A 288,358-nucleotide genomic window follows, 5' to 3' on the forward strand; every position below is an offset into this window, starting at 1 on the left:
GTGGTGTGGAGTGCAAAAAAACGATGGATTTAGGCCCAGATCCTTGTACTGGGGTGAATGTATGACATTGTTCTACATTCTGTCCATCAACTGTGTTTTTTGCAATTTTCACCCCGAGTGGGCTGGGTATGCTCAGACGTGAGTCCCAGATTCTCCACACCACTGGAGTCAAGCTATCCAGGCTGATGAAGGCTGATAGCCAGAAACCGGTCCTTGGATGCTTGATTACGGTCTGGGAAAGACATGGCTTGGTAGTTCGGACTGGACTGTTCCCATGAGGCACAGGGTCAGAGCTGATTTGCATATAGCCAGTATCTAACCCAGGGTGGTGTGGAGTGCAAAAAAAGATGGATTTAGGCCCAGATCCTTGTACTGGGGTGAATGTATGACATTGTTCTACATTCTGTCCATCAACTGTGTTTTTTGCAATTTTCACCCCGAGTGGGCTGGGTATGCTCAGACGTGAGTCCCAGGCTCTCCACACCACTGGAGTCAAGCTATCCAGGCTGATGAAGGCTGATAGCCAGAAACCGGACCTTGGATGCTTGATTCCGGTCTGGGAAAGACATGGCTTGGTAGTTCGGACTGGACTGTTCCCATGAGGCACAGGGTCAGAGCTGATTTGCATATAGCCAGTATCTAACCCAGGGTGGTGTGGAGTGCAATAAAACGATGGATTTAGGCCCAGATCCTTGTACTGGGGTGAATGTATGACATTGTTCTACATTCTGTCCATCAACTGTGTTTTTTGCAATTTTCACCCCGAGTGGGCTGGGTATGCTCAGACGTGAGTCCCAGGCTCTCCACACCACTGGAGTCAAGCTATCCAGGCTGATGAAGGCTGATAGCCAGAAACCGGTCCTTGGATGCTTGATTCCGGTCTGGGAAAGACATGGCTTGGTAGTTCGGACTGGACTGTTCCCATGAGGCACAGGGTCAGAGCTGATTTGCATATAGCCAGTATCTAACCCAGGGTGGTGTGGAGTGCAAAAAAACGATGGATTTAGGCCCAGATCCTTGTACTGGGGTGAATGTATGACATTGTTCTACATTCCGTCCATCAACTGTGTTTTTTGCAATTTTCACCCCGAGTGGGCTGGGTATGCTCAGACGTGAGTCCCAGGCTCTCCACACCACTGGAGTCAAGCTATCCAGGCTGATGAAGGCTGATAGCCAGAAACCGGTCCTTGGATGCTTGATTCCGGTCTGGGAAAGACATGGCTTGGTAGTTCGGACTGGACTGTTCCCATGAGGCACAGGGTCAGAGCTGATTTGCATATAGCCAGTATCTAACCCAGGGTGGTGTGGAGTGCAAAAAAACGATGGATTTAGGCCCAGATCCTTGTACTGGGGTGAATGTATGACATTGTTCTACATTCTGTCCATCAACTGTGTTTTTTGCAATTTTCACCCCGAGTGGTCTGGGTATGCTCAGACGTGAGTCCCAGGCTCTCCACACCACTGGAGTCAAGCTATCCAGGCTGATGAAGGCTGATAGCCAGAAACCAGTCCTTGGATGCTTGATTCCGGTCTGGGAAAGACATGGCTTGGTAGTTCGGACTGGACTGTTCCCATGAGGCACAGGGTCAGAGCTGATTTGCATATAGCCAGTATCTAACCCAGGGTGGTGTGGAGTGCAAAAAAACGATGGATTTAGGCCCAGATCCCTGTACTGGGGTGAATGTATGACATTGTTCTACATTCTGTCCATCAACTGTGTTTTTTGCAATTTTCACCCCGAGTGGTCTGGGTATGCTCAGACGTGCGTCCCAGGCTCTCCAGACCACTGGAGTCAAGCTATCCAGGCTGATGAAGGCTGATAGCCAGAAACCAGTCCTTGGATGCTTGATTCCGGTCTGGGAAAGACATGGCTTGGTAGTTCGGACTGGACTGTTCCCATGAGGCACAGGGTCTTAGCTGATTTGCATATAGCCAGTATCTAACCCAGGGTGGTGTGGAGTGCAAAAAAACGATGGATTTAGGCCCAGATCCTTGTACTGGGGTGAATGTATGACATTGTTCTACATTCTGTCCATCAACTGTGTTTTTTGCACTTTTCACCCCGAGTGGGCTGGGTATGTTCAGACGTGAGTCCCAGGCTCTCCACACCACTGGAGTCAAGCTATCCAGGCTGATGAAGGCTGATAGCCAGAAACCGGTCCTTGGATGCTTGATTCCGGTCTGGGAAAGACATGGCTTGGTAGTTCAGACTGGACTGTTCCCATGAGGCACAGGGTCAGAGCTGCATATAGCCAGTATCTAACCCACGGTGGTGTGGAGTGCAAAAAAACGATGGATTTAGGCCCAGATCCTTGTACTGGGGTGAATGTATGACATTGTTCTACATTCCGTCCATCAACTGTGTTTTTTGCAATTTTCACCCCGAGTGGGCTGGGTATGCTCAGACGTGAGTCCCAGGCTCTCCACACCACTGGAGTAAAGCTATCCAGGCTGATGAAGGCTGATAGCCAGAAACCGGTCCTTGGATGCTTGATTCCGGTCTGGGAAAGACATGGCTTGGTAGTTCGGACTGGACTGTTCCCATGAGGCACAGGGTCAGAGCTGATTTGCATATAGCCAGTATCTAACCCAGGGTGGTGTGGAGTGCAAAAAAACGATGGATTTAGGCCCAGATCCTTGTACTGGGGTGAATGTATGACATTGTTCTACATTCTGTCCATCAACTGTGTTTTTTGCAATTTTCACCCCGAGTGGGCTGGGTATGCTCAGACGTGAGTCCCAGATTCTCCACACCACTGGAGTCAAGCTATCCAGGCTGATGAAGGCTGATAGCCAGAAACCGGTCCTTGGATGCTTGATTCCGGTCTGGGAAAGACATGGCTTGGTAGTTCGGACTGGACTGTTCCCATGAGGCACAGGGTCAGAGCTGATTTGCATATAGCCAGTATCTAACCCAGGGTGGTGTGGAGTGCAAAAAAACGATGGATTTAGGCCCAGATCCTTGTACTGGGGTGAATGTATGACATTGTTCTACATTCTGTCCATCAACTGTGTTTTTTGCAATTTTCACCCCGAGTGGGCTGGGTATGCTCAGACGTGAGTCCCAGGCTCTCCACACCACTGGAGTCAAGCTATCCAGGCTGATGAAGGCTGATATCCAGAAACCGGTCCTTGGATGCTTGATTCCGGTCTGGGAAAGACATGGCTTGGTAGTTCGGACTGGACTGTTCCCATGAGGCACAGGGTCAGAGCTGATTTGCATATAGCCAGTATCTAACCCAGGGTGGTGTGGAGTGCAGAAAAACGATGGATTTAGGCCCAGATCCTTGTACTGGGGTGAATGTATGACATTGTTCTACATTCTGTCCATCAACTGTGTTTTTTGCAATTTTCACCCCGAGTGGGCTGGGTATGCTCAGACGTGAGTCCCAGGCTCTCCACACCACTGGAGTCAAGCTATCCAGGCTGATGAAGGCTGATAGCCAGAAACCGGTCCTTGGATGCTTGATTCCGGTCTGGGAAAGACATGGCTTGGTAGTTCGGACTGGACTGTTCCCATGAGCCACAGGGTCAGAGCTGATTTGCATATAGCCAGCATCTAACCCAGGGTGGTGTGGAGTGTAAAAAAACGATGGATTTAGGCCCAGATCCTTGTACTGGGGTGAATGTATGACATTGTTCTACATTCTGTCCATCAACTGTGTTTTTTGCAATTGAAGATAAGCCTGGCTGCTCGTGCCAAGCTACCAAGGGGGTGAGTGGGGCTATCTCAGGAGGTGATTCCTTACCCTGACGTTGGAAAGCGGGTCCCTACATGGCCTAAGGTACCTACCTCAGCAAACCAGGGATACCGGGTCTAACTAACAACGCCTTTCCAGATTTACGATTCCTCACTAAATCTGGAAATGTGTCTGGTTCCATAAGTTTTGCGTGGGAACATCGACAGCAACACCCATGGAACGTCTCGTTCACGCAAAGTGCTGCATGTAAAGGCGCCATATTTAAAAGGACAGGAATAGCCACGCAGGGTGACTTTTCCTGTCCTTGTAAATTTGGAGCAGTGAAATACGCCACTAGTACGTCACAAAAAGTGACATACTTGTGGCACAGGGGGCTTGTAAATCTGCCCCATGATACTTAACTCCCATGCCATTGGTGCATTTTCCACACCATCTTCCATGGCATTTCAGATCAATTGCGTGAAACCAATATTACCAAGACCAGTTTAGGGCCAGAGTACACTCACTGTGGCACTGAACAGCAGTGTCACAATGCACAGAATCCCAATACTAATCCTAATATCGAAAACAAGAAGATCCAAAATGGCATGTGTGGCCAAATGTCAGGTTGAAAAGTGACCAAAAAAGTCTAATCATTAAAAAAGGGTTGTTGCTGTAGGATGAACACATTTTGTTGAAGAGTGTCACATGACCTTCTTTGCGCCAGGTAAGTATTAAGAACGAAGGTGATAAATTAACAAAATTATGATTTAAAGGTGCAGTCTGACAATACACTAATAAGTAGTGGATGATAGACAAACCAGTGAACACACAGGGATTATTAACAAATGATGCATGAACCATGAGGATTAATGAATAACGTGGCAACTATAAACATGCAGTCAGGATTAATAAGTGATGATGCAAACGTAAACACACCCTTGGGATTAGTCTGTGGTAGTAAAAATCTGAATTTGCATAATAGATTTGCTGTTTGATTTATTTTGGACATTCTTGATACAATATTGCCTACACCATTGTAAAACTTGAACAAACATAGTGAGTGAAATTGTTGACATAATGTAGCAGCTCTTGGCATGATGAGGTAATGTGTGCCCTTACGTAATATCAGTAATTGTCAGCATTTGTATAACATCATTGTTACTTTTGTCTGAGGCTACCGCTAACTGCATCCGTCCATGTTTCTCAATCATCCAAGTACTCATTCACTTAGTCATTAATGCATCCATGCATTCTCCCATCCATCTAACAACTGTCTCTTTTCCACAAACGTCCACTCTGCCAGCTATACAACCATACATATTAGAAACACACCAGTTAACAAAGATGAACTTCTATTTACAAAACAATGCATTGCAATGTGAAAGTCAGAGTGCAGTTTACAAGCGAACATTAATGGGTATGAGTCTAGGTATGGTAGTACGTAAACGCAGTAATGTTTTTTCAGTGTTTATTCATTAAAAGGACAACTAATTACTGGCAGCAGTACACTTTAAGATGCTTCATTTTCACCTTTCATCATCTGTAAATCATTTCTCCATTTGTAACTCTCTTTTGTCCTGAACTTCTTCCACCTCTATAAAATGCCTTGAGGAGGGACTAGGGAGGGGGGAGGTGGGCAGGGTTTGGGGGAAGGTTAGGGGGGGGGGTAGGGCAGTAGACCAGAGGGGGTTTGGAGGTTGGGGAGGGGGGTCAGTGGGAGAACAGTGGGGAGGGGGAGGGGAGAAAGTGGGGGGAGGATCCACCTTGTCCACCTATTTCCGAGTTTTCTTTTGCTTCCCCGCGCCTTGTTCAGAGACACGCAGATCCTACTACTCATCTATGGCGTCTCTCTGATTGAAAATCCTCTCTCTTAATGTGAGGGGACTGAACAACCCTATCAAACGCCGGGTGATACTTTCCCTCCTAGAGCACTCCACAGTGGACATCTGCCTCCTACAAGAGACGCCCTTGCTGCCGAAGGACCACCACCGACTTAAATCCCGGGCCTTCCCCTTGCAGTTTTTCTCGTCCGCATCTAAGAAGGTGGCAGGGGTGGCGATCTTGGTGTCCAAATCCTTTAGGGGTCAAGTTCTGCAGAGGAAGGCAGAGATCAAGGGCAGGTTGCTGATACACCGCTTTCTGATTGCTGGGCAGACACTTTTAGTGGGCACCATATACGCGCCTAATGAGGGTCAGGAAAAATTCCCGCACACGGCCTTAGAGACAGCCACAGCGAACACTCAACCACACTTGCTACTGGGGGGTGACCTCAATTTAGTATTCCATAACACGGTGGATCGTTCTTGCCAACGTTCGGGGCAGCTGGGATCACTCTCCACAGCGGGCCACACACATCTCTCAGACCTTGGCCTGGTCGACCTGTGGAGACACTTCCACCCACACTCCACGGCATACACCTATTACTCGGTGGCCCATAAATCCTACTCTAGGCTTGACTACTTCCTCTGCTCCTCACAGCTGGTGCCCCGAGTGCAAGATGTTGATATCCTCCCGACCTCCCTGTCGGATCACTCCCCGGTAATGACCACTTTCCTCTTCCCGGATGTGCCTGCCCCGCCTCGACATTGGCGCCTACGGGATGCCTTGCTCCAGAGCCCTACCGTAGTGGAGCGGATTAAAGCCGCCATCACCCAGTTTCTAAATCACAATGCCAACACTGACACCACTAAGGCCACACAATGGGCTGCGCTCAAAGCAGTCTTGCGGGGAGAGTTCATCTCTATCGCCACAGCCAACAACAGAGACCGTGCCCAGAAGAGAGCCGAAATAACCCAACGGGTAGCGGAGTTGGAGCAGATGCACCAATGAATGGGGGTAGCCCGTGCATGGCGCCAACTCTGTACGGAGATGAAGATGCTGGCGGCCCTAGACCAAGATGTGGCGGAATATGCAGCCCTCCGCCTCCGACATGCATACTATAGTTGGGGTGATCGCTGCGGGAAGCTATTGGCGAGTAAATTGAGAGAGCAACGCCAAAGACAGGGCATAAGATCCATACAGACCAGTCGGAGAGACCTTGCCGTCAATGGTGTTGACATAGCCTCGGCTTTTGGGGACTTTTATGAAACTCTATACGCAGCTGACTCGCTCGACCTCCAGGCTGGCCGTGCATACCTGGGAGGCACGTCCCTCCCGTCCCTGAACGAGGTGCAAGCGGAATTCCTCGATCGGCCCATTGGTCTAGAGGAAGTGATTTCGGCGATATCACGCCTCAAATTGGGGAAATCACCGGGTCCAGACGGCTACTCGGCGGCCTTTTTTAAAACGTTCTGCCACCAGGTTGCCCCACTACTGCGGGACCTTTTTAATACCTTCAGCCAACCCGGTGCCATTCCGGAGGACCTTCTGGAGGCGGCGATAATGGTCATACCCAAACCTGGCAGAGACCCCACACGCTGTAGTTCCTATAGGCCGATATCACTCTTAAATCTGGATCTCAAGCTCTACACAGGCATCCTCGCAAGTAGGTTGGCACCATATATGCAGCAGCTGGTGGAACCGGACCAGGCTGGTTTCATTCCCCAACGGCAGACCAGCGATAATACCAAACTGGTCCTCCACCTCATCGAGGCCGGGTCGCGGACGAGGCCAGACTGTATACTATTTACCATAGATGCCGAAAAGGCCTTCGATAGGGTGCACTGGCCCTATCTGGAACTGGTGATACAACACTTCGGTGTGGGGGAGGCTCTCCGCAACCGCATACTGAATTGCAATCGCCTGCCCAACGCCACGGTCCGTGTCAATGGACACACCTCCCCGCGCTTCCCGATCGGCAGGGGCACCAGGCAGGGGTGCCCTCTCTCCCCTATCCTTTTTGCCCTGTACATGGAGCCATTAGCTCAACGGGTCAGGCAACATCCCCTCATCAAGGGCATCCCCTTTGGCGGCGACGTGCATAAGATCAGTTTATACGCGGGCGATATCCGTCTCTCCCTTACGGAACCGATGCAGTCGCTCCGAGCACTTTTATCGAACTCCATACCTTTGCACTGGCCTCGGGGTTTAAGATCAACGTGGAGAAATCGGAAGCCCTGAATATCTCCCTGTCGCCGGAGACACTCGTCGAGGTTCAAGGCGAGTTCAATATGCAATGGTCAAATACCACCATCCCCTATCTAGGAGTTCTGTTGGCCCCTACCGTACAAGCCACTGCTGAAGCGAATTACGCCAGGCTCTGCTCGCGCTTCAGCGACGAACTCCGAAAATGGAAACACCACTCGCTCTCCTGGCTGGGGCGGATAGCAGCCACTAAGATGACCCTGCTACCACAAATCTTGTATGTGTTCCAGACTCTCCCTCTGCACCCCCCAGCGGGTTGGCTCCAGCGGACACTGTCTGACCTGGCGCGCGTTATCTGGAACGGTCGCCGTCCACGCTTCAAGCATGCGATTGCGATACTTCCGCCTGCCCACGGTAGGGTTGGTGTGCCGGACCTCCTTCTATATTATCAAGCGACACAACTCCGCACCTTGGTGGAGTGGTACCAGCTGGAATCGGGCAAGAATTGGCGGGGACTTAGGGAGATCACTCACGCACAAAGAATGGGGCGGCATCTACAATAGGGCCAGACACTCGGCTTACCACATGGGCCTCACCGAAACCCTGACCAAAGTGGCCACCTATTGGTACCATACACCTGAACGCCTACATCAATGGGATCCCCGCATTAGTGACCGCTGCTGGAGGGGGTGCGGGGGGCTTGGCACCTTGGAGCACTTACTTTGGAGCTGTGACCGTTTGCAACCCTACTGGAGTTTGATTTTAGATGACATAGACTCACATCTGGATACTCAGCTCCCTAGATTCCCTGCTTACATTCTGTTAGGACTCCCCAATGCTCTGATGTACCCCTTGAAGTCTAGGAGGGGGAGGCTTATAGCGATTGCACTAGGGGCAGCCGTGCAGAACATCCTGGCACACTGGAGGACCACACAACCTCCCCCGCATAATGGTTGGCTACACCGGCTTTGGATGGTTCTGGGGATGGAGAAGCTGTCCTTCGCGAAGGCGGGAAGGGCAGAGGAGTTTGCGGAACTTTGGCGAGCATTTTTAACTTTGCTCACGGGGAAGTTTAGGGAATTGAGCTGCTCTCTCTACTTGCGCTTACTGCGCCTAGCAGACACCCCGATAGAGGAGCGGGGGGCCCTGACGCGCAGGGGCAAGACGCAGGGCTGATATTTGGCTTACTGCCCTCCCTTAGTGGCGTGGTGATTCCCCTTTCCCTTTGCTTTGTGGACAAGGAGGGGGGGGGGTCAGGCGATTTTTCCCCTTTGCAGAGACCCTACATGTCTGGACTTGTCATCATTCTCACTGCCGCACACCTTTGAATGGGTCGCACAAGAAGAGCTCGACATTATTCCATCTCATGGGGAAATATGGTCTGTATGTTTTTCCTGTTTTGAAAATTCAGTAAAAGATTTAAACCATAAAATGCCTTGAAATAGCACCATCTCCTTATGTCTCTGCTTCTCTTCGCTTTTCTTTTTAACTTTAATCCCTGCTAACACTTTACAATTTATTTTAAAGAAAAACAAAATTATGGTTTGATTTGTCTTACTCCATAGAGGCTTGGTTTTCCAAGGAAAAGTTAATGACTGGTTGACCTACCCCTAACATTAAATATTATAATAACACACTAGCATGACTTACTTTGCCACTCAAACAATGCAGGTAATTTATAACACAAAATCTAGAATTATCTGCTGTATTCAAGCAATTTCAGTTACAATGCCATAGAAATAAGGACTTCCCAAAGTGCCAATTAGGTCTGTAATTTGTGAAATATTTTAATAGTGTATATGATTTTTGACACAGTCCATTTTGTTGCAACTGTTTTTTTCTACATACATTGATAATGCAATAGCTGCACTATATTTTCTAATACAATTTGAGATGTTGAACATTTTGTTGATTTGAACCGTCTTGAGGGTGCTGAATGAAAGGCTTGTTGATTTCCTGTGTCCGCCTAAAGAATTCCCATAAATTCAGAGAACAAGTGGGATGATGACTCGCAATAGGTAACTCTGCAAGGAAGTGGCAGCATCGGGCTGCACTTGATGAATTATTAGATAAATCAATTACAACATGAGCAAATACAAAATCATGTTTTATAAGATAACATAGCATAGTGACTAGTCATAACAATTCCAGGTTTTGCATGCAATTTATAACACAGTTGGTGGTATTTAAATGTTGTCATCACAAATCAGATATTTTTTCCAAGAACTTGCAAAAAATATATTACACTTTCCGTTATATTTCAGATCAAATGATATATAACAATTCCATACAAATATCAGTTATAAACAACTTTCAGCATATTGTAAACATTTGCAGCAAACAATCACATTGTTACCATCACAGCATTGTAGTTTATTTATCTGACAAGCTTCAAGGAAGTATTCCTTGGGAACAATTAAAAACAATTGAAAAGATAGACTGGTTACATGTATTTAATCAGTAAGTTCTTAAAAAAACATAGTAAAATATATTACATGTTAGGATGCAGTTAACTGCAACTAACTGTCTAGTAACTTCCACAATAAAGGATCATATGCATGACATAACAGACTTTATAGCATATGCTATGTGCGTTTTTTCTGTGTGCAATAAGCGATTATACCAATTAAAAAGTAGAAATGGCAGATGGGTCATTCATTCATTCATCAATCTTAGACCATTTGATTTCTAATGTGTTGACTAGTCATGTCCCAAAAAGTGAAATATTGGATTCAAATGATTAGATAGAAACTTTAATTCTCACTTCGATTAGTATGTCTTCTACTATGGCACATGCAGCTACTTCGTAGAGAGTGATTATAGTAGCTTAAGAGTGATAAACGCAGAATGTCAGTAGACCAAAATGGCTAAATGGGAGTAGCGTGTCTTTAAGGTCTTCCTCTAGCAGGCTAGTCATTGATTCATGTAGCCCTCTCTAAACAAAGTTTTCCACATGAAAGGGTCCTAGATGAAGGAAGGAAGGATATGAAGACAAATGATCTTTGTAAGACACAACAAAGAAAACACAGAAACTGAATAGAGATGGAGCATCACAATCTACCGAGAATACAACTCTTACATCGGACTTGATGGACCACAGAGGTCGCCAAGCCTATTCACCTCCGAATATACAGTCATGCACAGCCAGTTGAGGGTTGGCTATGAACCATGGTCTTCAGTTAGTGCATGGTCAATAAGGTCTGTTCTGGGGTATTTGTAGGTCTTATGCTGATATTCTGAGAAGGCCCATGCTTAGGGCATTACAGCTTTTATCGGGACAAGGTAAAAGCACATGTATGATGGCTTTGAGTTTTTAAATCAGGTGAAATAGTTGAGGTTGTTTGCTTATTTTTATTACAGTAGTTTCAATAAACAATGCTATTTTCCAAGGACTTTGTGCCGAGATTTCTCATTTTTGACATGGAAATCCAGAGCCCAGTAACTAAGGCTAGAAAATTGATAACTAGAGAACTGATAGTCAATAATTGCAGTTTTTGGTCTATCTAAGGTTAGCATGTCTCAAGTAAATTCTGTTTCTCAGGCTCTCAGATATCTCAGATATTGAATATGGCTCAGTGTGCATTGGCAATTTTCGCCTTAGTCTACCAAACAGCACATAGAGATGCGAGTCACCGCCACCGAATTCAAGGTAAAAAACTTGAATAGCTGATCCTAGCTGCCAGATGATCATGTCTGTTGAACACAATCAGGAGCATTTCTAAGCATTGCAGCAACCTGCAGATAATGACAAATACAATGGTAAGGAATTCTTGCCGCTTAGGATGCTGAACCTGCAACAGCTAACTATGTTATGGTCTACAATGTCACATCCCACCGACTGATCTAACTATATGGAAAAATAAAGCTACTACTGATCCATTACACTGATAACATGAAGTGATGCTCTCTTTTTACTTTGGGAACATAAACAAACTCACCAGGAATGCATTGCCTTAAAGTAATGAGTGTAATGTCTTAGGGCCATATGTATCAAGGAACCATTTTGCGATTCTGTAATAGCGATTTTTAAGAAATCGCTATTTCAGAATCGCAAAATGGTATTTATCAAGAAAAATGCAATATTTTAGCGATTTCTTCATATTCATTAACTGCGAATTCGCAAATTGCGAATTCACAATTAAGGAATACTTTCCCATTCATTTCTATGGGCCAGGAGACCCATAGGAAGGAATGGGAATTTTCTCTCAATTTGCGATTCGCAATTTGCTAATCGCAAATTGAGAATAATTTCAAGGGTGCAGGGGTGTCCAAAGGACACCCTGTTGCACCCCTGAAATAAGCATAGGTGCACATACATGCCCTAAGGGCATGTATGTGCGTCACATGGCACTTTGAAAAAATGCAAAAATGTGCATTTTTCAAGGAATTTGCAACTTACCACCAACTAGAAGTTGGTGGTAATTTGCGATTCCTTAAGGTCATTTAGCAATTTTTTTTGCCTTCTAACATTGCATTTAAGGAATCGCAAAATTTGCGATTCCTTAAGTGCAATCGCAAAATAAGGAATCACAAATATTGCAATTCCTTATTTTGCATGGGGATTTCCTTCATACATATCATTTAGCAAATTCGCATTCGCAAACGTCAAAATTTCGGCCTTTGCGAATGCGAATTTCAATGATACATACTAGACACTCCTTGTTGGTTGTAAATAAGTGTTTAATTTTCCAAAATCGAATGGTCCAATTTAGAGTCCTTGCGCAACAGCATAACTAGCACATGATTCCATACCTATGGAATATCTGTGCAAAGAAGGTTTTACAAATATGCAACAGGTAAAGGTTGAAAACATCAAAAGACCACCAGAAAAGCTGAGCTGTCAAATTAGGAACATGCAGGAAATTTCGCTATCCCTTTACCAACATCGATCAGCATGGTAGAGGCAGTACCAACAAACGGAACGAGCGAAAAAGCTGTTTATGACTCCATGATAGGAAAATCTCCCGTAGATGACCAGCACAAAACTTAAACAACCCGAATTCCTAATGGAAGGCATGCTACTGCAAATGGAATAAGACCGAGAGCAACTGGTGTTACGGCTGGCCGAAGCACCAATGATCCAACAGTCAAAGTGCAGCAGCATGGTCCCACTCTGAAACAGATTAGACTGAGAGTGCACAGCCATATCCCCAGTGTGAGACTAAAAGCCAAGAAGGCACCTCCTTTAGGATGATACTCCATGATAGGTACAGAGAGCACCATCGCTGCAGATCACATTTTTTGATGTCGGAATGACCGACATCAGACTTCTTGAATATGCATATTATAAATTAACATGAACACAAGACGTGCTTCTTGATTTTCAGATGACCCTCTGCAGCAAAACAGATTGAATATCTTTTGAGAATACCAGTTTTCGAAATGATCTAGGTTAGTCTAGCACCTTGCACATAGTAAAATTTAACTATGCCTCAAGTGGAAGATCACCTTTATGACTTAAAAAGCTCAAGTAGATGTTAGGAATATGATGAAGCGCTCTTTCTCCTGCAGTACTCTTACAATCTGGCCCTTATTGTCAACTAAGATACATCAGGACACCTCCCAACCATGAGGCCATTAAAGCGTATAGAGGCTTGTGCCAGCCATAGTCTAGTATCAGGACATGGCTAGCATAAATGACCTCAACGCCCCAAGTAGACTATTTCGTTTATTGTCCGTTGTATCAAGGTCTTTTGCACAATGTGACTCTTCACTGGATGGGCTTCCCATGCTTTCTCAAATTATGTACAATGCTCTGACATCCTAGCAAAGTTATAGTGAACTCTACATAAAAAGGAAATAAATAAAATATTGAAATAAATAAAATATTGATTAGTCCCATGAACTCACCCAGATTTTTATAAACAACTGCTATGTTAAAGCAAGGCACTGGCCTTACAAACGTTTAATACTGTTCTGTATCTGACACATACTTTATCCTTATAAATATAACAATAATTTAATCAAGAGTCCTTCATAAATTGCCGTACTCTGCTATGTTAGTGCAAGAAAGTAAATACAAAATAGGCCAAAGACTAACGCGCTGTTGCCCTTTAAAAACAACTTGGTGTGAAATAACGAGGCAGCCATAGCAGATGGTGCGCATTAGTAAGCATGACAGTTCTCCAAACTGTTAATAAATAATGCCATAGCAATTAAATACAAATTTAGCAGCATTAGATATGCCAAATGCTAGTGCAAACCTTTGATACAGAGGCCATTGGCTAGAGAAATGTTTGTCACTAATAAATGTAAATTTGTCATAGCGGAATTTTACCGCAGCGAAAAAGTCCTTTCGTAACCCTGCCTTAGTGCTGTGTACCAAACTATGAAAGACATGTCAATATCAATAGGTATAGGCAAAAGGAGACAGTAATGAGACCACTGGATTGGACTTTTTTGTTTTCCGGAATAGAGGTATCTTAAAGTGACACATTTTGTGGAATTTTTTCAAACGATTGTCTGATTTCACCTCCTCCCCCAGGTTAATTTTTCAAAACTTTGTTGTTCCTAGAGAGAGGGAAACTCAACCCAAAAATTGGTGGTGATCTGAACCGGATGATAGCCATGGATATGAATTAGGGAGAGAGAGGTTCAGTGAGTGCGTGCAATGTGGTGCCACTGCCCCCGCTCCTGGTCTCAGGGACGCAGCGGTCATGCTTACTTTCTGTGGTGTTCACTCCTTGCCCTTCCTGTCACCTTTCATCAGCAAACAGGAAACTGGTGAGGGTCATGGCTGAGACAAGAGAGCAACCAACCCTGTGATGTCATTGGGGTAAATAGGGTGCAAGATATCACTTCCAGTGACCTTGTTATTTTGGAAATACGGCCTCTGCAGCCTCTTTTTTTCATCCATCCAGAGCCTCTCCATGTAAAGAGAGGCGGAGGCAGAGTGATAGGCTCCTCCCCCAATTCCCCACAAAGTGTGGGGTGGGAGCTGGTAGCACAGCCGAACACTGCGGCCATCTTTGCAGAGTCTAGAGACTTTAGTCTATAGATCAGAATATCTCATAACAGAATTGCATTATCACAGTATAATTATTTAGTCACATTTTTGTAGAAAAATATATGTACAGAATAATTGCTATCTACAGAAGCTTGCCGGGAGTGGGCATAATGTTATCTTTTGCTTTTCGTCTTGGCGCCAGCCCCTGTTTTTCTTGAAGTAGCTGAGGGATTAGGGGGTGCTTTCGTCTTTACTGCTGCAGGTTTCTTCTGTTTCTGCAAAGACTGCAGCCCCATCATTTCACAATATTTATTACAAAGGTGGAGAGCTTTGAATTGCTCGATGAAGGAAATGGAGCAGTTGCCTTTGAAACCTTTATACCTGAAAAAAAAAGAAACAAGACAACCGTTAATTTGTATGGCTTCTGTTGTGTTTTTAGGGAACAACACAGTTTCACACATGTTCCAACTGGAATAATTCACTGGTTACTAAGTAATAGGGGTGTTACAGGCAAAACAGTAATTTTTTTCATTGCACGATGTATTTGAATATTAAGAGATACCAGGTCATCACAATAGAAAGAGGGGGGGGGAGACCGGGAGCTTGTTAAGGTCCAGTGTCCGTGCTCCTTTGTTAATGGCTATATCATTAAAGGACACCAGTCCGTGATAATGGGCGCATGTATGTCGCCCACAGAAGCAAAAGAGAGGAGGAAAGGAATGGAGGGTTTGAAGGAAAAAGAGAGTAGGGGTAGGAGAGAGAGAGAGGAAGGGAGGGAGAGAAGAGGCAGATGCTTATCCCCGGTTTCAAGGATCCAATCCCGAAGGGGAGGACCAAGTCTTGCCTCTTTTTCGCCCTCACACACCCAGGAGGATGTCATGCTTCATCATCAGGCTTTTTAGTGCTCCTCATCAGGCCGGCGCTGCAATGTCTGACGGGCCCCCGAAGGGTCTCTTTAGCGGAGATCTTTTAAAAGAGAATACGCCGTAAAGTGCGTGCAGGTGTGGGGGCGGGGCAGATAACGGGAAGGGTTCTAAGAGAGAGGTGAAGTGGTGCGTGCAAGTGAGGTTAAAAGTACCTAAGGGCATCCAGTCTTGGGTAGTTTATTCTCGTGGTGTCCTTGGTAAGGTAAAAATCCAACAGGTTAGTTTGTTACGTAGGGCTTCAATGTGCCGGTGTAACTAGTCATGAGGTCGACATGTTTCACGCTTGTAGTGTCTAAACGATCAGTAGCGTTTCTTCAGGACCTAGAAAAAGTGCACGTCAAACTATAAAAAGAACTGGCACAGGGTTACAGAGTGATAACCCTGTCAGACACATGGGGTACCCTAGTACATAGTTCCTAGAGTAGTCAAGCGATCTCAGTAGGTAGATCAAACCATGTGTGCCCTGTATTAGTGTTCAGGTTCCTGAGGCTATGCGGCGCTGGTTGTGCAAGCATCCAAGAATAGGTTTCAGCGGGATGCTCGTGCCTCCGCACCTACCCCTTCCAGCGGCTGCCTCTCTCTCCTACCCCTACTCTCTTTTTCCTTCTAACCCTCCATCCCTTTCCTCCTCTCTTTTGCCTCTGTGGGCGACATACATGCACACATTATCACGGAACAGTGTCCTTTTTTGATATATTAAGAGATACCAACATACATTTTTTTTTAATCAACTCTCTAGTGTGCGGAATACTTCTCAGAAGGCCCTGACAAATCGATTCTGCAATTCTTCCAACTTCACAATTTTTAGTGAATTTCTGACTTGAAGAGGTTAATTGTTTTACACGTTGTATGGTTGTACTGCAGCTGTGATTGCACAAATATAGAATCGAGGGCTGGATGTACGAACCATTTTTGCATTCGCAAACGGCCCAATTTGTAGAATTAGGCTGTTTACGACCACAAATATATTTTTTTATGATGTACAATGCCCAAATTTTGATTATGGCCCAGATGCATCAAGCTAAAATCCAAGAATCTGCCCCTTTGTGACCGGTATTTTTGCATTTGGGATGCATCATCCCAAATGCAAAAATCGCAATTTAAGAAATCGCAAAATTGCAATTACTTAAATTGCTATTGCATTTAAGGAATCTCAAATTGAGATTCCTTAAATGCAATGCATTAAAGTAAAAAAAGTAGCGATTTCGCTAATAGGGGGCGCAAATTACCATGAAGTCGAACTTCATGGTAATTTGCAAAAACTTTAAGTGCATTTTTCAAAGTTCCATTTTACACACAAACATGCCCTTAGGGCATGTGTGTGTGCAAGATGCACCCATATGCAGATTTCAGGGGTGCAACAGGGTGTCCTTTTGACACCCTGGCACCCTTGAAATTGCAATCTCAATTTGCGATTCTCTAATTGAGAATCGCAAATTGAGATTGTTTTCCCGAAATCGCTATTTTTTAAGCAAGATCTTCATGCATAGCATGTTGCTATTCCTTTTTAGCGAATCGTTATTTTTCGCTAATAAGGTACCACAAAATGGGTGCTTGATGCATCTGGGTGTTAGTAACTTGGTATCAAATCGCAATTTGGGTTGCGATTGGAAGGGATGTGTTGAGGACGTTCCATTCTGATTTCTTAATCACTGTGTTATAGTTATGTGCGAATGTTTTGCAATCAAAATGTGCTTGCAAAACATCTGCAATTTATCCTCAACTCATAGTTGGTGGTAACCCATTCTTAAATAGGAATTTGGGACCCCCTTCCCCTTTGCGAATCGTTGGAAAAATATTTTTTAGGAGCAACCAGTGGTCCGTGGGACTTCTAACTAGTTTCAGAACATGAAACTTCAAAGTTTCATTTTTTTCTTTTTAAAGGCATCTCAAATTTTTTAAGGAAAGCGACTGCATGGTGGTCTGTCGACCCCAGCAGGCCACCATCCCTGTGATGGCAGCGGATCAGAGTCGATCACAAAAAGCAACCTACCGCATTAATATTAATGAAGTAAGTCTATTTGAGACCCACTAAGAATCGCAAAATTTTTAATCCATTAGGAATAGTGATTTTCTAATTGCGATTTGCAAAAAAAAAAAAGAAATCGCAATAAGGTAATCGTCATTCCTATTTTTGTACATCCGGTCCCAAATGTTCCTAGCTGTGGGATCTGCAGGAGACACGGGAAACAAATGTGTCAATTGTAGTGACCTGTAAAAAACCAGAGTTTAGATTACAGATAACTAGGTTGCACTGTTGCCACTCTCAGGAGTGTGGCTAGCAATATTCCCAGGAGCACTTTTAGACTTCCCTGTCTGCAAGGTTTCTAGGTGATAGCTTTGACCTGAGAGAGAGAGAGAGAGGCATTATGTTTGCAGAGAGACATAGATCACTTGAGTTATGTCTTTAGAACTTTGGCAGATGTTTTTATTAACATTTTAATGGCTGTAAAATCCCAGCTTGAAACAACTTATTCTATCAAGATTGCCATAGTCTTTATCAATCAACACCTTTCTGATCCCCAAATGCCTGAAGCTGCACACTTTTTCTAGTTAAGGAAATAAAACAACCCAGAAAGGGACAAGTTAGATACAAATATACCACAAATTGTCTGTGTGTATTTGTGCATGTCTGTGTTGCATGACTTAGCAGCACATTAAAGCTACATCTGTTGGTGTTGCCAATACTTGTTATAATCTGCTCCCATACTGTTGTATAGCATTTTAGGACCCTAGCGTAATTTTCCCAATTCATGCCCTTATATAGGTATAGAGAACCTTGTCCTTATATAGGCATAGAAATCATAACCATATTTAGACATAGCCCATGCAGTCCAAATACGGCATGGCTACTTCCACTAGTTCCGAAAATCCACAATGATTTCTTGGAAAACTCGGCTTCAGCAGTTAGGGACTTCCCCTTGCTTGAAAATTGATTTGTCCAAGAACTCATGGAGTTTTCAAAGAACTGAGACTCTTTTGATGACATTATTATGTCCACCTTTATGTCAAACTCGGCACCTTCAAGGTATAAATATGCCCACACTTCCCCAAGCAAACACACGGTGGTTTGGAGCAGTCCGACTATCTACTTGCCCAACGCATCTCGCTACAGCACGTCTCATCTGTGTACGATTGATCTACTTAATGAAGTGGTTCAACTCCCACCTACTGGGGTAGACGATTTCTTTGCCAGATTAGAAGATTTAATGTTTTCTCCTAACACCGAGAGTAACTTTTGAAAATTAGCACAAAGCGTTCTATCAACTTTGAATTCGACCTTCGTTTTTCAAAACAAAAAACTTCTACGTTTGGAACTCTATTTTTCCACGATTTGATTTGACTTTTTTCCAAAATTGAACTTTGGCACAAAGTAATCTGCTTAAAGTAGAACTATTCTTAGAGAACAGGAATTCTTTGAATACTTCCTAGAAACAATATTGAACTTATCAACAAACCAAAACAGTATATATATTCTGCTATGGGATGGTCTCGACCTTTTTTTCTGTATTTAGAGCCATTTCATAACTGTAAATTTTATGATTCATTCAGTTAGCATCATACTTTATGCTTGAATTGAAATCATTGCTTTTAAATGTATACAGTACAAATGCTCATTTTATGTGCACAACCATTTTCAAAAGCATTTTATGTATTTTTGGGTGGGATTGTAAACACATGCTTTAGATATGTTTTAGTGCTTAATTTTAGTAATGTCAAACATAATAAAGTGGAGTGGGTGTTAAATAGCATTTTAGGAACCTAGTGTAATTTTCCCAATTCATGCCCTTATATAGGTTTAGAGAACCTTGGGGCATATTATCAAGGGGGTTTATCTCAGCTTTCTTGGCTTTAAAAGCCAAGAAAGCGGAGATAAAATTATCTCCCCATTACCTAGCTGTCGCTAACACCAGTTAGCGAAAGCTAGTAGGAGATAGCGACCATCTTGGGCCCCACTTTGCATGTCAGTGATATTTATCACTAATGACATGCAAAGTGGGCGTGCCAAGATGTTAGCGACTGGAAACAGTCGCTAACATCGCTATCTCCTATTACCAACTTATGGAGATATTCGCGCTAAGCGCGAATATCTCCAAAAGCTAACACCTGCCCTGAGCAGTTCTTAGCCATGTTATCCAATGGGAGGTGGATAACATGGCTAAGAGCATTAGCTCGATAATGCATGAATATCGCTGACTTTTCAGCGATATTCATGCATTGCGGCCGATTTTTATCGCATTTGCGATAAACCTTGGTAATACCAAGGTTTATTTGCGATAAAAATCGCCGCGGCTCAGCGGTAATTTTTTGTCTCTAACCAAGCAATAGCGATAATTATCGCTATTGCTTGGTAATATGCCCCCTTGTTCTTATATAGGCACAGAAATCATAACCATATTTAGACATAGCCCATGCAGTCCAAATACGGAATGGCTACTTCCACTAGTCCTGAAAATCCACAACGATTTCTTGGAAAAGTCGGCTGCAGCAGTTAAGGACTTCCCCTTGCTTGAATATTGATTTGTCCAAGAACTCATGGAGTTTTCAAAGAACTGAGACACTTTGATGACGCTATTCTGTCCATCTTACGTCAAACTCGGCACCTTCAAGGTATAAATATGCCCACACTTGCCCAAGCAAACACACAGTGGGTTTGGACAGTCCGACTATTTTCTTGCCCGACGCATCTCGCGACAGCACGTGTCGAAGGAAGACGACCCTCCAGCAGACCCACTGAGAGAGACGCTGTCTTTTCTCTTGCCGAGAAATCCAGCTCCAGTGTTTCCAAGCTCCCTTTGCAGGGTGTTGGGAAATTGAGTCCTGAGACAAAAGAGATACCAGACCTCCTTCATTCTAAACCAAGGTACCGAGCTGATTAGACCCCAAGAGAAATCTTGGACAGATTATTGGCAAAAGAATACTAAACTTATGCTACACCACACTTACTTCTTCCCTCATACTAGACTTAGGTTAGGTACATCGGGGTAGGCGTATTTTAGAAGCACCAGTTGAGTACTTTTAGTCTTTATTTATTTATGTATGTATTTTATGGCTTAGAAACCATACCATGCTTTTACAGTATTATGTTTTAATACTTTTCTTGCTGTACGCATTATACTTTACAGACAGTCTTACGATTGTAGCAATTCATTTCTTCTGCATGAGAAAGAAGACTGTTCAATAAATACTTTTTATTGAAAACGCCCGTCTCTCTATTTCTCTGCACCTCTGGTGAAACGAAGCATGCACGAATGACTGAGTAAAATATCTAGCTATTGTTTCCACGACTCTGAAGATCAGTTTTATCTTGGGGAAACAAAGTTGTCATGTTTATGCGGTTGTCAGAAACTAATCCCTTCGTGCGAATTCGAGAAAGTTTCTAGTGACCGCTAAACTAGCTGGCACTCACAATTAAGTCTAATATATTCTATAGAGACCTAGTAGACATAAGTCCTACGTCATATCTATAGGATATATTATTCCAATTTGCAGAGCCTATTGGGAATATAGGAACTACACTACAATACCTTTAATAATAAAGGTACATTGTTTAATTATGAAAGACCTAGTCATCTTTAAGATCATGAGATGCTGTAAATTCTGCACAGGTGGCAGACTGATTGTGGCATTCCCTCCAGTCCAACTGACATTTAGGTCCTCATTGCAAGTGACCCGTAGGGAACATGATAAATATAGCACGTGCTGATCACCTGGAGATCAGAATTTAACAAGTGTGACAGGTATTGCTTATTCCAGGTTTAGCCAAAATGTTACTCTTGTTGTTGAACTTTATTGAACTCAGTGATTATAGGGTGCAGAATACTCCAACAGACGTATGACTGCACCACCAGCGCTAACAAGTGGCTGCACAGGAACTGAGTCTTAGAAAACAACACAAGTCGGGGTAATTTTCAGCCTATGCATATGCCTGGTTATGTTGAAAGTGTCGGAGGACTGGATTATCCTGCATTAATGATCGCAGTTGCTTCCTCATGCATGAGCCGCACTACTCTAGGTGCGGGATGGACCATTATCTAGTGCTCTTGCTGGTAAGAGTATCTAATAGTTGCATTCGCTACACAGCTATTTGATCCTTGTCATGCACAACCGGCTGTCATGGAAAGATACACCTGGTGCGATCCTTTTCTATCTCCCGGAGATGGCTCCCTTCAGCAATTTCTGGAGAGCAGCAGAAGTATGCAGAATTTGATACATGGGATCCAGTATATTTTCTCTATGCCATTCTCTTCACTCTACTCTCTCTGTCTGTCCCTTTCGGCCTGGACACTGTTTACTCCACAACTTGTTTAAACACCAGTCACTTGGTTAGTGCTGTATTAAGAGCTAATGCTGAATGAAGCCTTAAACGTTATTTGCTATAGCGGCATACATTTAATCAATTATTCATGATGCACACCTCTATCTCTCAATGTCCTTGACTTGTTGATTTTTGCAACACTTGTAGTATAGCATAGTAAATAATTGTATAGTTAATGACCACATTTTCCACATAATCCATCATTTGTTACATAATCTGCAGATTTTTACCAAAAAATGCGTTTGTTGCTCAAATTGATCAAAAGTTATTAAAAATGAGGCAACAAATGTTACTGCGAGTTGAAGTTCCATCTCAAAGGTTGGCTTGTCACCTTTCTGTTGGTTACTGCTGTATTTGGGTGTTATACTGATTATAAGGAGGTGAGACCTTTCAATTAAAATACTTATTTTCATTAATTGATACGAATGTGAATCCCAACCCTCTTGTTTAGAAAGTTTAAATTAATTAAAACCTCATAGTACTCCTGATACTAACACTAACCATATAACTAATTACATCTTCTTCGTGGCCTTTACCAGAATAGGATGATGATAATCGGACACCAGATCTTATTCCCAGGGGAAACTTGATTGAGAGATCTGAACTTTCTACGGTTTTCAAGAACTTGGCAGATAATCTTCTGATTCCTGTGGAGGAAGAGCACTAGGTTCCAGCTGGGGCATGTTTTAACAGCTTCAGTTTCATCCTCCTCCCAGTCTTCCTATCAACTAGGGGATCAGGGAACTTCTACAAAGGGAATGGAAGGATTCTTATATTCCTCATCTATATTCTGTGATAAGGAGTGAGTTAGAATAAACCTTAGGCCTGAAGCACAAACCAATGTTATCCAGTTTGACAGGACATTCTTCTGCTATTTCAGAAGAAGTTTCTACATCTGATGTGGTGGGTAGCAAAGTGGAACTGGAAGAAGAGTATTTATGGCTTAAATCGGATCAAAAGAGCAGTCTTTTATGCTATCTATGCATCACAATCTTTGGTTACACTTTTCAGTCAGTGGCTACAGCTATCCAGGAGGGCACTGACTGCTGACCTATTATGAGGCATGTGGATGCAAGTTTTCATATGGTCTTATCTGTGAAATGTTAAAGACTTTAATTTTTGCTGCTGTTTCAAATACCGCTGCCCATCAACAGATCTATTTAAGATGCTAGAAAGTGGAGACGGCTCAAAATGCAGATATGTTGCACATGCTTTTTTACTGAAAATCATCTTTTTTAGAAATGAACTAGAAGAGATGCTTTCTTTTAGAATTAGAAGCACATCCAGATGTTCAGGTCCCAGACCAAAGCTATAGATCCACCCCTCCATTCATCTTAGATGTGTTGCCGCAAGGAGTGCAAGCTGCTCAATCAATCAATCAATCAAAGCATTTGTATAGCGCGCTACTCACCCGGAGGGTCTCAAGGCGCTTGGGGAGGGGGGGTCCGCTACTGCTCGAACAGCCAGGTCTTGAGCTGCTTCCTGAAGGTGAGGTGGTCCTGAATCAGGCGGAGGTGGGTCGGGAGGGAGTTCCAGGTCTTGGTGGCGAGGTAGGAGAAGGACCTTCCCCCTGTGGTAGCTCTTCGGATGCGGGCGACGGCGGCGAGGGCGTGGCCGGTCGATCGAAGCTGGCGGTTGGGAACGTAGAAGTTAAGGCGGCTGTTGAGGTATCCTGGGCCTTGGTTTTGAAGGGCTTTGTGTGTGTGGGTGAGGAGACGGAAGGTGATTCTCTTGTTGACCGGGAGCCAGTGCAGGTCTCTCAGGTGTCCGGAGATGTGGTTGCGACGGGGGATGTCCAGGATGAGTCGTGCTGAGGCGTTCTGGATCCGCTGGAGTCTCTTCTGGAGTTTGGCGGTGGTTCCGGCATAGAGGGAGCTGCAGTAGTCCAGTCGGCTGGTGACGAGGGCCTGGGTGACCGTCTTCCTGGTCTCGGTGGGGACCCACCGGAAGATCTTGCGTAGCATGCGTAGGATGTTGAAGCACGATGCGGAGACGTCGTTGACTTGTCTGGTCATGGAGAGGGAGGAGTCCAGGATGAAGCCCAGGTTGCGTGCGTGGTCTGTTGGTTTGGGGGCGCTGCCTAGGGCGGGGGGCCACCAGGAGTCGTCCCAGGCGGAGGGTGAGGGTCCCAGGATGAGGACTTCCGTCTTGTCCGAGTTCAGTTTCAGGCGGCTGTTCTTAATCCATTCGGCTACCTCTTTCATCCCTTCGTGTAGGTTGGCTCTGGCGGTGGCGGGGTCGTTGGTGAGGGAGAGGATCAGCTGGGTGTCGTCGGCGTAGGAGATGATGTTGAGGTTGTGCTGGCGTGCGATGGCTGCGAGGGGACTCATGTAGACGTTGAAGAGGGTTGGGCTGAGTGAGGAGCCTTGAGGAACGCCGCAGATGACTCCGGTGGCTTCTGATCTGAACGGGGGAGGCAGACTCTCTGTGTCCTTCTGGCGAGGAAGGAGATGGTCCACTCCAGTGCCTTCTCCTGGATTCCGACGTTGCTGAGGCGCTGTACTAGGGTACGGTGGCAGACAGTGTCGAAGGCCGCGGAGAGGTCTAGGAGGATGAGGGCCGCTGTTTCTCCGTTGTCGAGCAGAGCTCGGATGTCGTCGGTGGCTGCGATTAGGGCGGTCTCGGTGCTGTGGTTGGCCCGGAAGCCAGACTGCGAGAGGTCGAGGGATCCGTTCGTCTCGAGGAAGGCGGCCAGCTGCTTGTTGACGGTCTTCTCGATGACTTTAGCGGGGAACAGGAGCAGAGAGATGGGTCGGTAGTTCTTGAGGTCGGTGGGGTCGGCTGATGGCTTCTTTAGTAGGGCGCTGAGTTCGGCATGCTTCCAGTTCTCCGGGAAGGTGGCGGTGTCAAAGGAGGTGTTGATGATGTCCCGCAGGTGGGGTGCGATGATAGCGTCGGCCTTGTTGAAGACGTGGTGAGGGCAGGGGTCGGTCGGAGATCCGGAGTGGATGGAGTTCATCGTGCGGATGGTGTCTTCGGTGCTGATCGGGGTCCAGGCGCGGAGGGTGGTGGTGGGGGGCGGTGGTTCGGTCGTGGCGTGCGTCGGTAGGGTGCTGAAGCTGTTGTGTATGTCCGCGATCTTGTTGTGGAAGTAGGAGGCGAGGGAGTTGCAGAGGTCTTGCGACGGGGTGATGTCGTTGTTTCCGGCGTTGGGGTTGGAGAGCTCTTTAACGATGTTGAAGAGTTCCTTGCTGTTGTGTGCGTTGTTATCCAGTCGTTCCTTGAATGAAGTTTTCTTGGTGGTGTGGATCAGTTGGTGGTGTTTTCGGGTGGCGAGCTTGAGGGCGGTCATGTTGTCCGGTGTTGGGTCTCTGCGCCAGGTTTTCTCAAGGGTTCTGCAGTTCTTCTTAGAGTTCTTGAGTTAGTTGGTGAACCAAGGGGCTTTCTTGCTACCGGGTCTGCTAGGCGGGGTCCTCAGGGGGGCGAGGTCGTCTGCGCAGTCGCTGATCCACTTCGTGAGGTTGGTGGCCGCTTGGCTGGGGTTCATAGCGCTGGTGGGTGGGTTCTTGCTCAGGGAAGTTGCGAGCTGGTCGGCTGTGATCTTGTTCCAGCTTCTGCGTGCAACCTGTTGCTGTTGGTGGTGGATCGTGGTCCTTTTGAAGCTGAAGTGGACGCAGCTGTGGTCCGTCCAGTGGAGTCCGGTGGCGTGGCTGAAGGCGATGTCCTTGCTGGAGGAGAAGAGGGGGTCGAGTGTGTGTCCGGTGTAGTGGGTGGGGGTGGTCACCAGTTGCTTGAGTCCGAGGTTAGCGAGGTTGTCCAGCAGGGTGGTGGTGTTGCGGTCGTTGTTGTTCTCCAGGTGGAAGTTGAGGTCCCCGAGGAGGATGTAGTCCGCGGAGGGGAGGGCATGCGGGCTGACGAAGTCGGCGATGTCTTCGCTGAATTGTGTGCGTGGTCCCGGGGGTCGGTAGATGAGCGTGCCTCTGAGGGTGGTCTTGGGGTTGATGTGGATCTGGAAGTGCAGGTGCTCGGCGGGTGCGAGGGTGTCGTCGGTGTTGGTCGTGAAGCGGATGGAGTTCCTGTGGATGATGGCGATGCCTCCTCCGGTCTGGTTGACGCGGTCCCTCCGGATGATCTTGTAGCCGTCCGGGATGGCGATGGCGATGTCGGGCGCTGAGGAGGCGTTCATCCAGGTTTCCGTGAGGAAGGCGACGTCTGGGGTTGTGGTGTCGATCAGGTTCCAGAGCTCGACGGCGTGTCTGTGGACTGAGCGGGTGTTGAGCAGGATGCATTTCAGGTGGCTGCTGCTGTTGCTCGTCGAGGTCTCGAGCACTGCTGGGGTGGTGCAGGTCCGGATGCAGGTGAACTTGCAGGAGTTGCAGCAGAAGGGTCCGTGGGTGCGTTTCGGGGCGGCTCGGTAGCATCCCGGGAGTCTGCCGGCGTTGAGTGCGAGGAGTTCGGAGGCGCCGTAGGACAGTCGGGTCGTCTTCCGTCGGTGGGGGCCAGGGGTCCGGGCCCTGGGCGCGGTCCAGGCGCGGACGGGCGCAGACGGGCTTACCTTTGGCGCGCCTTCGGCGCACATTCGGGGCTCCCGCTGCGCGTCAACGCTGCACGTCAACGCTGCGCGTCAACGCTGCGCGTGCGCACGGTCGCCATTTATGGCCAAGTGCAGGGAGGGAGGGGCAGCTGGGAGGCGGGAGCGGGGAGGAAGGGGGCGTGTCTACACTCCCGGCGGCGGGAAGCGGCAGCGGGGAGCGGGGCGGGTGGGTGCAGGGGTCAGCAGCACAGGGGGGGGACACTAGCACAGGGGACAAAGTAAACAGCACAGGATACAGTAACAATGAAAGGCACAGAGATACAGTAAAAAAACGAGCAATGGCACAAATGCGGCAAAACAATGAGCGGGGGGCGTGGCCAGAGGGCGGGAAGGCTCAGCGAGGCTGAGAGAGCGGCAGGCGGGGGCACACGCGGCAGCTGGTGGCCGTGTGGCACGGGGGTGTCCTACAAGTAGGTCACACTCACCTGTGCCGCACGGTCGCCATTTATGGCCAAGTGCAGGGAGGGAGGGGCAGCTGGGAGGCGGGAGTGGGGAGGAAGGGGGCGTGTCTACACTCCCGGCGGCGGGAAGCGGCAGCGGGGAGCGGGGCGGGTGGGTGCAGGGGACAGCAGCACAGGGGGGGGACACTAGCACAGGGGACAAAGTAAACAGCACAGGATACAGTAACAATGAAAGGCACAGAGATACAGTAAAAAAACGAGCAATGGCACAAATGCGGCAAAACAACGAGCGGGGGCGTGGCCAGAGGGCGGGAAGGCTCAGCGAGGCTGAGAGAGCGGCAGGCGGGGGCACACGCGGAAGCTGGTGGCAGTGCGGCGCGGGGGTGTCCTACAAGTAGGTCACTGCAGGACCAAGTAGATTTAATCCTTCTTTCTTTCGGGAAGAATCTATCACAGATATGTCAGCTCTAGAGGTGGTTCGTCAGGAATATTCCCCAAAATTCAAGTTGGTACAACCATATTCAAGCATGGCTCCCACATTTTGTTCCCGAAATCCCACAAAGCATTAGACATTGATTCAGAGAATTGCTGTAAAGAAGACAATTACTCTGGTCCTCTCCTAAAACAGAACATGGAATATATTCCAATGTGTTCCCTGTACAGAAAGCATCAGGCGACCTAAGACTCATCATAAATCTACAGACGTTGAACCTCTTACTGAAGAAGATGTATTTCAAGATGGAGGCACTATAGCGTATCATTCTTTTACTGTCTAGAGGAAACAGCTTTAGATCTTTAGGATGCCTAGCTCCATATTCAAATGTTTTCTTCCCACCAAGGAAATCTCAGATACTTTGTAGAAGGTCATCATTGGTAGTCAATCCCTACCAGGAGTATTGGTTGATACATGTCTCATCAATAATCAAGCTTCATGAGGATACATCCACTGCTTGCCCAATATTGATCAGACACAAGACTTGGAGTTCAATGGAATCTACATTCCCAAACATCTAGGTTATGGCTTTCTCCCCGCATTAAGAGTAATCACATTGCAACAAGTTTTGTTAAGCCCATTCGACCTGGATTCAGCCCTGGCAAAGGAGTTGCTTAGGATCCAGGGACACATGGTGAGTCTTGTTCAGAAAGTAGAGTATTTCTTCCAGAGACAATACAAATTGCTTTTTATTTTGTGCTTTGTTTCTTGTTATTAGACATCATGTGCGTTCATGGTGCCACAGGCTTGCCTATATCTGGGAAATACATAATTTCCTAATAAGGTCTGCACCTTCCTAGGACCTGGATTGTTGGGTACCAATAACCAACAGAACTCAAGAGGACTTTTAATGGTGGTGTCTTGTTTCAAACCTCAAAGGGGGTATCCCTCCTCTAGTTATTTTTACCACAGATGTAAACAAGATGGGTTGGGGAGCCACTCTAGGTACCTATGCAGTTCAGGTAAAGTGACCTCCAGTGGTGAGATTTCATTCGTTAAATTGGCAGGAAATTATGGCAGTTTTTCATGCCCTTTATTTTTGTACTTCTCTTTTAAAGGCTCCAGTTGTACTGATTATGTTAGACTACACGGCCACGAACTAATAATCACCATTTTGTATCTCAACAGGCAGGGACACTGTGTCATGGTCTGCCTGCCTTAATATAAAAAATAATGAATTGACTTTTCTTTAGCTCAATATATCGTAAACAAATAAGCCAAAGACTTAGGGAATACACCAGTTACCTTTAGAGCCATATCACCTGTGCCGCACTTCGCTACCTCAGTTGTCGAGTCTCAGGAGTTGTCAATAGGTCTGGTTGCTGAGAGAAGGGGTTTAAAGAATATATGCCTTTTTTCTCCTCATGCAGCTTCAGCCCAGGAAACCCATTGTAGATTTAGCAGATTAAATTATCACTGGTCATCAATTTTCTCTTGGTGACCTGATAGATCCTTGATTCCCTCAGTTTGTGATCCAAAGTGGTTATTTAAATTCTTACAGGCTTTGACTAGGGGTTAGTGTTATCCACAGTGTGTGTCCAATGGCCAGCGATCACATCCCCTTGGGGGGCCTTGATGAAATAGATTCACACTGGTTAGTAGGCTTTTGAGAAGATTTTCTGTTAGCGAGCTCCACTCAAGTCATCTGATCCTTCTTGAGATTTCCCTTTAGTCCAAAGAAGGCTACTGACCTTAATGATCTGACATAAAATGTGTTTTTTCTAGTGCCTGTAATAACCCGAGCCCATAGACTGGATGGACTGGATGCTTTGTCAATTATACCTTCGTATTGGCAAATCTATCTAGACAAACTAGTTTTGTATCTGGGTCTTGGCTTTCACCAAAAGGTGACTGACCTACCTTCCATCGTTTCTTCTGCTTCGCCTGGAGAGGAGTATAGCATTCTCATGCCCACACGTGGGAACAGGAAGACTTCAACCTGGAATATAACAATTAGGCATTTTCTCCCTCCCGGTTCAGCCGAGCTTGAATAAACCGTTTACCTCTATCAGACTGGAGTCTTGGTTCATTTCAGTGGCGACAAGAATGGGACATTGGATAGGTGAAAGGGATATTACTCCGAAGATGAAAATGGTGTTGGTGATTGAGGAAGCTCCTTCTCCAAGTAGCAAAGATCAGCTTAGGTCTTTCTTAGGATTGTCCGAGTACTATTCTAAGTTCATTCATGTTTGCTGGCAAGACCATATGTATGAGGAAGCTCATGTGCATGAATTAACGCGTTGTATGGTGTGATGTGTATGAAAGAGAATTTGGGGTTGAAGAAAGATAGTGCATCCGCACCTGCGTTGAAACCATTCAACACTAGAGATAAGATCATTCTCAAAACTGATCCTTGTTGTTTAGGGCTAGGCGCAGTATTGTTACAAATTAGAAATGGAAAGGATGTTACCTCAGCGTCCGAATCAAGGCCCCTGAAGGATGCATATAAGAACTACTCCACTATTGAGAGGGACGTTCTAGCGTGTTGGTGGGGTGTTAGCAATTTCAGAAGGTATGTGTGGGGAACAGAGTTTGGTGGAGGTTTTATCTACTAAGGGTTCAGTAAAGGCTACCTTCCGCACAGTACAATGGGTAATGAGAATGCTAGAATACAACTACAGTATTGAGTATGTGCCTGGAAAGAAGAACATATTGGCTGATTGCTCGTCGAGGTTGCCTGTGGAGGAAGTTGCAGAAGAGGATGACGATCACAAAGAGGGAGTGGTGGTCGTGGTAAACATGATTGCTGTGGGAAGGATTTCTCCTGAAGAATGGGCAGAGGCAGTCATGAATGATAAGATTTTACAAGCACTTGGGAAATATCTACGCAATGGTTGGCTGTCGAGAGGTGACGCTTCAGCTGATGCTGAATGTTTCTGTCAAGTGAATGTGGAATTGTTACTATAAGATATGATGATGAAAGGTCAATTGTTGGTGGTTCCTAGTGAGATGCATGAGCATGTGGTGAAGCTGGCCCATGAAGGCCACTTAGGAACTAGTGCCACTAAAAGAAGCACCCAGGCCGAGTACTGGTGACCAGGTGTAGATCGTGAAGTAGAGCTTCATGTGAGCGAAGGTGTGGCATGTGCATGGAGTGATAAGTCTCAGAAGACTGTGAAGTACCCCTCAGTAGAGTCAGACACATCTGATGGTCCATGGAAGAAAACAGCTATTGATATCACAGAACCATTATATGCTTTGAGTAAGTATCCCAAGTATTCTCTTGTGGTAATGGATTATTACTCATATTGGACAGTGGTGAAGTTTACTGAGCATGTTACCAAGCAAGTAGGTGTCATATAGGTCATTGTCTGAGATAATGGTGTACAATTTTTTTCTGAATGTATGAAAGAATTTTTGAGGAAATATGGCATTAAACTTATCCAGGCATCTGTTTATTACCCCCAAAGCAACAGGTTAGTGGAAAGGCGTAACAGAACACTTAATGATGGATTGCAGTTGGCCCTAGGCAGTGGGGTGGGATATCAGAAAGCAGTCAGAGACTTAATTTGATCATATTGCACCACTCCACATGGATTTACGGCAAAGACACTTTTCAAGGTATTAAGGGGTCGTAAGTCTAGAGCATTGTTTTCGGAGGGTGTTGAGAAGATGAGATTGGTTTAGAAGGTGTGAATGGGGATGCGAATTATGAGATTGGTGATTGGGTGAGAGTTTTGAAGGGAGGTAAAGTCGGCAAGTGTGAATTAAATTTTTCAGGACCTCTACAAGTTAGGAAAGTTCACAAGTACTCTGTGTTACTCAGTGATGGGAATGGTTGGAATCAGACGAAAATAGTTAAAGACCCATCCTGAATTGTTTAGGGAAGTTCTGATTCTGGTGGCAATATGTCCCTCCTGGTGGTGATAGTTGAGCTCCATCTCTTTGCGATAGATCGAAGATTAGGTTTCCCAGGAGGCTGAAACTTTGAGAACTGTGCTAATGTTCTTGCTCTTAAATAAAAACTTTTAATGTGTATTGTGTTTGACTTATTAATGTAGAACAAGTATTTTTTCCTTGCCATTTAATTGTTTATCTACTATGTTGTAATATGTTTTTTAAGGTAATATGTTCTCTAGTTATGTTTTGAACTCAACAAAGGTTATAGTTGTAAAATTGTTTTAGGAAGGGAGATGTGTAGTATTTTCGTACCTAGAACGTGGAGACGGAAAGACTCCACCCTGGAATACAACAATGAGGCAATTGTCGGTAGTCTCCCTCCTTGTCGAGCTGAATTTAAATAACCACTTACCTCCATCAGACTAGAGTCGTGGTTCGATTCAAGGAGTCCTGGCATAAGCTGGATGAAATCTGAGCTAATTAGAATTACATCACTAGGTCTCAAGACTACAGACAATGTTAGGAACTTTATATATGTTTTGGTACTTTTAGGGTGGGGGTTAAGAAGTCTTGCTCTGCCTTAAGCTGATGGAATAGGACTGTTGCTTACATGGCAACCAATCAGACTGCATCCTGGGCGGAAGCCTGTGGTGCCTCTATCCTAGACATCGGTAGGGCGGTCACCTAGGTCATTCCTTCTATGTTTGCCTCTCACTATAAAATGGATGTTGGGAGTCAACAACCTATAGAATTTGGATCTAGAGTACTATTAACAGTCATTCCTAGATAAAGATATTTTTTTCTCCAGAGTACTTTGCAAACTTTTTTTTACAAATACTAAACGTATTTTAGCAAAGAGTCGTTTTTTTATTTTTTGTAGGAATCGTTTATCATATCTATTTTGGTAAATCCACATGTAGTAACTACTGGGATGTGTAACAAGCTAAGTATATAATGACCCTTTTCTCATACCAGAACTAACAACCCTTAATCCTCTCCCGAACTGTACCTCGATTACACCAGGCTGTGGAATGACAGGAAGTGTTTCAAGCTTTCCTTGAATTTATTCCCCATGTGAGGCTTGGACTCAAGGAGGGGGAGGCTAAGAAAGGAGAGGGGTGAAATTGTGTCTGATTTTTGCTCACACATGTGAGGAAGTGGCACCTCATATAGTAAGTACTGGTAAAGAAAAAAGTGACTGGAGGACTGAAGATTACTGGAAAGTAGTCAGGAAACATCTGAAGATCAGAATCACAGGAAAATATGCTCAAGTATGAGGAATATATGAACTATGTAAGGTTCTTTTGACTAAGTCATTCTGCTTCTGTCCTGTTCTTGGAGCACAAGGTCTAGGGTTTATTGCACAGACTACAATTGCTGTGATTTGCTGCAAACAGCACCAAACACATTGGTTCATTATTTTGTGTAGAACTAAGATACCGCATGTCAGGATTATGCATTCGCTTTAGTGGTTTATTCACAACTTGCAGTTCTCAAGTTGCAACAGCTAAAAAGGACTCAAAACAGTAGTAAATGTACTCCAGTAAAGATTTGGATAAGTCTAGCAACACACATGGCCACTCACAGATACTGCAAAACACTCCCATAGAAATTTGAGGCAATAGGAATGGATATATATATCCATAAACAGTGCAGTATTCAAAGTTTTCTTTGAAAGTATTTTTTCATTAAATGATACATTATTGTTTTTTTTACCAAAACTTCTGTTAATTAAAATGAATTAAACAATAAGGGGCCCCTTATGATGTCGGGCGGAAAGCCATTCAACAGCTCGTCTGAAGCTTTGAGCCTCACATCATAGGTTTCCGTCTGACTGCCATATGACGATACAGGCTGTCGGAGGCAAACCCACAGGGGAATTTTGCTCTGCTTCTGATTCAGGGCAATGGGCGGAATAATAATCCCAAATTGACAGCGGGACCAGCCTTGGCTCTGCCGTTGGGATTACGGTGTGGGTTTCCGCCTAGCCTTTCATGGTGGTCTGCCCGCCAAGAAAAGGCAGACGGAAAGTGACTGTGGGGGTACCTAAAAAGGCACCCTTCCCCTCTGGCCCTCCGCCACAGGGACTGGGGGGCACCTATTGTGGTCCCCAGACATCCACATGGTGGCTGCACAAAGTGCATGGATGTTTTGAAAGTGTATTTTTTTCTATTGTGACTTGTGCTGCAGCTCGCAGCACATGCCGCAAAAGAAAACATAAACTTTATGACCGCCGTGAAGGAGTCGAATCGTAATGATGGCAGTGGGACCTCCAACTCCTTGTTGGGCGATCCCATTTTCACTAGGATGTCGGTCGGACGCTCGTCGGACGACATCATAATTAGGCCCTGAATTTTAAAAACATTTAAAAAATATTTAAATACAACAATGACTAAAAGGTGTAGTTTTTAAATAGTATATTTTAAATAATAATAATTACACTTTAAAATAATATATTTTATTTAGTTATTTATTACATTTGATGAGTTAAGCTGGTGTTACTTTTTTAGTTGTAATATTTATTTAAAATTAATATTCATTTTCATTTTACATTAAACTATTTGTACTATTTTGTTTTAATAATTATTAAACTTTATTATTTTTCACTATATTTTTGCCATAGGGTTATCTCTGCTCTGGTGAAATGATACTGATAGTAACTTTACACTCGAAAATCCTGTCCCAGCAGGCTCCAGAACCAGTTTTGAGGGATAGAGACATTTAAGCCTGCACCTTCTAGCAACTTTCCACACTGTCAATTTACATTCAGAAATAGTAAAAAGCAAAAACGTATAGTATCTTTACACATTGTAAATTTACACTCAGAAATGGCGAAGAGCAAAAAAAGTGTAAGATTGCTACCCGATGTAACAGTACGTATAAACATGAGTAAATCTACATGTGAAAATGTATCTGTGTGAATAGATCATACAATATCTATTTCTCTCTGGTATTAAGTGGTGCTCTCTTTGTCTCACCCAACTCAACAGAAAACAAAGGTAATACAGTTATTTTCATTGTTTCACTCTCAGCTCGAACTGCAATTGTGCACTCAGCTGAAGGAAAAGAACGATGCGATTTAGTCCTCCACTGAAGACTTTGCTTCTGTAAATACCTTCCTGGGGATGGGAGAGGCGGATGTAGGTTGACTCTTCATCAGCAGTTTCCATGAAAAGGGATTGAAGTTTGATATCTTAATAAGCTGATCTCTATAAATGCATTAGTGTCCCAGCGTGGAGCCAGACAAGGCGAGTGAACCACACGGGAAGCATAAGAACTGTGAAACAGATACCTAACTGTATGAATCCATTTTTTCTAGCTCTAAAAGGTCTGGGATTGTTTTACAAATGGTAAGCTAGCCAAACAAAAATGATGAAACACGATATTGCTTCACAGTGTGTCGATTTACCCTCAAAAACAAAATTCCATTTTTGCTATTAACCAATATTTTTAGATTGTTTTGTTATGCCTCGGTTATTGCAAAATGTTATCAAGCATTGCAAAAGAAAAATGGCTGGCAGCCGATGCCAGACCTATAGCTTTGCCAGTGCTTGCTTTTTTAGTGTGGTGCTTAATAAAATGCACAGGGAGATGTAGGCTCGAAGGATAGAAGAGTCAGAGCCAGTACACATCTAATATGCATATTTAATCTCAGTTTAGACTTCTTTTGTTGTATACAATAGGCTGAGTTAGTTTTTAATCGAAATACACGTTTCCATTTTCTTTGATTAGCCACGTGCCCAGGTAATACTGAACAAAAGTCTTAGCTCACAAGGCAAAACAAATATCTTCAGTCCCTACTAGTCTTTGAAGACAAGGATATAACAGGCAGGTGTGGAAACGTGCTATTGTTTCAATGCTTTTGTTTAAAGGCGCCACACGTAATGAGCCCTTTACAATTAAGTTTCACATCTCCTCCTCGCAGAGAGTCACAGTTCTGATTAAGCTAATTTTCAGAAATGGCTTTGATAATGACTCTCATTAAATCCTACTCACCGGATTCCAAACTTCACTGTTGAGTAATTAAAAGCCTTAGGTCTCGTTTATTCAATGGAGTCTAATATTAGAACCATGTAATTTTTTTATTCAATTATAAAGCTAACAATAATATGCACCCAGTTGAGAAACAAATCTTAGAACGTGATACAATAGAAGTTCCACGGAAGTAATAACGCATTGAGAAGAAAAACCACTAGAGACTTAGGCCGTTTACACGGCACTGCAAAACTAAATGCTTGAACTTGTGTGTTAAATGTTTATGTGTGCCTGAGTTCACCTTAGCTGTGTAACAAAAGCCATATGTGATGACTAATTCCAAAACCTAATTCCCAATCCTAATTCCCACATTTAGAATTGGCATATCAACCCTCCCAAAACGCTTTAGCAAGGCTGGAAATTCTGCCAGTGTGATGATCCTTTTTGTAGTTGTAAATTTCAGATTAGGGGTGGGTTTGTGGCCCTTTTTCGTTGGGACATATCTACAAAAGCAGGCGATGAAATATAAACTTGTAACTTTGTGGATTTCCTCAAAAACCTTGCTGTTATAGTCCCATCCTGAAAATGCTTGCAAATGTACTCCTGTCAAAGGCAAGAGTAAATGTATTCTTGGGGTAGTAGTGGGGTTTAAAGGAAAGCATTTCCCAATAGGGAAATACTTTACTGTAAATTTGTGTTAGTTTAAGTGTGTTTCAGGCAGCGCACTCGCTGTTGCTTGTGAGAATTTGTTTTATAGGCGGCTTAAGGGCCATCCATTGCTTACTGCTGATTAGCTTCATGGCCACTCTTATTTCCCTTTCATACATTGGTGCATGCAGTATTTTCTTCTGTTTCTTGTGTTGTCCCTTCCCTGGAGCATGGCCCAAGTGTGTGCGTCCTTCCTCTGGTCCCTTAATTGGACACTACTTTTTATTTTTGATTTAAGCATTGGACTCTAGTGTATGTGTTTTCCAACAGTTTCCCTTGTGTATTTTTTTGGGACCCACCCCCGCCGTTCATGAGCCTTGTCCCACTGTGTTGCTGCTAAAAGCAGGTTGGGAATGCATGCAGTAAACCTCCCAGGAATGGGGGTTCAGTATAGATTTACAACCAATAACTTTGGTCCCAAGTGGCAAATCCTTCTTCCAGGGGGTTTAACTCATAATCTGCTCCAATTTAGGCTTGGCTTAATTTGATTTCTATCCATCCATTGATCTTGATTCAAATAGCTGTTACTGACATGCCATGATCGTTTAAGTAACTAAAGACTACGGGCCCGATTCACAGAATGAACTTAAGACAAAATCCTAAACTTACTACAATTTGGTATTCACAGAATGCACTTACGACAATTTGGTATTCACAGAATGCACTTACTACTTTCGCAATTCACAGAATAAACGTACTACTTTCGGGATTCACAGAATAAACTTACTACTTTCGGTATTCACAGATTTGACTTAAGACTACTAACTTTACATCCGCCGCCGGGGAGTAATTTACGGCCCGTAATCGTAATTTACGCCACCGTGCCGTATTTTACGATTACGGGGCGTATTTTACGATTACGGGGCGTAGTTTACGATTACGGGCCGTAATTTACGATTACGGGCCGTATTTTACGATTTTGGGCCGTTGGGCATGTTAGCCAAGGGGAAACACCTGGCCAAGGTCCACCCATCCCCCAACATGGATCAGCTGACACACAGCAGCCAATCCCTGCCCTGCTGCATGTATGAAAGCAGAGCAGACACAAACAATCCCTTTTCAGGATGTCACTGAACGTGTTTGTAGCACTACCCCTTGCCATGCGGCAAAACTACTTGCGGAGGAGGAGAGAGCAGAGAGGATCTACAGGCAGAGGGTCAACATATTTGGAATGTCTAGCCAGGTTGTAAGGGCCACGTACCGTTTCCCACCTGAAGTCATCTTGGAAATGATATGTGAGTGGGAGCAGGAACTTGACTCTGTGACCTGCTGCTCACATGCAATACCAGCATACCTCAAGATCCTTTCTGCCCTCCACTTCTTTGCTACTGGGTCCTTCCAAAGGGTCACCAGTGACCATGTGGGCATTTCCCAGGCGAGCCAGTCGCGGTGCCTGCATCAGGTATTGAAATGCATCACTGATAGAGCCCTTAACTACATCAAAATGCCATATACTTTGGCCATGAAACAAAGGGCAGCAAGAGATTTTTATCTCCTTGCACAATTCCCACGTGTGCTGGGTGCAATTGATTGCACCCATGTGGCCCTTCAGCCACCCCGCCACATTGCACACATCTTCTGCAACACACACAGATGGTATTCCATCAATGTTCAAGCAGTCTGTGATGCCAGTGGAAGGTTCATCAATGTGCATGCAGTGTTCCCAGGCAGTACACATGACAGCTTCATATTCCGCATGTCACCTCTTGCTCGGCGTATGGCTGCTGGAGAATTTGGTAACATGTGGCTACTGGGTAAGTACCAAGCAATGAAAATGAGTGATATGCGTCATTGAAATGTCTGAATGCCCCCCAATAGTAATGATTGTTCAATAAGATACATGGCCCAACAGACACTACATGTATGAACGTATAGATCATGTCCTGTGAAAGTCAAAGAGTGAAATGTTAACAACTGCCCTTTCTTCCCTCCTCAGGTGACGCTGGGTATGCACTCTCTCCACATCTCCTCACCCCTTACAGGCGTGCTAACACTGTACCTCAGCGTAGGTACAATAGGGCACACATACGTACTCGAGCCATCATCGAGCGCACTTTTGGACTGTTGAAGTCGCGATTCAGATGTCTTGACCGTACAGGGGGTGTGCTTCTGTACTCCCCAGTAGTCGTGTGCAAGATCATACTAGCCTGGTGTGTTTTGCACAACATTGCTCTAATGCATGGCTTACACATGCCTCTCGAACCTCGACTAGCTCTGAATGTGGGAGACCGGGCTATTGCACATGACCGACGTCAGGGCATGCAAGTCCGTGATCAGCTCGTTGCCACGTATTTTGCATGAGCAACCTGTAGTGTCACGGCCAACATGTGGTTTGCTGTCTGTTGTCAATGATGAAATGTGGACAGACACAACAGTGTCCATAAATGCCACCCTGAGACGACTTTGCAAACCACACTAACTGCATGCAAATCACAGCTGCTGACAGAAGTCAAAAGGTGGATTGTGCCTCAGGTCATGTGCCCATGTCAGCAAGCAGCGTAGTGGACAGCCCTAAAACAAACTATTCACGCTGATGACAAACAATACATGTCCTGACAGACATACCTGGACCTCATAAGGATGGGTCACCAAATCACAAAAGGTTTCATACTCAGGCCTATGGCCACTACAGATTTGACTCCCCCACAAATGATGGGCACAGAATGTGAGTGATGATGTCATGGGAGATTCATGCACCATGGGTCAAGTTGACAATAACAGTTGCACCTCTGCCTATCAGCAGGGATGCCCCAGTAATTGTGCCTCACAGCAGACATCCCTTGCGCCATCATGGATGTGCCGCATTTACAAAGCTGTGCGCTGTGGGCCAAGTATAGACAGAAGCGTGAAGCATATGCTGTCATAAAGGTGAAGCACCACTGGAGTTGGGTCGCAAGCGCAATGCAGCTCCAGCAAGGCAAGTGGCGAGCCGATGCCTAACATGCTGCATCAATTCTTAGGCCTCCTACAAGCAGGCGCAGGGTTGTGACGCAGCATGGCCATGAAAATGACTGAGTGTAAATGTGTAAATTTCACCCTGCCACTGTTCGGAGGTGTTTGTGTGCTGGAAGGCCCCCCCGTGCAGGAATGCACAACTGCGGTGCAGGGCCTTACAATATGACACATTTCACAGATGCGTCATGCTGAAGATACCCCACAGCATGGAGGTGGCGTAGCGCTGCTGCGCCACCAAAGTTACGCTACTGTGGCGCAATTGGTGCACACAGGGCTCGTATAGCTGCCCCCATATGTATCTGACATAACCACACCAATGTTACATAACACATCATTTAACTCTGATACTGAGTACTCAATATGAACTACATGTCCCATAATGCAAAGTATGAGATTAGGAAAGTGGGATGGATGTTCTCAGCCCCCTACCCCCTGTCACTGCATAAATGACTTGAAATGACCTGTTCCCCCTTTTCATACATATTCATTATACACACCTGCATTGTCATTTCACTTTCCCCTACATCAGATCAACAGGATGGCAGTGTATTTGTTTACTGAATGTGGATGGTCCAGGATGAATACAAAATGGCAGCAAAATACTTCCTGTGATGTATTTCCTGTCTCCCACTACCTGTATAACATTTCCTGTATGATATAATGTGTTCCGGGTCATTCTCGTAATTTACGGCACAAAATCGTAGTTTCCGGCGCCGCATCGTAATGCGCGTGCGCGTAAACTACGCCCCGTAATCGTAAATTACGGCACGGTGTCGTAAATTACGATTACGGGCCGTAAATTACTCCCCGGCGGCGGACGTAAAGTTAATAGTCTTAAGTCAAATATGTGAATACCGAAAGTAGTAAGTTTATTCTGTGAATCCCGAAAGTAGTAAGTTTATTCTGTGAATTCCGAAAGTAGTAAGTGCATTCTGTGAATACCAAATTGGAGTAAGTGCATTCTGTGAATAGCAAATTGTAGTAAGTTTAGGATTTTGTCTTAAGTTCATTCTGTGAATCGGGCCCTACATCATTATCAATCTTCTTTTTGTGTTGTAGATCACAGACACATTATACGCCCAGGCAAGTATTGAAACACCTACCTTTCCAGTTAGTGCAATTGAAGCTTTTTCACAAGAAGTGAGGAATTTTAGCATTTATTGTGCACTAAAAAAACGATTAAGTCAGAATATTTCATGTCATATGTATGTACATCTAAGGCTTTACATACCACAAACCTAGCTACATAGCAGAGTATTGTGAATACATAGTAACTGGAGGGTGGGGATTGCTGTTGGAGAGCAGGTAATAGCAGTGGTGGGAGATGGGTGCCTACTGGTTGAGGAAGATGGGCGTATTGGAAAGAGTGTAAACTGTTAGATCTTCTGAGTGGGCAAGGGCTAGGGGGCGAGGGACTTAGCCTGCTCGCAGTCTTGCGATATGTCCTGTAAATGGCTGCCATTTTTTCAGATTTCTTATGTGTGACATTTTCATGGTTTCAGTGTACTTATGAGTGGCATTTAATGGCCAAATGTGCGACACTAAGAATTACTCTTTCTAGTAAGTAAAACCAAGAATTGAAATCCATGGAAAGAAAGAAATATCACACATTGTACCCTTTTGGGCTACACACAGCTCTAAAAAGATCTTGAAACTGCAGTAAAGCACATGCAAAGCAATCTGATTTCATATTACTAAAAATATATATATTAAAGCCTGTGTTTTATATTAACCACCATGTCGGCACATATTGTGGCAGCCTATCGTATACTGTTGAGGAAAAGTGTTCTTCTGATCGGCATCATTTGTACCGGGACTCCATTGCTTTTTCATTGCCATCTCGTGTCAAACACTTTCACATGACCCACCTGGTCGTTTCTGCTGATGCCTGAGGAAAAACTAACTAACAAGACAACAGCCATCTTGCAGCCTGCATTTCTGCCCAGGAAGTGTCGCACACCCAACCCCCCTGTTCTTTGCAGTTCAACTGAAAGCCACAAGACACTCACACCCTGAGTACATGATTTTTTTTCCATCTCCTGGTCCCAGCCTGGTAAACATCCTTGACACCGTGATCAGGTTATCTGGACAATGGTCTGACTGCTGGGCCTACATCAGGGTGATTAAACAATGACTTGAAAAAACAGGCTTTGATCAAGGTGATTGAACAATGACCTGAAAGACTGAGCCTTGATCAAGCTAAGTGAACAATGATTTGTGTACCAAGCCTTGACCAGATCACCATCTACAAACATTGTCTGGATCTGGTTATCAACTGCAAACACTGCCCTGATTGAACAATGAACTAACAGCCAAAAGACTGGAATGAAAAAGTATAAAAGGCTTGTAAGCTGCGGAGTAAAGCAGCAGCCTCCTCTGTCTTGTTTCTGACGAGCTTGGGACTCTGTTCCATAGCCCGGGCTATTTGAATAAATCTGGGTTCCTCCTGCAGACGAAGGCTCCTGTGTCTCCTTTTACTACGTATGAAGGGTATGGAAGACTTGGGCGATTCCCCCCGCCGCAGAGACCCAGTAAGTGGGTTATTCCGGTTCTTCAAATGGCGCCCGAATAGGGATGCAACAAGCACGAAGGTCAGGCCCGGTGGATGTGAGGGGGTGCACGGGGAGACTCCGACAGAGGTATCCTACCCGAGGGATTCTTGCAATCTGGTAAGCCGAATGACTCGCCCGCTGTTCCTCCCCATCCGGTCTGGGCCACTTGACCGCGTTCTCGCTGGAGTCCCCTAGCAAATAATTTCTGGAGCAGGACACAGCCCTACGTCTGCAGAAGAGAAATACCCCTGTAAGGTAAGGGTGGACTGATCACCAACCAAATCTGTATGATTCTGTTATTGACTTTCGCAACAGCCAAACTGTTATTGACTTTTGCAAAAGCCAAGCAAGCGAGGTGATTTTTAAAAACCCGCTGGCGTCTGTTACCCGTTTTTTTAAGCATGCCAGTCAGTAGTAAGTTCAAGAGATTATGTTGTTGTATGTGTATGCAGGACTCCCAGCTGGAGGCGGCCTGTCCGCTTTCTCCAGAAGGGACCCCATGCCATACGATGTATGTTAAACATGGCCCTTCTGCCATTATGTTTTCCTCATTCTGGGTAAAATATACGAAACAAAGTAATGCGGAATTACAGTGGCCATTTTATGGCTCCTTTAATTCTCAAGTTCTAGCCAACTTAGAGGAACAATTAATGAAAAGAAAAACGCGCCCGTCTATGTTTGAATCTGTCTGATTTTGGAGGAAAGAGATAGGGCAGAGAGCTAGAAAGCAGACGGCTCAAGAAAGAAAACAGGAACGTATGTCAATGGCCGACCACGCCAGAGAAAATTGACAAAATCAAATGACAAAGTCAGTAGAAATAGCCGATAGGGAGCATGGTGCCTGGGTACAAAAATGGTATCCAGCTTGTGAGGAGAAAGGAAAGGGCCATATGGAAGGGTGAGAAGAAGGTGATTCCTTGCTTGATACCATGCTAGAAAACCCTCCTGCATATGCCCCAATGTACCCTGCCCTGATGCCTCACACCCCGCATGTCCTGCCGCAACAGCCCACTCCTGCACCCACTGCCCTCTTACTGTTCTCCCTGTCACACCAACCCTCCCGATTTTTCCTATGACACAGACCATGCCCGCTAACCCTGTCCTTGCTGCGGGAATGACAACAAGTCTACATCCGCCCAACACCTGCAGCTTTACCCCTACACGCCCTTTTCTTGCTTGCCCGTGGTCTACAGTTAAGCAGGATTTATATAAATTGTTGAATTCCCCCCGACTGGCCTCCTTGCGCTCTGCAGTCAGGTTTTCGTCCCTTTGAGAAAATGACCCACAGAGGCAACAGTGTGAATGTTGGATAAAAAACGGGAATATTTATGCCTTTAAAGAAATATGGTCCACCTTTTCCCAGTGGACGATTATGGAACAGACCATCTGGGTTGATTTCATATGTACTCTGGTCATACAAAGATTTGAGAATGCACTTATGCAGATACCCACCGGACAAATAAAAAGAGGCGATGTTCAGGGAGACGGGATGTTTGGCACTATGTCTGCTTTAATGGCTTACCGTGATATGACCGCTTTCACAACACCCCTCTAGAAACAGCTATGCCAATGAGAGAGGCGTCCCCTGTCTTTGTTAACGCACTTACGGATGCCCAAAATAATGGCAGAGGGGCTGTTGAGGCACACTGGCGCAGGCTTTGGGTTCATGTTCCCTGGAAAAGTTCAGAAGTAATGCAGTTAAAAGGACAATTACCAGATCCCCGGAAGAATCCGGCTGCCTTTTACAGAGAATTAGGTCAGATTATATCTGCAGGTACTCTAGTTCTTGAGGATATAGATATACTTTTTGGTACAGTTGTCCCTACTGAAACTTGGGACAAAATTCAACTACTAACCATGAAGCGGCGCTGGGAGGTAAATGGGCTGACCTAGAGGATATGGAAGAAGCAAGGGTAGGAGGGACTAAACCAGAAGCTGCCATCCTGACTTTGCCAGGTAAAATAATAACGTTTATGAGAACACTTTTGCCGGAAACTGTCATTAACTGGGATAAAATAAATGCCTGAAGGCAGCGAAAAGATGAGAATGTGTCTGACTTCTTTACCCGTTTTGGAACAGAATACAAGGGACATAGTGGTTTGGATCCCTGGACATCAGGTTCTGGCCCAGTGTTTGTCGATAAGTTTGTCAGCAACTTGCTTCCTGAGATCTCCGCCAGGCTTAAGAAAGTTGAAAGTAAGTGGTCTGCCCAAACTATGACTGGTATCTTGGCTATGGCACAATATCACAAGACTAGGGAGAATGAGGATAGAGACAAGGAAAGTAAGAAGGTTAGGGATCTTAAAACTAAGGCACTTCTGCAGCCGGCTTACCCTCCCCTAGGTCCCGATGCCCGTGGGAATTTCAGACCTCAACCTCAACTCCTTCCGAGGGTTCGCAGTCTACCACCTCTAGCCCTCAACGTACAGGAGCCCTCCAAACAGATCAGTGTGCTTATTGTAAGGGGTACGGCCATTGGTTAGATGAGTGTCCTGTGTTAGCTGAAAACATCCGAACAGGGAATGATCAGAATTTTCTTTTTGGATACTGGGGCCAACAGGTCTTCTATTGCACGTGTGTCAGTCCCGGAGGCACCCCTTTCTGGCAATATGAATGTCTCCGTGGGTTTTGCAGGAACACTTGTGACCAGCCCTGTCTCTGAACCCCTTCCTCTCGATATTGGCCCTGCACATGTTGACTCTCTCTTGGTCCTTACTACAGGTTGCAGTGAAAACTTGTTAGGCATGGATTTACTGAAAGCTCTGTATGCGACCCTATCATGTAGTCCCCAAGGTGTATCCCTAACAATTTCCCCCACCGCAGCTTCCTATTTGTATCTATCAGGTCCCCTCCCACCAGAGTTGCAGTCTTTACCTTCCTCCCTCTGGGCATCATCAGACACTGATGTAGGGTGTCTCAACATATCTCCCCATGTGGTACGCATCCAGCCAGGTGCACTTCTCCCCCGCCTCCGGCACTATCGACTGCCCGCGGAAGGAGAAATTGCCCTTTTAACAATAATATCTGAATTAGTGGACAAGGGCGTAGTGGAGGAGACACGTGGCAATATCTGTAACAGTGCCATTATTCCCGTTCTTAAAAAGACCAATGGAGATGCTCTCTCCCCTAAAATATACAGATTTGTGATTGACCTGAGAGCCCTTAACAAAATAACAATCTCCCAATATCCTGTTGTCCCTGACATTACAGCCCTCTTAACGATGATCCCGTCTGACGCCACGCACTTTTCTGTCATAGACCTGAAGAATGCTTTTTTCAGCATTTCTATACATCCTGACAGCAGACATTTGTTGGGTATCTCCCTTGGTGGGCGTAGCTTTAGAATCTGCTGTGCCCCTCAAGGTTTCACAGAGAGCCAAAGTATCTATAGTCAAGCCCTAAAAAGTCAACTAGATTCCTTGGAACTCCCTGATAAATCCACACTATTACAATATGTAGATGACCTCCTCATTGCTGCAAATTCTGCCCCAGCATGTAAAGAAGCTACTCTCTGTTTGTTACGCCACCTTGCCCTCCATAATCACAAAGTCTCTTTGAAAAAGCTTCAGTTTAGTCAAGAGAAGGTTACCTATTTAGGTCATCTCCTCTCCAAGGAGGGAAAGCAGCTCACCTCTGATCCTGTAGCCATTATCAATGCTATGATGGCCTCACGAAAACAAAAGCAGGTGCGAGCCTTAATAGGCCTAACCTCATACTGTAGACAGTTGATTTCCAATTTTTCGGCCATGGTCAAACCTCTTCTTGCCCTCACCACTAAAGACATATCAGACAGTTCCTTTTCTTGGACTAGAGAGCATATGCAGGCCTTCCAAGATTTAAAAAAGGCTGTGTGTACTGCTCCAGTCCTCAGTACTCCTGATTATAACAAACAATTGTTTCTTTTTGTACATGAGACAGACAGCTGTGCATGCACTGTCTTGACCCAGATGCTCGGAGGTCACCATCGGCCATGTGCCTATTTTTCAGCCACCGTAGATCCTGTTGCAAGGGCTCTCCCAGGATGCCTATGGGCGACTGCTGCGGCCGTCCTCATGGTCCGTCAGAGTGCGGGGATCGTCATGAACTCCCCCCTGACTCTGATGGTCCCCCATTATGTAGATACACTCCTTAATAACACCAAGACACAGTACCTCACTAGCGCATGACTCACAGGATATCAACTGACACTCTTTCCCAGCCACATTAACATCAAAAGATGTACTGTACTAAACACCGCCACATTACTCCCACTGGATACTCAGGATGCACGCTTAGACCCACATGACTGCATATTAAGGACAGAGGAAGAGACGAAGGGACGGGTTGACTTACAGGATACCCCGATAGCAGAACCAGAAGGTACACTGTATGTGGACGGATCATGTCTCAGAGGGCCAGATGGTAACACCTCAGCCGCCTATGCCCTCACAACATTAGGGCGAGTAGAAGAAACAGCTGAGATTCCGCAGTCCTCTGCTCAAGCAGCAGAATTAGTGGCCCTCACTAGAGCTTGTGAGTTAAGCAAAGGGATGATGGTAAATATTTATACTGACAGCCAATATTCATTCTTGGTGGCCCACAACTTCTGGAGGTTGTGGAAAGAAAGGAATTTCCTTACTTCCCATGGGACCAAAATTCAACATGGCCCCCTAATTCCCTGACTGTTAGACTCCCTGACACTCCCCAGAACGGTGGCCATTATAAAATGTAAGGCCCACAAGAAAGTGGCAGATGATGTTGGGAAAGGCAATGTCCTGGCTGACCAGACGGACAGACAAACAGCTCTTAGAAAAAGGGAAGGTGCCGCTAGGTGGGTGGCAGACAAGGGCATGGTTGAAAACACAGTACAGAGTGTGATTGATATTCAGTCCCATACTACTCCTGAGGAATTAAGGGTGTGGAAGGAGCTATTAGCAAAGGAGGGAATTGATGGTTGTTGGGTCCGTACGACTATGGAAAGACAATGGATGTTACCTGACAGTCACGTGCTACCAGTAGTTACGATGGCCCATGCTCCTGCTCACATCAGTGCAAAAGGGATATGTAAACTGTTGGAACCTACATGGTACAACTCTAAGATACCAGCATGCATATGCTGACAAACTGGTTAAAACATGCATGATTTGCCTAATGTATAACCCAGGAAAAGGCACAGTTACTCCTAAGGGAGGATTCTCTCTTCCTACCTTCCCTTTTGAAGTCCTCCAAATGGATTACATCCAGATCGACCGATGTCACAATTTGAAATATGTCCTAGTGGTAGTCGGTACATTCAGCCGATGGGTGGAGGCCTACCCCGTCAAAGACTGCACCACTATCACTACCGCCAAAGTTTTATTAAAAGAGTACCTCCCAGGATTCGGTTTGCCCCGCTCGGTCTGGAGTGATAATGGGACACACTTTACAGCCCAAAATATGGAATATGTCTGTACAGCATTGGGTATAAAACAAAATTTCATGCAACTAACCACACCCAGTCAGCAGGTCTAGTAAAGGTGTACAATGGCATCCTAAAAACTAAAATGGCCAAAATAGTAGCCGAGACAGGTGTCACTTGGGTTGATGCTCTGCCCTTAGCCCTACTGTCCACAGAACAATGGCCCACACCAGGATAGGGTTATCTCCCCATGAAATTGTGTTCGGGAGACCTGCCAATGTATAGGGTGTCCCGCGGCCTAAAAAACTGTCTGATGTCGAATACCCTGTATTACCTGATTATCTGTACAGTCTGACTAATACCTTTCGTACTCTTTATCACCAGGTGGATGAGGCCATACCTGACAAAAGCGAGGGCCCAGGACACGTTATCCAACCTGGTGACTGGGTCCTGATCCGGAATTTTCAACGGATTAAGAGCCTCGAGCCCCGCTGGACACAACGCCGTCAGGTGTTACTAGCCACCTGCACCGCCGTGAAAGTAGAAGGTCAGAAGTATTGGGTGCATTCATCGGCATGTGCCTCTGCCCCTCCCCTATGATCAGTGGGTGAGGGAAGGACTAGGAGACTCAGAAACAGAAACAGTCCCGACGTTTGTCCCATTCAGCGATGCCAGACTGCATTCTACATCTACGGAAGCAGAGAGTGACAGCATAATGAAAGGAAGGGTGGAACCCTCCCTTAACTATGCTTAACACCAAGAACAATTGTTTCCAGACCATACTGTCCCTACTTCCGACCGATACAACTTGCACCCCTGAGGGAAGGCTTGCCCTTGACTTCGCCAAGTACCTATAGGCTGTAAGGCTGTGATCTTCCCCGGCTGAGAGTAGTGCTGGGGTGTCAGACTAAGGTGAGCCATAAGGGCCCTTGGCACCTGCGCCCAGTGAAGCAACCACCAATCACAGACAGCCACTAGAGGTCCCTGGCTTAGCACAGTGGCCGCCATCCAAAACACCCGAATCCAGAAACAAGATGTCAGCCTCTGACATAGTAAATGCTTCATGGTCACCGTGGTGACGCTGTTTGTCTCCCTCATCCCGTCTATCCTTGGTTGGCCGTTACTAATCTACCATTCTGTTACCTCACCAACTCCTACCCCGACTTCTGCAGAACACCAGTATTACACGTTACCAGCCCACGAGTTACCCCGCCATGCAGAATTCTTCAACAACACCTAAGTCCAAATGTTGCATCATCACCAGCTGATCATGAACACTTCCAACTGCTGGGTGTGTGGACTGATGCCGCATTCCATGATACACCGTGTCCCATTCTTTCCCTACCCCTTTTCCATCCCTGGGTCTTGTCTTGCATGGTGGATGTTGATGCAGGAGGCCTACACTGTCAATGGTACTGCCAATTCTGCCCTTGGAACATTTCGGGATGACTTCTGGCGGAACAGATCCGGCCATGCCAATGCTCCTTTTTGCCCGACCAGCTCATCCACAACGCTACTATCACCAGATGAACTCGGTGAGATGGTAGTATTCAACTCAACTAATCGACGAACATTTTCCAGATTCCGCACAAGAACGATACTGCCTGATGAACGATACCGTGTGAATGTCATAAATGTGCAAGGCCATGTCTGCATTAATGGCCTAGGGACTAAGAAAGTTGGTACCAGTACGTGTGATATCACAAAAACTTTAAACTCTACATCTCCACCGAAGCTGGTGGCATCCCCCAACCCCTATTTCATCTGTGGCACTTGGCTCCCCCGTAACTGGTCTGGTACCTGCTATCTGGCCTTCCTCCTTCCACCAACGTATTCCACCCATGGAGGTTACCACCTGTCAATGAAGGGCGCTCTCCGTCGCTCACATAGGGGCGTCATATCAGCCGAGGATACAGCAGGCAAGGAAACCGGGGACTTCTTTAAAGGTTTTCTTACTTTCTGGGGCCCCATGGGGAAATGCATATTCACAGAGGCTGTCCCTTCGGGGCCTAAGAGTACTGGTTGCTGCAAATCAACCTGACAGAGACAAGTGCAGATCGAATACACACTTTCAATTGCTGGTGCTCGCTGCTGATGGTGTGACAGTGCCAGTCATGCTGTAGTGATACCAAAGGGGATGCTATAGTAGGCATCCCAAAGAAGGCTCTCTCTGGGCTCTGTGCACTGCTACAAGACAGTCCCATCAACCATCTCTGATTGCAGAGCTGAGATAGTGCCGCCCCCCTCATCGAGTCCGGCAGGCTGGTCAGCGAGTGCCCGCTTTTTAAAAACAGTGCACTGCTTGCCTGGAACACAATTTTCTGTGTTCTCCACAACAGATGTGGAGGGCAGGCGACCATTTCTGCGCTCTGGGCCGGTCCCTTCCGGGAAGGGGCAATCTGCCTCGCAGAGGCAGCTGAGGTGGGCAGGGTGTACAGGACTTTCCAAACATCCTTCCTCAGACTCCTCCTCACTGGGCACAGGGCCTCGCTCTACAGGCTAGAATTTGGTCTGAATGTCCTTCTTGGCTAATACACCTTGATGCTTACCAGTACCATGAAAACTGAATTCGAGCTGAAACTGTGAACTGCCTGGTCAGTGGGCGATAATGAAAGCCCCAGCCTGCAGCGCATAAGTAGTTGATGTGATACTTAAGTAAAAGAAATGTGAGGCCACATTGTTGTTAGAAAAGAGCAGGCCACTCAGCTGGGCAGCACTGCATGCTCACCTTGGGGTGGTATTCAAGGCGCTATAATGCTTGACAAATGCATTTTAGTGCAGAGTTGCAGACACCAGCACTAAAATGCGTTAGTCTAACACGTGATGTGTGGTACCTGCAGGGATGCCTGTACCAACGGTGCTTAATTTCTGCCAGTGTTTGCTGTCCCACTTATTTATCACTTGCACATATTTATGAGAGTCCTCCACTTGGTGGCGGTGGCTATCAATTTTTGAAAAGGTCCCATAGTCAGAGATTTAGCAAATTGATACATATTCATTAATACCAGCACAACCAGGCCATTCTTTTAGCTTTGAATGGCCTGTAATGGTCCAATTTACCATATCTCTAGGAGTGAGGCGGTTAGTAGGTAGTTCTTCTGGTGTGGTTCTGAAAATCTGGATTCATATATTAGTACTGGACTCGAGAATAAAAACTTCGTCGAAATAGGACGAATTTGGTATCAAAAGACCGAGAATGACGAGTACATCAAGTACATGTATTTTCGGCGTATTCGAGTGACGATTTCACCTCGAAATCGTCATTTACATTCTAAACCCTTGGCTACATGTTGCCCTTTACATAGGCCTTAATCCAGTTGAATTTGATTCCACAAGGACACATACTCCTTAATCGACTTCTCCCTGACCCCAGTACAAGTTAGAACCATTGCCCCAGGCCGAACTCGTTAGGTCAGTTCCCTCCCAGTGGCCGAGCAAGATAGCATCTAGGCTCAACCAGCCATAAAACCATTTGAGCACGCACACCTGCCATATCTCGCTCACATCTTTTCTCCACTCCTTTTCTTTACTTGCTTTATGATGGGGAGGTGACCGTTTTTATTGGGGGTCCAGAGATATCTGATGAAATGTTGGGCCTTGCCGGATGATTTGTTATGGGCAGCACGACATGAAATATGTACATGTCATCATGACTCTGCTTTTCTTTTGTAAACCAGTAACTATAAATGAAATACCACGAATTCAAGGAATGTTTTGCCCAAGGCTGAAAATCAGGTATAAAGAGAGAAGCCTGACTTCGTGAAGGTGTGCAGTCTCCTGAGAACATACCCGTATTGTACTTCTAGGACCCTGTTACCTTGGTTGCAGCCAATAAACTAATCTTTGACTTCACCTAGAAGACTCTGAGTTTCTGTAGGTCTGACTCAGGAGAACCCGAGGTCTCTGGGTGTTGATGCCCTGACACCGCTGGGTTACCGGTTCGGTACCGGTTCTTAAAAACCCAGTACCTCAATTGGCGCCCAACGTTTGGGGCGATTCCAGTGGTACCAGTCAGCCTGAAGATCGTGAGGAGCTTCGTGTGAAAATTCCGGAGGAGGGCCCAACCAACTCATCGACCCCTGCATGTCGACGTGGTCCGAAGGTCTTTGCTGCGAGGTTCCCCGCTTCCCGACGGCTACAAGGACTGCTGCCCTGGCTATCGCCCTGATGTTGGACCCTTGAAGTTTTCGGTAGAGCGAAACGCTGAGACGAGTCTTCTGGTGACGCCATCGATATTTTCAGTTAAGTATAAGTGGAGCGTCTCCCAGTCCTTAGTTGGACTTACTTTGTGGTATCTTTGAGATACAAAAGGTTTTTATTGGTACTTGCAAGCACCATAACCGAAGGACTCGTGTATTCACGAGAAATATCGTAATCGATAAATCCTTTGAAGTTTTGGAACTAGACTAGAGAGCGAGGATGCCTAGTCTTAGACTTGGGAATTTATTTTGTCTTGGTAGTAATAATAGGGACTCCCGATTGGAGGACTCATGTCCGGTTCCTCCAGTTGGAACTCCGACTTACGAGCTATATGTTAAACATGGGGTAGGCCCCATCGTTTACAACGAAGTATGGATTAAATACACTAGGAAAGATGGTGTTTTAAAATGGCCCCAATATGGTAGCTTTGATTCTGAAATCTTAGACAACCTTGAAGTTAAACTCTTCAAAAAGAAAGCCCGGCCGGCGATGTTTGACTCTTTCCGCTTATGGCGCAAAGAAGCCAAACAAAAAGAAATTAAATTAGCTAAGAAAAATAAGAGAGAAGGAGGACTTTCGGTAATGCAAGCTGCCGTGCAGTTTAAAGATAATGAAGAAGAGCAGATAAATGAGCAGTTGCACAGGCAACGTAAAATGGCAATAGATAAGTGTTATCCAGTTTTGCCGTCTCTTCAGCAAGAGGCAGCAAAAGAGCGTGAAAAAGACCCATTAATGTCGCAATTATTAACTTCACCACCCCCCTATGCGCAGAATGCCACAGCACCCCCGCAACCTTTAGTTGCACAAGCTGCGCCTCCTGCTCTTCCACAGCACCCACCAGCTGTTCTTCAGCTGGCTCCTACTTCTTCGGTGCAGCCTCCTCCAGGCCCACCGACCACTTCTGTTTCACCTGTGTTTTCTACGATTTTGCCTACTGTACTTTTTACATCTCCTAATGCTCCCTCTACGATTCTGCCTAGTACCACATCTATTTTCCCTTATACCTCTTCTGCCATCTCTACCCCCGCCTTATCTCACCCCGTTTCTCCATCTGTTTGTCCTTCAGTTTCACCTTCCATTCGGCAGAAAATGGCCAGCACTGTTACTAATCTTCTTTTACCTCTTTTCGGGTCGCCTGCTACGACCCCTAACATAGGAAGAAGACAGTTGCGAAGTCAACTGCCTGATTATCAAGAGAGAGATTCCCTGAATAGTTTAGCTCGGAAATGGGTCATGGACACTGCAAAATATGATGTACAGTCTGTCATGGAAGTCTTCCATCAATGGGAAGCAGCGACACAGAGATATGTTTTCGAACAGATGTGTGTCTTTCTTGGCGAGGATTTAGAAGACAATGATCAAGAATGCATCCCACAAGAGATGTGTCGTGTACGATTTAAGTTTGGAGAGGGTATGATTGTAGGTCCCGATGTGGAAAAGGCAGTTGAAATGTTATTATCATATCGAAGTAAGGGAAGCAGTTCCAGGTCACCATCGGAATCTAGTGCATCTAGTAGGAAAAAGGTACGACAATACCCTATGAGAGAAGTTCCCCCACAGTGGAGAGAGGGTGACGCGACCGCTGTCCCACCTGTCCTGCCACACTTTCACCGTGTATGGGTACATGTCCCATGGAAGCGAGCTGAAGTTTTAGCACTCAAACAAACATTACCAGATCCGCGTAAAAATCCTGCAGGGTACTATAAAGAATTGTTGCAAACTGCTGGGTCATGTATAATGAATTTGGCCGATATCGATATGTTATTTGGGAACGTTGTTCCACAGCCTTTATGGGGAAAAATTTGTCATGTAGATCATGACCAGGAATTAGGTGACACGTGGGCTAATATTACTGCTGCAGATGCACGACAAGTTGGTGGTGCCAAGCCTGAGCCTCTGATAGCAGAACTACCTGGTAGAATAGTAGATTACATGAAAACGATAATGCCTGCAATACGCGTAAATTGGGATAAGTTATCTGCATGCAAGCAAAAGAAAGAAGAAACTGTTTCAGATTTCTTCACCAGATTTGAAGAAACATTCATTGACCACAGCGGTCAAGATATGACCACAGAAGGTGGTCAGAGATTGTTTGTCGATAAATTTGTACACAATCTGCTTCCAGAATTGTGTAGGAAATTAAAAGATTCGGAAAGTTCTCGGGCAGTCTCATCTTCAGCCCAGATATTAGCTACCGCACAGTACTACGAGAATAGAGACAAAGATGAGAAAGATAAAGTAGAAAAGAAAACTAGAGAACTCAAAACGAAGGTTTTGCTACAGCAAGCCTATCCGCCACGTGGTGGTGGTAATCAAAATAATAATGGTCAGAATCACTACCAGAACACTTTTCAGCAGCCTCAACAATATCAGAGAAACTTGCAAAGATTCGATTACACTCAACCCCGCGTAGGTCCTAACCAGTGTTTATATTGCAAACAGGAGGGTCATTACAAGTATAACTGTCCTGCCCTACCACAACGTGCAAATGGAATTTCTGGTGTAAGAGGTCGTGGCAGTCAGCAAGCACCTAGAGGTAGAGGGCGTGGAAACGCCCCTCAGGACGCGCGTCCCCTTCCACCACAAAACTCTATGAACAGGTTTGATCAGCAAAATAACGTATCTGACAGGACAGCTCAATACTACGTTGATGAGTATTACACAGAAAATGAGCAGTGGGAAAATGAGGATTGCTAGGACAGCCATAGACGAAGAGAGGGAGTCGTTTCAGTTCCAGTAGATCAGAGCGGACCTTACGTTGAGGTGATTACATCAGGTGTGTCAGAACCTTTTCTGTTGGATACTGGTGCTACAAAGAGTTCTATTATGCACTCCAAACTCCCTGGCGCACCTTTGTCTGGCGAAATGAACGTTTCTGTAGGTTTTTCTGGCGCCCCAGTTAGAAATCCGATTTCTGACCCTTTATCTCTTTCTGTTGGTCCTTGTGAATTCGAAGCACCCCTTATTTTGACAACAGGTTGTGGTGAAAATTTGCTAGGATTAGATTTGCTAAAAAGATTGTATGCGACTTTGTACTGTTCTCCTTCAGGAGTACAACTTACTTTAGGTAAGAAAGTGGTTTCTCCCATGTATTTGTCGAGAAATGCACTTCCAGCAGAATTGTCGATTCTCCCAGATATTCTTTGGGCTACTGGTCCAAATGATGTAGGTCTTTTAGAAATTCCACCATATGTTGTAACATTGAAGTCGAATGTCAGAATGCCACGAATTCCCCAATACAGAATATCTAATGAGGGTGAAAGAGCTTTGCTAGCGATCGTTTACGAATTAATTGAGAAGGATGTGATTGAAGAAACACGAGGCAATGTTTGCAATAGTCCTGTTCTGCCTGTTTTAAAACGAACTGACCCTTCCCAGCCACCTGTGTACAGATTCGTGATTGACCTTAGAGAGGTGAATAAAATTGTTGTGCCACAATTCCCAGTCGTCCCCGACATTACCACATTATTGACTATGATTCCAGCCTCTGCCTCCTGGTTTTTGGTGATTGACCTGAAGAATGCTTTCTTCAGTATCCCGATTGCTGAGGAGAGCAGGGATATTTTTTCCTTTAGTTTAGGAGGTCGCAGCTTCCGCTTCAAACGCGCTCCTCAGGGCTACTGTGAAAGCCCCTCAATATACAGTCAAGCTCTAAAGGCCCAGCTTGACACAATTGTTTTGCCTAAAGGTGCCACTCTTGTACAGTACGTGGACGATTTGCTCATCGCTGCGGATACTGAGAAAATTTGTAAAATGGCCACGTTGTCATTATTGCGTCATCTATGTGATTTGCATCACAAGGTGTCACTTTCCAAGCTTCAATATTGCCGACAAGAAGTGACCTACTTAGGTCATCTCTTGTCGAAGGAGGGAAGGAAACTGACCCCAGAAAGAATTCAGGCAATAGCGAAATTGAATGTGCCAAGAACACAGAGAGAAGTACGTCCTTTCTTGGGCATTACATCGTACTGTAGACAGTGGATTCCAAATTTTTCGTTATTGGCCAAACCCTTGGTGGCATTAACGTGTAAAAATACACCCAATCCCATTCCTTGGTCTGAAGAGTGTCAGAAACGTTTTCTCGAATTACGCACAGCATTATGTTCGGCCCCTGTGTTAGGTAACCCCAACTACAGTAAGCCTTTCACATTATATGTCCACGAGAAGGAGGGCTGTGCATTGTCTGTGCTGACCCAGTTATACGGAGATAGACAGCGGCCATGCGCCTATTTTTCGTCAACTTTGGATCCGGTAGCACGAGCATTGCCAAGTTGTTTAAGGGCCACAGCAGCAGCAGCTGTTTCCATTCGACAGTCTGCTGGTCTAGTAATGAATAATACACTAATCGTGATGGTCCCGCATGCAGTAGACACATTGTTAAATAGGACCAAGACACAGCACTTAACTAGTGCTCGACTGTCCAGTTACGAATTGACGCTACTAGCGAGCCATGTGCACATAAAAAGGTGCAGTACCTTGAACCTAGCCACATTGTTACCAATTGCAGAGGAATCAGATGCTTCAGAACAGCACGATTGTTTCCTTAGAACAGAGGAAGAGACGAAAGGGAGAGTCGATTTGTTCGACACTCCTCTTGCTGAATGTGATGGTACATTATGGGTGGACGGTTCATGCTTTAAGCTCCCAAATGGTAACGTGACTACAGCATATGCTGTCACAACTTTGCACGCAGTCATTGAAACTGCGCGAATACCACATGGTTCAGCTCAAGCCGCTGAACTCGTGGCACTGACGAGAGCATGTGTGTTATCTAAAGGAATGAAAGTGACTGTCTATACCGACAGCCAGTATGCTTTTGGAGTGGCTCACAGTTTTGGACGATTGTGGAGAGAACGTGGGTTCCTGACTTCGCATGGAGCTAAGATTCAGCATGGTCAGTTGGTGAATGAGCTTCTTGAATCACTGACATTGCCCCTGCAAATAGCGATCGTAAAGTGTAACTTAAAATACGTGCTCGTGGTTGTTTGTGCCTTCTCAAGATGGGTAGAAGCCTATCCCCTAAAAGACAATACTGCCTTGCCTACAGCGAAAGCCCTTGCAAAAGAGTTCTTCCCCAGGTTCGGAATGCCTAGAATGGTCTGATCTGACAACGGAAGTGAATTTGTGGGTCGTGTGATGAAAAGAGTGTGTGAAGGGTTAGGCATTAGGCAGAAGTTCCACGCTGCAAATCACCCCCAATCAGCTGGATTAGTGGAATGTTACAATGGCACGCTTAAACTTAAATTGGCCAAAATCCAAGCGAGCACAGGTCTTAAATGGCCTGACGCTCTACCCTTAGCACTCCTATCCACCAGAATGACTGTGCATTCGCGAGTGAAACTCAGCCCCTATGAAATAATCTTTGGTCGGCCAGCCAACATATGGGGAGTGCCTAGGCCCACGAAGTTTAGCGAGCTGCAACACCCCATTTTGCTTGACTATTTGTATGAATTGACGGCTAAATTGCGTGTTTTATATCAACAGGTCCACAACAGGAAGGAGTATTATTCCTCCTGCAAAACTGGTCGTAAGGCGGCATTGGAGTAAATTACGGTTGGAAGACCTGCACCGTGTCCTCGCTGCAGAGCCATTAGATCCGTTCGTAACTGTTGATTCAGGTTACGATGGGTTCTGCGCCTGGATCTCTAAGGCGCTAGATGCGCTTATTCCTCTTACCGCCTGTATGACCAGTTTTAGAGACTCCAGCCCGTGGTACGATGGCGCCTTACGTGCACTCAAGGGTAACTGTAGGCGCGCAGAGAGGGCTTGGTGGAAGGCGTACGATATGGGGAAAAAAGCTATTTATCTCGCCTCCGTCAAATCTTACCATCGGGCTGTGTGCCGTGCTCGGGCTACTTACTACACTGCCGAAGTTGGCAACAGCCCTAATCCCTCGAAAACTATTTTTAAACTGATGAAGGATCTTCTAGCTAAACGCCCCGGTGCTCCGACGATTGGCTCTACCGCGCACTGTGAGGCCCTTGCGGTGTTCTTTCAGGATAAGGTCCAAAACATCTACAAGACCTTTCCATCTACAGGGCCCCCAGTGGAGTCTCCGACTAACATCTTTGGAGACACTGCCTTGCACGCGCTGCCCCTGTTGACATCTGAAGGGTTTGACATCTTGGCAAAGCAGGTGAAATCTGGGTCCCCCGCTGACCCCCTTAGTTCGGCTGTTTTCAGAGACCAGTCGTTCGTGGGTCGGACCGTGGTACACTCCTTGATCAACACCTCGTTGGAGTCTGGCACGGTTCCCCTTAGTTGGAAGCGGGCGGTGGTTTCCCCCATTTTAAAGAAACCCTCTCTTGACCCAGATAAGCCCGAAAATTTTCGGCCTATCTCTTTGCTCCCTTGGCCTACCAAAGTAATGGAGGCCCACGTCAACAAAGTTCTTTTGGCCCACCTCACCCAGGTCAATATCTTGGACCCCACCCAGAACGGCTTCCGTGCTGGTCACAGCACGGAGACCGCCCTTCTCTCCATGGCTGAACACCTTCGCACAGTGATGGATGCGGGGCAGACAGCGGCGCTCGTTTTATTAGACCTGAGCGCCGCATTCGATACTGTATCCCATCCCATCCTGTTGCATCGCCTGGAGGAGATCGGGCTGGGTGGCTCTGCCCTCCAGTGGTTTCGCTCCTTCCTGAACGATCGTTTCTTTAGCGTTGCCCTGCCACCGTTCCAGTCCCAATTCCATCCTCTGAGACAGGGGGTCCCGCAAGGCTCCTCGCTGAGTCCCACGTTGTTCAATCTTTACGTGAGACCGCTGGCTGAGATCGTCAAGCAATGGGACATGACCATGGTCTCGTATGCTGACGACACTCAGCTAGCGGTAACGATCAGCGGGGATGCGGACCGGGACGCCCCCAGGTTTCAGAGTGGTCTTAGGGCGGTGGCAAGCTGGATGAAGAACAACTGTCTCCAGCTCAACGCTAAGAAAACAGAGATCATGATCGTCGGTAGGAGGGCGGAACTGTGGGGGGACAAGTGGTGGCCCATTGAACTGGGGCCGGTCCCTCGCCCGGTCACTGAACTAAAGAACCTGGGAGTTTGGATGGACCCTGCTCTTAGTTTTGTGGTCCATTCGAAGAAAATCGCGGCATGCTGTTTTGGTATCTTGCGGTCGCTGCGTCCCATCTTGAAGTTCTTTGACCGTGGCACCAGGCAGCTGATAGTCCAGGCTACTGTGTTATCTCGCCTGGACTATGCAAGCTCTCTCCTGGTAGGGACCAATGTGGCTGAGACCATCCGCCTCCAACGCGTGCAGAACGCTGCCGCGAGAGCCATTGTTGGTCTACCCCGAACGAGCTCTGTCTCTGGTGCCCTGAGATCACTGCATTGGCTCCCCATCAAATCACGCATCCAGTTTAAGGTGTTGTGTTTGGCGTTTAAGATCTTGAGGGGAGTAGGCCCACCAATTCTTGCAGATCTTCTGTCGTGGTATGTTCCTTCCCGCTCTTTGAGATCCGGAGGTCAAGCCCTCGCTGTGATCCCTCGATACAGGCTGTGTCGGGTCGGTGGCTGTTCTTTCCGGGTCAGGGCGGCTGAGCTTTGGAACTCCCTCCCAGCGGACCTGCGGCTTTTAGATGATCTTTTGGCTTTCCGCAAAGCTTTGAAAACTTTCCTTTTTTAATTCCCTCTGTTTCTTTGTTGTGTTTCCGGTAACTGTTGCACATTTCCTGTCATGCGCCAGGACGCCCCTTAGCTGGGGCAGCTGTGCGCAATACAAATGTGCATAACATAACATAACATAACACCTTGCCTCCGGTCTCTGAGACACCGGGTCACTCCATTGACCCCGGTTCCTGGGTGCTTGTCCGCAACTTTCAAAGAACAAGAAACGACCAGCCCAGATGGACCGGGCCTCACCTCGTCCTCCTGTCTACAAGGTCGGCTGTTAGGGTGGAGGGGAAGGCCAATTGGATCCACGGGATCCATTGTAAGAAGATACCCTTCCCTCTGCCACATGACCAATGGGTCCGGAAAGGAGGCACTGACTCAGAGCGCACAACTGATGAACGTGTAAAAGAAGCTAACCCTGATTGTAAGAGTGAGAACATTTTCCAAGAAACTGTGCCACCACCAGAACAATTGAACTCTGTGGAACCTGAGCTACTATTTCTGGACCAGACAGTACCCGGGAAAAGACGCTACAATTTACGACCAAGAAAAACAGACTAAAGTAAAAGTGATTTCTTTTATGATCCGAGAGAAAAACCTGTGGACTAATACAAAAATGTGTGTTTCCGCAAATCCTATTTTTGAAAGTGCAGATCTCCCATCTAGGTAACTTGCTTATTTATTTATTTTTTTTCAAACCGCCATCCGGGTTCCACTGCTAGGGTCGCGGTTGATTAAAGACTTTTGGGTGCAGCTGACGACGTTAGGTCGCTGGTTCCGGTTGGTCCAAGGGAGCTGCCCTAGACTGACGGAAGCATCCTTTAGCAGAGACAACCTACCACCGCGGGCAGCACCTTAGAGAGGATGGAGTTTCCTGATGTGGAGAGGCCTGCCAAACAAATGAACTTTAAGCAGAGATTTTTTAACACGATGACGAAGAAAAGTTTTATAATAGTGTGTATTTTTATGCTATTCAGCGTAATGGTCTTTTTGATAAGCTATGTTTTATTCTCTTTTCATGTGACATTTGCGCCCACTACATCACCCATACCTCCTCCTACTGTTTCCTCTCATTCTTTCCACCCTCTGCCTAACCACGAATCAAATAGGAGATTAGAATTCATCAATAACTCCTTCGTTCAGTTATTACACCAACACCAACTTGTAATGAACACAACTAACTGTTGGGTGTGTGGTCTCATGCCCCACACCACGGATAGAGGTATCCCCTATTTGGTCCTGCCATTTAGTCACAATGGGTCAGTATGGGCATATAGGACAATGTTCATATATGCACGAGAAATCCAACCCCTACGTTCTGTAAAAGACAACCTCAAGACTAGCGCCCTAGTCAAAGGTATAGTTGACATGATCAAGGAAGTAACTTCTTACGAAGATACCCCGGATGATGAGATACTTGCATATGTAGGTTGGAATGTGACCGGATATGGCACTACATTAAGTGAGAAACAGCAAGCCAAGAGATCGTCCCCCATCTGGATCGTACCCCATCAAGGTCACCTGTGTCTGCAAGGTATTGGCAAGAATCCCAGAGCTCAGCTAGGGAAGAGTGTCTGTACAGAAACATATGTTTTTGGATCTCAGACTTCCCCTGCGTTTTTAGCCGCTAAGGGTACTTATTTCATCTGCCATGATAGAGCCTATACATGGTTGCCCCCTGACTTCTCGGGCTCATGTTTTGTTTCATTCCTGTTACCTCCCACCTACACAGCAGCGGCGGATTACCATCGGACAAGGGTAGTTAGAGGTGTTTTGAGTAAAGAAGACACTGCAGGTCAAGAATTCGGTGACTTTGCAATGGGTTTTCTGCCGTTCTGGGGAGCCATGGCTATCAGCAGAAACATAAGGCAATTGACAAGGGTAGTTGAGTCCACCGTGACTGAAACTGCTGGTGCCCTTAGTAACCTGACTGCTGAGCTCCAGTCGGATCGACTTATGACCCTTCAGAACCGGGTCGCTTTGGATGTAATACTTGCGGACCGAGGTGGAGTATGCAAATTGATCCAGTCCAGTTGTTGCATTTTCATTCCAGATAATGCTCCGACAGTGTACAGGGCCATCTCCAAACTACATAAGATTTCCGAATCTATTCATGTGGATAAAGGAGATTGGTCGTTAATGGGATGGTTCTGGGAACTGATATCTGCCTGGGGATGGAAAATTCTGATGGTCATTGGGATGGTCTTAGCCATTCTTTTCCTGTTCTGTCTATGCATACAGTGTGCTCCTGCAATATGTGGCCTCTGTGCTACATCATGTGTAAGGAAGCCTGTGTCAAGAAATGAACTCAGCACTAGAATGATGTTGCAGCAACATCTCAATGACTTTAGGAATATAGATCTGGACTCAGATTAACATGAGGATAGATTAATTGCCTATGTAAGGGCAAAAGGAGGGTCTGTGGTTCTGAAAATCTGGATTCATATAATAGTACTGGACTCGAGAATAAAAACTTCGTCGAAATAGGACGAATTTGGTATCAAAAGACCGAGAATGACGAGTACATCAAGTACATGTATTTTCGGCGTATTCGAGTGACGATTTCACCTCGAAATCGTCATTTACATTCTAAACCCTTGGCTACATGTTGCCCTTTACATAGGCCTTAATCCAGTTGAATTTGATTCCACAAGGACACATACTCCTTAATCGACTTCTCCCTGACCCCAGTACAAGTTAGAACCATTGCCCCAGGCCGAACTCGTTAGGTCAGTTCCCTCCCAGTGGCCGAGCAAGATAGCATCTAGGCTCAACCAGCCATAAAACCATTTGAGCACGCACACCTGCCATATCTCGCTCACATCTTTTCTCCACTCCTTTTCTTTACTTGCTTTATGATGGGGAGGTGACCGTTTTTATTGGGGGTCCAGCGATATCTGATGAAATGTTGGGCCTTGCCGGATGATTTGTTATGGGCAGCACGACATGAAATATGTACATGTCATCATGACTCTGCTTTTCTTTTGTAAACCAGTAACTATAAATGAAATACCACGAATTCAAGGAATGTTTTGCCCAAGGCTGAAAATCAGGTATAAAGAGAGAAGCCTGACTTCGTGAAGGTGTGCAGTCTCCTGAGAACATACCTGTATTGTACTTCTAGGACCCTGTTACCTTGGTTGCAGCCAATAAACTAATCTTTGACTTCACCTAGAAGACTCTGAGTTTCTGTAGGTCTGACTCAGGAGAACCCGAGGTCTCTGGGTGTTGATGCCCTGACACCGCTGGGTTACCGGTTCGGTGCCGGTTCTTAAAAACCCAGTACCTCACTGGTACTGGCATTTCGCAGCACTAGCAGGACAGTGATGGCCTCTTGAGAAATATCTTAGGCCCTTGCACTGATATTTTCTTTTTTGTTTCAAAATTAAGCACTGTATGACCTGGGAGTGAGGATTACTATGCAAATATATTGTGCTAATAAACTGTAGCGAGTTATGATATGAATTTAGGCCTTTAATAAAGCTGCAAAGAGCTAGGCATAGCGCCAGGACTTTAAGTGGGCCGGGTCTCACCGGTGCTGAACACCGGCAGTTTTTTAAAGGGGGCCTCGAAACGGGTCTCTATCGGGCCTCTATCGAGCCCTGGGACAGGCGGTCCTTTTTTCCCGGACTGCAGTGAGAGCCGTCTGCTGTCACTGCAGTGCGGAAAAATGTGCCAGGGCGCAAAACAGCCCGATAGAGACCCGTTTCGAGACAGCAGGCACATCGATTGCGCTGTCCACACTGTGGAGAAGTTATGGCATGACGTCACACCAGGTGAGCATTGTGGAGGAAGGGAAATCCTTTAAAGAGTCATTTTCTCTCTGGATTTCCCTTCTCTTTCTGAAACTCAGGAGCAGCAACATTGTCATGGGGTCACCAAGGCTTTAAGTGGAAGCTTTTTCAATATTACTACAATCCATAGTTGCAGCTTATTTATCTTATGCAACTAATAACCATTGACAAAGCCAATAGGCCTTACTTGTTGTACGTAAGATGTGACTTGTTGCATGATATATCTGGATGCACTGACAGTAACAGCAAATACAAGTTGGGCGGCACACTATGCTAACCACAGACTTTTAGTGTAAGTGTTTTAAAGCCACACCCACAATTATATTGGCCACGCCCCTTCGAGAGACCCCCCAGTTTTTTCATCCCACTTAAAGCCCTGCATAGCGCTATACGAAATTAAGTAATACAAAAGTAGGTAAAAAGAAAAATCATGAAACACGCGAACCATCTCATCTTTACAGTACGCTTTATGATTTTTAGTATTAATCACTTCAGTTCATGACAAAAATGCAGAACTTGATATTTAAATCTATGCTCACTTATCCACTCGCTGCTAAATCTTCGCCCAAAGGAAACGTAAATGCCAGAATGAATCAGAATAAATATAAATGTGTCAAACATTCAGCCGAAGAAATAATTAGAAATCTCATGAATTGTAATGAATCTTGAAGTCACATTTGTCAATTACAGTGCCTGTTTGCATACAGTTCGGCGTTCAGCAGTGGGAGAGCACAGATGGCCGCCTCGCCTGATCAGTTTGTACTTACCCTTTGGCCAGGGTTGCTATGCCAACGTCAGTGAGCTTCATTCCTACACCTACAGGAAAGGAAGGAAAGCAGAGTTTTACATCTCATCCGGGAGTGCCGCTGCTTGGTAACACAGGCCTTTCTTTCGTGCACACCTCTGCAATGTCTCGCAACAAGTTAGCTCATCAGACAATGCATTGGGGACAAATAACATTTATTGTATTTGCAAATGTAACATTTTTAATATCTTTGGCGTTAACCTTTTAATTTTACATTTAAAAAAAATATATATATACTTACTTCTAGAGGCCTTCTGCCAACCTTCTTTATCCATTGGTCTGTTGCGTCATACTCTTTTCTCTTGCACCCACTACAGGATTTGCAGCATGAGGCATGGGTCAGCCCACTTCAGCCATTGGCTAACTTCACTGTGAGTGACGGAATTCTGCCCTTTCACAAAGAGCATATCCACACATTAAGACAGGGACTTTTATAATTATGATTAGGTTTTTGTAGCGCGCACAGCTACTCAGGTGAGTGCCCAGGTGCTAACTCAGGTGAGTGCCCAGGTGCTAACTGCTAGTTTTAAGGCTCTGTTCACAGCAACTTTCATCTTTGAAGATGGCAATGTGTGCTTTTTCAGTCCCAATTTATTCTTTAGCCACTGTTTATTTATTTTTGTGGATTGATGAGCACCTGGCAGCTTCCACAACAGTAAAATTTTGCAAAAACTATGACAAAACAAGTATCGACAAAGCCAAAAAGCTGGCAGCCAAATCAAGATTTTCTTTACCAATCCTTGTTTAGCTAGAGGATGGTTTCTTCCTGGGGTGGTGAGGTGGGATCATAAAGCTGAGAGGATAGGGCATTCTCATTAATCATCAACAGAGACTGACCACTGAAGTCGCAGCAGTTGTTCTCAACGAAGCAGATTCCGTATTGCTACCACCATTGTCGCTGGTTTAATTTGCACCGGTCTTCTTTTGTATTGTTTGAGGCCGTGCACACTATGTAAACTCAATTCTGGCAATTCAAACCACACGATTATGAAGTCTGTAGCTAATGGCAAAGAAATGAGCTGCCTCTTTGGATTAACTGTTTCAAAGTTTTTAAAAGTAACTATTTTTTTTGGGCTCCTCTGGGAGAAACTAATTTACAACAGCAGCCTCTCCCAGTCGCTTCAGCAAAGAATAACAAACACTACTCTTCCAACAGCAATCTGTCCCTGGGTATTCTTCCAGGTGCTGTACCTATCTGAAGGATGATCCAGGCATGCCACTCTAGCCATCTTTCCTACTCCGGCACTCCCTCATTCCGGACAATAGAGTTCCCTTTGCATCATCTCCTACCGCTCAATACATTCCACTAGCCTCACTTATCCACTCACTTTATCCTTACTTCTGGGTGCCGCTCGTTTAGAGGTTTCTTGTCCTGTGAGTCCTGCCCTTTGCTACAGGAGTAGCTACCAAGACTGTCTGCTGCCTTTTGGTTCCAGCGCGAGGTAAAGACCAGCTCCGTGGCCGCAGAGGAGGTGAGAGGCACGGCCCCCGGGACTGCGAGGACCAGCATTCACCACCTACAGCTGGGTCCTCTTCCCGCGTGAGCCGCGCCCCCTCCCAGTGCCACGTCTCCAGTAATTCACTCTTTACCTCTTGCGGCCCCCGCTACGCGGGTGCCGCTCGTTTAGAGGTTTCTTGTCCTGTGAGTCCTGCCCTTTGCTACAGGAGTAGCTACCAAGACTGTCTGCTGCCTTTTGGTTCCAGCGCGAGGTAAAGACCAGCTCCGTGGCCGCAGAGGAGGTGAGAGGCGCGGCCCCCGGGACTGCGAGGACCAGCATTCACCACCTACAGCTGGGTCCTCTTCCCGCGTGAGCCGCGCCCCCTCCCAGTGCCACGCCTCCAGTAAATCACTCTTTACCTCTCGCGGCCCCCGCTACGCGGGAGCCGCTCGTTTAGAGGTTTCTTGTCCTGTGAGTCCTGCCCTTTGCTACAGGAGTAGCTACCAAGACTGTCTGCTGCCTTTTGGTTCCAGCGCGAGGTAAAGACCAGCTCCGTGGCCGCTGAGGAGGTGAGAGGCGCGGCCCCCGGGACTGCGAGGACCAGCATTCACCAACTACAGCTGGGTCCTCTTCCCGTGTGAGCCGCGCCCCCTCCCAGTGCCACGCCTCCAGTAAATCACTCTTTACCTCTCGCGGCCCCCGCTACGCGGGGGCCGCTCGTTTAGAGGTTTCTTGTCCTGTGAGTCCTGCCCTTTGCTACAGGAGTAGCTACCAAGACTGTCTGCTGCCTTTTGGTTCCAGCGCGAGGTAAAGACCAGCTCCGTGGCCGCAGAGGAGGTGAGTGGCGCGGCCCCCGGGACTGCGAGGACCAGCATTCACCACCTACAGCTGGGTCCTCTTCCCGCGTGAGCCGAGCCCCCTCCCAGTGCCACGCCTCCAGTAAATCACTCTTTACCTCTCGCGGCCCCCGCTACGCGGGAGCCGCTCGTTTAGAGGTTTCTTGTCTTGTGAGTCCTGCCCTTTGCTACAGGAGTAGCTACCAAGACTGTCTGCTGCCTTTTGGTTCCAGCGCGAGGTAAAGACCAGCTCCGTGGCCGCAGAGGAGGTGAGAGGCGCGGCCCCCGGGACTGCGAGGACCAGCATTCACCACCTACAGCTGGGTCCTCTTCCCGCGTGAGCCGCGCCCCCTCCCAGTGCCACGCCTCCTCTTTTCCAAATCGAACTTAAGTAAGCCCAGTAACGCGCATCGCGGGACGCGCGTGGGTCGTAGCCCGGGGCGAAGCCCGGGCCAAGGGCGGGCCCGTTGTTGCCCGTTAGTGCCCAGTAGATACCGGTCCAGGCCACCCCCCTTGCTTCCTATTGCCAATTCTTCTATCTTACAGCACACAGGGTTTTTTTTTTTTTTATGTCCATCATGCCTGGTAGAACCAGAAGTAAAACCAAAACTGCCCTAGCTGTAGCTCAAATCACTGGACCGATAGACCAATTTATCTCACGGACCAACGAGGCAATTGATCATAGTATCTCTCTTCTGGAATGTAGAGTGTCTCTGGACCTCATGAAAGCAAAACGCTCGTCCTTGGGTCTTTTAGCAACTGTGGTATCCCCCATCCAGCAAACCCTACCTACCTCTTCCCCTCCCTTACCTGTGCCTGTTGCTGATACCAATACATTCCCATGTACAGTTGATTTATCAGTAACTCAATCAGAGTCCGAATCATTATTATCAGATGACCTAGAGGTCACCCCGGATCTAGAAGCCTGTCAAACACTCGAAAGACCAGATTCAACCATAGATAATCATCTTCGAGGAGTAAGGGAAGGAGCTATTCCCAAACAAGGTAACATGTATCCATCTGATAATACAGTAGCTCCTGTCATCCCTACGGGACATGAGAGGGAATCCGGGAGGGATCGATCCAAACAGTCAACGCAACCCGCACAATTAATGACAATTACTTCAACAGAAAACAATTTCTTACTTCCTCCTATTCTCATCGAGGACACAGATAACCCCTGCAAAATATGTAAAACTACATCCCAAATACTAACCTCAATTAAAGACCTTCTTTCTCAGCAGCTGAAACCTATACAAATTAGTATAAGGAACCTGGAAGCTCAATTAGCAATCCTATCATGTACATATTCCAGCATAAATCCACATATAGCTAATCAAGGGACAGGAAACGTTATTCACCCCCCAAAAGTATCTCACCAACCACAATCAGCTATAGCAATAAAACAACCTGTCCCGATTATCCCACCCTCTCAAAAACCAAAACATAGTGTTCCAACACAAAAACTGCAAGATTTAATGCCTAGTGTACAAAAGCCCAATACCACTATGGAGCTGCCCCAACACACGCCCAGCACAGGTCCGGTAAAAACAGGAATAACTGGGAAAACAGCAGGCAGTGTAACCATAAATCATACTATAAATAAATCGATACCTATACCCTCCAAATCAACGGTTACACCCCAGCTGATATCCAAAAAGACACCAAGAGTTAGGCGCCCAGTGCACCTCCCACCAGAGGCTACCCCATATACAATCATTCTTACAGGAGTACCTGAACTAACGGAAGGTATGACTGAAACTGCCTGGTCACTTAAGAACAAGGTCATGCAGTGGTTAAGTATAAACAGACCACTAGAACCATACCACTCTGGAGGGATCTCCACAGCCCGTAGAGTAACATGGGTAGGTGGAGAACCTAAGTTGATCCACGGAGACTGCATTATAGTAACTTGCAGAGATCCATCTACTGTGGACCACATTTGTTCATGGCCCTCACTGGAGAAAAAAGGTGGAATAGATGCCCAACACCTTTCTTTCTTCTATCCACCATTGAACACACATCAATATACTTCCACCTTGAACTGGCACCACCCCCAAGAAGATCAGTGGAAACAGGTGGGATATAGCTATGGTCACGGAAATAGAAACAGAACTAGAGAATGTCACAAGCAGCCTTGGCAAGGTAGACCCTATCATCCACTGGAGGGCTGGCAGGGTTTTCCAACAAGAAACCGTTATGACTGCCTAGAGATGGTGGATTGACCGTCAAGGTCCCAAAAACTTAAGAGCAAGAACGTCCACATCATGCTTTCTCCACTAAACCCTAGATCACAGCCATGCTCACTTAAATCCGGAAGCCAAGTAAAACAAACTTCGCCTATTAATATAAACTCCAAGCCCGGGAATTTTGTAGATACCTGCCACACCATTACTAACGAAGTGATGACCAGAGTTTTGGTTATCCTTATGGATACCATAGATTTAAATTCTCATCAGTCAAACGATCTGAGAGATACTATTAACTCTCCCTTGATTTCGACAGAGAGTTTTCCTAGTGAACCCCCCGTCCCACATGTATCCCCTGATCCCAATAAATTGAACCTTTCCATAATGTATTGGAATGTCGCAGGACTGTCTTCCAAAATAACGCTAGAACCATGGTCTGAAACAGTAAGGGAACATCAGGTACTCTGTTTTCAGGAAACATGGTCTATTACTCCAAAACATTTAACGGGATACAAAACCTTTTTCACCCCAGCAGTGCAGGGAGCCTTGGGCAGGCCTAAGGGGGGTCTTGTGATTTATGTCGCCAATACTCTCCCTTTTCTATCCATCAAAATGCTAAAAGAATTCCCGACCTATCAAATCATGCAAATAAATTTCACAAATGATTGCACCTATATTTTTATTAATTACTACAATAACTCAACTACATTGGATTGTTTGACAATCCTAGTAGAGATTGCCACTTTCTTAATATCCCCGCAAAATGATTTTAACCAAAACACAGTACACTTAATATGGGGCAGTGACTTTAACCTCCCACTATGTCTCAACCACAAAAGTGGAATCTGTGGGCTGCAAAACGAACATGGTAGTCCCATGCCCCATTTTGCTCACTCGACTTGTGGAAACAAGTTAAATGAGATTTTATTTTCTTTAGATCTGGACTTTGCAAATGAGCTAGTAGACCCACAGAAAGATTTTTCTCCAACTTTCCATGGTAGAGGCTTCCTAACAACTATAGACTATATACTGTCCTCCCAATCGCTCAAGGGGCAACTAACCAACTTTGTAACTGGGATAAATGTAACGAGTGACCACTATCCAATTAGTGTAAGAATCACCCCAAAAATGGCCAATGCACGCCCTGCAAAAATGAGTCTCTTAAACCAAAACTCATTAACCATGAACAAACTGAATGGCTATACAGTCAAATGGGCCAAGATTGACCCGGTGGAAGTGACAGAGAAGATTCTTGAAAAATCTAAGCCTTGGATACTTGAATGCTTATCTTCAGATACTACACCTCGGTTAATAGTCAATAGCTTCCAGAACATCTTAGAAACAATTGGTAATGAACTCTTTGTCAAGTTAAAGAACACTAAGCCCTCTACTACGAGATGGTTCGACGCAGCTTGTCGAAAAGCCCTCTCGAGCTTGAAAGAAGCCTTACATAGACCCATAAAAAACCAAGTGGAAATCTCCAACTTAAGAAAACTTTATAACCTAGCCAGACGGGAACGCAAAAAAGAAATTAAGCAAGACCTATGGACACAACTCCATGACAGCTGCCAAAGAAAGGATAGTGCCCTATTCTGGCAAGTTATAAGATCTCCTTTTCTGGCCGATAGTACAGAAGGTCAGCATCTAGATGTAGCAGTCACGGAGGATGACTGGGTTATGCATTTCTCTAAAATCTTCGGTCCATCCTCTCAAAATGCAACAGAAATAGGAACAGAACCAAGTGAAGCCCATAAATCGAAGAATAACATCTATCCGATAAATATCCATTTTCATCATAGTGAAGTTATTAAAGCAATTAAGGCATAGAAACCAGGCAAGGCTCCGGGCCCTGATGGAGTTCCAATGGACATTTTTCTCCATAACATAGAACTCTGGTCACCGATAATTACTCAGGTTCTGGCAGCAGTAACATCGGATGGGCTTTTTCAGTCATGGTCGACGTCAACCTTGTTACCCATCTTTAAAAAAGGCGACCGAAACGACCCAGCCTGCTACAGGCCAATCTCCCTTCTGGATTCCATGGGTAAAATTGCAGGTCGAGTGCTCCTGGACCGTTTACAATCTTGGGCCCAGGAAAATAACATCATGACCGACCTGCAATATGGCTTCCAGAAGGGGCTTGGGACCGTGGAACAGGCCCTGAACCTTGCCCTCTTGACCGGAAAATATGTTGGCGCCAAAGGAGGTAACATCTTCCTCGTCTATGTCGACCTCAGTGCGGCATTTGACTGCGTCCAACATGGAAAACACTCAGCGACCTTGGAGTGGATCCCCCTTTAATAGTCTTCCTTCGTGAACTTTATTCCAATGCTTCAGGGCGAGTCAGATACGGTACCAACGGTGAGCTGTCCCGCTCATTTCCAATAACAAAGGGAGTAAGACAGGGTTGTGTACTGGCTCCCTTCCTGTTCAATCTTTACACCAATGGACTAGAGCAGGCTATGCTGGAAGGGAGCCAGGATCTACCCCAGATAAACCACCGTCCAATACCGACACTGCTATATGCAGATGATTCAGTCATCCTGGCCCGTACACTAAATCAACTACAGAAACAAATCAATAAATATAGCAGCTTTATGGACTCACTTGGCCTGAAAATTAATATAAAAAAGACCTTCACCATGCACATTGGCCCCAGGGTCAAAAACCATAAATCAATATTGGTGGATAATACTAAGTTGAAAAAAACCTCTGTTTACCCTTATCTGGGAATTTTTGTGGATGATGCTTTAAACTGGCGTCAAGCTACGGCTACTAGAAACCTCCTTTTTCGGCGTGCAACATCGGCCCTGATTTCTTTTTCGAGAAAACTGGGGAAACCTGCTCCACCTGAACTCTTGAAAGTCTACTATGCTAAGTGCCACAGTGTGGCTACTTATGGAGCAGGCGTGTGGGGGTATGGCCATATAGATCACCTACAAGTAACAGAGAACGGCTTTATCAAATATGTGCTGGCCCTCCCGCAAAGCGCCCCGAACTTCGCTTCCCATAGCGAGCTTGGCATGGAATACATTACAGACACTATCCGTTCCCAACCTATCTTATTGTGGCAACGCATATGGACCAAACCCGAGTGCCACTTAACACGATCTCTCATCACAGACTGTTTAGCTCTAACCAACTGGCATAAGATCCCATGGTTGGTCTATGTACGGAACGTTTTTAATGACCTTGGCTACAAGTCTTATTTCGATGACCCTGCTACTATCGAAGATATCTCTAGAAAGCAGTTAAAGTCAATGTGCTTGGCTCACCTGAGAGAGCTGCGAAATCAGGCAGAGATTACAAAAACTTCGAATACCCAAATTTGCGCAATACAACCTCTCAAAGGTTTGCAACCCTATTTGTCCTACTTTCTGTCAAACCACGAGAAATTCTTATTAACAAGATTTCGCTTTAATACTTTTTTTCGTTTAGTTTCTTTTTCTGAAATCCATAATTGGTCCCGCATGCTCATGAACTGTCCATGCGATGGAATATCTGCACAAACAACGATTCACATTACTTTGTTTTGCAAATATTACAAATCTCCACGTAAATCTTGGATTATTCCACTTCTTCGATCTAGTGGTCATAGACAATGTTATTCTGCATTCCTCTTTCTGCAGTGCTTGGACTCGCCACATGTAGCTAAATTCATAGCGACTTTTTTAAAAGCCACTATCACAATACGTCAAAAACTTTCAAACTGAACAGTAACACTTAAATCATAAGTTTTTTTTTCTTAAGTGCCTTTTTAAACTTTGTTCTTCTTAAATCTATGTTTATGATGAAATCTGTTATTATGTACTTTTTATGATTATACAAGTGGTAATCGAATAAAAGTTATTGAACAGCATTATCCTTACTTCCACTGTCCCTTTCCCCAATCCCCCTGCTTGCACTCATCTTTACTGTAAAGTCCGTCATTGCTTTTCATCTTGGAGCGTGCTACACAAACCCACTTAAATAATTAGGAGAACCTGGGATGTAGGACCCTTTTTCGCATAGGTCTTTTATAGATGGGATAGAAAGCCACTGGTGTCAAAATGATACCAAAATCAGCAAAGGTAGTCTTATTGCTACATGTAGGTTGCAACATATCATGTCACCAATGATTGCAACAACACTTGCAGCAACTCTTCTCATGTGTGAGGTTTCCGGCAAGACACTGATTCCCTTTGTCCTTTATGAATGTATATATTGGAACTTATGGAGGCCACACCCAGTTGGAAAGTAATGGAGAGCTGCACACGACTGGGTGAAGGCAATATCCTACATCATGCTATTGAAAATGGTGAACAACCCCAGATTCCGACCATTGCTCTCCATGAAAATTAGTCGGGGCTGAGAAAACAGGGTGGTGAGGATTCCGTGGGGGCAATCCGGACCGCAGCTGCATGACAAGGTGTGAGTCGTAACTTATGAAGCACCTAACAAGATTCTTCAGCTGCCCAGATGAGAACTTATTTTCTTTATATATAGCTCTTAAAATCTGACTTCTGCCATTTCTAAATGCTGTAAACACCAGATGTTACTGTTACTTAATTTAGAATTCTTAATTAATCCACCACAGAAAGTTGGAGTCTGCCTTGCCAGGATTCACACTTATGACTCTTGAACGCTACATTTTTCAGCGGGGAAAGTTCAGCTCACTGAGACATTCTTTCAGGTATTTCAGACACAGTAGATGAGCGGTAGGAAGAGATGCACCACTTCAACCTCCTGTAACACGATTTTACACACACACATAGAAAAGGGGCTATATGAAATATGTCGCTATTACAAAGAGGGGAGTTGACAAGACACACATGTAAAAACTGCCCTCACCGACAGAAATCTGTGGCATGCTTCATCATAGGGATGATAACACACTTCCGCGCAAGCCAATGACAGAAGGGGGGCAATAGGTAGGGGGAGACATTCGAACATAAGTATCATTGATATTTATGTTCGAACTGGCGGGGAGTGAGGACGGCTCCCTGTAGTCACACTTCTGTCAAGGTGAGCTTGTCACGGACAATTTGTCCCTCCTGGCGCCAAGTAGGGAGCTGTCCTCACTTCCCCGCCAGTTTGAACATAAGCATCAATGAAACATCGGATATTCTCTTGGAATAAGTTATACAACTCACATGACCTGAGCATGTAAACAAGCTGTGACTACGCTCCACTCCTCAAGGTAGGAGGTAGGGAGAGTGTCTTAGGGATCTACTCTTTTTAGTCCTGATGAAAGCCGGGGACAATGCAGTAGCCGGCTGAAACATGTTGACAGTTTGCAGAGTGGAGGGGTTCTAAGTTTATCATAGACCAGTATACCACCATCCACTGGTTGTTTAGAACCTTTTTAATCTGACCGGGGAGTTCACCAGTAAAGGGTAGTTAGGAGGTCCCTGTGTTAGTTTTAATATTATTTTCTCTGCACTTTTTCCTTTGATCCCGCATATTTTTCCTTTGTTTGTCTTGTCTCCCCCTCCCTATTGTTCACCCTCTGTCGTTGGCTGGCGCGGAGGTGTGTTATCAGCCGTATGATGAAGCATGCCACAGATTTCTGTGGGTGAGGGCAGTTTTTACAACATGTGTGTCTTGCCAACTTACCTCTTTGTAATAGCGACATACTTCGTATAGCCCCATTTCTATGTGTGTGTAGATTATTTCAGGTATACCTAACAGAATATTTAAATCAGGGAAGGTATCTTTCAACAATAAGCGGCCAACTTCCAAATTCATACTAATTGTGCAAAACAATTGATATGTTTTTTATACACCTTAACCCACATACATGATCCATTTCAAATTATCAGCACAATTCTGCAAATTATTCTAAAATGTGAACATTTTCACATTTCACACACAATGTGAACCCAAAAACAATGACCCATTCACATTGGATGACCAAGGAGTGTGGTGGATAATTGTGGGTGAAAAATGATGCTGTGCTGTATGATAAATATGAGTTATGTCCCAAATTGGATGGTAAATATCTGCTCTCATTTACCTCAAGAACTGCATGGTGACCTTCAATAACCCGTTTCTGCCATGAGAACACCCACCACCCATTTCGCAGGCAGAATGCACTCTAGAACTGACAGACTAATTTCAGGGCCTTAGATCCACTCTTATCCAACATAATCAGCAATTCACAATATAAGGGAAGTTCTGTTTGCAGCATTATTGTGAATACCCTGTCTAGCCATGAATCCATTCCAGAAACTCCATTATCTTCAGTAAGCAGTGGCATCAAAAAATTTACTTTTCTAAAAAAAAAGTTTACACAAATATTGAAATTAACACAGCCCAACAATTGGAAAATTCAGAGTTTGTATCTGGGATGTGCTGAGAAGCAGCCTTTTTGTGTACCATGGCATTATGTTTTATGGTCTTACCCGACCTCAACAGCTTTTGATGTAAATGACCGAAGAGTTCTCTTGAATGGCATAATGACCTGCATTGCAATATGGCAGCTGGATCTCAGCATGCCACCAGCATAGCTCACAGTTAGCCAGTATCAAGGACCTAAACCTGACCTTTCTTCTACACCCTATAGAGATTTACGGGTAGCTATTGCCTCTCCTTACTGTATTTGACCTTTATATTGAGGCGGACTGAAAGACTATGAACCATTTAAACGAACTATACATAAATGGCCTACGGGTTTACCTGAACTATCTGGAGCAGTCAATGAAACAGCTATTTGAAATCAATAAGTGAAAAACTTAACTTTGCCATGAACTCACATCGAAAATATGGAGCTTCTGCTCTTGATATCTGGCCTGGATATCTGGCCTCATCCTCATCCACAAGTGACTAAACACACCACGCCACTGCCACTATTATTATGAATGGTGGGTGGCCCTTCACAAACAAATACCTGACTTCTTTATATCATGCCACTCCCAATTCACTTCAATCTCTTCACTTATTATGACCGGCAAATCAATTACACTGGCACACACTGTTTCCAACCACGTGAGCGCCATATCATCATTTCTAAAGACGTCACTTTGAGACAGCAGTTTTTTTAAAGATGGCCGTGACTAATTACTGTCACAGTAAATGGGACTGCTCATCACACCAGTCATAAAACTGAAACAACGGTTATCTTCTTGAGGGGCACCAAATGGTTCCTATGTGGAACTCCTGAAGTTGACTCATCTTAACTAGCCCCAACGTTAAACTGAATGCCGCGAAAGTCACCCGCTCCATGGGCGACATCCTCCCTACCTCCATCATGAGATCCTCTACAAGTAATGTGCGTTTTCCCATTCTCAACATTATCAACTCTTGTCCTCCACAAAAAGGTTTTCCTAACTAAGGCAAAGAAATGCCACAATTTCTCACTTTTCAAGATTCCAAACCAGGACACAGAAGACCTCAGCAAATATTTGCCATTCTCCCACTTCAACTTCCTTGGATCGATCACCCAATGTCTGTGTCCATATCCCAAAAACCCACATTGAGAACCACAGCTGCTTACATAACTTCAAGTCAGGCTTAACTGCACAAAACCAGGCATCATTTAGGTAATAGACAGTGCCCCATGCACAATGATCAATAGTGACCTATGCTTGAGGAATCTAATGGACTTATAATAAACTTTCAACACCTTCAACCACATGGCCCTTGTTAATATATTATCCTGCCTGGGCAGAGAGGACACATTCTAGTTCTGGTTTACATCCTATCTCCAAAGCTGACACAAAGTCATCCAGGTGTAATGGTCCTTCTGTCACATGTCCTCACAAGCAGGAGAGCTGAATGGTTAAAAAGTGTTCAACAGAAATGCTTGAATCAATGAGGATCAATCAGGGTGTAGTCCAGTTCATTGTTTTTCAGTTTTTTTGTATGTGCCATTACAGATGTGGACTGTTCCAGAAGAGGGAGTTCAGTTCAAACAGTCATGGCAAGTCCCCTCTGAGCGGACACAAAAGCAAACCCATATATGTCTTAGCCCTGTTGGGTACTGTCTATGGGTCACGAGACCAAAGTGAGCTTGGGATTAACACCAAAACATGCCTGTGCTATTTACTGCCACTCATTTAGACAACACATAAGTGATGGATGGAAATGCTGAACCCCTCTTAATCAATTTGGGCGAACTCTACTCCACTGTTTTTTAGCTTGACTGTACCATCAGCCGCGGCCCGTGGAGGGAGTTCCGTGGGGCAGACAGGTGGGGCGGGGGAGGGTCAGGGTGGGGGTGGTAAACACCGGAATATGGATGATTGCAGGTAAGTAAACAATTAAATGAAATAAACGAATTTCGTAGCGCGAATGCGATGCAGGGCGCGCTACGAAATCCGAAATCCGTTTTATCTGGCCTGTCTGCCCCATGAATACAAAGAGTGTTCTGTCGCTCACATTTCTTCTAGGAACATTCCTATTCCAGCCGGTGCCAACCTGACAAGAACACCTCACATTCCTCAAACCTATGTATCCTCCAGCCAGCCAGCACCATATAAATTAACATATTTTAGACTTTGGTCCTACAGCCATTGCTTTAAATCTTTTAATTAGTGCTTTCACCTTTCTCTACCTTCTCTCAAGCGTGTCAGTTTTTACAAAACCGAACCATGTGGGTGTTAGAGCAGTACCACTGCTTTATGCATTTGTGAAATTAAGGAAGCCAGAAAGTAAACACCAGCGAGGACTTTCTCCAGTGCATGTGTGAATGTGTACATGTGAGCACAACATTAGAATCAGGAGAATAGTGTCTTTAGTTAACATGGATGGGTCGCTAATAGAGTAAATACATTACATTTTTCATAATGAAGTTTTAATGTTGACATAACAAGCCTTCAAATCCAATTTCATGTGTTGTACGTTGCTCATTTTAAGTGCAATTTCTCCTTTCTGTCTGTGCAGCTGGTGTTTAAATAAAAGTCTTGTAGCGTTTTGTAAAATTACTCAGTTTACAGTCCTGTTTTGTTGTAACGTGTATTATAGCTGTAATCATTTCCGAGCACATTGCCTGCTGCATGAGGTACATGCATATTATGTTTCCATATTCAAGGTCGATATTTATGCTGGCAGAACTATGGTTGGTTTAAATTTTCATGCAGCTATTAATTAATAATACAATGCCATTTCCACTTATATGTAGGTTAAAAGTCCTATTTGTTTATTAAAATTCAGTGGGTTTTTAGAGTGAGCTTGTTTTACCTAATGCAACTTCGGAATGATGATTGGCTTTTAATTAAGTAACTTTAGAAGTCCAACCCATGGTGATACTTCACTCCAAGCTTAGGGCCTGGATGTCTACTGCTGAAATGCTATACGAACCGGTGTATTTGGAAGGCGTGCCATTGGTTCTTCCCCTACTCTTGAAGACAGGCTCCATGCCAGGCCACTGTTTGACTTGATCATAGAATATGTTCATGATTCTCTCCTGCCTTCAAACTGAGCAGTTTGTATGACTATGTGCTCTTCGAGTTATTATATACTTTTTGCTATATCATGTTCGGTTCTGGCTGTTAAGTGATATGAGGCTCAACTTCCATTGCGTATGCAAATCGACATTTGTTTGCATTTTGAGCTTTTTAAATTTAATAACTGACTATTTTGCCTTCTGTTATGATTTCTAAACCTGAAATAAACCTTCATGGGTTGTATTTGATCCGCGCCTCGTGAATTTTCCTATGTGAGTTGTCTGGGTTTTCTTTTAATTTTAATCCTGTGGTTCGCGTCCTTTGAAACTTGCATCTGTCCATTTTATGGTAAAAGCTGCCCACATGCAAGAACTTCAGTTTTAGCCCCGATTGATATTATAACGTGATCCCTTTCTATACATCTATGTCAAAATGGATAACCACTGTAAATAAGGACAAAAATGCTTGTGCAAGACCTTGGTCACCCATCAATTTGCCCTCGTTCCTTCTGATACGTCGCACACAGTATGTCTGTCTCTGGGACCGATTCAAGTTCTCCTCTGTAGGTTAGTGTGTCTCACACCTGGAAAGCTCAGGAGTTAGTTATGCTAACTCAGGTGTTAGACAAAACCACTCACAGAAAATGTTCAGTCATTCAGGCCTTTGTAAGTATTGAATGATGAGGACTGATCTGTAACAACACACTCAAAAGAAGACTAGTTGTACAACTGTAGATTTTATTGTAGCTTAAAACGGTGGAAGTCCACCCCTAGTTGCTGGAGTAAATCTGTCAATCTCTTGGCCATCAACCGGTACTAACCGGTGACAGGTGTCCCTTTATTAGGGCTTTCCTTCCTTGTCTCTCTTGCTGCCACACATTCCTGCTTTGCTCGCATCTCATCTCATCAGAACCAATGGCCATCTAGTTATTCATGCCATAGGTATGCAGGAGCCAAGAACCAGACCTCAGACAACAGTCCGGTTCCGGCCGCGGAGGAGCAGGAGCTTTGGAGCTCCTCCGCGGCTGCCCTACCTAATTGCCGATCCCGATCTCTAATCTGGGCCCCCGGCACTGCATACTGCGTCGGAACACCCGGTGCCTGCAGTGAGATGGGAGCGGGATGCGGGCGAGGGCGCTAATCGGAGGGGCTGAGCATCAGGCGGGGGTCTGCCTCGGCTCCCGGTCCACGCTCTGCTCCGGCACGGCTCCTGGCCACTGGAGAGCATTCTCCTCGACACCGATGCTCCCTACCTGAACCAGAGAGTGTGGGGCACTTGCAGGGCTGCTCCGATCGTTGCTGGTACCGTGGGAGCGGTGAAAATCTGCAGTGTGGGGGAGAAGGCGGCGGCGTACAAAATGGCGGTCGCAACCTTGCCGAGAGCGCCGACAGCTGCTATCCCAAACAGGAGGTACGGTTGAAGGTCGCAGCACAGAGGCTGACACAAGCTTTACAAAACCCAGGTGCTTCATTAGCGGCATTTCACTGGAGGCAGTCCTCATAACGATATTCCTTCCTGCGCATGCCTGACCTTAAAATGGCTGCTGGCGGCGACCTGCAACTGGCGATCGGCTCCCCCTATTGAGCTTCTGAACCCAACTCTCACTGCCCTCACACACCAAAAGCTGCCCCTGATCTTAAGAATTGCTGGATTCCTCCACTTGGAGCGCTGAGGTTGTCGACATCACCAGACTGCCCCGGGGTCACGCAAGACTGATCTGGATTTCCACGGACCTCATCATGGTGGTGTGCGCGCGCCAGCCTACCACACGGCGTGCTGAGGAATACCACATGCCTGCACCATGACTGTGGTAGGGAATATCGAAGCCTTGCAGGACAATGTTTCATACCAACCGTCTCTGTCTACAAGCAGGCATCAGGCCGAACAGGGCTCTTTCATTTTGGCCAGGGGCACTCTTATAAGATGCATCGGAGTGTCGTATGACCTTAACTACTCACCCTGGTACGGGAAACACTTGAGGCACTGTATTGGTGGACCACAGACTCTCATGGACCTCCTCACTTTTCCTGCCCGCCATTTTGCTGCTGCTCTCGGCCGTTTTTCTCTTGTCCCCGGCTTGTCTTCTTGCCCATTCCTTCGTCTTTTACCCTTTTCCCTCGTTTCCCCCTTGATGTTCCTCAAATGTTTCCTCCCTTTTATGCATTGCCTTCTCTCCCTACCCTTGATTCCCTCCCACCCTACCTTGGTTTTGTGACTTCTTCCCCCCTACAATCCCACTTAAGGGAACTCTCCCTGAGGATCTCTACTATGTGTGCTTATTTTTGTTTATAGGGAGAACTCTTATCACTAGTATTTGCAGTAGATCTTTGTACCATCTACCGTTCCTATGTGACCCTTGAGTATATCCAGTCATATCCCTTCCCTATGTATATAGAGATAACTCTAATCACTAGTATATGCAGTAGACCGGTGTGCTCTCTTCCATTTCTATGTGACTCTTAGAGTATATCCATGTGTGTCCCTTCCCTATGTATATAGAGATAACTCTAATCACTAGTATATGCAGTAGACCGGTGTGCTCTCTTCCATTTCTATGTGACTCTTAGAGTATATCCATGTGTATCCCTTCCATATGTATATAGAGATAAGTCTAATCACGAGTATATGCAGTAGACCTTTGTGCTCTCTTCCATTTCTATGTGACTCTTAGAGTATATCCATGTGTATCCCCTCCCTATGTATATAGAGATAACTCTAATCACTAGTATATGCAGTAGACCGCTATGCCCGCTTCCATTTCTATGTGACTCCTAGAGTATATCCATGTCTATCCCTTCCCTATGTATATAGAGCAATCACTAGTATATGCAGTAGACCTTTATACCATCTTAGAGTATATCAACGTGTATCGCCTCCTTGTGTGACTTTACATCTTGTACATTTGCAAGTTTTTTCCGTGTGTATCCTTTTTGTAACGCATGTAATCCTAAGTCCTTATGTTTCTCAACTGGTGCTTATGTAACGCGCTCTGACACCTTCGGGTAAAGTTCGCGCTATAGAAAATTGCATAAATAAATAAATAAATAAATAAGAGCTCCGATCAACTTTTGTGCTCCTTTCCACTATCAGTATACAAAACACAATTAAGGATACATAAGTAGCAGGTCCTAGGATGTGATGTGACATTATTAGAATTATTACAAGACATTGATCTGTCGGTGCCGGATCTGCCCAAAACAAATTATGGTCAACAAAGGATCACGGCTTAATGGGACTCTGATTTATTGCCCGGACACTATAAAGCAGCAGGTTTTGTATGTCCCTGTGTTTGAAGTGCTGCAGTAAAATTAGTTCTCTTGGCTCATCAAATATGCTTATTTCAATAAAGCTAAGTAGGCTACAAGGATTTCTGGATCCCCTGGCAAAATTACTTTTACCTTCCGAGTGCTCTATTTGACTGTGCAGATAGCCTTTCCCAGACTATTGCAATCGGTTTCCCTCCAGCAGCAATGTTTTGGTGGCGCCCTAAGTCAGGTTTATGCAGTGGCCTTAATGCTAGACCCTCCCTAACTCCAGCACATGTACAACCTCTGTCCACATCTCCAGTCCTGTATGGCAGTAGCAAGACAGCTGGCCAAAAAGACATATGCACTTTGAAGTGCCGAGACAGCCCGCACTCTTTCCTGATGCTGTCACTGAGCAGCGGCCCGTCCCCATTCTCACGTGAGCATCAGGACGGGGTTATATTGAAAAATAAAATGGTAATAAACCATCTTTATTACCATTTTTTTTTTCAATTCTGGGGCATGGAGGGGCATTGTAACCAGTAGGGCAACGCTCCTCCGCTCCAACAGAGGACACGCCTCTGCACATCCCACCAAAGGCTGAATTATCACTGACCCCTTTCACCCTCTTCTGGTCCTCCCAAGCTTTAGTGACTCCTTCGCACTCCAAATTCCTCACTACTCAAAACTCTTCTACAGCAAAGGCTCCTTGTATCTACCCCAAGAAAAGGCCCTAAAACACGGATGTTCTACGGCCAACAATCCTCCGCTTCATGAAGCGAAATTGGCACTGTATATCTGCCACAAATGAAAATATAAAAAAAATATATATATATTATGGAAAGGGATGAAATTCTGTGAAGGCAAAGAACCAGCAAATAAATCCAGTCCCATCAGAAATCTTAAAAACTGTGATTACAGCATCTAGCCTTTGACATGCTGTTTACAGAGGGGCAGAAATTCAATCCTCTTGCGCTGCCATTGCATCACTGTTTTTTACGCAACAGCAGCGCAAACAATGCGGCCAATCCACAACTTGAAGCATTTAGGAAGGTGCGTCATGTTGCAAAGCCCTGCGTCAAATTATACCTGCGCCTGGTATAATGTATGCAGGGTGGGTGTTCCCACACAAAAAGCCATGTAAAACTCACGCAGTGAAATTTTACAACATTTCATTGCGTCCCTCTACGCCTTCACTGCATCAAAATCCCTACGCCTGTTCAGACCAGGCGTAAGGAATGGCGCAGGGCTTTTTGAATGGGACTCACCTATCTGTTGTGGAGCATTGCTGGAGTTGCATCACTTTTATGAGCAACTCCAGCAATGCGTCACTTTTGGGCCAACAGATGCCTCAGAATATCTGACTCATCTGTTAATCCTTGCGCCATGGAGCACTGTATTGTAAATACAATGCATCCATGGTGGCTCAAGGACATTTGTCGCTAGTGCAAGGAAACTGACGCATCTATGCCGATGAGTAAGTTCCTTGTAAATCTGTACCAGAGTTTTTTAGCGTCAGGCTGTTCGTGAAACTCTTATTCATTCACACAATGCTCATTTATAATCACAGGAATGAACTCTATGGGGTAAGCATGGTAATTCTAACCTTGCATGTCTGTGACCAGCAGGTTGCCGTTGGTTTTCTGATACACCCAGTGCTGGAAGGTGCAGCACTTCTGGCCAGCCTCAGAGTCCCTCCTCATGAAGTTGATTTCCTTTCCGTCTCTGATCGAATACTTCACAAAGTCCCCCACAAGCTCCTCCTCCACCGTCGCGTACGGGATGTGGTTTGCAAGGCGATGAATGAGGAAAATGGGAATGATTCTGTGAACAATCAATGATGCAATGAAAAGGATGTTGGTTTCAGATCTATCAAACTCTCTACCATTCTCTCAAATTCTCTTCTACTGTACTATATTTTAAGTGCTACTTTTTAAATCGGTGGAAACAAACAAAATCTCTTAATGCATCTTGTTTCGGCTAATACAGGCAAATAATACCAGTGCTCCTAAAAAAGAAGAACAATAGGATAACTAACCAGTTATTTTACTTCCTCCCTTCTGTTCCTGTTGACTGGAAAGCTGTGGTAGTCACAGGATTCCAGCCATACGTCTGGGAATACAATGTGACTTCTCCCCGAGGCTCCCATTTCCCATGTGCACTGTAAAGTTATGCACAGGGGAATGAATAAATGACCTACTGGTGATCTCCATTGCCCTTAGGATAGTTCTCCTTGTCATAGTCATGACCCATGGTGGCCATCCAATGTCCCTGTGAGGTAGCCGGGATGATATGTTGCAGTGTCTCCACTTAGAATGGAAGGTAGTGTACAAATGTGTGGAGACATTTCAGATCTGGGTGGAGGACAGAGCCTTCCGTCTGGTAGGGTAGAATAAGCCTTGCCGACATTGGTGGAGTGGTACTGGGGAACATTACCCAGGATTCTTATGGACCATAGCTATGACAAGAAGGACAGTGTTATTGCAAAGGGGGTTCCGTTACCCCTACTTCTGTTTTTTCCGCCACAGGGTAAATATTTCCTTACCCTATACCCTCAGCAAATCAGGGGGCGACCTGTTGACCTTCCCTTCCTAAAGTGGAGTGACTCCTACCTTCCTTGGGTGGCGTAACTTTCCAACTATATACAGGCTGGCAATGGTCACAAACTTATATGGCAAACAACACTTTGTAATACCCACATCCAACCTCTTTCATGAGATTTACGACTATGGGTCAGTCCACATTCTTGGCGGAGACGCCCCCATTAATGGTAAATTATTTTACCCTGCCATTAATACTTTTATGAATTTCTGGCAGGTGTAATTGAGGTACTTTTATCAAAAACATAACTTTATGGCCAAAAATATTTTTGAAAATTGGGCTCAAAGGGCCCTATTCTCGAAAACAGTAATACATCTTTACACATAGAAGTATTGCAACTTTACTACATTTGGGAATTCACAAACATCCCCACTAGTATGCCTGGGATGCTGTGCGATGCACAGGTTTTAAGATGGGCTACTGGGGATGTAATGTCACATGTCCCCAAGCTCCTGTTTCCTCTCCACGGAAATCTCCATTGCACAGAAGTAAGCAAAGCCAGTACTGATCCCCTTGTGCGAACACGACTTTTACATTTTTTTTTTGTACATGGCTAAAAAAAAAATCCCTTTGCAAAAAATACCCTTTCCCTTCACCCCGAGTATATCCGGGGGTGGTCCATTTCTCTTCCCGTCCTGCCAGGGGATGTGTGGCTGGAGCAAATTTCCATCCATTTCCAAATACATTTGTGACCGCCCACAAATGTAAACGTTTGTAGGTGTTTACAAGGCAAAACACACCTTAAAAAGTTAACTTCTTACCTATTGCAAGGGATTTACTACTGTGAATTTCCACAAACTCCTGGCGGATAAATCCACTGTAGGAAATCCCTATACGCCCACCAAAAATCTTTTTGTGAATTCCTGGCTCGCGTAAATGAGGTATTTTAGCTGATAATAACTTTGTGAATTGGACCCTTAGGGCCTCATTTGTGAGGCCGTGCATCAATTTTACGCCGCTGGTGCGTCACTTTTTTTGACGCACCAGCAGCGTAAAAAATTTGCCTTGTTGCACCATATTTACAAAGTGACGCATCTAGGTAGAAGCATCACTTTGTAAACCCCTGTGCTACATTATACCTGCGCCAGGTATAATGTATGCAGGGGGGGCGTTTTGACACAAGAAAAGGTCATAGAAGTGACGCAGTAAAATCTATAAGATTTCACTGTGCCACTTCTAGGATGCAAATGCGTCAATTTCTTACGCCTGCCTCACAGCAGGCGTAAGACTGACGCAGGACCTTTCACATGGGGCTTGCCCCATGTGAAAGGACACATTGCTGGAGTTGCGTCACTTTTGTGACACACTCCAGCAATGCGTCACTTTTGCGCCTACAGATACTTCAGAAATACTGAAGCATCTGTAACTCCTTGCGCCATGATGCGTCATACTGTAAATATGACACATCATTGGTGTCGCAAGGAGGGCGCAGTGAAAAGTGACGCATCCCTGTTTTCATGCAGCGATGCATCACTTTTCATAAATGAGGCCATTAGTGTTTATTGTTTGCCTATTATTCTTAAAGGGCCATAACGCAACATCTTTGTTCTTAAAAACAAAACACCTTATCACATGATTGCATTCATTAAGAGTTTAAGAAGCATCGAACTGTCATCAGCTACAACTTATTTAAAGATAATGAAGTCAGACTGAGCACGACCTGCGTAGAACTTGGCAGTGGACGTGATAACATGCATTGCATGTGCTGGCAGCACAAAAGAGGCTCCAAGGATATGACCTTTATGTGAGACCTTCCAGCAGTCAGGCAAATCCGCCAAGTCACACATTCTCGTATTATTATTAGGAGCAGCTAACCTTTATTCTATTCCACTACCACGTCCTTGGCTGCACAGCTGTAATAGGACTTGCATGTTCCCTGATGTATTTGAACCCCGCATGTTTAAACCCAAAGCTGCTGTCACCACTCTCTCATCCATTCCAAGAACATAACTTCAGATTCATGACCCGGGCAGGCGTCCTCTCACATAGTGATAAATCAAATGGCAAAACTGTTTACAGCTATAACAAACCTTGTTATCCATTTGTCTTCTTGAGTGCCTAGTCTGGGTTTCTAACAAGTATGACCACATCACTCGTTAATGGATCAGCCTCCAGTAGCTCCCATTCCATGAAAGGATCACCTTAAAAAAGCTCATAGTCCTAGAGGAATCTTGGAATGGAAAGAGCAAGCTTGGAGATCTCTTCAATCAAGAATAATGCCGTTAGTTTGGCAGTGTATCCACCAAGCTGTTGTACGGCAGAAGTAGAGAACTGTCCACGTTGGCATTTATATTGTACCATGGTGGCCCGCTGGAACTGCCATCATGAGCAGGGGTACTGGAATGCACTCACGCAGACTCCCAATGGTGGCGGTACATTTACAGTAACCATAAAATATTCCCAATGTACTGGGAGATTTCTCCCCGCATGTTGGTAATATTTCTTTGTTTTTTGTGCTAGACCACCATGGCCGATATGGTTGACATGGAAGCCTTGAAAATACATGATGCTGTCAATTATGCTGCCACTGGGGTGGCATGGTGAGCAAAAGGATGATGGATTTAAGCCAGATCTCTTGACTGGGGTGAATGTTTAGATTTGTTCTGCATTCCGTCCATCGATTGTGTGTCTTTTGCTTTCTTGCCCTATGTGCGCCAGGTATGTCCAGACGTAGGTCCTGGGCTCACTGTGCAACTGCAATCAAGCTATCCTGGCTGAAGAGGGGTGAAACCCCGAAACCGGTCCTAGGATGCTTGTTTCCGGTCCAGGGAAGACCTGGCTTAGCCGTTCGGGCTGGACTGTTCCCACAAGGCACAGGGTCAAGACTGATTTGCATATGTCCAGGTCTAAACTAGGGTGGCATGGTGAGCAAAAGAATGATGGTTTTAACCCAGATGTCTTGACTGGGGGTGAATGTTTAGATTTGTTCTGCATTCCATCCATCAATTGTGTGTCTTTTGCCAATTATGGAGGAGGCAGGCCACCATAGATTGGGCAGCTGACACCATTTCCAGTGGCGTCACAGCTAGCAAAACCTTGCTTTCCTTTTTCATTGCCTTCCTTAGCCCTCTACATTTTGTGCAAGTAACAACGGGGACCGCCAATGGCCTGTTAGCTCCCTCCTCTAAATCAGGTCCTGGAATTCCAAATCTTCCTTTTCTATGTTTTTTTTTTTTTTGCAGAGTTTTGTATAGCGCGAACTAGACCCGAACCGAATCAGGTATCAGAGCGCTTTACATAGCACCAGTTACGTTACATGAGGACGGACACACATTCATTTTAGGCACGGGGCGATTAAGTGATTTGCCCAGAATCACAGGAGGTTTTGGCGTCGTTACCGAGACTCGAACCCAGATCCCCAGGTCCGAGGTCGAGCGCCCTAGCCGTTAGGCCAACTCCTCTCCCAATGTACTTTCCTTGGAACATGGACCACCCTCCTGAAGAGTTCAGAACAACCATATCATGTTTAGACTTCCACAAGGCCCTCAAATGTCATCTCTTCTCCATTTATCCCCCCATCTTCTAAACACGTCCAGCTCAAGCTCTCATTAGTTGCATGTATGCATTTCGTTTACTTACTCTGGTACTTTTCCAAAGTCTTTTAAATGTTCAGCCTCTGCTGCATACATCTTGGCATACTCCCTGGCAGTATTCTGCACATAACATTCCTGCAATCAAAAAATACATTAAAATATTACTGAAAATACAGTCTTATGTGCTGAATGTTAATATCTACCTAACAAAGCAGCAACAGTAATGGTAGTGTGTAGGAAACTGGAATTTGAGTTTTATCAGGCACAATCATTATCTTCATCCATTTCCAGCATCCTTGGTCCCAGTCCAGTGACATCTTGTGGGCGGGACTACAAGCAGCAAGCAATCTCATATTACACAATTAGAGCATAATGTGGTTTGAGCCCCCAAACAAAATACCCCAAAATATGAAAAGGTATGAAGACTCGATATGAGTGGCTGTGTCAAGCATGTGGCACTGAAGAGATACGAAAATGATGTACATAATTGAAGTGAAAGCATCCAAGAAATCTCAGGGGGCATATTCACAATGGCATTTTGGGGTAAGTAAAGGAGCACTACTGTGATACCTATTTAGGTCCCGTGCATGCCCCTGTGAAGTGGCCACAAAGCATCTAGGGTAGGAATACTCAGGTAATACTGACATACTCTAAGTGCAAATAGAAAAGACTGTGCCCTCTTTGAACTTTTACTAATAGGGAGTTGGACACTTCGAGGTTGATTCAAAAAGGCAAATAAGAGTATGTGAATAATGCTCCTGTAGTACTAATCCCCCAACTCCTAAAGTGTTTTGTGAGTCAGACCCATAGGTCTGATTCAGAACGATTTGTCCAGAAGTGGTTGTGTCAGTCTACGTGCATTTCCAGGAGTGACACATGCTGCCTCCGAACTGCACCAGGACGTATGCAAATCATAAGAAACCAGAGATTTACATTTGGGAAATTTCTCGTTAGTTAGGTATGAGGGCTTCGGCATGGAAGCTCAGTGATTATGTCTTTATAATACCTCTGAAGAATATTTCCTTCTGATGTCTACACTGTTCCAATCTCACAAACACCATCACATTCAAACCGTTGTAATAGAAAGAAACACCAATAATATAAGGAAATAAAAGCCATGCACGATTTGTTAAAAAGAACAGAAATGTCACCAATGATGCACCTATTCGTGTAAAAAAAACACTAAATATAATGGTAACAGAGCAATTACTACAGAAAAAATACTCTGTCCTCTCTTTTTTGAATATCTGTTTTTTATCCCTATTTTGAAAACAATTATGTGTCAAAAAACTGAACATTTGTGAGAAATTAGTTGAAGGTAGACAAAACAAATTGACTTTGGGAAACATTGATGTGGTGGGGAAACTAAAGTCAGACACATCAAAAAGGGGGCCATAGAAAACGCTGGCTAAAAACTGGTTATAAGTCTAACTAAATATTTGATAATGGAAGGAAAATTAAAAATCAATGATGGAGTAAAGTAAAAACCGAAAGTAGAGGATATGTATAAAGTACATAGTGACAAATCATAAGGAGATTATTTTCCAAATTAAAATCTTGTACTGAGGCTTATAAAAAAATAAGATGGGAACATTAAATAGCTTGAACAATTGAGAAACCTAAGAATGAAGCAAAACAAGAGCTGAGCTTTAGGTACATTCAATGAGCTAATACGTTGCCTAGATACATTTGTACATAGTTAATCACTTGATGTTGGGGCAAATCCGTCATATGTTACTAGGCCATTTAGTTTGTATTTAATAGTTCCATACCAATTGAGTAAAGCTATACCACTTAAAGATCTAATCATGTCAATCCAAGAGAACAAGTAATTAATGGACTACCATAAACTATTGCCTACATGAAAGCTTACACTCTACCTAATTCGAAACCACATTCAACACCAATGCTCTCCCATGGCCTAAAGCAACCCTCCCACACAGAGATTTTCTTCTCAGCCAAGTAATGTCCAAGATATAAAAACCCTCACTAAGCCACACCATAGTCAGAAACTACCAGTGCTTAATTTGAGCTGGTGGTTTCCAAGTACTCCGCGCTGGCACTTAGTTGGCAGCACCGGCGCTTGAGACAGTCTGCCACAAGTTTTAGAGATGACCACAACAACAGAAAATTATTAGTTCAATATACAATAAAAATAACTATAGCTTTGGGGGCCTGAAATAGTGCAAACTGTCATGTGTGATGGTTAATAGTTGTGTTGCTACCATCATTGGCAGAGCTGGCAGGGGTAATGTGTGGTGCAAGCTGCAGTGGCCTCATGACAAGAGCCCTGGCACTTAATTTTTTATAAATTAAGCATAGGCAACTACCAACCAATCGTTAATGTATCTCCAGTGACTACCAAACTTCAGGATTGAAAATAAAATACTTTGAGCATGCCAGCTATAAATCCAGTGAGATGTAAAATGCAAGCAACCACACTGCACGTTGTCAATAATTATTTCTGTTTTATTGATAATGGTAGTCTTTCTGTTACTAACTGGTTTCTTCGAGGCCTGGGCGGTAAACTCTGCTTCGCTCGCAGATGTTGCAAAGTTTTTCCCACTCTGGGCTCCGCATAGGGGCGCAGAGTTTTTCCTCTCTTGCGGTTCGCCTAGAGGAAAATCCAATGCTAGACCGTCTCCCGGCTAAATTTCTCAATGCAGGTGGTTGCGGCAGGTCAGTACCCTCGTGCTGATAAACCTGTCGTTCATGGCCTGTGCTCGAGTAGAACATCTACTTGAGCAGCAGAAAGAAGCTGCGCCCTCTTGCGCGTGCCATGGTACTCTTTGCACTGATTTTACAGCACGGGACAAACGCCCGGCACTAAAAATCAGCGAGAGCAGCGCGACTTACCTAACTGCACTGCCGTACGAAGCCAGAATCCAACTCCATCTCAACTTGCCTTTATCACTCATAAAGCAGCATACTCCAAGTCTCCTGCGTATCTTGCTCAGAAAATCGTGGTTTCAGGAAGAGGTAGGCACTCTCGGTGTGCCAGGGATTTTGTGTTGAAACCACCCCTCTTCCGGAAGAATAAAACATACAACAGGGCTGGAACTCGCTGCCACCTTACATCAGAAGAATACCAGCTCTATCAAATTTTAAAAAGGAAGCGAAGACTTTCCTAATGGGCAAATTCCTACCCTTAGCTCTCTCAGCGCTTATACAGTTTCAGCAGCCCAGCGAATTGCTAGTTTTCTGTGCTTGAACTCTACCGAGGTTGCCGACTTTGCTCTCATATATGTAAAACACGGGATTACTTTTTCAGGGATGTTGCTTACCACTCTGCATTCTTTTCCACCTCACTGCCACTTTATGGGCAAAGGCTGGTGCTGTGCAGTCTCCCTCTGCTCTTGCCAACGTCCTCTTGCTATCTCTCCAACTGTACTCTTGATCGCCACTCCTACTCCCTGTAAATAGCCTGGTTTTCCCTGCACTGTTTTCTCATGTTCGTCTGCTCCAATTTGAATCTAACTTGTTGTTTACTTAATCTTGTAAATAACATGTTATTGCTGTAAATCTTTGAATTTTCCTTAAAAACCATGAAGACCCACTTCAGCACTGGGGAAAGATACCTTCGCTGATTCTCCTCATTGCCACCTGGCACACCTTTCTTGTTACAGATCCAACTCACTGATTTAGGACTATGAGGAGGAAGAACTGGACTCAGAGGAATAAAGGTTGCTGTTAAGTAATCTCACCATTACCAACTCGCCCATCTTTCACGTCATAGTCCCACACTGCAGAGAATGGACTGTGATGAGAAAGCCCTGGGCTTAGGGAAGATAACCAGTAAGTACTTTTAGCATTAACACATTGTCCATCTTAATATGCCATTCAGGCACTTTTTCTGCAAAATGTTTATCAATGAAAGTATGCTAGATGGTATTATCTGACCCATATTCCAACCACCAGCATAACATGCTCGAATGTAAACAGTGTGTACTAACAGATTCTGTTATATTTTACATATGAGACAGACAGGGAGGGACATTCCAAACATAGGAAGTTACCTGGGTTGCCAGTTTGTAATTCCTTTGCACAAGCTCATCTGTCGTTTTGGTCCCATATGCAACCGCATTGTGCACTTTCAGAACACAGACATGACCAGGGCTAAAGATGGGTACAAGGCCGTAGATCACTTTACTTCGAAATGCTTTACGGTGGACCCCTTCTCCGAAGTGAAGCTCTTCCGTCGAGATCTTTCCTGGTAAATTGCCACCAAAATACCTATCGCAGATGAAATCTTCTCTGAAAAAGAGTTGATTGAATTCAATTTCTTCCCCACCTGCAAATAAGAAGTAATCAAAAAAAATTTGAAATAGCTGATGAAATTAGGAATATTATAGGCAAACTGTTAGGATGCTAAATGTACCTACAGTAAAGTGGGAAGGAAAGGCAGACTAACAATCTCATATATAAGGTCACACTACTCAAGGTAGCTCAGATAGACATACTATTATGCCTTTCAAAGGGGAAGTGTTCACTTGCAGAGAACTGTGTCAAGCTTTAAACAAGCAACAAACAACAAAGTGTTGGAAGGAATGAATGGATTAATCTCAGCCGCTGGGGCCACATATCAGTCCATCGTTTTCCCCCCACTATGCGATGCATCTCCAGAAAGCCAAGCCATATGCAGGTATTAACAAGAGGAAATCTGTTTATTTCTCAAAAAAGACACACATTGCATGTGTGCTGCTGAGCACAGCAGGCATACAATGCGTGGGGTGCTTCTGAGTTTACGGGGCATAACAATATGTTCTGCAAGGGTATGCCTCCAGTACAAAGGCAGTGCTAGACTGTGCACACTCACCTGTGCACCTTCATCCCAGGCTGGGCCTCTCACCAAGAATCCTGTTTGTGCTCCAGCGCAGGAAAAGACAGCAGCAGTGGGACAATCTTAGTAGATATGACTCTGCACTGTATTTTTCCATTTGCTCAACCAACCGCAGCTAATTTGGTTGCTGCACTGTGTTGCTTTAACACTTAGTCAAGCTTGCCCTTCTCATCTTCTCAAGATGCACAATAAGGGCTGGAACTTTGGTTTTATAAATTATTGTATTTAAATAGGTGCAGTCTTCACTACTGTTCATAAAAAAACAGAAATTCCAAGAATAAAGAAGTGTGTCCTTAGAGACAGATCACTAGATACGTTTATTATGTCTAATTCGAAATCACAAAGCAAATAAAACTCTCAAATAATAATTATAAATGTTTTTAAGGAAAGATGACCACGAATACGCCCCCAGATGAATTCGGCAGATAAAATCTATTTCAAATAAAGAACATTGAGGCACAAATTCCATCTGATGCCGCTATTTTCTCTTTTTCTATGGCTAAATGTCAATATATGTGCCATAGGTTTTGGTGTATTTTCCCTTTACTTAAGAGAGATCTTTTATGGAGCGTGGCAATTAGTGGAGCGTGCCAATTGATAGTCTTGGGAGCTTTTGGCCAGCAGCCCTATGCATTAAAGTTCATACACCCTGTAAAGGTTAGTTAACGAAAACCCTGCCACCATTAAATAAGCGTCACTTGATTGTTTTTGCGGAATTCTGCAAACAGTTTATGAAATTTCACTTGTTTTTATCTTTCTAGGTATTGCCATCTAGTGGCCTTTTGTCAGTTTTGCCAATGAAGAGCTTCTGTCTGTCTAGAACACAGCTTTCCAAACTTTTCATGTTGGGGGCACACTTTTTGGAGATGCATAATTTTGGGACACAGTAAGGCAGTGTAGCGAGCGTAGCGAGCCCGAACCACCAAAGGGGGATTCGGGGGCGGTTCTCACTCACTCTGTCTGTCTCCCTCTCTCTCTCTCTCTCTCTCTACTTCTCTCTCTCCCTCTCGCTCTCTCCCTCTCTCTCTCTGTCTCCCTCCCTCTCTCTTTCTGTCTCCCCCTCTCTCTCCCTCTGTCTCCCTCCCTCTCTCCCTCTGTCTCTCTCCCTCTTTCTCCCTCTGTCTCTCTCCCTCTAACTGTCTCACTCTGTCTCTCTCCCTCTCTCCCTGCCTCTCTCTGTCTTCCTCTCTGTCTCCCTCTCTGTCTCCCTCCCTCTCTCTCCCTCTGTCTCCCTCTGTCTGTCTCCCTCTGTTTGTCTCCCTCCCTCTGTCTCTCTGTCTGTCTCGCTACCTCTGTCTCGCTCCCACTGTCTGTAGCCCTCTGTCTGTCGCCCTCTGTCTGTCTCCCTCTGTCTGTCTCCCTCTGTCTGTCTCCCTCTGTCTGTCTCCCTTTGTCTCCCTCCCTCTGTCTGTCTCCCTCTGTCTGTCTCCCTCTGTCTCCCTCCCTCTGTCTCCCTCCCTCTGTCTGTCTCCCTCTGTCTGTCTCCCTCTGTCTGTCTCCCTCTCTCTCTGTCTCCCCCTGACTGTCTTTCTCTCTGCCCCCCTCTCTGTCTCCCTCCCTCTCTCTCTCTGTCTCCCTCCCTCTGTCTCTTGTCTGTCTCCCTACCTCGGTCTCTTGTCTGTCTCCCTACCTCTGTCTGTCTCTTGTCTGTCTCCCTCCATCTGTCTCACTCCATCTGTCTCCCTCAATCTGTCGCCCGCCATCTGTCGCACTCCCCCCTCTGTCGCCCTCCCCCCTCTGTCGCCCTCCTCCCTCTGTCGCCCTCCTCCCTCTGTTGCCCTCCTCCCTCTTACTATATTCGCTGGTTCACAAAATTCGTTTTCATTCGCAAAAAGACGGTATGCAATTTGCACCCACTTTTTGCAATTGGGAAATCCGTACATTAGGCCCTATAACATACTGAATTATATTGCATTTTTCATATATTACTCTTTCTCATTAAAAGTCCACTTTAATGCATTTTGTTATTTCTCAGCTCCTCCAAACGTGCTGGCAAGCAATACAGCTTCTCTATTTTATGGCCTCCCCAGGACATGTCCATTCACCTTCTCTTGCATAACGTTAAGAGTTTTGCATTGTTGCACTAACTTTGCGGTGGTGTTTAAAGAACCCAACCTATTTATTTTTATCACCAGAGGTCCAGGCGATGTAACATTCAGTTTGGCAACAGCTTTACGTTATTTATGTATTATAAGATCCTGGTGAATCCACACACTGGACATAAAAAAAATCAAAAGTCAAAGCGTGCAATCCATCACCAACTGTAACCGTTCTCTTCTCCCGGGCCGACTTTGGGTCCTAATACGAAGACCTCACGTCTCGCTCTTAAGTTTCATATAGTGTTTTTGATATTTTGCAAGCTCTTTGACTTTCCACACTGATTATGAATAGATTATTTTTGCCTATTATTTCTTCAGCTGAGTTTTTTTCCTTTTATAACTTCCTTTTGCAAAATGTGCCTTTATTGTTCATCTTTTACCTTACTTGGGAGCTCATTAGGATGGCGGAGGGCCCGCCACCACCAGCCGTGCGGTGGCGGGCCCTCCGCCATCTGCCTGGCATTTCCCCCTGCCACATTACGATGGCGGCTGGATCCTATCCACAAGTGTACTGGGCGCAAAGACCGCCCACCAGTCTTCCGCCACAGGCAATCGTTCAGATTGCCGGTCGGAGCGGAAAGGAGCGTGTAATTGGTGGGGGTGCCAAACAGGCATGGTCCCCCATGTTACAATGCTGGCTACAGGGCAAAAGTCCTAAAAAAGAAGTGGGGGGACACCCAAGTTAGGTGGTGCCATAGGAAGTGACATCACAACAGGAAGTGACGTCACGAAAGTAGTCCCCTGTTATTATAGGGAGTTCCGCGGCACTTGGCACCTGATATAACCTGGCGGCTAGCAACTTCGCATCGCAATATGGTGGCAGACATCAAGTCAAGTGCAAAATGTAAATGGAACACTTGGTTGTTTTTGCCGTACCCTGAAAGTAAAATCGTTACTTCTTGAATACTTCATGGCACTTTTGAGCAGGGGGGACGGCGTCCACCCGGTAAAATAAGTGGGGAGACGCCGTCCACCCGTGTGGTACCCCGACTTGAACCCTGGCTGGCTACAGCCAGCATTTTCACTGCGGTGCAACCGCCATGGAAAGGCTGGCAGTGAATGGTTCCCCCCCAAATTTCCCAGCACTAAGTGGCAGGCACCGTGTGGTGCCTGCCACGTAACGCAGGGAAATGCAGTGCATGCTATATTGACATTGCGAACCAGCACCGTCTTCAATGCATCCTAATTGGTGTGGTGGGACCGCTGCATGCCTCTTGGCCGGTCCCATACACCGCAACGATGGCGGGTGGACTCAGGCCCGCCCACCATTGTAATGAGCTCCTTAGTTAGGACCTTTTTCTTCCTAAATGAAATAGCCACGTTGTCGTTTTACACAGGCCTCATACGCTGTTCTCTTACGATGGATGGTCTTACGGCTAAGGCAAAAGCGATCAAAGGTGTTTCAAGGCTTTAGTTATTGGAACCAGATTATCTCTATGGGTCTGAGAGTTAAGGAAGTGCGAGAGCTTAGTAATATCTCACATCAATAGAGTTACCTCTCCCCGCATAGCCCTACTGTAACGTTCCCTATAGTAAACAAGCATTGGCAAATCAAAAAGGTCGAACTTGTGCTTTGAGTCCTGACAAATATAATTAAGAAAGCCTTCTGCAGTGAAAAATACAAAGCAAACGACGACTGCTCTGTCATAAATCAGTGCAAAATAGCCCCTTATGCACATCAACACAAGCTGCCGGATAGATGCGGAATGATACACCATGGAGCAGTTAGAATGGTGTGAGAGCGTTATACTCCTCCGGGGGAAGCCAAAACTCAAACTATATACATTTTGGAAAATTGGTAACATAAGGTCTTCCAGACAGCTGCACTATCAAACAGATCTAAAAACGAGGCAGACTCCAGGAGGGGCTGATGCATAAAAATAATGATGACTGTGAATAATAAATGCAAAGTTCATAGTGTTGTGTTAATAACATGATTGAATGAATCTGGCTGCTCGTGCCTGCTTTCACTGTCCACAAATCGGTATTTCTATTATTCCTCTACTTGAGAGCTTAAACCTTGTGCGCAGCCTATGGCACACATGTTCTAATTCTGTCATGGCTTACTCAACCCTTTATGCTTCTGAGGTCGATAAGAGCCATCCAACAGAGTTAGTGAATTCTAATAGTTAGTGAACTCTAATAGCACAAGCAAATGACATGCCATCATTTGCTTTGCAACATCAAAAACAATTTGAAGCTGCTTCACAAAACACATGCATTTGTAGCACAACTTAGATAAGTGAAATTTCCCATATTTTGAGGATGCAAATAACTTTGAGGTGCACTCCAGAAACACACAACTTGGTGCTGCAGCCTGCCCGCAGACGGGAAAATCCAGAGATGCTGGGATTTGGTAAATGTACAATTGCACATTCAAGTTTTTATCATATTTTTTGCGCAAAAACACATTTTCCACGTGAAGAAAACTATTCCTCTAAATAAGCTGAAAAATATACAGGTAATTTTCCCAACTATCTTTTTCATCACTCATTCTGAAAGTAGGTGAGCGTTTAGAAGTACAATGAGTGTGTGAAAAGTGAACACAAATGTTTATGAATATTCCAAGTTGTCACCTTGTAAACGCTGCCCCCATTTTTATCTCCCATCACATTCCCTCTGGATCATATTTTTTTGTCCTTCTCTTACCCTCACAGCTACATGTCGTGGCACAAGAACACCGTTTAACAGGACATTCCAGATATTCTGGTTCTGTGAATTTCCAATTGTTGAGGCATTTAAGTATCGATTTTGTGAATTTTCACTTTTTTGGGGCATTTAACGTTTGATTCTGTGAATTTCCACTTTTGGAACATTTAAAATGGTAGATTCTGTGAATATCCACTTTTTGGAGAAGTTAACGTTCGATTCTGTGAATTTCGACTTTTGGGACATTTAAGGGTAGATTCTGTGAATATCTACTTTTTGGGGCATTTAAATTTTGATTCGGTAAATTTCCACTTCTTGGGGCATTTAAGGGTAGATTATGTGAATTTCCACTTTTTGGGTCATTTAAGGTTCGATTCTGTAAATTTCCACTCTTTAGGTCATTAAAAGGTTCACTTAAGTGGGCGAAGAGTGTTAGGAATCCGCATCATCCTTCTGTCTGAATGTCCTGTGGCTGCGAGAACATGCTATTGTATGTAACATTCTCCTCCGCACGAGAACTCCCACTCCTACAAGATGTGAACACGATTTGCAAAAAGTCGCTGAATCTTATTAACAGTCATTAAAATGCTGTCAGACATAACAGGGCCTGTCACAGGTGTGCAGCACGTGTGGCGCGTTTCTGAGAACTCTGCACCAAAGAGGACATAGCTGGTTACAGAGGCAAACTTCAAACAAAGTAATTTGTTGAAAATGGATTACAAATATACATTATAAATTACCCTGTGAGATCATTCTGTAAAGAGAGACGCTAATCGGCCAGAAAATGGATCATAGAACTAACAGATGGTCATACAGTTGTAGAGGGCAGTAGGAAGATTGTTAGTCCTGTAATCAATCAAATAAACCCACCAAATATCTATCCTTGTCAATGAGGCATATCTGTTCCCAGAAAAAACAGATGCTGAAACTCAAGGGAGTAGATAGTCCAATAAAAAATCCCCCACTTTGACCCATATCCCAAATGACACTGAGCGAGTAATCCATCCATCCATGCATGCATCAATGCATGCATGCATCCATCCATACATGTAAATGTAAATGTGTGTATACTTGTAAAGCGCATTGCCGCCCCATCGCGGGGCATCCTGGCGCTGTATACCGCTGTGGAACCCATCCTGGCTTTCCCTGTGAGATGCCCCCTCCAGGGCACCCCCATGGTGAAGCCAGGCATCTCAGTGCTGTTGGGGCCGTTTTGGAGATTAAGCAAGCTATTGCCCAGAGTTGCAGAGTGGGACCCATGATTAGAGTAGGCACCAAGGCGAGAATTATCGAGTCCGCGAACATTGAGCCCCAGACCCTGCCACGTCCGGAATTGAACACTGGTCCCAGGCCTGACCTCTGCTTCAGGGTCTGCCGCTTCTAACCAGTGAGCCACACTTCTCCACATCTCCTGCATCCATCCATCCATTCATTCATCCATCTCTCCAACCACCCACTCATCCTTCTCACCATTGTTCTATGCATGCCGGCCTTCCTTTCTCTCATTTTCTAATTAATTCCGATAAACCTCAAAGAAATCAATAAAAATCAATGTAAATATTTTATAACACAAAGAACTGTCTAGAGGCACCCGCCCCCACTCAAACAAATAAAGTGGGGGCATGCGGAGAAGGGGATGGGGGTCGGGGTTGCCATGACACCACTGCAACCTTGTTACGGTCATGGAAAGTGATCAGAAATGGAATAGCAATAAGTAATGTGTAGCTTTGACTCTAGGATTAAAACATGTTATCTTGTTTTGTTCGATCATTACGTGATTTTTCTTACACTCTTTTGGGGTGTGTCACCATTCTGCCACAAAAACGCTGGACTGGAATGCGGTCCAAGTAATTACCAGTGGCTGAGATTAATTCAAGCATTCTACCCATCACTTTATTGTTTTCCTCAGTGTGATGCCCTAGGTGCGAAGGGCAACGGTGTGGGTCCGGTGCTCACTAAGCCACTGTAATCAAGCTGCACCCTACTGAAGACGCCCAAATAGGCCATAAGTGGTCTGGGTTGCCTGCGTTCCAGTTGAGAAGGGACCTGTTCTGGTTCCTTGGTGAATACAAAGGAATGGCAGACAATTCGATATCAGGCAGGAGGGATGGTAGTTCTCCTCCAATACATTTTTAGTAAACATGGTGATAAATAGTGCATTTGAAAGTACACCCAAATTCTAATGAATTGCCTAAACTTGATAGGATTTAACAAGACAATTGTACAGAGGGTTGGTGGATGGCTAGAGGTTCACTTCCTGCTAAAAATAAGGTAAACGTGTAATGAACAGTCCATTTTATTTTATTGGATGACTTTTTGTCCTGAAATTTGACCCTTTGTCCAGAATTTGTATACTCACCGTCCTGAATTTGCATCCAGGCCAGTTGGACACACTACACACAGATGATGTAAAGCACACAACTCATCAACTTTCTAAAAAACATACTTTTATCTGCTGTAAATCACACAAGTGAACCTATTTTGCACTTTAGTCTGGTCTATAGACAGATAAGGTAGTCCCCCTCCCTCTTCTGAGGAAGTTCATTTGGGTCACGGATAGCAAGAACAGCCCTTTTTACAGGTCATCTGGAGCAGTATTCCAGGAGGAGTGGGGGTACCTACTAATTCTGAGTGATCCAGTGCCCCCTTAACAGCTGCATGAACATCAGGACAGATTGTGCCTGGTGCATTTTTGCACAGGTTAAAAACACATGCAGTCAGCTGACATCTTCCACTGGCTGAGACTGTCAGAGAAAAGGTCCTCGGAACTAGGAATCCACATGCAGTCAAGGGCAACTGCCCCAACCCCTCCCTCCCAGGAATTCCAGACAACTCTAGTAAGGCCCTGAATTCCTAATGATTCAAGTGCTTGGAAAAGGCGGTGCAGTCAAGCGCTAAGGATCTGAGAAACTGAGCCCCTTCCTCTGCGTTGGGGGAGGTCGGCCGCCTGTGAGTGCCAGAGGTTCACAGATGTGTGCTACACGTCGGTGACTGTCAGGAAAACAAAAAGTTTACTAAGGGTTTCTGAAAAGTAGACGTAACTCAGAGATCAATAATATGAGTAAAAAATAAGTTCCGGAGATGTTATCGATTCCTGGATAGATTAGATTTAAAAGGCAGAGTTCTCCAATGAGAATCTTTGATTTTGTGGCTGAAACCTAAAAGAAAACAACGACTTGTTATTCCAGTCACATAGGGCAGGCGGTTTGCAGTGCACACAACTGTGTGGCCAGCGGGAGACTCACAATGGCAGAAAGGAATACATTATTGCAATCTGTATTCGACTCGTTTGTGATTCTCGGAAACTGATTAGTTGTACAATAAAACCCACACTCTCAAATGGAAGTCCGAATCACGGCGAGGAAAGCTTTATTTCAACGGAAACAATTCTAGAGCCCTTTCCACCACGATGAAAATATGTGTCCGGCCTAACTATCCCTCCGACCTGCCCGGTAATTGGGCAGTTTCAAGGTGAAACTGTGCATAGGGCAAAATTAAACAATAAAGGCTTCATTCGCAAACTGCATACAAATCAGAAATCTATGAATCATCGCTTCCCTCCTATGGATTGCCAGTACATATTGAAACATTGTCAAATCCAAGCCTTTGGCTAACCCCTGTCCTTACTAAATCAAGGCCTCTCCCTGGTGCCTGTGGTGCCGTCTTCCTTTATTTATTTATTTTTATTTGATTTATTTTGAAGGTTTTGTATAGCGCTAGCTCCACCCAGGGGTATCAGAGCGCTTTACATCAGCAATGTTAATAAACAAGTGAGCAGCAATAGCAATGCACGAAACAAATTATACAGTTGATCAGACAAAAATAAAAAGGAACCATTTAGAGTACATAGTGAGAGGAATGCGTATAAGATATACAAAACATCAATTGAAAGAACAAGAATGTCCTTATAAATAGCAATTTTACAGTATGCCAGGGAGGACTCAGGGGACATCGTAGGGTGTGGGGGAATATAATGAGGGGGAGGAGGGTGTGAGGAGGGGGGTGAGTGAGTGTGAGGGGTAGGAGGAGGGAAAACAGTCCAAAAGGAGAACAGGGAGTTAATTTCCCCAGTATTTAGTAAGGAAGTGTATTTTAAGGTTTCTTTTGAAGTTGGCATAGGAGGGGTTGCATCGAAGGTCTTTGGGGAGGGCGTTCCAGATGGTAGGGGCCTTGCCAGAGAAGGAGCAGGATTGTGAGGAGATTTTTTTGAGTAGAGGGGGTATGAGAAGAAGAGTGTTGGTGCTTCTCAACGTTCGGGCCCAGCCAGCTTTTTTGAGTTTAGTTGATAGGTAGGTTGGAGTCTTCCGATAGAGGGCTTTGTGTGTAATACAGGCAATTTTATAGGAGGATCTACCTTCGATGGGGAGCCATTTGAGGGCAGGTGAGATGCGGTCAAAACGTTTAAAGTTTGTTGTAAGTCTGGCTGCGAGGTTGAGGACGGATTTGAAGGGGGCAAGGGGGATTTTGGGAGTACCAGAGAGAAGGGGATTTCTGTAGTTGATTTTGGATAGTTCAACCGATTGGGTAATAACGTTGAAGTCTTCCCCTGGAATAAAGGGTTTGATATTTTTGAGATACCGGAGTGTGAAAAGTGCACTTTTTGCTGAATTCTTTACATGGGAGTTTAGTGTAAGATTATTGTTGATGGTGATGCCGAGTGATTTGACAGATTCGGCGAGGGAGAGAGGGCAGTTTAGGGCATTAAGGTCACGCGATCAATGTTTGAATGGGGAGCGGGTTGTTTTTGGGCGAGAAGAGGATGATCTCAGTTTTGTTAGGGTTGAGTTTAAGATGGTTGTTTTGGAACCAAGTTTGGATCTTGGTTAGTGCTGTGTTGAGGTGCAGGATATCGGAATGGGATTTTATTTTATAGTACAGTTCGGTGTCATCAGGGTACAGGTGATAATTGATTTTGGCTTGTCTAAGTATCAGGGTAAGGGGTTCCATAAAGAGGTTGAAAAGGGCAGGAGAGAGGATGGATCCTTGCAGGACACCTAGTGAGACAGATGTTGGGCTAGAGAGGCAGTTTTGAATTTTGTTGGGTTCTATGTTGGAAGTAGGAGTTGATCCAGTTAAGGACAGTACCATTAAGGCCAAAGTGATCTTTGAGTGTATTGAGTAGGGTTGGGTGGTAAACTGTGTCAAATGCAGCAGTGAGGTCAAGACGGATTAGTTGGTAGGTCTCTCCCTTGTCCAGGGCAAGGTGTATGTCACCGACCATGTTGAGTTTCAGTGCGGAAGCCAGATTCTAGAGGGTCTAGGAGGTTGAATGTGTTAATGTGTTCGTTCAGTTGAAGTAGGGCGCACTTTTCGAGGGCTTTGGAGAGGAGGAGGAGGTAGGAGATAGGGCGGAGATTATTGGGGTCATTAGGGTTAGCCTTGGGATTTTTGGGAATGGGAGAGATTTGTCTGAGTTGAAGGGAGGTGGGAACATTCCCTGTTGAGAGGGAGGCATTAATGATGTTGGTCCAGTAGGGGACAATGATGTGTTTAAGATCTTGGACGAGTGTGGAAGGGAGAGGGTTTTTAGTGTGGGGAGGACGGTTTGAGTTTGGATAGGATGTTGAAGACTTCCCATTCAGAAACGGAGTGGAAATTATGCCACGAGGCGTTATTTTTAGCGGTGTGCTAGTTTAGGGAGGGTTCGGGGGGGGAATGTGAAGGGAGGAGGAGTGAGGGAGTCGGGGTGTTTTCAAGGGGAGGGGAGGATAAGGTGTAGTATCCAGGGGATGTTGAGAAGTGAGTGAGGGTTGAGTTTCAAGGAAAGCACGGTCAATTTTGGCAATTTTTTCGGTGTAAAAGTTGGCAATTTTTTCACATTTGCTAATGAAGGCCACCGGGTTGAGGGGTGCAGTGGAAGTTTGGTTTCTAATAATGTTGAACAGTTCTCTAGGTCTGTTTTTGGCATGTGAGAGTTGTAGATGGAAGAAAGATGCTTTTTTCGAAAAGATGGGGTTTTTGTAAGAGGATCTTGCAGTTCTGAGGAGAGCAAGATGGGATGGGGAAGGGTGTTGTCTCCATGTTCTTTCAGCCACTCTAAGTGAGCGTCTTTCTTTATTAAGGTCAAGGGTAAACCATGATTTGGAGGGGGCATTTTTTAGCGTTTTACTTTTCAGAGGGGCGAGTGGTTCTAAAACCTCAAAGACAGTTTTATTAAAGTGTTCCGTGAGTTCATTTGCATTTGAAAAGGGGGAGGTCAAACTGAGTTGGGATTGGAGTTTAAGTTCCAGTGCACCGGGGGGGATTTGCTTAAGTTTCTGGTCATAATTGTAGGTTTGTTGTTTTTAATAGGGGCGGGTGGGGCTGGAGGGGAGATCGTGAACAGAATGAGATGGTGGTCAGGTCAGTCGATAGGAATGATGTTGGTTAAGGGTGTCGAATCAGGGTTGGAGATGATGGCGTCTAGAATAGCTCCTTTGGCGTGGGTAGGGGAGTGGCAGAGTTGCTTGAGGTCACTAATCAAGAAGGTTATTGAGAAGGTTGATTGTAGGGTCATCAGGTTCATTCCAGTGCAGGTTAAGATCTCCTAGGAAGATATTTTTGGAGTTGGAAAGTAGCAATTTAGTTAGAAGGTCCGAAAGTTCTTCGGCAAAGGGAAGGGGTTCACCAGGTGGGTGATAGCTATTATGAAGTCGTATTGGGGGAGCTTTTCATTTTAAGTTCGGCTCCTAAGTATTCAAAGATTGTGTAGTCATTGTTATTGATTGGGGAGAGTTGTTGTTCTTCTTTAAAAATGATTGCTATGCCTCCCCCCAATTTTTCATGTCTGTCTTTTCTGAGAATAGAGTAGCCAGGGGGGCAAGAAGGTCAAGGATGGGTGTAGAGTGGTCTTTGAGCCAGGTTTCAGTGAGGAAGGCGATGTTGGTATCTTCATTAAGAATAGTTTCTGAGATTTCAGTCGCATGCCGGACGGCCGAGCAGCAGTTCACGAGCATGCAGGTAAGGGGTTTAGGGTCAGTGTTAGGGGCGTAGTGAATGTTGGTGAGTTGAGGGGGGGTCTGGATGAGCCAGTATAGTCAGGGATTCTGCTAGTCCTCAAGATAACAGGAATATTGGGATGCGGGGGCAGATCTTTAGGTGAGGGTTTGTTAATGTATGCGTTGCAGAGGACAGAGAGGTCGGGCCGAGTAGGTATTCAAGGTTCGAAGGGGTTTGTGAGAGCAAGAGAGGAGAGGCGTTGTTAACCATTGCTTGGGATATGGGTGTTTTCGAGGGCTAGTGTGTGGGGCAGAGGGCCAGGAGGGGCAGGTTGTGGGTTTGTCGGATTTGAACCGATTGAAGTCTTTTCTGAGTAGGGTAAGTTCAGTAACCACGGTAGAGGGATTAGAGTCCAAGTTACGAAGGGTTTGGTGGAGGTTGGAGAGGAGGGAAGTGGAAGTGGCTGGAATGGAGGGGAGCTATGGACCGATTGGCTAGGGTGAGAAGGTTTATAGCTTGGAGATGACGGTTCGCCAGGAGGTTTTGATGTAAGGAGTTCAGTGTTTGAAGGGGGAGTGGGAAAGGCTAGGGGAGAGGGTGGGGTGTAGGCTGTTGCTGGGAGGGGGGATGGGGGATGGGTGTGGTGTAAAATGGACTGGTCGGCAGTGGGTGGGAAAGGGGGAGAGGTGATGGGAGAGAGTGAGGGCGAGAGGGGATGTGGTAACTACGTTATGGGTGTCACAGTTCCTAGCCTACGAGAGTGAGTCCTCACCCAGGAGAGAATCAACAGCCTTGCTCCCAAATCGGAATACAGTTCTTTCCCTGGAACCTAAATAAACTAGGGCACAATGTAATTAACCAGTGGTTCTTAACCTTTTGACATCTATGGAACCCCTTAATCATTACTGGAACCGGGGGACCCCCACTGAATCATTATTGGAACCCAGGGACCCCCACTGAATCATTACTGAAAGCCAGGGATGTACACTGAATCATTACTGGAACCCGAGGATCCCTACTGAATCCTTACTGGACTATTGAGCCCCCCCTGAATCATTACTGGACCCCGGGGTCACCCACTGAATAATTACTGGAACCTGGGGACCCCCAGTGAATAATTACTGGAACCTGGTGAGCCCCACTGGATCATTACTGGACTCCTGGGACCCCCACTGAATCATTACTGGAAACCAGGGATTCCCACTGAGTCTTGACTAGGAGCCGAGGATCTCAGCCCAGGCTTCAATGAATATGTTTTTTGTTTTTTTTTTAACTGTTTTTTTTTTAAATAACTTTATTGGCATTTAGAAATTATGCAGACATCTTTGCATAGACATATACTGGAGTGAAACCAAACATTTCCTCCCGCCTCCTTGGACGGCGGAAAGAAGGGTAGGATAGCAATCCATCTATCGCACGTACAGATGCACTCCTTATTTCAGATGAAAAAATATGAAAGAGGAAGAAACCATGTTACATACAAACTCTCACAATAGAGATACATTGGCATGCATAATCCACCTCCTCATGCTGTCTACAGAAACCATGCCAACTTCAACCCACGAACTCCCCCATTCAATTGATATGTTTGCCCCTTGTCCTCACTTATCTCATTTGTGGCCTTAAATGTATGCGCTATATGGATGATACGTAGAGTCTGATATCATTAGATGATCCTCTGTGCAACGTTATCTCTAATTTGAACAACTGCATGATGGTGGTAGAGTAGAGGAGTTCCAATTCTCTTAAATTAAACAGAGACAAGACGGAAGTCCTTGTCATCTCTGAGTGAAAATCTCCCAAAGATCTCCTTATGGGCTATTAGCCTTTCAACTAGGGACATCTCCACCTACTGTCTATACTGTTGCTAGTTTGATCTTTCAGGTCAATTAAGATTTTTCTTCAGCTAGTCTTTAATCTCTCCTTCACCTGCATTTTCTTAATGAAACTGGTTAGAAACTTTATATCTTATGTAGCTGATCCTAGGATCATTGATAATTCTGGTTGCATATCCAGTCATCTGGTTTACTGTAACTCCCTGTTATTGGCTTCACCTGCTTTTATTTTGCATCCATTGCAGTAAATCCAGAACCAGGCTCAGTGTTTAGCTTTACTCCATTCGACTAGCTCTTCTGCAACTTCATCTCTGAGTGCATTGCATTGGCTACCAGTCTCTTAAAGTGTTATTCTTATTTACAGCACCTAGAAATAGAGAATTTGTGGCTTGAAAGCAGTGCTTAATTTGCAAAAGAATAAGAGCCGGGCCAAAGGTTTTTCTCAGATCTCGCTGCCAGAGCTTCTAGATTATTGGGATTGTCGAATGCTATCTAGTCATACTTCCAACTCATGCTTCTTACATGCATCACTCAACACTCCCTGTTCCTTTATCTCACTCTTGCTGGTACTTTTTCATCACTCCTTTCTCCCTTTGTCATTATTTGTTGGACTTATCTTCCTCTTTACTTCCCCCTTTTCTGCTTTTCTCTGGGTCAAAGTCTGAAGAAGAAAAATAAGTCCTGGTTTCCAACAGTGAGTGCCGGTGGGCCTCACCTGCATCCCCGGCCCAAATTAAGCACCGTTTAAGTGCTATATGGAAAAGTTAATGGTGGCACCCATGTACTGACCTGTAGGATGAACACACTTACGTTTTCCTTAATATCGATAACGTCTTTCACTTTCTAACAAGGATTTATGTGGAGCAGAAGATTTATGGGTTTTGATGCTTTGCTGGTGGCCTTGACTCAACTGGGGCTGATGAAGTTTGTAATCTCTGATATAATGTTCCTCTACGGCCTTTAGCTCCACTGCATGGGACTACGGTTCCTTCAGTGTTGTGGTAATGGTTCGCTTCTCAGGCCTGTTCTTCTATGGCTAGAGGGGTACCTTTGCCTTGGTGGACTATATCAAACCAACAAATGAGTTCGAGGGAATTGACTTGTAAATGATTGTGATCTACCTGCTGATGTGCCATAAACTAAATAATAACAAGATCATCACCAACAGAAGAGGATTTCATGGGAAAAATTCTGCAATTCCTGTTGCAAGTGGTTATGCCCTTTTTTATTCAAAAAGTGCTTGAGTTGAAAGGAGGCTGAGCCCTAACCGGTCTTAGGTGGCATACTTCATCAAAATGCCTGCATATCACTCCAACGATCGCAGCTGGCCCCCACTGGGATTGAAGAAGCGTTTAAGATATGGAATAACTTATCACATGACTCTAATAGATAAAGGACTGTTTCTTGGTGCACAGTGTGGTGATTTCTTAAACAGAGCTCTTATCAGGACCTACACAATAAAACTGTCTTAATTCCACAATTATCATTTTATTTTATTGTCACCCATAAACACAAGAGGACGAGTTACAGCCTTTTATGTCTTAGTTGGTGGCATGATTCATACCTCTATTGTCCATAACCAGATCCACGACATCTTCTCAGGACTGTATGTATGTATGTATGTATGTAAATGTATTTCGATTTATACAGCGCACTAATCACCCAGGGGTCTCAAGGCGCTTGCTTAGGGAACCCATCCTGGTATTCCCCTGTGAGATACCCCGGCAGGGTATTCACAAGGTGAAAGCCAGGCATCCCGCCGCGAGGGGCCGTAGTGGAGATTAAGCAAGCTATTGCCCAGAGTCGCAGAGTGTGATCCCGTGAGTCGAGTAGGCACCGGAGCGAGAGAATTGTCGAGTCCGTGGAATTTTTTGAGCCCGAGACCCGCCGAGGCGGGGAATCAAACCCTGGTCCACGGCTGATCTCAGCTTCCGGGTCTGCCGCCTCTAACCACTGAGCCACGCTTCTCCACTGTAGGACGCCTAAACCCGCAACTACTTTTAATTAACTACATGCAGGGTGTGTAGATACTGCCTTAAAATAATGCCTATGGTAATTGAATGCCTGAAAAAAGAATCAATGTGGGTGAGTGAGTAGCAAGAAATGTGGGTTCACTCAGCTTTCTATAGCAATACACAAAACATCACGGACCTGCATGGTCGGGGAGGATGCAGAGAGCGGAGCACAGGCAAATAGCTACATAAGCCTCGCTGATAAATCACCTGACTCCTCAATGGGTCCTACGGGCCTTTAGCATTCCCCATCAAAAGGAATAGAAATAAATTTCCCCGATCTAAGTGAGTCATTGAACATACACCCAAAGGTCCAGGGGGTATTGTCCCATCTGGTACCATCTGTGCCTGGATACCCTTTGGGGTGATTAGTGTGCCCTACGAATATTGATTTATTGATTGGAACCATCAGGGATCTGACATATGACGGTCCTTAAGAAAGCAGACAACCTCTCTAAGTGTAAGTAGGCTGAAACATGTCGACCACATTGACCATATTGATAGATGTGAAGGGTACATAACTCATCCCCATCACATCGCACTGTTTTTAACCTTAACCCCGCCCCAGTTGTATTAAATAGAGCACCCATGGAGTAGAAGGGAATTTTATTTCACTGCTCTTTTCCACAGATCCCACCACGTCTCAACACAGAGAAACTCTTCCTCCTGGTGGAGGAAAGACCCTATGACGAAGCTACCGGCTACCAGTACTTCAGTGGAGAGAAATTACTGCTGATGTAATATAGCTGTTGAGGGCCTCAATAACATTTTTAAAACAGACTCTGGCTCCAAGAATGGTGTAGTGATGCTTTGTGTAATTTAATGCTGGATAAACCCTGTCAACTCCACTGTCCATCCTCACCACCGCGCCCCCACAGTCTCTCTTAGAGCGTTTGGCTTGCTCATTGTTGACAGAATATTCACAATGATGGACTGTAAACGGCCTGAGGGATTGCTAGTGACTGAGACGTTTGCAAGCATTCCACCCATTGTTTTAGTCGGATGCCCTAAGTGTGGTGGATATGCCCAAATGTCGGTCCAGCGCTCACTGTGCTTTAGGATTCAAGCTGCACCTCACTGATGAGGTCCAACAAGGTTGAAACTTTTCTGGGGTTACTTGTGATACCGTTTAGTGAGGATGTGGCATGGCAGTTCAGGCTGGACCGCTCCTATCGACCAGGACTAATTTACATTTGGTTATTTCACAACTGGAGTGTAACAGTGGGCAAACAAATAATGGGCTGGATTACAGCTTTGGGGACCGTCAGCGGCTGGACTTCTGCAAGCATTACACCTGTTGGGATGATTACAACCCCCTGGTTACATTAAAACGGGCCAACCCTCCTCACACACACTCATTGGCACGCTATCCCCCACTCCCTGGGTCTACACATAACACTAATGCTACCGCCCCGCTCAAGGTTGCTAACTTATGAATGCTACCTCTTCTGCGTTTGCAAGGTAGATTTCTACGCATATGCATACATTTTCTTTACTTCTAATTTCACCTCTTGCGTTTCTTACCTACCTGAAATTTTGCCTTCCATGAATTTTCATGTGCGCCTCAACTACTTTCCCTTCAGCCTCTTCAAGGCCTCTTCTGTTTGTGCTTTCTATGCGAGAGAAGCATTTGAGAACTGGGAACGTCAAAAGTCTTCAAAGATGAAAGAGTCATAAGCAGCCTAGGGCTAGCTGACTACATTTTATGCAGCTGCTATTGCCTGTAAACATTAATGTATTTGAGTAACATTCCTCCGGTGCCATTATCCTGCGGTACTTCCAGAGCTACTGCGGCCCGAAGTGTTTGTAATGCTAATATTTTGCTTCCTGCCACCTCCAGAATGTTAAACGATGACTGACAAACAAGGAGGGAATGAAAGTGGAACACAACATATAATATTAATACAAACATAACGCATTATATCTGCCATCGGTCACACCGTTTATAATGCACAGGCAGTAACTGATGAGCCATTTTAAAACAGTGCAGGTTTTTTTGTAGAGCTGCACACACTACTCAACAAAATGCCCGGTTTACAACACTACTCAACAAAATTCCCGGTTTACAACACTATTCAACAAAATTCCCGGTTTACAACACTATTCAACAAAATGCCCGGTTTATAACACTACTCAACAAAATTCCCGGTTTACAACACTACTCAACAAAATGCCCGGTTTATAACACTACTCAACAAAATTCCCGGTTTATACAGCCATCTGTAGGAGACTTTCTGCTTCAAAACAGCAGCCAGCGTGCCGCTTCGGGAGCAGGGCAGAGGGGCGATGTGTCCATGTCTACACAAATGTGCAAAGGGCCAGCCTATAATTAGCTGCGGCACAGAAGACCGCGCGCCAGAGAGATCAAAGAAGCCACGGGGCAAGTGGAAGGCATTCTCCACCTCAGGCTTTCCCTTCTCAGATCTTCTTACACACGGGAGACTCCAGGGGCCTAGGAGCTCAGACCGTGTGGGTCCGAATTTTTCCAGGAGCACCAAAAATAGTCACCCTGTGACGTTTTATCGGCATGACATGATCCGGTAGGATAAAGTATTCATGCATTTAAATGCTTGGTCGAAATGTAGCTGACTGAAAGCATACAGTGGAAAATTATTCATCGAAATACGAGCTTTTACGTGGTCTGACGTAATGCTTCTGCATCATTAGGTGTCGCCTGCAGACAGCTTTTGTCTGCACAACCTACGCTAGACAATAGCAGTACTGTCAATGAACTTTGGACCAGCCCATTGGCTGGCTTTCTTGGCAATATTATGTACTTGCTTGTTATTTAATGGCTTCCCTTTCTCTTCTGTGGTTTGTCTCTATGCAGGAGATTTGCATCTTTACCATTCTTTTTATTGGATGACATAAAAGTACAAGTGTTTTCTTTCTCTCTCACACATGTGCTTCTTCTACGCCAAATAGCAGCTCCCTTCCTTGCACGCCATGTTTACCCCTTTTCATCACTTCGTCTGCTAGTTTCCACATGGCTTTTTAAATCTTTTTTCTTTTTCCTCCATCACCTCATGCTCCTCTATTGCTCACCCACCTGCACTCGCCTGGGTCTACACCGCAATTCCCCTCCACCCCGTGGAGCTGCCATGCCCCTTTGTCATAAAACAAAATATGCCTTAACATTTTTTGGGGAGGGCCCAGTAGCTGCATTTTACACCTTATAAATACGAGCTTTGACATACGCACTCGCCTGGGTCTACACCGCAATTCCCCTCCACCCCGTGGAGCTGCCATGCCCCTTTGTCATAAAACAAAATATGCCTTAACATTTTTTGGGGAGGGCCCAGTAGCTGCATTTTACACCTTATAAATACGAGCTTTGACATACTTTTAACAAGTACAAGTAAAAAAAAAAAAACAGTAGTTGCATCATTCCGTATGCATGAGCATGCCTGTTGTGTGTATACGTCATGACGCTGGGCCAACTTAGCATCCTGAAACATATTTACGTTTGAGTGATGTGCCTTTAAAATTTTATTTGCCGGTGCCGCACATTTTTGCATCAGCAAAAAAGATTTTTGCCCTCATTTTGCAGATACTGAATACTATCAGCACAAATCATTAGCAAGCCAAATGTCTGCTTGAAGAAGAGAACTATTGGTTTTGCCAATGCTATTTTTTTCTTTTTTTACCCCGAGGTCCTCCCCAGCCCCACTTTTCTCCTTGTAACTGCTTCCCCTTCATGTTTTCATGGTTTTGTACTTTAGACTTTCCCATGCCATTTAAGTCTTAGCTACACATCTTTAGCTGTCTGATGGCCAGACCTAATATTTGGTAAACAACGTTTACCGCAAATATTTCTCTCCACAGGGAATCACAACGCGGTTGTGACAACGAACGCGTTGTGATTCCGCATACCATTACTCCGCAAGTTGGAACAACGACTTGCGGAGGTGGGGGGAGGTGTTGGATTTAAAATCCAACACCTTCCCTAGTGTCCGCACAGACTGGAGTTTGAATAGTAAATTATACTATTCCAACATCCAGCACCCCCCCCCCCCCCCGCAAGTCGTTGTCCCGACTGGCGGAGTAATGGTATGTGGAATCACAACGTTGTGATTCCTTGCGGGGAGAAAAACAGCGGAATAAGGACATACATTCCTAATATTTCCGATATACATAGAGTGAGCTTTGTGTCAGCCCTTAGCCCATGACTAGATGGCCTTATTGTCAATCACATGCTTGAATTCTGGGACTACTTTTTGTTCTTTTCTTTTAAGCACTCCGTGGGAGGGCATGTGTTTTCTTGCTCTCTTCCCTGTGAGATGCGTTTTTGTTCACTGTGCTCTACCCCTCGCTCTCTGTGCTGCTTTGTCTCCTTGCCCCAGATTATTGTTTGCTTCTCCTGCCCGAACTCATTTTGCTCAGTTTTTTAATTAGCGCCCTTCTCTCATCCCAGCTCCAATTTGTCCCCCACCTTGCCTTGCTTGTTGCCCACTCCCATTTTTATTTAAAACTTTTTGTGTGCCCCATGCTACTAGCGGGTGTCCACCTTAAAATTGACTTTTACCTGTTTCAAGATGTCTGCTTGCCTATCCAGATGCATGCACTCTAGGTATGAAGAAATGGGTTTGTGTTATTCAAGCAAACCCATTCCAAGATGGGCCTAGGGGATGCATGTGCATGCTTTGTGATCATCCTTACATAGGTTTATTGAACTAATACAAATGCATTCACGGATAGTCGACGTATTAAAACCTTCACCTGTAAATGGCTACAGCGGGACGATAAGACCTGTCCAGGTTGTAACTCCCACGATGAGGAAGAAACCCATCTTTTTTTCTTTTGTCCTGCATACCATAGACCAAGGAAACACTGGCTGGTACCCCTATGTAGGAACTTGGGTTTCAGGAGTCACATGTATGCGTACAGAGTATTAAGAACCAGTACTCTGCCCCACATAGTCTTTTCAGTGGCGAAATTTATTATGGCTATGTGGCAGATTAGGAAAAAATTGTTAAATGCACAAATGCCAAAAATATGAATTTGTTTTAACTATTTTGGATTGTGCTTTCTAATCATCTCATGTAATGTTTCTCCCAACTATGTATTGTCTTTCCTATCCTTATCATGTCTGGAACAACCTGTATTTAATTTTACGTAATGTTTTTATAACCAATGTTTTTATAATTGCATTCTCTTTTTTAATATGGATGTTTACATGTACATGCAATGCATCTTTTATGGTCTAAAAGACCGAAATAAAGAATTTTGGATTGGATTGGATTGGTTCGTGTTATTCAAGCAAACCCATTCCAAGATGGGCCTGGGGGATGCATGTGCATGCTTTGTAATCATCCTTACATAGGTTTATTGAACTAATACAAATGCATTCACGGATAGTCGACGTGGATGCATAAACATCCACTGCAGGCGTATTTGAGTAGGTTTGTTAAAACATTACACTTGCATTCAAAGATGGCTGTCGTGGATGCACAGGCATCTTTGAATGCATTTGTAATGATTTGGCACATCCTGGCAGCTTTCTAACGCAAAATAAAATGGTAAAGCTAATAGATTTCAGTTGCAAGCTCTAATGGCTTTGCTGTTTGCTTTTCTTGTTTTAGTGCGTGCAAGGCTTTTGCACTTGCCCTGCTTGCTAGCTAGCTGTCTTATATCTGAAAAAAACTGTGCCATAAAGTAATGTATGTAATGTAAAGGGCATTTATGAAGTGCTCTGTTACTCCAGGGAATGTCCTGGCGCTATGCAATCGAGGTGTGAAGCTAACTGAGGGACCACACAATTAGTTTTGATTAAAAAGCCAAGTTTTCAATTTCTTTCGAAAATGAGAGGTGGCTCAAACAATCGTTGAAAAAGACTAAACTTACTTATGTAAGATATTGTTAGAAATGGGGTCTCTAGTTGGCAGATGTATGCACCCTGTCCAAGCAGGAGCCACCACTCTAGTCAGGGTAAGTCAGATACACACTAAAAGATAACCTGTGCTCACCCTCTTGTAGCTTGGCACGGAGCAGTCAGGCTTATCTAAAGAGGCAATGTGTAAAGTATCTGTGCAATATACACACCCACAGTAACACAATGAAAACACTACAGAAAGACTCCTCACAGGGTTGGAACAATAGACACTAATGTATTAAATAAATCAAGACTAAAAGGACAAAAATAGGCTGTTTTATGAATTTTTAAAGCACATAAAGAACTTTAGCACTTAGAGGCAATAAGCTCCAGTTGGGGTAATCTAGTCATACTGGACCAGGGCAAATTCCACAGTTTTGGCCGACTGCGATGGAGTGCAGGCTGGCTACAAGACCTAATAAGGGCCTGGTGAACAAAGTATCTTATCATGGACGCAATAGTGAGATGTGGAGTGCCGGTGAACGATGCGTCGATCCCACAGTAGATGATGCGTCGATTTTCTCCACACAGTCATGGAAATGCGCTGGGTCCGTAGACAATGCGCTGAGAGACGTAGGTTCTGAAGAGATTGGCTGGGTTTCTCCATACAGTCAAGGGAATTTGTCAATCTCACCAAGCTGCTGCGGCAGCGAAGTGCAGTTCTGTGCATTGGTTTTTGCAGGACTTGAAGTGGTTCCGATGCAATGTGATGTGCCAGGTTCTGCTCCTGCCACAGGGATGATGCATCCATTTCGGCTCATGCAGTCAGCAGATGTATCCGTGCCTCTGAAGTAAGTATTTTGGTCCACTTCTAGTGAACCAGGCACAAAAGCAGGGCTAGAGACTTTGATATCCTTGAGTCTCACACAAGAGGAGCAAAATAAACAGATCATTGGAGATCACTCTGGTGCAAGGCAGAGTCCAGCTCTCTTCAGCAGGGTCAGAGAGCAGCAGGCAGCAAGGCAGCACAAGAGAAAAGCAGACCTTTCAGGACAGCAGTTAAGTAGAGTGTCAGTCCTTGATGCAGCCCAGCAGTTCTTCTGACAGAGTTAGTTGTAGGTCCAGAAGTGTCTGGTTTGAAGGGGTTAGCTCCCCAGTACTTATACCCAGTTGTGCCTTTGAGTCGGGGAGACTTCAAAGAGGGGTCTATGAAGTGCATAGAGGTCCTTTCTTTTAGTTATGGTTAAATTAAAATAGTTGATATTTATACTGCTGCTGGATGTAAGCTAAAACCCTTAGAGAATCAATTGTCCTGTGCAATGTAGCACATCGAGTTTGCAGTAATATAAACCCTAGAGAATCTTGTCTAATGTAACACATAATCATAGCGGCAATCTAAGACTAAGACCTAGGAAATTCAGTCTTTAAATAAGTGTCCTAACCACCATGTAAGCAGTAGTATTTTTAGAAGTATTTTTATGATGTGTGCCCAAAATGGGCCACAGATAATACTGATGGGGCATGCTACAATGGGTAATCATGAAGAGTATATGTGTGAGCTTGTGCATGCATGATCCCCTATGCAGTTATGGTTCAGATGGCCTTTCTACTAAAAAGGCATTTTTTGATTTGCCTATAACTTTCGACCCCCATGAACGGATTTTTATGAATTTTGGCAATCAGCTAAGTTTCTGCATGCCAGGTTTTGTGAAGATCTGCCCACATGAAATAAAGTTAAAGGGACAGGGGAAGGGAGAAGTGATTTCCAATTTCAACTTCCAAAGGAAATTTTGCTCTCATCTGCAGTCAAAACAGCTGAATGTATTTACACTAAGCTTGGCACAAAAGTAGACCTTTATTGGAAAGGAATTCCTTTTTTGGTTCGGCGAAAATCTATTCAATATGTTTTGAGATGTAAGCACGTAAGAAAGGTTACAAAAGGGATTTAAGGGATTAACAATTTTGTTATCTCTGTTTGAGATTCTCAAAGAACGTCAATTAAAAAACAAAAACAAAGGATTTCATTGGATAGGCACCATTTTGCCCCTTTTGGATCCACATATCCTGATCTGTGGATCTGACAAAACTGATCGGCTGCTGCAAAAACATTTTTCTCTTGTTGCAGCGATTTCAAGACAAGGCTTTGATGTTTACCATTTACTCATGGATTTAGTGCAGCTGTCACATTATTTACTGCATAATTTGATTTGCAGATGGTTTAAAAAAAAGAATGTTTCTAGTGATAATGGATCAAAACACTTCTGCTAGAGGTGTGCCACATAATTAGCATATTCCTGTTCCATAATCTAGATAGCTCTGACACACAATTTAGTCCTTCCTTGCCACAAAACCAAAGTGGCCATAAGAATTGTAAAGCTCTGCAGAATGGTTTGGGGGCTGTTATGATGAAGAAAATACCCATGCATTTACATGGACCCTGTGTGAACAGTTTAAATATTTAATAGAAGTATAGCACACATAAAGATATTTATTTCATTTCTGAAAGAATCTTTATTACTAACATATTGCATTTTTCCCTACATATATTTATGCAATGCAACTCAAAATTGTGAATCCTAGCAAGGTCAAATCAGTCTTCCATCCTCTTCTGAATACCATCAAACTGGGCAACTGTAACACCTGTTCTATACAATGCTTATAAATGATCGAAATGTGGATTGACATTTTCTTCTTATTATTATTCTTGATCTTATTCTTATCATTATTATTAATATAGATGACTCTGCATTTTATAAAACAAAATTGCAAGATATTTTACCTTTTATTTCTGGATAGCTTGAGAATTGCTCCAACACTGAAAAGAAAAATGAAATGTATGTTACCAATGTCTACATTTAAAAAATGTCTAATGATACTGTGAGTGTTCATCTATTATATATGCACAGGTATTCTGATTCACCTTCTGAGGATACAGTAAAGCCCGGATCTTCCTTTGCAAACTTGCTCTTCAAAACACACTTGTCGCTTTCTTGCTCTTTCCTGCCAGTCTGGAGTATTAACGAAGATGCAGCGGATTCATTTTCTGTGCTACAACAAAAATAGGAAACTATAATCAGTTTGCAATTTGCTTTATTCAACAAAAACCCTTTCGCATGAATACAATTTAAGACATTTTATGTTCAATATACAACTTTGATTGTTATGCATATATCACAGCTTAAAACATTGGGCTTCATTTTCTTAAACTGTCTACGTATTGAGTACATTTCTGACTGGTTTGGAATTCATAGTAAGTTCTCACGTGCACAAAAATGTGTAAATATAATTGGTGCAGTGCACACTTAGGGGCCGATTATGATGGCGGTCGGACGTGTGTCCGTCTGCCACCATAGAGTAGGAGGGAACCTCCGCATTGCCTGCGGAGTTCCCTCCTTTGCAATTAGGATGTGACCGCCACCCTGGCGGTCAAATCCTCAATCTTTAAAATTGCCGCAATGTTAAAAATGCATGCACGGCATTTGCGTGCACAAAGCAGCAGGCACCGCGCGGTGCCTGCCGCTTTGTCCACGCAAATGTGCACCCCCCACATCCCCTTCAGCCAGGGGGCCCGCTCCGTATGCTTTTCCACGGCGGAAAAGCCGCTGTGGAAAAGCATACTTTGTACTCCATCCTAATATGGATGGCGGTGTCTGATAGACACCGCCAGCCATGTTAATGCTTTTCCGCTGCGGTCGGAAGGCGACCGCGGTGGAAAAGCGGAGGACAGATTGTAAGACCCACCAGCCATCCTAATTTGGCGGTGGGTCTTTCAAGCCTCCGCGGCGGATTTCCCGCATCCTCCGGCCCGGCGGTGGCTTCTGCCGGCCCGGTGGATGCGGGAAATCCGCCATCGTAATAGGCCCCCTACTTTGTAAAAGAAAGAATTATTAGAACTTTTTCATTTTTTTCTTATTTTTCATCTCAATGTGGAAAACATTTACTCATTACAGAAATTTCATTCCAATTTTTGTAGCGTTACCTTCTCTTCCCACTTTTCTACAATATGCAGTGTGGCATTATGGCAGTCAAATGTTACTGAATAAGCAACCTACATCTATGTTTTTGAGTTTTTACCCTCTCAGAGAAGCAATCCTAGTACAGAATGCTTTGAAGCTGATTTACTCTACCTTACAATTACTAGGTCCTAGCACAGTACTAAGTGTGAGCAAATACAATTAGGGGTTGGCTATGAAGTTTAGACTGATAACTGAAGGTGTTTGCACACTTATGTTCAACATGTGTAAATACCTTTAGAAATAAGGCCCTGTTTATTTTTATGCAACCTAGAATTGGGGTGTGTGTACTTTTGATATACCCTTTCCTATTGTGGTGCCTCTTCTTTGAAAATGGAGATAAGCTATGCTATTGCAATTGTGCGTAAAACATAAATGTCATTTAACAAATGTGTCACAATGTGGAAGCTCCCCTTACTTGAGAAATTCTAAAGGTCTGGAAACATGCCGTTATTGAGAAAGTATTGTCAATCTTTAGGTAAGCAGCCTTTGTATTATTATAATTATCAAAGTATAATATCAAGAAATAATACACCTTTGATTTCAGACATATGTAATATTTGAGAGACACATACACATCAAGAAACACCTAACAAGGAATCAAAACAGAAGATTCAAGAAGTACCTTAGCCTTGATATATGCAGCATATATGCAAAAACATGTTACAATTGTGGACATTTTAAGCTTTGTGCAGCACCGTAATCTGAGGAACATGCTACAATCTAAAAACAGATATCAAGACCGTGCACTGCAGCAGGAGCCCTCAAATGCATATTCTATGTATAATTTCCCCTGCTATGTGTGGCCTCTGCAAAACTACTTTATTGATTTTAGTACCTATTTATGACTTCACCTTTTTGCATTCTGAATCTAACCATGGCATGCACATACACCTAGGATAACACTGTCCTTGCCTAACAACCAAAGGGCGACATCCCTTCAATAAAGTTTATTCAATAAGGTTTATGTTTATTGGCAATTACGTTTATCTAACAATAGAGTAATGTAGAATGTTATACATTTTTAAATTTAGAAAACAAATGGCCCCTTCTGTGTCACACACTCTTCTCTTATATGTCATACATGGATTTCTGTTCATTGAGAGGATACACCCAAACACACTTGCAATTCACTGTTTTACCACTGAACACTGTTCTATATAAAAATTTCCAAGTTATCAAACACAAGCAAGGCTTTATGCTTCATACAGTCATATTTCAATGAAAAGCAAATTCTATACAATGTTATTCAAATTGCAATTATATAAGTCAATGCTGTATATGGTAAAAAAAAACTTTTAGAAGCACAGTACACATCTTATCATAGTAGCTTCTCCATACCACTTTAAAATGTTTACAATAACACATATTTCAATAATTTGTTTACACTATAAACAACATTCATCATAAGTTGTCGATGCCGCGTTTCGGTGGTATCAATGTTGATTCACCCCACCTGCAACAGGACTTAAAACTATAAAACATATGTTGCATCTTAAAATCAAGAATCTCGTACTTGAAGTAGGACTTGTTTATTTGCTGCGATTCACTCACTTTTGGTTTATTCGTTGATGGTATTAGTCTTATATTTCTCAAGTGTAATAATTTATCCACTTAATCTCACTTTCTTTATGCCCGCTTATACTCGGGTCCTGATTCCCCTATTTATGGTTCTACGATGAGATATTCCACGTAAACAGGGTCCACTCTATTGTGCCTTTGTTATTCCTGTTTCTCGAGGACCTTCCTTTCTTTTTGTCCAAAAGATTATCATATAAGAAATGACTGGGGGTTTTGAATTGTGTCCTCCCTCGTGTTCTTCTAGTAAAATGTGCCTGTCCTTGTGATCAAAGATAAACATATGTGTTCAGTGGTAAAACTGTGAAATGCAAGTGTGTGTGGGTATATCCTGAGAATTAACAGAAGTCAATGGATGAAATATATGAGAAGAGTGTGTGACACAGAAGGAACCTTTTTTGTTTTTTGATATTTTAATTGACCCTATCCCTTTTGGTTATAAGGGTATCTCTCCTGTAGTTCGTGGAGATACATTTAAAAATAGACTGTGGTAGCACTCTAAGTAGCACAAAACTTTTCAGAGGTGTTTGTCTTGAGTAAGGCTGCCCTCAGCAGCACAGCATAGTATTATCACTTTATTTTCAATCTTCATTTAATAGTGAAATATTGACATATTTTAAGTGATCTAATCTCTTTTCATTTAAACACTTAGAGTTTTACTAAGGTACATTTCTGACATCATGTTGTTTGACTTCCCTTAAAGGTCCTCAGAGAAACTCAACCAGGTTAGGTTGTGCTGACATTTGGTGCTGCAGAACAATTTAAATAGCAAAATAGTTATTAACTCTTCCAGCAAGGGATCAAATTCTCATTGTAGGCCACTGGCCCGGAATCTCTTCAACGTGGCCACATTTTCAACAAAGTCCCTGCTCATAAGGTGGTTTTCGTAGTGATTTTTCCTTTGCAACCAGGGAGCATCATATGTAGCCTTATGTCAGGTCTGCATTAGTTGTCGTCTGTAGTGTGTTCACCACTTTTTCCCGCATAGTTGAAATGCAGATAAGTGCATTTTCCAATAGCTAACCTATTTCGCCATTTTAAAGGTGTTTCCTTCAGGGGGTGCACCAATCGTTTTCAATCAGGAACTCTAGTGCCCAGTAGTACAATATTATATTGCCCCCAGTAGAGATCGATACTATCCTAGACCAGGGAACTTAAGTCAGCTTCTAGTATTTGGAAGAATGTATCTGAGACTGTTGGACCTGGCCCTTTCTGCAGGATGAGCCCCAAATTTTTTACCTTCTCTCCTCCATTTTTGCTGAATTCGTTTATGTTGCTTTTAGTGCTTGTGCTCTATGCCTAAAACATGATAACATTGGGTTATACAAACTTGGCATATTTAATTGACTTAAAAGTCCCTAGTAAAGCACGTTACATGTGCCCAGGGTCTGCGAATCTAATGCTACTAGGGGGCCTAAAGCACTGAGTATGCCACCCACTAAAGTAGCCCTTTAAACATGTATCAGGCCTGCCATTGCAGAGCCAATGTGCACAGTTTTAACTTACCCTGTCAACCTGGCAAAATAATCATTTGCTAGGCCGAACCCTTCCCTTTGATACATATAAGTGAGCCCTAAGGTAGGCCCTAGACTGCTCCAAGGGCAGGGTACAATGTATTTAAAATGTTAGACATGTACCTTTAAGTTTTACATGTCCTGGGACTGAAAAACTCTTACATTTGTTTTTCACTACTGTAAGGCCTATGTCTCCTGTAGGATACAATTAGAGTTGCCTTATTACATTTTATAACAGTAATTTCTAAATGGGAAGATATATTTAGTTCATGCTTGGTGTCTCTGGAATCCTAATTTAAAATGCTGACTTATGGTGAAGTTGGATTTCAATTACAATTTTGATAATGCCACTTTTACAAAGCTATACAAACAAAAACAAGACCTGGAATCCTATTTCTTTGAAAAAAGTAACCACACTATATACTTTTTGTGGTCGGGTTATTTATTTACCCTATTTTTTCTACTTTTGTTTCTTATTTTGATAAGGAAATTCTCTCCTTTCTAGGACAACACATATATCAAAAACACAATTTCTACAACATTAAACATTAATGACACTAACATTTTTTGACATACACATTTATGACATTTTGCTATCATCATTTATAGCCCATATGTCAAGGACTGAAAAACAATTATGACGTCCTACAAATATATATCACATATATACAAACATATGCCTCATCCCGCTCTGGCTTATATGTGTGTACAAAAATTCACTTTTCCTGGTTTATAATTAAACTATTTGACATCATAGAATAATTATGCCTTAATTATGCTGACGCGTTTCTAGCCTCGCTGTTTTCTTTGCTGGCTTTCATCAGGGCTCCTTAGTGACAACAAATTGGACATATCTAAAAAAAAAGAAAACATACAAAATCACTATTCCAACCTCAACCTTCTACACCACTACGGCATCACCACTCTGTGGTATCACATACCTTTGGTTTTTATTTTTTTGGCAATCCTATGAGACCCCACAGCTTCAATTATAGGCAGCAAGATGCACCGCGAGTTTCCTATAAGAATAAACCATTCAAATGGCCTCAGTCTATAGTGATATCATTACTTTTAACTTCCAAATATCACAATGCGTCATCTCACGTACCTTAATGTAATGGCTTAAAGCTTATGTTGCAAAGAATTTCACTTTCGCGCTCTGTTAGCTCGTCGAGTCTGATAAAAGGAAGGGATTCCAAGTCAGGACTTCCTTCAAAGAATTGTATATACATATATATATAACATGTGTCCAGCTTTTTTCCTACCTGAATCATTCTTTCGGTAGGGAAGATTTACTGCTCCATATTGTTCTTATCCTCCACTCCTTAGACCCACATTATCTGCAAATGACCACAGAGCCATTGATATGAAGCGGTTACTTAACTTATGCGGTCGCACAAGGCTTTTAGCTCACGACTGCTCCTCTCACCTGTCCTACTGGATTCACTTCTCATGGTCGGCGTATTACTTTTGCCTCCAAGTTTTAGCGCGATTGTTTACCAGCTTCCATTTCTATCGTCGGATGCCGATAGAATACCCCGGAAGTAATTTACCTGGACTTCCTGCTTTTCGACAAAACGGAATAAAGGCTCATGGGGATTGTAGTTGCGGCTTCTGGCATTTTCTTGCCTCAGCAATTTTGTCCCTGCAGACTATCTCTGGTCACATGACTGGGTGTAGTTGACCGTTGGGCTTGGTGTATTCCTCTTAGTCAGCCCCGCTGTTGTGATGATCATAAACACGAAGCAAACACTTCAGGTACGGTTGAAATATGTTTATTAGTTGCAGTGCAGACCAACCATAACCAGCATCCTGTGCCTCCAGTTCCTTGCCTCAACTGTCATCCTGGAACCCACAGAGTGTTCCGTGAGGACGTATTCCAGCATGGAATACTTAATGTTATCAGTGCTGACAAGATTACACATACCCTTCAAGTATACATAACACACTCACAATGGGCGCTAAGGTGTGACTGGATGTGCTATCATTGGAAGCATTGGAGGAAGGAGTTGGGCCTAGCCTCACGTACATCTGAATAGGCTGTGTCTTGTCTCCACAGAAAGGACTGCCTGCCTCTTGTAGTTAGTCTGGAGCCAGAGCAGGGGAGGCAGGGCAGCTGTGCACTTCAAAGGCATGCCTGTAACAGTTTCTCCCCACTTCAAAGACACAACTGTGTATAAAAGAAAGATCTTATACACCACCACTTCACTTATACACCACCACTTCAGTACACATCTGGACCTGTGTGTAATCTCTGTATACTTTGCTAGGAAAATGGACTGCTGCTGATGGACTGTACTTTGATTGACTCTTGCTTTGCTGATCTCTTGCCTGCAGTGATCTTACCTGGGTGAGAAGGACTGGACCTACATCTCTTGAACCCAGAACCCAGAGTGACTCCAAGGCCTTATTAGCTGGCCTCCTGATCTGAAGTCTCAGGGACATAACATGCTTCCAACAACCTTATATCTGCACCTAGACTCTGCCATCTGTGAGTCTACCCTGCCAGGTAGTGCCACTGCTGTCCACGACCTTTGAAAGTGGGCTTACGTTGCTTTGCCAGCCTTTGTGGATCCAGTGGAACTGAGGCATCTCCTCTGCTGTGCAGCACAACCCTGAGCAGACCGGACGTATATCAGCTGCTGCATGGATTGGAGCCGTTGCAAAGGCTTGTATTGCCAGCGCAGCCTGAATTGTTTACAGAACCGCCGCTGCACGACACAATCCTCAACACCGGCCCTCGTATCTCTGGTCAACGGCAGCCTCGACAATGATGCCGAACCCTGAACCGGAACCTCACAGCTCCTGTGAACCGGCGCATCACCCCGAATACGCGATGCATCCTAGACTCTGGACTTCGCATCACAAGCCCTCGTTGATGGGATCCTCAATGTTGATGCAACAGAACATCACAGCGCAGCCTCGCCGCATATCCATCTAGCCCTACATGTTTTACTCCCTTCAAGATGCCTTCCGCCAGCAATTTGAAACAAGCATTTGCAATGCAATAGGTCTCACATTTAACTGAGTTTTAGCTATTGCCAATGTAAATGACAATGCCTTTTATTTATGTCTTAAAAACTAAAACAAAAATAAAAGGCATTTGTTATTTGCAATGTCAATAGCTCAAACCCGCGTATCTGCGAGACCTACTGCATTGCAAATGCTTGTTATACCGTATTATCAAGGCTATCTAACACCACGACAATGTTGTATCTTGATTGCAATACGTAACATTTTATACAAAACTTGTGATAAATGTAGACCCTTACAGAAAATCTGCCAGTCCACCATGAAGGCTGAGGTCCCAGACCTCCACCATATTTAGAGATCCCAACCTACATAGAGGGCATCTCTGGTATGTAAAAAGCTGCAAAGATGACTGCTGTTACAACACTAAACTCTTGCCAAGCAGGTGCCCAGTTTAAAGCGCCTGTTTGGGAAACTTTAATGTTAAAAGAAAACAAAGTCCTAAAGTGACAAGTGACCCGCCAAGCAAGTGGGGGGTGGTTCTCCCTGAACATAGAGGCCATTTTATATTTCTTTCCCGGGTCTGCCATAGTTCACTGATGCATGGGGGTGCTTCCACTCTGCCAAACTCTAAAAGAGGCCTTATGTAATTTAATGTGTCCGACCAAGTTATTTATCACAACGGGTATTTGGAGGATCTGTGCATAATCAAGAAGAGTATTCCTTAACCGCATGCGTGCGAGCGGAATTCCGCCCGTACGCTGAGATTTTAAAAAGCGCATGTTACGTGACAAGCTGGGCTCGTCATGAGCGTGCGAGGAGGCTACCTCATGACGAGCCCAGCTCGTCATCAGCGTTGAAGGGGTTAAGATACTAAAACTAAGTCTAGCAGACTTCTGAAATGTGCAGCCCGCAGTAAAGGTGCTTGCTAGTTAATTCTAATGCTTAGCAAATAGCAATATTAAGTAGATTGAGCTCTAGGACAGGATTACTATGTACCACAGTGGAAACTAAGGAACACAAAAACAATACAGAAAAGAATATGCAAGTTACACTGACAGTTAGGAACAACAATAATTTGTCAACATGCACTGTAGACTTTTGAATATATACTAAAATGTCTTTAAAGTGAAGATTTATCTATGGTGATAAGCGAATCTTAAATAGCAACACTGATAATAGTGACACAGTAATATAACATGTCTTTATTTCCATATAAAATACAACCATGGTATCAATAACATTCATAACAGCAGCAGCTTTGCCAACGTATGTGCCACCTGGTGATCATAAACTTTCTTCAAAATGGCTGTCACACCTCCTGCCAAATTTGATGTGGCTGACCTCAATAGCTGGCAAGGATGTTAGGGTTTCCACACCAAAGGTGGGCAGATTTGCCAAGTGGTCTGTGTTTATGACAACCAAAACCTTAAACACGCTTTCCGAAAGGGCAACAGCACAAGAATAACGACTGAATTAATGGCGAGATTAATGTATTGCTGGACAGTTCATATATATCAAGATCCTTGGCCTAGAAAGTACCTGTTTAACATATATGCCTCCACCCTCTGTAGACCCCTACTGCTTAGGTGTAACATTGTGTGAAATTGCTTATCAAGTTATATGCAGACAAGAAATCCCACAGAGATCTTTGAAACTGTATGTTTCACTTCAAAGCAGCCTTCAGCAGTGTTAGAAATGGGGGTTCAGGATGACTAGGGTATGCACCTACGCCAGGCAGAACCCACCACTCTAGTCAGGGTAAGGGAGTTACACACCCAATATTTCCCCTGCTCACCCCCTTGGTAGTTTGTCAGAGCAGTCAGGCTTATCCCAGAGGCAATGTGTAAAGTGTTTGCGCAACACACACACCAGTGAGACTCAACATCCACCACAATAAGAAACTCCACATAAGGTTATAGAAAAATATCCTGTGTATTATATATAAAACACACAGACCACAATTACTTGGTATCATACGTATAGCATATTAAACCACAAATCCTATAAACCACTTTGCTACTAGGCAATTGTCATAACAGTACATATCGCAAATCCTTTTTGCCAACTAGGCAGTTGTCCTAAACATTTATTGCAAATAAGGCAATACTCATAATATTAGGGCCCCAAATTCCATTATGGGACAGTAGCCTTTTATTATTGAAAAAAGAAACACACAGTATTTCACAATCAGGACATGTCACACACACCAGTACACGTCCTACCTTTCATATACACTTCACCCTGCCCATGGGGGTGCCTTGGGCCTACCTTAGGGTACCTTACATGTAAGGAAAGGGAAGGTTTGGGTTTGGCAAGTGGGTGCACTTGCCAGGTCACATAGAAGTTTACAACTACACGCACATACACTACAGTGGTAGGTCTGAGACACATTTACAGAGCTATTCATGTGGGTGGCAGAACCAGTGCTGCAATCCAACTAGTAGCATTTGATTTACAGGCCCTGGCACACTAGGTGCACTTTACTAGAGACTTATCAGTAAATCAAATAAGCCAATCTTGGATAACCAATCATATTCGCAATTAGGCAAAAAGTTTGGGGATTAACCAGTCAAAAGAGGCAGGTCTAACAAGCAGTGTATAGCCCAATCTATAAGTTAGAAATGAACTAACATATTGTGGCTAAAACACTGATCACTGCAGCTGTGCCCCACTTAGAGGTAGTTCTTAGGCAGCGAAAGTGTATATATAAATTTGGTATTACTATAATATATCTTGTATCGCTGTTGCCATTACCTATCACACAAAAGCAGTATTTGTCTGTGATATGACCACTCTGGCACACAACATTCTTTAATGATGAAGAAGCACTTTTCCCACATCGTTCTAAGGTGTGGAGGACCTTTCCTAATTTGTCTTGTCCTCCTGAAATTAACCTACGGAATGTTACTAGAAGATGTATTTCCGCAGCAATTTAAAATATGGGGGGCAGCAGCGGAAAGAAGCTTAGAAGATGCTTCACTAGCTCATTGTGGGTTTCATATTCTATCTCCAAATCTAGCTGTCTTTTCTCAAGCTGGTATATCAATGATGGAATTAATGAGCAATTGCTGAAGTGGTTTGCATTGTTCATCTAATGTCACACCCACAAGACTAAACAGGCATCCTTCATGTTACCCACCTCACACGTGGAGTATCACAGAGATCAGCTTCATGGTCAAGCCTGCCAGTGGCTAAATGTTTTTCTTCAGCTACATCCCCAGCAAGTGAAAAGTAGATTGCATATCTATACCGAATGCTCACATCTACAAACCCAACCTACTGGACAATATATAAGACCTAAGAGGCTACCTACTCAGGGAGTGATGTCAGCAAACCACCTCTGCCTACCTACAGACTGGGCTTGGTAAACCCAGAACCTCTTCCACCTGCTTATTTCCTGCCTATACATCTGTAGCCGGGGTGAGACTACTGGTTATGGTAAAGGGACTTGCATAAGACAGACGACCCACTCCCAAAGCAGTATCTCGGTGCTGGAGCAGATCTAGGAGGTTAGTAAGCAGATCTTGAGAAACGTTTTCAGCAGTGTTTGAACTTCCCAAAATCAGAGCTAGATTGAATATAAAGAGGAAGACAGTTCCTATGATAGGGGGCTAGATAGGAAAATGAACAACATTCATATCAGGAGGAAAGGATGCAAAGAGGATTTAAAAGAGGTTTATCCTTAGACGTCAAATTTCTGCTTAGACAATACCAGAAAAGTCTGACTCGGAAGTAGGAGGGGCCGATCCCAAGGAGTGATTTGTGAGTGAGACATAGGAGCTTAAACACTTTCTTATTGACAACTAATGTACTGCTCTTAAAGTAGGTATAGAGGGGGAGCTGGGTGGAAGCTTCCATACTAACGGAGGCGCCGCATTTTATAGAAAAGTCTCACTGGCCGCCTCCAGACGTGCATTCCAGTTGTCCTGGTGGCTCATAATGAGGACCTGGATCAATGTTTTCCTGGAACTCATGGGAAGCCAAAGAAACTCTTTTTAAAGAAAATGCAAAGTTTAAATTAAGTTATTTTTTGCATAGTTACTAAAACAGTTGCAATACATTAAAACAATCAATAAAACCATTTATACACACCAATAAAACCATTAATACACACAGTAAAGTGCATTCATGTCTGGTGATAGCACCTAGCAGGTGTCGTGCAAATAAAATGTAATACATCATAAAGGGCTCTTTTTTTTTTTCTCTCCCCCGAAGCGCAAGTTATTCCTGCGCGAGCGCGCCTCCAAGTCCTTATTGTTGGCTGCTATAACCTGCAGGAGTTTCTCCATGACCTAAAGTTTCGCGCTATTAACCTCTTTGACGTCTTCAAGAGTGGAATTGTGTTGCTTGGCTTCAGTGATTCGACCATTGCGTTTCTCCAGCTTCTGAACCAGAAAGTCCATGCGCAGGTTCATGGAGTCCATCTTGGATTCGATGGAGGTTAAGCTTTGGCGGATTGTAAAGAGGATAGCTTTAAAGTCTTCATCCTGTGCAGGGGGCTGGTCATCATCTTTGCACGTGTCTTCATCTCCGTCAAGGGCCTGCTTTCACGCAGTGAAATGTAGTTTCGTCTGCTTACCCTCAGTGCGGCCCATTGTGCGCTCCTCCCCATGTGGGGCCTTTTCAGCCTGTACTTGGCACACAGAGGTGACCTCCAGCGGCGGCAACCCTAAGCCTCAGTCAATTGAATGGGTCCGTTCCGGTTTCCAACTCCAGGTCAGCAGGGTGTCACGCCCAAGGAAGTCTCTTTTTAGGCCTTAGAGAGAGCAGTCCTCACAGTGCGTCACCGAGGGTACAGTGCGGCTTGGCGCCAGCACAGCCTTATGTTTCAGGCCAGAGGCATCAACATAGTAGAGGGGAATATCACAGTCAAGCAGGAATGGGTTAATGCATGCTCTGTACACAATCCGCAGTTCCCAGCTCTATCTGCCAAACCGCCCACAGTAAAACAATATATATAAGTATAGTATGATAATATGTGATGCCTCCTCCGCCCTTCATGGCAATAGCAGCCTTTACCTGCCAGGCAGTTTCCACTGCTCACCCTCCGTCACCACATTCACAGGCAACCGCGGCCCTCCCAGCAGGGGCACAGGGCCGCTTTTCAGTCAAAGGGATGGTTGCTCATGTAAGCAGCCTGCTGCGGACGTCCCACCGGGCGGGTGGTCGTGCTCCTCACAGCAGACCCAGAATTGCCGGCTTCACAGGTGAGACCAGTTTTCAAAGTCAGGTCATGCAGGCTTCAGATCCCGGCGTTGCTCGCCAGGCCGCATGGATCGATCCGCAGGAGTAGCGCTTCTCACCAGCCGGCGCCCCCGTCCATTTCCTGCAAGTCGGAGCGAGCACACCAGTCACCTCCACAGCAAGCCATACTGGGCATCGGCCTGCGAACCAGTAATCAAACTGCAGATCGCATTCCTCAGCCGCAGGGCAATACCGCTTAGGGATCCAGGCCTCACCTCGCTAGTTTGCGGACGCTGCCATTTTACAGCCCACCTCGCAGTGTTCAGCCGAGTTAAGGAGCGGGCTACAAACTCCTCAGGGACAGCTCCGCAGGGGTTCCAAAGTATATATTTCATTCGCCGCCGTGTTCACATGTAGTTTTTCGGCGCTGGGGATAGAGTAGGGCCACATGCACGCAGGATAATGAAGGATGGTGCTCCTGGGCTGACAGAGCCTCCCTAAGGTGCGGCCATCTTGTCTGCCGGCTCTCTAGCACCCCCTGGAATCAAGTTCTTTGCTTTGATGAAATTAAAAGTGTGACACTGCTGTTTAAAGAATGGGGTCTTGGCATGAGGGCCTGGCGCTGAGTTATTTGCCTATGCATACTGCACAGTGGACTCCCAGTGCATCTTCAACTGGTAGCCTGGCCGCCTCTGCAGTCGGATGTTTGTGGCAGTTTTTGTTCAGCTAGCATAAGAAATTTGACCAATCTACAGTTCAATTGTGTGGCCCCTGGATCAAAGCATGTCAGCACCGCTTGCCTCCTAGAGCGAATTCCCCTCTGTTTAAAGAGGGCCTTTAACAGCTGTATCCTTTCTTGCAATAGCTCCTTGCAGGTGTAGATTAAATGCAGAATATGTCCTATTCCCGTACCACACAAGCTGCAAGAAGTCTGGGTCGGTGCCCTCTAACCAAGTAGAAAGTTCTGGGAACATGGAAGAGGCCCAGAAAGTGCCTAAGAAATTTCATTTAGGGTCCTCCAGGCGTGGAATCTGGCTGAGATGGTAGCCTTGTCCTCCACCAGTGAGAGTCATTTTACGTTCTTTCAAACCAGTTTCTTGAAGGTTGAATGATGGAGCTGTGTATTCCAGAGGTCGGAGAGCCCAGCAGTTTCCAGAGATTCCTCTAGGTAGCTTCTTGCGGGAGAGGTATCCTTCTGCTGGAGTTCTTGCCATAAGAGTTGGTTTAAGGTGTTTGAGGGGGAGAATCTGATCTTGTTCTACCAGATGATTTAAGCGCCATGCCTGGACAGAGACTGTTTTAGTAAGCCGACCTCCAGCCTTATTTGAGCTGGCGATGTGGAGTTTGGGAGACTGAACATAATTTTGTATGACTTAACTAAGGTGCTGTCCAGTTGTTTGGCGTATCTGCTCCTCATTGCTTTGCTGCCATAGTAGGGAGTAGTTTGGCCTGTGCTGCCTTCAGGAGGGGGCTTAGTATGGGCCCCATCACTTTGGATGCAAGGTTTTTCATTGTTATTGCTATTACCAGCTCTTTCCTTCTTATTTCTTCTTTCTGATGTACGAAAGACCCTTCCTTATCAATGATGACACCTAGGTACTTGTAGTTGGTTGCTGGTTCTATTTGTATGCCACTCAGATGCCATCTCTTTTGCCGACTTCTTTTACTGCTGATGGTCATTGTCCTTGTTTTCCTGAAGTTAATTTTTAGGTTGTTCTCTGTAGCAAAGTTCTCCAATTCATTAAGAAGATGTTGCAAGCCAACCTCGGTGTGACGAAGCAGGACTACGTCATCGGCATACATGATATTGGTCAATATTTTGCCTCTTAGCCTGGGCGGGTGGGAGTTGCAGATGCTGAGAGCTTGCGGGAGGTCTGCGTTGAATAGATTGAACAGCGTAGGGGCTAGCATGCAGCCTTGCTTCAGGCCTTTAGTTGCAGACACCCTTCTGGAGAGGTGAGACCCCCCCTCCCAATTGCACCTGGACCCAGGTGTGGAGAAGTGACAAAATGCAAAGTGCTGAAACACGTACCACAAATAGAGGTAACCTGGTCCTTCATGTATAACCTATTATCCACCAAAAAGCCATGTTTTTTACCACGCTCTTGGGACAAAGTACTGGACCTAATTCTGTTGGCCACCAATCTTCTGACCAGAATACCTGAGCTTTCCCAAACAGGAGGATTTCAGCCTTTTCTCCATTCAGTTGCAGGCAGTTGAAACTCATCCAACCTATCAACTTTGATATACAGTCAATAAATCTAACTTTGGAAGTCTCAGGATTTTACCCAAATTAAATTAACAATTGGGTGTTATCGGCATGGATATTATTTCAAAACCACATGCCTTAATCTTTGTAAGTGGAGCCACATAAGTATTGAAGAGAGTAGGACTCAGGAAAGAGCCCCGAGGAACCCTCTTATTAATAGGAACTCGATTTGAACGGGTGGATTTAGATCACTTGGGTTCTGTCAGCCAGGAAGTTCTTAAGTCAAGTTAAGGCCTTCTCATGTACACCTATCTCATACAGTCTCTGAATGAGATTGGAATGGGATAACGTATTGAAGGCAGCTGACAAATTAAGTATACAATTATAGCTGGAATGCCTTTATCCAGTAGTATTCTGGTGGAATTAATAACAGTCAGAAGGGCCGTTTCCATGCTGTTGGAAGTACTAAAACCTGATCGTGAGTGATCCAGTATGCATTTGTTCTCTAAATACTTAGAGAGGTGGTTGTTAACTGGGCCCTCCAAGACTTTACCAAGAAGAGTAGAAGCGAAATGGGCTGATAATTCACATGCTCATAGGGGTGGGTATTTGCTCTTTTCAAGATGGGAACGGCAAATGCCGCCCTCCAATTCTGTAGCGATTTCGCTGAGTCCATGGATCAATTAAGTACATTTATAATGTAGGAGTTAACAGAGATGGCAATAAGTCGGATAGGGTTCACATGGAAGGCCAGACTAATATTCACCAGCATATCTTGCACCTATTCCTGAGAGATACTATCACACTTTCCGGCTGGGGGTTTGATGGCAATAGATCACTGCTAGCAGGTTCAACTGGCCTCATTGCCAATGATGAAAAATCCTTATATTATCTGGAGATCGTTTCCTCAAAGTAGTCAGCAAGCGAACCACATAACTCTTGCAAATCTGGTATTGCTAATTTACAGGCAGCTGGCTTATTAAGTTCATTCAGCTCTTTAAATAGCTTTCTCGTATAGTTGCCAGCCAGCTCGATCCTGCTGATAATATGACATCCGCGCACCTCCCTAATCTTCCTTTAGTACATCAGAAGGGCTAGTTTGTATGCCCTTCTGTCAGGATGGGAGTTAGTCCTCTGCCACCTCCTTTCCAATCTTTAACAGGCAGTTTTCCACTTCTCAGGTCTGCCATATACCAAGGGGAAATTATGTTTAGTGGATCTGTTATTGCTGGCTTTGGTGGTGAGCTACTACATCAAATGCTTTAGTAAGATAATTACGATAAGATAGCTAAAGCTTCATTATTATCCTCAAATTTGTGTATGTCAGAAGGGTGGAAGGTGGACTGAAAATTCCAAGGTTTCATTTTCCTCCAAAATCTGGTTACTCTTATGCCGGCCATCTTTTGCCAGCCCACCACAGCTGACCTAGTTATCTCAAAGCTGATGGAGTAGTGGTCAGTCCCTAAAAATAGTTATATTGAGAACTGGAGAATAAGAAAGGCTCATGCATATCAGCACCTTGAAAGCATTCTTTCAAGGGGTGATGCATTAATACATGGAGGTGCCACATATGTCTGTTACTGTCACGATGTGACAGTGTGATAATGCTGGGTGACCCATGTTTTCAGTATGTTGCAGATATGGACCCACTGTGGAGTGCAAATACTTTCTGACATTCACACCTCACAACCTCACAACACAGCTGGTGTTCTAGGCTGAGAATGTTCTGGTCTCTAAAAGGAAGAACGCAATGTTGCGTTCTTATAGGTGCCACATCAATGTTTACTGCGATCCAGCTTGCCTTCAGCCTACTAAAAAGTTAACAGGAAGGACATGGAGTATTTACCACCTTGCATACTGCTGCATGAGTACTCATAGGACATGTAAAACTTAAAAGTACATGACCTGCCTTTTAAATACATTGCAACCTGCCCTGTGGGTTATACAGGGCCTAACTTAGGGGTGACACGTGTATAAAAAAGGAAGGTTAAGGCCTGGCAAGTGGTTTATCCTGGCAGGTTGAAGTGGCAGTGTAAAATTCACATCCAGGCTCTGCAATGGCAGACCTGAGCCATGGTTACAGGGCTACTAAAGTAGGTGACACAATGAGTGCTGCAGGCCCACTAGTAGCATTTAATTTAAAGACCCGGCCACATGTAGTACACTTTACTAGGGACTTGTAATTAAATAAAGTATGCAAATTGGGTATGAGACAATGTTACCATGTTTAGGGGAGAGAGCACAAGCAGTTTAGCACTGGTCAGCAGTGGTGAAGTGCACAGAGTCCTAAAGCCAGCAACAGCAAAGCTCAGAAAAATGGAGAGAGGCGGGCAAGAAGTGAGGGGAAAACCACTCTAAGGCTGTCAGGTCTAAAAATTGGCAGGAGCAATGGCTCAGAGATCGAGGTCATTTTCTATCCGATCTGTTTCTAAAATCATGAAGTCCTGACCTGGAGGTGCCCAAGTATCAACAATGATTGGTGCTAAAGGGCACCCCTGTCATGATCTCCCCGCCTCCCGGAGCAGATGGGAGCACCGCGAAGAAATCACGAGCGGCACGCTGGACCACATGTACCAGCATGCATAGCGCCAGGACGCTCGCCGAAACGCCCATAAAGAGGATGGCCGACGGAGGAAAGGCGTCGGATATTTTGAATCCACGCCGGCCGTTCAGCTCCGTGTTTCCAGTAACTCTTGTTTTGCACCTGGTAGAAGAGAAGCGGCTGCTCTCTCTACGCCGAGACCCTGCTTGACTTAGACGCTCACCAAGGAGGTGAAGGCAGCGTCTTGGCCCCGTATCGCGGAAGCTTTTCCCGCGAAGTATAGACGCTCACCAAGGAGGTGATCACCGCGTCTTGGTTACGGGTTGACCTTACCCGCCTTGTTCAGACGCACACCGAGGAGGTGTTTCCGCGTCTGGACGGACACTTTGGGCATTTGTGATCGGAAGGTGTAGACGCACACCAAGGTGGTGCCTGCCGCGTCTCCCCCCCACACGCATTGTTTATTGGGCACAAGTCGAACGCAGGAGGTGCGTTGCCCTAAGGTTCCGTTGTCCTGGGTAGATCGGCTGCTTCCTAGACTGGCAGCCTTAATTACGTGCGAGAGCGCCCGGCTGGGCATTCCCGATCCCGCTTTTGTGTTGGGAGATACGCCTTATGTACAACAGAGCACCATAGCGGTTACAGCATTCGAACGGCATTTTCGGCCGTTACTAAGCACGGTGCCCTCCGTTGGCGAATACCGGTACCGGTATTCATGCGGAGGACGGTTGGAACGCACAAGAATTGCGTAGCTGGCTGCTTATGGGTATCGTTATATCTTCCCCTTTTGTTTGTGTACAAGACTGAGATACTACCGCGAATTAGCGGATTACTATTGTGTTCTTTTTGCATTATTATTTACGATCATCAGACATAATAAATCAGTATTCTCTGATTAACTGTGTATCTTCATATTTCGTACTCTAGTAGTGTCTTTCTACAACCCCGAGACGCTAGGAAGGTTACAACCCCTCTTTAGTTGTTAGTTAATAACTTATGCTACAAGGCTCAGGGCTTCAAGACATTGTGCAGACAAACCTTCTCCTGGTCACCCATTAGTTACGCATTCTGTGCATGTTAATATAATAGAGACAGTGGTGACTTCAAGTTCCTGTCTCAAAACGAAGCACCTGATGTAGAAACAACTGATTTTTAGGTCTCGCTGGTGATGCAGCGCGATAGCGCTGTCGCCAGCGAGATCTATTGTTGTCGTCTTGCCTGCCAAGTGGTACAGACCGGGGCACGCGCCGATTGGTGTCTGTGGACGCGCACGTACAGGCACGTGCACATCTCCTGTCCCGCAGGCAGTTTAACTTTCAGCCCATCGTTGAAGCGGGTCTGCTCAAGAAATAGACATTGATACTGTGCCTTAATCGTCACAAACTGAGAATCCCCCACTCACCCGGTCTGCGGGGGGAGGATCCTCCTCAACGGCAGCGGATGGCGTCAGGGAAGGCGCTGCGGGGTGGAGCTTGGACTGTGTGCCCACTGGCCGCATAGGTTCACGCGGGTAAACGTGCGCTCCGGCTGTCTGTAGCGCAAGGGCCAGGTCTACTGAGGCTTGCAGGCCTGGGCATGAGACTTCCAAAGAGCTAGCATCGATAACCGCCCACTGGAGATGCAGTAATAGACCCCTTCTAGTGCACGAAACCCTTGAGCCAATGAACAACCTGCAGAGATGCATCTAGCCAATCCCAAGCCAGGCTCTAAAGGCTCGAAGCTAATAAACAGCGGAGAAGAACTCTGCAGCCCAAAGATTAATGAATATCCGGAAGCAATTCCAACAATTGACAGAACTGCATCTGGCTACTGGCTACTTTATAAATTTCGATGACTTTTCTGATGATCCAAGTGAACATGAAGACAAGCCAGCAAATAAAACTTTCAAAGAAATAATAACAGAACTCTTTCATTAACTTGGAGAAACATATCTGACTTCACCATGGATTGAATTGTGGATTGTGTTAGGTGTACTTTTCCTCCTGCTCTGGCTCATTTTGGTTTTAAGCTTGGGAAGAATGATTGATGGAAAATACAGTACAATGGACACAGCAAGTCAGAACATCAACTTGGTTCTAAAGCCGCAAAGATCTTCTCACATTGAAAAAAGAGAACTGTCATCAGTAAACATCACAGCCATTCCTATACCTGGTGGTGTAGCATGGGACGTTACTGATTACGACATATATGGCCCGGTTGAACTCTTAAAATATCTACATCAGTTCAAGGTTTCTTTAAGTGACTTTGTATCACCTAGTACTTTCTCTGATGATTGGGACTTTGAAAATATTAATAATATGATGTCAGATTTAGAAATGTCAGCAAAATTTACAGAACATGATTATTTAGAAGGTTTATCAGATTATGAAGAAATGTATTGCTTTAATCAGTATGGGCATCACTATTTGCATAAATCTGCTAATCCTAGAAATGTTTTACTTATAATCAATGGGAACATTGTCAAACACCGCCAAAAGGCAGCTCGAAAACATTTTATGAGAAATTCCATAACTTCTTAGGGTTTAATAACACTGATCCAGAAACGTTTTATTTTAAAATTATAAATAAGACAGGAATGAAAAACATGTTGACAAATACTAAACTGATATATTCTGCAACATTTTATGAAAAATTGTCTACATTTGGTTTTGAATTTTGGAAAAACAACATTGAGACAAAAACTGCCTGGGTAATAACTGTCAAGATAGATTCCTGAACACAACACAGGGGTTCAAACAGAACAGGCCAGACCCAAGATATTCCCAGAGACAACATCGAGGGATAATACCAACATACAGTGTAGGAAAACTAGGCCTCGAATGGCTACAGAAATCCACACTACCGGAAATTAAGCAACACTTGACCTTACTTAAAGAAGGTGCTGACTTGCGTGATTTCTTATTGGGACCTCGCAAACAGCGTCAAAAACGTTTCATATACGCAGGTATATATGCTGCTTACAACGAAGCTTGGAAAGTAACGCAAATTGAAACTGCTGAAAAAATACGAGAAATTGATCGTATTAATTTGGAAAAAACACTGTCTGTAGTGGACAATGGGTTAACGACTCTGTCCTCCAGAATTTATTCACTGGACAGCATTGTATCATCTGCTATTGATATAATAGAACAGGATATGCTAATGTTACAACATGGCCAGTCCCAATTTCGTTCTATTGCACAGTTAGGCTGGACGTTACAAAATCTCCATCAGGCTACGTGCCATGGCGTCTAATCAACACAATGTCATTGTTTTCTGTCTTTAACCTTACAGATAAACAAATCTCTTTGGCACAAAGAGGGGCAAACTATACGGTGCTGAGCATTGAAAAACTAGAAAGATTACCATTGACAGTCTCCGAAAAACCTGTCATTGAATGGATAATACATGGCACCATTACAATTCCGATAACGACTTTTCAGTTCCAATATTGCCAAAAGCACATACCAGCGGGCCTGTATGAAAGGTTGGGTAATGGGTACATCAAGTCAACCTGGAATTTACCTTACACACATAGATGTTGGAGTGGGGAGAAAAAAGAGGTATTTCTTAGTGGTAACAACTGTAAAAATTCACTGATCGGTACACTTCTGTGTCAAGGAATTAACTTGCATGGAGCCAGCGAAGGTTCATCAAATAACCTTTCATACCACCTGCACGGCACCCCTGCTACACAAATAGAGCCTTTTTTCAGACAACTTTCCAACGGCAGTTACGTTATGATAAGTGACCGCAGCTGTTGTGGCATGGTGCCAGGGACGGTCTATCTCATCAGTGTTACATCCAGGGTCACTTGCTGTATGCAAGTATTGTCTCCAAACAGCAAACCAGACAAGGAGGCAGCAATATGGCCTTCATTGAATATCTCTTCTATTCGAATTGATACTTTAAGCAGAATGAAGTCCATTCTTTTACAAACAACTGTGCCTTTAACCTCGTCTAGAGAAACGTATGATCTGCAAGTCGCAAGGACAGCAGCAGAGATACATTCATTATTATCAACAAATTGCCCCGTGCATTTCGTAGAAATGTTAAGTCAAATCTTAAACATGTCTGATACCAGTGGCATCGCACGTGTATTTAAGACAATTTTTTCGGGACTATTAGCACCCTTTGAAGCTGTCCTGAGCATCTTCCCGAATTTTGTGCACTCTGTGTTCGGCGGCCTGCCTCTCATCTTGGGACTCGTAGCAGGAATCTTATTTTTGTTCCTTCTGCTCCGATATGGCAAGCCAAGTCACAGACAAAACTCAGGCTACAATGGAAGAAACGATCCTAGCAATGCGATACCGAGATCGGATTACTAAAGTCCTTGGCTTGGCTCGGCTAAGAGATCTGAATACTACCTGGTTTCTTTCATTCAGACCAAACTGGCAAGATTGCATCCTACCTGTTCTAGGATGCCTGCTCTGTGGATAAGAATGCGTGTTAGACGTCTGTCTCACACTCCCATCAGCAGTACCTATGGATATCGATACTTTGCTTGGTTCGGTAACGGCTCATGCAACGTGTTATCCCCAGCAGCTACCTATTCTGATGACAGCATTCGTTGAGACCTCACCATTACGATTAGGTGGCGGTGGGGTACGAGATGAAAGCGGCACACAGGTACAACCTTCTGTGACCATTGCTGAACTAGACACCAATGACGGCAATGCTTCTCACATATGCACTATTTCTACTTTTTCGGACAAGGTCCAACTTTCACCTACTGTTGTAGACAAATTCTTTGCCAGCCTATCTGAGTTAATGTTCTCTCCTAACAACGAGAATAACTTTTGAAAACACGAGCACACAGCGCTCCCTGAACTCTGAATTCGGCCTTCAGTTTTGATAAACAGAACTTCTAAAAACTCTGGAACTATTTCTTCCCTGAGAACGAAATTATATTTTTTCCCGTTCCCAAAATATTTACCTTTTTGGCACATGATACTCCGCTTAAAGTAGAACTATTCTTAGAGAACAAGATTTCTATTTTTAGAAACTCTGGAGACAATATTTTGACTTAGCCTCTAGCACATGTACAGTCTTGTATAAATATGTGATTAAGTGGTCTCAACCCTCTCTTCTGTATTAAGAGCCATTTCATAAATGTAAATTTCGTGCTTCATTCAGTCAATATTCCAATGTACTATATATGCATTATCTCAATGATGCCACTGCTTGATAACGTACAGTATAATACTCATTTTTCGTGTTTATACCATTTCAAAGGCATTTTATGTATTTTGGGGTGGTCTGGAATACACATGCATAGATATGATTCAAATTGCTTAGTATTTAGTAATGATGGACATTAAACGTGGAGTGGGTGTTGTAGACGAATCTAGGACTCTAGTTAATATTCCAGATTTATGCCCTTATGTGGTTATATCAAATCATATCCTTATAAAGGCATAAAAATCATACCCATATTAAGTATAGCCAATGCAGTCCAAATACGGCAAGGCTACTCCCATAGACTCCTAGAAAGCACAACGCGTTCTTAAACAAACCAAGCCTCCAGCAGCCCGGGAATTCCCCCTGCTTCTGTATTGATTTGTCCTAGAACTCCTGGAGTCCTGAAAGAACTGCGAGTTCTTAGTGACGTCTTATGTCCAACCTTACGTCAAACTCCGCACCTTCCAGGAATAAATATACCAGCATCTGCCCTAGCAAACACACAGTGGTTTGGAGCAGATCGGCTATCTACTTGCCCGACGCCCTGCTGTAGCGAATGCCGAAGGAAGCCGACCCTCCCGTTGACGCACTGAGAGAGACGCTGTCTTTTCTCCTGCCGAGAAATCCAGCTCCAGTGTTTCCCTGTCACCCTTGCGGGTTGCCGAGAGATCGAGTCCTGAGAGAGATACAAGACCTCCTTCATTCTATAACCAAGGTATGGAGCTGATTAGACCCTTAGAGAATTCTTAATTTAGATTCTTGGCAGAAACTATCTTAACTCAAACTACATCTCACTTACCCCTTCCCATGTACTAGCTTTGGTTAGGTACACCGGGGTATGCGTATCTTAGAAGCACCAGTTGAGTACGTTTAGTCATTATTTTATCATTGTATGTATTTTATCTATTTTAAACACCGTATGGCTTAGAAAACATACCATGCTTTTACAGTATTATTTTATAATACTCCTTTTACTGTACGCACTTTACTTTATGACAAGTATTGCGATTGTAGCAATTCACTTCTCTTGCATGAGAAAGAAGACTGTTCAATAAATAACCTCTTTTATTGAAAACGCCAGTCTCTCCGTTTCTCTGCACTTCTGGTGAAACTAAGCATGCACGATTGACTGATTAAAATAGCTATCTATTGTTTCCGTGACTCTGGAGATATACTCCTTGTTCTAGGGGAGCAAAGTTGTCATGTTTATGCGGTTGTCAGAAACTAATCCCTTCTTGTGAATTCGAGAAAGTTTCTAGTGACCTCTGAGCTACCTGGCATTTATAATTAAGTCTAACATATTCAATAGAGACCTAGTCGACCTAAGTCGAAGTCTAAACTATCCTTTATGTTATTCCAATGCGCAGAGCCTATTGGGAATATAGGAACTACACTACAAGAGCATTGCTGGAGCTGCGTCGCGCTTGCAACGCAACTATAGCAATGCGCCACTTTTACAGCACAGATGCGTCACGCATCTGTGCCGTTTTTGCCCCATGGTGCACCGCATTGTAAATGCGGCGCATCGAGGGTGGTGGAGCTGCGGCGCACAATAACTGGCGCATCCCTGCTGAAATGCTGGGATGCGACAGTTATTGTAAATCTGCCCCATAATGTCTAAGGTAGAGCTATAGAACTTTAGTCTGCCTATACCTAACAATCGGTGCACAGATGCCCAAACTTTATGGGCGGCCACAAGACTCTTAAAGCGGACCTTTTTATAGTACTCAAAATCCAACTGCCGCCATAGGCACCCCCTCCCCACTAATTAATAGCTCATAGGGAGAAGGTGAATTCCCCAGAATGTCTCTGGGGCGTTCCTGAAGGAGTACTGTACAATGTGTTAACCCCTTCGGGGCTGATGACGAGCTGGGCTCGTCATGGCGTAGCCTCCTCGCACGCTCATGACGAGCCCAGCTCGTCATGAGCCCCACCCTCGGGGGAAGCGCCAGCGCTCCCCCCGAGTCAGCCCGATTTTTTTAGTTTCTGCGGGGATGGCAGGGGAAGACCTTCCCCTGCCTCCCCCCGCCCTCCCCGCCCGCGTCATCAATGACGTCAGCGCGCGAGGCGCGCTGACGTCACCGGAGGCTCCATTTGTTTACCGACGCGCAGGGAAGCCATTTGCTTCCTGCGCGTCGGATGGTAAACAGGTTAGTTTTGCGGCTGGGGCGGGGGAGATTTCAGTATTACTTCTAAGGAGGGAAAGGAAAGGCTTTTCCTTTCCCTCGGTGGCATTTAGAGGTTTCCTGCTGCACGATCGTGCGATCGTGCAGCAGGAATGTTAGGGATTTTTTTTTTTTTTTCATTGATGATCAATTTCGTAGTTCGGGGAGCGGCCCCTTGGGGAAGGGTCGCTCCCCTTGTTGGGGGAACATTATCTATGAAGTCTTCTCTTGGCTGCAATGTTGTTGAAAGGCCGTTTTTTCTACAAAAATGCTGATGGGGGTCATTTATAAAGTAAAATAATAGTGCTCATTGTAATGAAGGATGCAAGTGCCTCTGTCCTTCATTACTTATACTGATGTGTGTTTCTAAAGTGGCTAAAAAACACACCTGTGCTGCCTAGGCAAAGCTCACTAGTGTTTTTGGCCTGATGAATGTTTTTTTTTGTGTGCTGCTTTTCAAACACATGCTTTGTCTCCAGTGACCATGTGTGTGTTACTATGCCATGTGCGAAGGGGTCCCTTGAGTGAGCTGTCCATCATAGTGGGAAGCTCACAAATGTTTTTGGGCTGTTGATTGTTACCTGAATTTGTGCTGCAACTCTAGCGCCATCTTTGTCTCCATTGACCATGGGTGCGTTACTATGCAACTGCACAAATGTGCGCAGGGGTCCCTTGAGTGAGCTGTCCATCATAGTGGGAAGCTCACAAATTTTTTTGTGTTGATGATTGTTTTCCTGAGTTTGTGCCACAACTCGAGCGCCATCTTTGTCTCCAGTGTCCATGTGTGCGTTACTATGCAATTGCACAGATGTGCGCAGGGGTCCCTTGTGTGAGCTGTCCATCATAGTGTTTGGGGTATGCACGAAACATGTCGACGATAGGAGTTGATAGGTACATCTGGACACATTACGTTTAGGGCAGCCTATCTTTGCACCCCGTTTATTACCACCTAGAGGCAAGAATAAAGTTTATTGTAAACCTACTGGGCAGGTATTTCACACATCACATAGTCCACTCCTCAAATACACATGCACCACACATAGTCTAATAAAGTGCTCCTACGTAACTTTCGCAAGTCGCAGCACGCCCCAGCCCGTAGAGGACTGGGATGGCCCCAATGATGAAGCATGTCACCGTGGGGCAACCCTGGTGAGTGAGGGGACACCTAAAAGAGGAGCATTTCTCCCCTTTTTTGTACACAATACCATATTTTCACAATCGACCCCAGTGTGTGTTGGTTGTTATCTGAATAAACTAGCAAGGCTCTTAGGTATCTGGAAGCAGAGACCATTTGTTCATCATAGTGGGAAGTTCACAAATGTTTTTGGGCTGATGATTGCTTTCCTGAGTTTGTGCTGCAACTCGAGCCCCATCTTTGTCTCCAGTGTCCATGTGTGCGTTACTATGCAATTGCACAGATGTGCGCAGGGGTCCCTTGTGTGAGCTGTGAATCATAGTGGGAAGGTCACAAATGTTTTTGGGCTGATGAATGTTTTCCTGAATTTGTGCTGCAACTCGAGCGCTTGCTTTGTCTCCAGTGTCCGTGTGTGTTACTATGCCATCGCACCAATGTGTGCACAGGTCCCTTGAGTGAGCTGTCCATCATAGTGGGTAAATTTAGGAAAGATGGTGCACTCCGCTAGTTGGTGGGCGTTGCCAAACGGGGATCTTCTGTGTGAGTTCACATGCCTCTTATGTGTATAAATGGTCAGAGACTGTTGAGAGCAGCAGATGGGGAGAAAGAAGCTCCTGGTTATAGGAACTGTTTTAGGATTGCGCTTGTGAAAATCAAGGATGCAAGTGCCTCTGTCCAGCATCGCAGTGAACCACAGTAATTCTGTTGTCCCCCTCCCCATGAGAATCCCTGATGATGTCAGCGCGCACAGCACGCGCCAACATCTTCAGGGATTCCCAGGCGGTCGGGAAGCCATTTGCTTCCTGCGCCTGGAGGTGTTAGGTTGGTTTTGAGATATTTGGGGGGGTTTGCAAAGAGGCATCAGGGGAGAGGTAAGTGATTTTCCTCTCTTCTGATGTCTCTTTGCAGGGCATTTCTGGCTCACGGTCGCGCACAGCATTGCGATTGTGCGGTGGAAATGCCCCCACTAGCACCAGGGATTTTATTTTAGATTGTAGGAAGTGACCCATTGTGCAAGGGTCGCTTTCAGGTGGGTCGGATTTTAAATTTAGATTTTCTGGCCTCCCCCCCCGGTGGGCAAATCAACCCGTACTTTTGTCCGTTTTGCCCTTTTTGATGGCCCATCTGTGTGGATGTGATTTTGGGGGTAAATTTGTGTATTGTTTATTCATTTGTTATGTTGTTTGTGAAATGTAGTATTAAATTATTTTTTTTCTTCTTTGTTTTTGATCCAGGCTTTTGCTGTTTGTATTGGTGTAGGTTGTGGTTCGGTTAATGCTGGTTTTGCAGCTTGTGTAGTTGCATGTGCTTGGTAAGTAAATGTTTTTTGTACTATTTTTCCTAGATAAATGTGTTGTTATGAAAAGTGAAGTTATTGCTGTGTGTGTGGCTTTGTGTTTCTTGATTGTTAACTTTTTTTTTTGTATTGCTGCTTGATGTGTACTTTGTCTAATCTATACTTTTTTTTTTCTTTCCAGTGGGATTTCCTTTCTTTTTGCTGTGTTTCAGCAGAGTAGGTGCTGGTGAGTCTTCTTATATTTGGTTAGATTTGAATTGTTTTTGAGTGTATTGATTTTTGTGTGAAGACTCTACCTTGTTTACTTCTTCCTTTGCACAGTGTAGGTTGTTGTTCACTTGTGTGTGTAGTCTTCTTGATTTGTAAGGATAATGGCTGCTCGCAGGATTACTGCTAAGCAGGTTGTTAGTTTGCTTTTTGAGTCTTCCTCTGACCATGGTCCAGACACTGACTCCGATCCGGAGCATGAGGTAGGTGCAGAAGATTCAGGCAGTGAGTTTTCTCTTCGCATGGTATCATCGGATGATGATTCTTCTTCTAGTGCTGATGAAGTGCCTGTGGTAGAGAGGGACATTGATGTGCCGGTAGAGAGGCAAGAGCCATGTGAGCGGCAGCCTAGGTCCTCAAGGTTTCCCTTTTTTTCACGTCAGGAACAGGCAAGTGTGGTAAAGGCTGCGCCCAAAAGGTTTCACATTGCTGTGGTGCGCCAAAGGTTATCTGGTGCTGCTAGTCTTCCTGTTGTAGAGCAGCATGAGGCATCTGGTGCTGCTAGTCTTTCTGTTGTTGTTGAGCAGCAAGTGGCATCTGGGGATGCGAGTTCTTCTGTTGATATGCAAGAGGCAGCTGGGGATGTGAGTTCTCCTGTTGGTGAAGAGATGCAAAATGTATCTGGGGATGCTAGTATTCCTGTTGGTGTAGTGAGGCAAGAGGCATCTGGGGATGCTAGTGTTCCCGTTGATGTAGTGCAGCAAGAGGCATCTGGCCTGCAGGCTAGGGTGGCTTCTTCTCCTCATGTTAGTGATGACGTCTGGGTTGCCCCTGGCATGGTGCAGCCGGAATTGCCAGACTTCACTGGTGTTCCAGGGTGTAGAGTGGATACTGACAATTTTTTGCCAATTCAATATTTTCAGTTGTTTTTTGACGATGAGTTTTTGCAGGAGATTGTGGAGCAAACTAATTTGTATGCAGAGCAGTATTTGAGGGACCACAGTGCCAGCCTTAAGCCCCATTCCAGAGCTACCCATTGGTCTCCCACATATGTTGAAGAGATGAAGAAGTTTTTGGGATTAACTTTTTTGATGGGCTTGCTAAGGAAGCCATCAATGTCTTCTTATTGGTCCACTAGTCCCTTGATGGCAACATCTATATTTCCAGCAGTTATGACTCGTGATCGATATATGCTTCTTCTTCGCATGATGCATTTTGTTGATAATGATTTAGCGTTGCCACGCGATCACCCTGATTGTGACCGTCTTTTTAAGATTCGGCCTGTCCTTGATCACTTTGTTGATCGTTTTCCTGAGATGTTTGCACCTGGAAGAGAAATAGCTGTGGACGAGTCTTTGGTATTGTTCAAGGGCCGCTTGGTTTTTAGGCAATACATTCCTAGTAAGAGGGCACGCTATGGCATCAAACTGTATATGCTGTGTGACAGTGAGACTGGATATGTTTATAATTTCAGGGTGTACACCGGTAAGGATTCCAGCATTAACACTTCTGCTTGTCCGTCCACTTTTGGAGTGACTGAGAAAATTGTGTGGGAACTAGGTAGACGATTATTTAACAAAGGCCACCATTTATATGTAGATAACTTCTACACTAGTGTGCGTTTGTTCAAGGAGTTGGCCAAAGTGGGCACTGTTGCATGTGGCACGATGCGCAGTAACCGGAAAGGTTTTCCAATAGAACTTGTTTGCAAAAGGCTTGTGCGGGGACAGTCTACTGCATTGCGATGTGGGAAGCTTCTAGCTGTGAAGTTTTCAGACAGGAGAGATGTTTACATGCTGACTACTATCCATGACGAAAGCACTGAAGCTCTGCCAGTTCGGGGTGAGACTGCTGAAGTGCGTAAACCTGTGTGCATTTTAGACTATAATAGGCACATGGGTGGTGTTGACAGAGTAGATCAGAGGTTGGAACCTTATGCTGCTCTTCGAAAGGCTTACGTTTGGTACAAGAAGTTGGCTATCCATCTTTTCCACTTGGCATCCTTTAATGCTTTTGTTGTTTTCCAGAAATCTTGTCCTGAGTCAAAGATGCCTTTTGTTAAGTTTCAGGAGACTATAATAGGCAGCCTTGTACTAGTGGAACAGGCAAGTGTGCCAAGATTTGGAGTGGTGGAGGAAGTGGCTAGACTGAAAGATCGCCACTTTCCAGAATACATTCCTCCCACAACTGCAAAAGACAAACCCACTAAAAGATGTAGAGTCTGTTGGCGAAGAGAAGTGCGGAGGGAGTCTCGTATGCACTGTCCTGACTGTCCTTCAAATCCTGGATTGTGTGTGCCAGCTTGTTTTAAATCGTACCACACACAAAAGAAGTTTTGGGAGTTTCATTGAGCTTGTAAGTGTACTGTCTGGTCTTTTTTCTGTAATATTTTTTTGTTTGCTTTTAGGTTTCCATTAGTGCAAAGCATTTAGGTTTTGAATTTGTGTTAGCAGATTTGTAGGTTTCTACATTTGATTTGCGGTATTTCTTTAAAAAATTCTAATTTCGATGGTGGTGTGTGCAGGATTGTGCTTGGATTGTTGGTGTGCGTGGACTGGCGCTTGGCTGGTGGTGTGCGTGGTCTGGTGCTTGGCTGGCATAGTGCATGGATTGGAGTTGTGCTGGGGGGGTGAGTGGATTTTTGCTTGGCTGGCTGAGTGCATGGTTAGGTGCTTGGCTGGTGGTGTGAGTGGATGGCGCTTGGCTGGTGGTGTGCGTGGTCTGGTGCTTGGCTGGCATAGTGCATGGATTGGAGTTGTGCTGGGGGGGTGCGTGGATTTTTGCTTGGCTGGCGGAGTGCATGGTTAGGTGCTTGGCTGGTGGTGTGAGTGGATGGCGCTTGGCTGGTGGTGTGCGTGGTCTGGTGCTTGGCTGGCATAGTGCATGGATTGGAGTTGTGCTGGGGGGGTGCGTGGATTTTTGCTTGGCTGGCGGAGTGTATGGTTAGGTGCTTGGCTGGCGGTGTGAGTGGAGTGGTGCTTGGCTGGCGGTGTGTGTGGAGTGGTGCTTGGCTGGCGGCGTGTGTGGAGTGGTGCTTGGATGGTGTTGTGTTTGTGGAGTGGCGCTTGGCTGGTGGTGTGCGTGGAGTGATGCTTGGCTGGTGGTGTGTGTGAAGTGGTAGTTGGCTGTCGGTGTGCGCTGAGTGGTGTTTGGCTGGCAGTGTGCATGGTCTGGTGCTTGGATGGTGGTGTGGGTGGACTGGCGCTCGGCAGGCGGTGTGTGAGTAGTTACTTTCTGTTGGTCAATACACACACTGCTAGTTGAGTGACACTCCACACAGTCCATCATTTTGTGTAGTTGCAGTGTCAGAAATGTGGGCGTGTGAAAGTGATGGGCCCTTGAATGGCGCTGTTTGCTGGTGTGAGTGTTGAAATGTGATGGGTCCGCGGCTGGCGGTGTGAATGTTTTGTATGTGTCACGCGTACGAAAGGTGTATGAATGGCCTGTAAAGAGGTTGGTGCCTTGACGTGGCTTTACAGCTCACGAGCTGCGAGTCAGTGGTTCAGTTTATCATACTTTCAATTATACGCAGTGTATTTCATTTTTGATGAAATTACTTGCGTATCCAATTGTATGTACTGAATCATCACTCACCCTCGTGCCAAATCCAACCAGTATGTGTGTGTGCTTGCGGATTAGATGGGTGTGCAGTAATAATTGTTTTTTTTCTCTTTCTGCAGTAGGGTGTACATTGCCCCTTATTGTGATTGTTCTTATGTGTTGCTTTTCCATTCGGATGGTGTCAATGGTCTGGTTTGTATCAGGTATGAAAGGTGCGTGAATGGCCTGTAAAACGGTTGGTGCCTTGTCGTGGCTTTACAGCTCACGAGTTGCGAGTCACTGGTTCAGTTTTTATGCATTTATTTATTGACAGAGTATTTCATTTTTTTGAAATATCTTGTTAATAAAATTTTATGTACTGAACCATCACTCGCCCTCGTGCCAAATCCAACCTGTATGTGTGTGTCTTTGAGGAATAGATAGCCGTGCTTGAATGTTTGACTTTTGAGTAACTCTGTTAAGGTGTGGTATCCTTTTACTCGGGAGAACAAGGGGAGCGCAGGGTGGTAGGACTTTTTTGCCGGCACGGCGATCCCACGCCAAAATGTTTGGAAAATTGCTATTTTTACCTATTTTTAAGGTTTGCAAGGAGTTCTGGGTAGGAAAACATTGGTGGACCCACACATGCCATACCTCCCTGGACTCTCCCGGGTGTCTAGTTTTCAGAACTGTTTGGGTTTGCTACTTTCCAAAGAATACCACCCACCCCGGCCCAAAAACTCAGGTGCCTCCCCCCAAAAAAATCAAAGTTATATTGCTTCAGGGTATTTTATATTCACCACTGTTAGATTTGGACCTTTTCCTGTTGCAGCCACTATGGCTACCCACGCAAGTGAGGTACCGTTTTTATCGGGAGACCTGGGGGAATGCTGGGTGGGAGGTAATTTGTGTGAGCCCAGTGATGCCACGCTTTCCCAGACTACAACGTGTGAAAAAAATTAATTTTTTTCTGCTAAAATTGAGGTTTGCAAGTGATTCTGGGTAAAGGAACGTTGGCGGATCCACGCAAGCCATACCTCCTTGGAAGGGCCCGGGTGTCTACTTTTCAGAAATGTGTGGGTTTGGTAGGTTTCCATAGATGGCTGTCTCGCACGGGGCCAGAAACCCAGGTAACCCCTAAGTCCACCAGCTTTTGCAAGAGGGGTTACCTGGGTTTTTGGCCCCGTGCGAGACAGCCATCTAGGGAAACCTACCAATCCCACACATTTCTGAAAAGTAGACAACCGGGGGCTTCCAAGGAGGTATGGCTTGCGTGGATCCTCCAACGTTCCTTTACCCAGAATCCCTTGCAAACCTCATTTTTTGCATGGAAAAAAATCTGTTTTTTCACACGTTTTAGTGTGGGAAAGCGTGGCATCACTGGGCACACACAAATTACCTCCCACCCAGCGTTCCCCAAGGTCTCCCAATAAAAATGGTACCTCACTTGCGTGGGTAGGCATAGCGGCTGCTTTATGAAAAGGCCCAATTCATACTGTGGAGACGAAAACATTACCTTTAGCCAAATAATCTGATTTTTTGAGGGGGTCACCTGAGCTTTTGGCCCGGGGCTTGGCAGGCATCTTTGGAAACTACCAAACCCAAACAGTTCTGAGAACTAGACACCCGGGGGAGTCCAGGGTGGTATGGCATGCGTGGGTCCCCCAATGTTTTCCTACCCAGAAACCCCTGCAAACCTGAAATTTTGGTCAAAAAACCCACTTTTCCATACTTTTTTGGGTGGGATTTCGCTGCCGGAACAAATGTCCTACCACCCAGTATTTCCCTTGTTCTCCCGAGTAAAATGATACCTCACTTGTGTGGGTGGGCCAAAGGCATGTGACTTAGGCTGGGGTGCTTAATTTGTAAAACGTAAATATGAGTAAAAACTACTTTTTTCAAAATTCATTTTTGGCGTATTCTGCTTTGGGGCACCCACACAAGTGAGGTATCCTTTTACTCGGGAGAACAAGGGGAACGCAGGGTGGTATGACTTTTTTGCCGGCCCGGCGATCCCACGCCAAAAAGTTTGGAAAAGTGCAATTTTTACCTAATTTTAAGGTTTGCAGAGAGTTCTGGGTAGGAAAACATTGGGGGACCCATGCATGACATACCTCCCTGGACTCCCCCGGGTGTCTAGTTTTCAGAACTGTTTGGGTTTGCTACTTTGCAAAGAATACCACCGAGCCCCGGGCCACAAACTCAGATGCCCCCCAGCAAAATCAAGGTAGTTTTGCAATAAGGTAATGTAAATTCACCACCGTACGATTTGAACCGTTTCCTGTTGCAGCCACTATGTCTACCCACGCAAGTGAGGTACCATTTTTTTCGGGAGACCTGGGGGCACGCTGGGTGGGTGGAAATTTGTTGATCCACGCAGATTCCAGAACTTTCCACCACAGAAATGTGAGGAAAATGTGTTTTTTTGGTCAAATTTTTATGTTTTCAAGGGATTCTGGGTAACAAAACCTGGGGGTAGGCAGGCGAGTCACCCCATCCTGAATTCCCCTGGGTGTCTAGTTTTCAAAAATGTATAGGTTTGCTAGGTTTCCCTAGGTGATGGCAGAGCTACGGCGCAAAAACAAAAGGTAGTCTTTTTGTCCAAATCGTGCTAAATTTCACTGGGAAATTGAGGTGCGACCATGCTGCGTTTTGCGCTGTTTCATGTCGCAGCCACTATGCCTACCCACGCAAGTGAGGTACCATTTTTTTTGGGAGACCTGGGGGCACGCTGGGTGGGTGGAAATTTGTTGATCCACGCAGATTCCAGAACTTTCCACCACAGAAATGTGAGGAAAGTGTGTTTTTTTGGTCAAATTTTTATGTTTGAAAGGGATTCTGGGTAACAAAACCTGGGGGTGGGCAGGCGAGTCACCCCATCCTGAATTGCCCTGGGTGTCTAGTTTTCAAAAATGTATAGGTTTGCTAGGTTTCCCTAGGTGCTGGCAGAGCTACGGCGCAAAAACAAAAGGTAGTCTTTTTGTCCAAATCGTGCTAAATTTCACTGGGAAATTGAGGTGCGACCATGCTGCGTTTTGCGCTGTTTCATGTCGCAGCCACTATGCCTACCCACGCAAGTGAGGTACCATTTTTTTTGGGAGACCTGGGGGCACGCTGGGTGGGTGGAAATTTGTTGATCCACGCAGATTCCAGAACTTTCCACCACAGAAATGTGAGGAAAATGTGTTTTTTTGGTCAAATTTTTATGTTTGCAAGGGATTCTGGGTAACAAAACCTGGGGGTGGGCAGGCGAGTCACCCCATCCTGAATTGCCCTGGGTGTCTAGTTTTCAAAAATGTATAGGTTTGCTAGGTTTCCCTAGGTGCTGGCAGAGCTACGGCGCAAAAACAAAAGGTAGTCTTTTTGTCCAAATCGTGCTAAATTTCACTGGGAAATTGAGGTGCGACCATGCTGCGTTTTGCGCTGTTTCATGTCGCAGCCACTATGCCTACCCACGCAAGTGAGGTACCATTTTTTTTGGGAGACCTGGGGGCACGCTGGGTGGGTGGAAATTTGTTGATCCACGCAGATTCCAGAACTTTCCACCACAGAAATGTGAGGAAAATGTGTTTTTTTGGTCAAATTTTTATGTTTGCAAGGGATTCTGGGTAACAAAACCTGGGGGTGGGCAGGCGAGTCACCCCATCCTGAATTGCCCTGGGTGTCTAGTTTTCAAAAATGTATAGGTTTGCTAGGTTTCCCTAGGTGCTGGCAGAGCTACGGCGCAAAAACAAAAGGTAGTCTTTTTGTCCAAATCGTGCTAAATTTCACTGGGAAATTGAGGTGCGACCATGCTGCGTTTTGCGCTGTTTCATGTCGCAGCCACTATGCCTACCCACGCAAGTGAGGTACCATTTTTTTCGGGAGACCTGGGGGCACGCTGGGTGGGTGGAAATTTGTTGATCCACGCAGATTCCAGAACTTTCCACCACAGAAATGTGAGGAAAATGTGTTTTTTTGGTCAAATTTTTATGTTTTCAAGGGATTCTGGGTAACAAAACCTGGGGGTAGGCAGGCGAGTCACCCCATCCTGAATTCCCCTGGGTGTCTAGTTTTCAAAAATGTATAGGTTTGCTAGGTTTCCCTAGGTGCTGGCAGAGCTACGGCGCAAAAACAAAAGGTAGTCTTTTTGTCTGAATCGTGCTAAATTTCACTGGGAAATTGAGGTGCGACCATGCTGCGTTTTGCGCTGTTTCATGTCGCAGCCACTATGCCTACCCACGCAAGTGAGGTATCATTTTTTTCGGGAGACCTGGGGGCACGCTGGGTGGGTGGAAATTTGTTGATCCACGCAGATTCCAGAACTTTCCACCACAGAAATGTGAGGAAAATGTGTTTTTTTGGTCAAATTTTTATGTTTGCAAGGGATTCTGGGTAACAAAACCTGGGGGTGGGCAGGCGAGTCACCCCATCCTGAATTGCCCTGGGTGTCTAGTTTTAAAAAATGTATAGGTTTGCTAGGTTTCCCTAGGTGCTCGCAGAGCTACGGCGCAAAAACAAAAGGTAGTCTTTTTGTCCAAATCGTGCTAAATTTCACTGGGAAATTGAGGTGCGACCATGCTGCGTTTTGCACTGTTTCATGTCGCAGCCACTATGCCTACCCACGCAAGTGAGGTACCATTTTTTTTGGGAGACCTGGGGGCACGCTGGGTGGGTGGAAATTTGTTGATCCACGCAGATTCCAGAACTTTCCACCACAGAAATGTGAGGAAAATGTGTTTTTTTGGTCAAATGTTTATGTTTTCAAGGGATTCTGGGTAACAAAACCTGGGGGTGGGCAGGCGAGTCACCCCATCCTGAATTGCCCTGGGTGTCTAGTTTTCAAAAATGTATAGGTTTGCTAGGTTTCCCTAGGTGCTGGCAGAGCTACGGCGCAAAAACAAAAGGTAGTCTTTTTGTCCGAATCGTGCTAAATTTCACTGGGAAATTGAGGTGCGACCATGCTGCGTTTTGCGCTGTTTCATGTCGCAGCCACTATGCCTACCCACGCAAGTGAGGTACCATTTTTTTTGGGAGACCTGGGGGCACGCTGGGTGGGTGGAAATTTGTTGATCCACGCAGATTCCAGAACTTTCCACCACAGAAATGTGAGGAAAATGTGTTTTTTTGGTCAAATTTTTATGTTTGCAAGAGATTCTGGGTAACAAAACCTGGGGGTGGGCAGGCGAGTCACCCCATCCTGAATTGCCCTGGGTGTCTAGTTTTCAAAAATGTATAGGTTTGCTAGGTTTCCCTAGGTGCTGGCAGAGCTACGGCGCAAAAACAAAAGGTAGTCTTTTTGTCCAAATCGTGCTAAATTTCACTGGGAAATTGAGGTGCGACCATGCTGCGTTTTGCGCTGTTTCATGTCGCAGCCACTATGCCTACCCACGCAAGTGAGGTACCATTTTTTACGGGAGACCTGGGGCCACGCTGGGTGAGTGGAAATTTGTTGATCCACGCAGATTCCAGAACTTTCCACCACAGAAATGTGAGGAAAATGTGTTTTTTTGGTCAAATTTCTATGTTTTCAAGGGATTCTGGGTAACAAAACCTGGGGGTAGGCAGGCGAGTCACCCTATCCTGAATTCCCCTGGGTGTCTAGTTTTCAAAAATGTATAGGTTTGCTAGGTTTCCCTAGGTGCTGGCAGAGCTACGGCGCAAAAACAAAAGGTAGTCTTTTTGTCCGAATCGTGCTAAATTTCACTGGGAAATTGAGGTGCGACCATGCTGCGTTTTGCGCTGTTTCATGTCGCAGCCACTATGCCTACCCACGCAAGTGAGGTACCATTTTGTTCGGGAGACCTGGGGCCATGCTGGGTGAGTAAAAATTTGTTGATCCACGCAGATTCCAGAACTTTCCACCACAGAAATGTGAGGAAAATGTGTTTTTTTTATCAAATTTCTATGTTTTCAAGGGATTCTGGGTAACAAACCCTGGGGGTAGGCAGGCGAGTCACCCCATCCTGAATTCCCCTGGGTGTCTAGTTTTTAAAAATGTATAGGTTTCCTAGGTTTCCCTAGGTGCCGGCAGAGCTAGGTGCAAAAACTACAGGTAGGCACTTTGCCAAAAAAGGGTCAATTTGTAACTGCTAAATTTAGGTGTGACCACGTTGCATTTTGCGCCGTTTCCTGTCGCAGGCACAAGGCCGACCCACACAAGTGAGGTACCGTTTTTATCGGGACACTTGGGGTAATTCAGATTTGTAAATCAACTGTTATTACCAATTGAGCTTTCATGGATTTCTCCCTTTGAATGAAAGACATTGTGTAAAAAAAAAATCTTTATGAAAAATGACCAATAATTCTCATGCTAGTATGAGTATTCCCAACTTTGAAAATGTGCAATTATATACTGTTTCTGAACTCTATAATTTGTACCCAATTCAGAAATACATAGGTGTCTTTCATACAGATTATTCCATGTATACATTTTCCAAGACAAAGTGCACTATACCCAGTAAATGAAAAAATACCATTGCAAGTTGCTGCTCAGTTTTTGGATCTGGGTTCGTCGGGTTCTTGGTGAAACTACAAGTCCTATATATCCCCACAACCAGGAAGGTCTAACGGATGTAACGGTATATTGCTTTCCAAGAGCTGTCAAAATTAGAAAAAGTTATAGGTGAAAACGTTGAGACAAAAGGCTGTTTTTTTCAACAAAATTTCAAATATTCCAATATCTAACTGTTAGTTTCTATAACGAAACCTTCATGGATTTAGACAAATGACCCCTTTCTGAATTCAGAATTTTGTCTACGTTTCGAAAATGTAAAGCTTTCCAGGATCCATTATTGCTTTCAAACTCATTTCTACCATTAACTGGAAGGAGGTGGAAAGCTCTAAAAATAGCAAAAATAGGCTATGTCCCAGAAAAATGCCAAAACTGAGTGAAAAATGTCGGTTCTCTGACAAAAGTCTGTCATTCCCTGAAAGCTGAGAAAATGGAGATTTCAGCCCCACAAACCCTTTTGTGATACCATTTTCAGGGAAACACCCAGAGGCTTTCATTTGCAGCCCGTTTTTCCCATTTTTCTGAAAAAAACAAAAAAATCACTATATTTTGGTTAATTTCTGGGCCCCCTCCAAGGGAATCCACAAACCCTGGGCGCCTTTAGAATCCACATGATGTTGGAAGAAAAGGACGCAAATTTGGCGTGGATACCTTATGTGGTCAAAAAGTTACAAGGGCCTAAGCGCGCACTACTCCAAAACGCCAAAAAAAGCCTCAGCACAGGAGGGGAAAAGGCCTAGCAGCGAAGGGGTTAAAGACGTCGCCCAATAATATATTTTAAGATTAGGCAAACTAAACTTCCTTCCCAATTTAATTTACAAAAAATCCACCAGTGTTTAGAATGTTGTAACATCATCATAGCCCTTCTCCAGGCTATACCAGTTGGAACAAGTCCTCTCGCCCTCTATAGGCCCGTGTCTGAGTTTTGAGTGGATTACTTGGGGAAAGTCAATTAAGTATAGCTCTTGGCTGTGGGCTATAATTCACAATGTTCAATCATGATGGTAAGAGTGGAAAAGTTTCATACCTCAATCCTGACAAACAGTTGTCACAGTAATGAACTGTCAGGCATGGCAGTCTTTTTATAAGATAATATGACTTGTCCAGAATCTTCTGTACAAGTTCCATAGCAAGTCTATAACCACGTCCTCCAGGTTTTAAGTCCACCAACTAATTGACCTACCACATCTCCTCCCTCTTCTTTCCCTACTGAGGCAAACTGCTTTCTGAGTCATTGAAAGACTCTTGACATGGATGAAGTCCATGTCAAGCATCAAATGGGGTCTCGCACTGGCGGAAGAGATGGGCAGTCACAGCCGTTCTTGCGTTCTTTGTGGCAGCCTTGCAGAGCAGAAGACACACACCAAGTATGTGCAAAAAAACTCAATGAGGGATTGCCCTGAGCTGCCCATTCCCATACCTGCAACAAGAGAACCCTATATTCATTCAAATTACTCCCTCCACAGACTCCAAGTCCACTTGTTACACATTATGTCGATGGAACAAGGCATATCAAATGGAGGCACTTTACGGAGAAACAACAAGGGGAAAAGAATCAGGTTTTACATATAAGACTAGTAGAAAAAAGCAAAAAAACATATTGGGTGGAGGTCAGGGAAATAAATCAGCATCAAACTCCGAGGTCACCAAAGCCCATATATGTTAAATCTTTTGCAAGCGAAATTACTTACTAGCTCTTCATTTTCGTGATTTTATGTATACACTGCCAGCTTACAATACATAAACAGAACAGCTTGAAAATGCGGAATGAAGTTGGTTTAATGAGCTTACCTTTTTTGTGCATGAGCAACCAACTCTGAATCTTCCTCGCTGGGAATTTCAGCAAAGTGACAGGATAATTGCTTAGTTTTGGGTCGACCTAGTAATTTCTTTGCTTGCTTATTTTTCAATATCTGAGGAGCTTTAACACAGAAAATAACAATTTTGCTTCATTAGATTGATAATAGGAAAACCCAGCAAATTCACGTTATCAAGTGTGTTTTAGAAACTAAATAGCCTCCAATTATTGCAATCTGTTGTTTAGCGTAAGAAAATATGCCACTCTTTAAATACTGTCAAAAATAAGTATAGTGCAACTTAAAATATCAAACTGGAAAATACAGAGTCTTAAAATATGCACATGATGGCTGCAGAGAAAAAGAATAAAACATGACTTGCATTCTTGTAATTCCAGACCACTGTACACGTCTAACACTGAGGCGAATATAGGTAATAGTGCAAAGAAAAATTGAATCCACTCCTAATAAAACTGAAATGTTTCCAGTAGCAGAGTCGTTTGCTGAATGGTTTGGCACTGGGTTCAAGAGTCCCTCATTTTCAGTTTAACTCCGTCCCTCATTTTCAGTTTAACTCCATTACTTGAAGCCCAGTTGGCAATGACACCTATAAATACCATATCTTACCTCTTTTCTATGGCAATGGTGTCCAATGTTGATCAACAAGGGCCTGAGCTTCTCCACATATTTAGGATATCCACATGAGATGAATTTACAGGCCATCAATCAATTACATAGGGTCCGATTTAGATTTTGTGACAGATATCACGTCCACCGAGATCTAAATGCCATTATTTCCTATGAGATTTGGATTTCAGCAGATACACACCGACCCCAAGACCACCCTCAGAGGCACTCTCATGTACAGACCCCCGGGACCTCGCACACAATTCAGCGAAGCCATCGCAGACTTCATCAACCCGCACGCCCTCACCTCCTCGGACTACATCCTCCTAGGGGACCTCAACTTTCACCTGGAGAACAACAGTGACAGCAACACAGCCGCCCTACTGGACAACCTCGCCAACCTCAGACTCAAGCAACTGGTGAACACCCCCAGCCACTACGCCGGCCACACGCTCGACCTCGTCTTCTCCTCCAGCAAGCACATCTCCTTCAGCCACTCCACCGTACTTCTTTGGACAGATCACAGCTGCGTCCACTTCAACTTCAGGAGAACCACGACCCACCACCACCCACAACAGGCTCCCCGCAGGAGCTGGAGCAAGATCACCGCCGACCAGCTCACCACCTCCCTCAGCCAGAACCCTCCCGCCAACGCAACGGACCCCAACGAAGCAGCCCGCAACTTCACACAGTGGCTCACCAACTGCGCCGACGACCTCGCACACCTGAAGAACCCACCCAGCAGACCCAGCAGCAAGAAAGCCCCGTGGTTCACCAACGAACTCAAAACTTCCAAGAAAAACTGCCGCACCCTCGAAAAGACATGGCGCCACGACCAGACTACAGAAAACATGACAGCCCTCAAGAACGCCACCCGCATACACTACCAGCTGATCCGCACCACCAAAAGAGCAACATTCAAAGAACGACTGGACAACAACTCCCACAACAGCAAGGAACTCTTCAGCATCGTCAAAGAGCTCTCCAACCCTAGCGCCGGAAACAACGACATCACACCCTCGCAAGACCTCTGCGACTCACTCGCCTCATTCTTCCAACGCAAGATCGCCGACATACACAACAGCTTTGACGCACAGACAACGCACCCAACCACCGAACCAACGCCCCCCACCAGCACCCTCTGCAACTGGACCCCGGTCAGCACCGAAGACACCACCCGCACGATGAACACCATCCACTCCGGATCCCCCACCGACCCCTGCCCCCACCACGTCTTCAACAAGGCCGACTCCATCATCGCACCCCAACTCCGAGACATAATCAACATCTCCTTCGCCACCGCCACCTTCCCGGAGAACTGGAAGCATGCAGAGCTCAGCGCCCTCCTGAAGAAACCGACAGCAGACCCCACCGACCACAAGAATTTCCGCCCCATCTCGCCCCTCCCTTTTCCTGCCAAAGTCATCGAGAAGACCGTCAACAAACAGCTCGCCGCATTCCTCGAGACGAACGGATCCCTCGACCCCTCACAGTCCGGGTTCCGAGCCAACCACAGCACCGAGACCGCCCTCATGGCAGCCACCGACGACATCAGATCCCTGATCGATAACGGGGAAACAGCTGCCCTCATCCTCCTGGACCTCTCTGCAGCGTTCGACACAGTCTTCCACCGCACACTAATACAGCGCCTCAGCAACACCGGAATCCAAGAGAAGGCATTGGACTGGATCATCTCATTCCTCGCCGGAAGAACCCAACGAGTCCGCCTCCCCCCGTTCCGATCCACGGCCACCGAAGTCATCTGCGTCGTACCTCAAGGATCATCGCTCAGCCCCACCCTCTTCAACGTCTACATGAGCCCCGTCGCAGCCATCGCACGCCAACACAACCTTAACATCATCTCCTACGCTGACGACACCCAGCTGATTCTCTCCCTCACCAACGACCCCGCCACCGCCAGAGCCAGCCTACACGAAGGAATGAAAGATGTCGCCGAGTGAATGAAGAACAGCCGCCTGAAACTGAACTCAGACAAGATGGAAGTCCTCATCCTGGGATCATCCCCCTCCACCTGGGACGACTCCTGGTGGCCCCCTGCCTTGGGCACCACCCCCAAGCCAACGGACCACGCACGAAACCTGAGCTTCAGCCTTGACTCCTCCCTTTCGATGACCAAACAAGTTAGCGCCGTCTCATCATCCTGCTTCAACACCGTGCGCATGCTCCGTAAGATCTTTCGATGGATCCCCACCGAAACTAGGAAGACGGTCACCCAGGCACTCGTCACCAGCCGACTGGACTACGGGAACACCCTCTACGCGGGAACCACAGCCAAACTACAGAAAAGACTCCAGCGCATACAGAACGCCTCAGCACGACTCGTCCTGGACATCCCCCGCCATAACCACATCTCCGCCCACCTAAGAGACCTGCACTGGCTCCCCGTCAGCAAGAGGATCACGTTCAGACTCCTCACCCAAGCACACAAAGCTCTCCACGACCTGGGCCCCAAGTACCTCAACAACCGCCTCACCTTCTACACACCCACCCGCCAGCTGCGATCGACCAGCCTCGCCCTCGCCACCGTACCACGCATTCGCAGAGCCACCGCCGGAGGAAGATCCTTTTCCTACCTGGCGGCCAAGACATGGAACTCTCTCCCCATCCACCTACGGCTGACCCAGGACCATCTCTCCTTCAGGAAGCAACTCAAGACCTGGCTTTCCGAGCAGTAACAGACCCCTCCCCCCAGCGCCTTGAGACCCTAGTGGGTGAGTAGCACGCTATATAAATCTGATTGATTGATTGATTGATTGATTGTGAACGAGTAACCCATTTGCAGAGATCTAAATCAGTCCCTAAGTCAGTGGTTGTCTTGAAAATTTGATGTGGCTGTGGTACCTCGTAGTTAAATGTAAGAAGCCCCTGCCGAGTAGGATATAGGAAAGGTAAATACAATATAGTGAATCAGTAGAGCACACTTGTATTTTTATAGAAGTAACTGTGTTTCACAGGTTGATTTAGTCTTTTGTATATTTTGGGTCAATTCACAAAAGCATTTATGAGTACAGAAATCACTTGTACAGGAGTACGTATTACACACTCTTACATATCTTTGTGAATTGGCCCGAAAAGTTCAACTCCTTATTGCGCAAAAAAAAAAACACCCCTGTCTATTTGTACTAACTGTGTATGAGTAGTCCCTGAATACCGCATTTTATTCCCATTTTAGATGGTCCCGTTAGATGTTTTACGGTCCCGTTACTAAGTAAGAATACATAAAAGCATACTACAGGGTTACTCCTTTAAATACTCCAACATTGCTTTGGGAATAGGCCCCAATATGACAGAATTTCGACCCTCACTAAAGCAGTAGCAGAAGGTTCCCATATCTAAAGTGCTCCACCTGAGTGGTGGGGTTTCTCCATGAAAGCACAGTTTCTAGAATTACATACTTTGGGGAGAAAACATTTGCCAGAAAATCCATTAATGCTTGTCACGTCCACAACGAAATTCTGGTACTGCAAATGTATTCCCTTGACTGCAACCTCTAGCAGCAAAAATAATACATTTATTAAAAAAGAAATTAACATGGGTGAAAATATCAGTCATAGTGCAAAAAAAACACTAAACAGACTATTAGTCTCATGTTGTTGTGATGTCATGGTCTCTGCAAAGCAGCAAACTCCCTCTTCTTTGCTGCTCTAGCAGAAATAAGTACCCGTACTTCGTTTTTTTTAGTTCTGAGTGCTTATTATACTAATAATATTTAATATAAAACATTTTGTAAAAGTATTAATAATCTGTTGCATTCTCATTCGAGGTCAGTCTTATTTGCAATTCACCATGCACATAGATAATTCATATTGCTTATCTAGAAAGGGGGGAAATGTCAGTTCATCTTCCATTAGGGTTGTCATAGGTCCCTTGGTGTTTCACCAAGTTAATGACACTATAAATAACTCTCTTGAGATCCCAAGGAGTTGGGAAGGTCATCTATTCAGATGGGATACTCATCATGGCCACTTCCAAATGTTGTCTGGAAAAACAGATTATATGGGTGGTCGACCTTCTCCAACAATTGGGGTTTGTAATAAATCAAAATAAATCACTGATCATCCCTTCCCAATATAGTCAGTTTCTAAGGTTGAGAATGCATTCTATAAAAACATTCCTTTTTCTCCCACATTTCAAAAGTAAAGTTAATGAAGAAGGAGATTCAATCATTAATCAGACTGCAGAAGTTTTTCCTAAGGAGGTTGGCCTGGATTGTGGGTCGTTTAACAGTATTCCTCCAGACAAACTTCCCTGATGCACTACATTATCGAGCCTTGCAGCCTCTGAAAGTGTTACTTCTGCGAAGGGGGCTCCTTAACTCAAAATTAAATTTTCTTTCCCAAGAGGCAAGGCAGGAGTTGGGTTGGTGGCTTTCCCAAATGGAGGCTTGGAAGTCGGATGGGGTGCCTGATATGGTAATAGGGGAAAATGGTCTCTTGAAAAAGGTCAGTGTCATATAAGCTACTTGGATCTGCTTGCCAGTTCCTTTGCGTTAAAAACAATAAACTATTGTATTCTTCTATTAGTGGACAACATCTGTGCTGCCTAATACATAAACAAACCCTAGAATGATTCAAAGGTTTGGCAGACTTAACCAAGGATTTGTTTTTCTAAAACTATGTTTGTTGTTTTATTTTTAAACAACGACCATACACGTATGCCACATGTTGCACAATATAGTGTCTACGAAGGGTTCTGGCAGCCCAACAGCATAAAATTCTGCAACACAGTTCAGGCAATGGTCACACTCCAAGTCAGGAGAGGATGTCGGCTGGGTCTTCTCTCTGCCACATTCCGTGCCATCACATGGGGAAGCCAGCCCTGGTTGCTCCCCCCCTCGGTCCAACCAATAACAGGATATCCAGCGTCCCCACACTTTTGTAAATTTCAGGGGTCAACCCCTAGCCTCATTCACCACCCTCTACCTCCATGCAATAGTTCATACCTATTATCCTCATATATTTGGCCAGCACCAGGGAGGCTCCCCATTTTTTGCTACATCTCCCTTCACTAGAGAATACCCAGCATGCAGAAAAGTCACTGCTTCCTTGGCAGGTCCTCGAATCCAGTTTTCCCTAGAGAGCACATTACGGAGTATTCCGGACTGACGCCCCCTGGATCATTGACAATTCTCTAACTATACTCTAACAGTATTGCACAATAGATGGGCATTCCCAAAGTGTGAAAAAGAAGGACCCATCTGCGATGTAACATCTCAGACAATTGGGGAAGACACCCTCCCCTTCTTGAATAATCAACTACGATTGTAATAACTCTATGAAGTATCTTCAGTTAGATGAGCCTCAAGCTTGCTTTAATCGTTACCTCACATGAGAACATTAATGCACTTTGTCAGTCAGCATTGGGACATGTTGGCCGTTACGCCTCCTATACCTGTGGTCTGGTCTGACCATTACTTAGTCCCATTTAGGGCAATAGTACCTGAGCCCATGGTTCAAGGCAAGATGAGAACCAAAAACAGATGCAGGAAATGGGCGAAGTTCTCCACAGAGGCCTTTAATAAGGCCCTTGGCCAGGGCTGACCCCCCGGAGGTTTAGATATAGAACTAGCCTGTGAGGAATTAGACACACGTATTCTTAAAGCTTTGGACTGCACTGCGCCATGGTCGCATAATGCACCATCGAGGAAATCTAAATCTGCCCCATGGTTCAACTATAAACTTCGGAGTAAGAAAGCAGAATGTAAACACCTGGAAAGGCTGTGGAGGAGAAGCTTCTCTGAGATGGAAAGGAATATCTATAAAGCTGGCCTGAGGGAATACCACGCTCTAATTAGGTAGGTCCGTAAAGCTTATTATTGCAGCAGAATTGAGGGATCTGACAACTCCATGAAAGAACTGTTTTTGGTATATAAAGAGTTGTCAGACCTCTCGAGCACAGCGACCCCTATGATCGGCTCAGAAGAATCCTGCAACCAGGTTGCAGAGTTTTTCGCAAATAAGGTGGATAGGATTTACTCGGCCTTCCCAGACACGGCCAGGGCAGGTTGTAACAAAGGTGTAAATCCCACCATCCCAGATAGGGAATGTCTTACAGCATTCATGGTGCCCCCTCGGGAGGTCCTATGTCAGATTGCAAGCAGCATTAAATCAGGCTCCCCTAGAGACCCGGCGGCTCCTAAAGTTCTAAAAGGAAGTATGGAAATTTTGGAGCCCCGTATTAGATACTTATTAGAGCTCTCTTTTGACTCGGGATGGGTGCCTAAAACCTGGAAGAAGGCAGTGGTCCTCCCATTGAGGAAAAAACCTAACATCAGCATGGAGCAGCTTGAGAACTTGCACCCCATTTCGCTCCTTCCGTACTTTGCAAAAATTGCGGAAAAGACAGTTAATAAACAGCTTTCTGATCATTTTGAGGCCAACGGCCTGCTTCATCCCACCCAGTCAGGTTTCCGTGCTCTCCATTCGACCGAGTCTGCACTACTCTTATCTACCGAAACCCTGCGGAAATACGCGGATGAAGGGCAAACAGCGACACTAATCCTACTCGATCTTAGTGCCGCTTTCGACACTGTGGCCCACTGCTACAGTGTCTGAGAAAGGGAGTAGCAGTGGGTAAAGCGTGGGACTGGCTGGAGTAACTCTTAGCAGACCGCAGATTCCAAGTGGTGCAGGGATCTTTCCGATCCAAAGAGATCAGCCTGACACAGGGAGTTCCTCAGGGCTCCAGTCTTAGTCCCACCCTTTTCAATCTGTATGTCGCACCTGTAGCTGATGTTACAGACAGATTTGGGGTGGAAGTAGTGTCCTATGCAGACGACACGCAATTGGTTGTGACTTTGTCACAGCCAAAGGAGCAGTGTGCCAGCAACTTCTCCGCGTGTATGCAGAAACTTGCCGTATGGATGGCAGACAACTGTCTTAAGTTGAACGGAACTAAGACAGAGGTGCTGATAGTGGGTAGGGCTCCTTCAGTATGGACTTCGGCAGGTGGCCTGCCATGCTGGGTACCCTACCCACTCCCAGTAATTTGGTCAAGAACCTGGGGATCTGGCTGGATAATAAAATCTCGTTCGAGCACCAGACCAAACAAGTGGCAGGCCATTGTTTTGGAATACTGAGGGTCCTCAGGAAAACACTGGACCTCCTGCCACTGCCGGCTAGGAAAACCATGGTCCACGCCTTAATTACCTCAAGACTGGATTATGGTAATGTCCTGTATTTGGGAGCTAGTGCAAAGTGCACGCAGAGGCTGCAACGCATACAAAATTCGGCTGCTCGCTTGATCATGATGCTACCCAGGAGAGCTTCTGCTAGGAAAGCGCTCAAAACACTGCACTGGCTACCAATCTGGGAACGTGTGATCTATAAGGCCCTCTGTGTGGTTCATCGAATCCTACAGGGGAAGGGCCCTAGGTACCTGACTAACCTGCTTAACCGATACCACCTTACTCGACAGTTGCGGTCAAGCGGGACGGGGCAAGTCCAAGTCCCAAAATTCAATAGAACGAGAATGGGAGGGCGCTCCTTTAGAGTCATGACCGCCACACAGTGGAATAGACTGCCTCAGAGGCTCCGCTTATAGACCTCAGATGCGGCCTTCCGCAAGGAGTTGAAAACCTTCCTGTTCCCCAAAGACTAACATCTAGACTGCGGGCTGCCCAAAATAAGACATCTTCATTAACAGTCAATGTTGGCACTACTCAGCGTGGGGACACACTAGCTAGTGTAACCAGGCGCTTTACAAGCTGTATAATAATAATAATAATAATATCCATTTGGCCCACGTCTATCTCCCATCTAGCCCTAAGGGGCTGCAAATTGTTCAGTCTGTTATTGATAGGTGTGTGGTATGTGTATAATACTGCTTTGATAGTCATTTCATTGGACAGTATCCTGCTTATGAGGGGTTTGCTAACCTCCAAGCCCCCCAAATCTATTGATTTTGCTTTAATGTCATGTTGCACTTAGAGGTAAGGATACTCTTCTACTAGGACTGCAGTTGGGGTAATGGCTACATCAGCCCCCACCTCCAGACTGGTCACCTAGCATAGAGATACTTATCATATCCCACTGGACAGAGTGCGTTGATTTCTGCAATTTCTTCAGACTGCCAGCCTTCCACAAGGGGGTCACCCTAGAATACCTATGTTGTCACCCCAGATATTTCGTAGTTTTGTCCCAGGCCTCACCAACGAGGCCCCAGTCGGTCCTGAGAACATGAGCTTATAGTCTGTGTCATAAATGTAGTGTATGTATGTTTTAACAGCCATCAGGTACTGCTCTAGTCCTGTCGCCAGGTCATCCCCGGAGGGCAAAACCCCATTCATTTATTGCCTGGAGTTGGAAGGCCCAATAATATGCCTGGAGTTCCGGGATGGAGATGTCGCCATTGTAGGTGTTTGTCTGCAGTGTTGGCTAGGCTATTCTGGCAGCACCACTATCCCAGAGCAATGTACGCAGAGTACAGTCTAACCTATCAAAAAATGAGTTGGGATAGGGTAGGAAGTGTTTTTGGAGAACGTACAAGACCGTAGGCAGGTAATCATTTTAAATAAAGAGGCTCTACCCATAAGTGAGAGCATCTTGCGTCTCCATTTGTCCGCATCACCCTGGACCTCCTGTTAAACCACCTGTAGGTTTTCTCTAGAAATTGTGCCTCATCAAGGAAAACTTCGATCTCCAGGTAGCAGAATCCCTCTGTCACCACCCTGATGGTAACTGGAACTGGGAGCAACACTTACCCATCCCCTACTTCAAACAGGGTTGATTTATTGCCAGTTAACTTTAGACACTGCATAGTTCTCAAAGTTACGTAACACCAATAGAACTGCTTAGACAGGTATGGCAGGATGTCATCAGCATATAGCGACACCTTCTCATGTTTGTCTTCCACTGCAGGGAATCCCACTATGTCGCCTCTGATTCGCACCCCGGTCGCCAGTGGTTCCATACAGAAGGCGAACAGTAATGAGGACAGAGGACAACCCTGTTGGGTCACCCTTTCTAACTGCAAGGTTACTTAGAGCAATCTGTTCACCTTTACCCTTGCCATCGGTTTATTATATAGTAACTCTACCCAGTGGCAGAAAACTTGACCAAACTCAAAACTCCTCAGCACTTGACAGAGGCACCAACAATCAATAGAGTCAAACGCTTTCTCATCATCTAAGGCCAGGAGGACTAGTGATTTGTGGATGTTCCTCTGTCAATCCAGCCCTACGTGGTGCCTATTGACTTGGGGTGATATAAGTTTCACCAGGTAGATCACCAGGATCTTGGCCAAGATTTTGAGCTCTGTATTTACAGAGGGATCAGCCTCTATAGGGAGCATGCCGTACACAGCTTTTCTTCCTTAGATATCACAGCAATTGTTGCTTGTTCTAAGTCCGGCAGCAGCTCTCCCCCTCTCTCACTTATGGGCAGGATGTGTGGCCCCAGGACCGAGGGAGTTTCTTTAGAGAACACCACTGGTATCTCTTTGGGTACTCGGATCTTTACCTTTTACATCAGACCCACTGCCTCTGAGATATCAGTGCAGGAGTGCTCCCGGTCCAGGACCATTCTACTGTTGTTATGCAATCTTAGGAGCAGCAGTTCCTTGCAGAAGCCTGTGGTGTTGCCTCAGAGGTGGTGTGCCTCTCCTTACACAATGCTCAGTAATATTCTGCAAAAGCCTCCACTCTCCTATCTGTAGTCATCTATGTCCCATCTTCTCTGTGGATCTCCGCCACCCATCTAACCCCTTTCTCTCTCTGACCCAGCCAAGATAAAAAGCTTCAAGCTTCATCCCCTACTGTGTTACAGTTTTAGAAGAGTGGCTATGTAATACTTTTTTGCTATGTCACGGGTCAGTATATAATATGTTTTACGCAGGGACGCAATCGGTGCAACACTGCATTAATGCTCATAATGGATAAGTATTTCCTTCCTCTGGTTCCCAGGACACTAAGAATCTACTCAAGGGGTCAAGCCACGTTCTGTCCACTCAGAAAGGGATGTTCTTTCTGGCCTGTCTTCCAATGTACTGTGTTATCATCCCTTGTTTAGGTTTATCGAGAAAGCCATTAATATTGCATGACAGGACAGTTAGTTGATTGGATACATGATAGCTGATAGTTGATAAGGAATACTCTATGTGTTGGTTGTGTATCATAATCTCCCCGCTGTACCGTTCGCCCACTCCGCACCCTTGTTCCAGGGGATGGGCCATCTCTGTTACACACGGGCGGAACCCAGGCAGAGTATTGCAGTGACCCAAAGTGTCTGTGCTGCTCCCCATTAGGCTAGTAATGAGAGCCCCACTACCTCCCTTATCCCCCTGCGATGCAAAGGTTATCAAGGGTATAGCATGCAACTTTGGTGGATATCAATCATAACAAAATCCCCTAACTGAGGAATGCAACATGCAGCCCTCTTTCAAATTTCCTCCCCAAACCACTCACCAAGGAATGAAGTATCTGTCTCCCCTGAAACTAACTACCGGCAACATATCACAAACATGTTTTAGACCACCCCTCTCCCCCTTGCCCCAATTACATTATAATACATTTCAATCTCACTGCTTATCCATCACTGGTGTGCTCTGGCCCCTTCATTACTGATCTAGTCCTTGGGCGCTGCATGGAGACTCTTCCCACTCGTACCTCTTGCCGTGCCTCGTCTAGCTTATCTCCCCTCCATTACCCACCTAAGGTCTCTCTCACCATCAACACAGTCTATAAGTCTGAGCTAACTCCTCTGCGGACATCATTTACCTTGTTCTGAGGTTCATGAACAGGTTTCAATCAACTCAATCATGCTGATTCATACTGTCAACTGTCACTCACTCTCTAGTCATAAGCAAGTTGTACGATTGGAACACCCTCTATGCTGGATCACAAAGCAACTCACTAGAAGACTATACGCCATTCAGAGCTCGGCAGCCAGACTAATCCGCAACATCCCAAACAAAACTCACATCACACCACACCTCAGGAAACTACACTGGCTCCCAATACACAAACACGCTCAATTCAAACTCCTCACACACACATTCAAGGCAATAGACAACTCAGACCTCAACTCCTCTCCACAACTCCTACTTGCACACATCCCATGCATACACAGACCCAAATCAGGAGGACAGCGTTCTCCTACATAACTCCTAAAGTGTAGAATGACCACACACACTTGCTCAGTGCCACAATACTTTTGTGGGTGATAGTGCGCTTTACAAATATGCATAACATAACAACATTCATGAATCCACTCACACTTTGTAGTGCCTTTTATGGTAGATGGTGCTTTAAAAATCTAAAAGGTTTTCAGTGATTGACATTAAAGTTACAAAGGTAGGAAAATATTCAGAAGCATAGCCAAGAGCACAATCTGTTTTTTTTAATCAACTTTCTTCTGTACAGTACTCCACAATCAGCTATTAAAGAAGTGTTGAATAGACTTACAAGACAAGTGACAGCAAATGCTTTGACTTGCATGCATTGCACCTACCTGGCAGTACAAGATAAGCCAAACACATCAACCAAGCCAAGAGAAGCTGCAGATTTTCATGATAAAAGCACATACTAAAGAGCACATGAGAAAAGGCGACGCGCACAAGAGTTTAGTTCAGATCACAGTTAAGAGGTGGGATGTCCCTCCTGAGGTGGATGTCGCTCCTGACACTAGAGTATGTCACATGGAAGTTCAAACATTGGGTTTTGTGCATGGCATCCTCAGCATAGTGGAGGTTGGAGGCATTGGTCATTGGCTGCAGCAGTGGTTGAGGCATATCTTGTCTGGTCATGTGTCTAGTGTGTATATGTGGACTGACACAAAACCACCATTCAGATAACCAATAAAGACAGCTGTGATGTTTCTCCAAAGCGTGCATTACTCTACTGGTCAGTTATTAGCTCTTGAAGTTCTAGAATATGATTGGGTTCCTTTTAAGTGATTTGCAAATGTACTCCATGATGGTTTCTCTTTTGAAAATGACCTCTGAAATTGACAGCATTAGTGACAAGAAGCGGATGAAGCGGAACATCATAAACTGACACTATATCGCATGCCATTGTGCTTATGCTTATGATTGGGGCGACAACAGCTCTACCTAGCATTCTACAAGTGTGCAGCAAAGCAATCGTGCTTGTAATTGCTCTTACCTTCTTGATTGTCTTTGCTAGCGACCACATCACTTATTAACTTCATTATTTGTCCTTGAGGAACATGTACTGCCTTTGCTTCCAGTATCACCTTGCGAACGCAGTTTGTACTTTCATTGATCTGTTCTTTGGGTTCAGTTATGTTCTCTGGGGAGGTTTTTTCACAGGTGTCCTGCTCATAGTAACCAACTAAAACATCACTGCAGCCTGAGGCCTGCCCACATTCCACCCCATTTGGCTGCACGTCTTCCAGCAACTGCTTTCCTTCACCTGGCTTCTGGTGATACTCTGTCTCCTCCTGTGATGTGAACGAAGCATCCTGGGTATTATCACATGTTTTTAACTCTTTATGGATATTTTGATGCACTTCAGAGCAACACAAGGACATTGACATGCCATTTGCTATGGAATTGTTTATCCCTTTTAAGAATTCTACTTGTTCAACGATTTTACCTTCCTGAACTGTGAACTCATATTCTGAACTGCATATGGAGGGAATTTCACAACTTGTAATTTTATTAGATACTGCCTTTTCCTCCTTACAAGAAGTCATACTTGGGGAAGAAAGTTCAACCCTGTCTATGGTATGCACATTATCCTCCTTAAAAGAAGTCAAACTTGGCAAAGAAAGTTCACCACTGTCCATGGTATGGGCATGTTTCTCCTTAAAAGAAGTACAAATTGGCAACAACAGTTCACCACTGTCCATTGTAAGAGTGTTTTCCTCCTTAAAATATGTCACACTTGGCATAAGAAGTTCAACACTGCCTATGGTATGGCTGTGCAAGCTACTAAATTCCCACTTGTTGTATTCACTCTCACTAATATCTTTTATGCTACTGAGTGGTGTTTTCTTGTTACTGCTTTCATGGAAATGAGATTCACTTTTCAGATCCTCATCCCTGTGACATTTTATTTGTAATGTATTTGATTTTACCTCCACACTGGAGTCTGTAGAAACCACATCTACACCTGCTTGTGAATGTTCAGGCTGCTGATCACCAGTTACTCCGAGTTCATCTGGTTCCAGGGCATTCCTATAACAATTCTCAATTTGATCACCAGGCTGTGCAGTGGATTGCGACAAAACTTGTCTGATAACATTGTGTGTATATGTTTTAGAAATGCCTATGTTATTTCCAATCCTGACTTCGCCTTTTCCATCTTGATCATCTTTAGCCACATTGAAGGCATTTTCCTCAGCAATTGATCCCTGCTCTCTAGACGTTTGACACATGCTAGAAGTTGTTAAAATTTTAGGTTCCTCTATAGATATTGAATTGGGATCCTGCAGGTTGTTTTTGTCTTCTACAAAACCATTGTCCTTTTCTGGTTCACTACAGGCACACCGGGAGTGCATGAACGTGAAATTTGGTGTGCGTTGTATTTTTGAGCCATCTATAAGATCAACATTGATTTCGGGCTCTACCTCCAGCTCATTCTGTATGCATTTGGTACTATTATCATGGTCACTAAAAGAATCTAAAACATTTTCATTTAGCAATAACTCTTCCATCAATGCCTTTATTGAGAACTCCATGTTGTTTTGAGCAATTTCATCAATGTTCAATTTCTCTTCACCATTTTCCTGTTTCAATATCTCATCAAGGTTCTGCGTGTCTCTAAAAGGTGTGCGATCCTGCCTAGATGGGGTAATGCTGCCATCATCCCTGACTTTACTCTGGCACTCATCGCCAGTTAAGGCATCAGATTTGATTTGGATGAAAGGGTCTTGCTGATGTTTCTGCCTTTGCATGTTCTCCTCCAAATGTTGACTAAAAGCTTCCAAAAGACTTTTAATTTCATTAAACAATTGTCCTCCGCTGTCTCTCATTAAATTGCCACTGGAACTGTCTACCACTACGAGCTGAGGAAGGAGGTAATGGCCACATTTCGTTTGATTACTTTGATCAGAACATGTTTCTATACCAGATGACGTTTCAGTGAACTCTTCCAAACCATCTTCTGATGATCCATTGTTGTGTTGTTCTTGACCAATATTTAAAATGTGTTTTGGAGAACTAGGGGATGATTCTATGTGATGATCCAAGGAACTAGGTGGTGGTTCTCTGTGATAAACCCCTTCGTAATTGTCAAAGGAATTATGAGGGAGGTCAGGGTCCTTGTCACCATCATAAATCTGAACACTTATGTGATCATAATTCATAATAGAAGGATGGATTTCTTGACAAGAATCTTCAGTTAAATCATATCCAACATCATTTGTTGGGAAATGACTTAATGAACCCTTAGCCTCATCTTCATGCCCATGGATTACGGATACATTGCCTATTTGCATGACATTTACTGGAGAATTGGTTTCTTGAGTTGTTCTACTTACATCTTCAATGTACATTACATTTTTCATTTTGTCCATTGTGCTTTTATTGTGATTTGACTGACTTTGACTACCCCGATCTAAAGAGCTTAAGAGTGGATAATCAAAATCCATAGCAATAAGAGTAGTTTCAGGATTCTCACAAATACGGTGTCCACCAGTACATTTGTCTTCATAAACACATTGGTCTACCTCATGATATGATGGAGATATCGCAAAGCCCCCCAGCAGAAATCCAGACGTCTCAGAATCTGTATGGGAATCTAGATCAGACAAATTTGCATTAGAAATAGTGCCAAAGAAGGGGTCCATTTTAACAGAACACTCTTCTTTGTTGCAGGTTAGTACATGTGAGTTATTTCCATTATCAGTAAATTTATGTAAAATTTCATTTTTAAAACAATTGTGTTTGTTGTTTTCCAAATGTGATCTTGATCTGCTCAATCTCAGCCCAGTTTGTGGACTTCAAACCATATTTACCTTTGCAAATTTCTGTGGTTGGATGTGCTATGTTGTTGAATTCCAGAGGAGTAACAACAGATGCAGCTGTGTTATCCGTGATTGAACCACAAGTTCTGTTTGTCATGTCACCATCATCATTCACATCAATTGCTTCCATCTAAGGACAAAATTTAGAGAAAACCTGTGAGCAGAGCATTTGTTTAACAGATATAAAAGATAGCAAAACATTTTCAGCCTACGTTCTAGCTATATTATAGTTGGGAAATACTGTTACTTGGCCATACACAGTGATCTATTTAAAAATAAAATAAACAGCCAAATACATGTAACAATTAATGTGCCTGTTATCAAAATAGTTGGAGTCTATTTGCTATGACATCCCATAAATGCACTTAAACATAGATAATGATAGCTGATAAGCCTCGTGGTCATCACTCTCCCTGCAGTGTAGTGGTTGACCGCCAGTATTTAGTCTGTAAGAATGCCTGTAACATCTCTCCTCAAATCCATTACTGAATTTGAACCGAGTACCCCTACTTGGTGAGTTTTTGCTAGAAGGTATTTCTTGGTATGACCAACTCTCTTTGTGAAGATGTTCTTCATGTTACTCTGAAGCAGGGTCTTCAACTTTTTCTGAAGTAAGAGCTACTTATGTACAATGAATTTCATCCTAAGCTACCATTATTACTGTCGTAACAGTGATCATATCAGGCAATATTATAATAATGGGCACCTCATTTACGATTACCCGCAGTGATCACTTCAGTGCCTCAGACAGGGTTGCCACCAGTAATGTAAAAAAGGTTTTATCAATTTGGAATGCCTCTACTTGTGAAATACAAAACAGTCATAACTGTTACACCCTGTATACCATGGTAATAATATGAGTCATAAGTCACAATGATGCCGAAAACTTCTTACTCAAATATCGTTTTTAAATATCTTTCCCAAATTCATTCATTTTTCTCAAAACATAAGCTTGTACGTCTTGAAAATACACACATTTTCAGCTTGAATACAGGATTTTCAATGTTGGTATACATATATTAATTCAACCAAGCAAAAGCGTCTAATTTAGTAGACTGGGATGCATACAGGAGAGCTACTTACAGGTAGCTGGAGGGATACTTGTAACTCCTGAGCTATGCGTTGGAGACGTCTGCTCTAGAGCCTCTCACTGTGGTATGCAGTCAAATGTTTGAAAACTTGTGACTAAAATACAATGTAATGGAAGAAATGCTCATTGTTGAATCATAGCTGGATTTCTATCATTTCCTTTCAAATGAGCGAGTGAGAACACAGGCTGCAGGATGGGTGTTGGTACTGACAGGTCAGTGGCATTGAGCACAAAAACAGACAGAGGCAGATGCAGGGAGTGTGAGTGATGAGTGCAGATAGTGTTAGGGAGCAGGTGGATTAAGTGATGGGGGATTATTTGAGACCGCACATGAGGACTTATGAGATGAAAGCAGGTGAATCAAGGGCTATCAATAACAAGCAATGGGGTGGCAGTGAGTGAGCTTTAGTCATGAACTATGGCATTTCGGAAAAAGAAATACTATCAGACTTTGCAAGCTAGTAGAAAGGGGTAGAGAAAGGCAAGTGGAAAGTGGAAAGCTGCAGAAATCTTATCACCTCCAGTACATACTCAGTTACATGTTTTTGAACAAGGGTCTCTCAACAATTCTGTTTTTTTGCCTCATCACATGAATGAATAAATTACCAACTTATAAATCGCAAACAAATACCCCGAGGCCTCAAGGCGCTAGAGCCGTTCCACTACCAGAAAGGCAGGAGCATAAGCCTCCAGTAAGATACAGTTACTGGGCAAAAAGCCAGGACTTCAAGGACTTACGAAAAGGAAGATGTGACTCAAGGCAGGAGACCAACAATGGGAGAGTATTCCAAAGCATAAAAATCTACAAGAAACTCATATTCCATGACCCATGTTCTTGACCCCTCCCCCACAGGAATATCTTCAAGTGATGTGCTGTATCTGAATGCTTTTCTGATTCCTCCTGTAGAAAAGTGAGTTATTAGTAGGTGGGGCTATTCACCCTCAGTTAGTAATAATACCACGATCACTAACAGGTCCAGCCAAGTTTCAGTAAATGAATCCTTGTTCCTCCCTTGGTAGCTTGTCAAATGAGCAGTCAGGCTTAATTTAGGAGATTGACTATGTAAAGCATTTATTACCACTAAAACAGTAAATAAGTATAAGACACAACACAATAAAAATCCAATGCAACTTTATAAAGATAGGAAATATGTTTATCTTTACAAAGACACCAAAATGACAAACATCCAATGTAGGGAACCGGAGATAGAATTGTCTTTAATAATTATCAAAAATTGCAAAAAGCCTAAAGCGCCACTTGCGACCACCAGGGGGCGATACTGGGACAAAGTTAAAGTTAAGGCCGATTGCGAAGGAGCGCGGACCAGCTAGGCTGTCAGCTAGGTCCCGATAAACGTTTTAACTACTGACTTTTTCTTGGTTCTTTTGTCTCGTTGACAGGCTTGTCAGCTGGTCCGTGGGCTGGCTGGATCTAGAGTTCAAGTTGACAATGGCACCCTGCTGCAGCTCGGCGGTTCGCTGAAATGACGGGCATTGAATCCTCAGTATCGATGGCGAGGAGGGTCTCGTAGCAGATTTCAACTGCTTCCCTCTCAATGTTGATCTGGGCTTTGCCTGCAGCTTTTTAGCGGGATGAACAAGCATGGTCGGTCCGATTGGCGAGTAGATGTCAGCAACTTGACTCTCTACATCGAGCTAGTCTCCTCTTGGAGCTTTTCTGCAAAGGTTTGCAGAAAGTTTCTAAAGTTTGAGTTCTTGCAAGTTTCTTAGTTGTTCTGGGAAAACAAGGGTCCAGCCCAGGACCACCAGCCAAGAGCTCAGAGACTCTGTATTACATCTTGGGGGCTATGACTCAATTTCCCACAATGTACCTGCACAGTCCAGTAAAAAGCCCGTTGCAGCTGGTCAGCTAGGGTGATCCTCTTTTTCACTTTGCAAGTGACTTCTTCCAGCTCTGTTGTACCTGTTGCTGATTAGGGGATTTACTTTTTCTTTGATCCAGACATAGTTCTTTCTTTGTGGAGCCTTATGAGTGCAGCAGGTGCAGTCTTTTTGAGTGCAAGCCTTCTTTGATGCAGACCAAGGGTCCAACAGGGCCTTCTTTGATGCAGACCAAGGGTCCAGCAGGGCAGTCCTTCTTCTTTCTTTGTTCCAGACAGTGTTCTGGTGAGTTCCTCGGAGTTGCCTTATTTATCCTTCATTTCTGAGCTTGAGGAAGGGGGCACCATAACCAATAGGGAAAAAGCTACCTCTCTCTAGTATGACCACTTCATGTGAAGTGTGCCAACCCTCTTCCCCAGAATGCACTATTCTCCAAACAATCAAAAGTGAGAAAATCTCTTTTTGCTGTGTGTGTGTGCATGTGTAACTCAACCCAGAGGAGAGACTAACTACTGACTATACTCCCCATCCAGCCCCTCTCCTAATCTAATCAGGGAGGCTCCCATCTGGCTCGGAATCAAGGAAGTGGATAGGTAAGTTCTAAAACTACTTTCCTGTAACGGTTATAATAAATCCAACTTTGGCAAGCTGCAGGATTTAATGTGACTATTAATTTGATACTTTGAATGGTATTGCTAACTGTTGGACTTGGCCCTTTTTGCAGGGTCATCCTTGGATGATTTGCCTTCCTCCTGTATTTTCTCTGACCTGTTGTTGGCTGTTTAATTACTCTGTGCACTTTACCACTGCTGATCAGTGCTTAAGTGCATATGCTCTCCCTATTGTAAATTGATGTATGGATTAGTGACTCCATGGTTGGCTTATTTTGTTTACTTGTCAGACCCTAGTACAGTGCACTGCATGTGCCCAGGGCTTGTAAATCAAATACTGCTGGTGGGCTTGCTGCACTGGTAGTGCCACCCACTAAAGCAGCCTGTAAAGTGTGTCTCAGGACTGCCATTGCAGAGGCTGCGTGCAGTCTGTCTCTGCCGTGTTGACTGGGCAAGAGCACCCACTTGCCAGTCCCTAAACCTTCCCTTTACGTCATATCAGACACCCCTAAGTAGGCCCAAGGGCATGGTGCATTGTAAGTATAACGTAGGACATGCCCTGGTGTGTGTGGCATGTCCTAATAGTGAATTACAGCCATTTTCATTTTTCACTAGTGCAAGGATACCTGTTCCCAATAGGCCAGAATGGGCAGTTGATTATAACATCCTATAATCCTGACTCAGGGAACTAGGTAGAAATTCAAGTTTAGTATGCCTGAAGTCAGAATGATAAAAAACATGTTTTAGTGAATTTGGTTTTAACAATCTGTGTTTAAAACTACCTCTTTCAGAAAGTAGGTATTTTCCTGCCTAACTGTCCAAGCCTGCCTCTGCTAGGTTGTGTATTCCTTGTCTGGAGTTTGATTTACAGGGGCTGGGGGATTCCAGGAGGCAGGATGAGTCAGCACAGGGCTGAATATAGCTATCTGCATGCAGGTGGGTGGGAGGAGTTGCACCTGGGACCTAAATAGGGCTGTGCCTGCCGTCCACAATGCTGGCTCCACCTCCTGTGGTATGTCTGGTGTCCCTGGCCCACACTGTCAAAGGAAAGAAAGAGTCTTGTCAACAAAGTGCTCCAAGACTGCACAGAACTGGTTTGGACTAGGCACAGACACCCTCTGCCTCCAGAGACAAAGGATTTGCTAGAATAAAGATTGGGACCCAGACCCAAGAAATTTAGATCACTTTTGGGAAACAAGAAGAACCTTTGCTGAGGAGAGGAACCAGAGAAACGGAGGAGGAGACTATCCCTAAGCTCAGTGCTGTTTGGGGAATTGGCCTGCAGTGCACTGTCAAAAAAAGGAGAAATGACTATGTGCTACTTTCAAATCAATGTGTAAAGGATCTCCAAGGGCTTGAGTTAGAGCTTGCCTCCTGCTGAAGTCTCAGAAACAACAGACTTCACCAACTTGCTCCCCTGCCTTCCCTTGCTGGGAATTAGTGCCTGCTGTTGAGCTGGGTCTTCTGAGAGACTGTGTGTCGCTGGGAGCTGGAAGCGTGACTCTAGACGAAGAAGTGTGTCGCCGTCGCAGCCGTTGTCATTGCATCACCGGAGAAGAGTGTCGCTGTCACAGCAGACGCTGTCACATCACCAGTGAAGCGTGCCACCGCTGCCGCTGTCGCCATCACATCACCTGAAGCGCCTCGCATCACCAGAGCAGAGTGTCGCTGTCACAGCAGACGCTGTTGCATCGCCGGAGAAGCGTGACGCATGGCCTGTCGCGGCTCAGAAGATTCATTGAGTCACCGCACGACCGTCGGGTGTGCACGCATCGTTGTCGCATCAAGAAGAAGATGCCATTTTGTTTCATTGCACCAGATCTTCATCGCATCACGGCGTTGCGGGCCGCATCGCCATGGAAGCGTAAGGAACCGAAGCATCACCTTGCCTGCAACACTTTCGCTGTATATTGTTACACATTCAAAAGTACATTGAACTTAAAGTGTCGCATTTACCGTCTAAATAGAACTAAACTATTTCTACCATTTTTAAGTACAGTATTGTGGATTTTTGTCGTTTGTGGTCTTGTGTGAAGTCTATATAAAAATGCTTATTTGTATACTACAACTTGTGTGGTGTCCATCTGTAGTGTTGTCACTGGGTTACTGTATGTGTTCACAAATGCTTTACACACTGCCTCTGAGATAAACCTGCCTGCTCGTGTCAAGCTACCAAGGGGGTGAGCAGGGGTTATTTTAGGAGTGTAGCCCCTTACCCCGACTAGACGCAAGGGTCTCTGTTTGATCAAAGGTACATACCTCTGCCAAGGGGATGCCTGGCTCCACCTTGGAGACTCCCGGCAGGGACCATCCCACAGGGAAAGCCAGGACGGGTTCCCCAGAGTTATACAGCACCAGGAAACCTATGGATGGGTAGCAGTGCGCTTTACAAGCTCAAATACATACATACATACACAAAGTTTTAGACTGGTTAGTGCATTCCAGTGGATTCTGTATTATTGTCAATTTTAGTTCCCCAACTCTGTTAAAAAAAGTCCTATTTTTGATCCTTTGAGCCGGGCCAGGATGGGAGGCAGTATATTTGTGGTTCCACTTGATTTCTTTTACAAACCCAGTATCACTTCTTTACAATCACGGCATCCTTAATATTGAAGTACGTTTGGAGTAAATTTTGTAAATACCCAAGGTGGCTGTAAAACGCAAGTTTAAAATTAAAGAAGTTGCTCCAGTGTTGAATGACAAGAAAAAGTTTATTGGAGTATATTCGGTCCCATCCATCCAGTAGGCTGTGTCAGCTACAACTGACTCTCTTAACCTCCAGCTTCCTCGCACCAGGTTCTATCACCAAGGTGCTACTTAACCATATACACAACAGGTAAAACTTACAATGATGTGAAAGGGCAAATAAACTATAACACAATACTACAGCGGCACCTTCAATTTACCTACTACTGCACCTGTTTCATGGGAGATCCCGAACTCTCCTTACATCAGGGGGGCCCAGTTTTCAATTCTACTCTCAAATTGTTATGATGTTCTTTCCAATGTAAACTGGCTCCCTGATTAATCTCACACTGAAAACCAAGTTTCCTTACCTGTACATCTTCGTACTTTTACCTTCCAGACCAATAGAGCTATCCTAACGGATCCTATGAAAGACTGCTTATAGAGTTCCTTCATTCTGCTGAGTTGGAACCTAGCTGGGCTAAAGAGCAAAATCACCAATCCAGACTGGCTTAATCTAGTTTCAAAATATGATCTAATTGACTTTCATGAAACCTGGGATACCACATATTCTATTGTTGCTGGGATTCTACTCATACACAGAACTGTGCACAGACACCCAGGACCTCAGTGATTTGTGGTTGACCAAAAAACTCACCTCAGTACCTAGAACCCCTAACCGACTAGCATCAGTGTCTCATTAGCACTTCGTCCTATAGCAAAGGTACCAATGATTAGACAACCCAGAACATGCGCCTTAGGATACACTCGGGAATGGTGGGAATCAAGAACACTCTTTCGTTTTATTCTCATACCAGTCCACAACATGGGTAAAAAGAGACACAATAAAGTTTAAAATGTTTATTTTAACAACGTGCTCTAACGTGCAGTATTTTTGCTAACATAAACAGGCATATGATTAAAAATAATACAATCAGGATTGTTACAATTCCATAAAACACAAAGGGTGAAATTATATTATAATGATAGTGGAAACAGATCCTATTGTCCCTTGTATGCCACCCTCCCTAGCTAGGAACTAGGTGTTATATAATAATAGAAGGTCTCTTAGGCTTGAATGGGGAACCCTATACCTCAAAGATCAGTAGAGGTGAATTACAACAGGATCTGCAAAAGCTCTCTCTCTCTGGAAACAGATTTTCTCCAAGTGCTCTAATCATGCATGCAGTGCAATATTAAAGGCGCTAGAATTTCAGTCAGCCGCAGCTGTGTGCATGTTGTGTCTAGAGCGTGAGCCAATCAGCCCGAATAACAGCTTACATTGTTTTGTTAACCTTGGAGGCTTCTGCACACACTGTACAGACAGAGATCACTGAGTAAGTCTAGGGATGTCAAAAACAAGGTTTTCTCATGTGAAGAAAAGTCAAGCAGTCTAACTTACAATAACAGATAAATGCAGTGTTGTGTGCAAAAGCTGTAAAGTGGCAAAATGTCATTTAAACAACTAAAAGCTTATTCTAACCTAGCAATGTGTGCACGCAGGGCCCTGCCTTCACTACACTATTTGTCCTGGTTATGCATGTTATTCTTGCCTTGCCTTCCCTTCTGTACGAAGCAGAGCAAAGGGGGGGTCTCAGTCTGGGTCAAGCTAAATCTGAAAGTGGACTTCTTAGTCTTAGAAACTTTATAGCTCTGTGCATCAAGGATGATTTAAGTGCTTATTATTTATATTTAATATCATTTAATATCAATATTTAAAATAATGATTTTTCGAATTTTGGATGCACCCATTTAAAAACTTTATTTGCTTTCCTTACTGATCTAAGGCCTTTTGGCTCCAAGTATAAGTGACAGCCCAATTATATTCTCTGCGGGCATTTTAATGCCAAGATGGGACTCCATTAAAACATTTATGAACAGGGACTGGAGTCCTATGCTCTCCCATGGACTAAGCCAGACTGTAATGGGGAGGAATTAGGTGGATATATTACTGAACATGATCTCGTTGACCTAGTGGAATCTTTCAGCAGTAACAGGAAAACACTGTATTCTTTCGGAGTGCATAGTGGGGGCTCGATCATAGAGTATTTATTTGCAACCTGAAGATTGTCAGCAGAGTTCTCACACGGTGCAATTTGGGGGGTTCACACTGCTCTTGTTGTGTTGCCATGGGACGATTTCAATTGCTCAAATTGATACCTCCAGAATTGCCAACCTTTATTATCCAACATACTAGCAGAGGATTAAGATTAGCTTGGTATATATGGGACCCTGGGGTGATCTTAGCTGCCCTAATGAAGTCATACTTAACGTTATTTTTACATGGTTTGTTGGACAATATTGTAGTGTAGTTTCCACTAAGTCAAAGGAACTGCCCGTCTGTGGCGGCATAAGCTTAGGATAGTGTCAGACTGATTCCATTCACTCCCACAGGACCAGTAGCTCACAGTGCTACCATTAGCCCCTCTAACCTAGACAAGGAGCAAACAGTTCTGGAAAGTACTGAACATGAGAACTCTGTTCCCTCAGGAACCGTGGTGATATACCTAGAACTCTTCCCTCAGACACTTGTGCTCTCTTTAACTCAGAGAAATATACAGAGAATACACAAATGGACGTTTTTCAACATTTATTGAATCAAAGTGATTCTTGTATAGAAAATATGGTCTGCAATGTAGAATAGACAGTGGCAGACAAACATTATCATGGGAGTTAAGACAATGAATAAAAGAAGAGTTCCACCATTTTGTTTGACAACTTATCTATGCATTCATATACAGTAATATATCTATTTAGTGTATTAGTACGATGCAAATGCCAACATACTTGTCTAGAGTGTGGATGTGTCTTCTGCCAAGAAACTCCCTATTGGTTGAACTAACCCATTTACTTGATGGGTAAGAATGTAGGAACCTATCTTGGTCGCGAACTGGACATCCTTCACGGAGATATCAGTCAGCTGCTGAGCGAAAGCTTCAGCATGCAGGGACCCCTCGAAGGCAGTAGAAGTCTCCTCTGATTATACTTGGGAAGCAAAAGGTTTTATATATTAAAAAAAAAAGTCATCCTTGCCTTAGGCTGAGATTGTGATCACGCTGGCATTGTTTGTGTTCGACAGATAGCTGTGTCGCCATATGGATATAATAACAAATACCTTTGTATACCACATGTGAGGGCCTTTTACACAACATCAAGGCAGAATGATAGTGTTCTCATGAAGTTCTTTGTTTCATGCCGAACTAATGCCCCTACATTCCAGGCCTAGGGACATTTGGGGCCCATTCTTAGCGTATCTCAGGAAGCAACAGGAGGGAGATGAGGAAGAAGTGGATGAGAGGGGAGCAGATGAGTAAGCTCCTACTTATCGCATGTGTGCCGACGCCTGAATGGACTGTAAGCTTTGTACTTTCACTTATTATGTCTGCCATGAAACTCCTGTAATGGTTGTATCATTTAATCTCTCCTGCTGTTGACAACTCCGATAACTATCCTTATTGGATTTTAAATGTGGTATCAGGCTTGACTCGTATGTCCATTGTCCCCAGCATTTGATTTAGTATTTGTACTATGGACAGTTGGCGTAAGATGTTAACTCGTAGTCATAATTTCCATCCTACTGTGGGGGGGAGGGGTGTTAATGGTTCTATGTAACTTCTTTGCTGGAATGATGACATTTACATGCAGTGACTATAACGTGTATTACTGAATAAGCATGATAAATAAAGTAAAAAAATAAAAAAATAAAAGTTCTTTGTTTCAGCAGGGTCGGTGTTTCCAAGAAACTAACCCAAGTGTCACAAACGCGAATGTGTTTCAAAAGTCGATGTTACAAAGTGAATGCAACTTTGGGAAACAACTGTGTACATGTAAAAGTGCACTATTTCCTACCAGACCTAACTCAGGCAAATGACAAAAGGGGGGCTGTTTTGCTAGGCTACTCTGACATTCTAAGCCTAAAAAATCAAGTCACCGGTTAGGAGCAAACAACGGAACCTCCGCTGATTTGATGGTCATTGCTCTCTAGCAAATCACAGATTAAGGAAGGCCCTTTCTACCACCCTCAAAGATCCCACCATGATGCATAAGCTCTATAAAAACACAGTGAGACTGAGGAAGATTGCCCTGAAGAGTATGGATTGGGAGCTCTTGGAAATTGTTGTTCTTACTAAGAACAGTAAATCATTCTAGGACCTGGTTAATAAGATTATGCAAAGTGATGCTCCACCAAACCTCCTATTGAAATGCAGTGTTTTGGTCCAGATTGGGTAAATAGTTTCTGAACCAGATACCATTTGGTGGATAAAGGGAGTTTGGGGGGCTTGTTAAGGGACGAATTGTCCTATTCTGTAACTATGCAGGTCACACTTCAGGAAGTCACTCTGGCAATCGGTCAAAGCACCAGTGGAAAAGCTCCAGAGCTGGACAGAATTCTCATGGACCTCATTAAAAGCAACACTGAGGAGTGGGGTCCCTTGTTAACAAATATGTATAATAACTGTTTATGCAGCAGGATCCCGCACTCCGAGGCTTTCTCAACAACAGTGTCCATTTTTGAGAAAGGAGACCGTATGTCTCCCAAATGCGATCGCCCCTCTCTACCATTGATAGCTCTGTTAAAATCATGGGGCGGGTGATTTCCAACTGTGGGAAAACTTGGGCAAATCATTCTCACATCTTGTGTCCCTTTCAGTTTGGGATATGCCAGGGGTTGGGTACAGTGTAGCAGTGCTTAAATCTAATTTTGATTATTGGCAAATACACCATTGACAAGCGCTGCCCACTGAACCTGGCTTTCGTGGATTTGTCAACTACTTTTGACTGTGACGACTGGTCAAAACTGCGGCTGATGCTGTTGGACCTAGGGTTGAGGTGGCTTTAGTGAACTGCCTGCATTCGTATCACGAGAACCTAGTAGCGGTTCGGTCCAACAGGAGAAATGTCCAACGCTTTCCCCATAGCACAAGAAATACACCAAGGATGTATCCTGACTTCACTCCTCTTCATTATTCACATTAATAAGCTGTGCCCTTCCTCAATAAACATAACTTGCGATGTCCTAAAAGTCTTAAGTGTCCCTGTACCGGCGCTGCTTTATGCCTTTTTATGAATATTAACATTGCCCAGTGCATCTCAGCAACCCTATGTGGTGTGGGGGTTTGGGGACATTGCAAGGCTGAGTCTCTGCAAATAGAAGAAAATCAAATTTGTAGGCGTCTCTTCACACCTTCCCCCTCTAGCTCTCATTTTATTATTCACTCCGAGTTCAACTGCAGTATACATATGACAAGGTGAAGCTGGCACCCTCTTTGGTCAGTATTGGGGTCAATACTGAGACAACCCCAAAAAAGGGACATTATTTTAGAATGGATTAAACTAGATTACAGCATTTCAATTCCCTGGTTAGCGTATGCCCGTGAGAGTCTTTCTGTGTGAGGCCTTTCAGGCTTTTTGATTGCACCTTGAAAAAGGTAAAGCTTTGTTATTATCTAGAGTACTGTAAATTGCACAGACTGCAGTCTGAAGTATGTAACGCTCTACTAAAGACTATCTTGTGGGTTTTCTACCTATGGAGCCTATTTTGTATTTCAACACTGTCTTTTCACACTGGGAGAGATCACTACTATTTCGTTTTAGGGCAGGTATTGTGTGGCGGTTAATGAGCTTTCCCGGTTTCAATAGTCCGTGGGGGTGTCAACCTCAGCAGGTCCTTGTAACAATCAGTCAGACCAGACTGCGAGCCATTTTGAGTTTTTTTGAAACTTTACAAAAGTTATGTACAACTATTCATTAAGTAAATTTTAAGTACCTTGAGGTTCAATAAATGCAGGGATTCTCTGATTTACATTACGTTTTCAAACCACTATGACGTTTGATGTGGCGTTTGCTCTTTGCCGAAAGCAGCGGTAAGATGCAGGAAAGCAATGGAGGGCAAGATTGATATTTATTTTTACTTTCTGTAAAGAGGACCACTGAACCATGTCTTTTATTGTTAATCTGTGTATGAAATTGTAATGTATTTTAACATATTGTTTCTTTTAAAAAAACGATTTGTTTATGAAATTATTATATATTGTAAGTATGTGCTGTTTGTGTACCTTTTATGGACACAAACGAGCAGAATAAAGTAAATTGACTGACTGACTAAAACCTCATTCCTGAAGAGTTGTAAATCCGAGTCTATAGGGTCTTTGTCATGTTCTGTATTGCATTTAGAATTGTTTTCCTTAACCTTCTTCTTCCTCGTGCATTCCATGCAAGGTTCCATATTTCTTGCTAGGAAGGCAGTTGATGAGGAAGAAGACCTTATTTATTCATTATGTCGAGATGAGAATGTGAGCCTGTGACCTTAATGCATGAGCGCGTGACCTAAGTGACTTGACTGTTGTCACATTTATAAGTTTTGTATAATGTGTTTATAATTCGTTGATGTTTCCCTGTCACACCGTGAGTTGGCACCCTTTTGCCTCTTGCTGACCTGGCCAGTCGGTTTGTTTGGTTTTTGGGTTTTGTATGCTGTGTGTTGGCGTGGTGGTGTGTTGGTTATTTTGATTTGGATGTAATGTCTGTGGGAGGTTTGTCTTTTTGTTTGAGAAAGGGAGAAGGTGGTGGTGAATGTAATTTGCTGGTTTGCGTGAGTGAATGTTATTTGCTGATGTTGCCTGATTTAATGTTAATTGCTGATGTTGCGTGATTTGATTTGTTCTCCGCAATTTTATTTCTATTTATTGTTTTTCTATTAAAGAAGGGAGATGTGTTGTACTTATTCCTGCTGCTTCCTTAAGGGGGAAGATGTGTCATGTTCTGTATTGCATTTAGAATTGTTTTTCCTTAACCTTCTTCTTCCTCGTACATTCCATGCAAGGTTCCATATTACTTGCTAGGAAGGCAGTTGATGAGGAAGAAGAGGTAAGTAGGCTGCGTCCTACCTTGCTCCTGTGTTCCTTGCAATAAACCTTCTTGAATTAATTTCTTGCATTATTGGACTTTACAGTCTTTCAAAGCTAAAAGAGTGTGTCCCAGGAGTTGGGGAAGACCAGTTGATGGCATTTCGTCAGTATAGTTAGGTAAGAGGAAGGCACGTGGCAAACAGCACTCTTTTTCCTATTCTAGGAGGAAAGAGAACTATGCTTTGTGGCTTTCATTCCATTTTAAGTGACTAGGAGAGAGCAAACATTAGGAGTCACGTGGGAGCTATGCTCAGTATTATCTAACATGGGGAAAGTGGTATTAGTAAATGGAGCATAAATTTACCTCATATACATTTAAGGTCCTCAGAGGCAAAGATATTTTTTTTTCTAAAAATATACACAGAGTGGACTGTGGGTTTGCCCCCATTAGCCATTCGCTGCTTAGGAGGGACCCCCCTTCTGCCAATGCAATGAGACTAAGGATATGATTTAGAGTTTGGCGGACGGGTTATTCCGTAACAAACGTGACGGATATTCCGTCTGCAGAATTACAAGTGCCATAGGATATAATGGACTTGTAATATGGCGGACGGGCTATCATTCACATTTGTTACGGAGTAACCTGGTCCGCCAAACTCTAAATCTAGCCCTACGTCATCACCGTCTTTGATCAACCCAGAGGCGTCTCTATCAACATTATGTTAATATCTGTTAGTTGCATTATTTCCTAAAACAGTGCATTCATTGCAATGCATATGTTATGTTAAGCAGGATTTATATAGCGCACTGACACCATAAGTTTCCTGGCGCTTGAGAGGTACGGAGATTGCAGAGAGGCAGGCTAACCGGTTTGGGCAAAAAGACGGGTTTTTAGGAGCTTTCTGAAGTTCAGTAGGGAGCAGCTAGACTTGACTGACAGGGGGAGGGATTTCCACAGTTTAGGGGCCAGATAGGCAAACCTGCGACCGCCTAGCTTTTTGAGTTTAATGGTGGGAGCGAACAGCAGGTGAAGGTGCGCCGACCGGAGATTAGGTGCCGGACGGTGCTGCGCGATCAAGGTTTTGAGGAAGTAGAGACTGGTGCAGTGGAGAGCTTTGAAGGTCAGACAGCCGATCTTAAAGGCTGCCCTTTGTTCGATTGGCAACCAGTGCAGTTTGCGCAGCAGGGGTTTGGCAGATTGCCATTTCGGGGTTTTATAGATAAGTCTGGCAGCCTGATTTTGTACGATTTGAAGACGGCGAAGCAGTAACTGTGGTAGTCCATAGTGAAGGGAATTCGAAAAGTCTAGGCGGGATAGTACCAGGGAGATCACGACCTGTACCAGCCACGCGTGCCAAAGTAGATGAGCAATTTTGCAGATTTTGCGCAGCTGGAACATGCTGGATGAAATCACGGCCCCCACATGAGCCTTGAAAGAAAGCTCTGCATCAATGACCACCCCGAGGCTCTTCACCGTGTTTGCTGGGGCGGGGGCAGGGCCCAGCTCCCTAGGCCAGAACTGAGTGCCCCAGTGTGCAGGGCTGTTTCCCAGTAGGATAAGCTCCGTTTTTCCTGGGTTTAGCTTTAGTTAATTGTGGTTCATCCAGTGCTGTATGTGGAGCATTGCTGCTTCAAAGCTGTTGACAGCATCGGGGGAGTTAAGGGGAAAGATAATCTGTAAATCGTCAGCATAGTTAAAGACCGTAATATCCCATCTCCTTAACGAGTGGATCAATGGCCGGATTTACAGATTGAATAGTAGGGGTGAGAGAGAGGAGCCCTGAGGGACTCCGCAGGTTGTGGGTACCTCGGTCGCCATGAAAGGGCCCAGACGAACTGCTTGTGCTCTGCCCGAGAGGAAGGACTCAATCCACTCGAAGGCTGGACCCTGGATGCCGGCCTGTCCGACACGGTGGAGAAGGATGTTATGATCCACCGTGTCGAAAGCAGCCGATAAGTCCAGTAGTACAAGTGCCTGAGGTATCCCTTTGTCCGCGTTCCCCCTCAGGGCGTCTAGTACTGCCAGGATAACGGCCTCAGTGGAATGGGCCGGCCTAAAGCCTGCTTGATTACGTTCAAGAAAGCAGGAGTTCTCGATGAAATTTGAGAGGCAGCGGTGATATGGGCCTCAGGAAGCTTCGACAGATAGGGCAAGAGGGAGATAGGAAGATAGTTGGAGAGATTTGCAGAGTCTGCTCCTGGTTTCTTCAGCAAGGGTACTAAGATGGCCTTCTTGAAAGAGCTGGGGACCGTGCCAGAACGGAGGGAGGCGTTCAGCAAGGGTAAGATACAATCCGGTAGAGTGAGACAGATGTCCCTAAAGACAGAGGGAGGGCAACAGTCATTGGGGGAGCCTGACTTGATGCGGGCCGAGAGCTCTGCCAGAGTATTAGGGTTGAGGGCAGGAAAGTGAGTCAGGGACAGATGGTTAAGGGGAGAGAAATCCAGTGGCCTTGCGAAGTTGAGGGGGGGGGTGGAGTTCTTAATATCAGCTATTTTTTCAATGAAGAAGGAATTCAAAGCGTTACATGTCTCTTGTGTGGGAACCTGAGTGGGGAGAGTTCTGTTATCCGTAGTGAAATCATTCATAATTTTGAAGATTTCTTTTGATTTGTTGTGATCGGAGAGAATTCTGTCAGAGATGTGAGTGGATTTGGCCAGGGAAATCGTGCTTTTGTAGTCTTTGCGGGCCGCGACAAAGAGCGTTCTATCGATGTCGGAGTAGTTACGTCTCCAGGTCTGTTCTAACTGGCGCAGCTTCCGTTTCTGTGCTTTAAGGGCGCTGGAGAACCATCTATGCGAATTACTGTGTCTAGTGCGTGGAAATTTTGTGAGCGGGGGCGAACTTGTCACTGGCCGTCTGTAGCCAGTTGGTGGTGACCCCTTCCATATGGTGCACTGTTTTAGGAGTGGCACCTGCTGGCTAGTACTATTTGATGAAAGGAGAAGATATTTTGAAAGGAAATTTTCCCCCACTAAAGCATTTTCCTTTTTATAGAAATCATAATGTAGCCTTCAACTTGATATAGCGCGTTTTCCAGAGACACGTCATTTGGGTCGATCGAGGGCTATGTCTCTTTTTAAATAGACTCAATCCTATGACTTCCTCTTTCTTCTTCTTTCTTCACCATGTAGAAACTGTGCTGCTGCCTAAATTAGAAATGACATCAATCCAATTACATACATGTATACTATGAAGTACTATGAAGTAAAAGGAGGGAGTATAGATCAGCACCAAGAAATATTTACTCGTGAGACAGCAGCAATTTTAGACTTGTTGCTGTCGTAGTTAAAGTGTTATGTGTTTTAGTACTCATTAAAAGTACTCATTAGGGCTCCATAAAAGATAGTCAATAGATTCTGCATTTGATTAGTAGAAAATGACTTTATGTTTCTGACTTTAAAAATCCTACCAATCAGTAACATACAAGATACTTTTAGTGCTGGAGTGTTGATTATGATAAAGTAATAGGTAACATATGATAGTGTGGGAGAGGTGTGGCGCCGCGGCCAGGGCGACTGACGCTGGAATCTGGGGATCAGGGTTCGATCCCCGGCTAAGGCGGCAGGTTAGCCCAGCACCATGTGACTTGCTTAATCTTCCCGACGGCCCCCAGCGCCTAGAGACCCTTACGGGTGATTGTGCGCTTTACAAATGTGGATTATTATAGTAGTGAAGAGTGGGAGAAAAGGCCTTGTTTCCTAATCTGTATTCGGATCCGTGATTTCTATCTGATGGCTTTCATTAATTTAGCAATAGGCTGCAATTTAGGGACTTCTTGCGTTTCCAGTTTTTAGCTGTTGTTCATCTTACTATTGCTGTTGTGGTGCACAGATTCACCTGTATCTAGGAGTGGCATAAGGTTGTTCTGTACAAACCCAAAAATATCAGGGAAGGATGCCATTCCACTTACATGCCCCAAGTCTCGCAACATATGAGATTATTTCATTCCATATGGCAATAACTGCTGGGCAGCGGGAAACATATGTGAATGGTTCACATTAATATCGCTACATCTTGGACTTACATTGTTATCCAAAGAGTATAAATATTAGGTTTCAATGAAGTGCAGTAGACGTGGGACAACAATTTCTTGCATGTGTCAAGGATTTATTTTACGGCCGTCAACACCATTCCTTCCTCTGGCCTGTGTTCATTTGTATCCCCTGGTCCACTCTGATTCGCCTTGAAAATGTATTTTTAATAAATTCAATTTGGGATGTGTTTCATGCATGTTGATCCATAAATTGCTGCCTCAAACTCATGAAGTATAATTATAGTATTAAGTATAGTTAGTGAAAGTATATTCTTACAGTGTCTTATCTTGAAGTCTGTTTCTATAGCCACACATTTTCCTTCATTATCCCCTCTATTGCTATAGTTGTCTTTAATTCTTCATCGTGACTGGTTTTCTAGCTCATCGTAGTTTGTCTACCACTAAGCTTTACCTTGTGAAAGCAATACATTCTGAGCTTAAAAAAATCATTTATTTGAAGTTTGACCTATAAAACAATGTAAATGCACTATAATATTCGTATGCACTATAATATTCGTCTATAACTTGTTTTATTGTGTGAATAAACGATAAGAGAAATTGAAAAAATGAATGATTTTATTGAAAACAAAGTACATGGGGATTATCACAGTGTGTATATGTACTTACTTAGATGATAAATCAAGTTTTATTTATTAGTTGTATTTCCACTATGGTTTCCTTGAACCATAGCATGTTTTCCTTCTCTGTTTAAAAACTCTTTGTAATGATCGTCCCTATTCAGTCAACGATTTATTTGGATCAGCCCTTCCTGCAGCTGCTTGTTTTGTTTCCTTAATTACACGCGGCAGCATGTGGCTTAAACTTGCAGGGGCAGATTTACGTTTCCTGGCGCATCCCTGCAAATCATCAGCGATGCGCCAAGAAATGTGCGACAAGTAATGCCATTGTTGCGCCACAACAAATGTGCCGCATTTACAATGCGGCACTTCATGGCTCAAGGATAGGCAGATGCGTGTCGCATCTATCGGCGTAAGGTTGGCGCTGTGCTGGAGTTGTGTCGCTGGCGCGACGCAACTCCAGCAGTGTGCCAACCTGGCCTATCTTCCACACGGTGCGTCACACCTTACGCCTGCTTCAAGCTGGCGCAAGGTTTTGACGCAGCGGGGTCGGAAACGTGACTGAGTGAAATCTTGTAGATTTCACTCAGTCACTTTTGTGAGGCGTTCCTGCGCCGGAACGCCCACATGAAACCTGACACAGGTTTCCTGTGGCGCAGGGCTTTACAACGTGACGCATCTTCCTAGATGCATCACGTTGCAAATCCCCCTCAGCATGGTGCTAGCTTTACGCCGCCGCTGCGTCACAGAAGTGATGCAACGGCGGCGCAAAAGTGGCACGTGGTGCTTGTAAATCTGCCCCGCAGTGTTAATCTCACTTTGGCTCCATCTCACATTCCCCAAGAGGTATTGGTCACCGTCTCACTGTCATACTTTTGTAGGTGTCCCTGGACTTACCTTTTAACATGTTGATTGCTCGGAAGGTGGAGGCGTTCGGCTCACCTTCACTTCATACTCTGGCCCGGTGTACTGTATTCAACCTCTCCATGCCACCTTAAGCTACACCACATTAATGGATGGTGTATGCGTGTGTGTGTGTGTGTGTTGTGGTGTGGTGAAAAGGTGCATGCAAAAATCAAAGGGTGGTGGAATGTATGAATGATCAAGAACTTAACTGAATAAACTGGTGTGTGCCTAGATAAATAGATGCATGAAAAGGAGTGTACACTGACTAATTTTCATATTCACCGATACACAAATAAACTCACCAATCAATGAAAATGACTTTACCAAAGCTTATTATAAAGTATGTGACGTGCACAGATAACTACGACAACCTATGAGTCAAACTTAAATGACTTCCACAAAGTAGGACAACTTCCATTTTTAGAAGTTTGCTGATTTTTTTACTCTTTATGATAGAATGGAATCATATTTCGAAATGCCTTTGGTGTAAAAGGGTAAAGAAATAATTGTGTCATCTAAAGTTTATATGTGACCAGTCTGTCTAGTAGAAGATAGTGCGCATGAATGATTAGAGAGGTCACAGACACACACACAGTGACAGACAGGGATACTGACAGGACGCTTTGCAGAGCTATTCTTGTACAGTATCACGGAACCACTTACCTCTTAACAATGAACAAAGTGCTAAACTGGTTCCAGCCAACATGAGCCGTGTTTAGCAAAGCAAGGCAGCTGATAACAGAGTTGTCTCCATTTGTTTCGCTTCCTTCATTAGGCGTTCAAAACATTTACAAATCTGAATCGATGCAAGTTATATATTCATTTGTGCTCTTTGGCAACCATGAAGTTATCTACACCAGACAATTGTAGCCTCCATATTACAGAGACTGCACGTATCAGAAATGTACTGGAGGATAAAACAGCTCTACTATACTCTGCTCAGGAATCTTTAGCAGGAATGTTGCTCTTGTGATAAGAAGTGCTGGTCCTGAGAGTATTGTCCCAGAATACATGGTAGCAACAGCAGGTCCCACATATCAGTCCTGCCACTTTATCTATACTTCCTGCCTAGCCCATGATTGACATTGGGTGGTGATCGAACTCCTAGAGCACTTTATTGCCTGATCATCAAAAGGTACAGGTATGTCTACAGATCTTTCCTAAATTGGATCAACAATGTGGTAGTTCTGATGGATACAACAGACCGGTTCATCTACGGATTGTGTGCTGCCAGCCATTATTTTTGATGTTCAGAGTACAATATACTTCACAACAGCTCATACTGTGTAAAGTTGGCCCAGGCGAGGGAACCCATGCTGCAAATTTTTCTGATCCTTGTCTAAAACTGGCTTACACTAATCGATACTATGTAAAGATTTTTTTCTATAGTCAGAATTTTTTTAACTATTAAACTATTTTTGCTTTCCATGTAATAAGAGATGGGGCAAATTTTATCTGCATACTAGCTTACCCGTCGCGTGTTGCTGCGATCTCAGAAGAAAGGAAATTTAAGGAAACTTGTAATGATAACATTCAATTTACATTGTGTCATTGTTATTGAAACTTATTCATTTTAATATGGAAAACATTTCAAAGTGTTGTTTTAATTCCGTTTTTTTATTCGAGTGCTTGTGGATACACGATATTTTTTGTTTTTCCGTTTGGTGCGTAGACAAATAAATCAGAAGGTTTTCCGACAAGTGAGCTGGCCACATACAGTTGTCCATGTGAGAAGCACGGATTCTCCAAATCTAGTCCACACACTCGCAGCGATTGTCCTTGTGCTTTGTTGGTGGTCATTGCAAAAGCGAGTCGCACCGGAAACTGTAAACGTTCAGTATTTGAAAGATTATGAGGGCCCTGGGGGGGTTCCGGGGGGGCCGATATTTAACACATTTTAATACCTTCGCGGGAGTGTACTCAACAACTTTTATAAAAAAATGTTTTTTGTTTTTTTTAGCCAGAAACCTTCGCGGGAGTGTACTCAACAACTTCCCAAAGTTTCATGCCGATCAGATGAATGGTGTAGTAATGCATAAAGGACAAATGGACATACTTTGGGTTTTATATATATAGATTAGTCCTATTTCATTTGAGAAGTGGATCAAAATAGATCTGTGCCGTATCTTTGACATGACAAGCAAAACAAGAATTGGCATAGCCAATAGGTCTCACTTTTGGGACCTTATAAGTATTTAGTTATGCAGCACAATATCCTTGGTGCAACAACATCAACTGTTGCATGGCTAAACACTTATAAGGTCCCAAAGGCGAGACCTATTGGCAATGCCAATGCTTGTTCTTTCTCTGACGGCAAAATGAGAGGATTTTGTAACATGAACTATATGACAATCGCTATCTCATAGGGGTATGACAACAATCTCAATCTTGCTAGGGTACAGGGAATGTGAAAGCAAAGGATGTAGGATCTCATTTTTTTCCTAACATACAACAAAATGTAAATGCCTGTAAATGAACTGTACAATTATTTCATAATATATCAGCAGTTAGGAAAGGACAAATGAAGCACCTTTTTTTGTTACTCTGAAGTGTGATGGAAACAAAGATTTTAATAGGATTAAAAACTAACCAAAACACTGCACTTAGTGATGTTCTGTGATAAATTTTGTCTGAACTCCAATTTCCACACATTATCATTCGTGCACATGTAAAACTGCCTGTCTATGCAAATTTAGTGGCTAATCAATGTAATATGTACTGTCTGTAAATGACAAAACCATGCCTAAGTAATATATTTGGGCAGTGTGCTTCAAAATGCACGACTGGCTTCATACCACACACCCTTACCACTCTCCTGCTGACACATATATGCCACACTGGCATATGTGGAGAAGTGTGGCTCACTGGTTAGAGGAGACAGACCTGGAAGCAGAGGTCAGCCAGGGACCAGGGTTCAATTGCCGGCTCGGCGGGGTCTTGAGTCCTAAAATATGTCCATGGACTCGACAATTCTCGCTCCGGTGCCTACTCGATTCACGGGTTCACACTCTGCGACTCTGGGCAATAGCTTGCTTAATCTCCACAATGGCCCCTCGCAGCGGGATGCCTGGCTTTCACCTTGCGGGTACCCTGCCGGGGTTATCTCACAGGGGAATACCAGGACGGGTTCCCTAAGCAAGCACTTAGAAACCGCTCGGTGATTTGCGCTATATAAATTCCTGTACATTTACATATATAAATTCCTGTACATTTACATTTACACTTGTTCTTTGTCTGACACTTGGATTTTTCACAATCCTTATGCGTTCAGAAAAGTAACAATGATGGCACCACATTCAGGCACAACATTGTTCCAGCACTACTCCGCATTATTGCCTGAGCCTGGGCAGGCAGCAGCAGGTCGCTAACTAAAAGACAGCAGACTTACACCATGGCCTGGCTGCTTTGATTCGTGTTTTGACCAGAACATTGAGGTGGAAATGGGTTGTCGAAGGACCCACAAGGTAAAATCAAACGCTGTTCAAAGGTTATCGAGGAGAGTGCCATCTCTGGGCTGGATACCCAACCCTGCACAGCACGGTCAGCTCAGCATGGGTCTGAGAAAGCAAGAAGCCCCAGGAGCCGCGCGTGTGACGCTCACAAATCATTCACTGCATCCACGGAACCCTACAAAACTTACATTTTATTCCACCACAGCGCCTTGTGCTGTCAGAGGTGTGTGCGGAGGTGCATTGGCAGACCTGCGTGTGGTACGTCAGGAGAGGCTCCAGAGATGATGGCGGCGCAGCTGTGAAAGTGTTACAGGCGCTTAGGCGCGTGCTGTGTACAAATACCGTGGTAGGCCTTTGCTGCCGAGATGGAAAACAAACCCTTGTGAGGCCTACCTCGTGCCGCGGTACGTGACTGAGGGGTTCTTAGACCTAGTTGCCATGACTCTCTTATGAAGCAGCTAAATGATCCGTAATAACAAGAAATTGTAAGCAATACTTGAGTTGATTGAGCAATGATTGGACGACCCGGGAGAAAAAAAAAAGTTTGAGAGGCAGCAGAGGAGGTTTTTTTTTTGTAAAACCTTTATTGGTGACAAAATAAAGAGTACACAGCTACATGCCTACAACCTGCGTCCGCAGGCCGGCAGCTATCGCAGTCAGAGTATAAGTGTATGTACATCTAGCAAGGAGAAGCAGCAGTTATTTAAACACAGCATGTCGCCTACAACCCAGTTGGGCCGGTCGCGTTGTAAAGTCAATGTAAGCCGTTTATGGATGCATTATGTAGCAAGTAAGGTAGCAAGGTGTATTCAAACAGTATCTACGTGGGGTTCCTTTTATCATTTATAACAAACTAAAAAAATTCAACAGGAACTGTTCCCTCCCATGGCTGCCATCATACTTAGTATGTGGCACGACGTATCTTGAGGTGCAGAGCTGCAAGCAACACTGTCTATGTCGTAAAGTGACCCACGTCTGGGGTAATGGCACTTTGCACCCAATTAATCTTTCTGGCTGACATGGGAGGGGAGAGGGTGGTAGTCTTTGATCCGATCTGTGAGTACAACAGTACATTACATGTTTTGGATACTGCGCTACATGTGACATTCTAGTGTGCTGCATAAACTTTTTGGTGATGGGGACGGACAGCACTCAAGCCATCCACTGGGTAGCAGTAGTCGGCACAGCATGTGTTCTAATCTCCAGCAATGTCTAGGACAGTACAGTGTACCAAGCTATCCTCCCTAGGGTCTATCATGCAGACTGACGTAAAGTGAGATGATGCATTGGGGGGGAGGGAGTCAACCAGTCCCCGTCTACCGGAATCCTGGTGCAGGCTTGAGTAATGGGAACAGGTTAGTTCAGCCTATCTCTCTGTTACTACCTGCCTCTGACGTATCCTCATTCTGCACACGAAGAAGATATGTAGTGAGGGGACCCCATAGGTCTTTAGGACGCGATTTTTGTGGTAGAATTCGGCATATGTGTGCAGTTGCTCCTGCCAAGTAGACATCGTGTTCAACCATATCTTGAATTTAGGCACTCGTCCCCCAGCCCCAACGACACGCAACATGATGTGTAACAGAAGGCCTAGCGCAAAAAATTTCCTATGTGCCTTTATCGCTGGATTTGACTGGCACAGTAGAGCAATCCTAGGACAAGGTACAGTGTCTACTCCGATCATGTCAGAAAATGCCTTAAATATCTCATCCCAATATGCCGCTACGGCAGGGCATATCCATGCCAGGTGGAGGAAGTCCGCCCCCTCGCTTCTGCATCGCAAACATCTGTCATTGTCCCGGAGTCCAAAGCGGTACAGTTTGGCAGGGGTATAGTAAAGTCGGTGTAAGAATTTAAAATGAACCAGTCTCAGACGTGTATTGCCTGTCACAGCGTTGGTATGCGAGCAGCTTTCTTCCCATTGCTCGTCCGACAATGGTGCGTCTAGATCCCTGTCCCAGTCACATCGAGCTTTTAGTGACGGGGGGGATGGGGCAGCTTGCGCATGTTTATATAGCATGGATACCACATGTTTCGGGATCTCTGCTTGTAGGAGGACATGCAGGGGTGCCATAGTATCCGGCTCATCAGGAAAACTGGGTGTGACCGCCTTGACATTCTGACGCAGCCGAGTATAAAGGAACGTGTCAATTACAGAGGGGGTGTTAAACCCCAAAGAATTGAGCCGACGTGCGAAATTGCCCCTGGAGGTATAGATCGCCCCATGTGTGGATCGCACGTTCCGTGAGCATTTTTCGGCCAATCTCCTCACAGGAGACACTTAGCCTGGGATCATGTGCTAGAGGCATACATGGCGAATAGAGGAACTTGACTCCCATATTATCAGCTATTCGCTTCCAAGCTTGCACCGTACAGTCTACCGTGGTAGGGTCTCGGTCTACAACTCGAGCCGGAGCATATAAATAACCCGATGGCTGGGCGGGCCTCATATATCCGTCCTCCACCGCCAGGTGAGCCATAAAGGGAGGAGGATGTAGTCAGTACACAACAAAGTGAACCTGGGCACAGTCATAGTTATTTTGTTAAGAGACATTTATTGAGCGCGCTGTCACCATGAGTTTCCTGGCGCTACAGAGGATCCTGAAGTTAAACAGAAGGAATTTAGTGGCAATGGGAAAAGAGCAATGTTTTTAAGGATTTCCTGAAAGAAAGGAGGGAACAAGAGGTCTTAAGTGGAAGTGGGAGAGAGTTCCACAGCTTAGGGGCCAGATGAGAAAAACTGCGGCCGCCGGATCTGGTAAGTTTTACGCGGGGAACAACTAGGAGGTGAAGGTGAGTGGACCTTAAGGCACAAGAGGGACAGTAAGGAGTGATCAGGGACTTCCGGAAAGCAGGAGATGGACCGGTGAGAGCCTTGAAAACCAGACAGTGGACCTTAAAAGCTATTCTTTCACTGACTGGTAGCCAGTGAAGTTGATGTAATAGAGGTCGGGCCGACTGCCATCTGGAGATTTTGAGTGCAAGTCTAGCAGCCTGGTTCTGAACGATCTGAAGCCTGGACAGCAGGGATTTGGGAAGGCCGTAATAGATCGAGTTCGAGAAGTCCAGACGGGACATCACCAAGGCTATTATGACTTGTAGCAAGGCTTCGGGAGTCAGGAAGTGGGCAACCTTCCGTATCCTGTATAGCTGGAACATACAGGAGGATGTTACAGCACTCACCTGGGCCTTGAGAGTGAGGCCAGAATCAATAATCACCCCGAGGCTCTTTACACAGTCAGCAGGGGAAGGAGATGTACCGAGCTCGATGGGCCAGTACTGAGGGCCCCAGTAAGAGGCGCTTCTCCCAGGAAGGAGGAGCTCAGTCTTGCCCGGGTTGAGCTTTAGTTGATTTTGGTACATCCAGTGCTGGATGTGTGTCATGACCGACTGAAAGTTGGTGACAGCGTCAGGGGAGGTGAGGGGAAAAATAATTTGCAGATCATCCGCGTAGTTAAACACGGTGACGTCCCATCTGCCTAAAGAGTGAAGGAGGGGTAAAAGGTACAAATTAAAAAGAAGGGGGGACAAGGAAGAGCCCTGAGGGACCCCGCAGGATGACGAGACACTGGTGGCGCTGAAAGGACCCAACCTGACTGCCTGAGATCTCCCCTCTAAAAAGGATTTAACCCAGGACAAGGCAGGCCCACGGACTCCGGCGGACTCGACACGGTGGAGTAAGATGTTATGGTCCACCGTGTCGAATGCCGCCGATAAGTCAAGTAGGACTAGTGCCTGGGGTAGTCCTCTGTCAGCATTGCTTCTAAGGTTGTCCAACACGGCAAGAATCACAGCCTCTGTGGAATGGGCTGGTCTGAAGCCGGCCTGGTTGTTAGCCAGGAAGTTGGACTCCTTGATAAATTGCGAGAGGCAAGTAGTGACATGTGCCTCCAAGATTTTGGACAGGAAAGGCAAGAGGGAGATGGGCCGATAGTTAACGAGAACCGCTGGGTCCGCGCCAGGTTTCTTTAGCAGGGGCACCAGTACGGCCTCCTTGAAAGACCTGGGGACTGTACCAGAGTTGAGGGAAGAATTGAGTAAGGGGAGGATACATTGTGGAAGGGTGTGACAGATATCGCGAAGCACAGACGGGGGACAGCAGTCCTTCGGGGAACAAGATTTCACCCGGATAGACAGCTTGGCAAGGGAGTCCGGGTCAAGTGTAGGGAACCGGGACAGAGTAGAGGAATTGATAGGGGGGGATACTGCTGTGACTAGAGGGGGGGAATGGGGAATAGAGTTTTTAATTGTGGTGATCTTATCGATAAAAAAGGAGTTTAAAGCGTTGCATGACTCAACAGAGGGAGGCAGATTGGGAAGTGTCCTGGCGTCTGATGTTAATTCGCCGAGGACCTTAAAGATCTCTTTGGGTTTGTTGGGGGCTGTTAAAATTCTCTCAGAGATGAAAGCAGACTTGGTTGTTATGATGGCTTTTTTATAGACTTTCCGTGCGAACACGTACGCCTCCCTGTCGGCGCTAAGATAGTTGCGCCTCCATCTACGCTCCAGTTGGCGTAGCTCAAGATGTTGTTGTTTCAGGGCAGAATTGTACCATTTATGAGAGTTGTTGAGGCGTGTTCGAGGAAAGCAGGACAAAGGTGCAAATAAGTCGCTAGCCGTCGTAAGCCAATGGGAGATGTTAGCATCAAGGATGTTAACATCTGAGATGTCAGTAGTTGGAGGCTGGGTCTCAGCAAGGGAGGAAAGGAAGGCAGATTAATCAAGGGGCTTCCATTTCCGAGCAGTCCCTCCCTCCAAGGAAGGGGACCTAACCAGACCTTTTACGAGGATGGAAGACTCGATCAATGAATGATCGGACCAGACACAGGGGAGATGGTCGGACGAGAGAGCGACACCCCCTGTGTCCAGATGTGGTCTAGGATATGACCCCCGATATGAGTAGGGCAGGTGACATGCTGAGTCAAATTAAGGCTGAGAAGTGCCTCAAACAATTCAATGGCGTGAGGGCCCGCGTCAGCATCATTAAACCAATAGTTAAAATCTCCGAACATAACAATGCGAGCTGAAGAAGTCATCAAGGCAGATAGCTGCTCGCAGAAAGCGGCGGGAAACAGGGGCATAGGGGTAGGGGGTCGGTATAGGACGATAAGGGTCAGGGCACCGGCTTCAGTTGCCAGGCTGATGACGAGATTCTCTGTGTCAGGGAGACATAGTGAGGAAGACGTGATGAAAGGCAGATCTTTGCGTATGACTGCCGCCACCCCGCCGCCACGACGGCCATTAGGCCGGTTGGCGTTCAGCATGTAGTAGTTAGGGGGTAGGGCAGCCAGAATGTCGGGAAGGGAGAGATCAGACAGCCAGGTCTCAGTGAGCAGCAGGATGTCTGGATTCTCAGCCGTCAACAAGAGAAAAATATCAGCGTGATGTTGCGGAAGGGACCGTGTATTGAGGTAAAGAGTGGGAATGCGGGTCTCGGGCGGGGTAGGATCGGACATGGGTGCCCGGAAGAGTCTAGGAGAAGGCAGGTCGGCCGAGATGCCAAGAGACACCAGACGATCCCAAGTTGTGGATGAAAGGGCATAAGAGGGACACTGGAGGCTTCTGAGCGAAGCAGGGGAGTAGATGATGGAAGGGGCAGCATCTCTGGGCCCTGGTCCTGGCCCGTAGTATCGTTGAAAATTTGGAACATCAAAACCACCTTGGTGATAAGGTAACATGAGTGTCTTCAGACTAATCCTGGCCTGTTTGCCGCCCCAAATAAGCCGTGATAATTGAGAATTGAGGGCACGGAAGAAGTATGAGCCTGGACTGTACGGTATATTAGTAAAAAGATATAGGAGCTTGGGGAGAACCACCATCTTAATCAGGGAGATGCGCCCTGCCATCGACAGTGGAAGATGGATCCACTTAGTGATGGTGTCAGTCAGTTTATCTAGGACAGTACCATAGTTAGCCCTAATAAGAGCTTCCCGGTTTCTGGTCACTGTGATGCCCAGGTATTTTATTTCATCTGCCTCCCACATTAGGCGGTAATCCAGAGGGAAGCGCAAGGTCTTGTCCGTCAAGGGAATAGAGCAGACTTCGACCAGTTTATCTGTATCCCCGATATGGCTCCAAATTTGGTGATCTCGCGCAGCAGAGGGTTAAGGCTATCTCGCGGTTTATGTACATATAAGGTCATGTCATCAGCATATAACGCGATGAGCAGCTGGCATTCCGGGTATATTAAAGACCGGTGATTGTGATGTTACCGGAGTTTGGCCGCCAGGGGCTCGATGGCGATCGCGAAGAGAACTGGGGAAAGCGGGCACCCCTGTCGGGTACCCCTATGGATCTCAAATGGGGCTGAGCGAGAGCCGTTTAACAGGACTGAGGCTTGCGGTTTGCAATATAGCAGTCGAATCCAATCGAGAAAGTTAAAGGGGATCCCCATCCGTTCCAGAAGGGCCAGGAGATAGTCCCATTCGAGGGAATCGAATGCCTTTGTGGCGTCTAGGAAAACTGCAGCAGCCTCGCACCGAGGATTAATGTCCTGCAGTACAGCCTGAAGGGTGCGTAGGTTGTGAGACGTTGCCCTATTTGGGACAAAGCCCGCTTGGTCAGGCAAGACCAGACGCTCCATCAATAGGTTAAGGCGAGTCGCAAGTACTTTCGCCAATATTTTCACATCAGTATTTAGTAATGAAAGAGGTCTGTAAGAGTCGCAGTGTTCTGGAGGCTTGCCTGGTTTCAACAGGGATGCTATTAGGGCTTCACGCATAGTGGTCGGCAAAGCCCCTCTTCAAGGGCCGAATAGTAAACTTGTTTCAGGATTGGAGCGAGTAGATGAATATAGGCCTTATAAAAGTCAATGGGCAACCCATCAGATCCAGGTGATTTGCCCAACTTCATAGACATGATAGCGTCTTTTATTTCGTCCAGCTCGAGTTCATGATGTAAACATTTCTGCTGGGATGGGCCAATCCACGCAATTGCAGTGTCATCTAGATACAACTGTAAGTTAATAGGTGTCGATCTTTGGGAGGTGTATAGTGTGGAGTAATGATTAGTGAGAATGCGGAGTTGTTCTGCCAGGTCCCTCTGCGGGGCCTGATGTTCGTCCAATAAGGTCGCGACATAATTGTGATATCTCGGGGATCTGATAGCAGAGGCGAGTGCCCTACCAGGCCTATCTCCCTCGCCATAGATGCGCGCAGCGTACGGTTTCCCTAGGAACTTACATTCCTTCTCCGCCACTTCCGCATATTCATTCAGCTTTTCCCTGAGTAGAGCTTTGGAAGTATGCCCCCGCAAGCAGCGAGACATGCCGCGTTAAAGGTCTCGGAGCTCAGTTTCTAACTTGCGCAATTCACCACGCAGTGACTTGAGGACTCCCCCACCTTTAGCGATGCACCACCCTCTGACCGTGACCTTAAAGGCCTCCCATACCGTCGTGAGATTCGACACTGACCCCATGTTACGCTCAAAGAAGTCTTGTATGTCTTGTTCAAGTTCTGTCTTGAAGGCCGAATCAGTGAGGTGTGCGGGATTCAGGCGCCAACTTAAATATGGGGATGCATCAATGGGTATGCGAAGTGTTAGGAGGACTGGCGAATGATCTGAGAAAGTCCTGGCAAGGTGTAGGGTGTCAACCAGCCAAGGCGCGAGGCCAGCCGATAGGAACACATAGTCGATCCGCACACATGTCGAATGTACTGCAGAGTGATGTGTACCTTGTTTGAGAGAGGGGTGTAAGTGCCTCCAGGCATCTATGTAGTGGTGTTCCTCAACAATAGTCGATTATGTACGTTGGGTATGAGTGTAGGGCAACGCCTGGGGGTGAGATCTGTCCAGGCCTGGTTCCAATGCTGTGTTGAAGTCACCTCCCAATATGACATGGTCTATGCCCAGTGTTTGAATTTTGCCCCACATCGTAAGGAGTGCGGATGTGTTGTCTGTATTGGGGCCATAATAGCAGGCAAAGAGGACTGTATGCGAGTGTAGTGTCTCCCAGACCATGCAATATCTGCCTCCTGAATCTACCTCAGTCCCTGCAGGTGTAAACCGCAACCCTCGCCTGACCACTATTGTCACTCCTCTGGCATAGTTTGAATAAGAGGAGAACACCTTGCATGAGGCCCATCTAGACGCAAACTAAGGGAACCATCAGGTCGTAAGTGTGTTTCCTGAAGCATAGCAATTGACATCCCCTGCCTGTTTAGGTAACCCAGAATTTGTCTCTTCTTTCGGGGGTTGTTCAGCCCACAAATATTCCATGAGACCAGCCGAAACTGCTGGATCGGCTGCGAGTCCGCTATGTCACCCATTCAACCAAGTAAAAATATGTGTAGCATGTAGGTGCAGCATCATCAGATCATAGTACAATCAATTTCACAGAAATAACAGTTCCACCCCATTATCCCCCCATTAGACCGGCTCCGAACATGCGTTACCTTTGCTTTAATAACTACAGCATGAGATCGGACGTAGTGTCATCCCACCCACACTGGCAACCCCAACTAGCCGGGTATATGATCCCCAGCCACCCACCCACCCAAAACCAAAACGAAACCAAAACCAAAGAGAGCACTACATATGCCCCTGCCCTCAGGAGGGGAGGGGAGTTTAGGGGTTCACCCATTGGGGGTCAGAACTAGGGGCACCAGACCTGCCAACCACCTCCCTACTTACACCCACATTCAACCAGGCTTACCCCGGTCGACAATTGCGGGATGGAGGTGGGTGATCGAGCACTTAGTTATACCATAGACCAGTAAGACTTAAAGCAGAACGAATATCTCACCAGTATACGCAGTTATCAGTCTTCGCATACCCGGTGACCAGCGACTATTTTGACCCAAGGGCCCGCATAACAGTACATCAGGTTAGTCCTGTTGTGACAATGGTGATTGCGACCTGGAGCGCCGACGTGTTGCCTCCTCCCTGTTCTGTTCTTTCCTGCATTGCTTGAGGAAGTCTTCCACCTGCTGTGGATTTTGAAAAAAGTGGTGCTTGCCCTGATGAGAAATTTTTAATTTTGCTGGATATAGCATGGCATACGGGATCTCCTGTGCTTGTAGTTTCTTTTTAACCCCTGTAAATTTGCATCTAGCTTCTTGGACCGAAGGGGTGAAATCGGGGAAAAAGGATAGCGTTGTGTTGCCATAGTTCACAGTCCCCAGTTCTCTCGCGTGTCTCAACACCGCATCACGGTCTCTGTAGTTGAGAAAACGCGCAATGACGGGCCGCGGTTGGGCTCCAGGAGGAGGGCGAGCGGCCAAAGACCTGTGGGCTCTCTCAACGATGAGGTGTGAGGAGAATGATTCTTTTCCAAACAGTTCCGCTACAAGGTTTTCAACAAAGATCTCCATCTTCCCCGTGTTGGTGGACTCCGCAAGGCCTAAAATACGAACGTTATTACGGCGGGATCTCACTTCCAAATCCTCATTTTTGTCCGCTATTATTTTAAGCAGCCTGTCCATTTGAGTGACTTGTCTGTTGGAAGTAGTAATTCCAATTCCGAAATCCTGTCTTCGGCCTCTTTAATGCGAGTGTCATGCTGCTCCATCTTAGCCACCACACAGTCCATGCGTGTATTTATGGTGTCGATTTTGGAGTCTAGTGTTGACAGGCTCTGCTTCATACCTAACAAGAGTGTCTTCCAGTCTTCCTCCTGAGGGGCCGAGGTGGTAGGGCTGCCCCCCTCTTCCGGCATTGATTTGGAAGTTTTTTTGGATCCAAATGGGATTTTTGACTGTTTGGCATCACTGCGGCCCATGTCCCGCCTTGGCGTCCGCGATGCAGTAGAAAAAGTGGCCGCCAGCTCTCAGGAGGGTTCGGACGGAAGGGGGGAGCTGATGCTAGCTGGGTGGGAAGTCAGGGTGTGGGTTGAAGGTCTTCCAGCGTCTCAAGTTCCAGTCGGGCGGGGGCTCCGGGCCAGAAGAATTCCACTGCTGTAATGAAGAAGTGCCGTCTGTTATCGATTTATGGCTGAACGGGATGGGTGTCCAAGGCCAGGAGGAGGGCGATTGCATGCGCCGAAGGTTCAATGCCGCTCACAGAGCCAAGCAAGCAGGGACCCAGGGCCCCCTGGGGTGGCTCAGTGTGTTACTGGCGGATCTAATCACGGATTAGGCGAATCATGAGTAAGCCGCTGACAAATTTCCAACTCCCACAGCCTGAGGAAACGGCGAGGTGTCACCGTAGTGGATTAGCAGGGTATGTGGTTATAGGGGAAGCAGGGAAAGATAGGAGATCTTCGATACTCGCTCTGGGGCAAGTCCCAGAGAGTCACATGTAAACAAAGAAGGATGTTATTAACAGGTGCAGTCTGCACAGCCTTGTGTCCCAGCCGATCTGTAAGTAGGGTGAGCTATCGGGCCTTCGCGGGTAAATCCCTCTGCAAATTAACAGCCCCAGGGAGGGGGAGAGCAAGCGGCAATCTACTGGTCCGCGTCGTTTTCGAGGTGCACTCCTCTTTCAAAAATGTGCTCCGGGCTCGAACCGCGGGAAGCGGTTATATTGCGGACCGATGTCCCACGCAATGGCCGCCAGTAGTCTAGGCCCTGTACAGATCGGAGCCCCTACCTCAGTAGATTAGGATGCAGGAACCAGGCTGCCTGGTCACGGACAGGGGAAAAGCAGCAGGAATGGCTCTACGTTCCAAGGGGAGGCAAACTCTCTCCTAAGGATCCACTGTCGTTAAGCTGGTGGGAAGTAGCAGGCGCAATTATACACGGAACAGGCCGCGGCGGTGACGGGCCCCTCAGGGAGAATGCTCGCAATGCCTCAGGTGGAGGATATCGAAGTCCTCGGCAGTGTCCCGGGGGGGAGGGGGGGAAAGCAGCCCGGCGTAGGTGTCAGCGGAGCCCTATTGCATCATGCAGCAGATGTTTCGGCCAGGTCTCTGCAGGCCGCTCAGCACCGGGGAGCGCGGGCGGCCTGCCCGCAGATCGGGGAGTCTCCGGGGAAGCAGCGGAAGGGATAAGCAGCTTCACCAGACGGGTGAGTACTAAGGCCTTGTGGAGGACGTTATAAGTTGCAAATGTCACCGGCAAACAGTCACCACAGCGCAATCGCCAAAATGTTAGGCCTCAGCCCGTGCTAGGTGTCCGGCCTGTGGGGGTGTAAGCGCGGCCAGACCTGCCCGTAGCGCCAGGGAGCCACTGACCACCTGCGTCGCTCACCTCCAGCAGCAGCTAGGGTCGCTCCAACATCGGCGATGTCCCCGGCCTCTCAGATGTCTCTACGCTCTCGGAGGGGGCCTCCTCCGGCCGCCACGGATAGGCCGCGAAGCCTCGGTCTATCCCAGCGAGTTGGGCCAACGTCAGGAAGCGACCACGCCAAGGTCGCAGCCCGCCCCGGGGTTTGCCGGCAGTTTTCTCCACAACCAGTCAGGTTTCCCCGGCAAGAGAGGTATCGCTGGGCTCAGCTCGGTGTCCCGGACACTGTGGAGCGATGTGCTGTAGTCGGATATCTCCGGTCAGGTTCACTGGAGGATGATGAAAAGTGCTCGATCAGGCGGGAGCCTCACACCAGTGTGGCCATCTTGGTCTGGCGCCACCTAGCGCCCCCGAGGCAGCAGAGGAGTTGATTGAGCAATGATTGGAGGACCCGGGAGGAAATAAAAACAAGTTTTACGAGAGGCAGCAGAGGGGGGGAGAGAGGAGAGGGCCTGCGCCTGTTTCCCTTGTTGGAGCGAACAGAAGCCATCTGTTAATTACAAACAGATGGTTTGAAAGCTCGCTCCTGCAAGGGAATCGCCAAACGTGCATGCGTTGCCATTCAAAGCAATGCAATGCTTGCTCGTTTTTTACTGCAAAACTGAATCGATTTCTAAAGCTCTTTTTCCTATGTAGTGCATGCACGCTGCATAGGCGAGACCTAAAAATGACTACATAATAATTGCTGTTCTGATGAATACCTCTAACAGCACATTCCTCACCTTGTTAATCTCCCTGAAGCACTACATTGAATCCACAAAGCTTTGCCTCAGCTCCTGTGCTCGGATGGCCCAACATCTTCCATCATGACTGTCACACCTATACAACCGATATAGAACCACATATTGGCATGCCTTCATACTTTTCCAGACCTTTCCTTTAAAAACCTTTTGATAGTGTGCTGAGATGTCAAACCAAAGCTGCAAGGTTTTAGTCTATCGTAGTATATGGATGTCACAAAGCTGATCTACTCAAGCTTTTGGTCCGTGGTTTCACCTGGACTGGTGACCTTGTCTAAACTCAACATTAAAGTGTTCTGGCACATCGCAACCCATAATGTCACAAGTTTCAATTTCAAGGTAATTTTGCCGCCACAACTGGGTCATCACTGATCCGGAAGACCTGGGTGTTGGCCACTTGTATATAAAACTAAAACTCCAAACCATGAATCGGGGAGGGGCTAGACGGACTATAAAGTATCACAGGAAAACCAGCTTGGACAAGGACACAGGGTGGGGCAGGGGGAGCTCCACACTTAAGGCAGTGAAAACAAATGAGAAACACTACCTCAACTTTATTATAAAAAACGTCCAAATCCTGGACCCTAACTGCTTGAAGTCGGCATATAAAAATAACAATGCTCAACGCTGTCAAATACTAATAAATCATACATTATCAGGGCCATGACAACATCAATGCAGTAGAGACAGGGGTTTCTCCAGAATGCCACCAGAGCATATTTATGTGAAACTTCAGTTAAGAATGAGCCATACAAATCTGGAAAGTGGAAGATTTTAAATTGAGGGAATGTATTTTCCCTACTGGAATAGATTGTAGCAGAGGCCATTTTAGGTGGGACACAGCTAAAAGAATCATGTTCTTCTTTAAAACTTTGGGAGTCTCCCATCTGAATTTGTTGGCAAGTATTTATGACCAGCAACTGAACAGTGAGGACCCTCTCGATGGTAGAACTAGTAAGCTCCATTATGATGATTAGAAAAGGAATCTGGAATAAGCATGTGTTCAATTTCACAGACTTGGATTGAACAGGATTTCTTGCTCTTGGTACTAGAATCCTTTGGCCTTAGGAAGATATTTCGAAGGTAGGTGGAACTTCTGAACTCAGAATCCATGGTAGCAGTGGTGGTTAACTATGTATTTGTCCCATTCTTGCCACTACTTTACCGATACTTTCCCATTCAACATCGAGGGCATTGGGTAGAGAAGACCCAGTGGTGAGGGGTTTCAGTTGGGGCTCCGGGACAGGATATCAATTGCGGATGAACGATGTCCTCCTCAATGCAGGAGATCCATGCCACACCTATACTCATAAAACTGCCACAATAGGCATCTCTCAAAACAAATAACACAGTAAATAGATTAATAAGTTGTGATATTTGCCAAATCGGAGACTGCCAGAAACCGCTGATCAAATAGTTATCTACATTGCCAGTTCCGTTTCTAGCATCAATTGTATTAAATATGCAAAATCCCTTAATTCTGTCTTTGCAGCAGCAACACAGGGACATCAAACCCATTATGCTACAAATATGCAAGGAGCCCCACCAGTAATATTCTATCTTATTGCTACTCCTGGCAAAGAGATACTTTCTCTAGTCATTGTAGTCCACATTAACTACCTTTCACCTTTTACCCTTTGGCTATTACCTTCCTTAATTACCACTCTCTTCTACTGGGGATTTCTCTACACTTTTTCTCCATATTGTATGATCTTCCTTTACCTCATGCTCCTCCATGTCCACAAACCACTTCCCCCACGTACTTTTATAACCTGTTAGTTTACTTTTGCATCCAACACATTCGGACATTTGCTTCACCGCAAGCACTGTGCTGTATCTTGTTTCCCTCGCGTTCTCTGGAATTTGCATCTCGCTATCTGCATTGTGCTTGCGTGCTCTCCCATGTCCTACCTTTTCTCAGTTTCTCCTATGACTTCTCCCTTCTGCATTCCATCCCCCTCCAATCACCTTCTGTGCCCCATTGTCCTTGCTATAAGGCCACTTGTCATTGCGTCCGCCAGGTGTAAGAAAGTCACTTTGTATATACTGGACCAAAGTAAGGTACAGTGTGTACAGAGACCACAGTCCCCAGAGGTTTGGCAGAGGCTAAAGTTAGATATAACCTTACTCTCTAAAGTGGTAGCTTGGTCGAGCAGTAAGGCAGTATCAGAGGACAGTGTAAAGCATTTGTTGTACACACTCAGTCAGCAAATGGTCTCACACACTCAAGAACTGAACTCTAGGCCAATTCTTTTGTATCAAAAGATATAGTTGTTTTATTTTAGAATCAACAAGGTATCAAAATATACTTTCTAAGAATGGATTACTTTAGTTAAATACTTTTCAAATAGGCAATAGACTCTTTGAATACAATAGTTACAGTTTGTTGCAATAGGCAACACAATTTCACACACAATGCAACATTGAGCTCAATGGGATGTTAAATGCAATTAATTACTTAGTAGATTACTTTTCTAACCACAGGACTGGATCCTAGATTCAGTCCCGGGACATGTGCTGTAAACAGTAAGTAAACGCGTTTTGGTTACAGTAGTGATTTTTAATGAATATTATTGTATTTTAAAAGTTGACACTTAGAAACTTTCCTGGATGAAATTACCAATGTTATCCTATGGAAGGAAATTCAGTAGGTAAAGTATATTTACGTTACTTTTGTAATTCAGTGCTGGGCTCCTACGTTCAGCACTGGGACTGGGACATCTATCTAAAACAGGCAAGTAATTATGTTTTTATCGTTGGCATGATTTTTAAAGAATATTTGTAAGTTTCAAAAATCGACACAGAAAGTTTTTCAGCAAAAAGCAGGCAACGATATCCTATGGAAGGAAATTCAAGTTAATGGTAAGTACGGTTAAAATTACTTTTCAGTACTGAGCTACAAGATGCAGCACTGAGGTCTCTCCTGATAACAGGTGAGTAAATTGGAATTCGTTGTTCGGCTGATTTTAGATGAATATTTTAAAGTTCCAAAACTCCACACAGAAGAATTTTCAAGTGAAACTAGTCAATGTTAGCCTATGGAAGAAAAGTGAGTTTTCGGCTTTTAGGTAGGTACTCAACTCGCAGTGTTGAGGTTCGGGGTATAGACTCAGGGGTCTCCCAGGGTCAGGTAGATACAGTTGGTACACCCTCAGCGGCACAGGGGTAGCCGGGTGCAGAGGTAGTTAGGCCCAATGTTATCCAATGAGAGGCAGGGGGCCTTCGGTTGGTGGCTGCTGGCTAGCAGGCCACGCGGCTGTGGGAGCTGGGCTCCTGGTCACTTGCTCAGGGCAAATGGGGAAGTAGATTAGGGCAAAGGGTGCACTGCCAGAGGCCCTCAGGCTGCTGGGTGCAGGGTGCTTTTGAGCCGTTGGGAGCTCAATGTTATTCAATGGAGATCTTGAAAAGGGAACAAAGGCTGCAGGCTCGGGGACGGAGATTCTTCAGGAGCGACCCACACTTCGAAGGGTAAGTTGGGGTCTCGGAGGATAGGTAGGCACCCCGGAGTTGGGCTTTGGAGGCCGGGGGGTGCCGGGTGCAGGGGTGTCTTTGGACGTTGGGAAATCTTACCCTCTGCTGGTCGCTGTTGGGGGGATCCCTGGTTCTGAGGCATCAGGCAACGTCTGGGTCGTCGAGGAAGGTACTTGGGCACTGGATTCCAGGTCAGAATCGCCAGGGGGACGTCCTCGGGGTCTTTGTCCACTCAGGCACAGGCCGGGCTCAGCGGGTGCAGAGTGTGCTGGATTTGCGGTTCCTGGCTGGCACCAGGGGTTTTGCTGTTTGAGCAGAACCACTGCTCATGGGAGTCCCAGTCTCTAAGAGGGCAAGGCAGACAGGTCCTCCGGGGTACTCGAGGTTGCTGTCCGCAGGAAATGCCGGGATTTAGCAGGAGCAGGTTCAAGGATCAACAGGCCGGTAGGGTTGGGCCAAGTCAGTTGGTGTCGTCCTTTTTGTTAGCAGCTACACAGCAGGTCTTCTTCTTCTTGGTCTTCTTTCTTGTTTCGAAATCGGGATCTGAGGAAGGAAGGTTCAGGGTGCCCCTAAATACTAAATTTAGGGGCGTTACAGGTAGGAGAAGGGCAGGGACCAATAGGTCCCTGTCCTGGGGTGAGTACACCTCCTATCCTGCTCCTCTCCTGTGGGAGGGGGGCAGGAGCATATCTCTGATTGGGTAGGGCTCCTCATCCTCAAGACGGCCGGAGCCCGGAGTTGTGCTTCACCTCGCCTCTCCCACCTGAGGGGTGGAGTTGGCACAGGCTGGTACACCCCCTTTCCTCATGTAGGGTTTCCCGCCCGTCTTCCCGCCAGAGTGGGGGTCAGAACTGGTGGGGGCCAGTTGCTGAGTACAGCAAGTGGCCTGGAGAAGCTCACAAAGGTGGCATGCCTTTGAAGCTTCCCCCTGCCCATCTTGGGGGAGGAGACCTAGCACCTCTCCCAGGATGTGCATTGTTGCAGACCCAGGAGAGCGGGGGGCTCTCCAGCCAGGGGTCCAGCAACATGTCTGCTGTGTTGCAGCCTAGGCAGCCTCTCAGACAGGACGTGGATTGTAGGTTAGAATTCAGGGGGCATCCCTAAGATGCCCTCTGTAGTGCTTTTTACATTAAATCCCACACTGGCATCAGTGTGGGTTTAATGTGCTGAGAAGTTTGATATTAAACTTGTCAGTCTTCAGTGTAGCCATTATGGTGCTGTGGAGTTCGTAAGGACAACCTCCGAGAACCATATTCTCTTAATGGCATCACTGCACTTACAGTGCCCAGGAATGGCTCTGGGTACTGTAGGTGCACAGGCCTCATGCACCAGTGCCCACACCACTGGCATAAGGCACCCAGCTAGAGGGGTGACTGATATAAGCCAGGGCAGTGGGTTTGTCAGCATAGCACACAGGGATGTGTGCCATGCAGACTCTTTGTTTAGTTCTGCACCAGGAAACTCAGTCTGCAAAGGCAGAGTGTGGGTGTCAGGGTGCAGGGCCCCTAAGGTGGCACAGTAAGTGCTGCAGCCCTTAGGGGTCTTCTCTGGTCACAATGCCCTGGGTACCTAGGTACCATTTACCAGGGGCTGATAGGTGGCCAGAGATGCCAATTGGGTTTTAGCTTCAATACAGTTTTAGGGAAGGAACACAGGCCCTGGGCACCTGATTGGCAGGAGCCCAGGGCACACTCAGTCAAAGCACATCAGCAATTCAGCAAAAAGTGGGGGCATACCATGCACGAAAGATGGCACTTTCTCACACCAGGGCACATGATATGATGTCCATCTTAGATGCTGCGGGTTTCCACAGTAACTAGCCCTCAGCAGTTACTCTGTAGTGGTCATCATGGTCACTACTTCCACTCCGAAAATGAAGTCACAAGACTGCCCAATTTTCAGAAATAGATAACCTTGCTCTCCATCAACTGCCATTCACAAAACAAAAGTTGAAGTAAGGTCAGGGAATATTAAAAATAAATAAATAAAGGGCATAAAGATTTTAAAGGCATTGTTAATTCAGGAAATTACATATTTAATAAAAAAGAAATACAACAACGTTATTTAATGGTGTTAAAGGTACAGAAAAGACGCATTATATCTCTTCTCTAAAGCACCACTGTACTGCGCTCTACTGTCAGCCCTACACCCCACCTCCACTTTGCATTATGTCTGCCTCTGATGAGGGCTCTAACAGGGCCTCTTCCCCACTCATTCACCTGTCCACCAGCGCCAATTGCAACATATACTATATGTAGCTGCTGCAGGTATTACCACTTCCTCCTTTCCTGACTCAAGGTTTGAGGATAGTCTTCGAGGTGCAGCTTGGCCATGGCCAGCAGCCTTCAGAACCTTCTGCTGGAAGCAAAGTGGACATACAGCACACCGAGTCTTTGCCAAGCTTTGAACTTGCATACTGTACCACCTCTTTGTCTTGCTATAAAAAAGGGGGTATTCCTTGCTACAGTGAAGAGGAAATCTAGGACTTTATTCAAGATCATGAGGTCAACATAATATCCCTCCCACACTTCCGATTAGGTATATATTTCTCTAGCTCTTTAAGGCCACCTTCACATTTTCATTCCATTGTTTTTTTTCCCTTGAAGCCTTGTGATCTCCTGTTGTTCATAACCATGGGAAAACTTTTCTCCTGACTACTGATCAGACACCCGCAACTATGTTCTGTCTTGTTCCACCGACTGCTGCTCTTCGAGGTGACTTCCTGAAGATAAAGGGATGTGCTCCAGATCCTCCTTCATGAACAGAGTTCTTCATCTGACTCCTAACCGGATACCCTACTCCAAGTGTAGATTTCCTTGTCTATCCTGTACTGAACACCACCTATTTGTCTCTTGTAGGTATTTGTCTTCTCTGTATTCCTGCTGTTGGGATTGTATGAAAGGGAAATTGCATAATTTAGCAGTCTAATTGTCTTTAATAAAATCTTTGGGGTCCTATTCACTGAAGATAGACAAATCACCATTAAATGGTGTAAATCCTATCTGTTTCAGATTCATTCTTGGGACTAGGGATTCCTATGGAAGGTATTGATCCATTTGTGTGAAGACGGGTCAGTATCTGAAATCAAAAATCATGAGAAGCTGATCTCAAATCTTCGAACGCAACTTAAATGTCATACTCAATCATTTCCGAGTGGATGTGCAGCACAGGCTGTAACTTTCTCTCTCTCTGAAAGGATGAGCAGCCATGTTCAAGATGATCTCATTGCCCAAATTCAGTTGTGCATTGCAAAATACTCCATATTATGTCAATGTGACATTCTTTGAAAAATTGCTTAGCTCCTCATTGAGGCACAGGAAGGTGCCCAGAACAGCACTGCCTGCCCTTTGACGAACAGGATATGAAGGGAGTATTTCACATAACTACATTAGAAATTATTACTGGACATCCCAAAGAGTAGGACTCGTTAACGATAGGTCCTATGAAGCAGGACAAGAACCATCAGCAAGGCTGGACAGGCATGCCCTTGGGGGAGAGAAAACAAACATGGACCAATTATACTTTCCTACAACGACAGCTATGGTAATCAAACTGGGCAAGCCCAAAATGACAGCAATAGGGTGTATGGGGAGGATGACCAAGGTTGGGAGGGCATTAAGTTGAGACAACACAACTCAATTGCTATAGTGTTCGGATCTTACAAGTACCTCGAGGACTACGGAAGGATGATATTAAAACATTTGCCTGATACAATCTGAATATGGCTTAACCTCTAAAGAAATCTACCAATATCTACAAATTCCTCACCTTGTGGCTGGATATAGCATTGACTGGGGAACAGAACCTTCCAGAATCTTCCCACTAGAGGCAAGAAAACTTTTGGAGGAACTAACAAAATGGGCATTATCCTTGATTAGCAGAACACGTACTAACTATATGATCGATAGACTGAGAATCATCAGACACAAATGGGAACAGGATTTGGGCACCATAGAGGGCAAACATTGAGGCAGCACTCATGCACCAAAGTAAACAGGTTCTCAATCTAGAATCCGCCTTGGACAACTGAACATCTTACTTAGGGTTTACAATAACAGGAGCAAGCTTAGTGGTATGGGACTGATCCTATCTGAAATGCAAGTCAGAGGAGAGTACATTTATACACAATAAATGGCCATGATGAGGGTGTCAGGCGTTCCGGAAAGCGGTTGCGAACAAACTCTTAACAATACTTTGAGTTACTTTTCTGTTGACATCACAGATCGACATACCAGTGATACTGAATCCTAGACCTGCACAGATACTAGCTGACCTTCTTGTTGTGCTTAATTCAGGGTAAAAGGGGCTTTGCACAAGAATGTGAAAACTCATCCTGACCAGTTATCGAAATTACATTAAGGCATGGAACGGTGTATGAAGTCTAAAAAGGTGATATATGAAGATAGGGAATGTCCTATCAATTTCTTCAAGATTTTGAGACCGTGGCAAAATTGCTTTGGTAGAGAAGAGGAATGGACACTTAAGGATTCTACCATGAGAGTGTAACCAATGGAAAAGTATGCTTCTAATGTGTTAGTTTATTGAAGCGTTGAAACTCTGCACTCTACTCTTATTATTTTTTACTTTGTGGAATATGTGGCTACTTGAACATTACCTTATCTGTCTAACTGCCATAATTACAGCTCTTGTGATAATCACAACAATGTTAAGGAATGCTTAAGATTTCAATGAAAAGTATTTAAAAAAAGAAAAACTTCTGAAAGCTGATCAGACAAAGCAAACAAAGCAGGTGCTTAATCTCTTGGGCCGCAGTATGAGGAAGACCGAATGGTAAAAAGCTCACTATAGAAATTGTGAGCATTCCTTCCACTTTCAAAACTTAGAGCACAAATATTTGCAGTTTGCTAGGATACCTCAAAGAACAGTCTTTGTTTGGAAATGTACCAAAAGCAGCAAAATCTGCTTAAGATCTGCATGAGTAAATCCGATTTGCAGGTAGACCTGCATGCTAATTCTGGAAATTGAGATCAGGAAATGTTCACCTGAAGATCAGTTTTCTGTGGACATCAATGTGCGCAAAAAGTTTTGCCAATTCGACCTAATGGACCAGGATCACAAGGGAGTGGCACATCTGCATTTGTCTACTTATGCAAATTTCCTCTTTGTCCCTATTCACTTAACTCAGCATTAGTATCAATCAATCAAGTATGACTAGAAAGCCACCCGCGTCTCAGCTTTCTAAGTGTACTACTGAAATAGTTATGTCATTTTTTTAAGACTACTATTTCGCCAATTCCTAATTGTGCTAAATGTACAATTGCATACTACAAAAAGACAGTCTCTTGTGCAAATGCACATTTCTTTTTTCTTTTTCTTTTTCTCCATGAAGAAGACATTTTTCCCCATTGAGAAACTGCTTCCTCTTTATCTGCCCACGACCCTCGCCCAAATTTGAGGCTGTTTCGTTTCCCATCCCACCCCAGAAAGCAATTTAGTAAGATTAATACAGTTAGAGTAAATCTCATGCAGCTTTCATAGTGAGCCTAGGAAGGAAAAAAGAGTGTGGGCATTCACGAATTTTCAAAGCGAGCTGCGCCTTCAACCTCACACTTGGGGCCTGATTCTGATGCGGTTAGGAAGGCCTCCTAATGGCATTTGCTTCTTCCAAATTGGATCGTAAACATGTCTTCCGACCCAGGGCCCAATTATGATGCGGTTAGAAACATATGCTCCCATTGAGGTCAATGGGAGTCCAACCAAATCGTATCTGGAAGCATTGGGAAGCATCGTACTCCGTCGGTTGGACTCTCCCAGAGTGGGTCGGAAACTATTTCCAAACCGATTCGGTCTGGGAGCTTTCTAACCCGCATCAGAATCAGGCCCTTGGTGTAAGATTTACTACTGCATAATTAGTGACACACAAATGTACAAATACACAGTTGGAAAACCAGATGCATGAAAGACATGTTGACAAGTAGACTGAATGATATGTCTGTTACATTACGGAATCATGCGTACTCACATTTATTGGTTTAAATGATTAAACCATAGTTAGCGGCCAGAAGAAATACATATGATGTAAAAAATGTAATAATTTTTTGATAGCAGCAAAGAATTAAAAAAAAATCGATAATACAGTGAACTATTAGTTACTTGTTACTAAATTGAACGGCTCTCTATGTCGTCTTGTTTTGTAACAAGAGTCACGCGACATGGGATTACAAAACTATGCTGTACATGTTGCTGAGACCAGTTTCTGCATTGATGCAAAAATGGAACATCCTTAAATTACACACTACAGGGACGCAAGGGATTACAATGGCAGACCGAGGTTTTCTTTCAAGGTAAGGTATCTGATAAAGCTAAGTACAATAGATAAACACAACAGCTTCACCTGCTGCAGAGATTTAAAGGGGTATTTCAGGCCCACAAATAGCGGACAAATGTAGACAACACTGAGGTCACGAGCGTCTGCCATTGAATCCCTCCTCGTAAGGATAAGCGGGCATGTGAGCCAAGGGAGGGAGGGGTGCGGGGAGTTGACAGGGAGGCACCAAACACGCTTGGCAGCCAGAAAAAGAATCATGTCATCCATGCATCAACTCTAATGAAGGAAACAGATTTTGCTTCAAACACAAATGCATATTTTATATTTGAAAAGCTGAGGAAATATGACATTTATGTTTTTATAATTTGTGAGAAAATAGCAAAGAATTCGTTGTATCCAAGTTTGCCACGGTGCAAATACAATTTGTCTACTACGTCAGTAACAAAAATTAACTGGTCTTTTGCTATGTTAAACACTGACATTCATCATACATGGCTGCTTCGGGCATTCAAGAGCTCAGTCTCTGGGATATGTTTAATTTGGGTTGTGAGAAAAGGCAATGGCTGGGGCTAAATCACCAACAATAAGTACACTAGCTTTCAAAGAGAAAGAGATATTATACTACATGTATGTGCAGCGCGACTATGATGGGGTTCTCTTCAGGCCCCGGTGGCTGCTTGCAGTCCAGTTGTGAATAGAAACAGCTCTCCTTGGGCTTTCAAGATAGCGGCACCCTCTCCGCATGGGTCAGCCCGTGCGTTTGTGAACCCCTGTGTCGAACTGGAGGCTGAGAGATTATTTTGGGGTCTCGGCTGGTAATAAGGTGAGCAGAAGGGCATAGTCGCCAGGGGGTAGTGATGAGTGGCCATGGCTAACTGTGCCCAGTGCTTTCACTCGCACTGACTCATGGGGTTCGAGACAGAATGTCCCACAAGCACCATAAACATAGCTTGCAAGAGGCTAAAAGGAACAGGCCTACAGTCAGACTCTGCAGTATATGGATGAAAGCTGTGTGCAGTGTAGGTAGATTTGCCATATGGTCTTGCCACATAGATCAAGTCTTGTGCCCAATTCCTGCAGCACAAGGCCGAAAGGTATGCACTACAGGCATTGGCAGCACAAAGGGAGGACATATTTGAATGCAAAAACATATACCATAAAGATAAATATATAAAACACTAAAATAAATGTTATTAAGGGTACATAATAATGTATTTTGTTCTCAAGACATTCAAATATGTTCTAAAAAAACTTTGAAAATCTGTGAAAAAAATCACTGTTCAAGTGACGTAAATTGTTACAAGACGAAATCTAATAAACACAGAAATTAGGCAGTAAAGGAGAGTGGGACACATAGAGTGTGACAAAACGTGCTCATGCTCTCCAAAGTCATTTCTACTCAAATTTTGCCTCTGCTCACATTCTTGCTAAATCTCTTCAAGAGCCTTGAAGACTCGTACACAAAGAACAGCCTCTGAAGATGCAACTCGACCCGTGGAAGGGTTCTAGAACTGAGATGGAGCTATTGTGCAAGATCGCATTCAGATACGCTTGGTCAAGCATGCATCGCTTACATGGTAGGCTCTCAACAGTAACTGGGTGAAAGAGTAGGTTGATTAAGTAAACCCCGTCATTGGGTTCCGAGCGTATTTAAGCGGAAACAATACCAAGAAGGAGAGGGACAAGACTTGGTATCGGGAGACAATGCATTGATCAACGGTAATGAAGACTCACACCACAGTAGCAAGAGAACCGCACTAATGGTGGTTTACACGATTGTGGTTGCAGATCCCTGCGATGAGGAACCTCGGAGGGATGTTGAACAGTGCAGAGGTCAGTTGCTTGTGTGAATTCCTTCCACTCCACTCCTGTGGAACCCCGCTGAGGCAAACAGGCGACGCATATACTGAGACTGTCTGGTGCCACCTTAATTGATTTCTGGAGATGGCCTGCTAACTTCTGTTGCCATATCTAAGGCCCTTCTCAACTGTTAGTGCCTAGAGGAGATGAATGAGTAGAGTGTGAATTGGTGATGTTTCTTTACATTTGGCCATCCACAATACTATACTTTTTACTACCAACCCACTAAATAAAAGCCCACAACCCTGAACCATTCACCTACAGTTGCTACTTTTTAAGTCTCGCCTACGCAGCGTGCATGCGCTGCATAGGAGACCTTCAGCCGTCGTGCAGCTCTTTTTCAAAGCACATATTCGTGCTTGTGGCGGCATACGCCTTGCGGGAGTGCCCAGCGGCGTGCCACAAGCACGAGTATGTGCTTTGAAAATTAGCAGACCGCTCTCTCTAGCGCACGCGCACCACTCGTGGGTGCACCCCTCCGCCTCTCTCTCCCGCTGCAGTGCGAGGCGCGCACGCTTGTTTTCATCCCTGCTGGCACTTAAAATGGTACAAAAGGGGGTGGTGATGGACGGAGCACCTGAACCAATCAAAAACTCACACGCAGTCAACAGATCTGGGTATAATCCATCACCGTTCTTTAGCCCACTCTGCCACCCCAGTTCAGACATGGCCATATGCAAATCAGTCTGACCCTGTGCCTCATGGAAACAGTCCAGCCCGAACTGCCAAACCATGCCTTCCCTGGACCGGAAACAAGATTCCGAGGACTGGTTTCTGGCATTTCAGCCGTCTTCAGCCCAGCTTGCTTGAATCCAGTGGCAAAGTGAGCAAGGGAGAGGGACTCACGTCTGAGCATACCCTGCCAACTTATGGCGAACAAAGTGGTTCAAAAGGGGGTGGTGATGGACGGAGCATCTGAACCAATCAAACACTCACACGCAGTCAACAGATCTGGGTTTAATCCATCACCGTTCTTTAGCCCACTCTGCCACCCGAGTTCAGACATGGCCATATGCAAATCAGTCCTACCCTGTGCCTCATGGGAACAGCCCAGCCCGAACTGCCAAACCATGCCTTCCCTGGACCGGAAACAAGATTCCGAGGACCGGTTTCTGGCATTTCAGCCGTCTTCAGCCCGGCTTGCTTGAATCCAGTGGCAAACTCACACGCAGTCAACAGATCTGGGTTTAATCCATCACCGTTCTTTAGCCCACTCTGCCACCCCGTGATGGATCAAACCCATATCTTTGGACTGGGTGTGAGTGTTTGATTGGTTCGGATGCTCCGTCCATCACCACCCCCTTTTGTACCGCTTTGGCCGTCATAAGTGTGGCAGGGTATGCTCAGACGTGAGTCCCTTGCTCACTTTGCCACTGGATTCAAGCAAGCCGGGCTGAAGACGGCTGGAATGCCAGAAACCGGTCCTTGGAAGCTTGTTTCCGGTCCAGGGAGGGCATGGCTTGGCAGTTCGGGCTGGACTGTTCCCATGAGGCACAGGGTCAGACTGATTTGCATATAGCCATGTCTGAACTGGGGTGGCGGAGTGGGCTAAAGAACGGTGATGGATCAAACCCAGATCTTTTGACTGGGTGTGAGTGTTTGATTGGTTCGGATGCTCCGTCCATCACCACCCCCTTTTGTACCGCTTTGGCCGCCATAAGTGTGGCAGGGTATGCTCAGACGTGAGTCCCTTGCTCACTTTGCCACTGGATTCAAGCAAGCCGGGCTGAAGACGGCTGGAATGCCAGAAACCGGTCCTCGGAAGCTTGTTTCCGGTCCAGGGAGGGCATGGTTTGGCAGTTCGGGCTGGACTGTTCCCATGAGGCACAGGGTCAGACTGATTTGCATATAGCCATGTCTGAACTGGGGTGGCGGAGTGGGCTAAAGAACGGTGATGGATCAAACCCAGATCTTTTGACTGGGTGTGAGTGTTTGATTGGTTTGGATGCTCCGTCCATCACCACCCCCTTTTGTACCGCTTTGGCCGCCATAAGTGTGGCAGGGTATGCTCAGACGTGAGTCCCTTGCTCACTTTGCCACTGGATTCATGCAAGCCGGGCTGAAGACGGCTGGAATGCCAGAAACCGGTCCTCGGAAGCTTGTTTCCGGTCCAGGGAGGGCATGGCTTGGCAGTTCGGGCTGGACTGTTCCCATGAGGCACAGGGTCAGACTGATTTGCATATAGCCATGTCTGAACTGGGGTGGCGGAGTGGGCTAAAGAACGGTGATGGATCAAACCCAGATCTTTTGACTGGGTGTAAGTGTTTGATTGGTTCGGATGCTCCGTCCTTCACCACTCCCTTTTGTACCGCTTTGGCCGCCATAAGTGTGGCAGGGTATGCTCAGACGTGAGTCCCTTGCTCACTTTGCCACTGGATTCAAGCAAGCCGGGCTGAAGACGGCTGGAATGCCCGAAACCGGTCCTCGGAAGCTTGTTTCCGGTCCAGAGAGGGCATGGCTTGAAAGTTCGGGCTGGACTGTTCCCATGAGGCACAGGGTCAGACTGATTTGCATATAGCCATGTCTGAACTGGGGTGGGTGAGCGGGCTAAAGAACGGTGATGGATCAAACCCAGATCTTTTGACTAGGTGTGAGTGTTTGATGGTTTGGATGCTCCATCCATCACCACCCCCTTTTGTACCGCTTTGGCCGCCATAAGTGTGGCAGGGTATGCTCAGATGTGAGTCCCTTGCTCACTTTGCCACTGGATTCAAGCAAGCCGGGCTGAAAACGGCTGGAATGCCAGAAACCGGTCCTCGGAAGCTTGTTTCCAGTCCAGGGAGGGCATGGCTTGGCAGTTCTGGCTGGACTGTTCCCATGAGGCACAGGGTCAGACTGATTTGCATATAGCCATGTCTGAACTGGGGTGGCGGAATGGGCTAAAGAACGGTGATGGACCAAACCCAGATCTTTTGACTGGGTGTGAGTGTTTGATTGGTTCGGATGCTCCGTCCATCACCACTCCCTTTTGTACCGCTTTGGCCGCCATAAGTGTGGCAGGGTATGCTCAGACTTGAGTCCCTTGCTCACTTTGCCACTGGATTCAAGCAAGCCGGGCTGAAGACGGCTGGAATGCCAGAAACCGGTCCTCGGAAGCTTGTTTCCGGTCCAGGGAGGGCATGGCTTGGCAGTTCGGGCTGGACTGTTCCCATGAGGCACAGGGTCAGACTGATTTGCATATAGCCATGTCTGAACTGGGGTGGCGGAGTGGGCTAAAGAACGGTGATGGATCATACCCAGATCTTCTGACTGGGTGTGAGTGTTTGATTGGTTCCGATGCTCCGTCCATCACCACCCCCTTTTGTACCGCTTTGGCCGCCATAAATGTGTCAGGGTATGCTCAGACGTGAGTCCCTTGCTCACTTTGCCACTGGATTCAAGCAAGCCGGGCTGAGGACGGCTGGAATGCCAGAAACCGGTCCTCGGAAGCTTGTTTCCGGTCCAGGGAGGGCATGGCTTGGCAGTTCGGGCTGGACTGTTCCCATGAGGCACAGGGTCAGACTGATTTGCATATAGCCATGTCTGAACTGGGGTGGCGGAGTGGTCTAAAGAACGGTGATGGATCAAACCCAGATCTTTTGACTGGGTGTGAGTGTTTGATTGGTTTGGATGCTCCGTCCATCACCACCCCCTTTTGTACCGCTTTGGCCGCCATAAGTGTGGCAGGGTATGCTCAGACGTGAGTCCTTTGCTCACTTTGCCACTGGATTCAAGCAAGCCGGGCTGAAGACGGCTGGAATGCCAGAAACCGGTCCTCGGAAGCTTGTTTCCGGTCCAGGGAGGGCATGGCTTGGCAGTTCGGGCTGGACTGTTCCCATGAGGCACAGGGTCAGACTGATTTGCATATAGCCATGCCTGAACTGGGGTGGCGGAGTGGGCTAAAGAACGGTGATGGATCATACCCAGATCTTTTGACTGGGTGTGAGTGTTTGATTGGTTCGGATGCTCCGTCCATCACCACCCCCTTTTGTACCGCTTTGGCCGCCATAAGTGTGGCATGGTATGCTCAGACGTGAGTCCCTTGCTCACTTTGCCACTGGATTCAAGCAAGCCGGGCTGAAAACGGCTGGAATGCCAGAAACCGGTCCTCGGAAGCTTGTTTCCAGTCCAGGGAGGGCATGGCTTGGCAGTTCTGGCTGGACTGTTCCCATGAGGCACAGGGTCAGACTGATTTGCATATAGCCATGTCTGAACTGGGGTGGCGGAATGGGCTAAAGAACGGTGATGGACCAAACCCAGATCTTTTGACTGGGTGTGAGTGTTTGATTGGTTCGGATGCTCCGTCCATCACCACTCCCTTTTGTACCGCTTTGGCTGCCATAAGTGTGGCAGGGTATGCTCAGACTTGAGTCCCTTGCTCACTTTGCCACTGGATTCAAGCAAGCCGGGCTGAAGACGGCTGGAATGCCAGAAACCGGTCCTCGGAAGCTTGTTTCCGGTCCAGGGAGGGCATGGCTTGGCAGTTCGGGCTGGACTGTTCCCATGAGGCACAGGGTCAGACTGATTTGCATATAGCCATGTCTGAACTGGGGTGGCGGAGTGGGCTAAAGAACGGTGATGGATCAAACCCAGATCTTTTGACTGGGTGTGAGTGTTTGATTGGTTCGGATGCTCCGTCCATCACCACCCCCTTTTGTGGCACTTAAAATGGAGCATCAAAAGTGCAAGAGCCCCAATCTTCAGTAAATACCTTTTAAAAGGAAGTCATCTTAAAATGTGTTTATTTACTTGTCGCATATCAAATCCCTCAGACTACTGGGTTGCAGATAATGAAGGGTTTTGCTCTAGCATCTTCAGACGGTAGTGACCACAAAAAGTAAACAGCAATGTTTTCATTTCCTGTTTTCCTATCCTTTCATTTTTCATTTGTTCTTTTGCCTAACTTTTTCCTTCCTTTTTTGGATTTCTGCGTTTGTTATGCTTCCTTTAGTTTGTTATATTTTCCTTTTATGTCTTTGCTTTTTTTATGTGCATTTTGATCTGTTTCTTCATTTAAAAGGCTTGAGATCCCTGATTTATTTTCTGCTTCCATATGTAAAATCACCAACCAATGTTTTCGTATTGCCGTCCTCCACTTTCATGCTCTGATTATGAGTCTTTAATGAAGAGGTTCAAGAGGTGAGTAGGTCTATGTATCATATGTTGAATTTTTTATCGATCATTTTATGGTTGTTTTGGCATGTGGAGAAAGCCTCTTTCATTTTATCTAAGTACAGCATAAGATGATCTCTATCACACCAAACTGACATTCCATTGTACAGTATACAATTGTAAAAGGAGAACACAATATAATATAATTCTTCAGGAATCTTTAATGTGTGGTATCTCGTATGATTTCCGCCAACACGTGTTTCGTCGTAAGGGAAATACCCACGACTTCCTCAGGGCTTGCGTTTGTCAGCGATAACCAATGAGCCTTCTGACTGGTTATAATTCCGTCCCAGCCTTAAGATGGCTGTGTGTAGAAGAGATTTTTTTCCCACGTCAATATTGTGCATCAATATCAGGCCCCTTAAATGAGGCTATGACCGCAGTATTCAGTTCGGATAGTGATGACCATTAGCACAAATGGATGCTATTCATACAGACAATATTACGTCTGATCAAACGGTGCTTCAGGCATCGGCACCGTTAAACAATCCTCCTGCCGTGGCGGCGTTTCTATCTGAAACGCCGCCACGGCGGGAGGATTGTTTAGCGGTGCCGATGCCTGAAGCACCGTTTGATCAGACGTAATATTGTCTGTATGAATAGCAGCCATTTGTGCTAATGTTCCCGCGTCAATATTGTGCATCAATATCAGGCCCCTTAAATGAGGCTATGACCGCAGTATTCAGTTTGGATTGTGATGACCATTAGCACAAATGGGTGCTATTCATACAGACAATATTACGTCTGATCAAACGGTGCTTCAGGCATCGGCACCGTTAAACAATCCTCCTGCCGTGGCGACGTTTCTATCTGAATGTTTGGGTGTGGCTGGCAAGGGAACCACTGAAGTCATCAATCACCACCCTTCTAATCCACGAACAAGGAGTGGGAGGCTGTTTTTGTTACTATTTGGTTTTTTCCACAGGGCGAGATAATGTTGCTCTTCTCTCCTAAGAGGAGTTAGTTAGGAGAAGTTGAATATTGATTCATTACTATTATATTTTTTTATCTCTGTGTGACATTGTGATGTTTTTAGTGTAACATGCTTGATAGAATGTTTTGCTGGTCCTGTCGCCCTCTAGTTTAGATTTCGAATGGTGTTTCTAAGTCAATAATTAGTAAGCATTTCCTCACATTGAATGCGAGGGGTATTCATAAAACTGTCAAAAGTTCTTAAGTGCATGCAATATGAAGTGCAGGGGGATGCATGGGGAATTTTTACAAGAGACATACATTTCTAGAATTAATTAAACTAAATTTAGGACGAGATGGAGTGGCCAGGTATAAAGCATGGAATACTACTTATGTTACAGAGGTCCTTCTCTAGACACACCTTAGGATGCCCTTTCAACTGACATTTGTCACAGGTTTGAGAGCCGTTATGTCCTAGTGATGTGCAGATTAAATGGCAAAATAGTCTAGATGACAGGAATATAAACCCCACGTACTGACCAAGCCATTTTTTTAGATTCCCTATCCCCTGGAATAGCTCATAACAATTCCCAATGACACGGGGATGGAATGATACTGTATGCTAGATCCTAGCAATTGGAAGTTGACTGATGTGTGGTGGGCTTTAAATGCCATATGAAATATTCCTTCTATTCACCAGTGCATAACCAGAACTGTAAACTGGATACTTTTTTCTGCGAAAACACATTTACCCAACCGGACCACAGAGGCAGAATGTTTACGCAGAAAGCTGTGTGATCATAATCCCCCGTTCATGGCACTATGCTATGGCAGAGCAAGAAATTTTATACCCATGTGGCACAGACATTCGTCGGTTATGAAGGACCAAGCATTCAGGGAGCTCATTAAAGATGAAATACAAACTGATTTTGCTGACAATAACAGGATCAATAGGTAACACTGTATTGTAATGGGAAGTATGTAAAGTTGTAACTAGGGGTCATATTTGTAGTACATCATCACACACGGCAAGGTCAGTGCAGCTCAAAGAAGTTATAGAGCTTGAGAATAAACAGAAAGATTTGGAAAATAGGGTTTTACATTAATATGGAGCTCAAACCATGTTATTTACAGATGAGTGAGTCCCGTGCTGTCTTATTGGATTGGCTGAGAATTCTGGATTAAAGGGAATATTTGGTTTGACATCATTTTGAAGGAGACAAAGCAGGACTGCTTCTAGAGTTACTTGTTTGCTGCTGGATCTAGGCAATAGGAATAGATTAGTAGGCACTGGTAAGTACAGTAGTGTAAAGAGATAAGACAGTAGTAGATTCGGCTTTTTGTTTCTTCTTTAATGTAACAGGGTCTTCCACTCCCTTATGCCAACGCGTTCCGTCGTTATTGGATGTGACCCAGCTACTTCCTCAGGGCTTACGACTTAACAGTAACTGTGTCATTCTGACAATTAAACACGATATTCCTCTTTTACCGCGGAGACAATCACTCCGAAAATTACAACAGGTCCCTGAAGTATGGGGAACCTGCAACAAGAGGTATGGTCAACTTTAGTATCCGCTAACACGATATAGGGATTGTGTTAGCGGATACTAACATTGTTACTGTTGAGATATTTGGTTGGAAGAAGTCGTAAGCCCAGAGGAAGTCGTTGGGTCATATCCAATAATGACAAAACGCGTTAGCGTAAGGGAGTGGAAGACCCCGTTACATTAAAGAAGAAACAAAAAACCCAATCTACTACTGTCTTATCTCTTCATGCTACTGTACTTACTGTATGATAAGATAAGTGTGCTTCAATAATTGTAAATATTTTGATCAATCTTTGATTGAGTCGTGGGGATTTAGAGTGTTTTTCCCAATTTTGAATGCACCGTAAGACACTTGGAATCACTTTCTTTATTTTATAAAATTGTGAATACTATATGAGCGCCTGATTACCCTTCACACCCAACTTAGTTAATTTAGTAGGCAATGGTGTCATTATCCAAAGGCAATATAAAATATTTGGCTGTAACAAGGTTTGAAGTCATCAGGAGTGAGGAATGGAAAGATGCAGTATGTTATCTATGCAAGGTATTAATTTAATGTATATCAGGTCAAACCAAATTGATAAATTTAATTTTTTTTTTAAAGCAGGGTAAAGTAGACCATAAAACATGTAGGAACATATGATATATTTAATTAATAAATAACAACATACATTTAAAAACAACATTAATAATACATTCCACATTTGGATGTAATCAGTTTATTATCATTTAATACACTGTAAACAAATGTGTGAAGGTGGCAATCTTTATCACTAATATTTGTGATAAAGATTGCCACCTTCACACATTTGTTTACAGTGTATTAAATGATAATGAAATGATTATATCCAAATGTGGAATGTATTATTAATGTTGTTTTTAAATGTATGTTGTTATTTTATTAATTAAATATATCATGTTTCTACATGTTTTCTGGTCTACTTTTCCCTGCTTTAAAAAAAACAAAACAATTATCAATTTGGTTTGACCTGATATAATTGCCTAGGAAGTTTGTCTCTCACATTTTATTACCCTGTCCTAGGAATTGCGATATATTCACTTTTCAGGTGGTCCTTGTTTATTGTAACTATTAATTAAATGTATATACTTAGCCCTTATGAAACTGAACAAAATGTTCCCCACTATCACTGGTAGTTGTCATAGTATCCTTAGTATGAAGCTGCTTGTACGGCTAGTTGGACAAAGTGACCTGCGGGAACCACATGCTTGCCTACTTGGTTTAAAGCCAAGATTTAAAAAAAAAACAAGTTATTAAGCAAAGACAGAGCTATGCTATTGGTTAAACACATAACTATAAACTGAAATCAGTATGGGCTCCTGATGTTTCACCTTAGCTGGCAGAGTTAAAGAAATTAGGTGAAATCCAGACTTTGGCACTAAAATATGAACTGCGGAAAGTATGTGGTAATGCACTTGACATGCTTGGTTAGGATGACACCATATCTAAAGTGGCCAAAAAGAGAAACAGAGAAAGACCTCCTTGGCATACTGATTGTTCGCACGGATTCCCCCTCCCAACCCCATATACCCTGCTCCACACATGAGAGTAGATATAGATATCTACAAAAAATATTGATTGTCTATTATTGATTCTTAAGTACTGCTTCACAAAGAAATCTTAACCAATATTTACTAGCTAAGACAGAGTGCATAATGTTGCTTTCCGATTTATTTACCTCATAACTAACTGACCCAAAGATGGTTAAACAATCAGCAACATTTTCTTCTGAGTGGACATAGATGGACTTACGTCATAGTAGTTTAATTTGGTGGGGTTCTTTGTTTAGTTTTCTTTTTAAATCTGTGGGCAGTGATATATTTCCTATGATAATGTAAAGTAAAAACCAAAATGACTAACAATAGCAACGAGGAGAGAGATGAAAAGCAAAGGTGATGTATACACGTTCATGGTTAATTTATAAGTAAAATATACTCATAATGTTAATAGTAAACTGTAGATCAATAAAAGTCAGTAACATTTTTTGTTGAAAAAGAAACTTCCTAGCTGAACAAACCATAACTTGCCTCCACTGCACTTCTCAACTTTCAAATCCCCTCCTTTACAATAGGCTTTGACTAGATGGTGGTGGCACCACCAAGCTCATGAGGGAGTAATGACAACGCTTTAAAATATGGTACAGCAGTTGTCATCACTATTTCTACATAATCATCTTTATTTATTTACTAAAAATGTTCTCTCACAGAAACTTCCTCCAAATAAGGGGCTTGTTCAACATCACAGCCAAGGCACATAGGATGAGCATGGTGCACTTGTCAATGAAAGATGGCAGTGGGGAAAATTACGAAGAAAGAACAGGTGACTGGAAACAATTACAGACATCATTTTAAAAATTGGAATTCTGATGTGCTAAAACAATATCCTACTTCTATGATGTGCTAAAACAATATCCTACTTCTATGAACTCCACCCAAAAAAAGTTCTAGACTCTTTCCTCTTCTATCTCTCCACTATTTCTTTTCATTCAAAATAACAGACTAACATGACCATCGCTTATATTCATTTCATATTTCTCACTACTAAGTCCCTACTAACCCTGTTTGGGGTCTGCAGTAGCATGCTACCTGCCGAAAAGTGCTTCAACACCTCATCAGGGGTAGCAAGCAATATATAAATGCAAACCCGTCACTCTTCTATCCCTCCACTATCCTTTTCAATCCAAACAACAGACTAACATATCCACTGCGCAAATTATTCACATATTTTCCTATACTAACTCACCACTAATCCATTTTAGGTGCCGTAGTAGAGTGTTACTCGCCGCAAAAACGCTTCGACGTCTCATCAGGGATAGTAAGCGCTAAATAAATGCAATTACAATTATACCAACTCTAAGGAAGTACACTCAACTGATATGATTTCTACTCAGGCAAATGTCGAAAATTGTTCAGAGACAGTAAATGTTTTATGAATATTTCTTATGAATAAGCAACAATGTTGCTAAACAAACATGTAATCAGGATTTAAATTTGAGAATGTTAAAGTGAGTATGTGGGTTAGTTTACAAACAACACTATCCAGTGCAATGGGAATTGCAAAAAAATCCGCAACAGCCCACCATACTCCTTAAGCTCAAAGCAAATCAACCAGCCTGTGGTCAGCTTACCATCAAGCATTGACAAAGCCAATAGATCTGGCTTGCATTTTAAGTCCTTGGTAAAAGAATGTAAAAACGCTTTCTGTACTGAAAACAAAAACAAAAGAAAAACGATTTTGTCTGTATCTATTACATCAATTGGATAAATAATTTAACGTCTCATTGTTCAGTGTACTTCTGAGATGTTCAATAGTACCCCATACACTGCAGCCTATTTCCTATGAGGAAAGATAAACCAAAGAGCCAACAGCATGATGTGAGAGAGTAATACTCTTTGGGGTGCAGCCAAAATCCACTCTACGTATAAGTTAAAGAATTGGTAACAATAGATCATGCAGATAGATCGATGTTAAACCAGTCCTAAAAAAAGAGTTTAGCGAGAAGAATGAGATGACTTGTTAAAATGTGGGGGCCCAAAGTCCAGATTCTCACTAAAGTACCTAGTTAGTGCTGTCAACAGTTAGTTTGTGTATGATTACATCCCTATATCCATGGGTAACTCCCCCATCCCACAAAAATAGCAATCATTCAAAAAGTGCAATGCTACCACATTTACCTTATTTGTAGTGCCTATTACAGTGGGTTAGACTATATTGTTCTATATAATCACACAGCAGTGGATGTGCTAACCGGTGAATCCCCCCGCTCCTTCCCAGACCGCAAGCTAAACATTAATACTTTTCATTCTAGTGGCTCAACAAAAGTCTGCACAAACATAACAAACTTCAAAACATTCCAGACAGCATGCATAGCAAAACAGGGACTATACTGGCTCACTCCCAAACAAGACTACACCCCGACCTGGCTAACACTAGAAAGAGGACTACTGGGTGGTAGGGAACCCGTCGCACTTCTGACAGCAACCCGGCACCCTGATATCAAACACAACCCCATTCTAAGAAACACCAGGAAAGCCCTCCTAAGTATAGACAGACTACTAGGTACAAGTATAAAGAAAACCGAGCTGGAGTCCATATGGCACAACCCCAGAATCAAGTACAGAGACAAAACACTGGACATGCACACATTGTATAGACACGGCATATCCACAGTGAGCCAACTTCAAAAGCAGGGCACAGTGAGCCAACTTCAAAAGCAGGACACATACACCACCTTCGACACGTTCAAAGGGAAACACGAAATGGACAGCATAGAACTGTACAACTTCCTAAAAATCAAGTTAGCAATAGGGAAGGCAGACCTGAATAGACAGACACCGTCAATCCTACAATACGCCGCGAACCTCAACAAACTAGGGCACCAAGTAGCACACCTCTACAAAGCCCTGAGCCCCAAATCCACCAAACTCAACAATAAAGTCATGTCCTACTGGGGAACACTAGCGGGAAGGGAGCTGAGCGAAGAAGAAAAGGCTGACATCTGGAGATCCACGTCAAGGAATAAAGTAACGACAACCCTAGACCAGACCAAGTTCTGGCTGATACACAAGGCGTACTGGACCCCCGCCCGCCTAGCCTCCATAGGAATCCGCGAGAGCGATTCCTGCTGGAACTGCAACAAACAAAAAGGGGATCTGGCACACCTTATCTTTCACTGCACCAAAGTCAGGAAGTTCTGGAACGAGATTGGCACACTGATAAACGACATCACAAGGGCTGCACTACAACTAGACTTTCACAGCCTAGCAATAGGGTTCATAACTCCCTCAATCACAGCAAAAGAAGACAGAGACCTGATTGACCTGCTACTGACAGCGGCGGTCAAAACGGTACTGTACAACTGGAAGGACACAGGGAAGGCCTCGTTCAGAGCCTGGTTCAACTGGGTCACCTTCCTGAGGGGGGCGGACACCATAACGGCGAAACACACACCGAAGACGCAAAGACAATCAAATATGTGGGAGTCTCTAGACAACTACCTTTCCTCGCACAAACCCCCATAGACAGCACAGCCAGATACACATAATCACCACATGCATATCACTCATCCGGTAGTAGAAACACCACAAGACCCGTAATGATCCTGCGCTTCTTACTCTCCACTCTCTCTCCTCTTTTTTCTTTTTTTCTTCCTGCTACGGTCGGGGATGGGGAAGTAACAGAGACAATCATCGAAATGAGGGGGAACGGAGAAAACCAAAACGGACCAGCAACGAGGGGAAATGCGATTGAATGGACTAACTCCAAGAAGACTGTGACCCCTCCCCCCCACGCCCACCCCTCCCCCGGGGCGTTTTTCTTTTTCTTCTCCCCATGTATATGTAATGCTCCATGTAAATATAATCTTCAATAAAAATTACGGAAATTAAAAAAAAAGTCTGCACAATTACATACTTTAAAGATGAACACTCCATACTGTTTAGTATTTATTGGAGTAAAGATCAACAGCAACCCCAGGCACCTCACCCGGACAGCAACAGCCAAGGCATAGAGCTTTACAGATGAACCACACAACGCCGCATACTACACATTCCGAGGCACACCAGGTAAATAGTTAAAAAATGCAATCTTAACACAATATATACACTACACAATATATACACCACACATACAAAGACTGGAATACTACCTTATGTAAGACAACACTGTCACAAAAGTGAAATGCAGAAGACCCAGGCCTGAGCAACAACAAGCGGCGAAACAGGTGTAGGCTGTCACTCTCCGATACTAATCTACTGTAATTAACAATACTAATATAAATGTGTTAGCCTTTATCTTTTTGACACATGACAGAAACAACGAGGAAGGCAGGAGAAAGGCATGATGGGAAAAGAAAGAGGCTCTCATAGACAAAGCAACACATTGCTAAGTAACAATTTCTAACGTCAGTTGCAACTATAGTACATAAGAAAGTACATTTTTCTTTAATCACTCACTCTTCTGATGTTTGTACAAATAGTAAGTAATGTGGAGATGCTTAGGTTGATTTATGCATGTATTTGTTTTATACTTCACAAATAGTTTACGCTTTATGCAGCATTTAAAAATCTAATAATTTCTGAATATTGAATTTCTGTGACAGTCAAAAGTGTGAGCAGGGGGTTTCATGCCAGATCAGAGTCAGAGAGACAACTACCTTAAGATGAATATCAGTGTCAATAGGAAACTCCTTCTGACGTTGGTTGGCCTCGTATAATCTTTCTTAGCCCTGGGAAGAAGGCTGGCTCGAGTGAGCGTGCAGCCTGACAGCTTTCAAGTGAGGCACATCTGCACTGCAAGCATCATAACCGAGACATCGTTTGCTTCTCCTGACAGAGCGGCTATTTCCGTCCACCCTGGGTGGAAACGTTGGACCACAACATGCCCTCTGTGTCCAGGTGCCAACGGAATATGGCAGGGAACATTTTCCGAGCGTGCTATCCATAACAGCCGGGAATGTTACTAATGCTTAGAGGGTGTTTGCATTTAGGATGCGTGAAAGAGATACGCAGGGTTGTAATGTGACAGTTAGTTCCTGAAAATATTTTGTCTTATTTTTTTATTTTATGTTTTGGAGAAAAAATTAAATGCTCTCAAATGAAAGATTACAAAAACTAAATGTGAATTATGGTAAAACATAACAGGGCCTGATTTAGAGCTGGCTCACTGTATAGGTTTAATGCCTGAGCGGTTTTCACGAGCACCTGATTCACTTACACAAGGTCATATTCAGACTCGAACCTAGCTCCATAGCTCCAAGGTCGGCAGCTCGGACCTTTAGGCCACATCTCCTCCCAACATTTCTTGCAGTACTGTTCCTTTCCGACCATCCGTTCAGGTGCCAGGTGTGGTTTTATGCTCTGCTCTCAAACATGGGTCTTTTCATATTTCATAAAAGACTTTTAGTTTTCCTACGATTGTACAGAATTGAGCCCGGTCTGTACAGGAACAACAGACTTCATGGGATGTTGTACCTACTTTTTACTTTCTCTTTTTACGTCGCTACATTATGTTTAGTTTCTTTTTGGTGGTATACTCTTATGTCATATTTTCCAGGTAGTGTTTGACTCTGACTTCTCCAAGGAGTAGCTCGCGAGCTACTGGTAGCTCGTACGCTACCTGTGAGTAGCTCTTCAGTGTGCAAACCAGCCTATTAGAATAGATGTTTTTGCTTGGTTCAATGATTATTTGTATCCCAAAATAGAACAGAATGTATTTGAGACAAAAAGGTGTGCATTATGAGAATTCCTAAAACAAATGGCTGAATTCCCACAATATATTTAAAGATGATATTTGCGGGATAATCTTGGGAAGACTTTGTACTAAAATGTTTAAGTATGGTGTCAGGGGCACTGCAGCTATGGCTAGTATACCTTAACCTTGCTGACAAAGCCATGTTCTGCTGGCAACTTTGCCTGATGATCTGAGGTAGTCACCGCTGGTCATCGTGTCTAACGTGATCACTATTACTGCACTACTAATAATAATAGTAGTAGCTCTGTATCATTTTATTGAACATAAGAAGCTCTTATTGAAGAAAAGGTTGGAGACCTCTTTGACTATATAAAAGAATGGCATTTAAATTCATTGCATTTAAACGTATCTTTTGTGGATTTCCTGACATTATGACAAGTTCTGGCCTGCCAGGAACGTCCACTTTATACACCCCAGTTAAATGGGCCATCCAGTTCAGAGAAAAAACAGTTCTCTTTGCTCAGTCATGCATTCTTAACAATCACAAACAATAGGCATTCTAGAATGTACATTTGTATTATATGTCAGCTGGAATTTTAAGATCTATTGTGACATCATTAACCGAATGACCACTTTAAATGCCCAGGTAAGGGTTGTGGTTGGCTTATATTTCCATCTACTTAATGCCCTAAAAAGCTTTGCTTTCACTATCTACCACTATCTACAAGGCAGTGGTGGTGGGGGTGGCCGTGAACTCTAGGCTTGACTACATTACCTCTGCATATAGGCTTGTCTGCCTTCCAGTGGTCAAGTTATAGAAAGTGTCTCAGGGGCATAATGGAAGATTGCACATGGTTTTGTGACCAGTGGGTACTTTGGTATTCCTTATAGGGCCTCAGACATTTGTGCATCCCCTTCTGTATTGAGTGGTAGTAAAATGACCCATAGGTTGCTTTGCTCTGTCACTCAATAAAAGTATTTGACACGTTCATATTTTGGGGCTCGCTATTCAGAACACTTATGAGGTCATATTAACCCAGGCAGTATTGCCAAAAGGGGTTCAATATTTTATTGCAACCATTTTAGCACTACTTCCATGTAGGAGTGGAATGAACAATTTGCTCAATCAGGTTTCTGTCTGGGAACTTACAACCAGCTTTTCGTTGGTCATAACTACCTGGTGCAAAAAACGGAACAATGGACACAGTTAACTTTTGCGCATACTGCTCTCCATTTTTTTACTACCGATGTGTTAATATGTTTCAGTAAGAAGACGGCACAAATGCTGTTTGTTCTGGGTGAGGCACTTGATTCTCCCATTCGAGCAGCCGATTAAACTAAGAATTGACAAACCCCAAGTCCAAAGAGTCTCAGGGTTTGACCTGACAAACATCTCTACTTCCCCCGTCAGGGCCTGTTACCTGTGGTATAAATCACCAGGGTCAACCTCAGATCTTGCAGAACCAAACTTATTGTTCAATCTAAATTCACTCCAAAAACATTTGGTGGACGTACTATCAGAACACTAGGCACTCAATGTTGGAAGTCGCTTAGCCTGGATCTGAGAAACCAGTCACATTTACTATGATTGAGAAGATACCTGGAACCGTGGCTTTTCAGAGAGACATTTTCTGCTTTTCTAGATGTCATATTGGTCACCCGTCTTTCCTAATTGAGACATTCCTAATCAAAGACGAGCAAGACTTCCCACCAGGCATAAGGCAGAAAAACACACTGGAGGGGCTCCAGAGGCTGCTTGTGTTCAAATCGCTGTGGTCTCAGCAGGACTATGTCCTGGAAATATAATTCATTACTTAATTAAATAAATAAAAATATAAATGTTACACAGCGCACTCTGAATTTGGAAAGCATATAACTCTCTTGCTAGAGAAACCTTTCAGCCTAAAGATTCACACGGAATAATTAGACATCGTGTTATGGAGATTTAAAAGCTATAGACTTTAGAAAGCAAACTATGTTACAGATTCGGGCACTGTTAGAAAAGAGTTTTGTCAGGTCACCCAAATCTTACAGGCTTAGGATTATCAGAGCAGAGCTATCCATCTGGTTGCAGAACGCGTACAGGCTTCGGAACCTGACTGCCAAGCTATCCTCCAGGTTTCACAAATTATAGGCTCAGTTATCAGACAACAGCAAACCTATGGCTCGGTGTACAGGGATCTTACAACCTTAACTCTCAGACAGAACACTCACCTTTCAGGTCAAGCTACAAATATCGTGCAGGAGCAGGCATCTGGCAGTAGAGCTGCTTTCAGGTTATATAGATTTCAGAGGCGAACACATCTGACAATAGAGACATAGGTCTCAGGATTCTGAAAGAGAGCTACCACTAAGCAGTACACATCTTCTGGGTCGGAGACTTCCGCAGCAAATCTATCAATCACTTCGATGACACAGACATTTCAGGCTTAGACTTTTGATAAAAGGGATCTCTTTAGTGGACAGAGCTCTGGCCTTTGGCAACAGACTGCAGAGATCCGACACCCTCAGCCATCTGGCAAAGCTCTCCTTCAGGTCAAAGGGCTTTTCCATGCTCAAGCATTTGACAGCAAAGCAATCTCTCATATCACAGAGCACTTACAAAAAGCTATACCCAGACAACACAGAAAAGGTACTTTTAAGATTTGACAGCAGGGCTATAAAATGGCAGCAGAGCTAACTCCCAGGATGTAGGGACCTGTCAGTCATCTGCCTCTGTCAGCAAACGAAATGGTGAGGTTACACTTTTCTTAAAGGCCAAGCCTTTGAACAGCAATCATATTTCATGTTTTACAGAGCTCTCATATTTTAAAATCTTAAACAGAAAACTATCCACCTTGAATCATAGTGCAACGGATCCACTACCAAATCATACAAAGAAATAACGGTATAGGAAACATGAAATGGCGTTAATGCAGTTCAGGTACCTCTTGTTAGGGGCACATGCTTCTGGTATTAACAGTGACCCTAATGCACTATAGTCATTCTAGAAGCTGAATGTGTAGGTGTCACTTGAGAATGTAGCTGTCTGGGAGACCTATTCTTTTCTATGTATATGGGGGGTGGGGGAGCGGGGCTGGATCGCTCCAGCAGCCTTTAGTTTTTTGAGTTAGCACCTTCAACCACTCCTTTGAGACAGAGTCAATCACAACACACAATACAAATAAAAGGCTCTGATACATCAAGTCATACAGAGCTATACAAACAATAACAAGATAAAATATGTACAAAACCTTAAATTCACCAATTTTGTTGGACTATACAAGATACAAGTCAATGACATCTTGGATCAGCCTATAGGCCTAAACAACTCTCACCTCATGCTATTGGCTGTTTGGTGTATCATTCCACATCCAAGGAAGTCGCAATGCTTGAGAGAATATTTTAAATCTGAAAAGTGCACTTAATTAACACTGTTTTTATCACATTCAATTTTTCACAATTTAAGTACAAAAAGTACATTCGTTGCAAAACACAGTAGTTCCTTTTACACCAAAACAAATTAATTGCTATGGGGAATACAGGGCCATTCATTCCTCTCACAAGAGGAATGAGATTTTGGCTTGCCCTGCAACCACACTGTTCTACTGGAGTGCTGATTTCAAATACATCATTTTAAGCGACTAGGTCTGACTGAAACGGAAATGCAAGCCAGACATATTGGCTTTGCCAATGCTTGTTTTAAAAGAGACCCAGCTAGTAAAAGCAAATGTTACTACATGAACACAGGGAGTAGGGAACGACTCTTCAGGCTCAACAGACACAAGGGGGAACGGTGTATTCAACAAACGACATCTGGTAATCCTTTGCACAGTGGCCCTGTCAGGCTAAGATGACAGCTGAACTAAGCTGTGGGGGTTGAGCCCAAGAAAATCGGAACCTGAAGACACAATCGGAGAAAAAAAGACGATAGATTTCGATTAGGTTTAGAAATATGTCTAAACGCTTTTTGATTCCATGAAGTTGTTGTAACATTAAAAGGCAGACGATCTATGTTTGCATGTCTTTGATAAGTTAAGCGGAAGTTGTCAACTATTTTCCTTTCATTTTCATGTCCTTAACTCGCAGCTTTCGAGAATTCCTTACAGAACAGGTGGCATGGCACAGAGCACTGGTGCAGATAGATCAAAACAGGGTAAGTCAATGTGAACAACTGTTGCTGATAGTTTGAAAGGAAGTGGAGAAAAACTCATTTATTTAAAAGCTGGGGGTTGCACCAGGTATATACAAGAAGCTAAAGTATTCCACACAAGAAAGAGAATAACGTTTATTTTCTTGTGCAAAACGGTGCTATCTGTTTTGTACCAGTGCAACATGTGCAAAAAATCCATATATGTCCCCGAAGTCATTTGACCATTACCATCCAACGTTTTGAAATTCATGTACACCACTTTCTTTGAAATACTTTGAAACTTATTCCGTGGTAATGCATCTGTATATATCGTGAACATATTCACTTCTAAACATCAGTGGTCTTTTGTGTCATTCTTACGCAAAAACTTGGAATTCGTTTTGAATGAAAATGTAAACTTTGCATTTTTAAAGACATGTTCCACCTATTCCAGAAATGTACTGAATACAAGCATTCTTTTGATGAAGGACATCTGATAGATAACATACACTTGAGATGTCTCCATCCTGCTGTTCGGTGCTCCATTAGCAGGGCTTGGCATTATCACCCTTTTGCTATATTTAGGAGGGCATACTGTTTATCTGAGGCCTATTCACACAACCAGATTTCCCGCACAGCAGGGGCTGTCACTCACTGTTGCCTAAACGGTATTTTAGGAACTACACACAAGCACTCTAGTGTTAGAATACAAAGGTTGTGCTTTTTTTGTGTTAAAGAAATGTTTCTACTCACTGTTTTTGAAGACCGGGAGATGAACTCTTTATTCGAAAGGCTGTTGCTCCGGTCACCGTTACAGGACATATCCATGTCTTCTATGTGAAGGGTAAGAGGGTCCGTTTGGCGGATTTCAGTTCCCAGCTGCCCTGCAGAAGAGCGATGATCCTCTGCATGTGAGTGTCTGCTGTTTATATTGTCACCAGTCCCAGCTTTGCCTTCTATGTGCATGCCCTTGTGGTGCAGTTTATGTTCACGCTGCCCTCCTGGCGCTGCCACGCTGCTGGCATGCCCAGCTGAATTCACTTTACAGACCTTGCTGTCTTCCTTCCTCGAGCGTCTTGCCCGTTTGCCCTTTGCACTTCCATTTGCAGGCTCCTCTGCTGCCGGTTTCTCATTCATCATCAGTTTTGAAATCTCCTCCGAGGGGGAATGCTCCAGTTCATGCAATGCCATGGCCTCGACTAGTTCCTCAACTGAACCGTGTGGGATGTATACACAAAACTCCTTTCCAGCTGTCCGAACCCCCTTGCCTTCTTCTCCGATGGCAGCAGAATCATTTTGGATGGCGGTGGCAGCCCCGGACAGCTGGCAGCTCCTGCTGCTCACTGGAGAGAGGGCATTTTGAAGGTGCCCGGCACTCAGCACCATCTCGGTCTGCAGCGCTGACCCCCGGCCTGTCAGCTGGACTCCACTGGCCTCGGGCTCTCCGCGCTTTGAGTGACTGTCACAGAAGCCAATGGTGATATCCGTAGCCTCTGTGTAATCCGACGCCCCGTTCAGGCCAAGGGAGGGCGCACACCCGTCCAGGCCGCTCAGTCCTACGTCATCACGGGTGTGGCGTGTCACCTCAGCCAAAGCATCACCCTCTTGCAATCCTCCTCGCCAGATCCCATTGCAGCCCCCTTCCCGCAAGTCAGAACATTCCGGCTCGCACAAGTCACCCTGAAGAAGCAGCTCGTTTGCTGTGATGACGTTGCTGCCCGGGTAATATTCCACGCGAGAGCAGTAATACCTGGATGGGCCTTGCGGCTTCCGCGCGCACTGTGCATGGTGCCCGGGTGTGGTGGTGAGGACACAGCTGGTCACCGGCTCGGTGAGGTCACCCTCTTCATATATGGTCAAGTCCTCGTCCTTCTGGCCTGGGAGCCTGCTGTATGCATTGTGGCTATGGTCCGGATCATTCGATATTGGAATTGGATTTGTGGAATGTGTTTCCCTCTTATGGCACTCATCCGAAATCCAGCCATTTCTGGACCCATATCTCAGATCACTATTGTTTGGAAGTTCAGTAACTGGGCTAGGATGAACACTGTTGTCTTTGCCAAGCACACTTTCTGATTTATTTTCCATAAAATATGCATTTCTGTTCGGTGACTTGCTTGCTTCCGGGCAGGGTGAAGGACAGGTGCCAGCAGAGAATTTGACCCCTTTGGAACCTCTGGTTTTGCTTTGCTCTCCTGTTGCTGAGCGTTGATGTTCACTCTGAGGCCTGTCAATACTTTGCACATTCGCTTCATTCCTACTGCGCATGTCCGTCCTTTGTGTTGGATACTGGAAAAGCCTTTGGTAAATGACGGATTTAGTAAATGATCCAACTTCAATGACTGCCGAGCTGCTGATCATTCCCAAGCAGTTTCTTGCTGATATCTGGTAAACCGCTGCATCGTCTTCGGTACATCTGCAGAGATGACACACAAGACTATAATAAGTGCATGGAAAGGTTATTTAATACACTGTGCAGCTGAGGTTATGTGGCAATAAAGGAACAACTCGTGCTTAGGGGTTTGCTAAATTCTGCAACATGGATGGAAAAGTACATTATGTGATATAATATTCTATCAGAGGCAAATTATGCATCACCCTATTTGGCATTATCTGGGCAAGCCTCACCAATCTGTCACAGTCCACCGGAAGTGGAAAACAAATGATGACTAAGTCATTATTTTTCAGCTGCTGTGAAAGATTCTTTCTTGTAGGCACCCGTCAATACAAAGCCAGTCAATACGAAGTTTATTGTGTAGATTACTTAAAACCATGACAATAGAAAACATTTAAAATGAAGAAACATTATTATACAAAAACAGAAGAGAATGCTGGTTCCTGACAAGACCATATAGTATAGATGGCTTGTTATGCCCGAAGAAAGGAAACTCTTGGTGTACAGGCTTTCTCTCTACCTTCTTCCCTTTCCCTTGTCTATTATGGAAATAATGAATACGTTAAAAAATCCTCCATAAAATGAGTAAACATTTTCAAGTAAAAAGAGAACTCAATTACGGCATGGTCAAACTCTACTGTGCATCAGTGACCGTGATCCAAGAGCTAAGAGTTTAACAGTTCATGATCATCTTAGTTCTTTGTTTAGAGTTTTAAAGGAAGTCCTGCACTGCTTTAAAGCATGTACTTATTCTTGCCAATTCAAGGGGGACCATTGTGCTAAAAATCCAGTTAATTGCTTGGTTACATGTTCTTATACCGTGAATTAAGAAGAGTGGCTTTAATAAGGTTCGGTGGCAGCCGAGCAACGTCAGACAGCTGCACAGTAGATGTAAAAGAGTTTCTGATTTGTAGCCACAGAGTCTACACTTGACTACTTTAGAGAACAGCGGCCAGTTAGGATTAAAGGGCCAGATGTAGGTCGGCAAATACCGGTCGGTAACGGCCGATTTCGGCCGTTACCGACCGGTATTTGCAAATGGAGATGTAGGGGCCTTAAAATTTACAGAATCGGTATATTTACCGAATCGGTAAAGTTACCGATTCTGTAAATTTACCAAATCGGTAAATCAATATGTAGGTGGCACTGAAAACAGTGCCACAGGCCCTTACCGATTCGTTATTTACCATGTAATACTATTGCATGGTAAATAACGAATACCTGTGTACATGCACACCGGTGCATGTACACCTGTGCCATGTGGCACACATACATGCCCTTGGGGCATGTATGTGTGCCACATGGCACACAAGCCACAAACAGGGGTGCAACAAGGTGTGAAAGTGACATCCTGTCCCCCTTGGTAATTCGGTAATTTTACCGATTCTGTAACTACCGAATCGGTATTTGTCATTGAATCCTATGGGCTTCAAGGCCCATAGGAATCAATGACAAATACCGATTCTGTAATTACAGAATTGGTAAATACCGAATCCTACCGATTCTGTATTTTTTACCGAAAAATTACCTACATTAGATTTACCGATTCATGAATACCGATTCGGTAAAATTCGGTATTTATGAATCGGTAAATCTAATTTACCTACATCGGGCCCAAAGTCTTTAATTTGTAATGCCAGCATCCTTACTGCCAAGATTTTAGTCAGGCAAGCTTTCCCTATTGTGCAGTTAAGGTAAGGTTGTGCCCTAAGTCCGACTTGACTTTCATTGTTGTATGACGCTGCCAGGGCCCTTAATGGCGATGTAGTATTCATTTTTTGCAGGTCCGTGGTCTTGGAAAGGAGTTTAGTCTGTTGTTTCATTATACTTTTTATTGCAGTGAACATAAGTGAAGAAGTATTTATAGTGGTCAGATTGATTTGTAGAGTTTCTACTGCTGTCCTTAAGTAAGTAGACCATGGATTGATTTTATGTTTGAAAATGTATTGCAAAATGAATTTCAGGGTACCTGGCATTGCCGTGATGCATCTGTGGTAGTACTTTATAAAAGACCCCATACTAGACCAAGTGATGCCCTCCAGGCCAAATTCAAGTCTCATCAAGGGTCCCCTGGTATAACAGGGCAATTTAAACAGTCTTTTATATATTTTTAGATGTAATTTTTCGATGGTGTTGGTGAGCTGACCTGGAAAGGCCTCGCTGCCGTAGATAATTGCGGATGGAACTACTGCCCTGAGCACCTTTCTAATTGGCGCTGAGGATGGACTTTCAAGGGCTGTATGTAGTTGACACAGTCTTGTAGTTATTAATGCTGCCTTGTTCTTTAAGTGACACTTATGTATTGCTGATGCACCATTTGCAGAAAACCATGTGCACAGATAGTTATAGGATTTGGCTCCAGAGATTTTTAAGGGATCCAGGGACCAATTATTATTTGTTTTTTGTAGTGTCCTTCCAAAGGATAGAACCTTTGTTTTTGCTTCGTTTACTTTCATCTTGTTTACGCTATCGTATAAGTGAAGGGAATATAATGCTCTCTGGAGTCTTATTTTTGAGTTGTCGAGGAGGACAATGTCATCCGCGTATTGGAATTTTGTAATCTTTGTGTTGCCGACTTTTGGGGAGATTAGATTAGCGTTGGTAAGTGCCCAGGACATATCCGCTGTATATAACTTAAACAACATTGGAGCAAGGACGAACCCTTTCTTTAGCCCTTGGGTGGTATTGATCTTCTTGGTTAGCATATTGTCTGACAGCTTGACCCTGACCCAGGTAGTTGTGTATAGCGATATGATGGCATTGAGGAGGCTGTTGGGAATGCCCCAGGTCTGTAGTTTTCTCCAAAGGATACCTCTGTCCACAAGATCGAATGCAGATGAGTAGTCCACGAAACATGCGTAGAGTGCTGATGGCTTCTGGTGTTTTGCCTGGTGGACAAGGTAGGATGAGGTGAATATGTTATCCAGTGTGGAGTAATTTGGGCTAAAGCCAGTTTGGCAGAAAGGAATTATTGCGTTTGTTGTTGCCCAAGCCTCTAGATCTTTTAGGAGTACAGCTGCGTAGATCTTAACCGCGATAGTAAGGCCATCAGCCGATAATTACAGGGATTCTGTCTGTCGCCCTTTTAAAAAATTGGGTTCAATCAATCAATCATTTGTAAAGCGCACTACATACCCGCGAGGGTCTCGAAGCGCTGGGGGGGGGGGGAGGTGCAATATTGAACCTCTCCAGCTGTCGGCCACTTGATGGAGTTTAGTGCAGGTTGTGAACAGTGAGAAAAGTATTGCAGACCATAGTGGCAAGTCTTCTTTGAACAGTTGGGCCGGGAGGCTATTCGGACCAGGTGCTCCTGAAGATCTTCTTTTGTTTAGTACTTTTTGAATACTATTAGTCGTTAATATGGGGGCACGGTCCTCTGAGTCATCAGAAAGATCTCCAGGCAGGTTTCTAGATTCCAGGGTGCATATTTACTAAGGACTTGCATGACGCAAGTTATCGCAAGTGAACCAAGTCCTTAACCCCTTCGCTGTGGGGGTTATTTTCCCGCTGTGCTGGGGGGAATGGGGGCGCGCACAGCGCCCGCATGCTCATGACGAGCTCAGCTCATCATGAGGCACGGTGCTCCTGTGCTCATGACGAGCTCAGCTCGTCAGAGGTGCATTACCTGCCGTGGAACGCTCAGCACAGCAGGGGAATTATCCCCGCATGCGAGCGTTCCACGGCTCATGACGAGCTGAGCTCGTCATGAGCACCGGAGCGCCGTGGCTCATGACGAGCTCAGGTCGTCATGAGCATGGAAGAGGTTAAATGACATTTATAAAACCACACAATCACGATTTCTGCCGCCTTGCATGATTTTGTAAAGAAATATAATTCAACGCTGTGTTGTGTTACATTTCTTTGGGGTAGGCGTTCAATAGGTGGAGCATGGGTGTTCCCACGCATCCACCCATGGAATCTGATGCAGTCCCAGATTGACTAATGTCAGTAAGCCTGGGGTTGAGCCAAAAGGGTGCGCCTACTACAGAGGGGCGTATGAGTAGAAATATTGTTATTTCTCTTTATTATTTGCTTTGTGGTGTGAAATATTAGTAAATCTGCTCCCCGATCTTTCTTCAGCGAGGGCTCCTGCAGGGCCCAGTCCTCAGTGCTCAGCTGAGTCTTCTGCTTCTGCTTTTTGTGTCTCTGGAGCAGGCAAACAAGAGACCAGCTATTTGACATTTGAAGAGCTGTTACACTACCTGGGTGTCAATAGGAGTCATGGAGTCTTCCATTTCCAGTCATAAGGCACATTTTCTTCCTTAGAAAAGTTTTCTTCCCTGGTCTACAAATGTTATGAGAAGGTGGTGATGAGGTGGCATTCTTATACTGTGCACTAGGCAGTGATTGGAAAATTCCACACACCCAATTCCAACTATCAATTGCATAATCCCCACCTTGTATTTTTCCCAATTCCTCTCTTGGTTTCCTGCAAACCATCCCGTGATCCCTAAAATCAACCTCCACCTATTTCGATGAGGTACCCTTCCCCCCCGCAAGAGTCCAAGCTGGTTTTTCCTCTTGCTGATGTTGATCCAAGAGAGTTCTTGATGGCCCTGAAAATGAACTGGAGCTGTTCCTTTCATTCCTGTTTGGCATCATCAAGTCAAAAGACAAGGCGTTAAGGCCGTCCTTTGTTGTGCCAGCAGTTCCAGCCCACCTTCCGTATACCTAATCCCTGTTAAGTGACCAGTGTTGACAAATCCCTGCTTTCTGGGCACATAGTCTAAGTCAGGGGTACTCAAAGTAAGGCCCGTGGCCCACATGCAGCCCTCCTAACCTTTAATTCTGGCCCCCTGGAGAATAGCAACACTGGGCTGCTGTTCACTTGAACAGCAGGAACATTCAGAAAGCTGTGAAACAAATGGGCATATTTATGTGCAAGTTAAGTAAAGTAATTGTAAGGAAGAAAAGGAAGTGTCCTAAACAGCTTATCTTTACGAATACCTTTAGTCTTCAAGACATCTTGCATTAAACATGTAAAAACACAATAAACTCTCTGCAAACGTCAAAAAAGTGTATTTTATCAACATGCATGAGTGTATTACCTTAGTAGATAATATTATATCACTGCATTGAGAGTCATTTACTATCAGTGATAGTTTTTAAATGTGATCTCGGAAACATTCATGCTGCTCCCACTCTGAAAACAATACCATTATTGAACTAGGAGGCAAGACATTTGTCAGGTGCACCTTGTGTGTAGCCTTGGTTGTTATATAATTGGAACAATATTATAGTTTATTAAATAAAACACAAGAAAAGGTTTTGTATTGCACACACCCTAAATTCATATATTTTAAGGGGCTTTCATATGTGGTAATGAAGAAAAAGGAGACAAAGTAACATGAAATAATTCCGTGGGATCACACAATTTCGTAAAGGGGGAGAAGCCAGGACTGATCCCAGGTTTTCCGGTTTCACATTTTGCAATTCAACCACCAGATGGCCATCTCATGTTTTACATTAGAAGTTAATGCTTTGTTTTTAATTGTTGGTGCAAGAGAATAGAGTGTTGGTGGCGGACAGAAGACATGTGAGAACTCGATTTATTGTACACACCATGCATCTGCTTTGCGTCCTCCTACTTTCATCTCTTGGACCCTCGCATTGCTGGTATCAGTGCGGCCCTCTGGCATGCCACAGAGAGTACGTTGCGGCCCAGGTAAATGTTTGCAAGTACCCATGGTCTAAGTCAATGTCTTCTGGGTGCAGGTTCATTAACAACCACCTAGAAATGTTTATTGAGCTTCTGGAGTAGGGCTGAGAGGGAAACTGGTTGTAAAGCACAAAGTATTCTTTCTTGAAGTTACTTTTCAAATAACTTTTTTCATTGAATTCAATGTTTGGAGTTAGGTCAAAATAACTTGAATAATTTCTGTAGCATTGTCAAAGGTGGATATATAAAATCATGATTTTATTTCTATATGGGCATATTCATGGGTAATATAGCTTTATTTTCACAGTTTTTACTCAAGTGCAACTTGTGCAGAATGCAGCAGCTTCGTGGTCACAGCTCCCGTAGCCACAGTGTTTCATCGACTTTCAAAGCCCTATATTGGCCACCAGTGTATAAACACATTACTGGGGCCTTTGATGATTCGAGTGGTCGGGTGCTTAGTCTGACAGAGAGCAATTTCCACGTACCCACTCTGGACCAGCCATTTAAATTATGCCGACCCTTGTCCTGAATTAATTTTGATATCTGACCACATTGGTGAACCGTCTTGGGGAACTAATACTCGGTTGATAATTAATTGTTGGGCATGTACCTTGATTCATTCATGTTGGTCCGACCGTGTGAGAGTTTTCCACATCGCTTGAAACGTCCTAACTTATTTTTTGACCTCTAAAATTATGCTAACGCGGGATTACTGGTTACTAATTATCTTACCAAATCCCAAACTATGTCGACTGAATCGTTGGTACCTGTCGTTGAGTAAAAGGTAATCTCACAATAAGTCAATAAATTTAAGAACTTACACCACGCTAAATGACCACCGACCAAATTTAAGTTTTAAAGATTTAATATAAAGTCAAAGATAACTGAAGATACAAACTTCTCAAAATGAGATTCAAAAGGTAAATTGGTATCACTATAAACATGAACTTCTTGAATAATCTAAGTCTGAAAAACAAAATAATAAGTACAAGCTCAAAAACCATTAGGGTTGTCAAAATAGATATAAGTTGCAATCTCAAAGTCATTACAGAAAAGAAAATTAAGGTTAGTCTGTCCCTACACTATCCTAAATGACATCCCTACTTAGCAAGATCTTAACCCTCTAGGTGTCAGCCGTGGTGACTTCCTAAGAAGATCACGCACTTCTCTTTGTCTCTTCTCTGATAATGGGTCTCTCCTGATCAGCCTATCTGCCTACCCATCTGCTTCCTTAGGCTCCCAAAATCATCTGCTCTGCTCTCCTCCCGGGTCTCTTTCCCTAATACCAAATCACATTTCTGATAGGAACGCCCCTTGGGACGCCCCTCACGTGGTATCTCTGTGCGCGGCAAACTCCATGATGGTACTCTTGAAGACCCTCGTTAAAGTTGACCTTGGTTCCCAGGCTTCTTCTCCAATGCGCCGATACCCCCTAAATTCCTGGAAACTCCTACAGGCCTGCGCAAGGCGCCACTGAACAAAGTCCCTTTCATTCGAGCTGATTAGGACCCTCGCACCTGCATACAGCTCGTCCTGCAGTGGGCCTCAAATTCCAGACTCCACCATATCTTTAGTCGTAAAACACTCTCAAAGCTCTGTGCTGGACACCTCACGACCTCTTCTCTAACGAGCACATGGCAATTTAAACGACATGACATTATCTGCTCTGGCCTACTTGATTTACATGCAGCAGGTCCCTGCACTCTTAAAACGTTAACTTGATTTAAACAGCAAACATTCTTAACTAGCATACGTTTCTAAAATAACACATCTATAAAGCATATACTTTTAACCCTAAGTTCAACAGTACATTTGGAAGAACCATGTCAACCTTATCTCACATTATTTTAGCAGCACGTTCAGGTTTGCTGTGAATTGCCCTAAGGCCTACACATTATACTGGATTTCAAAGTTACATTTAATTCGGACATGATTCTTTTAACATGAGAACATGAGGTTTTCACATATATTCCAACATTTCTACATTAATCTCACACCGTTATAATTATAGTTACTCCACTTAACATTCTATACATTTCACTACTGAATATAAAACACTCTGTATATTTCACTCCTGGATATAAAACACTCGTGTGCAAAACATGTTTAAACTAACTACGTGCTTGTAAATATGGCGTACTTATACATTTTTTTCAAACTTGCGCTCTCTCAGTCCCCCCTTTGATGACCTTCAGGGGTCATCATCACCAGGACACCAAAAAATGTAGAACCCTTCAAAGTGAAGACAGGGCAGTGCCACCTCTTTTCATACTCTCTAATGCTTTCAGACTCTTATATTGAGTGTCCTGCATCGCTGTCAACTCTTCTTCCTGTTTCTTCATAGCTCTCTGCAACCTATTTGCTCTATAACATTGATACAAACGCACCAATCCCCACAAAGTGATTACACAAATCACTATTATGATGATGGGTTTCAGTATGTACCAAACGATACCCTTTCCTAAGTTGGCAAACCAACTTCCAACTTTACCCATTCCATGACCCACTTTTTCCCACACAGTTATCTTTGCCAGGTCCTCAACTTCGTAGTGTATGGCAGTGATGTTTTGTATATACTTCTCTAGAGGCTTTGAATTGTCTGGAATGTAAGTACAGCATTCCTGGACCTTCAAGGCCTTACAGACTCCTCCCTCTTTAGCTAACAGAACGTCTAAAGCAAGTCGGTTCTGAAGAACCATTGCCCTAATCGATTGCATCTCCCCTTCTATCAGCATCAAGGATCTTGCAGTACTGGCAGATAGTCTATCTATGACTGTAGCTAACCTCCTGATCTTAATGTCAGTCAATATCAGTCCTAAGAAAGGGAATGCAGCACCTAGTACATCTCCAACTACTTCTGCTGCACCCAGCCCTCGCTTCCATCTAGTTGGTATTTCTTTCTTTGGCGTGTCTAAATTCTCAACATGATATATTTTAGGGAAGACAACAGCCAGATAGCATGATCCGTACCAATTATCTGGTAACTTCACATAGGCATTTCTTCCACATACAAAATATACATTTGGTATTGCTTGCATCCCTTTCAAAAAGTCCTTAGAGTAATACTCCAATTGAAAAGCATGTTCACAATTGACTTGACCTACATAAAAATTCTCATAATAGGAGTAACTCCTGTGAATGCACAGTTTCCCCCGTTTCTCCTTATCTAAAGCAATTGGACCAATACTACCTTTTCTTTGATGTGCCCTTTCCTCCTTGGTCCAATCTGTTTCCCATTGTCCTGATGCCTTCAAAATCTTCTGCCTCCTGTATCTAGTATCTACCTGTGCTATAAACTTTTTCTCAACTTCTGATATTTGACAAGTCAGATTGTTTCTTCGAGCATGTGAAGTATCTAACGTTTTCCATGGAATAAACCATTTGTGTAATCTGTGTTCGCTTTTGTAGTAGTCCCATTTGTTCAAATGCTTGAAATTCGGAACCTCTGGCAATGTCGAGTCGAAATTCGAGAAGTAATACTCGAATCCTTCTCGTCCATAAAACATGCTCAACAATAAACTGCACGTTATTCCATATGTCAACGGAAGATGATGGTATCTGATACCCTCCTCCACTGAAGCTGGTAATTGCATACAAACGTAACAATCCTTCACTTCCATGGCATCAACATATTCATAAAGCAATTTAGCATAAGCATTTGACTTGTAATTTCCCTGTGACTCATCTGTGTGAAGCCTTTTTATTTCTGCATCTAACAACGCTTTGTCTTTCTCATTGATGTTCCCCTTCTCCTTAATAATGGTAGTTTTCGGTGTTGATACTCCCTTATCCTCCTTGACTGCGGTTTCATCCCCTTCGTGTCCCACTAGGAATGAAACAGTTACCACTAAAATTATAAGAGAAACCACTACTCCTAAAAGTGTAACAACTATACATTTTGCCCTGCGGTTCGGGTTGCCAGCCTCCATGTTCTCAAACAGTGTCGCTTTGGACGTTTTCCTGCATCAACTTCTTTCTCGTTTTTAAACAAAGTCTTTCTCTCTTGCAATGTCTCTCTTTTGAACACTTGGAAGCTTGACAATTTGTTTCCGCAAAACAGTTCAAAGTCCAGTAGAAAATAGACAACCCTAGCCCTTCTCCATCCACTAAAATGAAACCCCTACCATTTTCTTCTTCCACTCGGCGCTAGGTTATCTTGCAAAATTTTTACAATTTCTTTTCAACAGTCTTATTTTCGTCTGAAGTTATGTATGACTCAAGGAGTGACACTACGTCTTCATAAATGTCCATCCGAAGTATCATTCCCTCAGGTTCTGGGCAGTTCGTACCACAACATGGAAAGTCAACTTTTTCTAGGATTATTCTCCTTATTTCGCTCAAGACAAGTGGACGGACGAAATTGAGAGTTAACGTTTTTTCAATTTCTACTCCTGGTACTATCAGTTCTACATCCACAATTACAAAGGGGTCCGTTCTAATCAGGATCACTTTCTTCACCTTTCCAGTTCTGCGCCCCTTTGAAGACATTCGTAATATGGTATTAATCCACAACAATAAGCGCTCCTAGCATTTCCACTACTCGCTCAAGCATTTCCAAACGAAGAAGAGTTCCCTCCAATATTGGATATCGTGAACAGCAAACTGGAAACTCAACTGTCTCTAATATCAATTTTCTTATTCCACTCAGGAGAGCAGGATGAACGATGTTGAGTGTCAGCAACCTTTCGGTCTCCGCTCCTGGCAGTAGAAATCTTATTTGCACTGTGATGATCGGGTCAGTTCTGATCAGTTCCACTTCCCTGATCCTCCCTGTTCTGTGTCTCCCAGACATCTGCAACAAGGTAGGTCCAGTCGGGAGTAGAGTACCTTCTGCTAGGTACTCGCACCCTTCTTGATCTTCTAAGACCCTCCTCGGCTTGATCCTGGATATCTTCTTCTGGATCTGAGTCTTCGGATATAGGAGCAAGCGTTTCTTCTTGGGCCGACCTCAAACTTAGCCTTCTTCTCCTTGCTGGCCAAGTGGCAGCTCCAAGCCTTATTCTCCTATTCCTTGTCCTCTCACTTGGTTCTTGGTCGCTCTGATACGGATCTGAGTCTGAGTCGTATTCACTTCTGCTCTCTCCTTCAGTTGCGTCTTCCGTCTCACTGCCGTCCTGCCTTCGCTCTTCTTCTGAATCCGATGCGTTCCCAACTTCTTCCGACACCCCCTCAGCTGCCTCAATCCCTTCTTGCAACTCTTCTTCCACTTCCGGGCTTTCGTCTGGGATGGGAGCTGTTCCTTCTAGAGGTGCTGGAACTCTTCGAGTATGGGATGCATGGATCCAATTTGGCAGCCCCCCGCACTTCACCGCGGTGTTCGTTATCAGGATTACCTGAAAGGGCCCACGCCAGCGAACATCTAGGCAGTTCTTCCGGACGTGTTTTTTAACCAAGACCCAGTCCCCTGGGTTCAGATCATGACACAGGTTCCTCGATGCTGGAACTTCAGCCGCATGCACCTGAAGGGACACAGAATGGATGGCGTCAGACAGTCCTTTACAATAATCCAAGATCAGATCATCTGTAATATTCAATAGGGCAGTAGTTGGAACTGTGGGAAGTCTCATGGCCCTCCCCATCAGGATCTCGTGGGGAGAGAGACCTGTCCTCCTGTCAGGTGTGCTGCGCATGCTCATGAGCACTAGAGGAAGAGCATCTGGCCAACTCAAAGATGTGGATGCCACTACTTTAGCCAATCTATTCTTCAAAGTGCCATTCACTTGTTCCACAATTCCTGAAGCTTCTGGTCGATAACTACAATGCAGCTTTTGATCGATATTCAGTGTGGAGCACAACATCTTCACTATTTCGCTGTTAAAATGTTTTCCTCTGTCAGATTCCAAAGAGGCAGGCACCCCGAAGCGCGGTATCAACTCCCTGAGCAACAATTTAGCCACTGTGAGTGTATCGCACCTACGTGTAGGGTACGCTTCAACCCATCTGGAAAATACGCATACAATCACCAACACATACCGAAGGCGATTAACTCTTGGCATTTCGATGAAATATAATTGCATTCTATTGAAAGGCCCCCCCGACCTCCCAATGTGACTCAGTGTGACTGGTGTTCGTTTGCCTACGTTCAGTTGTTGGCAGGTAACACATCGCTTACATACTGATTCTGCTGCTATTCTAAATTTAGGGCAATACCAAGTTTGCCTAAACACTCTCATCATAGCATCCCTTCCTAGATGTACTGGACCATGTATTTCTCTCGCCATGGGATTAGCTAATTCTTCAGGTAACACAGCTCTCCCATCTGCTGAAACCAAAAAATCCATTTCACTTCGCACACAACCTGCTATTTCCCATGCCTTTTTCTCTGTTTCAGGTGCGTTCTCCTGCATTATTCTTAAATCCTCCCAAGTGTCTACAGTTTCTAACATCATGCTTAATTCAGTCTTTTCTTCTGCACCTTCTATTTCCACCTTTGAGAAAGAATAATTTTGTTCCGCACAATAGCGTGCGACTTCATCAGCGTATCTGTTGCCTTGTGACACAAAATCTGTATTCTTAGTATGAGCTACACATTTTACTATTGCGATATCAACTGGACCTTGTAATGCTTCTAACAACAGCCGCACAAATTCTCCATTTCGAATGGGCGAACCAGAGGAGGTCATGTAACCCCTCTGAGACCACAACTGCCCGAAATCGTGAACCACACCGAAACCATATTGGCTGTCCGTGTAGATGGTGACTCTCTTTCCGTTTCCTGCTATGCAGGCACGAGTTAGGGCAATGATTTCTGCTACCTGTGCGGAATGTACTCCTTCCAGGCAAGCGGCTTCCACAACTCCAGTAATGGTACAAACAACATAGGCTGCTCTCAACCGACCAGTATCGTCTCTTAAACATGAGCCATCAACAAAATAAATTTCATCGGGGTCAGACAATGGCTCATCCACAATATCTGGTCTGGGTTTCGTGCATAGTTCAGTCACATCAAGGCAATCGTGGTCTTCACATCCTTCGCCTTCTATTACAGTAGGTAATGGCATCAAAGTAGCAGGATTCAAGACAGAGCATCTCCTAAGAGTCACGTTCTCCGCAGCAAGGATAACTTGCTCGTAGCGCGTGAGCCTACTATTGGTCAGATGCTGCGTCTTCGTCCTGGTCATTAGCAATTCAACTGAATGTGGTACATACACCACCACTGGATGTCCCATCACAATACTCTCGCTCCTTTCAATGCTGACACCCGTTGCAGCAACGGATTTGAGACATCCGGGCAACGCTGCGGCTACTGGATCTAATGTAGCCGAAAAATATGCAACTGGTCTACGGGCATTTCCGTGGGTCTGTGCCAAGACTGACAAAGCACATCCCTCTCTCTCACAGCAATAGAGTGAAAATGACTTTTCGTAATCTGGCATTCCTAGAGCCGGAGCACGACATAAATCGTCTCTCAGCTGTAAAAACGCCACCAGACATTCTTCATCCCATGGTACCGGATCACTCACCTCCTTGTGTGTCAGTTTCTGTAAGGGCTTTGCTTTCAGTGAAAAGTTAACTATCCACTGTCGGCAGTAACCCACCATTCCTAGGAACATTCTAACTTCTCTCTGTGTTGTAGGCGCATTCATCTTCATTATCGCCTCAATCCTCTCCGGGGACACCTTACGTTTCCCTTTTTCTAACCTGTGCCCTAGATACTGTACTTCTGTCAAACAATACTGCAACTTGCTCGGAGATACCTTATGTCCATTTTCAGCTAAATGGTTCAGTAAGGCAATTGAGTCTGTTTTACAAGCTTCCTCTGTCTCTGACGCAACAAGTAGGTCATCTATGTACTGTACCAGAACCGAGTTCTGTGGCAGTACTAGATTTTCGAGATTCTTTTTCAACAACTGATTGAAGATGGATGGGCTGTCTGTGAATCCTTGTGGGATTCGACACCATGTTAAAACGCGATCTTCCATTTTAAAAGCGAAAAGATACCTGCTCTCTTCATCCAATGGGATTGAAAAGAAAGCCTGACAAAGATCTATCACTGTGAACCATTCTGCTTGACATGGTATTTGAAACAGTATCACTGATGGATTCGGTACCACGGGACAACATGAAACGACTATGTTGTTAATTTTTCGTAAATCCTGCACTATCCTGAATTTCCCGCTAGGTTTCTGCAAACCCATAATCGGGGAGTTACAAGGACTACCCACGATTTCTTTCAGTATTCCCTGTTGTATCATTGACTCGATCACAGGTTTTATTCCCGCAATCGTTTCCTGGGACAATTTGTATTGAGGCGTTCTTGGAAACTCAACATTTGGTTTTACCAAAATTTTTACCGGCTCTACCCCCTTAATCAATCCTATTTCTTCTCCTGTGAAATCCCATACCTCTGACGCCACTGCATCTCGTAGGTCTTGGGGAAGATCTTCTATTGTCAGAGTAGGATATAGTTCTACACAAGATTTTGAATTGGCCACCTTAAAAGTAGCATCTTCGTCGGTAGTCTGTACCTCCACTCCTTGCGGGGTGCAGTATATGGTGCAATTCAATTTGCATAACAAATCCCTTCCCAACAGACATACCGGACTCGAGTCACAAACCACAAACTGATGTTCGTTCATGTGGTTTCCAATTTTCACAGACACTGGTTCTGTCAAAGGACTAGTCATTCTTTTATTTGCGACTCCTACCACCTGAATTGTTTCCCCTGACATTGGCAAGTCTGGAACCACCGCTGATCTCAGAGTCGAACGAGTAGCCCCAGTGTCCACTAAGAACGTAGTGGGACACCCTGCCACTTCTGCCTCAACAAATGGCCCTCTCTGATCCACTTCTAGGACTGCCCCAAGGGTACAGTCCTCTTCACTGCTCACACGTTGTCCTGTCAATGGATCAATGTAATAACACTTTTCTTCCTCGATAAACAGAGGCATTTGTTTAAAGACCTTTCCCCCAGCTGCTATCTTCGGTGGCTGTGGGAATTGGGCCCGTGGAGCCGAAGTCCCCCCTTTGGCCACCTTACTACTTGGGACTGTCACCTTTTGCACTGGGACTTCTTGGACCTGCTCTTCTACTTCTAGCTCTCCATTTTCAGGGTTAAAGGGACACTCGCGTCGCTAATGCCCCACCTGGTGACACTGATGGCACTTTGTCGTTTTCTTTAAAGTGGCAAAGTCTATCCTAGGTCTCTGCCCTTCTTCATTGTCTTTATTCTGACTGTTTGGTTTTCGTCCCATCCCCTGCTTCTGCTGGCCACCCTTCCCAGCGGACTGCATTTGCACCACCATCAATTTCTCCTTTAGATTCTTGGCTTTAGAATCTATCTCGTCACTGCAGTACCTCGCATAACGTAAAATCTCATCTAGTGGTTTGTTCTGCCAACAGATTAAATGTTGCTGTATCATCAAACAAATATCAGGTCTCAACCCCAAGACAAACTTTGACACAAACTGTCCTATATCTTTGGGATCCATTACATCAAGTCCACTGTATTGCTTGAATGTTTTCAGCAATCTCTCATAAAACTCATGAACTGTCTCCTTGGGTTCCTGCCTTGTTCGGTCTATTTTTACCCAATCTATATCCTGAGGTGGTACCTTATCTTTCAGCCAAGCTATTACCCTTTCATACTTTCGCATGACAATCTCAGATGGTCCATTTGTTCGAGCATCCCTCAATGGTTCAGCATTTGGCCATTCGACACTAGTCTTACAAGGGGTCCACAGATCCGATGGGACCACGATGTCAAACAACGTGTTCAAATCAATCCACAATACCTTCGAAATTTTAACAAACCTCTCTACCTGCTTATACCATTCTACTGGATTGTCCCGCAACTTCGGAAATGAGTTGGTAAATGCAGCTAAATCTCCTCTACTCCAGGGTACATGTACATAATTTCCGTTTGATATTTCTCGCAAAGGGAATGCCTCCATATGCATTACCCTTCCCTCGGGGGTCATCACATTTGCACTTCGTCTAACCGTGCCCTTTTTCGACCACCTTTCTTCCCATTTATCCAGTTCCCTCCACACTCTTATCCCTGATACCAGCTCTCTTATGTGTGTTTTTAATCCAGTAGTTCTCTTCTCATCTAGATCCTGGTCTGCGTACTGTAATCTGTGGTTACTCTGTAATGCCCTTGTCCTAGATAAATCCACAGCATACCTGTCTGCCAAATCAGTCAGTTTCTCATGAAACGCTCTAGCTTTCCTAGTAATATCCTTTGCCATGAACAATAACTCATCCTGTTCATACAATTCTATCCTTTCCAAAGGCAATGTTCCATCTATTATCTCATCAACATCTGATTTTAAACTAGTAACATCAAGCCTTTTTGCCTTAATTTCAGCTTTCAAGACACTCAATTTAGCTCCTCCATCCGCATCTCTCCCATCCCAGCTCCGAGATCTACGTTTAGGTATTGGTGAGTTATAGGGAGTCCTCCCCTGTTCCCATCTCTCTAGGTCCCATGCCTTTCCATCTTCTCGGGGTGGGTGGTGAAACACTCCTTCATGCCTCATAGCCCCTCTCTCCCCATCCTGGCTAGTTTCACGGGATGCAGGGTAAGATGTTCCATTACTCCCTCTTTCCTCCCTACTTCCCTGTGATTCCTGATTATTCGAGGCGTGGCGGGACCTATCGCTGTTCTCCTTTCTCCAATGTTGAACGTCTTCCCCGAGTGTATGATGAAGGCACCTAAACCTATTCTGAAAAGCCCGTACCGCCTCATCTCCTCCTTTCCCCCAGAGACGGGACATTTCCTCACATTCTACATTCCTAGTATTTTGTTCCGGCAGTTCTCTCTGATTTGTAGGACATGCATCCCCTCTATTCTCTTGACTTTGGCCTTCCCGTCCCCGACTGCTTTCGCTGGCCCCACAATGAGATACAGTCCCGTTACCCCTGGTTTCCCACTCTGGTTCCGTTCTTGTCCTGTTACTCGGAGATACTATGGACCCGTCCCATTCCCTCAAATCAGCTCTTAACTCTGAAAAGGATCTTGGCCGTGGTCCCCTTAGATCCATTGGTCCTCTCGGACCTCCCTGTTCTGAATTGGGACCGACAGTTGTGTCTAATGGGGTATTCCATGTTACCGATCCTGGCAATTGCTTCCATGCATTTGTCACGTTATTCCTCCTTTCCATCTCGATCCTTTCTCTATCCAATTGCCTTTGTTGTTCCCCTCTATCTCTCTCCGAGTTATAGATCGAAACTATGGGTCCTATGGTAACAGGCACCTGAAGAGCGTCTGGCAATCCCACAGACTCAGCCCTTTCGGTGGTTGGCGTTTTCTGCACTACAAACCTTCCCACTACACTCTGTACAGTGTTGTTTGGAGGTGTTTCTCCGCCTTTGATAGGTGTCCATTCCGATATAGGGAGTGGTGTATATCCCTCTATGTCATTCCCATCCTCCCTTGCGAGCCCTCTATCTTCTATCAACCCCACTCTCGGAGGTGGTCTATCCATTAACAATCTGTTTATCAGATTGTCCTCCGACTCGCTTTCCTCGTCTTCTTCCATGAGGTTTCCTCCTCCTCCTGCCACCTCTCTCATCGGATACATTTTTTCCACCTCAATAGCCTGTACCCTCCAACGCTTTTCCTCCTCATCCCATTTGGAATCTCGCACTGCCCTTACCGATCGCGTCAGCCTTTGTTGACGCCTGTTCAAATTTCGGTCGTGTGCAGCCTTAATCCATGCATTAAGAGCCTCAAACTGTGTTGGTCTGGGCGAGGGTTTCAATGAGGACATGGTTGCTTTTAGCCGATGTAACACCTCTAACTTAAACGTCCCGTACCTCGGGAACTGCATTTCCTCATTCCCTTCCGTAAGCTTATTCCAAGCCCCAATCCACAATATGGTATGCAGCCCCACATTCGTTGCCATATAATGAGCTGGCGTACCCTCCGGCGGAGCCTCTTCCCCATAATAATGTTCACTTCGTTTACGTTTAAAAATCCCTTTCAAACACTTAAAACACTTCATGATTTCTCTTTTCTCCGCGTTTGTTTACTTCCTGATGACACTCCACCAATCTCAGCGCCGTTCTCACTAACTGGCCTATCCGTACGCGACTTTCCTCCGACGTCACTCTAGCCGCCCAACCAGAGCGCGGCTTTAGTTAACGTCACACCAACCGCTCAATCACAGCGCGGCTCTAGCCGACGTCACCCGTCCCCCTTTGCAGCAGTTCCCCTCCTTTCTCAGCTCGTCTCCTCGGTCATGCACGCGTCCCATTCATACTCCGAAAAAATGATTACTTCCGTCCAAGCGATCACCTTTCTTTGACTGTACGCCCACAGTCTTTCTGTAGTTGTCACCTTAACTTGGCGAAATGTCTTTCCGTTTACTTCCAGACAATCGCCTTCTCCGATAGGTTACTCACACACAGTAACTTTCGACCAGCGTCCGTTACTCATACACTCACTCTTACACTCCCCCTATCTTGGATCCACGGCGGTCAATGGTACCTCGTGACCTCTGTACTATGGTCGACAACTACTCTGGATGTTCGATACACCCAAAACCACTTAAGCTCTGGCCTGAACTTAAGATTTCACCAGTTCACCCGTTTACCAGGTTACCAGTTTACCAGGTTGCGCGCGCTCACAACCTTCTCTCATTCACACTACAGGCATTCAACTCCGCAAGACATTACAATACAAATACAACACAAAACACCGCAATCTGTTCACGCATGACCCTTTTTATACTCACTCTCCGATACTGCTGCTTTTCTCGCACCGTCTGCACCTTTCGGCACACGATTCTTCCGCTGCTCGTCTCTCGATGTCTAGGGGCCTTGGGCTAAACTAACCTCTCTAGATTACCTTCCTCAAGAAGATAACCATCCTCACTCTGCTACCAACTGCTAACGCGGGATTACTGGTTACTAATTATCTTACCAAATCCCAAACTATGTCGACTGAATCGTTGGTACCTGTCGTTGAGTAAAAGGTAATCTCACAATAAGTCAATAAATTTAAGAACTTACACCACGCTAAATGACCACCGACCAAATTTAAGTTTTAAAGATTTAATATAAAGTCAAAGATAACTGAAGATACAAACTTCTCAAAATGAGATTCAAAAGGTAAATTGGTATCACTATAAACATGAACTTCTTGAATAATCTAAGTCTGAAAAACAAAATAATAAGTACAAGCTCAAAAACCATTAGGGTTGTCAAAATAGATATAAGTTGCAATCTCAAAGTCACTACAGAAAAGAAAATTAAGGTTAGTCTGTCCCTACACTATCCTAAATGACATCCCTACTTAGCAAGATCTTAACCCTCTAGGTGTCAGCCGTGGTGACTTCCTAAGAAGATCACGCACTTCTCTTTGTCTCTTCTCTGATAATGGGTCTCTCCTGATCAGCCTATCTGCCTACCCATCTGCTTCCTTAGGCTCCCAAAATCATCTGCTCTGCTCTCCTCCCGGGTCTCTTTCCCTAATACCAAATCACATTTCTGATAGGAACGCCCCTTGGGACGCCCCTCACGTGGTATCTCTGTGCGCGGCAAACTCCATGATGGTACTCTTGAAGACCCTCGTTAAAGTTGACCTTGGTTCCCAGGCTTCTTCTCCAATGCGCCGATACCCCCTAAATTCCTGGAAACTCCTACAGGCCTGCGCAAGGCGCCACTGAACAAAGTCCCTTTCATTCGAGCTGATTAGGACCCTCGCACCTGCATACAGCTCGTCCTGCAGTGGGCCTCAAATTCCAGACTCCACCATATCTTTAGTCGTAAAACACTCTCAAAGCTCTGTGCTGGACACCTCACGACCTCTTCTCTAACGAGCACATGGCAATTTAAACGACATGACATTATCTGCTCTGGCCTACTTGATTTACATGCAGCAGGTCCCTGCACTCTTAAAAAGTTAACTTGATTTAAACAGCAAACATTCTTAACTAGCATACGTTTCTAAAATAACACATCTATAAAGCATATACTTTTAACCCTAAGTTCAACAGTACATTTGGAAGAACCATGTCAACCTTATCTCACATTATTTTAGCAGCACGTTCAGGTTTGCTGTGAATTGCCCTAAGGCCTACACATTATACTGGATTTCAAAGTTACATTTAATTCGGACATGATTCTTTTAACATGAGAACATGAGGTTTTCACATATATTCCAACATTTCTACATTAATCTCACACCGTTATAATTATAGTTACTCCACTTAACATTCTATACATTTCACTACTGAATATAAAACACTCTGTATATTTCACTCCTGGATATAAAACACTCGTGTGCAAAACATGTTTAAACTAACTACGTGCTTGTAAATATGGCGTACTTATACATTTTTTTCAAACTTGCGCTCTCTCAATTATACACTGGATGCTCTGACTTTTTGTCCTAATGATGACCACACTAAATTGTTTTGGTTGAAACGCTGTTGACGCTCATCTTTGGCACATACTAAAGAGGAAGCATTCCTGCTGCCGGAGTCTGATGTAGACAGCCCGGATGAAGACTGAGGGGATGGAAGAGGCAAGGAGGGGATGAAAGTACTGTAGGAGCTACTGGAAAATGAGGAATGTACTATTACTTTCATATATATTGTAAGTTTGAATATGTGTAACGTAACCAAACAAATTGATTACCTAACAACTGTCAATACTGTCAACTTGTTGATTGTCTTAATAAAAACATGTTACAAAAAGAGGAAGCATTCATTGCCAATTCTGCTTTTGCAAGTGTTTTCTCAGTTGTTCCTGTATATTTTACCTCTGCCATTGTTTTAATGTTTACACTGTCAGTTGTCCTTTTTGTATTGTTGGTTGTGTAACTGTATGAGCATCTGTTTGTTTCCTGTTTTATTGTAATTTTTCTACTACTTTAGTAAAAACGTTTTTTGTAATTTTCTGTTATTGGGTATCATTTGTTAATATTTTATTGTATTGCACTTGTAACACTGTTTTTTCGTTTGTTTTTGAATTTTGCTTTGAACCATTGTTATTGTTATATACACAGCTACCTTAGCCACATCCTTTCATCGACTGTCAAAGCCCTATATTGACCACCAGTGCATAAACACATTATCTTTAAAGCTCTAACCATAGTGCACAAATCCATTTTCTGTAAAAGAAATCCTTGTTTCTGGCAAGTACATTTTCTTGCTATTTTCCACATAGGTCTTTGAGCTCTGAGAATAAATTCCTGCTACAAGTACCAAACGTCAGAACAGTTACCTTTGGGAACAAATCCTTTTCAGTCGCCAGTGCAAAACTATCGAACACCTCACCCCTCCATCGGAGAAACCAACCTTCATTATGACCCATCACTTATACTTGAAAACATTTCTTTTCAGTACTTCATTTATTCTTACTTTTGACGTCCTTGGTCAATAATGATCAATAATCTCTTTTTTAATGTTCGATTCCTTGAGAGACAAAAAACTTCAGTGGTAGTCCGCTAAAAATACGCACTCTAAGATAACATATTAGCCAAAACGTGGTTTTGGGTAATTGTTTCCTGTAGAGGTATACTATTCCAAATATGTAGTAGTCTTTGCTTTTTTCATATTAAGCACCCATCCCTGTGGGCTTAGAAAGACACATTGTAGGAGTGGCTTGACTAAAGCATAAAAATAAGTTTTCCTACATAACAAAGGCTCTTTTTCCCTACTATGTGTCACTGTAATGCTTTTAAACAACAGCCCAGCCTAAGCACAAAGAGCTCCTTGAAGCCATATATATTGACCATCCCGACGCTCTCGGTGGCGGTTGCTCCCCACGCTCCCTGCTGACCTGTGACATAGCTGAGCAGTGATCCTTTACTCACGCCGTGCACAACTTCTGCCTGCTGCCTGTGGTATCGTTGAGCTGCGCTCTGTGCTCTGCGCCTGATTAACCGCTGCCTGCCTTACGATTGAGCGCTGTGCCTCGTTAACATTGGTCCAATTATCGTGTTATGCATTTTGTGCTGTCCTAGTCTATATCGCTCGATTGTGTAAAATTAAACCTTCATTTGTTTATTAATTTCGCTCGTTTCCCACAGCGTATTGCCCCATCCAGTCCCGGTTTCACTTTTGCGGCCATTTGGCTCTTGTTGTGCCTCGGAGCCTGTCCTCTCCACCCCGCTCCGCCTCCCAGCTGCTCCTCCCACCCACGAACAGCTTAGGTTTGCCCCGTCCCCAGAAGCACTGTGACCATCCCGACGCTCTCGGTGGCGGTCGCTCCCCACGCTCTCTGCTGACCTGTGACATAGCTGAGCAGTGATCCTTTACTCACGCCGTGCACAACTGCTGCCTGCTGCCTGTGGTATCGTTGAGCTGCGTTCTGTGCTCTGCGCCTGATTAACCGCTGCCTGCCTTACGATTGAGCGCTGTGCCTCGTTAACATTGGTCCAATTATCGTGTTATGCATTTTGTGCTGTCCTAGTCTATATCGCTCGATTGTGTAAAATTAAACCTTCATTTGTTTATTAATTTCGCTCGTTTCCCACAGCGTATTGCCCCATCCTGTCCCGGTTTCACTTTTGCGGCCATTTGGCTCTTGTTGTGCCTCGGAGCCCGTCCTCTCCACCCCGCTCCGCCTCTCAGCTGCTCCTCCCTTGCTCCGCCCCCTCCACTACCCTCATATGACAGATGCTTCTGCGCGCAGCGTCCACGCGCAGCGGTCGCGACCCGAAGGTGCGCCAAAGGTAAGCCCGTCTACGCCCGTCCACGCCCGGAGCGCGCCCAGCGCCAGACCCCCTGCCCCCGCAACTCCCACTCCGCCCGCATTACATACGACGCCGCAACCCTCTCAGCCCTGAAGCCCGGCCGCTCACCACAATGCTACCAGGCCGCCCCGGGACACACCCATGGACCCTTCACCTGCCACTCCTGCAAGTTCGACTGCATCAGGACCCACACCACACGCACAAACTCCAAACAGTGCCCCGATAACAACTACCTGAAGTGCATCCTCCTCAACACCCGCTCGATCCACAAACACTCCAGTGAACTCTGGAACCTACTCGACACCACATCTCCAGACGTCGCCTTCCTTACAGAAACCTGGATGAATGCCTCTTCAGTTCCCGACATCGCCATAGCCATCCCGGACGGCTACAAGATCATCCGGAAGGACCGCACCAACCAAACAGGAGGAGGCATCGCCATCGTCCATAAGAACACCATCCGCATCACGACCAGTTCCGACGATCACCTCGCAGCCGCCGAACACCTTCACTTCCAGATCCACACCGACCCCAAGACCACACTCAGAGGCACCCTCATCTACAGACCACCAGGACCCCGTACACAATTTAGCGAAGACATCACTGACTTTATCAGCCCACATGCCCTCCCCTCCGAAAACTACATCCTACTGGGAGACCTGAACTTCCACCTGGAAAAGAAGAACGACAGCAATACCACCAACCTTCTAGACAACCTAGCCAATCTCGGACTCAAACAACTTGTTGACACCCCCACCCACCTTGCCGGACACACGCTCGACCCAATCTTCACCTCCAGCAAGCACATCTCCTTCGATCACACCACCTCTCTCCATTGGACGGACCACAGCTGCGTTCACTTCAACTACAAAAAGACCTCTACCCACAATCCCCCACAACCTATTCCCCGAAGAAACTGGAACAAAATTACCACCGACCAACTCTTCACATCGCTTCACCAAAACCCCCCTACCAAATCATTGGACCCAAACCAAGCAACCACCAACCTCACACAATGGATCACCCACAGCGCCAACGAACTAGCACCCCTGAAAAACCATCAAATCAAGCAAGGCAGCAATAAAGCCCCCTGGTTCAACGACGACCTTAAGAAATCCAAGAAGCTCTGTCGTACCCTCGAGAAAGCCTGGAGAAAGAACCCAACCTCTGACAACCTGGCCTCCTTTCAAGAACGCCACCCGCAAACACCACCAACTCATTCGATCCACCAAGAAATCAGCAGTCAAGAATCGACTCGACAACAACACCCAAAACAGCAAGGAACTATTCAACATCGTCAAAGAATTTACCAACCCCACCGCCGGCTCCAACGACATCACCCCCTCCCAAGACCTCTGCGACTCTCTATCCTCATTCTTCCACAACAAAATCGCTGACATACATAACAGCTTCAAAAACCAATCCGAAGACCAGCCCTCCTCACCCACCCCCGAACCAAAACCGCACTCTAACAACCTCTACGCCTGGAACCCAATCACCACCGAAGACACCATCCGCCTGATGAACTCCATCCACTCAGGATCGCCTACTGACCCTTGCCCCCACCACATTTTCAACAAAGCAAACTCTATCATCGCACCCCATCTCCGCGATGTCATCAACTGCTCCCTCAACTCCGCCACCTTCCCGGATAGCTGGAAACATGCCGAACTCAGCGCCCTTCTGAAGAAACCCACAGCTGACCCCACTGAACTTAAGAACTACCGCCCCATCTCGCTCCTGCCATTCCCCACCAAAGTCATAGAGAAAGCCGTCAACAGTCAACTCGCCGCCTTCCTTGAATCCAACAAATCCCTCGACCCCTCACAATCCGGCTTCCGAGCCAAACACAGCACCGAAACAGCCCTCATCACAGCAACAGACGACATTCGAACACTACTGGACAATGGAGAAATGGTTGCCCTCATCCTACTTGACCTCTCCGTAGCCTTCGACACAGTCTGTCACAGCACCCTCATACAACGCCTCAACAACGTCGGAATACAAGGAAAAGCATTAGACTGGATCATCTCGTTCCTCGCCGGAAGAACACAAAGAGTCCGCCTCCCCCCTCAAATCAGAGGCCACCAAAGTCATCTGCGGCGTACCACAAGGATCTTCACTCAGTCCCACCCTCTTCAACGTATACATGAGTCCCCTCGCATCCATCGCGCATCAACACAACCCCAACATCATCTCCTACGCAGACGACACCCAGCTGATCCTTTCTCTCACCAAAGACCCAACCACCGCCAAAACCAACCTACACGAAGGAATGAAAGATGTAGCCGAGTGGATGAAGAACAGCTGCTTAAAACTAAACTTGGACAAAACGGAAGTCCTCATCTTAGGTTCATCCCCCTCTGCCTGGGACAACTCTTGGTGGCCACCTGCCCTGGGAACAGCACCCACACCTACGGATCACGCACGCAACCTGGGCTTCATCCTAGACTCCTCTCTCTCGATGTCCAGACAAGTCAATGCCGTATCATCATCCTGCTTCAACATCCTACGCATGCTCAAAAAAGTCTTCCGTTGGATCCCCACCGAAACAAGAAAGACGGTCACCCACGCCCTGGTCACCAGCCGTCTAGATTACGGAAACACCCTTTACGCCGGAACCACAGCCAAACTACAGAAAAAACTCCAACGCATCCAAAATGCTTCAGCCAGACTAATACTAGACATTCCTCGTCAAGCTCACATTTCCGGTCACCTGAAAGACCTCCACTGGCTCCCCGTCAACAAGAGAATAACATTTCGTCTCCTCACCCACGCACACAAAGCCCTCTACAACCTTGGACCCGAATGCCTCAACACACGACTATCCTTCTACACCCCCACCCGCCAACTACGATCATCCAATCAAGCCCTCGCCGCCATCCCACGCATCCGTAAATCCACCATGGGAGGCAGATCCTTCTCCTACCTAGCGGCCAAGACCTGGAACTCTCTCCCCACCCACCTCCGCCTCACTCAGAACCACCTCTCCTTCAGAAAACAACTTAAAACTTGGATATTCGATAAGTAAATGCACCCCTCTCTCCCAAGCGCCTTGAGACCCTCCGGGTGAGTAGTGCGCTATATACATTTCTGAACTTGAACTTGAACTTGCCCTCTATTTACGTGGTTTAAATACACACCACAGTCCACAAATGACATTTAATTTCCATGCAACTATTGCATTTCTTGCACCATCTACTATGGCCTTATAGGCAAATTAAATTTGTCAATTAGGTGCATCCAATGCAAGTTTTAGCTCATATGCTGTGCCATTTTTGGTAGTTCTAAACCCTGCAAAACCATACAGGAGCAGGAGCAGAACAGTGATAAAAATTAAGCCCTTTACAGGTATTCAAACATCCGTCCCTTACACTACCCACTACTTTCTTCTCCTCAAGCTTCTGACTGATGGAAACTGTTTTTTAATGCACAACAAGGCCATCTCATTACACCTTTACTCACTCTGTACTTCTCATCAGTGCTTGCTCCTTACAAGGCAGTCAAGTGCCTCCTTCTGTGCAGCAGTGATAGCTTACATATACTTCCCATCAGCACCAGGTCTTTCCACATCCCCCGTGCCAGCTAAGATTCAGCTACCAAGTGGCAGCTACTCATACTGTACATCAACGCCAGCTCCCCACGTTGCTCTGTGCGATCCACTGTTCATGCCCAGTGTCTTTTCCTCATTTGACCAGTGTCTCCTTTTTGAATTGTCAATCGATAGTAGATCCTCACACAGCCAACCTATGCTAACTTCACACACTACTGTTAGCTTCTCATACCGCTCACTAATGCCGGTTCAGTCCTCTCGCAACCAACCAGTTAAAGGATCCCATACTGTTTACTCATCTCAGTTCTTCTCACCATTCACCCCTTCTAACAATTACCACTATTATCCAATCTTTCTTCTGCCCACCAGTGCAGATCCTCACACTCTATTCAAGTGGCCTTTTGTGCACTTCTCATAAGTTCTAGCTCTCCAAGCCCCTTATCAGTACCAGCACTTTGCCCTTCCCTCCAAAGTTAGCTTAAAACACTCACTTCCTATCAATGCCAGTATCAGTTTATAGTAGTTTCTCACATGGTACCCTTGTGGCTGTGCCCCATCCTACTCACAAATGTTAGCTTATCATACAGAAGACTAGTGATAACATTTTACTCTGCCAATCAGTTTCTGTTCCTGAAACTGCCACCCTTGCCAGCTCTTTATTCTGCCCATCAGTGGCATTGCCTTAAACGGCCCTCCTGTGCTGTCTCCTCACACTGCCCACCATACCTGCTTCCCACACTGCTCACTGTTGCCAGATACTCAGACCTTCCCCCATTACCAGCTCTTTGGACTGCTGATTAATGTCTGTTTTCTCTCGCCCCCCCAGCAGCAGCTCACCAGAATGGCAACCAATGCCAGGCTGTCAGACTGCCTACTGCTGTAGCCCACCAATGTGGTCGCCAGTTCAGGCTTTCACCTACCCCTGATTGTTTTTGAAGTTTCTACCAGAGTAAGCTTCATTCAAACAGTGGCAGCTTCTCAGGCTCCTCATCAGTGCTAGTCCAACACGCTGCCCACCAGTGCAAACTCCTTTTACGCACTCGTGGTGCCCTCCTCCTCTCACTCTGCCCATCAGTGATGGTCCCCTAATTGCCTACAAGCATTTCATATGGCCCATCATTGCCACCTTCTCATGCCTCCCCCCAGTACCTGATCTTCGAACATGAAACCAGTCTCAGCTTCTCCCACCATGCACATTTGCCTGTTTATCACACACCCATCCGTGTCAACCCGTGTCTTATAATGCCCTACTTCTAAGCAGTGTCTGCCACTCCTGCCAGCTCCTCACAGTTACTATCAGTAGTAGTTTCTCACATGTGCAAGGACCAGTGCTACATGACTGCATGACCAGTGCTAGCCATTTAAACGGCTCATTGGTAGCACCCATTCATATTGCTCACTCAAACCATCTTTCATAGTCTTGACGTACCTGTGCCTCACCCTCCCACAAATGCTTTTACTTTCAGTGCTCATCACTTCTAGTCTCTTGCTCTTCCCACTAGTGCGACCTGTTCACCCAGCCAACACATGCCAGGTCTTTACTCTGTGTACTGCTGTTTCCCTCCCCTCTTCCTTCCCACGTCTACGCATGCTACTTGCCAGCAGTGCCTCCTTCTTACTACTCTGCCCAGAAGTGACAGCTATTCACAATACCATTGCTAGCTCATCACATTCCACCCAACATTCACACTCTCAATCACTATATTCCCTGCACACTGCTCAAGAGTACAGACTCCACACACTATCTAGCAGTGTTAACTTTTCGGCATTGTCACTGTAATGATTTGCAAACAAATGTCAGCCCCTCACAACGCCAACGTGTGGTAGCTGATCACACTACCTACTAATGTGAGCCCCACACATTGCCTACCCATAACAGCTTCCCACACTCCTCACCATAGCCAGGTTTTTTTTAAATAAAATTTTTTAGTTGCATTTTTAATACAGAAAGACAGTATATCCATGCGCAAGAATGACAATGTGTGGCAAATAGTCAGAGCCAGTTTTTGTCATTGCCCACCTCATGGTACCTGTTACTGATTGCTCAGTGGTGCCCACTGTTCATAGTGCTCACCAGTGGCAAGGCTTCACATTACTGTCAGCTCGTCAGACTGCCCATCCCTGACTCTTCCTCACACTGCCGAGATCTCACATTGAGCATTCAAGACCTCTTGTATATACTTTAGTATATACTTACATACCTTAGTATATACTTATGTGTGTATGTACTTTGTGGGCTCTGGAGATCAGCCCTAGGACTAGTCTGCTTCCGCTTAGTGACTTTTTTTCAGTCCAACTGCCTCTATTTAACTGTCTTGATAGAAAACAACCAGCGGATGTCAGTAAAATACCAGAATTTCTTTCTGCTGAGGGACTTTCTTTTTAAAAAATTTCTGGCAACTGCCCCTATTTAACTTTCTTGATAGAAACGACCAGCAGAAATCAGGAACATACCAGAATCACTTAAGCATTCTCTAGATTCCAGTTCATAGAAATTGTCTTCCAGAAGCACCGGTAGCCAATAATATTTTTTTTCAAATCTTGTAATTTCAGTGATATGACCACCAACGGCCCCGATTTTATATTAAAAACAGAGCTATGGACTATACCATTTCCTGCTGAAAGGCAATATTTCTCTCCATGTGTTCCCCTTCCTGGGGTGTCATGCAGTTTGGTGCTTACTTTCCCTCCATGTTTAAGAACAGTAGTTGTTTTAGCACCCAGGCTAATGTGCTGCATAGCTAAATACATATAAGGTCCCAAAGGCGAGACCGATTGCATTGCAAATGCTAGTTTCCAGTAGTATTCACTCCTTATTCTAATGACAAATGCTAGCTTCTCACACGACCTATCAGTGGCTACTTTTCACACTGCCATCTAGTGCTTGCCTGTCTCACTGCCTGCCACTGTGGCAGCTAATCCTACTGCCAACCAATGCCCACCTCTAAGAATTGCTAAAGCTAGACTACCGCCTTGCCTGCAACAGATTATCATCTACTCACCAGTATAAACTCCTCATATTGCTCAGCAGTGCTCTCTTAACACTGTCCATCAGATTAAGCTTCTAGCAACCAGTCTCACAACAACCTAGAGAATCCATCAACCCCACTCTGACAGCACACCGCAAGAATTCTGCCCATCACTCCCCAGCTGTTAAAGGTAAAAACAGAGCCTTCTGGAACAGCTTCAGATCTCTATCTGAGGAGGAAATCTAGAGAACTATTCTATCAATGAAACCTACCACACATTTTAATGATCCCACTCCCTCCCACCTACTGAAAGAGATACACCAATCCATCACTCCCTTATGTACAAAAATAAAAAATGCATCTCTCCAACAAGGATCCCTACCAGAATGTCTGAAGATGGGCCAATTATCTCCTCTACTCAATAAACTGGGCACTAACCAGGATGATTTAAACAACTTTCGACCAGTATCCAGTCATCATTTCCTTGCTAAATTGGTCGAAAAAGTGCACCCACGATCAGCTATGCAAACACATCACATTTTTTTTACCTATTGAACAAACACCAATCAGGTTTAAGACCTAGGCACAATATGGTGGTCACCATTCTTAATATCCTAGATGATATACAAACATCTCTAGACCAAAACAAATCCTGTCTCCTAATACTTCTAGATTTATCAGCAGCATTCAACATGGTTAGCCACAAATGCTTCAGAGAAAACCTGGAATTCAGAATGGGACTTTCAGGAGCTGTCCTTAACTGGTTCACCTCTTTCTTGCATAACCGACAACAGAGTCAAAATCCACCATCTGAAGTAGTAGACATTGTCAGGGGCGTTCTACAATCAGAAATCTATTACCACACGTATGCGGATGGTACTCAGCTATACATCAAACTCTCCTCCTATGAGGATATGCCTTGAGTGGATGACACCCTGAAGAAAACACAGGAATGGCTGGCACACAACCACCTAAAACTCACCCGAAAAAAAAGATTTGGCTTTTCCCCACACCTTAAATCTCCTGAACCACAACTTTGTTCACTGAGCCTCAAATCATTAAACTGCGCCCCAGCCTTCTGCGACTCCGTAAAATCCTTAGGCATCACACTAGACTCTAATTTAAAAAATGCAAGCCCACATACAAGCTGCAACTAAAAGAGCTAACCTACATCTGCACCTGCTTAGAAAACTAAAAGCCTTCATACTGCTAGGGGACCTCAAAATGGCAGTTCAGTCGCTGGTGCGCTCAACACAAGACTATGGAAATGCTGCACTCATAAGTCTACCCGGTCAGCCTAGCCCCAATAAAAGCGACAATAAATGCATCAGCAAGACTGTTAACAGTTACACATTGATATTAACACATCTCTTTATCACTCAGAACCCCAACTGGCTCCCAGTAGAAGCTAGGATCTACCTGAAGCTGGCTTAGATAACACACAAAGCTCTTCACAACTCTGGTCCTCAATACATAACAAATAGGATTAAGCTATCAGGAAGTGGAAGGGATTTGAGAAGTGCTAAATCCGTAATACTAAAACCAGCCATATTAAAAAACAGAAAAACACACTTTCGCTGGATCGGCTAAAAAAAAAAACCTCCCGGGGGGACGGAATGGGGATCGTGCCGTCGCACGTCTGTAATACGATGCTTGGAAATAGGGGGTGGGGGGGTGCGGTAGTGAGGGAATATGGGGGAGGGTTGTTTAGTAAGTCTGTACTCTCTGTACTCTATACTTACTCTGGGTCTATCCACTGTCTTCCATCCTATTTCAATCCCTACATCTACATTTCTGCATACAAGAAGTAACATGAAACTAGGATCTGGTGGTGGGGTTACGAGAGCCTTAAGGGGGAGGCCTTAATACTACCCGACAACTAGCCTGAAAGGTCATACAAGAAGAAAGGACAGGAACGCACCACATAGGAACGGAAGCGGAACGGCGAACACCCACCATAACCAATGGCACAAAATAACTTAAACTCCCCACTATCTAGCCTAAAGATAGTCTCCCTAAACGTCAAGGGCCTCAACCACCCAGTTAAGAGGAAAAACATTCTAGACTACCTAGCAAAGACCAAAGGAGATGTATTCCTGCTGCAGGAGACCAGGCTGTCTCTGGAGGATGCCGAACGCCTCAGGGCGAGGTGGATTGGTCAGTTCACCTGCTCTCCTTCGACAGGGAAAAAGCGGGGGGTGATCACCCTGGTAAACAAGAACTCCAAGATGACATTAGAGGACCAACAATGTGACGAAGAAGGGAGGATACTGGTTACACAACTGAAAAGGGGAAACAACACCATACATGTAGTGAACATCTACGGCCCAAACACAGACAACACCGATTTCTTGGAGGCAGTTGCGGAAAGGCTGGAGGCTATCCCCCAGAACTACCTAACAGTCATTGCAGGCGACTTTTAATTTGAGCTAGACTACACCCTCCACATACAATCGCAGTGCCACTCACTCCCCCCAAACACACACAACATACTAAAAAACATATACACCAGATTCTACCTCAATGACCCCTGGCGCCTTCAACACCCTGACACTAGAGACTACACCTTTTACTCCAACCCACACAACTCTTACAGCAGGATAGACTACATACTAATCTCAGGCACACAAACTCACCTAGTAGAGCATACTGACATTGTGACTAGAACTATCTCTGACCACTCGTACATCAGCCTACAGCTGTGCGTACGTCACAACGAGGACCTACCACGTAGGTGGAGGTTCAATAGCGATGTCCTAAAAGATCAGACCAACAAAAATAAAATAGAAGAAGCCATTAAAGAATACATTAGATATAATGATACACGCAACATTGACCCCAAGATCATGTGGGATGCACTCAAGGCAACGGTCAGGGGTACAATAATAGATATCAACTCCAAAATGAACAAAAGTGTTAACCTACACGTGACCCAACTAGAAAAAGACATCCGAAGGTTAGAGTCAATCCACGTCATAGACACAAAAAACAGTAGCGCCCTAACGGAGCTTACAAAGAAAAATACGAATATAACAAAATCTTGAGCAAGAGGGCCGGACTGTGGGTGAACAAATATAAACAAATGAAAAGAAAAGTAGTGTGGGACTCTGTGTTAATTCTGGTTCAATTTGCTCCTTGAAATGAACTTAGGTGCTGACCGGTTTGCTCCCTCTGACCATTGGGGAGTTCTCGAAATAAGTCAATTCAAATGCTGCCAGGTTTGACAGTGTGACCAATCGCACTCATTTGGGGAGATGAGTCCCTCCAATAATGTACCAATTTAAAAATTGAAGTGTTCTTAAGGTATGTCAAAAGTAGACAGTTTGATATTCGTATTTATTCATTTATTCAATGAGATTCTCAAAGTAAGCTGTTACATCACAGCAGTATGAGAGTTCAACAACATTCCAATGAAACGTATCATCCCTTAAGTCATCCAAATACCCAATGCATTTCGTGCTGTCTGCACTTCATCAGGGGAAATACATTTCTACAGGGTAAAATCAAATAAAGTATGATCAATGATATGGAAGCAGGTCACAGTCTGTGCACAATACATGAACAATATATTGAAAGGGTATGATATTAATCAGTCTAATGACGTGCTAATACATGGAAGAGCTAGAAGGAGTGTAAAAGAAGTTAAAAAGTGCAGCCCAAGTAGATTTAAAAAGGTTGATTTTCGTGAGAATAAATACGGGGGTGTTTAAATATGTTCCGTGAAAGTTAAACAAAATGTCACCAAGTAACTCGTGTTGAAAACCCATTCAACCAAAATCGTGTGGTGAAATACAAGTTCCGTATGTGTGATCGCCTTAGTAAAAATTACTGTTACACTCATATTGCCATTGCAAGAGTGTACCCGCTAGATTTATCTGCGTTTCTGACACTAGTACGCTATCATGTACTCACCGGGTGGACGGCTTGGTAGAACGCGGAGTTAGTCTTCGTAAATCAAATCCGACATCGGGTTAGAGAGTATGTGCGCATGCGCTTTAGCGTGGTTAAAGAAAATCCCATCGTAACCCGGAAGTGTGCGAGGAAATCTATCTAACCTAAAAGTTAAATTAATTTAAACAAATCTAACGGTGCCTGAGTGCGCAAAATTAAAAGTGAAATTAGGGAAAGCGATATTGTCAAAAAGTGATAACCACATTCGAACTCACTGTGGGTACAAAGTATATGTGGTAAGGTTCGCGGCCATATTGGTACAGTCTATTTCGGGTGAAAAAATAGCTCGCTGGATAGAAGAAAGAAGCGAGGTGCATCAATTGAGGAATGAATCACAAAACAAAATAAATTCACAGATTGTGGTGGGGTGCTGAATGAAAACGTAAAAAAATGTCGTCCAGTTAAACTGAAAGGATAAATAGTGGTCGATGTGTAAACATGTTCATAGGGACTTAATATCAAAACAGTTGATTCAAAAGGCCTGTTACAGTGGATTATACATTACAGAAAGCAACTATATTCAAGACGTTCATTTAACCCTGTAGGGTTGCAGGAATTCAGTTTTTTAATCCAAAATATCTACCGTTGGAGCAGTCTTTTCTTGTTATCACAGCCTTGCTTCACAGGAACACATTCCAAAACCATAAAACAAATCTGGCTGATGTTATGGCTGTTGGAAATGTAATGTGCGGCCACGGGGGCCTTGGTGGATCTGTTTCTTATGGTGCTCTTATGCTCAGTCATTCGAATTTTTATTTTCCTCTCTGTCTTTCCCACATAGGGGAGGCCACAGGGGCATTTTAATAAGTAAACCACGTTTTTTGAGTCACATGTGGCATTAGTAAAGAGGTTGATAAGTTTCCCTGTAGTTGGATGATTAATGCTGTTGCCACGAATGATGTTGTTACAGTGCCCACAGTTTGCACATGGGATTGTTCCTGTGTATTTTTCTTTCTTCTTGCGTGCATCCTTTTCAATCATATCCTTTAAGTTTGTGGATCTTTGATAAGCGAACAATGGTTTACTGAAAAGTCCTTTGAAATCTGGTTCTTTTTCCACCATTTTCCAATTCTTTACAACAATTCTCTTTATTTGGTGACTTAGGCTTGAAAACTTAGACACAAACACTGGTCTGTTTTGATTCACGTCCTTAGTGTGTATTTTAAGTAATTCTTCCCTTGGGATTGCTTGTGTTCTGGCTCTGGCTTCTTCTAGAATGCTGTCTGGATATTTTCGTTCACGAAATTTCATCATCATTCGGTTTGCATTTTTTTCATAGGTCTGATCACTTGACGATATTCTTTTCATTCTTAGCAACTGTGAATACGGTAAATGTCGTTTCAATGACATTGGATGACAGCTGTCAAAATTTAACATGTTGTTTCTGTCTGTGTTTTTCGTGTATACATCCGTCTGAAAACAATTATTTTGCAGGGAGACTGACACATCCAAATATGGGATAGATCCAGTGCTAATTGAATAGGTAAACTGAATGTGATCATCAATACCGTTAATGTTTTTGATAAAATCTTCAATTTCAGTTGAAGGACCTTTCCAAATAAGAAAAATATCATCTATAAATCTCCAAAATTTATAGATTTTGTTCTGCCATCTAAGATTTTCGAGAATGTTCTCCAGTTCTAACCGGTGCATGAAGAGATTTGCGTAGCTGGGAGCCGCACAATTCCCCATGGAGGTTCCGGCCAGTTGTTGAAAATATTGCTCGTTCCAGGAAAAATAGCTGTGGTACAGCGTAAAATGTAATAATTCCAACAGGAATACTTTTAGATCTTGATCAATGTTATGGTTTATTAAGAATGACTCTATGGCTTCAATTCCTCTATTGTGGGGGATGGACGTGTAAAGTGAGCATACGTCGATGATACACAGTGTTAATTCCATGGTCTCATCTAGTTCAGTTTCATTGAGTTTGTTGAGAAAATCAGTTGTGTCACGAAGATATGTTGACATTTTCTGTACTAATGGCTGTAGATGGCGGTCTAGGTATTTTCCTATGGGTTCATGAAAGTTATAGAAGATCTAGACAAGGACATTAAAAGAATTCAAGTGAACCTGGAAAACAATCTGTCAAAAGAAGATCTTGACCGAGCCTTAACAGACATTAACATACAGCTCGATAAATATACGAGAGAGATAAACGATAGAAAGATTCGCAAATACAAACGCGACACTATCGATTACAAGCTTGGGGAGGTGTATAATTGGGCTGAGGTTTATGCCCAGCGAAGACAGCAAAGACCATTCCAAAATCCATCTTCGGATGAAGGTAGTTCATCATCTTTTGACTCTAAGCAAAAAGAGTTACAAAGAACCGATAGATGAGGAAAACAAACAGACAATAGGGCTGATATCATCAACCCCTCTGTATCTACAACATCAGAGAGGCCTTTTTTAGGGAGAGGCCAAAGCCAACACGTCGAACCAGGAGGAGCAAGAACACAAAGAGATCCAAGCTCTTCAATAGCCCAACCGACACGCAGCAAAACAACTTAGTTATTAATATTTCGAAAGAGAGATTATCCAAGAACCAACTTTCCGTTTTACAACGAGGTCTTTCATTTGTACCCACTTACAAACCCAATGAATTGGAGACAGAGGTGAGCTTCTTTAAGTTCATGAGGACCCTACGCTTGAGGCATTTCTTTACAAATGTTGTGAGTGAACCCATGACTTCAACACAGACTGAAGACACATTGTTAGGATTAAAAAGCAAAAGCACATTCCTTGCTCCGGTGAGCCACAAAATCCTAGACTCATATGAAACAATCACAACCAACGAGATAAAGGAGCTGTTTAAGAAACCGCCCACGAAGCGTTGTAATCTTTCTACCCACGAAATTCGTGCTATCAACCAAATCACTGAGAACCAGAAAATCAAATGCTGCAAAGCCGACAAAGGAGGTGCTCTCGTCGTAATGGACATGGATTATTACCTCGAGAGCGTTAACAACCATGTTTTCGATGACAAATTGTATATGATACTACCTAATGACCCTACCAATGTATTTAAAGATACCTTAAAAGTTATCATCAATCAAGCGGTAGAGATTGGAACTATCACTGAAAAAGAGAAAAGATTCTTAATACAAGATCACCCAAAATGTCCAAGTATCCACATGTTACCGAAGATACACAAGGATCTGATGAAACCACCCTTCAGACCAATTGTGTCAACAAAGGGCTCAATTCATGAACCCAGAGGAAAATACCTAGACCGCCATCTACAGCCATTAGTACAGAAAATGTCAACATATCTTCGTGACACAACTGATTTTCTCAACAAACTCAATGAAACTGAACTAGATGAGACCATGGAATTAACACTATGTACCATCGACGTATGCTCACTTTACACGTCCATCCCCCACAATAGAGGAATTGAAGCCATAGAGTCATTCTTAATAAACCATAACATTGATCAAGATCTAAAAGTATTCCTGTTGGAATTATTACATTTTACGTTGTACCACAGCTATTTTTCCTGGAACGAGCAATATTTTCAACAACTGGCCGGAGCCTCCATGGGGAATTGTGCGGCTCCCAGCTACGCAAATCTCTTCATGCACCGGTTAGAACTGGAGAACATTCTCGAAAATCCTAGATGGCAGAACAAAATCTATAAATTTTGGAGATTTATAGATGATATTTTTCTTATTTGGAAAGGTCCTTCAACTGAAATTGAAGATTTTATCAAAAACATTAACGGTATTGATGATCACATTCAGTTTACCTATTCAATTAGCACTGGATCTATCCCATATTTGGATGTGTCAGTCCCCCTGCAAAATAATTGTTTTCAGACGGATGTATACACGAAAAACACAGACAGAAACAACATGTTAATTTTTGACAGCTGTCATCCAATGTCATTGAAACGACATTTACCGTATTCACAGTTGCTAAGAATGAAAAGAATATCGTCAAGTGATCAGACCTATGAAAACAAGCATTTACAATGCAATGGTCTCGGCATCATTAAAGGTAGAGCTATTGGCATTGCTCATGACATTTCTTTTTTTTCTTTAAATCATAAATAAATGGCATTGTCATTTACATTGTCAATACACACCACTCTGCACTCAACTGCACTCACCTGCACTGCACTGCACTCACCTGCACTGCACTCACCTGCACTGCACTGCACTCAACTGCACTCACCTGCACTGCACTCACCTGCACTGCACTCACCTGCACTGCACTGCACTCACCTGCACTGCACTGCACTCACCTGCACTGCACTCACCTGCACTGCACTGCACTCACCTGCACTCACCTGCACTGCACTCACCTGCCCTGCACTGCACTCACCTGCACTGCACTGCACTCAACTGCACTCACCTGCACTGCACTCACCTGCACTGCACTCACCTGCACTGCACTGCACTCACCTGCACTGCACTCACCTGTACTGCACTCACCTGCACTCACCTGCACTGCACTGCACTGCACTCACCTGCACTGCACTCACCTGCACTGCACTGCACTCACCTGCACTGCACTGCACTCACCTGCACTGCACTGCACTCACCTGCACTGCACTCACCTGCACTGCACTGCACTCACCTGCACTGCACTGCACTCACCTGCACTCACCTGCACTGCACTCACCTGCACTGCACTCACCTGCACTGCACTGCACTCACCTGCACTGCACTACACTCACCTGCACTTACCTGCACTACACTCACCTGCACTGCACTCACCTGCACTGCACTCACCTGCACTGCACTCACCTGCACTGCACTCACCTGCACTGCACTCACCTGCACTGCACTGCACTCACCTGCAAGGCACTCACCTGCACTGCACTACACTCACCTGCACTCACCTGCACTGCACTCACCTGCACTGCACTCACCTGCACTGCACTCACCTGCACTGCACTCACCTGCACGCCACTGCACTGCACTCACCTGCACTGCACTCACCTGCATGCCACTGCACTCACCTGCACTGCACTCACCTGCACTCACCTGCACTCCACTCACCTGCACTGCACTCACCTGCACTCCACTCACCTGCACTGCACTCACCTGCACTGCACTCACCTGCACTGCACTGCACTGCACACACTGCACTCACCTGCACTGCACTCACCTGCACTGCACTGCACTCACCTGCACTGCACTCACCTGCACTGCACTCACCTGCACTGCACTGCACTCACCTGCACTGCACTCACCTGCACTGCACTGCACTCACCTGCACTGCACTCACCTGCACTCACCTGCACTGCACTCACCTGCACTGCACTCACCTACACTGCACTGCACTCACCTGCACTGCACTCACCTGCACTGCACTGCACTCCACTCACCTGCACTCCACTCACCTGCACTCCACTCACCTGCACTGCACTCACCTGCACTGCACTCACCTGCACTGCACTCACCTGCACTGCACTCACCTGCACTGCACTCACCTGCACTGCACTCACCTGCACTGCACTCCACTGCACTCCACTGCACTGCACTCACCTGCACTGCACTCACCTGCACTGCACTGCACTCACGTGCACTGCACTGCACTCACCTGCACTGCACTGCACTCACGTGCACTGCACTGCACTCACGTGCACTGCACTGCACTCACCTGCACTGCACTCACCTGCACTGCACTCACCTGCACTGCACTCACCTGCACTCACCTGCACTGCACTCACCTGCACTGCACTCACCTGCACTGCACTGCACCGCACTGCACTCACCTGCACTGCACTGCACTCACCTGCACTGCACTGCACTCACCTGCACTGCACTGCACTCACCTGCACTGCACTCACCTGCACTGCACTCACCTGCACTGCACTCACCTGCACTGCACTCACCTGCACTGCACTCACCTGCACTGCACTGCACTCACCTGCACTGCACTGCACTGCACTGCACTCACCTGCACTGCACTGCACTCACCTGCACTGCACTCACCTGCACTGCACTCACCTGCACTGCACTCACCTGCACTGCACTCACCTGCACTGCACTGCACTCACCTGTACTGCACTCACCTGCACTGCACTCACCTGCACTGCACTGCACTGCACTCACCTGCACTGCACTGCACATACCTGCACTGCACTGCACTGCACTCACCTGCACTGCACTCACCTGCACTCACCTGCACTCCACTCACCTGCACTGCACTCATCTGCACTCCACTCACCTGCACTGCACTCACCTGCACTGCACTCACCTGCACTGCACTGCACTGCACACACTGCACTCACCTGCACTGCACTCACCTGCACTGCACTGCACTCACCTGCACTGCACTCACCTGCACTGCACTGCACTCACCTGCACTGCACTCACCTGCACTGCACTGCACTCACCTGCACTGCACTCACCTGCACTCACCTGCACTGCACTCACCTGCACTGCACTCACCTACACTGCACTGCACTCACCTGCACTGCACTCACCTGCACTGCACTGCACTCCACTCACCTGCACTGCACTCACCTGCACTGCACTCACCTGCACTGCACTCACCTGCACTGCACTCACCTGCACTGCACTCACCTGCACTGCACTCCACTGCACTCCACTCCACTGCACTGCACTGCACTCCACTGCACTGCACTCACCTGCACTGCACTCACCTGCACTGCACTGCACTCACGTGCACTGCACTGCACTCACCTGCACTGCACTCACCTGCACTGCACTGCACCGCACTGCACTCACCTGCACTGCACTGCACTCACCTGCACTGCACTGCACTGCACTCACCTGCACTGCACTGCACTCACCTGCACTGCACTCACCTGCACTGCACTCACCTGCACTGCACTCACCTGCACTGCACTCACCTGCACTGCACTGCACTCACCTGCACTGCACTGCACTGCACTGCACTCACCTGCACTGCACTGCACTCACCTGCACTGCACTCACCTGCACTGCACTCACCTGCACTGCACTCACCTGCACTGCACTCACCTGCACTGCACTCACCTGCACTGCACTGCACTCACCTGTACTGCACTCACCTGCACTGCACTCACCTGCACTGCACTGCACTGCACTCACCTGCACTGCACTGCACATACCTGCACTGCACTGCACTGCACTCACCTGCACTGCACTGCACATACCTGCACTGCACTGCACATACCTGCACTGCACTGCACATACCTGCACTGCACTGCACATACCTGCACTGCACTGCACATACCTGCACTGCACTGCACATACCTGCACTGCACTCTGCACTCACTACTCTGCACTCTGCACTCACTACTCTGCACTCTGCACTCACTACTCTGCACTCTGCACTCTGCACTCACTACTCTGCACTCACTACTCTGCACTCACTACTCACTACTCTGCACTCACTACTCACTACTCTGCACTCACTACTCACTACTCTGCACTCACTACTCTGCACTCACTACTCTGCACTCACTACTCACTACTCTGCACTCACTACTCTGCACTCACTACTCTGCACTCACTACTCTGCACTCACTACTCTGCACTCACTACTCTGCACTCACTACTCTGCACTCACTACTGCGCACTCACTACTGCGCACTCACTACTCTGCGCACTCACTCATCTGCACTCACTCATCTGCACTCACTCATCTGCACACTCACTCATCTGCACACTCACTCATCTGCACACTCACTCATCTGCACACTCACTCTGCACTCACTACTCTGCACTCTCTCTGCACACTCTCTCTGCACACTCTCTCTGCACACTCTCTCTGCACACTCTCTCTGCACACTCTCTCTGCACACTCTCTCTGCACACTCACTCTGCACACTCTCTCTGCACACTCTCTCTGCACACTCTCTCTGCACACTCTCTCTGCACACTCACTCTGCACACTCTCTCTGCACACTCACTCTGCACTCACTACTCTGCACTCACTACTCTGCACTCACTACTCTGCACTCACTACTCTGCACTCACTACTCTGCACTCTGCACACTCACTCTGCACTGTGCACACCGCTGATATCACGGAATCTTCCACCACACTTTCTAAAACTCTATAGTCCGAAGCATAATAGGCACAGAACCAAAAGAAGGGTAGACATTGCTTAAAATAATCTTATTGTATTTATGAGAAGCAAAAGCGAGACTGTGAAATGTGATGAATATCAGTTTGTTACGAATCAACAGAGTGGAGTTAGAGAACCAAGAAATAGTAATTTAGAATCCGGGTTAGAAGGAGTAGTAATCACAAGCTGAGGATCAACGGGCGCGAAACAGCGTGGTGGGCGCGCAGGAGACGCAGATCAACGGGCGCGAAACAGCGTGGTGGGCGCGCAGGAGACGCAGCGTGAGCGTGCACATCAGCTGAAGATCGCCGGAGAAGACACCGAGCCTGCCTGCTGCCGTGACTGACCCCCTGCAGAGGGAAAGAGCCCGGTGAGTGGGGGTAGAAGGGGGGGGGCGGCAGAGAGGGAGTGGGCAGAGAGGGAGGCTGTGTGTGTGTGTGTGTGTGCGTGTGTGTGTGCGTGCGTGTGTCTGTCTGTGTCTGTCTGGTGTGTGCCTGCCTGCCTTTGTGTGTGCGCGTCCACAGACCCTGGTCGGCTCGTGCACCGCTCTGTACTCCCTTGCGAGCTTACATGGCGACAATAGTTCTCGTTGCCGAGACCTAAAAAGCATTGTAAGATGTTGAAATAGAGTGCGGCGTGCCGTGTGAGAACAATGTAGTAAGGAAAACAAGGGGACTCTAATAAGTGAACCTGGGGTTGACTAATGTTTTAGAAAAACAATGGTTCTTATGTGGCCATAAAAGGTCCTTGGTAGGAAGCAGTGTCAGAATTTGTGACTGCCCTAGAGTCGAGATAGGTAATAAATATCTCAGGGACGATAAGTAATATGAACAGCCTGTGCGCCTGTAAACACTGGTGCTCACACGAGCTGCTCCTAGAACTAGTGAAACGACAAGTCCTCGAAGAGCGCACTCGGACTGGACACTGCTTTGGTGGGGAAGAGATGCAGAACATAAATCAGTTTGAAGGCCGCCCGAAACACACCAGTGCTGGTGCAAAACCGCGGTATGTTAGGAATCTGAATAAACTGCGACATACGTGCAAACCTGCACTCCAGACCACTGAATGGAAAGGCACATAGTTGTGTAGATCTCACAAAGGAACCAACTGGATAAACACGAAAAAGATGTAGAAGGTGCAGCCACCATTGTTGCTGATTAGGAGCGGCAGATGTTGAAATAGAGCTAGGCGGGCTGCGTGGCTGCCCTTGTTGAAGATTACGTGTAGCGTGCTGTACTACTATAAAAAAATGCTAATGAATACCAAAAAAAAACCCATAAAAGCGGGCTCCTGTCAAAATATTAAGCATGGCGCCAGTGTTGTTAATATGAAAGCTGGCGCAGTGCGAAAACCTAAAGCACGACGCCCGGGGCGGGCCAGAGATGAGGAGCAGGGAGTGGAAAAGCAGGTGTCCTTGTAGGAAAGCATGTCGTATGTGCAATAGGAGAATAGGGAACACTTTCTGGGGTGACTGGTGAAGTAGCAACCCTGAATGGGGGTAGGAGGGAAAGAAGCAACACCGACCGTGGGGGGTTGGGGGTTAGGAAGAAGCAATACACACTGGGTGGGAAGGGAAGAAGCAACGCATGCAGGGGGTGGGAGGGGAAAGCAGAGGAAAGAAGACAATAAATAACAAGCAACCAGTAAACGTGTCCGTCCTAGATAAACAAACGCATTTTAAAACAAGAGGTGCTAATGCTACCTGCTGTGCGTCTGAGATGCCATGGAGTGCTAGCGGAAGAAACGATCGCTATTGTAAACAAGCTGAGGATCAACGGGCGCGCACGACGCAGCGTGGGCGTGCACATCAGCTGAAGATCGCCGGAGAAGACACAAGTCTGCCTTCTGCCGTGACTGACCCGATGCGGAGGGAAAGAGCCCGGTGAGTGGGGGGGGGGCGGCAGAGAGAGAGAGAGTGTGAGAGTGTGTGTGTGTGTGTGTGTGTGTGTGTGTGTGCATGCATGCATGCGTGCGTGCGTGTGTCTGTCTGTCTGTGTGTGTGTCTGGCGCATGCCTGCCTGCCTGCCTGCCTTTGTGCGCGTTCACAGACCCTGGTCGGCTCGTCCACCTCTCTGTAGTCCCTTGCTAGCTTACTAGGCGACAATAGTTCTCGTTGCCGAGACCTAAAAATGCAAACCGAATGATGATGAAATTTCGTGAACGAAAATATCCAGACAGCATTCTGGAAGAAGCCAGAGCCAGAACACAAGCAATCCCAAGGGAAGAATTACTTAAAATACACACTAAGGACGTGAATCAAAACAGACCAGTGTTTGTGTCTAAGTTTTCAAGCCTAAGTCACCAAATAAAGAGAATTGTTGTAAAGAATTGGGAAATGGTGGAAAAAGAACCAGATTTCAAAGGACTTTTCAGTAAACCATTGTTCGCTTATCAAAGATCCACAAACTTAAAGGATATGATTGAAAAGGATGCACGCAAGAAGAAAGAAAAATACACAGTAACAATCCCATGTGCAAACTGTGGGCACTGTAACAACATAATTCGTGGCAACAGCATTAATCATCCAACCACAGGGAAACTTATCAACCTCTTTACTAATGCCACATGTGACTCAAAAAACGTGGTTTACTTATTAAAATGCCCCTGTGGCCTCCCCTATGTGGGAAAGACAGAGAGGAAAATAAAAATTCAAATGACTGAGCATAAGAGCACCAAAAGAAACAGATCCACCAAGGCCCCCGTGGCCGCACATTACATTTCCAACAGCCATAACATCAGCCAGATTCGTTTTATGGTTTTGGAATGTGTTCCTGTGAAGCAAGGCTGTGATAACAAGAAAAGACTGCTCCAACGGGAGATATTTTGGATTAAAAAACGGAATTCCTGCAACCCTACGGGGTTAAATGAACGTCTTGAATATAGTTGCTTTCTGTAATGTATGAGAGGTGTGGCGCCGCGGCCAGGGCGACTAACGCTGGAATCTGGGGACCACGGTTCGATCCCCGGCTCCGGCGGCAGGTTTGTCCAGCACCATGTGACTCTGGGCAATAGCTCGCTTAATCTTCCCGACGGCCCCCAGCGCCTAGAGACCCTTATGGGTGATTGTGCGCTTTACAAATGTGGACTTTTACTGTAACAGGCCTTTTGAATCAACTGTTTTGATATTAAGTCCCTATGAACATGTTTACACATCGACCACTATTTATCCTTTCAGTTTAACTGGACGACATTTTTTTACGTTTTCATTCAGCACCCCACCACAATCTGTGAATTTATTTTGTTTTGTGATTCATTCCTCAATTGATGCACCTCGCTTCTTTCTTCTATCCAGCGAGCTATTTTTTCACCCGAAATAGACTGTACCAATATGGCCGCGAACCTTACCACATATACTTTGTACCCACAATGAGTTCGAATGTGGTTATCACTTTTTGACAGTATTGCTTTCCCTAATATCACTTTTAATTTTGCGCACTCAGGCGCCGTTAGATTTGTTTAAATTAATGTAACTTTTAGGTTAGATAGATTTCCTCGCACACTTCCGGGTTACGATGGGATTTTCTTTAACCACGCTAAAGCGCATGCGCACATACTCTCTAACCCGATGTCGGATTTGATTTACGAAGACTAACTCCGCGTTCTACCAAGCCGTCCACCCGGTGAGTACATGATAGCGTACTAGTGTCAGAAACGCAGATAAACCTAGCGGGTACACTCTTGCAATGGCAATATGAGTGTAACAGTAATTTTTACTAAGGCGATCACACATACGGAACTTGTATTTCACCACACGATTTTGGTTGAATGGGTTTTCAACACGAGTTACTTGGTGACATTTTGTTTAACTTTCACGGAACGTATTTAAACACCCCCAAATTTATTCTCACTAAAATCAACCTTTTTAAATCTACTTGGGCTGCACTTTTTAACTTCTTTTACACTCCTTCTAGCTCTTCCATGTATTAGCACGTCATTAGACTGATTAATATCATACCCTTTCAATATATTGTTCATGTATTGTGCACAGACTGTGACCTGCTTCCATATCATTGATCATACTTTATTTGATTTTACCCTGTAGAAATGTATTTCCCCTGATGAAGTGCAGACAGCACGAAATGCATTGGGTATTTGGATGACTTAACGGATGATACGTTTCATTGGAATGTTGTTGAACTCTCATACTGCTTGAGATGTAACAGCTTACTTTGAGAATCTCATTGAATAAATACGAATATCAAACTGTCTACTTTTGACATACCTCAAGAACACTTCAATTTTTAAATTGGTACAATATTGGAGGGACTCATCTCCCCAAATGAGTGCGATTGGTCACACTGTCAAACCTGGCAGCATTTGAATTGACTGAACAAATATAAAGCAATTAACCTCTGCAAGGCGAACAAAGCAGTGAACATACTAGCTTCGTATCTGAAACACAAACAAACACAACACACCATCTCATCGATCACAGACTCACAAAAAAACACACACACAAGACACAAAGAGATCTTACGAATATTTAGAGAGTTCTACGAAGAACTGTACAGAAAGGACCATTCGCTAGACCAGGGAGGCTGTACAGGTTACCTAGACAGACTAAACCTCCCAAAGATAACTAACGAGGAAGCTCAGGCATTGGGATGGGAAATAACCTCAGCAGAAATAGAAACGGTGATCAAGTCACTCAAACAGAATAAGGCTCCGGGACCGGACGGATACACGGTCACCTTCTATAAAACGTTCGTTTCACACCTCCTACCGACCATGAAAAAAGTGTTCAACCACTGCGAGGGACTGGGAGCAGTTTCACCAACAATGTCAGAGGCAAATATAATAGTTATCCCAAAGGAAGGCAAAGACACTCAGCTACCTCAAAACTACAGACCCATCTCATTAACCAATGTAGACTGCAAGGTATACGCCAAAATACTGGCCTCAAGGCTAAACAAGGTACTCCCACGGCTGATTGGCAACTCACAAGTAGGATTTCTAAAAAACTGTATGTCACATGACAATACCAGACTCTTGTGCCACATACTCGAACGGCATCCAAACATTACGAACCGGCGGTGACTATCACACTAGACGCAGAGAATACGTTTGACGGGGTATCCTGGAACTTCTTAGAACAATGCATGCGGTCATACAACTTGGGAGAATTGTATACACGGAAGGTAATGGCATTGTACGAGAGCCCCAGAGCTCGGATAGTAGTCAATGGGGCTGTCTCTGAACCCTTCATCCTGCAACGGGGGACAAGACAGGGGTGCCCGCTATCCCTGGCGCTGTTTCTCCTGACCCTGGAGCCTCTGATCAGAGATATCGGGACCAATGAGGAGATGAGGGGGATCACCATCAATGATACCACAGTCAAACTAGCTGCTTATGCGGTTGACATCCTCATAATCACAGAGAGACCCAAATCCTCCATCATGGCCCTCATGAAGACCATAGGAGGATGCACGTCAGTACAACGCGATCAAAATAATCGCAGTACTTTACGACACAGCCATTACAATGCAATCGTTACAACGACTTGCGTTGGAGGGCGATGGATTGTGGATTAGTTTAATTTTATATTTCAACTCCAGCCCACGTAACAGTAGGGAATGTGTTGGAATAGAAAATCAAATTATTCCTTTAACAAGAGCGCCCTCCAGCGCAAGTTGTAGTAACGACTTGCGTTGTAATGGCTGCGTAGTAAAGGACGCGCGATGTAAACGCCGCGTTGTAAAGGATGTTTACCATAGGAAGGTACTCAAGCCACTCAGGCTACAAGCTAAACAAGGACAAATCGGAATGTAAACCACTTAACATCCACACCACTAGAGATATACTGGGAAACTCAGGACTGGCCTGGCAAACTGGGTACATCAAATACCTAGGAATACATTTTGGCAAAGACCTCAAAAGTACACTCGACCAAAATGAAAAGTTACTGATAGAAAAGACAAAGAAGCTGTTGGAGGCCTGGTCACCCAAATTCATGACATCGTGGGGAAGGGTTGAGACAATAAAGATGATGATCACCCCAATGGTCAACTACCTGTCGAGTATGCTCCCTCTTACACTAACGGACGAGTTCCACTGCAAAATTGACAAGATGATAAAGAATTTCCTATGGCGAGATAAAAAAGCGAGGCTAAGCCTTAAAAAGTTAAGACTAACCAAGAAACTGGGGGGACTAAACGTGGCGGATTTCATAACCTTCCAAACTGCTTGTTAGCGAAACAGGGGGCCTACTGGGTCCTACCCGGCCAGGAGTATACGCCGGTCCGACTTACCATTGTGAGAGCCATACTAGGCAACCTGGAACCAATAGATCTCCTCACGGCCAACGGCCAAAAAACATACACAGGCCACAAACCCAATATTCAAAAACACCTCAGGAATGCCTTGCTTAAAATAGATCAAAAAATGGAGTACAGCGTTAAAAACTCAATGTGGGAATCACTGTGGGCTAACACAAAGATTAAATACAGGGGGGAAGCCCGTCTCCATAGATACATGGAAAAGTCGGGGTATCACATACCCGGCACAGCTGGAAGAGGGGGAAGCCCCTCAACCTTCAACATGCTAAAAACAAAGCACAAGCTACCGGACAAAGAACTGTACAACTTCCTCAAAATCAAAACAGCCCTGACCAAAGCGAAACTCGCAAAGCACAAGCCCTCTATCATCCAATACAGGGCAAACCTCAACAAAATAGGCCACCAGGTATCTCACCTCTACAAACTACTGCGACCCAGGACCACCAAACGTAACAACAAAACAATTACTTACTGGGAGAAACAACATGGTTCAATAATCAGCGAGAAAGAACTACACCTCCCCTGGGCCTCTCCCACGCAAAACAAAATCTCCCCGGCCCTAGCGCAGACAAAATTCTGGCTCCTACATAAAACATTCTGGACCCCGGCTCGACTAGCGACTCTGGGCCTGAAGGAAAATGACAAGTGCTGGAATTGTGACAAGGAAAAGGGGTACCTGGCTCACCTTATCTACCACTGTGCCAAGGTCAAAAAGTTCTGGTAAAAAATATTCACCTTCATAAATCAAACATTAGGGTGCACACTAAAAGCAGATTTTCCCACCCTTACCACAGCATTTATGACAACAGAGTTAGACTCAAAACAGGACAGAAACCTACTGGACCTCCTACTAACAGCGGCAGTTAAAATAGTACTGACCAAATGGAAAGACACTTCCAAGGCAACTTTCAAGGGTTGGTTCAACTGGGTGACGTACCTTAGAGGGGCGGACAACACTAACCTGCGTAACTCACCATGGAGACAACCTAACAGGGGAATGTGGGCGTCCATGGACAAACCCCTAGACCCTTATGAACCACCTTGAATATTACCAGCAAAAGCAACTTTTGGCTCGGTAGCTCTCCCTCACTGGGTTGAGGCAACAACGAGAAGAAAGCTAACTTCTGTATGCTATCTCTTCTCTTCTCCACCTTAACTCCTCTCCTTTCCTTCTCCCTTTCATCACAACCCTCTCCTCTTACGGAGACAGTGGATAGGGGGGCAGCCTAGCTTATACATGGCGACATTGTACTTCTTTTAACGCGGCCAGTCTGTGAGGCCACCCTGCAACTACAAAGCGGTGACGATTATATCTGATATGTTGTATAAAAACAATAAAAACTATGTTGTAATTAAAAAAAAATAAACTGGCATTCACCTTATTTTCTACTGTATCCTATTGTTCTATACCTTGCACGCTGAACTCTACGTACCCCGTGCCTTATTTTATATTCATATCCTATTGTTTTTTACCTTGTTCTGAGAATTTTGTACTGCGTATTCTGATAGGTGTTTTAATGTACTGCAACCCTCTTCAGCTCGCTCATTGTACATCTCTCTGATACCGTGATGGTCATGTTCGCGATTTATAAAACATGATAAATAAGTAAAAATAAGTTTGATTTCCCACCATGTTCACTTGTATCATCTTCTAATATTGCCAACCAATTTCAGTTTCCTACATGCCAAATCTGTGAGAATGCTTCACAAAATACATCACAGTGCTAGCTTGTCATACTGCAAAGCATACAAGATTCCTGTACTGGGCACCAGATTATGATTCACACAGTAGACGCCCGTACAGGAGTCACACATTTATTTTAAGAGTTTTATAAAGAGCAAATATGACCCAAAGGAATCAAAGAGCTGTACAAAGTAACAGGTTCATAACTTTATAACCAATAAATAGTTGCCAGATTGAGTATACAGAGATGCCGAATGTTGTGTTGTTACCAATTGCAATCATTTCCCCAGGCGATCAGAGTTCACAGCTCTGACTGTGAGCTTTCGTCAGGTAGAGTACAAGTGAATTGCTCCCTGCAGTGGGATGGTAGTGAGAGAGTACACAAAAGAGTAAAGCAGACCGAGTGTTGAACCTGGTGGGATCGATGAGACCGGGTCGTTGGTAAACATGACTGGTGCACCCTAAGAGGAATCTGTTTAATAAGATCTTTTTGACCTCTTTCTTGCATGTGATGGCAGATGGGTTCATCCAAATTTCCAGAGTGATGGAGTTCCAGATTCTGGGAGCAGACCCAGGGAAGGGGCTGAGATAGGTTTTTCGTTTTTCACACTGATTTCAGTGCTAGCTATCACTGCTGTCTACCAGTGCAAACTATTCGCTTTCACAAGGGGGTAGGGAGCAAACCGCTTCTCATCCCAGCACATTTCTCCCCATTGCATCTTGGTCAATGCAGTAAGCTTACTTTCAAAGTTGCTGTAGTTCTTCGACAAAATTAGTGCAGGTAGCTGATATCTCTAGACACGTGTTTCTGGGTTTAGCCCTTCATCAGTAGAGAGCAAAAGTTGTTTAGAATAGAGAAAAGTCATAAGGGGTTGCTGAAATGGTGCCCAAGTCTTCACAGGTCACAGCACCACTCTACTGGCACACAGATGCATCCCAGGAGAGCCAACTATTCCCTTTGCCCACTAGTATAAGGTACTTCTGTTAACTATCAGTGCTACCTTGGAGAAGTGTGAGAAGTGTGGCTCACTGGTTAGAAGCGGCAGACCCTGAAGCTGAGGTCGGCCCGGGACCAGGGTTCAATTCCCGACGCGGCAGGGTCTTGGGTCAATGTCCGCGGACTCGATAATTCTCGCTTAGGTGCCTACGCTAACCATGGGTCCCACTCTGCAACTCTGGGCAATAGCTTGCATAATCTCCACAACGGCCCCAGCAACGCCGGGGATGCCTGGCTTCACCATGGGGTGCCCTCTCACATGGAAAGCCAGGACGGGTTTCCCCAGCGGTATACAGCGCCAGGACGCCACGTAACGAGGTAACAGTGCGCTTTACAAGTATACATACATTACATTACATTACCTTATCACCAGTGCTCGCTATCCGTCTAAGTGAAAGCTACTATGCCAACTGTGATTTTCTTTTTAATTCCTACTGTATTTCCACTGTTTGCCTCATACTCCACTGCTTTCTCTTCTGTTTTCCCGGTCACAGTTTTATTAATTCATAACCCATTTGACTGTCTTCGGTAATCGCCTGTTTTGTCTACCTCTCACTCCATCCATGTTACTCACACTCTGCTACCCTTCTCTGATTTTCTGTTAAATTTCTTTCCCATCTTTTTTCTCCCTTACCATTCCTTTTACAATCCTCTCCCCTTCTATCACTATTGTTTGTCGTTTGTAGCAAATCCCTGTTTCAACCTCTCCTGTAGCTAGCCTCCATCATTCACAGGGTTTCTGTATCACCAGTTGCCTGTCAGAGTAGTGCTCAGAGCAAGGGATGAAAGGGTTGGAACCAAAGAACATTGGTCTAACCACCTGCCCATATGGCATTGTAGAAATTTTGAGGCCACAAGCAAGACAATTGTGCTCACCTGTTTGGAATAATGTTATTCTTGTACCCATTGTCTGCTAATTCAAGCCCACATGATGCCAAAGAATACTGAATCATTTGTTAAATTTTTACATATGGGATGACACAAAGAGAGTTGCAGCAAGAATCCTCAACATGACACTGAGTAAAGAGAGAGACAAAGGTAGGCAGAGCGGAAGAAGAGAAGAGGTGTGATAGAGAGAGAATGTTTACTTCCCAAGGGGGGCTCTTAAAAGATAGAAGTTACAAGGAATTGCCCACTCTGCCCATGCCTTAAAACGTTATTGAGTCCTGTACCACCATTCCAAGTGACTTTCCAAGTGATACTTTTTTAAGGGGTAACAAGGCATTTCTGGCACACCTTGATTTAGGTTGTGACTGAATTTAACCACATTTCTACTCAAGAGTAAGTCATACATATGGAGTGTGTGGTTCACTGGTTAGAGGCGGCAGACCCGGAAGCAGAGAACGGCCTGGGTCCAGGGTTCAATTCCCGACGCGGCAGGGTCGTGGACCAGGGTCAGCGGACTTGACAATTCTCGCCTCGGTGCCTACTCTAACCAGGGATCACACTCGGCAACTCTGGGCATTAAGCTTGCCTCATCTATACAACGGCCCCCCCACAGACGCCGGGGATGCCTGGTTTCACCCTGGAGATACCCAGAAGGGACCATCTCACAGGGAAAGCCAGGACGGGTTCCCCAGCGGTCTCCAGCGCCGGGACGCTTACGGGCAGCCGTGCGCTTTACAAGTCCAACACATTTACATTTACATTTACATATGCATAGAAAAGTCTTTGAGAATGCATATCTATCAAGGCCGACGCATTTTAAAGAAAAGATAAAACTGGGAAATCATTCCATTATCAGGGGACTCACACAACCTTGACAGGTGAGAGCTGGTGCTAT

At 44.9% G+C, this 288,358-nt stretch overlaps 1 protein-coding gene and 1 long non-coding RNA gene across 2 annotated transcripts; both read right to left on the reverse strand.

Annotated features, from left to right (window-relative positions):
* Window positions 1–5,121: 5,121 nt before the first annotated feature.
* LOC144819326 (uncharacterized) lies at window positions 5,122–9,265 on the reverse strand. Its single transcript, XR_013607294.1, has 2 exons — window positions 9,142–9,265; window positions 5,122–5,288 (listed from the first exon to the last, which is right to left on the reverse strand). It is a non-coding gene; the product is annotated as an uncharacterized LOC144819326 (long non-coding RNA).
* Window positions 9,266–12,395: 3,130 nt separating this feature from the next.
* Window positions 12,396–236,799, reverse strand: ALPK2 (alpha kinase 2). Its single transcript, XM_078674891.1, has 11 exons — window positions 235,161–236,799; window positions 169,897–170,035; window positions 167,079–169,679; window positions 154,326–154,455; window positions 115,445–115,572; window positions 115,304–115,339; window positions 90,376–90,650; window positions 86,406–86,494; window positions 81,832–82,049; window positions 63,114–63,162; window positions 12,396–15,033 (listed from the first exon to the last, which is right to left on the reverse strand). Exons 1-11 carry the CDS (start codon window positions 236,766–236,768, stop codon window positions 14,826–14,828), a joined length of 5,481 nt encoding a protein of 1,826 aa, XP_078531017.1. The 5' UTR covers window positions 236,769–236,799; the 3' UTR covers window positions 12,396–14,825.
* Window positions 236,800–288,358: the final 51,559 nt, after the last annotated feature.

Source organism: Lissotriton helveticus, chromosome 2_1 (genome assembly GCF_964261635.1).
Source record: "Lissotriton helveticus chromosome 2_1, aLisHel1.1, whole genome shotgun sequence".
NCBI classification, from domain to species: Eukaryota; Metazoa; Chordata; class Amphibia; order Caudata; family Salamandridae; genus Lissotriton; species Lissotriton helveticus.

Bases quoted from the DNA above. Each gene is read 5' to 3' on its own strand.
- ALPK2 (XM_078674891.1), bottom strand. From the start codon at position 236,768: ATGATCAGCAGCTCGGCAGTCATTGAAGTTGGATCATTTACTAAATCC. The intron at 63,163-81,831 runs GTTAGAATTACC...CCTTTCCTGTAG, and splicing joins GCTGGTCACAGACATGCAAG to GTGTAGGAATGAAGCTCACT. The intron at 15,034-63,113 runs GTAAGTACAAAC...TTTTTTTTTCAG, and splicing joins ATAGCAACCCTGGCCAAAGG to GTATAAAGGTTTCAAAGGCA.